Source organism: Saimiri boliviensis, chromosome 14 (genome assembly GCF_048565385.1).
Source record: "Saimiri boliviensis isolate mSaiBol1 chromosome 14, mSaiBol1.pri, whole genome shotgun sequence".
Taxonomy (NCBI): Eukaryota; Metazoa; Chordata; class Mammalia; order Primates; family Cebidae; genus Saimiri; species Saimiri boliviensis.
Genome location: NC_133462.1, coordinates 72,679,404 through 72,967,761, shown reverse-complemented (window position 1 = coordinate 72,967,761; position 288,358 = coordinate 72,679,404). Strand labels below are relative to the sequence as shown.

Below are 288,358 nucleotides of genomic sequence, written 5' to 3'. Positions count from 1 at the left end.
GCCCAAAGGAAAATAAATTATTCTACCAGAAAGACACCTGTACTCATATATTTATCACAGCTCTATTTCCAAGAGGAAAGACATGAAATCAATCTACGTGTCCACCAAAAGTGGACTGAATAAGAAAAATGTGGTACATACACACCATGGAATACGATGCAGCCATAAAAAAGAATAATATACTGTTTTCTGCAGAGATATAGTTGCAAAGTGAATTAATGCAGAAACAAAACCATGTGTTCTGGCTTACAAGTGGGAGCTAAGTAATGGGTACACATGGACATAATGATGGGAAAAATAGACACTGGGGATGCTGAAAGTGAAGAGAATTCATTGAGTTGGCTTATGAAAACCGCTTTGCAGAATGCTTAGTGAATGTTTCATAAATATAGCATGATGATGATGGTGTTGGTGATGATGATGATGATGATGGAAAAAGAGGAAGGGAAGGGAAAAATGTAAGGGATGCAAGTGGTGAAACAGGAGCAGGAGAAGCAGGAGGGGAAGGAAACGCAGAGACAGGGGACCATGAAATCAGTGAAATCCAACATACAATTATTTGTTAGTGGTAGTAAACATTCATTCATTCAGCAAATACTATTGACACTTTACTACATGTGAAGCTCTCCGTAGGAGAAAAACGATAGTGACAGTAACTGTCACTGTCCCTGCTTTCATGAAGCTTATCATCTGGTGGGGAAAACATACTAATCAGATTATTACTTTGAGATGAGTGATGTGAAGGAAGGGTTTTAGTTCTATGAGAGCATCTAAAAAGGAACCTGACACAGTTTGGAGAGAAGAGGGCTCCAGAGAGAGCAAAGAATGTGCAAAGGCCCAATTGGTGTATGGAGAGACCAGCGTGGCTAGAGGGAGCAGAGAGGCTGGAGTACAGGTCATGAGGAGACCACAATTCCTGGGCCATAGACTGTGCCAGACATTGTGTAGAGCACCTCACAGACAGTATCTCATGCATTATTACAACCATTCTGGAGTAAATAACCGACTAAAATGAGTGGTTTGACTTACTGTTTTCAGTTATAGCTAATAATTTTTCTACAGTTAGGTTTAATCACTCACCTAATTTTTTGTTGATCATTTGGCTCCAGTAATTTCTTGAGAATCACAGAGGTAGCAGTTACGTCACACACATACACACACACACGCACACGCACGCACGCACACACAAATGTTAACAGGATGTTTGGTAAGTGGATACCCATCCTGTCTTCCTCAGATGAAAACGTCATTTGACCACTGTTCTAAGTTCAGAGTCTGCAACAAATGCTTTCATCTGAAATAAAACAACTAAAACTAGAACAATATCCTAGTTTACACCTTAGATAATGTTTCCACTATCCTCCCAGTGCAATTTTAGTTTTTATCCTCATGAGAAGTGCAGAAAGTGGAAATGGACATTTCTTTTCTTTTCCAAAAAAGATGCTAGAAGTGTTATATGTACGTACACAGGCAGAAACACAGGCACACACTCCTACCAAGATTGGAGAGAATACTATTGGTTAAAAAAATAAAGCATATGCAAAACTGAAAATGTTTTGAAGTGTAGAGGAGATCATATGAGTAAAAATAAATAGTAACGTAATATTTTTACGGGAATACACTACATACCACCTAAACCAATGAAAGCCATGGAAAACACCAAATCATCTAAAGCTACAGAAGGAAACTGTGATAGTGATGGAGACATCATCTAGATGGTCAAAAAGTAGCTGGAACCATATTCTATTAGAAGAAGAGTTGATGTCACTTACTTATTTACTTATCTGAATCTCTTGGGAGGATGAGAAAAATGACATGGAAAATCTACCAAGGAGATACTAATTCTGTTCAAAGAGGAAGAATATGAGCGTGAAAATAACCATGTCACCCTAACTTCGTAATGACCCTTAAAGGAAATTCTGAGAAAAGCGAGCCACATATCAAACCTTAGCTTTTGGAAATCAAGTTTCAAGAAGTTCAAAGAAAGACAATTATGGTTTTATTGCCAGAGAAATTAAGAGGAAAATCACCAGCGTTACACACTTTGTTTCTGACAATGCAGTAGAATCATGAGGACAGGAAACAAGTGTGAAGTATTTATAGGAAAAACTGCCCCTAAGCATAGGACACAGCATGGTTAGTTACCTGCCCAAAATAGTGGTGGTGCAATGAGGTTATGATGGGTCTGGATGGCGGTGAGACCAGACCCCACAAAGAAACTGGAGCTCAAATTGCTGCAGATTTTTAAGAATGATACTGTCTGAGATAAAAGAAAAATACCCAAAGGGTATGAGAAATAGTACTATAGTAGGAGTAGATGACAGTCAAAAGATAGTAAGTTAGAGATGTCAATAGGCAGAGATGAGGAAGTTCTAGAAGGCAAGGAAGCAGTTGGCAAATGAGGGGTTTCATAAAGTTCCCAAGCATCTGGTCTGAGGCTCAAGGCATGGCCGTTGACCTAGCATTGTAGTCAGCTCTGGAGTTGGACGGGGTTTTGTGGGGCTTGAAGCTTACACAGTTTGAAGGCATCCAATGTAAGAAAAACAGTACAAAACCACATATACCAAGTTTGATCTAAAAGTGGTATTTATTTACAATGAGAAATCACAAAAAATTACACATGTGGCAAAGATGGCAGTTCACAAATTCTACAAAATACAGAAAAACAATGTAATAACACAACTTAATTGCTTAACTCAATGTATGGCCTCCAGTACACACCTGCAAGACTCACCTCTAGAGTATTTTTTTCTTATGTATGTTGACCACATATTCTTTGACCACCTTTTCATACATCACTGATTTTGTAATATCACTTTCTCTCTCTCTCTCTCTCTCTCTCTTTCTTTTCTTTCTTCCTTCCTTCTTTCTTTCTTTTGACAGTTTCAATCTTGTTGTCCAGGCTGGAGTGCAATGGCATGATCTCTGCTCACTGCAACCTCCACCTCCCAGGTTCAAGCAGTTCTTCTGCCTCAGCCTCCCGAGTAGCTGAGATTACAGACATGCACCACCACACCTGGCTAATTTTGTATTTTTAGTAGAGACGGGGTTTCTCCATCTTGGTCAGACTGGCCTTGAACTCCCAACCTCAGGTGATCCTCCTGCCTCAGACTCCCAAAGTGCTGGGATTACAGGTGTGAACCATCGTGCCCGGCCTGTAATATCATTTTCTATACGGAGAGTAGAAAGATAAATTATCTTTTCTTTAACAAATTTTACTGAAGGTTTTAAAATAAACTTTATTTTTAGAACAACTTCAGATTTACCACACAAAAAAAATTGTAAAGGCCCATATACCCCATACCTAATGTTTACTGTAGCTTCTCACATTATTATAATACACTGATTACAATTAATAAAGCAATATTGATATTTTATTATGAAGGAAATTACTTTATATAGATTTTCTTAGTTGTAAATAAATGTCTTTTTTTCCCACTCCAGGATTCATGCAAGATATCACACTATACTCAGTTGTAGTGCCTTCTTAGTCCCCTCTTGGCTGTGATAATTTCTCAGACTTTCCCTGTTTTTGAAGAGCAGTTTTGAGGAATATTGGTCAGGTATCCTGTAGAATGTCTTTCAATAAGCATTTGTCTGATGCTTTTCTCACGATTCAAATGAAGTTACGGTTTTGAAGAGGAAGAAAACGCAGAAGTAAACTACCATTTTCATCACATCTTATCAAGGGTCCATGTTGTCAACATGACTTATTATTAATATCCATGTTGATCTTGGTCACCTGGCTGAGGTGGTGCTTCTCACGTTTCTCTAATGAACAGTTATTCTCTACACCTTCCCCCTGCCACCTTTGCATCCTGTATTCCTTCAAAGAAAGTCATTCTGTACAACCTATACTCAAGGAGTTGGGGGTTATATTCCACCTCCTTGAGGAAGAAATTCTACAAAAATTGCTGGGAATGCTTCAGCATGGAAAATTCGTCTCTTCTCACCCACTTATCTATGTATTCAATCACTTATGTATAGTGATGTCATTATACATAAGTGATTGAATACATAGATAAGTGGGTGAGAAGAGATACTGGCAGATCATCTGAGGTCAGGAGTCCAAGACCAGTCTGGCCAACGTGGTGAAACCCTATCTCTACCAAAAATACAAAATTAGCTTGTCATGGTGGCACACACCTGGAATCCCAGCTAATCCTCCCTGTCCCAACCTCCCAAAGTGCTGGGATTACAGGCACGAGCCACCGTGCTTGGCCCAGTCCCACCTCTTAATGCCGTCAAAATGGGGATTAAGTTTCAGCATGAATTTTGGAGGACATATTCAAACCATTAGCACCATGTATACAAAAATTAAATAATTAAGTAAATAGACAGTGGATGGTGAGAGTCAGATTTCTCACTACTGGAGTAGGAGGTTACAGAAACACAAAAGGAGGAAGCTAGAGTGATCCGTAAGATAATGGAATACAGGAGAATCACCTGTATTCTCCAGGCTGAGGCAGGAGAATCGCTTGAATCTGAGAGGTGGAGGTTGCAGTGGTCGAGATCACACCAATACACTCCGTCCTGGCAAAAACAGTGAAACTTCATCTCAAAAAAAAAAAAAAAAAAGAGGTGGGATCTTTGGTGAAGTAATTAAGTCATGAGGGCTCCAGTGGAGAGAACTAGCTTAGGCTCTTTTTGCTCTTACAGTTTCTGCCCTGTGAGAACACAGTGTTCATTCCCTCTGGAGGATACAGCCACTAGGTGCCATCTTGGAAAGAGACGGGACCTCTCACCAGAAACTGAATTTGCTGCCACCTTGACCGTGGACTTCCCAGACTCCAGAACTTTCAGTTCATAAACTCCCCAGTTTCAAGTGTTTTGTTATAGCAGGACAAAATAAGACACATGGATAGTGATTTTGGAATTATTAACACTTACCCCCGTGAGACACAACTTTATCAACGAGGATGCAGTGGTTATGCAGTATCATTTGCCTTGAGTCTTACAGATGCCCCTCATTTCCAGAGTCACGTGGCTCATCTCCTTTCCCCATCCTCTTCAGTAAGCTTGTTTCATATATTTTTAATTCAGTTAAATTGTTGTATTATACTCTGCATTCCATCCTAGGAAACTTCCTAAATTTTTAAAAAGTTGCATATATTAAGATTCCCTTAGTGTCATGAATCCACAATTACAGGTTTTTTTGTTTTGTTTTGTTTTGTTTTAACGAATGATATTGAGTCTGTGCAAAAGTAATGGCAAAAACCTCAATTGCTTTTGCACCATCCTAATAATTTAGAGAAGCTTCCAGATCTTTTATTCATAATTAACAATGTAAAATATATTTTCAGAATTGCTTTAAAGTTGGAAAAACTGTTGAAGTTTCATAAATGAGCTATAAGATTTGGAAGAATTTTCCATAAATTAGCACCTGGGGCCAAACATTTCAAGTCTTGTTTCTCCTCCACAATCCATGTATAATCCACATGCTTCTGATGCCACGTGCCTGTGTCTTTGTGTCACAACTGCAAGTGAGGTCACACAATGAACGGTGGAAGTATTCCTGAAAATCAGTCTTGCTTGAGAATAGCCAGTAGCAACTTAACTATACATAGAAGTATCAGAGAACTACATAAAACACCCAATGATTTTAATCATTTGCAGTTTAAATATCTCAGTTTTGACAATTTTTCAAAAATATGTGACCATGTGGACACACTGCTAGGGCCCTTAGCAAGTAATAGACTCTTAAGCTTAAGTTTGTTAGCTGCATGGCAAATCTACCCCTGAGTCACACAGATTATTCTTTCATATCAACAAATATATACTGAGCACCTACATATGCAAAGGACTAAGTGTTCAATTGCAAGTGAGATGAAGTCCCTGCCCTCATGCCCTCATCAAAAACTCATGCCAACAGAAAGAAAAAATACAGTCAACAAGCAATTTCAAAATGTTATCTGCTATGATGAAAATAAACAGGGTGCTATGACACAGAATAAGAAGAGCACTCAATTTAGAAAGATTCTTAGGGAGGTGGCATTTAAGCTCAGAACTGAAGGGAAAATGGAGCCAGATATGCAAGGAGCTGGGAGAAGAGGCTTCCGGAGGGGAAATGACATACTCATATATGTTAAGGCTGGAAAGAGGTCTGCTTACTCCAGGAACCGAGGGGGGCTGGAATTTAGTGAGGGAAGCAGAAATAGTCTAAGATGAAACCGGAAATAGAAGTAGAGGCCGGACTCTCCAGGGCCTACCAGTACAAAATGATTTTATTCTAAAAGCAGAGAGATAGCAGTGAAGTGTTTCAAGTCAAGGGACTGACCGATTCCGATTTTCCTCTTTTAAATAATTATTCTGTAAGAGGAACAGATTAGAGAGCCATAATAAGGAAGCGGAAAGACCAGTTATCTGGATTGAGAGCTAGCTTTGACATTTCCAGGCTATGTGGCCTTGAGGAAGTTACATAACCTCTTTTAGCCTTGATGTCCTAATCTGTAAAATGAAATAAATAGTTCTGATACTTCACAGGATGATTGTGAAGGTTGAATGAGGCTATGCAAATAAGGTTTTGCCCACCATGCTTGGCACATGGCTAATGCTCAGAAAATGTTGCTATTATTACTCTTGTTACTATCGTTAGGACCAAAGCAATGTGTGGTCTCAAGAGAGAAGGGAGTTAGAGCAAGGACTCAGAGATAAGTGGCCAAAACCCAGTTTGAAGATTGGAGCCTCTATGGCGAAAGGGCTGGAGAATGAAACCTTGAGCCACGTTCTTAGCAGCACAGAGGACCCAGAGCATGGGCACTGGGATGCAGTTCCTTGTACCTATGGTCAGAATTGTGTTGGAAGCCAGGGGCAGAGCTCAGAAGCTGAGCTGGGGTGGAACAAAAAGCAGGGCCTCTCCACCCACCTGCCATTTGTCTGCCCTGAGAGCCTCCCTGTTGAGACAGACCCAGACCACCTACAAGTATAAAAGAGCAACTGAAACTTGTAAAATAGATCAGGGTCCCAGTCATCCATAACTGTTTCTCCTATTGAGCAAAGCACACTATTGAGGGCGTACGTGAACAGGAGGTTAAATCTCAAAATGAACTGAAGTTAAAGAGAATAAACACCTAAGTGTTATTGATTTATCTTTGTTGTTGTATTCATAGCAAGAGCAGACAGGGAGGGAACTAACTACTTGTATCGCTTCAATAATTATTTTAAAATCAAATGAATTTGAAGCCCATGCTTTCTGAAAAGACAGGAGGAGACTGGGCTGCTTCACATGCAGTCAGATATCTGGCCCAGAAGATTATGCTAGATGCTGGGATACGTGAATGAGTAAAACTGGAGGAGTTGTTACTGTTCAGAGATTACAGTCCAGTGGTAAGAACTCATGCAATTGTAAAATAGAAGAAAAACTAGGTTCTTATAGCCCGAGGGAACATAGGTACTGGGCCGGGGGGTGGTAAAGAGAACTGGCTAGCAAAGTCTTTCCCCAAGATTCTCTTTCCTTAAAAGTTTAGAATATACCTTCTTCCTCCTACGCATTCTTTATCTCCTCTTCTTTCTCCAACTCCCACTTCTAGCTCCCTGCAAACCTGTTCTTTAGCCTTCCTTTGCCTACATTTCCTCTAGTCCAATCCCATTCCTAATCTCTCCCTTGGAGCCTGTTTTCTTCTGACATCTGGCTTCCTCTTGACTTTTATTTGAATCCACTGAAAATAATCATTTGTTTTTCTCCTCTCATACACACAAAAGATTTATTGAGCATTTGTAATAGGTACCAGGCAGTGAACAGCTTTTCACATTTAATGTTCACTTTTACCCTCCAAGAAAGGTTCTGACATTTTCCCAGTTTTACAAATAAGCAAACTTAGTTGTAGGAAAATTAAATTACTTGCCCAAGGTTATACAAGAAATAGAAGTTGCCAGACTTAACCTCCAGTCAGTTGATTCCAAAGCTCACACCATTAACTATAACACCATCCTGTCTCCAAGTGATGTTGATATACCTCACGACTCTGGATGCCTCTTACATGGAAGCCATTTACAACTCAACAATGGTATGGAAACTAAACTGCACCTGTCTGTAAGATGGGCAGTGGCAGTGGCAGCAGCAGCAGCAGCTCTGTCCCTAATGGGAAGGGGGATGCTGGGTTGTTAGCAGGAACAGGGCCATAGATCTCCACTGTGGTCTACACCCAGTATTGGATGGGGATGTACTTTCCAAGATGAGCAATCGAGGAAACTCCAACAGTGGATGGACCTAAGTGGGGCAGCTTCTAGCAGAAGGACAAAACATACCCTGAGGAGGCTTAGAAGACAGTCGCATGAACAACATGGAAGATGGAGAGCCACGGGAAGAGGAATCTGATGCATCAGGCTGGAGGTCTGCTTATTCATGCTTCACAAGGAGATGGCAAAGTCTGGGCTGTCGTAGGTGGCAACAGCCACCTGTGCCAGTGTGGCAGGGAAGGGATGGTTTGCAGCAGTGCAGCCACACTCTTCACAGGAAGCAGCCCCAAGCAGGAGGAGCATCTGTGAAGGTGGACACAAGTGAGGTGAGATAAGGCCAGGAATTCTCTTAAACATCAATTTATTTATTCAGTCGGTAAAGACTTATTGTACACCTCCTATATTCCAAGCCCTAGTCTAAGTATCAGGCATTCAGGGTTAAACAAAACAGGCAAATATCCCTGCCCTTATGGAGGTTTAATTTGTGCACCTCTCGCAGCAAAGTGAATTAATCAATGACCAAAACAAACCAGATGACGATGCGATATGGGTATGCCAGCCTGAAGATAAGCACAGTTAGAGCTGTCAAAAGAATTAATCAGGCAGCAAATATTTCCTGTAGCAAGCTTCGTTGCTTCATATACAAAAAAGTTTATTCTGGAGTCTTTTCAGAGATGCACCAGAGAGATCCCTGAATACATGCAAAACAGAATCTAAATAATCAAAAGTGCATTTATGCCAACCTTTTCAGAAAGCCCTCTCATATAGAGGGCAGGATGTTCTAGTGAGCAGGTACTAATAAGGTGGCCTAATTCTGTGACTGACACTATAATACCTAGTGGAGTTACTAGTTCCACAAGTCTTTTCATAGTAAGGTTATTTCAGACATGGAAATCACATGAAATAAGAAAGGCCTGGTAACAATAACCGTAAATTAGAGTTGCTAGTATTGATTTTGTAATTAACCTTTCTTGTCATCATGAACTAGTCATTTCACTTTTGTAAGTTCCATTTGCCTTTCCTAGAAAAAGATGGAGGAGGTGCATTAAACAATGTGTAAATTATCTTTCCATTACGACATAGTCTTTCTGTATGCTTCCATGGAAGAAGTATTTCTAGGGGAGTAGAATGGACGGAACATGGCTATATGCATGCTAGATACAGAGGAAAAGCTGCCAAATTAACCAGGGATCCCAGCTCTTAAGGCCTAGATCTGGGTATCCTCCTGTATCAGAAGCACTGGACAAATTAGTTTATAAATACTAGGTATCATTCACTTGGGAGATATTTTGTTTTCTTCCCTGTCCCCCATCTGCATGTTGTATGTGGCCCTGTACATAAAGACTTGAGGTGTTTTAAAAGCAGCCATATGTGTATGTGGCCCCTTAGAGAACGTGGTGCTCTGCATGAGTAAATTCTCAGAAAATCTGGGCTTATTTCTGGAAACATTAGCACTCCTTTCAGCAGCTTCTAACCTATTTTGCTCAGAGCCAGTATGAGGAGCACCAACATTGTTCTGTGCTGAGCTACAGTGACGTGCTCCATCTTGTTCAGGAGTATAGATCTGACCCCAAGTAATGCAGCACTTTTTATTTTTAAAGCTTTTATTTATTGTTTGCTTGCTTGTTTTTTGTCTTTGTTCTTTCCTCTGCAGTCAACTCTCTCATTGCCCTTGCCTTTTTGTTTTGTTTTGTTTTGTTTTGTTTTGTTTTGTTTTGTATGTGTTTGTGTTAAACCTCATTGCCTAGTAGAGGACTTAAAGGCAACTCCATGCTTCCCCAAATGTATATCGACTGAGCTCCGTGACTCTTTGTGTCTCAGAATGAGACTCTTTAAACATCCTATCAGGATGATGGGGCTAAAAGGCTGATCTTTATAGGGTTATTGGGGTATGAAAAATCTGTTTTTAGAAATCAAGAATTCTTAAAATAATTATTTGCATTAATAAATCTGCTGTTTTAAACAGAGGAAGCCATGGGCACTGTGGGGTGAGCACTAGGGGAAATCAAATATCGACAAATCAGGGCAAGTTCTTGCTCTATGAAATGTAAGACTGCCTCTCTCCTTGTACTTCATGTTTTGTTTTGGTGTTTTTTGAGATGGAGTCTTGCTCTGTCACCCAGGCTGGAGTGCACTGGTGCAATCTCGGCTCACTGCAACCCTGCCTCCTGGGTTCAAGCAATTCTGCCTTAACCTCCAGAGAAGCTTGGATTACAAGCATGTGCCATCACACCGAGCTATTTTTTTGTATTTTTAGTAGAGGTGGGATTTCACCGAGTTAGCCAGGATGATCTCAATCTCCTGATCTTGTGATCCACCTGCCTCGGCCTCCCAAAGTGCTGGGATTACAGGCATTAGCCACCATCCTCGGTTGAACTTCATGTTCTTTTTAATCTGCAAAGTGAGAATCGGAACATGTACCACAGAGTTGCTATCGAGTTCAAATGAGATAAAATGTATAAAAGCATTTGCAAAGACGAATGTTATGGCTTTGCATTTGCAAAATGCAAAATGCATAAAAGCATTTGCAAAGGCATTGTTATGACATAGCATTGCATTATAGTTATTTGTAAGCACATCTCATCATCTAAACTATAAGCTATTTCAAAACAAAGTTTGCCTTACCCAGGCAATATTCAAAATCATTATATTCAAAATCTTCAACAATTGGTAGAGCATCAACCAATCAGACTGCACATTGGCCTAATCAGAGCAGACCCTGGCTATGAACAGCCAGAATGCCTAAGCCCATGCTCACAACAGCCCTGCACAGGCCCAAGGAAATATTCCAAAGGGACTAGTACAGTACCTTGCATATAAGGGATGTTCAGTGAATTAATTCAAAATATTGTCTGCTTTGTGAAACTTTATTTTGCTCATAATATTTTGACAGGAACTTTCAGCATAAAATGAGCTACGTCTCTATTTCCCCAAGATTTCTTAGGGGCATGTGATCTATTCTTGCCCTACTTGACTCCCCAACAGAATTTTTTTTTTTCAAGCTTAGTTCCAGGTACTAGTCCCTGAACACTTGAAGCCTCTTTTCTTTTACCTGAGTTACAGATTCATTAACCCAGACGTTTAAAAAATGTTATTATTAGAAGTTTAATCACCCATGTCCTCCTTTTAAGTTCTTTCTAAAATTACTTTCTGGCAATAATAATTATGTCAACCAGGGGCCAGCCAGATATAGCTGTGGCCCTTGGGCCAAATCAAGGCGGGAGTTTCCAGCCATAATCTATTATTTAGTTTCCCCACCCCCACTCCCCTCTCTGTCCCACCTACCACTCTTTTGGCATAAAGTGACAACCCGGCGGGTGAAGTCCTAAAGACCAGGGTAGAATGTCAGAACTGGAGCTGTTTTGCCACCTTTGCTACATTGGTGTCTGTGGCAAGATTTTACAAGTTGTGTCTTACGGGAACACAAAGACAAAAATTAAATGGTAAGTCAAGGGCAGAAGTTAAAATGATGGTGGAGTTTGTGGTGATAGGGGAGGGGGATGGTAATATTAGGATTGGAAGAGAGAGAAGCCAGGGAAACCTAGAAATGAAGAGTAGCTGACAACGTGTGTGGATGGTAAGATTCTCATTTTGAAAGATGACCTCAGCCACAGCTGATTTTGATATAATCCAGGAAAGCTTTCATGAATGTACCAGATTCAGTGAAGGAAGCCACAACCAATAGATGCGTTTCAGTAGTGGCGCTCCTGCCTTTCAGCCTCCACAGCTCTCCACATCTATTGCTGAGGTTCTGTGACTTTCTCTAAAGGCTCTGGGATCTTGACCACAGTCAGGCAGCATTTAACACCACCACTTTCATCAGCTCTGCTCAGTATGAGATCAGCTAAGTTCCTTGGTTTAATTTATTCATTCAACAAACATGTACTGGATGCCTACTATTTTCCAGGCATTGTTCTGGGTGTTTGGAATGACAAAATATCTATTCTTAATGGTAAGGAACTAAGAGACAACAGAAATGTAGGCCAAAAACCTTACATGAAGGAAACAGCATACATGAAAAGTCAGAGACCAAGGAAAGGGCAGATTCTAGTAGTTCAAAATGCCAGGTGTATAGAGTTAACTGAGCCATGTCTGGTGTTTACATAAGGCAAGAAGGGTCAACCAGGGGAGTAAAGTGTTTAGATTTGGACTTTTGACAGCTCACTGGGGCCACAGAGTAGAGAAAGGCTTGCTTGAATTTGCCTGGCAATATCCAAGCAAACTTTCAAGATGGTCTAGATTAGATTGATGGTAATGAGGATAGAGAGGAGAGGGTGGACTTGAGAGCTATGTAGGAGAGAATATCAATTAGGCTGGTGAATGATTAGTCAAGGCATGTGAAGAAGAAGGTGCAGGATAAACTCCCCTCCTCCATATTTCTGGCTTGATGCCTTAGCAATGGAAGGCACCAACTCACTGAGGAAGAGGAAACAAACAGAAGAAAGTACAGAAAGAAAGGTGACGAGTTCAAGCTGGTTAGAGATGTCTCTGAAATACTGAGATTGACATGTCAGTAGGAAATTGTGTGGATCCGTGTTTCCCAGAAGTACCTGCTCGGGACACTGTGATGAGAAACAGAATGCTGCCAGAAGGAAAATTAATGCTGTGCTTCTTTCAAAGAGAAGAAGAAAATTAGTTGTTGTTTATTTTCATTCTAACACAAGCTGCTTCTCTGAATTTGAGCCAGCAACAAACAATTTGTAGTCCTGCACTGGCCCAAGGGGCCCCTACTTTGAAAAGCTCAGGTCTAGGTTAGGAGTTCAGGAGAGTTGGAACTGGAAGTTCGGTAAATCATCAGCATATGATGCCATCTTTACTCTCCACAGCTGGTCTTGTTTCCTTCTTCACTTCTTCAACTGCCCTTCTCTCTTCTCCACATAAAACTGAATATCCGTTTATATTTTCACTTCATCTCAGAAGCAAAGGTGACTTTTCACTTTCAAAGGCTCATAAATGTCCCTGTCCAAGGTGTGATGGCTCATGCTTATAATCTCAGTATTTTGAGAAGCCAAAACAGGTGGATTACTTGAGGTCAGGAGTTCAAGACCAGCCTGGCCAATGTGATAAAACCCGTCTCTACTGAAAATACAAAATTAGCTGCCCTTGGTGGCATGCAACTGTAATCCCACCTACTTGAGAGGCTGAGGTAGGAGAAGCACTTGAACCTGGAAGGCAAAGTTTGCAGTGAGCTGAGACTGAGCCACTGCACTCCAGAGTGACAGAGCATGACTCCATCTCAAAAAAAAAAAAATACAATAAATGCCCTCAGTCCTGCTGACACATTCATTCCTTCTCCTGCATTCAGGACATGGTGCTGACAACCTTTTCCCCCTTGTGCTTTCTACATCTTGAAATCGATGTAGTCCCCAAGATGCCTAAGTCCTCCCTTCTGAAAAAAAATAAAACAAACAGAAAATATCCTGTGTACTCCTTACTGCATCTAGCTCCTTAGCTCTCTGTTTTCCTTTAACACACAACATTTTGAAAAAGATTCTTTGTCACTCTGTCTCTACTTCCTCACCTCCACTGTCCCTCAGGGGACAACTCCTTGCCTCTCTGCAACCTGCTTTTGGTGAGAGTCCCAGTTGTTATGTCCACATCTTTTTTTCCATCTTCCACCTACTAAATTTCTTCACAATGTCTGACATTTAGTCAAACATCAGTTATTCATCTCGAAGCTTACTTATTTCTAAGGTCCTTGTTCTCTCGTGTCTTCCCTCACTTTTCTGACCACTTGACCACAAATTTCCTTCCACAAATGCCTAGCAAATATGATTAATTTCTGAAATAGTTTTCAAAACAATTTCAAAGATAGTTTTTGAAAGTAGTTTGAAAATAGTTTCTTTTCTGAAAGTATTATTGAAAGTAGGCTCCTGCGTAAGTTTCTTTTGAAAATAGAAACTGTTAATGAAAGCATGTTCCTGGTATCGTTTCTTTTGAAAATAGTTTCTTTCCTGAAACTGCTATTGAAAGTATGTTTCTGGGTAAGTCACTTCAACTTTGTCTTTTTTCTTCTGCAAAATGAGCAGCATTGTATTGGAACACTTCCAAAGTCTATTCCAGGTATAGTTTGATTCAAGAAACATTTATTGCATGTTTTAGATGTGCAAATAATAGATTTAGAAAATATACTCAGTTACATGAGGAGTCAAAGTTCACCTACAATCTGCCATGCAACAATAAGCTTACCCGCTACTGCAAACACTTCGTAGAATGAGGCAGCATGTGAATAAAAAACTAACTACGATTAGGGTGCTCATCGTTTCAGCCATCCAGAAACCATTCACTGAGCACCTACTCTCTGTGTCAGATACTATGCTAAGTACACAAATATAATCATTATTTTGAATCCTCACAATACTCAGGAAGGCAGTGTTATCATACCCATTTTACCAAAAAATAAAATGAGGCTCAGAAAGAGTAAGGAATTTTTATACAAGAGAAAAGAGAAGTTGGGGTTATGTTCTTTAATTATCTATTTATTTGTGTGCCTTCTAGTTTTTCTTCTAAACAATAGGCTCTTTAAAGTAGAGAATATGTTCATTTAGTTCATCACTGAATCCCTAGCACTTAAGAGGCAGGTACAGAGTAAGTTATTGAATGATCTAATCAATTAGTTGTTCAAATTAAACTCCAGGGTCTCATGATTCTAAAGCCCATGCCCTTTTTCCTAGGAAACTTGGCCCTTGGTAAATGCAATGCTGGTGTCACAAAGTTTTTGGGTAACACAAAGGAGAACCCTGTTCATGAATTTTTGAGAGGTCTTTCATGTCATTTTTGGCCAAGTCTTGCTAGAAGGTGTATATCTTCACAGATAGTACCCTAGATGGCCAAGTCATGTTGGGAGCAATTGTGAAGGGGCCTGGAGGAGGAGTGCAGGAAAAAACAGTTCCACAGCAGCTCCAAGGAGCAGAGGAGATAGATTAAGAGATGGATCAAGTACCTGGTGAAAAGACACTAGAGGAGCAAAGAAGTGACTCTCCCTCAGAGTCTCTCCAAGTCCAGTCCAGTAGCACTACCCAAAAGAAATATAATGTAAGCAGCAACTGCAGACCACATAAGTAATTTGAAACATTCTAGTAACTACATGTTTAAACATAACAAGAAACAGGTGAAATTGATTTTAGTATGTGTTTTATCTGACCTAATATATCTAAAATGTTATTCTGACATGTAATCAATATAAAATTGTGAATGAGCTATTTTGTGATTTTTTTCCTACTGAATCTTTGAAATCTGGTATGCATTTTATACTTAGATCTTAATTCAGACAAGCTACAATTCAAGGGCTCAAATAGCCACATGTGGCTAGTGGCTACTGCATTGGAGGGTGTGGATTTAGATAGGCATAGTGTGGTATGTGGACCAGTTGCTTCAAAATCTCTGGAAAGCACGCAAGAAAATGTAGAATTTCTAGTCCTATCCCAAACCTACTGAACCAAGCCCCTGAGGGATCTGTGTGCTTTTAGAGTTAGAGCAACACTGGTCTGGCTAACAGGCAGGGAGCTTCCTGTCTACTAGAAACGAGAGATAATGAAGTGGAGAACTACATATTCACAGTCAAGCACTCATATCTCTGATAAAGAGCCAGGGAAACCAAAAACATTAGGCAGCTGCAAAAATGGCATGCATTTTCATCTCTGATTTGCTTTTGTGAACTGTGAACCCTTCTTGAGAAATCCACTGCTTAGGCTCTTAGCTGAGATTTTATAATTCGACCATATGTCAATTAACTTGGGAAAGCAGAAGTAACAAATAAATCACCTCAACAAGATGTCAACATTAATACTGAGATTTAAAATGGCTTTCTTAATACATGCTATAGAATTGGGAAAGCAATCTGCTCTTACTGTGGAAACTCCTGACAGTCTCAAAATTCAGGATATTTAGAAAAAGATTAAATATGCATTTGGGGGAAAGTAAAAATATTCATATATTTCTTCCTTCAGGCTGAATGGACACCAATCAGAGGCTCAGAAACTGTATCTCAGGTTTATTTTTATCATTCCAATCTCCAGATTTCTTTAGAATCTCAAAGCCAGAAGCTTCAGCCAGGATTTTCTATTTTTCCCTAATAAATTGTGGGGTAGAAATTTGTTTTTCTTTAACATCAATAACCCTATTATAGATCTATGAAGTGTATCCTCATCACCCTTTTAGGGTAGTTTTAAACGTTTGGAAATTATGTTACTCAAAGGTAAAGATTAACTAGATTCAGTGCATTTTTAGTCATACAGAACAGGATTGCAGGACACTTGGTATAATGCTTATCCTTCAGGCTATGCTTTGCTTTGCCCACCAAAGGGGAAGAAGGGTGTATTAAGATTCTCTTAAGAAACGGAACCAATAGGATGTGTATGTGTATAAACGGAGATTTATTCTAAGGAACTGGCTCATGCAATATGGAGGCTGGCAAGTTCAAAATCTGCAGGGTGCACAAATGGGCTGGAGAGCCAGGAAAGAACCAAAATTGCAATTATAGTCCAAAAGCCAACTGGCAGAATTCCTCTTGCCCGGGGAAGTCAGTCTTTGGCTCCATTTAGGCCTTCCACTGACTGGATGAGGCCCATCCAAACTATGGAAGGTAATCTACTTTAAGCTCTCATCCAAAAGCACCCTCACAGAAACAAACACCTTCACAGAAACAAGCAGAATAATGTTTGACCACATATCCCATGATCCAGTCAAGTTAATCATCAGAAAGGAAGCTCAGCCCGGCGTGGTGGCTCACGTCTATAATTCTAGCACTTTGGGAGGTACAGGCAGGCAGATCCTTTGAGGTCAGGAGTTCAAGACCAGCCTAACCAACATAGTGAAACCCTATCTCTACTAAAAATGCAAAAATTAACTGGGCATGTTGCCAGGTGCCTGTAATCCCAGCTACTCCAGAGGCTGAGGCAGGAGAATCACTTGAACCCGGGAGGTGGAGGTTGCAGTGGGCCGAGATTGTGCCACTGCACTCCAGCCTGGGCGAAAGAGTGAGACTCCATCTAAAAAAAAAGAAAGGAAGATTACAGTAGCTTAGACATGCAAAGGGAAAAGTTCTGTATCCACACAGAGAGAGGCACAAACTACTCCTCATACTATGGGACTAGTGGAACTTGTCTTTGAGATTCTCCCTGGTTTAAAGAGAGTGGTGCCAGATGTGTGCTTGACATCCCTAAACTGTACAAAAGCAGCTGGCTCCTGTCTAAGCCAGTGCAGCCTTCCTTAACATGCACCACCACTGACAGCCCTATTCCTTCTTTCCTATCCCAGGTGGTGAGGCCCAGTATCTGCTGAAGTCAATCAGAATGAGTTTTAGTAACATCACTTTTTTTTTTTTTTTTTTTTTTTCTGGAAAACATTCGACAGCCCCTCTGTAACCTGATCCTGTTCTATTTAGCTTGCGAAATTGTAAATTTCTGGAAATAGCAAAATTCCCTCTCCTTGCTTGCCCCTTGCCTTCTCTTTGCCCAAAAGTTACCTTTCCCAACCCTTGTTTGTATTTTGTTTAAAATACAAACAAAATTTTTAAACAAAAACAAAAATTTCAGCCAGCTCACTGTTCTCTTTGCCTGTTTCACTTCTTTCAGTCCTTCTTTAATATGCTGGCAATCTTGATGAGTTAGAATGGCTAAATCTTTAACTCCTCTAATCCATGTTCTGGAGGACTTGTGTATTGCATGAAGATTAGGACTGTGTTGAAAAGGGAGTCCAAATCTACTGGCATCTCTATTCTGCAGAATATAGCAAAGATACTTCACTGGACTGTTTGTTATGAATTGCAATCTGAAGCATCAAGGGGGCTAATACTCCCCTATGAATTATACGTCTTAGATTACTACTGTAGAAAAATGACAGTTTTTCTGTCGCCACACCTGTGACAGTGAGCACTGGCAGATGAATGAAGCACAGCACCAGCTCTCTGTATGGCTACTTTCTAATCTAATTGATTTATCTTTTTCACATTCTAAATTTTTGTGAGCTGCAAGTTAATGGCACGAATAACATTTCCTTCTTTTCTCAAATTTCTACTTGAACTAAAATTTTAGCCAATTCCAACAAGAATTTTTCTCTTACCTGCTGAATTACTTGAATTGACCAGACCTGACCTGATTTGGATTAATTTGAGTACCTACTATATGCCTGAATTGTACTATGGGCTCAGTACTTAGCCCATAGACAAAGTTACCCAGAAAAGGCTTCATCCACCGTGTTCGTGCATTCGTGGCCCTTGCTGGTCATGAGTATAATTACAAAGTGTTTGCTTTATTTATCACCTAAACCAGGGAAAACACTGAACACTCCCCCATGTGGGAAATCCAGGCAGACCTGGGCGCGTTCACAGAGCATTAGAAATAGGACTTCTCGGGGTGCTGCTCCCCACCTAACCCAGAATCAGTAATGGCATTTCCTTTCAGAGCAAATCTACCAGGAACATGAAGAACTCATTGATGTCCAGGCTCAGGTCCTTGATAAAATGCCTTTCTAAAGAAAGCTATTTATTGGTATCAGTCACATGATAGAAAATAAACACTGGACAATCTCTCTGTCAGGGAGATAAATACTGGGAAATGCATGCCTTTGAATATTACAAGAAGGAAGATGTTGAACAAGAAAAGGAAGATACCTCCATCCTGCTGAAACTCAGTGAACAGGAAGAGGAATTTTTCCTAAGCATTAAAGACAATCATAACTGCAAAGAGCACTGACTGAAACAAAATTCAAGTGTGGGATGGAGTATAATGAGATGGATTACAATGAGAAAGATGTTGACATTTCCTAAATTCTATGGGGAAAAACATTGGAGTTAAACTGTAAAGAGAGGAATATGGTCACAACAAAACAAAACAAGTGATGTGTAAACAATGTAGCTCCCCAGAGAGAGACACTTGGTTAATATCTGCATAAATAATTCAAAAGAGAATTGAATTTAGGGACTTCAGAGATTCCTAAGTTTCTAGTTATTACAGAAGGCCAAATCATAGCTAGAAAACTATCATCAGATGAACCAGGGTGTGCCTCTAGAAAAAAGAATAATTCGCTGGGCGCAGTGGCTCAAGCCTGTAATCCCAGCACTTTGGGAGGCCGAAGCAGGTGGATCACAAGGTCAAGAGACTGAGACCATCCTGGTCAACATGGTGAAACCCCGTCTCTACTAAAAAAAAAATACAAAAAAAATTAGCTGGGCATGGTGGTGCATGCCTGTAATCCCAGCTACTCAGGAGGCTGAGGCAGAAGAATTGCCTGAACCCAGGAGGCGGAGGTTAAGGTGAGCCGAGATCGCGCCATTGCACTCCAGCCTGGGTAACAAGAGCGAAAACTCCGTCTCAAAAAAAAAAAAAAAAAGAAAAAGAAAAAAGAATAATTCAAAGGTACGTTCGCACTACAGCCTGAATATCTACGTCCCCAGAAATTCATATGTTGAAATCTTAAGGCCCAAGGTGATAATGGGGGCAGAACCCTTATGAATGGGATCAGGGCCCTTATGAAAGAGGCCCTAGGGAGATACCTCACACCTTCCATCATGTGAGGACACAGCCAAAAATCAGCAGTCTGTAGCCTGCAAGAGTCCTTACCAGAACCCAGTTGTGCTGGCACCTTCATCTTGGACTTTCAGCCTTTGGAACTGTGAGAAATAAATTTCTGTTGTTCGTAAGCCATTCAGTTTATGGTATTTTGTTATAGCAGCCTGGATGGACAAAGTATGTTTGAAAAAATTTCCCAGTTCATTCATTCATTCATTCATTCATTCACTCACTCACGGAACTGAAACTTAATGAGCTCAAACCAAGTGCTAGCTCCTGGGCCACCTGCTTAGGGATGGGATGGCAAACAAGACACGGTTTTGCTAATAAAAGTGTCGTAGGCTCTTCCTTGAATTTATCAGTCCAACCTACAGGAGCAACCAAGCCACTGACAAAATTTAGGGCAATATTTGAGACTGTTCTGGAAATAAAGTGGAAGTTTGGAACTATTCCCCAATGTGGAGGCTGCAGTTTTAAGAGTGGGACGACATGAAGATTCACGTCATAATGGACTTAGAAAAGTTTGGAAGAAAACAAAAGAAAAAAACAGCAAATTCTTATGAAGAGGCGATTAAAAATATACGGCCGTCTGGAGACTGAGGGGGACATGATAGAAGTTTATAAAATCACAATGAGAGTGAATGAAATAACACACAATGGTTAAAAGCAGATGCTCTGGCGCCAGATTGTCTGGGTTTAAATGTTGACTCTGCTGCTTTCTAGTTGTGTGACCTTGGGCAAATTACTTACCCCATCTGTATTTCTGTTTTCTCATCTTTAACTTAAGTTAATAAAAAAGTACTTACTTATAGATCAATGTGGACGTGAAGATTTCAGTGAGTTAATGCATGTAAATCACTTACAGCAGTGCTTAGCACAGAGCAAAACAATCAATGTTTGATTATTTTTCCCCCAAATTCTAGATCTTTAAAATCGGCTCAGTTAATATTCAATTATTAAGATAAAGTATATTACGATGAACTTTGTGGTCTAAAGGAACGTCTTATATGCAGAAGTGGTACAGTCTGAACCTACTGGAAGATGCTGACAGTTAGATTAATTCCTTAGTGTTAGACCTAAAGCAAGTCTTGAGGAGGTTTAGGAATGCTTTGCATGCATGTTTAACTTTTAACTTTGCATCTCTCAGTAATACAGCGGGACCCAGCCTCCTGGGGTTGAGGAACTGTGGCACAGAAAGCATATCATAATGATAAAACATGATTGCTCAGCTTAGTGAAGGGGAAAATGTTAACAGTTTTTGATGTAGCAACACATCATAATAATAGGCCATCCGCCACAGAGGAGGCATTGTTGGAGACCCAAGGCCAGTGATTGTTTTTTGTGTGTGTGCTATTTTCATAAAGAAAATAAGTTTACATTCATGGTCCACACACTTGGGCTGAGGCAGAATCCTCTTCTGACAAACAGCAGGAAATGTATGTGGGATTACAAATAGGGGACCAGTGAATGGGAAGAATAAGCTGAAAAGGATCTGCTTGCCTAAATGAAGATAGGGAGCATATTAATTCCCTTAAACAGTCAGTCACCTCTGTGTGATCAATAGAAGCCAGAGTGAACCTTGAAAAGAAATCTGAGGTCAAGCACACTTTGGCCGTGACATCCAGTGAAATTGATTTACAGGTGGAAAAAAAAAAAAAAAAAAAAAGACATGATTAAAAAACAAAGCAGAGGTCGGGAGCAGTGGCTCAGCCTGTAATTCCAGCACTTAGGGAGCATGAAGTGGGTGGATCACGAGGTCAGGAAATCGAGGTCATCCTGGCTAACATGGTGAAACCCCACCTCTACTAAAACTATAAAAAATTACCCAGGCATGGTGGGACGCGCCTATATTCCCAGCTACTTGGGAGGCTGAGGCAGGAGAATCACTTGAACTAGGGTTGCAGGTTGCAGTGAGCCGAGATTGTGCCAACTGCACTACAGCCTGAGCGACAGAGTGAGATTCTGTCTCAAAAACAACAATGAAACAAACCAAACCAATCCAAAACAACAACAACAAAAAAAACAGAACCACCACAACAAAAATATCCCAACCAGAATCCTTTCTTTAACCGAAATTTTACTTTGGAATCCCATGAATAAGTCAAATATCTATCCACAGCTATATCTGCATCTATCAAGTGTGGAGGTGTGGGGGACAAGAGTGTGGTCACAGGACTCCAGCAGTTCACCCCTGCTCCCATTTCTATTGCCCCCATTTGTACTGGTATCTTTTCTCCCTTTGGGTCATCCTAATACAGTTTATGAACCACTGGGCTCAATAGGTTTTCATGTCTCCTCCAGATTCAGTAGTCTGTGGTTCTGAAACCTTTGGCATCAAAGAGACCTCAAATCGAATGTTCAGTTACAGGTTCTAGAATAGCATTGTCCAACAGAAATCTTTAAATTGTATAAGCCATGTAAAGTTTTCTAAGAGCCCTACTCCAAGCAAAAAGAAGTAGGTACAATTAATTTTAATAACATTTTATTTAAGTCAACACATCCAAAATATACACAATTCAACATGTAATCAATATAAAAATAACCGAGACATTTTGCACTTTAAAGTTTTCAAAATGCAATGTGTATTTTAAGCTACGGCACATCTCAATTCAGACTAACCACTTAGAGTGGCCGACACACGGTCAAATGACCACCATACTGGAAAATATAGAAATAGAGACTTACATGGTTCAGAGCCTTTTCCTGAGTCACAAACACAGCTGCCCATTAATTTTATGAAAAAGAACTGCAGGCCTCCTGTGTCCAGACTCATAGATAGTGAGACAAGCACATGGCCCTGCCTCTGTTTCCCACGGCAGTAGCCACTGTCTTAGTCCAGTTGTGCTGCTATACAAAATACCTGAGACTGAAGAAGTTGAAAGGAACAGAAATTTATTGCTCACATGAGGTCTGGAGGCTGGGAAGTCCAAGATCAAGGTGCCACCTGCAGGTTCACTGCCTGGTGAGGGTCTAATCTATGCTTTCAATAGCACCTTGTTGCTCTGTCCTCCAGAGAGGATGAATGTTGTGTCCCCACAGGGGAATGGAAGAAAACAAACTCACTCCCTGAAGCCCTTTTGTAAGGGCCCTAATCCCATCCAGGAGGCCTCTGCCCTCATGACTTAACCACCTCCTAAAGGGCTCACCTCTTGTGTGTTTGTTTGTTTGTTTGTTTGGGTTTTTTGGTTTTGTTTTCTCGAGACAAAGTCTCACTCTGTTGCCCAGGCTGGAGTGCAGTGGCATGATCTCGGCTCACTGAAAGCTCTGCCTCCCAGGTTCAATAGATTTTCCTGCCTCAGCCTCCTAGGTAGCTGGGATTACAGGTGCATGTAACCATGCCTGACTAATTTTTGTATTTTTAGTAGAGGTGGGGTTTCACCATGTTGGTCAGACTGGTCTCAAACTACTGACCTTGTGGTCAGCCTGCCTCAGCCTCCCAAAGTGCTGGGACTACAGGCATGAGCCACCATGCCTGGTGGCCTCACCTCTTACTACTGTCATATCAGCAATTAAGTTTCAACATGATTTTTGGGGAACACATTCAGACCATAGCAGCTCTTTCCTTCAGGGAACCCTTACCAGCCCTTCCCTGGGCCTGAGAGTGTTGTTGGGTTGGGTGTTTTGCCAGTTGAGGCAGGAACTAGTTGTTTCACTTCTCTTTGTGGCCATCTGGTTACTTCAGACTTTCTGACTCCTGGAGACCATCAGGAGGTGTATGTGCAGGTCACCAAGGCTATAATGGCCATGCTTGAATTTGGAGGCCTGACAGTATCTTACATGTTGGCCTAAGTTATCATCATCTTTTGGCATTAATACATAGCACTTTGCGCTGAAACAGTCAATATTTTTCATATGATGTTTGTGAGGGCAAATATATGACTCAATACAATCATGTTACAACAGCCAAATTGAATGAAGATGTTTCACTGTTTCTTTGAGACTGAAATCTAACATTAAGGCTCTGCTGCTGGTTATTGATATATAGATCAGGTTTGTAGCCATTGGCTGACTAGCATTATGAATTTGAGTCTCAGGGCAGTGTTATTTCAGTGCAGTATTTTCACATTTATCACTAAAAACCAGGAATAAAAGCACCTCTTCTTGTCCAAAAGATGTTTTGAAGAGTAGTGAATGGAAGAAAAATTCCACCTATAATCTGATTTTTTTCACCACTCATGACTTGACTATAAGCTTAGAGGTACCTAATTTAAAAAATAACTATAACATTGCTTTATTCACAATCTGGTAATTATTCTGTGTCTCAGGTCTGATAAATGATAAGGAATTTTGCCATCTTTCCAATGTTTCAGCTTGGATGGCTTAGATTCTTAGTCAACTAAATTATAATAATCTACTAGTTTGAAACGGTAATAAAACAAGCATCTCATTACAAGAGTTACATTTCTTTTTGAAATTACTTTTCTTTTTTTGGGCCTTGTGGGAAAAGCTGTTAAGAACTCTTCTGCAATTGTATAAATCTATACTTTGGGCTTAGATATTGAAGTGTTAGCAATGAATTCATCATTTATAGATCATAAGTATCTTTAAAGATAGGCACCTTATTTTCTAAAGCAGGTAAATTAATGTTTTTTCCCACTGAATGCCTTTCATCAACAGGGGATTTTTCCCCCTGAGCACTTGAATGAATTCCCTTTTTCTTCTGAGTTGGGGTATTACCATTTCGTGGATAAATAAATGAAGACAGAGACTGTATGAATAGATATAACAGAGTCAGAGATAGAACTCAGAACTCACAAACTCTGATTTAATGAAAAATTTTCCAGTAATTGTCTATGTTTAGGGAAAAGCAAGCTTGCAGCCTTCCAGCTCCAGATAGAGCAAAGGTAGAACCTCTGGGACATTCTTTTCTGATTTGTACAGAAATTACCCAGAACCTAAGTTTTCTGACCGTAACCTGTTGATCCTCAAATATTTAAGAACCAAACTGTGTGCCCTAAGCACTCTGCTATTATCAAGGGGGTGAATGTGTGTGTGTGTGGATGGAGAGAGGTGTAAACCAAAAATAAAATTCGAAGCCCCACCCCCACCCCCAACCATCTGAACGGACTAATTTCTCAGCCAGGGCTCTTATAAAATATATCCTGAAAGACTGGTTCAGGCCATGAGGGGAAGTGAGGGTCTGATACGCCTCATTATATATCAACGTGGACTTTAAATCTGATAAGAAATTTTAGACGTATTCTCTCTGAAGCCTGTTACCTGGAGGCTTTATCTGCTTAATAAAACATTAGTCTCCAAAACCTCTTAACCCAGATATTCCTTTCTTTGATCTCTTTAGACAAACTCAACCAATTGTCAACCAGAAAACGTTTAAATTTTCCTATAGCCTGAAAACCCACCCCCGCGTTGGAGTCGTCCAGCCTTTCTGGACCAAACCAATGTATTTCTTAAATGCATTTAATTGATGTCTCACGCCCCCCTAAAATGTGTAAAACCAAGCTGCACCCCAACCACCTTGGACACATGTTCTCAGGACCTCCTGAGGGCTGTGTCACGGGCCGTGGTCACTCCTATTGGGCTCAGAATAAATGTCTTCAACTATTTTACAGAGTTTGACTCTTTTTGTCGACAGAGGTTACACAAAACCCTCTCCTATGTAAGACTATCAGACGCACGTGATGCCGGTTGTAACGCCAGTGTGAAAAGCTGAACTGCGTGGTCTGTGCCTGTATACAAGGGGAGGTGCCCAAGGGGATTTCTCTTCACAGCTCATTGAGCATAGCTGACCTGCTAGCGATGGTCTGACACCTCCTGATTTCAGATCTGCCCTGAAAACAATTACATGAATATGCCCCTGCAACTTAGAATACTATTAGACCTGGAGTCTGAAGTCGACCTCCAAACCCCATCCAATCAGGTAAGGGAGAAAAGTGAGAGCCTAACATTCCCTAGCGCTCATAATGTATTATTCCTTTACAATTATTTCACTTTTTATCCCTTCCTCTCAGAGATAAGAAAAAGCCCTATTTCGCTGGGGTTCTGGACGAAGACTCACAGTTCATGTGGGCTTGTTCATCTCCACTTCTTTTTGCATGCCAGGGCAACTTTCCTGCAGCTTCCCTGACGGGAATATTTTCCGGACCTGGCCCGCGGCGGCCCGCCCCGCCCCCACCGTCCTCCCCGGACGCGCGCTGAGGCCCGAGATCCCGCTGCCCCCGCCTCCTCCACGCCCCTCTTACCCCATTCAGTCTGGCGATTTGCACTCGGCGCTGGCTGTTTTCTGCCAGCTGAGGCTGTTCCCGAAGCGCCGGGCTGGCGGTCCCGGGCTCGGCAGGGGCCCTGCGGGACGGAGGGGTGGCGGCCGAGGCCTGCGGGGCGGGCGGGCTGCGAGCGGCTGGCGCGGCGCGGGGACCCAGCGCGCCGGGCGGGAAAGGGGGCGGCGGCCGGCGGGGACCGAGCCCCGGTGACGCGGCGGGCGCGTGGCGGGCCCGGGACGCCCGGCCCGGGGATTGGCCTCCGCGCCGCTGCTCCCGGAGCATCCCTCGTCGCCTGGGACGTCGACTCGGGCCTCTTCCTCCGAGCAGCCCTCAGCGGCGCCGCCTTAGTGCTCCGGGTCGAGCCCGGGGAGGAAAAGCCTGGGGACGGCAGGGGCGTGACCCGGGCGCCGAAGGAGGTGTGCGGGAGGGCGGCGCGCGGCGGTCGGGCCGGAGCGGCCGGAGGGGCAGCGACCTCTGCGGGCGGGCGGGAGGCGGACGCGCCGGGGCGGAAGGGCCGCTCTGTCCCGGACGGGCGGCTGCCGAGCTCGGGCCCTGGCTGCGCGCTCACGTGGGTCTCGGCGCCGACGACCGGCGAGGTCCGCGAAACTTGGGTTAGGGTTTGTCAAGTCACCTGGAGCGACTCGGGGAGAAGCCGGCTTTCCCACCAGGGGCGGGGATCGCAGTCTCTTTCCTTTAGAAAGTTACTCCGACACTTTTGATCATCCGTCCATAGTAAGGAGGGAAACTAGAGAGCGTGGTTTGTCCCCGGGGAGGGAGTGTTGGAGGATCCCGTCCAGTGGGAAGAGCCGGTGTTAGCGGAGGGGTGCGTCCAGCCCGCGGGCGCTTCCGCCGGGTAAAGGGTTAACTGCATCCTGCCGGTTCGGTTTACATGTAAATAGAGAGCAGCTGCTCCGCGCGGCCCCGGCTGGCTCTTTTAAGTTTTTGATTGGTTGCCAATGACATCACCGCCCGTGTTATAACACCGAGGACCCAGAGCCGCGTCGGATAAGCCCTCCTTAAGGAGACGAGGCCACGCCTTCTTCCCCGCCCCCTAGGCTGCCCATTGGCCGCGGGGCTCTGTGAGGTAGCGGTCGGCTTTCTCCGGAGTTTTATTGGTCCAACGCGCCGTCGGTCGGCGGCGGGCCCGCCCCCTCAGAACCTTACATTTACAGTGTAGCAAAAGAGAAAGTAACTATGTTGCTGCTGGAGATCAATGAAGCCGAGTGAATGGGGGCTGAATGCGCGAGTCCATAGCTGAAGCGGAGCACCAGATGGTGGAAGGCTACACTTATTTATGAAGTAAGTGGAAGTCACCGCCACTACTCCTGAGAGCCCGGACTGGAGGTGGAGGAGTGTAAGGCGGTGCGTGTGCGTGTGTGAGTGTGAGTGTGTGTATGTGAGAGAAACAGAAATATAGAGAGGCGATGCTGACGGAGGAGCCACAGCAGGTAGGGTTATAAGGTTCCGGCTGTTGGCTCCTGCTGCCCTGTGCGTTTACTCTCTCTGCAGTCTACTTGGATTTGGGGCGAAGAAAAAATGAGGTTTGTTGGGATGCTTTACTGCAGTTTTAAATGCCCGGGGCTCATTAGCGCGCTGAGTGCCGAGGAGTGAAGGGGGAGCGGGGGGATGTTAAGTGCTCCAGGAGCGGGGAAGAAGCCTTCTCTAACCACTTAATTTTCTCTCCAGTGGTGGAAGGGAGAGGGGATAACTCAGTATTTCTCTGGGAGATTTTGCTGGGCCAGACTGGATGGTTTCACGGGCAGTATATACGCCCGACCCTGTGCTGCAGGGATGCAGATCTCTCTGTACACTCGGTGAGTGTGTGTGTGTGTGTGTGTGTGTGTGTGTGTGTGTCGCGCACTCTGTGTGAAGGTGGGGGTCCCAGCTTGTGTCTCTGTGAACACGCTTATGCGTGTCTCTCAAAAGAAATGGGCTGTTGATCTTGGACGTGCCCTACCAGGTAACACAATAGCGAAGACTTTCACCGCTTGGTCCAGCCTGGAAACAGTTATAGCTTCTGGAATAGTACGCGCTCTTCAGAAAAAAATACTACGCAAGGGAGGGAGGGGGTTGTTGGATCCTTCGCTCCCATCCAAAGGTGGGTGAGAGAAACCTGAGTCGGTGGAGATCTGCCGACGTGATGGGTGCGTGCCCCCGTGTGCGCGCGTGAGTGTGGATTCCGTCTGTGACACTTTGGTTCTATGTCAGAGAATGGGACGGTCGCGTGTGGACAGATGATAGATGGCATTTTTCCAGATAGCTCTTAAAGTTCGTTTAGGTGAGTGGCTCTTGCATGGGGTTTGCTGTCTTTGCTGTGTGTATGCCTAATACAAGAAGAGTTAGCAAGCCCGGGTCGTAGAGTGCCCCTGTGCCTGCAGGAGGAAGGAGCTGTCTTTTTGCAGACACTCTTTGAAATCAGAGATAGATCTCATGGGCAACAATTCACTGCCCCTTTCAAAGGGGACAGGCTAATTGGGAAGCCCTCTTTATGGCATCAGTACTCTTGAAGGGGGGATATCTATCTGTATGGAATTGAAACCTTATACAACGTGGCTGCCTCCCATTGAGAGAAGCTCTAGGATGCACAGTCTGTGCCAGCCGGAAAGATGAAGAGGGGAGAAGAGCCCAAGTTGTCCTTTCCAGGCAGGAGTGAGGGTGCGGGTAGGTGGGGGAGCAAAGCGTGATGGATTTGCTGGGGTTGGTATTTTCAGATCTGGCTTCATGGCTGAAAATTTCGTTTTGGGACACTAGTTAGTAGTCAAAAGGAGAAATGCAGATTAATTTATAAGAGGCCAAAAGAAAATATGTGAGGTTTTAATATGATTATGTTGTGCTTTTCAAAGGACCTCAATAGAATGGAAGGCAATAATAGCTCCAGGTTAAGGAGATTCACTTAAGGGGATCCTTTTATTCTGATTTGCAGAAAGTTGACATCCACCCTGATGTATATTTAGCTGCTGTACATTTCTGTGAACCACGCCAGGGCTCTTGGTTATCCCTTTGCCTTTCAAGCAAGTGAGGGAATTAAATGGCAAACATGCAAGGGTGGACAAATGGGTCTTTCTCAGACGTTTGCAGTGTACTTCTTCCCAAGAGCTGAGGTTCAGAATAGATGCCTCTTAAGAGTCTTCCCTTCTGTCTTCAGCTTTTCTAATTATTTGTGCTTATACCTTCTCTACAGCTGAACTTTTATGTAGGTCTAGGAAAGGTTGTTCATTGACATTTACAGCATTACATCCAAATTTAACCTTAGACTTAGCAACCAAATAGATTGGGGCCCTCAGGTTTGCATCCTCTTTGAATACATAAAAATGAGTTTCAAGTTTTGATAGTGGTATGATAAAGGGCAACTAGGACAACTTTGCTCAGCAGGATACAACAGCTTTTCCTAGGGATTGAATGAGACTGCCTTTTGTATCACGTGACTTTATTCTTTCTTTCCCCTTTCCCCTTCTTTACAGACTGTCTTGAGTTCTTCTTGAATTGCCAGTTTTCAGCCTCCTCATGCCTCCGTCTCCTTTAGACGACAGGGTAGTAGTGGCACTATCTAGGCCCGTCCGACCTCAGGATCTCAACCTTTGTTTAGACTCTAGCTACCTTGGCTCTGCCGCCCCAAGCAGTAACAGCCACCCTCCTGTCATCGCCACCACCGTTGTGTCCCTCAAGGCTGCGAATCTGACGTATATGCCCTCATCCAGCGGCTCTGCCCGCTCTCTGAATTGTGGATGCAGCAGTGCCAGCTGCTGCACTGTGGCAACCTACGACAAGGACAATCAGGCCCAAACCCAAGCCATCGCCGCTGGCACCACCACCACTGCCGTCAGAACCTCTACCACCTGCCCTGCTAACCAGATGGTCAACAATAATGAGAATACAGGCTCTTTAAGTCCGTCAGGTGGGGTGGGCAGCCCTGTGTCAGGGACCCCCAAGCAGCTAGCCAGCATCAAAATAATCTACCCCAATGACTTGGCAAAGAAGATGACCAAATGCAGCAAGAGTCACCTGCCGAGTCAGGGTCCTGTCATCATTGACTGCAGGCCCTTCATGGAGTACAACAAGAGTCACATCCAAGGAGCTGTCCACATTAACTGTGCCGATAAGATCAGCCGGCGGAGACTGCAGCAGGGCAAGATCACTGTCCTAGACTTGATTTCCTGTAGGGAAGGCAAGGACTCTTTCAAGAGGATCTTTTCCAAAGAAATTATAGTTTATGATGAGAATACCAATGAGCCAAGCCGAGTGATGCCCTCCCAGCCACTTCACATAGTCCTCGAGTCCCTGAAGAGAGAAGGCAAAGAACCTCTGGTGTTGAAAGGTAATGCCCCTGCTCCCTTCCCAAGCACGGTCCTGATTAGCTGGGTTCACTTTGGGTTTTCTCATAGAAGTGACAGCATTCTCCTTACCCTGGCTACCAAAGACCAAAATAGACTTCATTTTTGTCTTCCCTTCTATGTTCTTTATTATATTGGTTTAGTAAGAAAAACCCAGCAGCACTGAACTGGAAGCCAGAAGATCTGGGTTCTACCCTTAATTCGGCTTCTAATTTGCATTGTGCAAGTCATTTCACCTCTCTGGGACTGTTTTCTCATCTTTCTAAAAAGGGGCTTTATTCCACCAGATGATATCTCAAGTCATGCCTGGTCTGCTAGCTCTATTCCAATCAATCACTAGTTGGAAAGTTATTGTCTCTCAGACTTAACCACTGTTGATGGAGCAGAGGAAGGAGCAACCATGGTGAACTACAAGTAAACCTACAGATACCAGTTCTTTTTGTGGGAAATTCTTCCTCTTTCTCACCTTTCTGACCAGCTTGACTTTTATGTGGTTTATAAAGTGACCTTGAAGAAGGGCAGAGCTTATTCTAAGGCCCCATAAAAAGTGTAAGTTCACCAACTACATCCTCTGCCAAGGCTCCAAGGGAACAGAGACATTTTTATGAAACGCTCCCCGACCCATTGTTCTTTCTGGCCTCACCTGACAACAGCTGGCATCATGGTTCCTCCCAAGATGGAGTAATGTGTCATGTGTCCCAGTATACTGAATGCAGAATAACTCTGAGATTAGTGGAACTGAGCTCCAGCAGAAGGAATTACTCACCCACTCTTCTTGGAGCACCTTCCATACAGTGTTGCCTTACCTTTCAAAGTAGCCTTCATCTTGTGCCTAGCCTAATTGCTCCCCTTTGCCCTCAGATACAGTCCTTTGGGGCACTGTACATCACCTTCATTCGGCATCTTTTACCTGGTGGTGGTAGGGAGAGATAGTCATCTTCTTTCTTCTCTCCTTTTGTGTTTTGAGCCAAGGTACACATTTTCTGGGTCACATCTCCAACCAGTCTCCTAAAGTGTGTTGACCAAAGGTGTTGCAGAGTTTGAACACATTGCATATTTAAATTGCAATAGGCCATATGGGTGAGCAAGCTAGTTATTTTGTCTCTATGGGACAGCTCTGCCATTCTCCTTCTTGTCTTCCCAGTGAGGCATTCTGCCTTTTGTTAAGCAGCATTCTGGGAAATATAGTTCTGAATTCCATTGACACAGTCTCCTCTTCCCACCATCCACTCCCCTCAAGCTAGCCCTCATGGGGCTCCACTACCACAAAGGCACATTTCTCCTTCGGTCTGGTGGGCTTTGCTGGGAAGGAGAACATCGGGGAATTGTATGCAGAGAGTTCCAGAAGTGCCTAGGCATTTCTTGGTGATGGTGGTGGTGGTGGTGGTGGTGATGGTGGGTTTTCTTGGGGTCACAGATATGTTCAGATTTCTTCTGTGTAGCTCTGTATTTTGTTTCTGTATTCTTGTTTGGTTGACTTTGAGGGATTCCCTAACCCTGCTATTGTCTTACCATAATCTTGGCGTGTCTAGCCTCTTACAAATGAGAAAGTCCGACCTAGAAATCTCCCATTTGTAATAGTTTGTCTTGGGGAGCAAAGAGGAGGATAGCCCATGATCTTGATGAACTCCTGTTTTCTCATGCAGAGCAGGGATTCAAGATAAAAAGCAAGTCTTTTGTGTCTCCATGATCTGTGGAGAGGAAACAACGCAGGTCAAGATGCCCCTAGATCTGAACATGGGGGTGACTAGGTGGAGTTGCAGACCCTACTCTCTGATTTGCAGAGAGTAGAGTTTGTATGGGGTGACCCATCAGTAACTGAGAAGTGAATTTCCTGGATGCTACTGGTGAAAGTGGGGTGCCTCTTTCCCTTTCCTGTGGATGCAGCTGAGAAGCTGGACAGCCTGGGCTTGTTCCTCAATGTCAGAGAGTAAGATTGCCTCAATGGGGCGGGGCCGGACACACCGCTGACCTCACCACTAGGCGCCCCGGGCAGCCGCTGTGAGGCCTCGTCATTTTCGAGTTGGTGAGACACAGCGGCGGTCGACCTGGAAGAAGCTCTGGTGGTAGAGGTTAGATTATTTGTAGCTTTGGGGGCCTTTTCTTCAAATATCTGGGAATTTGGTTGAAAATATGTAGTTCAGGAGTGAAAGGATCTGTAATCTACTTTATAATTATCATTGTCATTGGCATTTTTGGGAGAATGGCCTAAAATTGGGATCAAGATGGAAAAGAAGGGAAAGGAATGGGTCAATATTAGAATGCCCTTCATTATCCTTTCAACTTGGTAAATCCGAGATTAATACCATAGCACCATTGTGATGAAGGACAGGGTGGGTATTCCCCAAAGGCATGACCAGCAGACTTCTCCTAGGTTCTTGAGTGGATCAAGCAGATCATTCTGGTCTGGCTTCTCCTCTCAGATTTATTTGAGTAATCCTCTTCCTTGGTGATAAGATTGTATTTCAGCAAGAGTGGTAGTGGTACCATTTTGGAATGAGTAATTTTTGCAGGGAAGTTGGTTTGGCGGGGGACATGGGGGCATGGTTAGAACATAAGGAGGACACTTCTAAGGGCTTGTTAATTTATTTTCAGAGACTTCAGTACAATCTTGGGTAATTTATGGCTGCCCCATCTGATGCTACAGTTTATGTTTGTAAACACTGGTTGCTACCCTCCCTATCCAAGCTCCTTGTCCCCTTGTCTCCATGCCATGCTCTCCATTTTTGGTGCTGTCTGTCAAGTAGAGCGGCTGCTAACTTGCCATTTTAGTAATGCTGTGTCAGGTTGGGAAGAAACCGATCAGAGGCATGGCAGCCCCTGGGATTAAGTTACTGCTCTAATTTACAGTGCCCTCCCTATTGTGAACTATGTTAGAATCTGTATTTTAGTCTCATCTTCCAAAGAATGACCTGTGCTTCTCTTTAACTTGGTGAAAATGATCCAAATGAATAAGTATTTAGGGATTAGGAGGTCTTTGAAAGAATTATAATCTGTTTTACTCAGAGTTGATTTTTAATCAACTAAAACTTTATTTCTAGTCAAACTGAATAAGAAAGCTAAACAATTCTAGACCATTCAAAATGAGAGCTACCATTTTTGCTATAAAGTTCTTGGGGCTCCTTTTCTTTTCAGCAAAGCTGGATCCAGGGAAATAATTAGTCATTTACCTGGAAAAGATAGTCTACTGCCCCCTCTTCTTAAAGAGAGTATATGCCTTTAAAAATGTTATGAGCATTTTCAAGCGTCTAGAAAAGCAGAAAAGTGTGTAATTAACACCCATATACCTATCAACCAGATTAAACAATTATATTTTTCCTATTTGCTTTATCTTTTCTGTTGAAATATTTAAAAATATGCTATAGATAACATTTTAATGTATTTAAGTATGTTTAATGTTTAAACTTAATGTTTCAAGTTTAATAAAGCTGGAAATATTATATAGTATAGTATAATATGAACAACATTTTTACTCCTAAATACTTCAGTGTCATGTGCCCATTTTGAAGTGCTTTTCAACTTGGAATCCCTCTGTGACTGACTGGCAGTCAGGTCTATTGAGGAGCTTCCCTCCCTGAGAGTGGGACGGCTTCAGTTGCCTCCTTGGGGTCTGGGTCTCCCTCTTCCTCCCTAATACGTCAGAGCCCATGCCTGTGCTTGCTCTATGCCGTTGTAAAACAAAGACTGAGCAACTGCTGCAATCTTTATAGCCCTGTTCTGTTCCAAAGGCCTTTACTGGGGACCGAGAGAAGAAGAGGGAAATGGTTTAAGAGGATGATCCATGGGGAGGATTTGATCATGCAGGGAGTTAGGCCTTTATAATATAAAACTTCATCACCCCTGGGAATTGAATACCATAGGTTGCACACTTTTCCTAGTGGAAAAGGATTCAGAAATATAAACTTGTTGGCAATGTCGAGTTCTATGAGAAAGTGGATGGCTAGGCTCAGAAATTCAGAGACCCTGTGAAAAATATTGTTTCTTCCCTTTTTGGGGGGATGGGGTTGGGAAGGGAATAAAAGTCTCCCCTTGTCTCTCAGAGATGTTAGGAGGATTTTTAAAAAGATATCTGAAATAAAGACATATCTACATTGACAAACTTGCTGTTGTTATTCTGGGCCTCTGGTTAACATTCAAGGCTAAAATGCGAAACATCAGCCTTGTAGCAAATGTTGGAGAAATGAAGACAGAACTTGGGATCTAGTCAGCTTGAATTCTAGTCTTGGCTCCTCTTTTACTAGGTATGTTCCCCTGGGCAAATTGCTTAATCCCTCAGTTCCTTAGTTACCTCATTCACAAAAAGAGGATATAACGATAGCTATATCAAAGTGTTAGTTTCTGAAATGGAAGAATTAATGTGTGTAAAGTGTTCAGAACTTTACACACATACATGGTAAGCATTTCATAAATATAGTAGGATGTTACTGATATTGATTGCAAAGAAATGATAGTGCCAGTATAAAGGCAAATTTTGCCCCTAAAGAGTACAGATGACAAGCTAGGTATAGCAGTGTGTGTGTGTGTGTGTGTGTGTGTGTGTGTATGTGTATGTGTGTTGCTATGGCCTAAAAATAACTTGGTGACTGTTAACTAATTTAAGTAGCATAGAGTTGGACTGCCAAGTAATTGCAAAAACATTGGGCCAAGAAACTGGAATAATTTGGGTATATCCCAAAATTATTTGTTTTAGTGAAGTTTATAAAAACATAATAATTCTGTCCAACTAATGTCCCATAACAAAACAATACAAGTGTAAAACCTTTTAGCTTTGCTTTTTGTTGCCTCTCATCATCTTAGGAGGATTTATTTTTAGAAGAAGGATTGAGGTCTGACTATAAAAAGGTAGATGGAAGGAGGGGTGAGCTGGTTCCTAAGCCTGGGGTTGTGATGAGTTAAAGTGGGAAGGAAAAAGGAAGGTGTTGAATGGTCTGCTCCTGTCTTTTAGGAAGTCCTGAAACTTCTTTCTGAACTGCTGAACAGTTAGTTGGCTGTCCTCTCTCTGAGCTTTTGGGTACACTCTCGTGCTTCCTAATTTAAATGTAGGTGAACAGATAATAGAAATGAACTCTCTCCCATCCACATTCTTGCTTCATCTGTTCCTCATTCATCATGTGCTCAGCAGAATGAAATTCTGCTCACTTACACCTGGGTTCAAATCTAGGCTTTCCACTGACCAACTGTGCGCCTTTAGGCAACTCACAGGATCTCTCAGAGGCCAGGTTTTCTTCATTATAAAACAAGTACAGCTTCAGGAGCCTAGGATGAAACGAGGTGATATAAAGTACCTGGCATGTAGACGGCTCTTAATAAATCAAGCCTCTGGACCCTGCTGTCCTACTCTCATGCCCTAATCTTAGAACTTCTTACATTGCGGGGAGCAGGAGGGGAGGGACTCGGGGTGGTGAGGAGGATGAGCAAGTCATTCTAAGCACAGCACTGTGAGAGCATGTTAAATATGAACACGCTTGCCCTTACCAATTCAGAACAGTTAACATAATCATCTGGCTTGTCAAGGACAAGTTCAAGAAACTCCTCTCCTGGCAATAGTAGATAATGATTTCAGATCAGAAAAAGCAAAGCAGGGGAGGGAAACTGAATAGGTAAAGCAGTTTGCCTAATTTTGTTTTCAAAACGTGTGAATAGGAGAAAGGAGAGGGATAATGGTGAATATGTACACTTTCCTACTTGGTCCTTGGGGCAAGCCCATCTGGAGGTCTGACCAAATAACAGGAGCAGAAAAACTTTCTGTCACATACTCCTGGTGCATACACCCACAGGGACTGGGTGGAAGCTTTTGATCAGTAGCAAAATCTAGTTCCTTCAACTCTGTGTTATCAGAAGCCAGAGCCTTCGTGCCCCAGCATTAGTGAAGAGCAGTTTGGGCATAAAAGTGTGTTATGTTGGAATGCTTAGGCAATTTAATCCAAGTTGGTTGAAAAAGATACACTACATACTAAGGGGACAAATTCTAGTTCCAGGAGAGGTCATCTCACCTTTTTTGAACCAAAGAATCCCAGCTTTGACAATAGCAAGAAACTTTAGAAGGCCCCTAATCCAGTAGTTTTCACTGCAGTCTGTTCATTGGTATCACCTGAAGGTGATTTATAACCTATGATGCTCAATTCCTGTGTCCAGAGAGCCTGATTAAATCGGTCTGGGGTGCAATTTGCACATCAAGATTTGTTTAAGGCTCCAGAGGTGATTCTGACATGCAGCAAAGTTTGAGAACCATTGATCTAGTCCAGTCTTCTCATTCTGCCACTGCAGAAAAGGGGCCTGGAGTGGTTTATGACTTGTCCAAGGTCACATGCGTGATTAATTTTAGGGACTTGGTCCTGAATGTTAAAGTGGGTCTTGCCAAGTTGATATTCAATAGATATCGATATATTGATGTATTTGTATGTATTATTATTTAATATCAACAGAATCTAATACATAGCATAAAATACAAGCTAATTAACATTTTTGAGTGCTGATGCCTTTTTGCTTGAATTTTGAGATTTTAGTTCAGAACTAAAAAAGACCAAAGTCTGAGGACTTTCGAAACCAGCAGTTCATGGTCTACATATATACCTGTATATTAGAATATGGACCAAATATTAATGTTGATTTAATCTCCACATCTAGTGAACCTAGTGGTTTAGGCTGTTTACCAGCTATCCAAACAGGTATCAAAGAAGCCCAACCATCTTAGCCTTCTAGGAACTTTTTGGTAGGTGGTCTCCAAGGCTATACAAACTTACGGATAGAGGAGATTCATTTGTTTGTTCAATAAACGTTGCTGAATGTCTTCCGTGTGCTAGGCACTAATCTGCAGGCTGGCGAATCTGCATCATAATGCTTATCATCCAAATGCTAGAAAGAGAACATAATGGATGAGACCAGTCTTCCAGATCCTTTTCAGCTTAAAATCATGTTCATGTTTGTATTCTTCATCCTCTTCTGCCACACAAGCTTATTTAGGGAGTGTTTCATCTTCAGGAAATTTTTTCCCCCTGTGAAGCACGTTTGTACCTTTTTTTTTTTTTTTTTTTTTTTTTTTCTCTTTTAAGAAATAGCCTGACCTTTTCTGAATACGTCACAGGCCAATAGAATTTCTTTCCAGTGCCTTGGTGTGAAAAGAAATGATCTGTTGGTTTTTAATGAAAAAAGAAATATATATGCCCTCTCTGCCTCAAAAGCTCAGGGCTGACAAGTCTTCTCTGTGTGGGAGAGTGAAACTTTGTAATTTGGATTTTATTAATTTTTTACATGTTGCTGATAGGAATAAGGGCTTTGTTTATTTCCCCTGCATGCTCTCTATGGAAAGAGGATGTGCTAAGCAAACAAGCATTGCAAACAGTATTTCAGAGACAAGGTTTTGACCTGCTTTAAAAAAAATGTTTGCAAGTACAATTAAAAACCAGTATAAGGGACAGGAGTGGGATGAAAACATGTCTCTAAGATATCAAAGCCTGCATTATTTCCCCTAAATCCCTCTCAAGGAGGATTTGAATCCCTCTTCAACAAAGTTTCTTTGGTTGTTTCTGTTATATATACTGTAGACTCTATATTCACGAGTGTAATCATACTAATTCAGAAGAAAAAAATAGGGAAAGAAAATGAGTACAACCTGTAGCCTGAATTTTATTATAAAAGATTTAAAAATATACATTTTATATCAAAATTGATGTAATCTTTTAATGATGAAGTCTTCAATTCTTTAGATGTTTTCATCCATAACCCAAGAGTGAAATCTTGGCATCAGTTTTATTTTAGGTTATGTATACATCATCTACTATTACTTAAAAGTTGGAGTTTACATATAGATATATATAGAGAGATAGAGATATATGTAATATTTTTTTCATTCTAGCCCCTCCCTCAAGCAAGATCCATATTTTATGTAACTTACAAGGAAAGGAAAGAAACGTTGAGCACAAGTTTTTGGATAAGAAAGTGAGTTATGCAGGCCTAGTACTTTCATACAAGACAAAGGCTGTTACCCCACGCTCTGCCTCTGGCAAAGTAGAGAATCACTTACAGAAGAAAAGGATTTGTGGATGCCTCAAATTTTCTGCATTGCCCTTCATGTTTCATGTGTGGCAAAGGCCTACTCAAGCTACTGCCCCCAACCCTGGGCCCCTGACCTGAATTTCAAAGAAAACAAAACAAAGCGTAACTCTTCCTGAGTGCTTCCACAAAGGGATTTTGCTTCCTTGCCTTACCACTTAAGATAGGACCACTGTCAGGCATCTGCTGTCCATGGCTCATACCAAGTAAACAGATTAAACTGCCTGATCCAGGGAGTAGCATCAGGCCTGTCCTCCCATTGAGGAGCTTAAACCTCTCATGTTCTCATATGAACTCGACTGATCTGATTTTGTGTCCTGAGGCAAGGAGGCAGTTCACCATTTTGCATCAGAACATCACTTATAAGATCTATTTATTTTATGGAAGAAATAATCTCACGTTCTTTGTATCACAGCCCTGAGCTTCACTACCATTGAGCTAAGTATTACCAGCTGTTGCTACTGGCAAGAGAGAAGCAAAAAACGAAAGGAGAAAAAGGAGGGGTGAGGGAGTCGACAGACAAGAATCACGTGAGAGTAGAGGGTCTCAGGGGGACAACAGCGCATCTCCTGGCTCCCAGACCCGAGTTCTGGGCTTCAGTATTCAAGACTGTGAGTCATTTTCTTCAATTGTTAGAGTGTTTCTATTCCCATCTTACAATACTAAGACTAGCCACAAACTTCTAAAAGGGCCTTCCCTGAAGAGATAGGGGATATTTTCTGTTTTTTCTTTTAATTTTTATTCTTATTAAAATGCTATGTTTTCATGATAAGACTTTAAAGGGATGCATCGTATGGTTCCCATGAGGTGATATTTTAATCTGCCAGCAGAACATCAGCTAAGCACATAGAACTACTCTGGCTCTGACCAACCTATCATCCCTGAAATGAGAAAATTATTTTCCAGATAGTTTGGAAGAAAAAAACAATTAAAAGCTATCAAATGCTTTCTAGATGCTGGTCATTGGGCCGTCATATACGTGTCTTATTTAGTTCTCAGAGAAGCTCTGTGAATGTCATTTTATATCCTAGCTTTTATAGCTAAGGAATCTGAGGAACAGATTAAATATTTTCTCCCTTGTTATTAACTAGTGAGTGAGAGGATAAGAATTGGAATCCAATTCTTTTGATTTCAAAGCCCACGTTCCATTCAGGCTGGCCATATCTATTTGCAAATTAGCTATACATCTCATTCCTTATAGTGGCTTTAGTTGTGCTTTACTTCTGCCTTATTACAATGCCATCTCCCTTTCCCCATTTTTCTTATATATCCTCATATAAAAATTCAGTGCTAAATTGAGTAGCCTATTCTGTGTACTTCAGGTAGAACTGGCTTCCCAGTAACCTTGCCTCAAATTCTATTCCAGCTTTTGGAAACTTTACATTTTGGTCATGACAGTTTTTTTTAAAATGACAAATTGATCAGAACAAACTTTTCAAAATGTGATAATTCTCTCTAACATATATGAGATATTTCTTCTATACCAGATTCTATGCTAAAAGTGTTAAGTCTTATGATCACATTCCAATTTACATATGAGGGACTGAAACCTGGAGAGGTTCAGGCACCTGCGCAGAGTCACTCAGCTGGTGCCTAGTGGATCCTGGGTGTAGCTCTTATATGCTTCTGCTTAGTGTGCTTTGATGCCTGGAACCTTAGAATTCATTCTCTTAGTAGCCTGTGGAGAAAAGGATGATATTTCCTGCTTCTGCGTGTATTAATAAACCCACTTTCTAGAGTAGAAGTAGATGAGTAAAGCTAAAGAAAAGTACAGGTACAAAGTTAGGTATCATGAGCAAGAAAGAATCTGTGAAGAGTATGATGACTACATCCTAAAGACTCTAATGCCCAATGATATCTGATTGTTTATGCTTTATATTCATTATCTGTCCTATTAGTGTGGGTTATAATGAAAACTATAGATTTTTTTCCTACAAGGATGTGAAGAAAGAATCTCTAGTAGGTGGTTATTGCCCTTTGGGAAGGTTAATTCTCAGGGATAAGTGAACAGATCCTATCAAACCATTTACTATTTAGAATCTCTCCTCTCCTTTCCTAATCTTTCTTATCTCTGTTCTTCCCTTCTATCCTCTAAGCCTACAGATTTGGCTCAGCTAATCTGAGGGTGTGGCAAAGAAAGACCATGGGGAAAATAATAATGAACACATTTGAAGGACAGCAGGATGGACCCCTTGGAATCCTGCTTTAGGAGCAGCATTCACAGAGGCAGAATCTGTCTTCTGACAGAGCACCCAGCTGCACACAGTTAAAGTATGTGACTGTTCTCTCAGATACCAAGTAGAAAGTTTTGTCACTGTCTAAGTTCATTTTATGCTGCTAAAACAGAATACCTGAGATTGAGTAATTTATAAAGAACCAAAGTTTATTTGGCTTATGGTTCTGGAAGCTGGGAAGTACAAGAGCAGGGTGCCAACATCTGGCAAGCGTCATCCCATAGTGGAAGGCATCACACGATGAGCAAGTGTGCAAGAGGGGGAGAGAAAATGGGGGCTAAGAGTTCATCCTTTTTATTAGGACCCACTCCTGAGATAACCCACTCCATGGAATGGCCATGTGATTATGGCCTTAATCCACTCTGGAGGGTGGAGCCCTCATGGCCTAATCACATCTTAAATGTCCCATATTTAAGTACCGCTACAGTGGCAATTAAGTTTCCAATACATGAACTTTGGGGGACAAACCACAGCAGTCACATCACACCAAACATTTCGGGTCCTCCAGTGAGAGGGGAAGGGAAGGGGACATGGGTGATCAAGGTGATTGAATTAATGAATGGAGAACAAAAATTAAAAATCTGAGCATTTTTTAGTCTGAAATATAAAAATAATTCTAAGAAAGCTTAAAATAAATTCAAGCAGAGGAACTTTATTTATCATAAGTTCTCACATTTACATGGCAAGGTGAGTTTTCTGAACCAGAACAACCCCAGGATGACTTCAGAAATGTTGAAAAACCACAGAATTATAGTCCACTGCACAGTAAGCAGTTACTTACTCTATGTTGAATTTAAAAAGAAAGGAAAGAAATTTTTTCAGGGAAACATGGTGTCACGGAATTGTGAGAGATGTTATCAAGTATTTGATCAAACATCCCGTTTTATAGACATGGAAACTGATTACTTACCCAAGAAGATGTAAGTAGCTAGTAGCAGTACTGACATAGGATTCCTGTTTCCTACCTCTCAGTTTAGGATGTTTAAAAGCCCAACTGGTATATAATCCTTTGGATTAGTATCTGAGTTGTTATTAAATAAGCAAATCTTGTGGATTCAAGTGTTCAGCCAGATCATTTCATAATTTTTCTCATTACCTTTCTTATGAGCCTATTTAGTGACTTCTCATTGAATGAACTGGCTGATGCTCCCTCATATTTATATTCAGCCTTCCTTTAAGGAGTTTATATATTTTCTTGTGAAGGGAGTATAGTTTGGAGGTTAAGAGCACAGATTCTGGAGCCAGACTGCTGAGTTTGAATTCTGATTTTGCCAATTATTATAATTTTGAAGTTGGACAAATTCAGTTTTCTGTGCCTCTGTTTTCTTGTCTATAAAATGGGGAGGGTAATGGCTCTTTTCTCATGTCCTCTAAGGCACATGTTGCAGATCAATTGAGAATTAGAAAATATATGTATAAGTGCTTTAAACAATGACTACGCATACTAGCTAACATTTATTAAAAATTTACTGTAATTATATCGAATATCTACAATAATAGTTCATAATCTGCTTATATTCAACTGACATATGAGTAGTTTAGTTCAGTAAGATGCTTTGATGTCACCACTAATGGAATATAAGTAGGAGATACTTTTTTGACGTTTGGTAGATCTTTTTGTTTAAACGTTTGGAAAAACCTAGTGTTCTTGTGGGGTAGATAGATAACTACTACTTTTTTTTTTTCCTGAATTAGTGCCATGCTGAAAAATTATATGCTATTTCTGCATAAGGAAATCTTATAAAGTCTTAGCAGAAACATTTTGTGTATACTCATTGTTAGGATATTAAGAACATTTTAGAAAGAAAAAAAAAAAAAACACTAATCCCACCCTTACTGGCCTAGTTTCATTTTCATGTTCTTTTTGTTCTCTACCCATATATGTGCATGTTTTGCAGAGTTTCTCATATAGAAACTGACGTTCATTTTCAGTTTGTATTGCAGGTGCTTTTGCTTCCTGTGTTGTCATCCTAGATTTTTCTTATCTAATCCTGTAACCTGTTTTATTACATTTTACTTACTTGCCTATGAATGTAAGTTAAGCTTGTTTCCAAGGTTTTGATGTGACAAGAGAAACCTCTTGAGGGAAACCCTTGTTTGGAATTTTCTCCACCGTCCCATCCAATTGCACTCCCCATTTAGAGAAATGGGTACTAGCTGCCATTTTGGGGGGTAGTCGCCAGTGTGAGTTAATTTTTCTTCCCAATTTTCTTTCACTTTTTAAATTTCTGCTTTTCTTTCCTGAATATAAGATCCAGCCACCTATTGGAGTTGTGAGTTTTTAGGGACATCTTTATCCTTGGCCACAGGTCTTGATACCAGTCCTGGATGTGTGTGTTTACTGCAGGTCCTCTAAGGCACGTGTTGCAGATCTGTACCTACTCAGCGCTATTAAAAATCAGAAGCTACTGTGAAAGTGAATGATCTGGCAGGGCTAACAACAGCTCCTTGTTTTATAAATATGAGTCACTCCCAGTTTCACACTGTAGATAAAACACTCTGAAAGGGACAATAAAAACAGCAAGAGGAAGACTTACTGAGATGCTGAGTAGATGTGTTTGTGTCTCCCTCCCTCCCTACTTTTCTAAATCCCAAGGTTTTAGTGCAGTGCTGAAGTATTCTGAGGGCTTAAGCAAATACAGACAGCAAAAACACATCAGAATGGAAAGATAATTCCCATTAGTTCTTTTTGCCAAATTGAGGTAAAGTGCCCTTTAAACAGGAGAGAATGCTTCGACAGATAATTAGCTTGTCTTCCTTGATAAAATATATGAATTGGATTGAGTTTATTATAATTAATTTTGCATATTATGTAAAAATATATTCATGTACCCTTATTAGGTGAATCTTTTCATTCCTACCTTGAGGGTGGCTGGAAAGCCCCATTTCTGCTCCAGTGAGAATAGAAAGAACTGGTTGGATGCTGTGGTGATGGCGTCCGGGAAGCCTCTCTTACAAAGATTGGGAGGAGCCCAATGTGGGGCACCACTACTAAAAGGCACAGAGATTTCATATTAATAGATGCATTTATTAAAACAAACTTTGAGAACACTTTTAGGCCTCAGAATGAGATGCTTCAAAATTGCCTAAATAATTACCTTGAAATCAATCTCTTGCTAGTGACATTCTTCTGGCTTCACAACAGGAGCTTTTTCCAGGGAGTGGAGTAAGTGATTGGCTGGTACAGTTAGCTGCTGGCTGGGCTGTGGCTGTGGGAGGTAGCCTGAGAGGGCATGGAGCAGTTGCTCAATGACTCAATGAGTCAAAGCTCCTCTCTGCAGTTTTTCCTCCCCACTACTCCTTAACCATTCTGAGCTCCTTCAGGCATCCCCGTGTATCTGCACACTGCTTTTAGGGTATCTTTCCTCATTCAAAGCTATTGTCATGGCTACTTGATTTGGCTCATGTTAAACCACGTGCTGGGAGATTGGGAGTACTGAAATAAAAGAGCACCCTGTGGTTAATTGATCAGAGAGCCTCTCTTCTCCAAGTTGAAGTGTTTCTTTTCTTGAAAACAGAGTGGCTATTTGATGTTCCATGGGAGCCGAATGGCTTCCTGGTGTAGTGGCTTATAGCACCTTAGATTTTAGTCATTGGTCACGACCTCTCCACATGCATGCACACACATTCACATGCAAACACATGAACATTTTAGTTAACGTTTGTAGAATGGGAACAATGATGACACTGAGCATTAACTCATTTAATGGGGCTAGCAACCGTATTATTAAATCTGTCTACAGTATCCAGTGTATTAGCTTTGCTGCAAGCCAAATGTGGCCATTGAGCACTTGAAATGGGGCCAGTCCAAGTGAAGATGTGCTGTACATGTGAAATATGTACTAGATTTCAAAGACTTTATGTAGAAAATAATGTAAAATATTTCATTCGTATTTGTTTTAATACTGACTCTTGATTATATTTGGATGTGTTAAGAAAAATGTAGTGGCGATATTAATTTTACCTGTTTCTTTTTAGTTTCTTGAAAGTAGCTACTAGAAAAAATTTTTGTTATATAGTAGCCTGATTTACATTTCTATCAAATGTTGCTGCTGTCTATGTGGTAATAATATTATCATCCCCACATTTTAGATGAGGAAATTGAGGCTGAGAGAGGTTAGGTAAGTTGCCCAAGTCACACAGCAGAAGGCCAAACTCAGACCTGCCTGACTCCAGAGCCCATACTCTTTGTCATTAAGAAACTGCTATATAATAGAGAATTTGTCTGGCTTTGTCCTCAGTTCCTGGGAAATAATTTTTAAACGCTTGGAATTCCCCGAGTGATAGGGGTGTCTTTGTTATGCATGATAAGCCCCTTGGATCACACCTGAGTTTATGCTAATGAGATGACTCAGGATAAGAATTTGTCATCAGAAAGGCATCCACGTGATTAGAAGGTTGGGCTTTGTATTAGTTCAGCCTCCTCAGCAGAGGAGAGTGGGACTGAAGATTGAGTTTAATCACAAGGCCAGTAATTTTTAATCAAGTATGCCTAAGTAATGGAACCCCAATATAAACTATGGACACCAAAGCTCAGTTAAGCTTCCTGGTTAATAAACACATTAGTGTGTCAGCAGGGTAATGTGTCCTGATCCCATAGGGAGAAGGCCTAGAAGCCCCATATTCAGGACCCTACCAGACATTGCCCTACATGTGTCTTTATCTGGCTCTTCCTGATTTTGTAGCTTTTATAATAAAACTATCGTCATAAGGATAAGGTTTGAGTTCTGTGAGTCGTTCTAGTGAATTATCAAACCTGAGGCATTGTAGAAGCCACAGAATTTATAACCAGCTGGTTAGAAGTGTGAGTGGCCTGGGAGCCCCTGAACCTGTGGCTAGCGTCTGGAAGTGAGGGCAGTCTTGTTTGAGACTGTGGCCTTAACTTAAGGAGCCTGCACTGACTCTGCTTAGTCAGTTTCAGAATTGTATTGCAGTATTGCAAGAATAGACTGCTTTTATTTGGATGTACGTATTAGGAGAACAGCAGCTGAGAGAGCTAAGTGCCGCAGCTTAACTTGCTTATCTCCGTAACACCATTTCCTTGGTGACAATGGCCATTTGCATTCTAGACTTGGAAAATGACTCAGTCTTTGAGCAACTGCTTTTGACCACTAGGATCAGTTGGGAGGCAGGCAGGCCTCTGAGACCTTCATACTCAAAACCCTTCAGGCTGTACTCTCTGGGGCCTCTATTTCATCACTCAAATAGCATCATGTTAGTGGTGGTGACATACATATGTGTTGGTCCCTCTTTGATGCCAGGGATTCTTAAATACTGGTTTTGGGATTAAAATCTTCATAGGAAGCTGACATAGGGTGATACTACGGATGAGAAATATTTTTCTTTTTATTTTTATTTTGAGATGGACTCTCACTCTGTCTCCCTGGCTGCACTGCAGTGGCATGATCTTGGCTTACTGCAACCTCTGCCTCTGGAGTTCAAGAGATTCTCCTGCCTCAGCCTCCCAAGTAGCTGAGACTACAGGCGTGAACTACCACGCCCAGCTAATATTTGTATTTTTAGTAGAGATGAGGTTTTGCCATATTGGTCAGGCTGGTCTTGAACTACCGACCTCCTGATCTGCCTACCTCGGTCTTCCAAAGTGCTGGGATTATAGGAGTGAGCCACTGTGCCCAGTGGTATTTTGATTTTTTGTTGTGTTTTTAATAATTTGCCTTTTCTGGAATCACACTTCTGTGGTATGTCCTATCACATCTCATAAACAAGGTATTTAGTTCAATTGTTGCTTTTTCTTCTGGGGCTTTTGTTTGGATTTTTAAGCCAGATCCATGTGTTTTATTATTTATTTTGGTTTGGTTTCTTCTTCCCTGCTTAAAATAGACACTGCCTCTTGTTTGTGGTCCTGGTAACCATTACTCTTCTGTTTCCTGCTCAGGCCTGGCCCATGTCCTGCAAGGCCCTCTTAGGTCACCAACTCCTAGAAAGTGACTCCTATGAGTACTTCTTGGGGCCACCCTAGAATGCAGATTTCTAAGAAAAGTCCAACATAAACTCTGTAGTTATTGGGAGAAAAGTTCACTTAACGAGTGAAAATCAGGAATAAAACAAGATTTTGGATGCATACAAGAGGCTTCTTATGAAAATAAATCAATATGACTTAGTTTCTTTCTAACATGGGCCAGGCCTGGCACTTTTCATCTGCCAAGACACCAGGCCTGCTCTTTAGAGGTCGGTGTTCAGCTTTAAGACTGGGGATAATTAACATCAGATAATGTTGAGGCAGTGTTCTCTGCCACCCAATAACAGTGGAGGTCTCAGTCCCAGTTTCTAAGAGGGGAAGAGCAGATTCATGAGAACTAACTGAAGAAATGCAGAACATCCAGCATTCTCTTTTCACACAGTACCCTGAGCATCTCACCTTCCAGAAGACCAGAGGCTTCAAGGCCCTTTTTCTGCCTTTCAAGAACATCATAGTGTGCTATTGCTCTTTGAGAGATCTAGGGCTATAACAGCACTCCCCCTCAACGCCCTGCTTTTTTTTTTTTTTTTTTCTTAGAAAAGAAAGAACTCCTGTGTTTGGAGAAACAGTTCTTATGATATGATTGTGTGGTTTCACGTGGCCTTAAGGTCAAGTAACTTTCCCAAAGGTGCACAGTTATTAAGAGGGATAAAAGGAACTCCAAATTACTGATTTCAGACCCAATGTTGTATCCCTTCAAATGGAGGCAGAAGAAACAGGGCCACCCGAGGGTGGTGACGATACTGTTGCAATCGTCTGCTACTGTTTAGCACATCTAAGTGGGAGGGCCAGCAAGCTTTGAGAGGGCCCACCTAGATCTTGAGTTGTGTACACCCTATACTGAGCACTGTGCCCCCGTCTCATATTTAGTGTTTAATAAACACATATTAAACTGAATTGAGGGCCCCTCCTACTGCTCAGTGGCATCCCTCAGGGTGAGTGTCTCTCCTGAGCCTTCTTTTCTCCTTCATGACTACTTTCCATCCGTCTCCACCATTCATTGCTCATATAGAATGTCCAAGGAGTAGGGGCGAGGAGAGGGGAGAAGGGGTAAGAGGCCACCAAGTATGATTTGCCTTGGATCTCAGCCCTCCCTGGAAGGTGCCCATTTGTCATGTTTAAGGGAGGCCCAGCACTCCTGCAGACTGCCTCTTCCTCATGAGCCTAGTCAGCCCTGGAATGCTGGGATTTCTAAACCCTTGAGCTGAATTCACTGGCCAGTCCTGCACCTGCCTGTGTGAGTTACAGCCAGATGGCATTGTTCAGCTCAATCTTCAGTGTATTCTGAAAACATTTCTTCTGCCAGTCCTATCACTGAATTTTCCTAATGTTCCTTCATCCTTTAGATGAAGGAACTTTCCCTCATTAGATTTATCTTTGGGGGCTATTTTTTTTCAATTAAATCACCCAAATCCATAGCATAATGCTGAACAAAACCTAATAGATGCCTTACAATCAACTGGTCCTATCACATCTCATTCCAATGTTTATTGAATCTAAAAATATTTAATGAGCACTTACTATATACAATTCAGATGCTAAACAGTGAATACTTAGAATTTCTATTAATAACTACAATGTAGTAACTGATTTAATTCTTGCAATAACTGTTGTTTCCTGTTAGTATCATTATTATCTCCATTTCAGGGTACAAAGAGGTTAAACAATTTTGTCAAGATCATACTGGAAAGCTGTGGGCACAGTCTAGCCCTAGTGCAGCAAACCATTCTACTCAATTTCCTCTAAGACGAACACCTTGACTTTCTTGGGGTTCACATTTTAATAAGATCAATAAACATGGAAGAAATAAGTAATTTCAGGTAGTTGTAAGTGTTCTGAAGACAATGAAACTCTAAAAAGTTCATGATGTGATAAAAGAGATTTGGAAGGATAGCTGTAAACTGAATGTCAAGGAAGACTTTTCTGATGACACATCTGGTCTGAGGTATGCATCACTTAAATTTAAATTTTTAATAAAAAATTTATTAAAAATAAATTTTTCTCCTACCATACTTTCAGAATACCTCTGTGGATTTCCCTTCCCCTACACACAGGACAGTTCTCCAGCAGACACCAACAGAATATCCTACAACATCATTTTGACTCTACCTAGAGTTAGCCTCAGACCCCACAGGCTGAGGGCTCAGTCCTACAAGATTACTCTACCTTCCCCACACTAGTCATACCTCAAGATTTCTGTAGCCCTCTCCCTGGGTCCCACGAATTTTCTAGGACAGTTCACAGAACTCAGGGAAACGGGTTTACATGTTTATTATAAAAGATATTACAAAGACTATAGATGGACAGTCAGATGAAAGAGATGGATGGGGTTTATGGAGGTTTCATTACACAGGCGTGATTAATTACATCATTGGTCATTGATGATCAACTCAACCTTCAGTCTCTGTCTCATCCTTGGAGGTTGGGGGACAGGGCTGAGTGTCTCAACTCTCTAATTATGCTGTTTTCTTTCTTGTGACCAGCTCCCTTCCTGGATCTATTTAGGGGTCCCCAGCACTACTCATCTCATTGGCATTCAAAAAACACTCATAACTTCAGAGATTCCAGGGGTTTTAGAAGCTATGCTATAGGAGCCAGGGGCAGAGCTCAAATACATATATTTTTAAATCACAGTATTACAATGAAGAGCTACAGGAAGGGAGTTCCCAGAAGAGGGAACAGCAAATGCAAAGGCCTGGAAGTGGCAAGCAGACCGTCCAGGCCTTATACACCCTCTGACAGCTGATCTTGTTCTTGACATTGTTCACTCATATCCGGTTTTCCAAGGCTATATTGAGGTTACAGAACGCCAGAGTTGAGAGAAACTTAAAAGATTATCCTAAGTCCTGATGGTATAGGGGTGGCAGAAGAGGTCATAGAGCTAGAACCTAGTATCTCTTCAGTGTGGAAGGAAGGGCTGCCCTCTGAGTCCTTGCTGTCAGGGCTTCCGTTACCCTGTGAAAAGTTAGACGTGGCTTCAGGAGAAATGGTCAGAGAGTCTGATCATGCCAGATACGGGGTGCATCCCAGGTCAATGCTCCATTCCACATGCCCTGGGTTGAACTGACCATTACTTGGCTGGTCCTCCACTTAGCCTCAAGTCCATGTTGACAGCATGTAATTTCAGCCCACCTCCTCAGAGACGAGCAGTGTTTTTAATGGTTTTATATTCCCCTAATCTCAGAGGATGGTCACTCAGACAGGTACATGCCAGCTTTTGACCCAGTGTAACTTTGTATATCTCTTAGTGCGTGGAGACCTCACCTTGCTTCAGGTGGACCTGTCAAAGCTCAGCCCCCACGGGGTGAGATGTGATCACTGGACATAGTTAAGTCCAGGTTAAAGGACAGCCCATACCTTTTCTTTCTGGCAGTTGATTCTTTAATGCTCAGCCTTGCTCATTTTATTTGCCAAATATAGAATCCAGCTCAGTGACTTGAAGTTGTTGCTATGCCTTTCGTGAAGTGAAAACATCAGTTCAGGAAAACAATTCAAATTTTGATGTTGACATTTGATCCTTTCCCCTTAAGCCACAGCTCTTTGACCTCCAGATACTACTGAAATACACAGTTATAAAAGCTGTTTGTTCGACATGGGGGTTTCATTCAAAGCAAATTAAGATGCAGCGTTTTTGGCTGGGCACTTTCATACATGGATTTAGCAATGGAACCCTATCCAGGCCTCACTGGTGTGACTTCGTCTTGCTTCCTGCTTTCCCCCACTCCTCCTGTCACGGATGTTTCTAGATGACCTTTTGTGAATGTAACTTCCAATGGGAATGTTTCACAGTAGAAATATGCTCTCCCATGAGGCTTGCTCGTGACATTTCTGAAGATTTATTTAATTGGACTTTACTTAAATCCCATCGGGAAACATACTTTCGCTGTGAAGTTGTGATGTGTTTAATTCGGGGTCTAAGATAAATGTTGGTCCTCGGGGTGGATCGTTGAGCAAGAGTTTTCCTTTTGTACAGTGGGCTTGTTTAATGAATAGCTTTACTGGGCTTTCCTCTGTTTGTTTGTTTAGCAATGCTTCATTATTTAAACTTCTGCACTGAAAAGCAAGAATGCTTTCCCTCTCCTTAGAGAATTAAACAATAATACAGAATATCTGGTTGAGCTCTTGGGAAAAATATGGCTTTGTGTTTTATAGCACTCTCCTCCTGTTAACATTCCTCTCTCTGCAGCCTCGCAGGATGATCTCATGGATTTTTCCCCCTCCTTTAATCTGTCTTGATGGATTAACCAGTATTAAGTTTGAGGCCAGTGAGCAAAAGAGGTGGAGCCCTAACATGGTATAGAGTAGCCTTCCCAACATGCAGAATGCCTACAGCTAAAATATTCTTCAGCCTTAAAGGATGCCACATGAAGGTCCTGTGCCAGTGCTGATCTGAAAGGGGGTATATCTAATGAGGAGGGAAGTGTCTTTGGGAGTGGAGTGGCCATCTGTGCATGCATGCAGCTGGTTCATGGAACTAGGGTTCTGCAAGGCTTACTGGGGTTGCCTTTTATGGGCATGCTGGTTTTTTTTAGCACCCCCCTCTCCACACCCTCCCGACCACTGCCCTGCCTCCCCCATTCTGATCTTGGGCCATGTTTGGCCTGGCTTTAAGGTATGGTACCAAGTTGGGTTGGCTCTCAGGGGCTTGGTTCTCAGGGAGCCCACAAGTTTTGGTGTGGCTCTTCAAAAGTAAGTATTATATGTTATATTTCTAAAAGTAAGCCACACTGGGAATTACAAATAGCACTATATTCATTTGGGCTGCTTTAACCAAGTGCCATAGACTGGATAGCTTAAACAACAGAAAGTTATTTTCTTTCCATTCTGGAGGCTGCAAGTTCAAGATGGGGGTGCCAGCATGCTTGGGATCTGGTGAAGGCTTTCTTCTTGGTTTGCAGACAGCTGTCTTCTCGCTGTGCCCTCACATGACAGAGTAAGAGAGATGGCAAGCTCTCTTCTTACAAAGGCACTACTCCCATCACAGGAGCCCTACCCTCATGACCTCACATTGGGGATTAGGTTTCAACATATTAATTTTTGTGTGTGTTTGAACTTTTGGGGGGAGGAATACAATCAGTCCATAGCAGCCACAAAAAATGCATTCAGTGAATGAAAGGATATGAATTTTGCCCAGGATTTGGAGTGTATGTAAATTGCACCATCTAGTACATTAATGCATTCTCTCTCTCTCTTTTTCCCTTTTCCCCTCCCCTCTCTTTTCTTTTCAAACACGTATTGATCACTGGTTGTGAACTTGAGAACACTCGGGAGCGTCCCACTGAACTCAGAATAAAACCTGCCTGCCTAAGAGTCCCTGTGAGGAGGGTCCCTGCCTCCCTGCCTCCCCCCTCCTCTCTTGGTCCTTCTTTCTGGCCCACCTCTTGCCCAGTCATTGTGCCTCTCCACATTTGGCTCCCTCAATTCACTCGGAAGCCCCCTGAGTTCCCTGCCTTTGTTCCCTCTCCCTCTGTTCTCCTGGATTCTTCTGCCCCTTTCCCAAACCAGTTCCTTCCCATGCCTCAGGGAGGGCTTCCATGAACCCCGGTCTAATTAGTCCCCTCTCATAGCACCCAGGAACTGGAGAACAGCTTCCGTTATGACTTATACTAATTTGTGACTGCCTTCTGGCTTCTTGTTTATGATTGTCATCTGCCTCCCCTGATGCAGTTGGGGGAGGTAGGGAACGGGCCTCTACAGCATGTCGCTCACCTCTTCAACTCCCAGAATGTTTGGGGAGGGTTTGACCTTAAATACAAGAGATTATAACAGTGAAAAATGTGTGAATGTGACTGGCACGTCTGTTAGGAAATCCCAGACTTCATCTGAGTGTTTATGGTGTGCCTTTCTCCCTGGGAACCGGTTGGTCTGTGTTAACATAGGTAAAGTTCAGACATGTACAGTTAGAGAAGCCAGAAAGAAAACTGAACTTGCAAGTTTTCAGGAACATGGGGGCTGGAACTTGGCTATCTTTCTGTCAGCCCCTGACACCCCCACCCCCAGCCTGGATCTTGGTAGGCACCCTTTTTAGCCATTCACTTGACTGAAGCCCCAAACCCTTTCCTGGAAAGCAAAAATACTCTTATTTTCTTTAGTTGTCATTTTTGCTAGTGAGAATGGGGCTCAATAGAAGTGGACAAAGTTCCGATGAAAATGAGACTCCACAGGCTGGGAGGAGGGTGTGTGGATGGAGGGAGATAACTGGACCCACCAGAAACATCTGTTCTGACCCTTCCATTCTAGACTAGGCTTAAGGGAGAGCAGAAGGCATTTCCCTGACCCTCTGGCAGAGGGACTGACTTGAAGTCAACTATGCCCACACCCTGTCTTTAGGTGGTTCTTACTGAAAGCTTTGTGAGACAGAATGGGGAATGTGAGCTGAAGATGGAATTCTCTGCACTAACAGGGCCTTACTGTGTGTTTGGCCGGCAGAGGCGAGGGCTCCATCACTCTTCCCAGCCCACCTTTGGCTTCTTAAAAACAGGTCTAACAAATATTCTGTGGATTCGTTTGAAATTCAGTCATCAAAATGTATTCCACGTAGAATGTCTCTCTTTCATATTTTCTTCCCATCTACTGCTGATAGATTTATGAGAGACAGAAAAGGTGGAGGGAGAGGGAGAGAAGAGTTGAAGAGGGGAGGTGGCAGGGACAGGGAAGAAGAGGGAGAGGCAAGGAAAGGGAGGAGGGATCAGGGGAGAGGAGCAGGAGGGAGAAGAAGAGGTGAGGGAGAGAGGAGAGGAAAAGAGGGGAAGGGGATAAAGATTAGAGACCGAACCCAAGGCCCTGGAGGGGAAGAAGTCTCACTGACTTCTGCAAAACCTGAGGGGGTTCCTAGCTCTGGGAACTCTGAGATCTTAACAGTTCAAATCCTGTTCACATAAAAGTCATCTGCTCATTAAAATAACACAAAGCTGTTTAATTGTTGTCTTTGTGGAAAATTACATGACTGTCATCAGCTGTTGCTTCTGGCAGTGCTTTCTGTTCTAATGTAAATAAATGAGGTAACAGATTTAAAGATACAGGCTGTATTTACATACTTGTGAGGTATCCTCTCAAAACAATCTGCCTGTGTTATTCAAATACACACAAATTAAACTTGTAGTAGCTCAAACATTGGTTATTCATTAAAGCCTTAAAGTCCAAATGGTGGGAGCTGGGCAAGAGAAGAGAATCTCCCTTCAGGGGTTAGGAACCACAGGCTGACTTTGCCTTGTGGACTGAGCTACTCCAGCCAGCTAAAATCCAATCCCTAGCTCTTTTCTATACCACTTCTGTCCTGAGGCAACTTCTGAGCCAGGAGGGTAGGGCAGTGGGAGCAGAGGGGAAATCTTTAAAGCTCTGACAAAAACTTTCCAGGGTCAGCATTTCTTGGAAGGCCTCCAATTAAACTTTATTTTTAATTTTTATAAATCATAATTCCTCAATCATTGAATGTTTCTGACTCAGTTCACAGTTTTGAGGTAAATATGTGGGCAAAAAAATTTTTTAATGCTTCCCATTGAGGGAATGGAAAAGATTTTATCAAACAAGGAAGGAAACAGTATATTTGAAAATATAAGAAAAATGACAAGAGACCCCTCCAATAAACAAGTTAATGATTGAAAAAAGTTGTAGAAGTGTATGGAACCAAAAAATCAAGAAGAAAACGCATTGCTAATTATACAAAGATTGAGAAGAAGCAAAAGTGACTGTTTTAGCTCTTGGTAAGTGTCATTGTCAAGTATTAGCTTATTTCTAGAATGCTGTATTTTTTAATATGCCAGATTGTTGGGGTGGGAGGGATCACACATGATCTGAGAGAAATAATAATAACAATTGAAGCAGCTACCTTGTCTGGGTTAAATACACGGGCTTCATTGTCTCACACCAAGAAAATTTAGGACATGGATACATGTGAGGAGTCTATGAGCAGAGATTTAATAGGCAAAAGAAAGAAAGAAAGGGAAAGGAACACAGCTCCCTCTCTAGTGAGATAGAGGGGACTTCTGAGAGGAAAAAGGCTGGCTGGTGGTGGATATGCCAGATTTTTATAGTCTGGCTTCAGGAGGCTGTGTCTGATTTACACAGGGCTCACAGATTACATAGGGCTTACAGGTGTGACATTTACACAGTACTCTGGGGAGGTTGGCCACCCCACCCTAATCTTATTATACAAATAAACCATCCCCTTGCCTGGCACCATCTTGTCTGCTTCTTACTGTACACGTGGCTGGCAGATAAGGGAAGATGGAGCCGCCATTTTGAACCCAGGTAGTTCTCTCCTGCTGGCATCCACCCGTGCAAGCTCCCAGCTTGCTTGTCTATGTGTGCAGCTGAACTTTACAGGCTGCTCTTTGTTAGAAAATGATTTGGGGCTGCTTTTCATTAAAAGGAAAACCTTACAGAAGACTTGTATACCCTCACCATCTGCCTAATTAATTTCTTCTTAACTGCTGTATCACTATGATACCAAAGTTATTATACAGAGACAATGCAATGTCTATTTCATGTAAGCATCAGTGTTCTACATTATTTGTTTGTCCAGACAATACAAAGAAAAGGATATTATTAACTCAAAATTCAGGCAAATTCTGGTATTAACTTTTCAGAAATTTTTTTTCTCTTAAAACATTACTAAATACTACTTGGTTAGATGAACTAAGTAAACATGAACAACCTTTATTATAGGAAGATAGTTTGGGGAGGGCTATTCCAGAAGTGATTTCAACCTATCATTTGTCACTAGGAAAACACCAGGAAGATATTTTTATTTTATTGTTAAGTTTTTGTAAATTATTTCCAAAAAGAGATTGACCACCTATCTCAATACGTCTTTCCCTGTAGCGCCTGTTGGTATCCCACGTATCAGCAGTCACTTGTCTTCATGTGACTTGGTGCTAATTCCTATGACAAAGGGATTTAAATAAGACTACTTATGCTCTCTAAGAATCTAAATTCCATTAAAGCTTTTAATTTGGATATACACAAAAAGGAAAATATGTTTTTAAAAAATATGTATTAATAGTGCAGTTATAGTCATAGGGTAAGGCTTCATGCATACATATAATAAGTTGTTGAAACTAAGTTTTTACAGAATGACTCAGAAAAACTGTGAACACCTCAACTTAGTGAGGAAATTGAGGTGTGCAAAAGTTCTATCTGTGTTTGTGTGATAACTTTTCTATATGTCCATTTCTAAAATTTCTAGAAATACACATATATTTCTAGAAAATTTACCAGAAATGTGTCTTTGGCTATTTGATGTGCCTTTAAAATGTCTTTTTTTTTCAATGCTCCTAAAACTTGTAGACATAGAGAACTAAATATAAATGAGGTTTTCAAGGGAGACCACACCAACCACCAGCCCCAGCCCCCACTCTGCCTGCCACTTCCTCCGGCAGTGACGGAGTGTAGACTAGGCTAACAGCACTGAGTACACCCGTAGCAGAGCAGAGCCACGGTGGGCTCTCCTCATGGCTCGTGCTTTGTCCTCCCACTCTGGTGATGCCCTTGCATGGGGTTGCCTCTGCGGAATGGTCTCCTTTTCCCCACTGCTCTGAATCAACTGTACCAGCATCAGAGATTCATCTCTAGCAACACTAACATTGACCACTGTAGTCTCTGGTCATCTTCTTGCATCTGACTACCTCCAGTGCTAGGTAGCTTTGCTGCTCCATTGACAGTCACTCCAATAGCTGCAGGGTTGGAATGCCTTCTTAAAATACCAGGATGGCCATTGTACACACAATCTCGTTGAATCATTACGACAGACCTAAGTAGTGGTATCCCATTTTATAGTTATGGAAAGATAGCCCAGAAGAGTTCAACAACTTTCAAAAAGTCACACACTTGGCATGTGGCAGATCCACTATTCTAAATCCAAGGTAAAGCTCTTTTTTTTTTTTTTTTTTTTTTTGCTGCTTTATGTATTATCCACTGTCTTTTCTACGGTTGGCTTTTAAGATGTATCTGTAGATAACTTGTGTCTCCTTTACACAGGAAAAACCCATGGGTGGAGGGACTAAAATATTTATAGATATATCTTCCTGAAAGACTTAATAATATAACAAGCCAAATAATATGGATGGATATTCAGTGGGATTCAAGATCCCATGGTATTATATGTATAGATCTGAGGTTTTATGTATATGTGTGTGCATTTTAAGTTTGTGGCACCTCCTCGTTTGTGTCTTTTCACACATTAGGCATTTCACATGTAAGCCAGACCACACTGGTTTGAGGGAAGCGGTCAAATGACGTGTCCATAAGAAGACCTCTCTGACTCATAGTCAGCCTCCTAAATCTCTCTCTTCCCTGAGTAAGAGAAATACTTCTTTATCTCTTGTTTCATACCTTACCCCCGGTGGGACAGCACTCCCATTCCACTCTCTCTGTTTGATATGGCCTCCCTTCACTCTTCTTGGGAAAGAAATACAAGTTCCCTGGGGATAAGATCATGAGCCAATTTAACACTTCCTTGGTATTTAACAGTAGGGTACTGTCAAGTTCACTTGAAATTCATTCCTACTGCAAAATACCCAATTCCTACTGTAAAATACCCAATCACATCTATTGAGGATAAAGATAATTCCATAGAAAACAAGAAGTAGAAATAATCTTTGTGGATCGAGCTGGTACCCCTCACATGTTTCTCCTGTTAAGATAGGTGATATTCTGCCCTGAAACTTATGAAGTCACTCCAACCCTGTCTTTGAAGATTTCAGCCCTGAAAGCCTGACATCAGCTCCAATTCATCCTGGCTTTGTTCTTCCACAAGATTCTTGTGTTTATAGAATCCTGAGAGGCTCTGATGTTCTACTGTTTCCATGGAGTATATCATAGCATTCTTCTGTTCTCGGTATACACAAAATAGTATCTATCTTACACCAGTGTTTCTCCCACTTAAAATAAAACACCTAGCTCTCATGTAGCATTTTATCCATGTTGAGAGCTCTTTGAGATAGATATTATTATATACAGGTCACAGATATGTAAACAGATGCAGAGACATCAGTAACTTGTTCAAGGTTACAAAGTAAGTGATAGAAGTCAGGTTTTTTCACTCAAGCAGTCTGGCTCCAGTCTGTGATCTTAACCACTATCATCAAGGTACTGTTTTACTTTTAAAGACTAGTTACTCAGTAAATAAAATAGGCAACAGAGAGGGGTGATCAATATGTTTATAGCAAACTGTCTAGAGTCCAGTTTTAGCCTACACCCCTCCCTCTGGTCTTTGGACATTACTTCTGTTTCCTGACCTTCAGTGAGTGTATTGCTTAAATTTCTGGAAACAGCTCACTTTCTAGCTTAGGGTAAGACAACAAAGTGCTGTACACCTTTAGAATACAAAAATCTCTTGCTTATAGATTTTGCATTTGGATGTGGTTTCTTTAACTCACCACCCAGTGCATTGCTTCTCAATCACATTACAGAGGACTCTTCTGTTTCCAGGACTGCAGGAGCCAAAACAGCAACAGGAGCTGAAATGCATCTGTAAAGAGAGGTTTCCCACTAAAACTAGAATCCATTGCTTCAGTAGGACTGTCGCTGAACTGACCTTCTGTTAGAAGAAACTGGCAGGCGATATTTCCACATGTGTTTCTTTAGGGGTGCTAGGTATTCTTTGTCGTTACCGTTTAGAATCCATGTACTGATCATACTCTTTTTAGCAAAGAACCTACTGTTGAGATGAGTTTTGAAAATGTTTGCTGTCCCCCAAACCACCCCACCCCACCTCACCACCCCCCAACATTGTTGCTCATGCCTAGAAAATATTTGTGCTGATAACTGCAGGCTGTTGTGCACACAGGGAAGTTAGCCACCTTGGTAGAAATTAGAGGGAGGGAAAGAGGAGGGAAGAACAGTTTTATATTCAAAATCCAATCCAGTGAAAAATCCAGAAATCCAAAGACATACAGTCCTCCTATTAGGAAAGCTAGGACCAATAAAGTGAAATCAGATATATTTGTTTAGGAAAAATAGGGAGCGATTCCTTTCTTTATGTTAAAAGTATGTATGCAAACTTTAAAACTGCTCGGATACCTTCGTTCCTAATTCTTTTTTGTTAAATAAAATTTTAAAAGTAAAAATTCAGGAACATTAGCTTACTTATGTAGAGTCTTTATATTAAGCAAATTTTTAAAATATGTATCTTTAAAATGGTAGTTTCCCAAAGTGATGAAAAGAAAAAGCACTTATAATGTGCTGGATATTGTTTTAAAGTACTTTATATTTATTAAACATTTTAATCATTACAACAGTGCTGTGAGGTAGGTACTATTATTATCCCTGTTTTATATACAGGGAAACTGAGGAACAGACAGGTGAGAAACCTGCCCAGGGTCTCATAGCTAGTGTTTGGCTGTGCTGGGGATTCAGACCCAAGAAGTGCAGCCTCAATAGCCCTGCTCTGAATTCCTGCACTGCACTTAGGGCTCTCATGGACTACATGTGTTCGTAGATCAGTTGGAGTTTAGGACAAAGGTGATGATATTGGGGGTAATAAGACATTATATATCAAACACCTGGTTGTGTATCAAAACCTTTACATAGGCTTCCTGAACTATGACCCTGATGGGTAGATGATATTACATCCACTTAATAGATTGGTAAACTGAGGCTTAATGAGAGAACCTGACTTGCACCAGGTCTCACAGCTGCTAGAAGGCAGAATCATAACTGCAGCTTGGTGTGTTTGCCTCTAACCTTTGCTCTTCACCTCCATACTACACTGCTCCTGCTTTGTTTGTTAATTCTCATATTCTAATATTCTTATATAGTCATAACAAGTGTAAAATCTTCAAGGTTTCTCATTAAGTGATCAGTCACTTTGGCCTCTGGTGGTATTTGATGGGGTAGGGTCAGGGGAAAGTTACTGGAAAAGAAAAACCAGATTCGCCTTACTCTTCCCCTTCCCCTCCAGCTTTCAATTTCAACCCTTTCCAAAGAGAAGAAAACAGTCCTTCCTGCAGACTTCTCTAGAAAAAGCCACCACTGTGAGCTTCCACTGGTTTGCTTTGCTTTAAGCACCATCCACAGAGAGAGTTTTTAACTGCCATACACTGTGCATAAGCCTTCTGGAGAACGGATGCCCAAGTTGATTAGCAGACTGGCAGTTGAACAGGAGACCGTTTCTTCAGACCCCTCAAAGAGAATTTCCTTGTTCATCTTACATGTTTAAATTGTAATATCTCCTTTTCTATCTACGCCTCCCACCTCCAAATATTACATGAACAGAGTTCCTACATGGCTTAAACATACAATATGCACATACTTTTGCACATAAGCACACTCTGTGAGTTGCAGCATTCTGTGGGTCTGTCTCAAATTCCCTCCTCCCCCTGCTCCCCCATGGGTTTTTCCCCCCATTAGGCAAATGGAAGGCCCATGCCACCTGTTAGCATTACATCATTGGCTCCCCAGAACACAGTTGCACCAAAGGCCTTAAACAAAGTAGTTCTTCTTGTATTGTTTGCACTCAAAGAGCTGATATCATGCCAACTGATGTCATTGTATGTCTTTGTGTAACTGCTATGGCAACTGGGCAGGTGGGGAGCCTCCAGCTGATGTCATTGAGAAAGGAGGTGTAGAGGCAGAATTTTAAAAAGCTGGATGCTGCTTTTTTCTGTGTGTGGGGTTTTCTAGCATGCAGTTTTTTTTTTTTTTTAAACTAGCTGCTTTTAAGACAAATTATAGCTGAGTGCCCTAAATAAGAACAGAGAGGTTTCCCCCTACTTTTAGAGACTTCTTTTGAATATGTTTTATTGTTCTTTCCTCTCATCTTATATGGAAAAATGTAACAACTGTCTTTTTTGAATAAAAAAGTGAATTAGGTTCCCATCACAGAATCTGTGTGGAATTCGGATTTTTGTGGAGGCAAAGCTGAGCAGATTTTAAAATGACTCTCCAGAATCCCTTTTGTGGAGGCTGTGACGACAACGGGTAGTTTTTATCTTATTTATTTTTTAAGTCTTCACTGGTGAAGTTTTTCTATTTTCCATATTTCTTTCCTTTCTACTTCAAAAGTATCTCTTACAGTTTAAACTTTATTATCGTAATTGCCTAGCAGAATAAACTATCAAGTAAGGGCAGAGGTTAATTCTAGAAATCAATTAAAATTAGTTTAGAACTCTTGTTTTTCTTTTCAAAAAGCTGAGGGAGGTTTTGAGTTTTTACTTTCGATGAGTAAAGTGAACAGAATATTGCCCTTTGAGTTGACTTTGGATCATAACCATACTTTAAGGAGAATATGTTTTCTCTTTTACACAACCAGCTCCGGGTCCATTGGCTGTGAACAGTCATGAGACTCGGTCTAGGTTATGGTCTGGAGTTTCCCACTGTGGCTTGCCAAAGATGAGACTTGAAATGGAGAAGAACATATGCTAGGCTCAGAAGCTAGTGGACAGATAGACTTCCTGTCCTTATTGCAACATAACCGTCTCCTGCTCATGCTTTGGGTTTTCTGCCTTATCTCCTGGAACTATCAAGACGGCCACAAGACGTCTGTCTTTGAGAGTAGATGTGTTCTGGTGGCTTTCAGCTAATAGTTTTCCAACTTCCCCCTCTTTTCAAAGGGAAAGCCAGAGTGTATCTAGTTCTGTTTGATTAGAATTAGAGCTCAGTTGGCACTAATAATGTCAATCAGATTTTATAGCACTTACATGTATATAATACAAGCCGAACTTTGGGTTTATCTGTGCATGCTATTGTGTGTAAGAACATTAGCAGAAAATTTAAACAGTAAACTGTGATCCATAAATTCCCTAACTTAAACAAGTATTTTTTTTTTTGTACAGTCCTTCAGCTTTTGGTGAATGTTTTTTACTTCACTTTTTAAACATTTAATATTAAACCAAAATATTTATTTTCACATCCTTTTGGCAACTACTCTTTTAATGGCTACATAATACTCCATGGAATGAATGCAGTAACTTTTCCTTTGTTTTCTTCTTTTGATTTACTTTTGTGTTTCACTTGGCCTTTGGTTTTTATGAAACTGATAATATTGTAGTGAACATCTCCATGATCTAGCTAACTATCTTTGGTTAGATGATTTCCCTAAGATCCATTCCCAAAAGTGAGATTGTACTTGTTCAGGGGAAGGTTTGCATTTTAAAAATGGAGGAACCAACACAGTTTGTAAGCTATTTATGCTAGACCCATAACTCTTGGGAGGCAGAGCAGAGCCGTAAGCTCAAAAGTATGCATTCGCAGACCCATGAGAGGTTTCTTGATGGGTTTATGTGCTCACAAGCCTTGGAAAGTCGAATAATAAGGAACCACGCTGCTCTCACATTCTGTTCTACTGAAAGTCAGGGTTGACAAATGTCAGGGACCTCCATGGAGAATATCGAAAAAGATTAAAAGAGCAATCACCCCATCCTAGCTTATCTTTCCAAGTACTTCTCTGCTGCTTTTACCTGTAGGCAATCATATAAATAATATCAATTAAAATAGTGAGTAACTGCTGAGCTCTGCTGTGTGCCAGGAAATTTGTGAAATATTTTAACTTATATTCATTTATCTCAGGCTCACAATCACATTCAAAGGGAGACGCCATCACCCTCAGTTTACAGATGGTGGAACTGAAGCCCAGGGATAAATACACTTGTTTAAGTCATAGTGTCAGGAAATGATGGCACCCAGATTATAATCAAGGAAACCTGTCTCTTCCAATGTTCCTGCTTGTAGCCACTTTGCTGTATTGGGAACAAACATGGGCCTCTGGGTAAGGTGAGCTATGAAGGGTACAAGACATGCTCCTATGGGAATCCACCTAGGGAAGTCATCTGTGCCTTTCTTGGCTCCCAAAGTGCAAGGTTCTATGTAGGCCACTGAGCATATGGCTCTTTGAGGCAGGTCACATTTGCAGCTAAGGAAATTGCCTGATACTGCGTGGAACTCTAAGGGAACATGCCCTCATTTGTAGAAAGAGCACATTTCCAAAGTGCTGTATGCAGTGATATTCCCCGAAGCGTGTCTTGGGTCTCCGGACTTTTCTTTTTTGTTTTGGTGTTATATATATGTACGTATTTAAAGTAGCATGAGCTATAAGCAAACTCACTCTAAGGGGAGGTGGCATTTTCTGCCAGCTCTGAAATCTCAGTCACTCTCACCTTCTGTGTTTGTGTTCCAGGTGGGCTTAGTAGTTTTAAGCAGAACCATGAAAACCTCTGTGACAACTCCCTCCAGCTCCAAGAGTGCCGGGAGGTGGGGGGCGGCGCATCTGCGGCCTCGAGCTTGCTACCTCAGCCCATCCCCACCACCCCTGACATCGAGAACGCTGAGCTCACCCCCATCTTGCCCTTCCTATTCCTTGGCAATGAGCAGGATGCTCAGGACCTGGACACCATGCAGCGGCTGAACATCGGCTACGTCATCAACGTCACCACCCATCTTCCCCTCTACCACTATGAGAAAGGCCTGTTCAACTACAAGCGGCTGCCGGCCACCGACAGCAACAAGCAGAACCTGCGCCAGTACTTTGAAGAGGCTTTTGAGTTCATTGGTAACTATCTCCCACAGGGAATTTTTATCCGCTGCCTTCCTTTCCCCTCCGGCTCTTGCTTTGATACCAAGTTCAAGGTTTACTCCTGTGTTGCAAAAAAAAAAAAAAAAAAACCTGCTCTGGAGTTTCTGGGGGCTCTGCTACCTGAAACCACCTAAGCGTTCTCTTAAGTCATAACCCGTCGGGTGTATCCAAGCCATTAGGATAAATATAAAAGAACAGTAATTGAATTTGTTGGGATCTGTTCAACTAGAAATCCTCATCCCTTGGGTTCTCAGTGAAATAGTGGTAGGGGTTAGCATTTATGTGCTCTATAACCAGAAGAATGGGTGGAAAGTGAGGAATTGGAGGCCTGAGCTGCTGCTGCTGCTATTTGATCTATTAGCACCCTTCAGCACCTTGGAAGCAACATACAGTGAATATGGCATCCCTTCCAAACACGCCCATGCCTTCCTGTCACCCTGCTAAGCCTTATTCATGCAGCATAAGAGGAGATGGTACTAGCTTTTCTTTGACAGTCTGCCCCAAACTCATTGAAGTAGGAAAGATCAGGTTGTGTAACCGGAGTAGTTCCCAAGGAGGAAGTTTTAGCAACTGCAGGCTTTAATCCCCAGAAGGAAGCAACTAGCAGCCTAATCCTCACTTCTGCAAATTCTATAGCCCCAAACTGCTTTAAGATTCAAATATCATTTTGGGAACACCTGCAATATAGCAAAACTCAACATTTGTTTATTTTTAAGTAACTTCCACTTGTATCACCCTAAGGGGGTGGGCTAGTACTTTTCCTAAATATTATAGCAGGTTGTTACCATTCCAGGAAGAACAGTTAAGTGGAGTAGGGTGTTCCCTTGTCAGAAGAAAAAAAAAAAAACAGCCTTAGGTTTAACAGCCATTGGGGTCTGCTGGATATACTGTAGTGTTGTATCTCCAGTCATTTCGCCAAGCTGTTGCCTTGCTAATTATGCCATCAGCACAGGACCGTGGAATACTGAGTCTGAAAGGACATTCAGGGTGATCACTGAACTTAGAGAAGTAAAGTGACTTCTCCACAGTCATAGGAAATCTAGTGTCCAAGAAGGGACCAGAATCCAGGGTTTTTGACTCCCAAGCCTGAGGCTTTTCACAACACACTAGGGTGATGTTTATGATGCCCTATTAAGTAGTTCCCAACTGGCAACACTTGAGGATGCAGAGATTCTGTAGATTCTTTATTAATAAAATCTGAGCCAAACCTGGAGCACTGAGGAAGAAAAATTTCTCAACAAGCTGATGAGGAACTTCTGGTTGATACGTGATGTTATGACTGAGATTCCATCTGACTTAATTCCAGTTGGAGGAAGTTAGGAAATTGTTTTCTATTTGATGAGTAGGGTAAGATATACTTGTTCTAAGAGGATTTCAACCAAAGCTCTCACATTCATTATGGATTACTCAGGCTTACCTGCGCCACCCCCCACACTTTTTTTTTTAAGGAAAACAAAACCAATAACAAATAGCATTTAGCCGGAGAACAATTCCAAATCACAACCTGCACAGGCACAATTTTATTTTCATTGTTATGTTATTGGGGAAACTGAAATCTCACAGTGTTGCTTTAGGAAGAACACAGCAGGTTTTATAAACATAATAACTTTCACTGAGAGTCTCATATAAACTAAGCAGCATCTAAGTTTAGTGTTTATGCCAGTTTATTAATTCCTGATTCAAGTGTGTATAGTGGAACCGTGGTCTAGCTGGGCACTTAGAAGCTCATTCTCTTACCACCATGATTTCTAGTCTTGACTTGGAACTAAATATTGTGTGCTGAAGGGAAGAAGTGGATAAAGAGCTGCTTTTCTTGAAATGTTATTGACTATGAGACGTAAACCTCATCTGTAAATTGAGATACAAAGTTACATCAGGTTTTTTTTCTTTTTCTTGGTCAACTAGAAGTAGTTTGGTCTAGAAGCAGTTTAGGTGAAATGACTACTCTCTTTACCCCTTCTCCTTCCTTACCTGTTTATCTAATTGGTGTTCCTTCAAGGAAGCTTTCTTAGGGATGCGTTACAGTCTAGAAATGTCATTAATAATCTGTTCAGTCAGTGCCCACACGCTATTCTCCTGAGTCTTTAATATGTCTGAAAACTTAGCAAGTCTCTCTCTTTAAATTGCTCTGGATTTTGAGCCATTGATGGAATTCCTCCATCTTCTGCATTATTGCCGTATTGGAATGTCATACGTGGATGCAAAGGGGGTTGAACACTTGAGAGGTAACACCCTGGGCCTATATACTACTACTGGTCTTTAGTTAACTTTGCAACAACTGGATTTTCTGGGGAGAAGCTGAACATAGTGTCTTTCTAGTTTAGCTTTATTCCTTTAACCTTAATCAGGGTTTAGTATGACTAAAACTCTTATCCATTTAATGCCCATTCCCGTACAGAGCAAATCCATAGAATAAAAAAAGTGTTTTTTCTCTATCACGGGTGAGAGGTTTGTTGTTACAAGCACTAGGTAACAACTGACAATTGGAATTAACAATCTTAATCCAAAGAGGAACTGTTGTGTGTGTGTGTGTGTATATATATATATATATATATATATATAAAATATTTATGTAAATATATATTTATATTATATATATTTTTATATATTTATGTAATATATATTTATAGATTATATAAATATATATTTATATAACTATATATATTTATATAATTTATATAATTATATAAATATATATATTTGTACACACATATATACATGCATATATTTGTGTGTGTGTGTGTGTGCATAATTTTCCCCTCCCTCTGTCCCTTTCCTTCCTTCATTTTTTTTTTCAGTAGTATGATTCCAGAAAAAAAGAGAACATGACATTTGAGAGAGGTTCAGTGACTGTTATAGTGGACTTCATCAGTAGCTTGTTCAATATGAAAGTTAACTGTTACAGGTCTGGCTTTAGGCCACTGCTGTCACCTGTGAAGCAAACTGTTCCTATGAGAAATTATTTCATTTAATCCTCGCTTTAAGTTTAGATGTATAGCTTCTTGTTCATGCTGATATCAACTTTTGCCAGTTCTGGAAGTTGTGACATGAATATACATAATGAACTTGTAGATTATACTTGGCTTTAAAACGATTTTAATTCATTGTTTCGCGACAAAATAAAGCATTGCAAAGTCTAGATAAAAGTTTCTCCTTCCATGCCTCTCTTTGTCTTCTCTTCATCTCTTGTCTTTCTCCCCCTTTCCAGAGGAAGCTCACCAGTGTGGGAAGGGGCTTCTCATCCACTGCCAGGCTGGGGTGTCCCGCTCCGCCACCATCGTCATTGCTTACTTGATGAAGCACACTCGGATGACCATGACTGATGCTTATAAATTTGTCAAAGGCAAACGACCAATTATCTCCCCAAACCTTAACTTCATGGGGCAGTTGCTGGAGTTCGAGGAAGACCTAAACAATGGTGTGACACCAAGAATCCTTACACCAAAGCTGACGGGCGTGGAGACGGTTGTGTGACGATGGTCTGGATGGAAAGGATTCCCGCTCTCCATTAGGAGACCACCAGGAAGAAGGATGGATTCTGGTTTTTTTCTTTTTCTTTTTTTCTTCAGTTGGGAGTAAAGTTTGTGAAACAAACTTGTTTAAACACTTTATTTTTAACAAGTGTGAGAAGACTATAACTTTTGATGCCATTGAGATTCACCTCCCACAAACTGACAAATTAGGGAGGTTAAAGAAGTAATTTTTTTAAGCCAACAATAAAAATGTAATACAACTCGTTTCTCCCCCTTTTCCTTTTAAGCTATTTGTAGAGTTTATGACTAAATAGTCTGTGCAGGTTCATAGACCGAAGATACTACACACTTTAAACCAATTAAAAAGAACCAAAAGTGAATAGAAAAGACATTGAATCACCAAGGCCTGGGGTCCTCCTGGGCTGTCCACATAGAAAACAAAACCTACCAAACCAGGCCCTGTTGTGCTCACTGGTGCAAAGAGAAAATCAGGGCAGCTTAAGTGGTCTAAGAATCCTTCAGGCATTCTTTAAAGAGACAAAGGATATCTTTGATTTTGTGTGTTTCATGCTCTGGATTTTTTTTTTTTCTTTCCTTCTCTGGGTTTAAGAGATTTTTATTTTATTTTTTTTAAGAGTAAGGAACTGACCATTATACCGTATGCCTTCACTGGCTTCTTGTGCAATAATATGATGTTTTAAGTGTGCAAACAAGTTAGAGCTGGCAGATGAATGACAGACAGATATTGCAAATTTGCCAGCTTGGAGATAGAAAGGAATTCAACAATATATCAGTTACTTTCCTTCCCACCTTTTTCCTGGTTTTTTTTTTTTCTTTTTTTGATTTGATTCTGGTCACAGTGCCATAAACCTTGTTACATATGTATATCAGAATGTAAGAAAAGAAAAAATTATTTAAAAATATTTTTCGCAAAAAAAATCTTGGTGTGTTTCTGTTGATTGTGTAAGAATTTATTTTCATTATATAAATGAAACTGGTTTGGGATGTGTCTTTTTTCCTCCGTCTTTTACCTTAACTCAGGTTCAAGCCTTTCTTAGCTCTGGTAACTTGCATATATAACAAAGTTGAAATAAAACACGGATTTTTATATAGGGAAAGAGAGATGAGAAAGACAACCTATCTAGTCTTCTGAGTGTGAAGCAGAGAGAATTAGCAAGGAAGTGAAAGAGCTCCAGTATTGATCTACCCAGTCACTATCCCCTCTATTCTCACAATGCTGTCATCCTCCTCTGCAAATATAATTCCTCTCATATTGGGGAAGCTTTGTGTAAAGTGAACTTAAGGGGATCCCATCTGCCTGTGCATGTTGGTGACCAAATCACTGCCAGATTGATTGGTGAGAATTCAGTGATCTTTCCAGTTGCTATTAGATAAATATTTATGACAATCTTTCATTTAGGGATCTTGATGTTTCCCTGACTCCTCCATTGTCACTTGCTCATTTGACATCCTTGGTGACATTAACATGTAATGCATTGCAGCAAATTTCTGTTGCCTACTCTTTTCCCAGAGAACTGAAACTCAGCTTTGTACATATGTACAGCTTCCTTATAACACTGGGTTAATGCATAGCTGGGTTCCCAATTCACTGTTGATGGAGGGTTGGGGGCATGGGAAAAATATAATGCAAATATTTTCTATGTTTAATTAAAATAGAAGTCTAGTGGGACTTGGCCATAAGAAAGATTTATGACAAACTGAAATTTGCCTGGGGTGAATAAAAGAGTTGAAGAATCTGGCATGTTGGAGTCTATGTGATGGCATTTGACATAAATAATTTTGTGTATGTTGGCTTGAAAATGTTAAAATATTTTTTGACGTGTTTTAAAAAGTGGCTTTTCTACCAAAAATAATTTTAATTTTATAGAAAAGTGGAAACTGAATTTAACAGCAATTAACAGAGCTGTTTTGGATTATTTTAATACAATACAAAGTATTAATCAGGTGAAAAGTAAATCTCTGCTTTGTACTTTCTACTCTTCAGACAATTTCCTTGGTGCTAGAATTTATTTAAGGAGTCAGCTTGATATATAATTTGTGATTTAAAATACATGGTTCTTTCTCAGACATTTTTGTTATTTTAAGTCTAAATGTTAAATTTCTGATAGTATGTAAGTTATGTTGCCACCCGCTCTCTCTTCCTTCTTTCCTTCTGCTTTTTCTGTGTTCTCCCTCCCTCCCTCCCTCCCTCCCTCCCTCCCTTCCTCCCTCCCTCCCTCCCTCCCTCTCTTCCTCCCTCCCTCCCTCCCTCCCTTCCTCCCTCCCTCCCTCCTTCCCTTCCTCCCTCCCTCCCTCCCTCCCTCCCTCCCTTCCTCCCTCCCTCCCTCCCTTCCTCCCTCCCTCCCTTCTTCCTTCCTCCCTCCCTCCCTCCCTCTCTTCCTCCCTCCCTTCTTCCCTCCCTCCCTCCCTCCCTCCCTCCCTCTCTTCCTCCCTCCCTCCCTCCCTCCCTCCCTTCTTCCCTTCCTCCCTCCCTCCCTCCCTCCCTCTCTTCCTCCCTCCCTCCCTCCCTTCCTCCCTCCCTCCCTCCCTTCTTCCCTTCCTCCCTCCCTCCCTCCCTCCCTCCCTTCCTCCCTCCCTCCCTCCCTTCCTCCCTCCCTCCCTCTCTTCCTCCCTCCCTTCTTCCCTTCCTCCCTCCCTCCCTCCCTCCCTCTCTTCCTCCCTCCCTCCCTTCCTCCCTCCCTCCCTCCCTCCCTTCTTCCTTTCCTCCCTCCCTCCCTCCCTCCCTCCCTCCCTCCCTTCTTCCCTTCCTCCCTTCCTCCCTCCCTCCCTTCCTTCCTTCCTCTCCCCCTCTTTTCCTCCCTTCCTCCCTCCCTTCCTTCTTTTGCTTCCTCCCCTTCTTTCCTTCCTTCTTTCTTTCTTTTTTCTTTCTTTCTAACAAAACAAGGAGAAAAATCAATACAATTTCTCATCTTTATCCACATGGAAATGATTTATGTTTTTGGAAGTTTATAATTTTGAGAGAAAGCCTTTCCTGGGGCAAATAGTAATCCTGCCGATCAGAATACCAAGGATCCTGAGAGGGACTCAGTTCTTTTCTACTAATCTCTGAGGCAATTAGCCTCTATTTCATCATAAGGAATGTTAACCACTTTCTGAAAACAATACAGATTAACCAAGCCATAGCTCTAGAAACCAGACTCCACAGGTTGCTGGGCCTCACTAGCTGTCTGAGAGCTTTAGGGCTGCCCTAGGAGATAATTGCGTCTTCCCAAGAAAGCCAAGTCCCTGACCAACATATGAACCATGCTCAGAATCCAGCAAGGGTTGTTTTACACTAAGTGAATCTAATTACTTAGTAGAATGAATCTGTAATTAATTTTAAAAACATAGCAAGCATTGTTATCTTGAGCTGAACAAAATAGCAGCTTCAGCTTTCTATATATATATTACATTTATTTCAATAGTTAATGCTTTTCCAATTAATGCATGTTAACCAGGATAGAGGGTTTTCATTTCTTGAAAGAGTTTGTGCCAGTTTCTTCCAAATAAGGAAAGGCAACATGGGAGGGAGGGCAGAGAAGCTGACAAATGGAAAACATGTACACGGGGAAATATGCAAGAATAAATGTACACAGCCCCACAATCACATGCTGGCAGTAAAGGGGAAAGATGTCCTTTTATAATGAAATATGAGAAACAAAAGAAAATGGGAGGCTAAAAGGAAAAGAATAAAAAAATTATGTCAGCATAAAGAACGAGGACCGGAATTACACTCCAGAGGCTGACTCAGACAGAATGCTAATAAATTGCTCAACTAGATATTCCCATAGTAAGAAGTCCAATGAGCCAAATTAAATAGAGATCAATCAGTGATGGCCTTCACTTTGTTTGGGAACAGGCTCTTGTAAATAGGCCACAATACATTTTATTTATGCTTTTTTTTCCCCCAACATGAAACATGCAATCTCAGGAAACATAGATTGCTATTTGGTTTCAAGCTCTGATTGGAGATAGTTGTTGCATATGGATGGGGGTCAGATGAAGTGGGGTAGAAAATTACTATTTAGCACTGGTACCCAGAAAGATGGGCCATAATTCAGAAGTGCTCCAAATTACAGCTATCTATAGAAGACTTCCCACCTTTTTGAAGTGGTGGATTGTGAACACCAGTGCTTCCTGTGGTTTCTGATTTCTTCCTTCGTGACAATCTTTTCAGTGTTTGGTACAAGGTGCATGTATTGGGGTTTAATAAGAAGCAGAAACAGTGATACAGAATGAGGGGTTTATTCCAAGGATTAGACCTCAGACAAGTGTAGGATGTGATGAAGAAGTCAATGGGAGTGTGTTGCATCTGTCTGATCGTAGGCTGAATTCTCTGGGTCAGCACGGCCATCAGTAACAAAAGCTGGGTATGAACTAGAGGAGAACGAAGAAGAAATGGAATTAGTAGGAAAAACTGGAACCTGTATCAGCCTTTTACCAACCTCAATGTAGGTGGCTTCCAGAGGGATCTCATGCTCTCTGCCATAGAGCTGAAGACCTACCTAGCATAGGACTTGGCAAAACTGAACACAGAGCTTTGGGAACTTCAATCACAGCTGCTTCACTAAGACCAGGTGAGTCACCACAACAGGGAAAAGGTGTGTTTGCAATCATAGAGTTTGGTGCCCCCTTCAAATGCCTGCTTCTTCAATTCTGCTTTTCCAACCTCATGCAAATTTTCCTTAAGGCTAACCTTAACTCAGTGAGAGGAAATTCTGGAAAATATAGTTCCTGATTTAGCTAAGTTGATACTGTAGAAAACTATCATAATCCATCCCTTGCCAACTTGGCATCCATGTCCACTTCTCTTAACTAAATATAACTTCCAAATGAAGACATTAACAAAATGAGGCTTCTACCAAATACGATGCAACTATCAGTTCTACAGATGAACACACACTGAAAACAAAAGATGGCCAGATGCAGTGGCTCATGCCTGTAATCCCAGCACTTTGGGAGGCCGAGGTGGGTGGATCACTTGAGGTCAAGCGTTCAAGACCAGCCTGGCCAACATGATGAACCTGTCTCTACCAAAAATACAAAAATTAGCTGGGCATAGTGGTGCATGCTCTATCATTCCCCTATCAGGTTAGTGGCTTCACGCAGATTCCTGCATAACAGAGGAATTACATACCTGTCATTCCAGCTACTCTAATCACTTGAACCCAGGAGGCGGAGATTGCAGTGAGTTGATAGAGTCAGACAATGCCACACACAAAAAAAGAGGATACATAGCCTCATAGGTTACTATGTCCATTTTTGGGATGATGTGCAGTCATTTTTTAGCTGAGATCCACTTTCCCTTCGATGTCATGTACTTCAAATATATTGAGATATAAGGATGTTATGGTTTGAATTGTGTCTGTCAAAAAGCCATGTTGAAGTGCTAAACCCTGGACCTTGTAAATATGATCTTATTTGGAAATAGGTTCTTTGCAGATATAATCAAGAAGAAGTCATATTGGATTATGGTGGGCTCTAATTCAGTGACTGGTATACTTATGAGAGGAGGGGAATTTGAAGACAGACACAAAGAATGTCAAGTAACAATGGAGGCAGAGATTGGACAAAGAAACATCAAAGATTACCAGCAACCATCACAGGCTACAACAGAGTCATTGAGCAGATTCTCCCTCAGAGCCTCTAAAAAGGAAGAGGCTTTGAGGCTCCACCATCACCTTGATTTTGGACTTTTAGCATACAGACTGCAGTAAAGTTAATTTCTGTTGTTTTAAGCCACTCAATTTGTGCTACTTTGTTATAGTGGCCCTAGGGAACTAACACAAAGACTAACTATCATTACCCCATTTTATATTAGATGGTGGATGGAAGAGAAAAAAAGAATTGGTTAATATATAACCAAATATATTTATATTAAGAAATAAATATTTATAATCCTTTCCTTCCTAATTTCTATAACTGATCTTGTGGTCATAGCTGGTATTTATAACTTCCTTCTTTCACTACTCATTCCATATACTTGTGTTCTCAGCAAGCACATTGCCTAGTCATGATTTTTTGCCTATTGGGGCGATCTCAATTTTCATTTCTGAGGGATTCAATCTTTTGCAGTTGAGCCCACATTGGGTTATTTTCTGCCTACTTTGCTTGTTACAGTAACAAAAGTTGAAGGTATAAGATATGACCTTATATATCTATAAGACTTGAAGGTATAAGATATGACCTGGAGCTCCAGGCACACTTTTTCTTACTCCTATAGGCTAGTAGTAATCCAATTTCCCTTTGATAGTCACAGTCATCCCAGCCCATACATCAATATCTTACTTTCTTATTGATTCTTTAGCATGAGGAGCCCAAAGTCCCCTGCAGGGAGTATCAACTTCTGTCTTAATGAAATCATAGCTGTATCTCATATTAGAAGCATCTCTCCCTTGGAAACCAGAACTTCTAGACCAGCAGAGTCTAAAGTTGAGAATAGAAAGAATAAATTTTGCTGTTGATCACTATGGGTAACAGTGAGAGGAGTCCGTTCCATCTTCACCCCTGGATTCCTGAATCTATAAAATCTGGATAGAGAAACATCAATATGCATTGATGGATCATTTAGAGAATTTACTGTGTCTTTCAGGACATTATCCTAGCCCTGCAAAGTGTTTTCATCCATCTAGCACAGTAAATAAATTGTTAAAAGAAGAATTCCACCTTTCTACTGCTTTAGAGTGACAGATAACAAGTTAAGACTAATGAATTCCATGATCATGAGACTGCTATTCTTCGTTTGCTGCAAAGTAAGTTCCTCGATCAAAAGCAAAGCATTGTGGAATACCATGATGGAAAATAAGATATAAGAATTCTATACGTCCACAGATGCTGATTTTGACAAAGGTATTACAGATAGGGAAGACAAATCCCTATGAAGAGGAAGTTTTTTATGGAGCAAGAACAAAATACTGCCCTTTCATGCCTTGTGAGTAGAAGTTCATGTTGCTGAACTCATGCATACCCTCCATGTCTACCATCATGGCTATTTTGTTCATGTGCCTATTGGTCAAGGACAGAAGAAACTGGAGAGAAAAATCTGATAGAGGTCTGTAGAATGTGTCCTCTTGCCCGTTATTGAGATCCATACATGATGAGTTTGAACTTTGATGAACATTCACATGGGCCCATTTAGGAAGATCTATCCATTTTCTTCTTCCCCAGATTTTCCTGTCACTAATTTTCCAGTCATGTTTCTTCTAAGTCCCTTAGTATCCATCTAAACTATTAGCTACTGCCCATGAAGCAATGTAGATTTGTACCCCTGGCTCTCTTTCCTTTGAAGCAAAATGAACAATTAGGTACACTGCTGGAAGTTCTCCCTACTGAGAAAATTTTTCTTCCCCACACCACCAGTGTAGAGCCACAATGATGTAGTCATTCAGTTTTGGATGATATCAGAATATCATGCAAAAATTTCTGTAAACCAGGCCAAATATTTTTCAGTCCACTGGTCACTGAGTGCTTCCCATGAGGCCATGGGTGTAAGATTCTGAAGCTATTGTAGCACAAAGACACCATGGATAACTGGGTCACTTGCTTATTCAATGTACTTGTGCTTGATCTCAAAAACCCTACTTACATTCGATCATGGAATGCTATACTTCATGCCCAACTTAGAGGCTTGATGCATCCACAACACTTAGTTCATCATGGGCAGTTGAGGTTGCATTATAACTTGATGGTCCATGATCAAGCTTCCAGTTTCAAACCAGTATTCTAAAGAAGAATTTTGAAGAAAAAAGAATTTCTGAATTCAAAGAATAATATTTCTGAAGAAGTTGTTATAGTTTTGCTCCAGAATTCTAAATGTCTGCTCTATGATTCACCTCTCAGGTTAGTGGCTTCATGCAGGATTCCTGCCTAATAGAGACATTTTTAGCGCCATGGAATCTACTGGATCTAGATGTAAGAGCAGTATGCCTGGCAGCCTTGAACTACTGTAGAGGCTTTTCTTGTTCTAGACCCCACACAAAACTAATGGCCTTACATCTTACTTGGTAAATGGATTGTAGTAGCATGCCTAATGAGATATATATTCGCTTTAAATCCACGAAGGCCCATTAGACATTGTCCCTCTTTCCTACTGGTAAGAGAGGTCAGATATAGGAACTTGTCATCATGTTCATGAATGGAGTATCTTGGCATGCTCAAAACAAGTAAATCACTACAGATTTCGATAACGTATTCAGTGGATATAAACTACTGAATTTTGTGGAATTTATCACTCTTTGGTATGCAAGTCTCTTAACAACATATCTAAAACTAGTTATTTCATCCTGTTTACCAGGTATAGTAAGCATGATATAATATCATTAATATAATGTATGTGCATGGTATCTGGTGGAATGGATAGACAATATGGTCCCTGTGGACTAGATTATAACACAGGACTGTAAAGTTGAAATAGCCCTGAAGTGGGACAGTGGAGGTATATTACTAGCCCTGTTGGCTGGAAGTAAATTGCTTCTGATGATATTTACCAGAGATTAGCAAACATTTTCTGTAAAGAGCTAGAAAATGAATATTTTAGAATTTGGAGGATATACTGTCTCTGCCATAATTACTGAAATCTGCTGTTGTAGCACAAAAGCAGCCAAACATAATATATACATAAATGGATGTAACTGTGTTCTAATAAAACTTTATTTATAAAAATCCAGTAGTCTGAATTTGGCCCATGAGCTACAATTTGCTAATTTCTGGACTCCATTAACAGGTATAGAGAAATAAGTATTTGGCAGCTCAATGGCTCCTGACCAGGTGCTACTAGCCATATCGATTTGTTCCATCAATGAAACTACATTTGTAACAACAGCTGCAATTGGAGCCAACATCTGATTGAGACATTAAAAATTCACTGTCATTCTTCAAAATTCATCTGTGTTCCACATAGGATAAATTGGGAAAGTAAATCAGGAATTTGGTAGGAATCACCGTCCTTGCATTTTGTTTCAATTCCTGTTGGTGGCTCTAATCTTCATAATCCTTTAAGAGTTCCTTTTGTTGACTATTTTGGCATATTGCTTATTGCTGCGTAATAAACTACCCCAAAACTTAGGGAGTCAAAACAATAACAATTGTTTTGCTCACTAATCTGTTTTAGGCTGGTTCATTAAGGACAGCTCATCTCTGATAAACTCATGAAGATAAAAAATGTCATCTGGGAAGGCTTGGCTGGGGCTGGAGAACCTACTTCCAAGATAGCTCTCTCAAATGACTGGTAGTGCTTCTTATAGTTGACTTGGAACTCATCCAGGGTTATCCAGTGGATACCTTGGCTCCTCTCCACATGGAGATGCTTGGGCTTCCTGAAAACATGGCAGCTAGTTTCTAAGAACAAGTATTCCAAAAGGCATGGATAAAAGTTGTAAGTCTCCTAAATCACTTGAAGTCTGAAGTACTGGATCACTTCTGCCAAATTCTATTTATTAAGTGAATCAGTAATGCAAGCCCAGATCTGAGGGTTGGGAAATTAGACTTCACTTCTCAATGCGTAGAGTAGCAAAGGACTTGTGGCTGTCTTTAATCCATGATAGTTCACTTTGCACAACAAAGCCAAAACTAGGAGACTGGCAAATGTTACTACCCTCAGAGGAGAGTTTTTTAAGAAAATAATATCAAATTTCACAGTTCTACTAAACCACTGGGGGCTCCACTGAGCAGTATTTCAAATGGATTATACTCTACCAAGTGAGCAAGAGAAGTTAGAGAGGGAGAGAAAAAGGCCCAAAGAAAAGAATGGAACACAAGTATTTATTTGTTAGTACTTCTTCCTTATACATGTCAATTCCAAGAAAGTCATCAGAAAGACATTTTCTTTTTGCTAATCTGGACACGAGTGTCTGGGATTCTCTTAAAAGTGATCTTCTCAATGCTAGGCAGTGCTGCACCTTAGCATTTATCCATTTATTTGTTCATTCAACAAACATGTGTTTTATTTATATCTTTCACTTTATATTCTTGCCCAAACTATGGCAAGTGTTTATTAAGAAGACTCTACCCTTGAGGAGCCCACAGCCTCCCATGTATCTATTAAGACTATAGGTTAAAGAGGTACTTAGTCTTCCCTATAACACCTAGGTAGGTGTCTTGCTTGTAGTATTGATCAGCATTTTATTACTGAGTGATCAGAGCATTTTTATTCCATTGGCTTTTGACATCTAAAATACTTATTGGCTTATAAAACTCCAGAATATTTAACAATCAGCTCTCATAAGCTGGTGTGTGGCATAGTATCAAAAAGCTCTGCTCTACCTCATAAGGCTGTCACAGCAGACGGTACCTCAAGGATCTTTTTTTTTTTTTTTAAATCTTTAGCTAATTTAAAGCTGTCTCTCCTTATTTTGAATGGGAGGAAGAAAATAGCTGATTGGAAGTAGGAGGGGAAATCGTGTCAGGATTGATGGTGGAAGAGCAGCAAAATAATAATTATTATAGTTGTAATGCTCTGCATTTATATGGCATTTTTTTCCAAAGGTCTCAGAACACTTTTCTGAATACTGCCTATAAATTCAGAAACAATTATGAAGAAGTCAGAGTAAAGCATAATTATACTAGAATTTGACTCTGAAATATAATTCAATACTCTAATACAATTTTACTCTCAAATACAATTCAGTGAAAAATAGACTTATTGTAAATTGAATTATTGACATACATTTGAATTTTTATGGCATATTTTCACATAGGAAATGCCAGGATATTGGTCTTCAAGGAAAGCACTAAATATAGGTGCTAACAAATTTTCATGTTATAAGGGAAATAGGGGAGAATGTTGTCAGATAGCAGGTTGAGATAAAAATCAACATTTCCTGACCATAGCCCAATATTCTTGCTAGAGGTATTTTAAATGACAGGGCCCCAGGGCTCTGGTAAAAGATGAAGTCTTCTGTTCCTGGAATAGCAAGAGAAGCTTAGAAATTTCTTGTAAGATGGCAGGCAGAGAGCAAGAACTGAATCCACAAAAGTGTCTAACATAGAGATTAGGAGGTAGGAGGCAGGAGGCAAGCACAAGGGAAAAATGCAGCCCACAGAGGTTTCTTTTCTGCAATATTTGGACTACTAAGGAAATTATAAATAGACTAGAGTATCTGTGAACCATCAAAAAACATGTAAATTTGTGTATGTGTTTGGACTTATTCATTTCGATGAGGGTGTCCACAACTTTCATCAGATTTTCCTATGCTTTCCTAACTATACGGGTTAAGTAAGATCTGCCAGCCTAGAGAGATGCCTTGAGAAATGAATTTGATATTGCTTGTAGAAGAAAGTCACTTTACTGGCTTCTGCATGGTTTAGGCCTTTGCCTACCATTTTCATTCTCAGCTGAAAGACAGCACAAAGTGATAGCATGGCAAACTCTAGGGAAAGATTGCTGAGATTCAGATCCACACCCTACCACTTTGCAGTTGTGCGACTTTGAACTGGTTCCTTGGTTATTTAACCTGTCTGCAGCTGAGTTTCCTTAAAAATGAAGATAATTATCATAGTATCTATTTCATCTGGTTTGAAGGCACAATGAGCTCCCCCACGTTGATCTTCTCCCATTACATAAAACACCATGTTCCTCCTTACCTCATAGTCTTTGTACAAGCTATTCCTTATGCATGAAAAGTCTTTTTCTCTCATTACTTCCCTAGCAAATTACTGACGATCCCTTAAGGCTCAGTTTAAATTTCACTTCATCAGAAAAGCTCTGACCCCCACATAGCTCAGTTTAGTCCCTCTCTATAATATCTGACGTGATGCAGTGGTCTGCTGAAGTTGGCTCACACTGGCTAACCAGAGCTGATTGTTGAATGTTCTAGAGCTGTGTGAGCTGGCAACTGCAATTTCCCATAGCTTGAAATTAACTGTGGATATATTTACACTGCAGACATTGGCAGATGCTACAAATCAGGATATTTTTTTGAAAGCTCATTTACCAACAGCCACTGTATACAGCATCCTGTATGTTTTCTTTGTCACACTTGTCACAATTTTAATTATGTCTTAATTCTCTGATTGCTTATGTAATGTCTATATCTCTCAGGAAGAAGTAGGTTTCATTAGGCAGGAAGCACATCTGCTGTTCACTGCTATACTTATAGTAGTCTGGCCTGGGCATTTAACTTTGTCAAAGAAACAAATCAAAAAAAGGTAATCTGCAAATGGCACTTATGTCACTTCTGTGCACAAAAGGAGAATTACTTAGGGATAAAGAAGTCAAGCCAATGTAACATTGTTCTTCTGAAACTCTTTCCCATGTGTCATGTGATAGCTGGTGGTGTAACATATGATGTGGTTCTTAACATGGGGACATTAGAAGCTCCTGACAACCATAGAACTTGAGTTACCCTGTAGAAAAACAATATGGCACATGTTTTCTACTCAGGATTGGCGAAATGCAGCCTATCATCTTATCAAAACTGTCTTTCTTGGTCATCTGGGTAGCCTTAGTACTCCTAGACATGCCACAATCTGTGTGCTTCTCTGCTGCCCATAGTAGTCCACTTGAGTCAACTTCAGATGGGGCTATGTGGCTGTAAAAACAGTAGCTGTGAAATAGTGTCTCCAGGGTAGTGTACTGTCCATCACCCCATGGTACCATGCAGCTGAAAGAGAATGTCATATGGGTAGTTATGATTACCTGAAGCCCATGAATTAGAAAAATATAAAGAACTCAAAAAAGACAGTCCAAATGGCTTGTCAGAGATGGAGAGCCTGGACCTGTCTCAAGAGCTGGGCTGTAGTGGTCTGAGTGTCAGCTTCCTGGGTCTTAGTGCCTTCAAACCCTGACAGCCACCTGCCTGGCCAGCAAGCCCCCCAAATACCTGGAAAAACAGCAACTTCATTTTTCATCTGGGGCAGTTGACCTCTACTGGACCCAGTCTTCACAAAAAAACTGATTCCAGTGGATCTGCTTAGGATACAATGGCCCCTGCTCCCACCCAAGAAGTTTTGCAAAGGCAGGCAGACTTAGAGTGAGTAAAAAATGGACTCTATGGAAACAAGATATACAACTGCAAGAACACACCAAGCCACTTCCGCATCTTGAGGATATTAGTCACAAAGCTATAGATCAGTTCAGCACAAGCCTATAAGACATTTTGTAACCATAACCACAACTGAGTGTCCTAAATCAATTAGGAGACAGGCCCTTCCAGTCTACAACCTTTGAATCCTCATCCATTATGGGATTGATGAAATTGAAAGGTTTAAGAATGAAGACTTGACCTAAAATTTTATCTTAGGGCCCTCAACTGCACCCATCCTGGGAGCCTGAGAAGTTGTAAGACTTTCTAATCATCAGACATCAGGAAACACAGACCAACCAACCACAAACAAGCAAACAACAAGTACGAGAGGCATTGCAGCAAATGGTGTCAGCCTCCTCAGGTTGGTTGAATTTATCTGGAAAGCCTGCTTTTATCTACCCCTTTCCCAGACGTAAGGCAATGGGCCTCCCGGAGAATATTTCTTAAACTTTAATATGTCTCTTAGTTCATGTGGATCGCCAAGGGACTTTGTTAAAAGGCAGATTCTGATTGAGTAGATAAGACCTGAGATTCTGCTTTTCCACCACACTTTCAGTGGAAGCCAAAGCTGCCAATCCAAGGACCACACTTCGAGTAGCAGGCCCCAGATGATGCATTTTGCAAAGAGGTCATTACCATGAAGACTAATGGTCATAGGAACTCAGGATGGCTCTCTCTGGTACCTATTGCGGGCTCTACCTGTAGGTCTGATTTCACTCTCTCCCCCAGCAGTTTCTAGAAAATAAAATTTGTAGAGTGGAGCTAATATAGTCACCACCCCCTCCACCTCTGAGCAAATCATGAGAAAGTAAATAATGGCTGTGCAGTATTGTCCAATCTGGTGTGCTACAAGCTTATTACTTAGTAATGTCTTTTGACAAGAACAGAAAAGTGCTGCATAATGACCCAATGTCCACACAAGTGTTTGGAGTCAGAGGGTGCTGTTGATTACATGCCATGGCATCCTTCCTTACCTACTGCTTTTGTTTTTTTAGTTGTTCCTCTTCAGATATAAGGTTTACAGACACTGCATTCCCTCCATGCCCTCATCCTAAACTAAACTGTCCTTTTTAATGAGTTAGTGGCAACCCTGTAGCTTGGCAAATAGAGCCCATAAATGTCAGGGTGCTTTCCTGGGGCTGATATGGTTTTCACTCCTGAATTGTATCTGACAGCTCATGTGGGGCTAAAAGGCTGGAGCATTTTTAGCTTCAGTTAAGCAACACCAAAATCCTCCAGGTTGAAGCTAAAGCCTCCTTTACTGCTGTCGGAGTGCTAGCTGAGGGCACGCACAGTGTATCCTCAGAACCCAAGGCGCCAGCACAGATGGGGCTGCTCTGGGTTGATTCTCCTATATTTAACACGGCCCTAATTACCCACAGGTCTTTGAGTGAGGAGGGCTGATGAGCAGTTCAAGTTCCCTGCATAGAAATAGCCTCAGAATAGTTCCAGTGTTGTTTCTAATTGCAATGGATGAGCAGACTGTCTCATTAATCCTCCCCTATCAGCGTGCAAACTGGCTGCCCCAGAATAGCCCTGATCTCAGCCAGCCCACTCAGGCTTAGGGACTGGTGGTTTTGTACATATTTGGAGAAGGAAGAAACTTCTCCCTGGGGATAGGGGAGTCAGTGTGAGTGTGTGCATGGGTGGAGGGCAAGGGGAGCAGTCAATGGATTCTGGAATCTTAGATAAACATAGGAATGAGATATGGAATAGCTTACAATACCACCTTGGGTCTGGGAAGAATTGGTTCAGAAAAGTTAGGAAATAGCTGAAACATGTCCTTCCAATGTCTTCAGCCTATTCTTGTGCCTTTTTACCTTTCTGTTGGAATATTTTGTTACTCTAATTCTTGCTGCCTTTTTTTTTTTTTTTTTTTTTTTTGGCATTACTCTGTGTAGGATCTGATTTCAGTCATTTACACCTTAGTGTGAATATGCCACTGGTAGGTTTTTATATGTTTCTAGCTTTACAATTTACAAAGGTCATTTTCCTTTGCATGCTTATTCTTTCAGAACCTCACAGCAATCTTGTAAAGTTAGCAATGGCAGGCATAACTCTCATTATGCAAGAGAGGAAAGTGAGACTCAACAAATAAGTTTATGAGCACCTCAAGATCATGCACTTAACAAATGATATATCTTGGACAAGAAACCAAATCTTTTCTCTGATAGTTCTGAGAGATAGTTGGTTCCATGTTAGAAGAACATAATGTCTCAGTTATGGTCAGGATGATACCATGGAAAGAAAAGATTCTTTAGAATCAGATAGACTGGGATTTCAATCTCTGTGACTTTGGGTAAGTTTCTTAAACATTTCTGAGCCTCAGTTATGAGAATTGTTGGAAATAGATGCTTGGTGCTGCAAAGAAAAATTAGCACTGAGACAAAGGATTTTTCAGCAATGCTGTTTTTACTTCCTGGACTGCAGGAAGGGTACTCTCACTAGCCATCTTGCCACGGAAGTACAATGAACAAAGGAAAACAGACATGTTTATTTCTTACGTATTTGGGATTGTCCTTACTGCTGTGTCTAGTTCCCCGTTGGCTGGAGCCAGACCTCACGATCTAAACTAAAACCCTTAAAAAACTTAAAACTTTTTTAAACAGGTAAAAGCAATAGGGGCTGAGACATGTCTGTGAGCACGTCCAGCACGGATATCTTGGTTAAAGTATAAGAACATAGAATGTACTATGTGCCTGTAAGCATGGCATTCATAAGAGTTACATAGGATGGGGCTTAACAAAGTTATTAGCACACCTATTCTTTAACAAGAAAGGAAACTTTGAAAAGCAACTTTTCTACTTCCCACAGGATTAAATGAAGTGATGTATATAGTTAACTGCTAGTGATTAAAGCAAACTAAGACATATGGCAACTAAATGCAATGTGTAATATTGGATTAGATGCATTGTTAGGAAACATAGCAATAAAAAACATTTTGGGAAACAACTGGCAAAATTTGAATATGGGCCTTGGATAAGATAACACTTTTATAATAATGTTAAATTTTTAAAAACACTGATAATTGCACTGTGACTATGTGTGGATGTTCTGAGGAAATACACATTGAAATATTTAAGAAAAAAGAGGCGTGATTTATATAACTACTCCCAGAAGGATGGTTACCAGAGGCTAAGAAGGGTAATCCTGGGCGGGAGTGGGAGATGGTTAATGGGTACAGTAAACAGAAAGAATAATTAAGGCCTAGTATTTGCTAGCACAACAAAGTGACTATAGTAAAAAAAACTTAATCGTTCATTTTAAAATAACTAAAATATTATAATTAGATTGTTTGAAACATAAAGGATAAATGCTTGAGGTGATGAATACCATATTTACCCTGATGGGATTATTACACATTGCATCCTTGTATCAAATTATCTCAAGTAACTCATAAATATAGACACCTATTATGTTCCCACAAAAATTAAAAAGTAAAAAATTAAAGTGGTACCTGGCAAATTGAAAGTAATATGTGTATATTTATATTATGTACATATAAAACTACTTTCCAATGATTCAGAAAATAGTATGTAGATAATTTGAGGCAATAACAGAATAAATATGGGCAAAATTTTAATACATAATGAGTCTGAGCAAAGAGTATTGTGGAAGTACTTGTGATTTTTCTGTACATTTGAAACTATATCATAATAAAGTTATAAAAGTAAAAACTAAAGGGCTCTCCGGTAAGGCAGAAGCCTGCATGCTTTCTGATAATTCAGAGCAGTGTTGGGGTTGGAGAGGGTGGGGCCCTGCCATGGTGGCTCTTTACCTCCACCGTCTTGGCATACCCTAGTTGACAGCCTTCACGGGCCTTCTCCCTCTGGGCTCAGGAAACATGCTCACTCGGCATGCCGCTTCACTCTGAACCAGAGCTGGGAAGTCCCATCCTTCCAGTCCATTCCCCTGAGGCTTAGTTAAAACCCCAAATCTAATAAATGGCATGTTCAGGGAAACAAAGCACTTAGAAAAACAGTGTTACCTCATCACACTTGGTCAGTGCTGATTGCTGATGGATAAGCATTCCTGGGAAAGGCTGGGGCCATACCTTCAAACTCAGCTGGGTACACAGGTGCACATACCAGACTCCAGGTCTGGACTTGACAAGTTCCCAAAGCAGTGGTCATTGCTGGAACCCTGGTCTGCTACACGATTCCCCTTCCTGCTCTCCAGCTTCATCTCTTGTTCTCACCCTGTAATAGCTAATATTGAGTGTCAACTTGATTGGATTGAAGGATGCAAAGTATCGTTCCTGCGTGTGTCTGTGAGGGTGTTACCAAAGGAGATTAATATTTGAGTCAGTGGGCCCACCCTCAGTCTGGGTGGGCACCAACTAATCAGCTGCCAGCACAGCCAGAATAAAAGTGAACAGGCAGCTAGAGAAAAGCAGGCAGAAGAGGGTGGAAGGAGCCGACTTGCTGAGTCTTCCAGCCTTCATATTTCTCCTGTGTGAAATGCTTCCTGTTCTTGAACATCAAACTCCAAGTTCTTCAGCTTTTGGACTCTTGGATTTACAGCAGTGATTTGCTAGGGGCTCTCTGGCCTGTGGCCACAGACTGAAGGCTGCACTGTGGCCTTCCCTACTTTTGATGTTTTGGGACTTGGACTAGCTTTCTTGCTCCTCAGCTTGCAGGCAGCCTATTGTGGCACTTCACCTTGTAATCCTGTATGTCAGTTCTTAATAAACCCCTGCACCATCCATATCCTTCAGTGCTTACCCTATACTGGCGTGGAGTTCTTCACGTTGACCCAGACTGCTTCCCCCAGTTGGAACCCTCTTCTTCATTCTCTCCTTGCCTTTTAGGCTTCAACTTAGGCGTCTCTTTCTCCAGAAAGTCTTCCCTGGTCTTCTGAAATCTGTATTACAGCCTCTCTAACATGCCCTGTGTACCCTATTCTTATTTTAATCGCCTTATTACTCTGCTTTCTGATAGCCTCTTTACTTCTCTGTAGCCTCCAACAAATACAAGATTTGTGAGGCTTTTTCATGTTTTCCCTAGTGCCTGGCACATTTCCATACATATAGTAGATTGTCCATAAATATTTGTTGAATGAATTCAACAATCAGACTAGTTTACCGTAACCATGAAGATAAAGGTCTCTTTCTGTGATGTTTGTTAATCCTCCTCAGAAGGACCCATCGCTGCTAATGAAGATTGTATTACATATGCTTAGGAGATTTGGGAGTGATTCATCCAAAAGATGCATCGACAGAATCCTAAAAAAAATCTAGACTGAGAGGGAGCTGATTCCAAGCCTGCTTATTTCCAAATACTGGTCTGTGTGAAGCCAGAATTCACTGGAAGGATTTTTAATAACATGTGTTACAAAGTCCCACCTCTACAAGTACTGATTTCATTATTTTGGATGGGGCCCAATATCCCGCACGTAGAAGGGTCCATAGGTAATTCTGTGGTACAGCCAGGGTTAGAAAATCACTGGAGAAGCCGGGCGCGGTGGCTCAAGCCTGTAATCCCAGCACTTTGGGAGGCTGAGGTGGGTGGATCACGAGGTCAAGAAATCGAGACCATCCTGGTCAACATGGTGAAACCCCGTCTCTACTAAAAATACAAAAAATTAGCTGGGCATGGTGGCACGTGCCTGTAATCCCAGCTACTCAGGAGGCTGAGGCAGGAGAATTGCCTGAACCCAGGAGGCGGAGGTTGCGGTGAGCCGAGATTGCGCCATTGCACTCCAGCCTGGGTAACAAGAGCGAAACTCCGTCTCAAAAAAAAAAAAAAAGAAAAAGAAAATCACTGGAGAAACTTCCATTTCATTCAAGAGAAGCTGGAGGTGAAGTGATATGCTCAAGACCACCCAGCTTGAAGTGCGGAGTGAGGGGTGGGATTCAGGATTCTAATCCCCACCAAAGGGCTTTGCATTGCCGCATTTCCTCTACTGGGAATTCCCCCCTCAGATGCAGCGGGTTATGTTTTTCAGGTTCTTATCTGGCCACACAGGTGCATGCTTAGATATAGGTGATTTTTTTTCCTTACTGAAATAGTTGCATTTCATTGCTGAGTCAAAGAATGTCTCAGGGTAATTCTAAAGGTAATGCACATTAGAATAAAATGCACTGTGTAAAGGGAGACTGGTATTAATACAAACCCTGGCTTTTGAGTTGTTGAAAATATATGTGGTAAATACCCTGCTGATTTTTGGAGAAATATGAATGAAGGAGGAAGTGTGTTTATATTTTTAACAACCACTGGCTATTTGGAAATAGCCATATTGCTTAAAAAATAGCCCAATCAAAAATCTGCTTTATTGTTACTACATCTGCTAGAAGGTCACTAACACATCAGAGAATGTTCATACTGGAAGGGGCCTTAAAATACCGTCTAGTCAGAGCCTTTCAAACTTTAAATTACAGATGAGGAAACTGACTTCCCAAAGAGAGAAGTGACTCACTCAACGTATATAGCCAAGGCTAAGCCTATTAATTCCCAAACTTGCATTCAGCAATAATAAATATTTGCTGCATCTATTGTCTTTTACACAAGGAACTAAAAATATTTAAAGCTTTAAATTACTTAAATGATAGAAACTCTTAGAAGTCCAGGAAAGAGCTGTGAGTTATCTGCTTGATATTCTAGATGCCCGTGGACTGAAGGACTAAAACTATTCTCCTGCCTGGCTTTAGAGCTCTACACTGAGAGTTTCAACAAATGTTCAATACTATGGTCTCAGCATTCTCATTTCCCCCGGTCATTTATTTCTCTAACTATCGAACTAACTTTTTTCAGGATCCTACTATGGGCTGGGTATTGCTTGAGACTTTGCGGGAGAAACAGCAGTGGTGCTCATTTTGCTGCTGAGTAAGTTGTGTAATTTCTTCAGAGAGGCAGCTACAAGGTCCATCAATGAAACATGTAAATATGTATTTGTAGGGTTATGCTCTCAAATGCCCTGTGACTCCTGACCACGGCTCTTGGAAGCCCCACAGTAATGAGAAAACAGAAGACACTTTGATAATGAAGTCTGCCGAATACTTCACAGTAAACCTCTTTGGAAATGAGGTCCAAGATAGACTATTTCTCTACCACCAACACCACTAAACGTGCCATCTAATGCATAATTTTTTAGCTTATGAAGGTACATTTTAAAATTTTTTCATAATTTCTTGGTTTATTAGCATATTAGACAAAGGCAAAGCTGAGAAAAATACTTGAAATAAATCCTAATAATTAATACACTCATCTATTTGCAATATACTTGAGGATAAGATTAAAGGTTATAATTTTTTTCTCCCAACACAGATAATTATTATTTTATGTATTGATTTTGTTTTCTTCTCAGATTTAATAAGGTGTAATTGACAAATAAAAATCATACCTACTTAAGGTGTACATAATGTTTTGGTATGAATACAAATTTTTATAATGTATGTAATTTGATTTTGGGTTCAAGCAATTGATCTAATTTATTTATTTTCTTAGGAAGAGGCAAAGAAGTTACAATTTTTATGATAAATTTCCAGCAGACGCACCAGCATTTTTTGACAAACATGACTATGCTTAGAGGTTTAAAGAATATTCTGGCTCCCTTTCAAGTCGGTAGACTAGGGGAATTCTGGAAGTGGCCTCATTAACTCACTATTTTCTACTCCAAACACATAAAAATACAATATAATGGATTTAAATTATTTTAAAAAATACATTGCCAATTTTGAAAGCAAGAAGTGAATTCTTCAGATATCAATGATAAAGAGAATTGAGAAATAACTGAATAGGATTAGAAGCCATATGGCCTAGGTTACACAACCAGATGAAAGGTTCATGTTTTAAATACCAAACAAAGAACAGGAGCCCAGCAGCAAGCTTTGTATCTAGGAGATGAAAATGGACACTTGCAAGAAAGCCTGCTTCCTGATAACACTCTAGCCCCTGTTCAAGAATTCAAAGCAGAATCAGGATCGTCTTATAAATATGATGAAAACATACTCACCATTACCAGTAAGACCCTCTAGCCTACATTACACTTAGCTGCAAAGGTAAGACTCTTGGACAGTTACCTCCCACATCCATGGATTTTTGCACCCACGAATTCAACCAACTAGAGATCAAAAATATTTTTTAAAAATTGCATCTCTATTAAACATTTACAGGCTTTTTTCCATTATGATTTCCTAAACAATAAAGTACAACAAGTGTTTACATAGCATTTACATTGCATTAGATATTGTAAGTAACCTAGAGGTGATTTAAAGTGTAGAAGAAGATGTACATAGGTTATATGCAAATAATATGCCATTTTGTGTCAGGGCCTTGAGCATCTGTGCATTTTGGTGTCTGCTGGAAGTCCTTAAACAAATCTCCCATGAATACTAAAAGATGAGTATACTATCTATAATACAATAAGAAAATTCAGAGGCAAGACTCTAACAGGCATCCCCAAACTTTTTACACAGGGGGGCCAGTTCACTGTCCCTCAGACCGTTGGAGGGCCGCCACATACTGTGCTCCTTTCACTGACCACCAATGAAAGAGGTGCCCCTTCCTGAAGTGTGGCAGGGGGCTGGATAAATGGCCTCAGGGGACCACATGCGGCCCCCGTAGTTTGGGGACGCCTGCAACATATAGCTGATCTAGAACTATTGATATCAAAATGGTCTCAAGAGAAACAACCATGGCTTTAGGGATATATTCCTAACTATAGGAAACTGTGGGAACTATTCAGAAAACAAGTCTGATAAATATTTAGTTCTTCTCAACCTAAAAAAGACTTTAAAATTAACATATTAAAGATGTTCAAATCATAAGGGGAAATAATCCAGAACATAATAATAAAAAATGTGAAGTAGAACAGATTCATTTGAAAAGAAAAAAAAATAGAATTTTTTTTTTTTTTTTTTTTTTTTTGAGACGGAGTCTTGCTGTCACCAGGCTGGAGTGCAGTAGTGCAATCTCGGCTCACTACAACGTGTGCCTCCTGGGTTCAAGCAATTCTTCCACCTCAGCCTCCCGAGTAGCTGGGACCACAGACACATGCCACCATGCCTGGCTATTTTTTGTATGTTTAATAGAGACGGGGTTTCACCATGTTGGCTAGGATGGTCTCGATCTCTTGACCTCATGATCCGCCCACCTTGGCTTCCCAAAGTGCTGGGATTACAGGCGTGAGCCACTGCGCCCAGCTGAAAAAAAATTAGAAATTCTTTAAAATAAACAAGTCTTTAAAATATAAATAAAATTGGTACTTTCAACAGTAGACTATATTTACCAGAAGAAAGATTAAAACACTGGCAGATAATTTTGAGGAAACCACTCAGAGTATACTAGATGATAATAAATAAGTGACTGATTTGGAGGAAAATCTGAAAGATATGGAAGACAGTAGAGGCTCAAACAAATGTCTAGTAGAAATTCCAGAAAAGGAGATTAGAAACAATGGGGACAGACAATGTTCACAAAGATGGTAGCAGAGAGTTCAGGAATTGAAAGCAGTCATTCAAGTAAATATAATGATCCATGAAATGAGTGGCTAGTTCAGCTGGCAACCCAAATCATCTCCAAGTGCTCTTCCTTGAAGCAATCAGAATATTTTGATGTGTAGCAGAATTGCTTTATGTGTACTTCACAGTTTGTCACATAGATGTTAAAGATATATACTCAAAGGTTGAGATTTGATAACATTAATCATTTTTGCTGATTCATCAAGGTTATTATTAGGTGAAGTGTGTACTTTTTTTCTTATCTGAGAAGGTACAGGAAGAAGAAAACAATAACTACTACTACAGGTTGGGTATCCCAAATTAAAAAATACAAAATAGAAAATACTCCAATATCTGAAACTTTTTGAGTCCCAACATCACAATCAAAGAAAGTACTCATTGGAGTATTTTGTATTTTTAGATTAGAGTTGCTGAACTAATATAATGCAAACGAATTTGAAATCTGAAACTTCTGCTTCTAAGTATTTTTGAATAAGGGATATTTATCCTGTAATACAGTTTGATATTAGTGCCTTAATTTGTGCTAAATCATGAACAATTTTACCTGCCATTGATTTTGTGCTATCAGTGCAAATGTCAATACAGTGAACAAAGCAAATAGTGTCTTGGCATTACTATAAAAATAGTTTGTACATAATGAACTCTTTTAAATGGTCTCAGAGACCCCTAGATTCCTTGGGCCACTTTGAGAGCTGCTTGTCTATGGCAACATTATTCAAAGGATTAAGAGATATATTTGAACATAATTATAGGGCGCTACCTTCAAAAAAACTAGTTTCAAAGTAAAAATTTCCAAACTTATTTCCCAAACAAGAGGTATAGTCAGCTAATATACAAACTCTGAGGCCTTCACGTATTCTTCTGGATGACATGAAGAATCCTAAATATTTTTCATTGATGTCCTGGAGAAAAGCCACAGTATCCACTAAAGTTCTTTTAGAAATACCCTCAGATATGTAACATTGGTATTAATGAATTATGAATTAGACTCAGGATACTATTCATTTTATATTGTTGTAAACAAGGAGAATAGCCACGTTCCGCAACACAAAGAAATTGAATAATATTTAGAATCTGTCTGTATGTTTGTGTATGTGAAGGAGTTAAGCATATTTATAGGATAGGCGGGAAGGAGAACTTATCATATCCTTATGGGACCAAAGGCAAAGAATTGTGACACAAGCTGATCATATCCATTAACCATGCACTGTAAGGGTAGAGAAAACTGTCTAGAAAAAGTAGAGCTGGCATCTCCTCTGTTATTTGGTCACCTCCTGACATCAGTATGATCTGGAGAAGATAAAATTCCTTTGGAATGAACAACACTCAACTTATTAAACAAGTTATAAATATACCACCATCCATCCACCATCCATCCATCATATAAACTATATCAAAGGACTTTAGGCCTCAGACATTGACCGATGGAAGGAGGAAGAGCAAAATAAATGAATATTTGAATGGAGGGCTATGTTCTGTGAGATGACTGGCCTCTCCCACTGAGTGAAACTGACCCCAGTCATCCCTTGCCATAATAAAGGGCAAAGTGCAGGGACTATCCCCGAAAACACTTCTGGAAAATATCCTGGGAAACCCAGTTGCCTGAGTAGAGCTGTGCTGTTGGTAAAAGTAGAAGAGAAGGCTTCTCTTTGCTGATGATGCTGAGTTTAAAGCTTCAAGATTTAGCCTTACTCTGACCTGCCTGGCTCTCCCTTCTTACCACCTGTTACCCTTTTCCTATCTGCTGATGCATTAGCATTTGGTCTGAGCTCTCAGAGAGGGTGGCTGGGCTTCCCAACAAACCCTGGAAGACATTGTTTATCATGCAATCTACCAGCATTTTCCTGGCTCTTTTCGGGCTAACCTGAAGTTTAGAGTAGGATAGAGAGGGCAGGTGAGATCAGAGCCTCTAACTCTGCCCAGTGACCTGGGAAACTGAATGTTTTATTCAACCTGCTTTATGGAAGTTGCTCCACCCAGGAGATAAAAATGTCAGTAAGGACAGATTGCAATTGACTATTTGTGTTGTGGAAATAAAAGGAAAGGTGATTTGGCATTTTTCTCTAAAAATTGCCAAAGTTCGTATTTTAAAATTAGCGAGCCATTCAGGTGAATATATCCTGAAGAGAGTTGAATTCCAAAGAACGACATTCCCATGATCTCATCTGTTTGGGATGATGAATGACTTCTTTATGAATTGTTTGAAAATTTCATTCATTCAACAAATATTTACTTAGTGGTCACTGTGTAATAGGCACTGCTCTAGAGTCACTATGAAGTAACTAATGCATTGCAGTGACACTTAATTTGACTTCTTTAAACTACTACACTTAATTTTCTTTTTTTTAAAGTCTTCTTGTTTTTTTATCTTTCTCCCTCTGTCTCCTTCATACAATAGAAATGTGAAAAGTGCACATAGCATCTCTGAGGCCGCAGGACTTCGGTCAACATGGGTTTCAAGGACAATAGCCCTGTCTCAGAGAGACGTCTTAGTTTCAAGCTGGAGTTGCCTTGTGGATTTTGTGCAGGGGATGACTTAAAGAGCCTCAGCCATGTTTCCTGGAGCAATTAGAGCCCACTGTCCTCAAATGGACTCTTACATTTATTGGCAAAAGGTGGAGTTAATAAAGCCATCACAAAGAAATGTACTAAGTTGCCTATGTCCCTGGAGGGATATTTGGTTGAGTCATACTTGGCATCAGATTAGATCCTGGGTTTATTTTAAATTTTTTAGATGTCCTTACTCTAAAAAGGAAGGAGGTGGCAAATGTGATTTTACTTTTGTTTTTCAGAGTCTCCTATCAATCCTTCCTTCCACTTAAGTGTGCATCGGACATAAGCGATAACACCAAAAACGTCTTACCAAGAAAGTGGAAGGATGGTTATCAATTATTGTATCATTTTGAGTCCACACTTACCTATTTAACAACCCCTTAATAATATAGGATAGCAGTAACCAAGCATCTTTTTCTTGCGAGTAAACTCAGCCTTTTCTACACTCATGACAATAGACAGACTTCATTGTAATTAACCTTAAAATACCAGTGATTTCCTATTGGTGGGGCAGAAAGTGGGCTGCAGAATTGGGGTGGTAATTTAATAAATAGCATCTCCTGGCTGTTCCCAACAGGAAATCAGAAAAAATGCCATAGACAACTGTTGGGATCCCAGACTAGGATATCACCATACGAAGGTTTTAAATACCAAACTCCCTTTGCCAAAGACCTTGAGACATTTTAGGAGAGGGATGTCAAAAACTATTTCGACATTCCAAAATTAAACAGCCCCATTTTCTCTTCCTTTTTGATTTAACTGTTTGGTGTTTGTGTAGGGGGAAAAAAATGTACTAGCTGGATGTAGACAGATTGAAAAACAGACTTAGGAAGGAGGCAGTTGATCCAGTACCGTTGCCTTTTGGCCAGTGAGCATCCAAAGTGCTGTAATTGACCGGCATTCACCTGTTGCTTTATTGCCAGTGTATTCTTTTAGCTTGGTCACGAAAAGAATGTACAGGAGGAAACCTAAGTGTAGACCACACATGAACAGGCAGTAAGTGGTTACAGAGTAAATTACCAGGTTTTATAGTCCAAAGCGACTGTGCAATAGAGGGTTAGAGAAAGTGTCCAGGCTTTCATGTTTCTGCACAATGGGAGGAGCCAGATTTTACCAATCTGAGAGTTTCTCATTTCATTATAGAGAATGTGATAAAACATCTTTGCTGACACCAAGCCGTCAAAAGATGATTGAGGCAAACAGCTAAAAATCATAACATATTCCAACTCTCAGCCATAAGGAAGAATGAAATAACGTCCTTTGCAGCAGTGTGGTTGGATCTGGAGGCTATTATCCTAACTGAAATAACGCAGAAACAGAAAGTCAAATACCACATGTTTTCACTTGTAAGCGGGAGCTCAACAATGGGAACATATAGACATACAAAGAGGAATGACAGACATTAAAGACTCCAAAAGTGAAAAGGTAGGTGAGAGAAGAGGGCTGAAAAATTACCTGTTGGGTGGGTACAGTACTCAGTGGGAGATTGGGCAAGCTGAGCTGTTTAGAATGACATCTCCAGGAATTTGGAATTCGAAAAGAGAGGAGAGGTCAATTTCTTTCTGAGAAGCTGGATGTGTACTACATACATTTGGGAGTTGTTGGTGTCTATGATATGTGGGAGGAAAAAAAGAACAGAACTGAGAGGTGCTGAGATGTCTGCCTGGATTTCCTACAACTTTTCAGTTTCTTGTTGTCATGCCTTTCCTAAGAGCGTGCTTATTTTTTCTTGGTTCTCTGAGCTGTTATTAAATCCTCAAAATACTATTTTTCCCTTTTATTGCTTGAGCTTCTCTAGAGTGGTTTTTGTTATTTGTACCTCCAAGAGTCCTACCTTAGAAAGTGGCTCAAAAATATTGTTTGTAATCTCAAGAATCTTAAAAGTTGGACATCTGAGAAATATATCCACCATCCTAACAGTGTTCCCTCAGGTCTCCGTTGGGTCATGCCAATGGTTGTCTTTGACTAAGTTTCTGTAGATGTTGCTGATAATCATTACAAATAGTTGAGTCCTAATTTTACAGTGTAGAGGTTGAAGAAGAACTAATTACCATGATTCAATTTTAGACTGAAAATTTATTCAAAGTTATTTTTATCATGAGACAGAAAGTTGAAGCATAATTAAACATGTATTACAAAGTATGTTGAGACTGAGTTCTCAGACTCTAAAATAAACAAGATACGATTATATGTGCTGCTTTGCTCATCTCAATTCACTCTGACAGCCACGCAGGGAAGTTGTTATGAGTAAGCATCAAATTTCCCAAATGGAGAGATTGAAGCCTAGAAAGAGGTTATGCTAGAAACTTTTAGGAGAAAAATATTATGAGCAACCCACTCTCTTGAGCAGCCTGTGTTTCTCCAAAGTTTTTATTATAAATATAGTATATGCTCATTAAATATGATTTTGAAAAGAAAAAATATTACCTCTTCTTTCCAGTGTAAATATTTTGGTTTATTTCTTACCACATTTTTTTCTAGGCATTTTTAATATCATTGTAGATGTATCATATGTACAACTTTGTAATTACTCTTGTTGCTTAACATGATATTAAAAGTTTTTTCTTGAGTCATTACTTAGTAATACTGACCATTTTTAATAATCACTTATTATATCATCCTGTGAATGTACGTTCTGTTTACTAAAATATATTGCTAGATATTAAGAACACTTGTTATCTTCACAACTGTGAATGAACATATCCGGCAGTATCTTTCAAACACTATATGCCTGTCATTACCTCTAAGGCTGCTATTTCCTTCAGCTGCAGAGTCCTGTCACGCTTCGGCACTAACCCACATCTACTACTCCCTTCAAGTTACCCTGACTTCACATAGCTTGATTAGTCTCAATGATTATATCAGTTTGGTTTCTTTGAAATTGACTGGACTCCGTATCCCTCAGCTCACATCTAGAAAGTGGCTGTTATGCTACCTGGCCTTTGTCGTGTGGCTTTGCTTGCTTGTCATTTTACCACATTCTCTCCACTCAAGGACTTACTATGTTGTTGATCCCATATTAAAGATTAGTCATTTCTTATGGAAGAATAAAGGAGGGAAATGCATGGGAAAGCAGGGAGAGAGTGAACTAGCACTGCTTTTTAAATCTTTGCTAAACTAAGTTACAGTTTTCTATTTCTTGAATGACTAACACCAATTGTATTTCAAATCATGTTGCCAGCTATTACTATGCTTCTAGCATAGCATGATACCTTTACTTATTAGGCTATACTAAATTTTTATAATTTGCTGCATCACCAATATATACCTTTTAGCTACATCTATTAGTGAGATGACAAACTATGGAAGCTTACAAATATACTATCTTTACGATGGGATGCATAGTGGGCATTCCAAGGCTCTATATCCAAGAACAAATAATTCAATACACATTTCTTGCCTCTAAGTCTCTGAGATGGTACATAAATTTAGGAAATAAGATTTTCCTTTGAGTGTTTTCTTCTTTTATTTGATGCTTTATGCCTACTATAAAGTCATTTCGAAAAAGGCCACCAGACAGTTGGAAACATACACCTAAAGTCTTTTGAACTTGGTTGAATTTTTAAGGAGAAGCTACTAGTCCAATTAGTAGAAACAGAGAGAGAGAGAAGATTGTTCTTTCATATTAAAGGATATTCTGTTGACAATATTGCTGTAGGACTTGTGTTTTGAGTTTTTCTTTTTTTTAACAAAAATATTAAAACTTAGGGAAAGGAAAAGGGAAGCAGGGATTGAGGAAAAGTCTAGTCCTTATGATGATACCAATTAATTTCTACCTTCTGAGCAAGCTTCCTGCCTCTGTGCCTTCTCATCCAAGCTCCATGGGCAACACACCCAGAAACTGAGTAGCCTTGAGCAAAGCTTGCTCTGAGATGCACAATCTACACAAGTTAATCAAACCCACGTTTAAACATTTACCTAAGAATTATTGTAATGCACAGTAATTAGGCTGAATGTTGAGCAATTTACATAACTAACTATAACTAGTACTATTTTTATACAGTCCAACAAAATTTTACACATTTTCTTTATTGTGTTAATCTCCAATATTCCCAATTAGTATTAATATTATAACTTTGCCTAAATCTCTGTATATTTTAGTTCTCATTTTATTCATGTTCTCTCTCTGAATGCCTTCCACATTAGATGATATATTGCATTATGTAAATGCTTTCATGTTCTGGTACTAACATCCCAGTAAATACTCACAAAGGAAGAAAGTTAAAGCCCAGTAGAAGGAGGTTGTGGAAGAGTAAGGAAGCTGGCGACAAGATAATCTACTTTTTCTGTTCTGATCGACTTGCAGTTGGGGGCATCAATTGATTATGTCAGTCGAACCCATCCACTTTGAATACTAGGCTGGCTGCTAAGTAGCTGAGCTGATCATACTTCTCTCTCTGGTCCTGTTTCCTCACCCGTAAAATGGAGGGGGATAGGACTCATTGCACGGAGTTGTTGTAACTAGTAAATGAGATAGTTTGGGAAAAGTATCAGGGGCCCAGTAAGTATTAGCTCCATTGGGATCCCCACACTTGAATTTTCATTATGTTTATTCAACTTAACAAAATTTACTGAGTACCTGCTATGTTCAAGGCATTAATACCACGTATTAGAAATATAAAGAGATATAAGATGTGGTACCACCTTTCAAGCTGCTAATTGTGTATTGGAAAGCTTGGGTCGTAACTGACTTAAAACAATGATAAGAAGCTACATCTTCTGTTTGAAAAACAGCATCCGAGGACTATTATGATCTAAACGGCCGATATCACATGCAGTAAACTGCAGATGGCAAGAATTGAGGAGGCTCTACTTGATGGGAGCTTCCTCTATATTGTTTTTCTGCCTTAACTATTACTGACACCAGACATGTTCAGGAATGAAAGTTGGAATCAATTATGAATCATCTGTGACTCTCTCATCATCTCTCCTTGGTGTAACTCTATTTTCTTTGCTTAAGCTGATATTAAAAGGAAATGAATATTCTCTCTTTTATTCCCAGGGTAGGAATTAGAAATGGGATGAATTTCCACAATCTAGTCTTTCTCATGAAGCAGAACAAAAGACAATAGATTAGTTTAAAATTTCTCCAAGATGATCTCTTGCCCTCTCTCCACCCTTGTGGATCTGGTTAAATTCCAGAAGCTATTTGTGTGGTCGATTTCCTCAGCATCAGGAATCCCAACTAGTCCAAAGGGACTCCCATATTTTTTTAACAGTTACACAGGGTCATCAATTACCTGAAATAAAGACAGAAAAATCAGAGAGACTGACAAACAGAAGCCATCAAAATAAAAAAGGGGAAACACAGCAAAGAGGCTCAAGCAGAGTTTTGGAACCAAAAATTCCAGAGATCAAAGGGCCCCAGTGATAAGATAGTTCCCTACCTCCCATTCTCCAACTTCCCCTTTCATTTTTTAAAACAAAAAAGATATCCATATACCACTTTGAACTAGGATGCAGGGGTTTTTCTTCATATCAATATTTGCCAATGTAGTTGTCTATTTACTGGTACAATTGATGTTACTGGGGCCATTTCAGGAACAGGTGATTCCGCATTCTGTCTTCTGGAGCAGACTGACCTGGCTGATAGGCTTACGTGGTTACAGTTAATCACTGTTTCCCACATGCTAGCATGGTTCTTACCACACAGAAGGTGCCAACAGGTGTGAGAAGCCAAGACAGAGCTTTTGTTCTCCCAGTAATTCCCCTTCCATATGACTAACATTTATCTATGTCAGATGAGAGTTTGGGCTTAAGAAGGGAAGTGTAAATTAACCAATATCTCTGGTAATTGACCTTGAAGCTGTCCCTATGTTTCCTCTTGCTGACCTATCACTGCTGCTACAATGTCGGGCCTACATATTAGTGAGAATAGTGAGAACCATTGGCCAAAGCATGTCCAGTGAGCAGAAAGACCAAGGACAGCCTCAACAATTGGCCAAGGATCTGTCTACAGTCCACTCATTTTCAAACAGCATTTCTGGGTAAGACTTTAGTTCTGTATCATTATCACTAAAGCATATGGACCTTGACCTTTAATACATAATTTTGATTAAATATTGTAGTTGAAAACAAAATAACAACAAAATAAGGAAACAAAGCAAACAAAGAAAATTTCTTTTTCTCCAAGAGTGCAAAATGTGCAAACTATTTGAATGGAGAGGGTGGTATGTGCTCAGAGGTTCCTGCAGATTGCTGATAGCCAGGACAAGTTGATTCTTCCTTCTCTGTATGTTCTTGACATGCAGTTTTTATCTGTTGGTGACCAAAAAACAGGCAGAAGTTTCTCCTCAAAATAAAATAGAAGCCCAGCCCAAAACCTGCCAAAGAATTTGATGATGTCAATGACATTTCTAACTCTTAAAGAAGTTCACTCCATTTGACCTAAAATTTTCATCTGTGTGTTTGTATCCCAAGAATATGATTTAATCACAGGTATAGCTAAGAACTTACAAGCCAGTCACATTCTTTATAGTAAATGAAGCTTGAAATGACTTAAATGTCAAGTGATAGGTGAATGTTTAAATAAACTGAAGGAGAGCTAATGAATAGAATATTCTTCAATTATTAAATGCCATGTTTTCGAAGAGTATTTAGCAACAGAAAAAATAGCTCACAATATAATGCTAAATTTAAAAAAACTATTAACACAGTCTAAACATTTTTCTTTTTCCTATCTTCTCTTTATCTTGTACAGTGTATATATCTCCCATTTTCTTCCTCAGAAACATGTCAAAATGTTTACAGTGTTTTCTCTTCATATTTTTTCATTTCTATTTTAAAGATTTTAAATATGAGTGTGGATTAAGTTTGCAATCAGGAGAGACTTTAAAAGAGTCTTTAAAAATCTCCCTTTATTTACTTATTTATTTTTTCTGACAACACACGTATCTGGATCAGATACAGATCATTCACTCAGAACATCTTAGCGGCACTAGTTCCCCACCCACCAATTCTTGTCGGGGCAACACAGTGGGGGCCAAATGTACCCACTTGTGCAGGGGCTGCTTCACAGGAGAGACGACTAATATTATGATCCTTGAAGCTTATAGAAGATGGCTGGCGCCTGTGTCTTACCTGCCCGGAAGGGAGGGGAGACAGAGAGATCTTGCTGCTCCGGAATGTAAACAGATCCTCTTTGGGGAGAGGAAAGGAAGGTCTCTAGGTTTTTATCACTCTTGCAGTGTAAGCAAATGGTTCTGATGCAGATGGAACTTCAAATCTCTCCAGAGCAATTTACAATTTCTAATTTATAAGGCATGCTTACCATTCAATCCTTCCAACAAGGCTGTCAGTAATTTGTATGTCTGGCAGTGCAGAGACATAACGATTCACGAAGCAGTTTCCCAAATCTTCCACTTACAGCCTTTATGGAATAACTAATATTAGACTTGCTCTTTTGCTGTTAACAACTTAGAATATTGGACAAAGCACATGACCCGTCATGTTCAGACCCTGAGCAATAGGAGGTACGGGACTGTGACTCATAAGATAAGGGAAACTAACAAGGCAAGTCCCACAATTATCTGAGATTTTTGCATGGAAACCTTTTCTGAACTAGCATGCACAGTGGGAGAACAAGCAGAGCACGGCATTCTCAGTGAGTGAGGAGAGGTAAAACCAAATTCAAGGAGGCCAAGGCAGTTCAAGTTGGAAGCGCTGGGTTGCAGAGAAGGGGGAATTTCCAAGAAAAATAGCTCCAAATATTTGCACAGCAATCTCCTTTAGTCTTTGCCTGAATAAGCAGAGCTTGCATCGGATAAAACTCATGAGGCCAGGATAAGAAAAACTACTAAAAAGCTATAAGTTAAATAATTCACGGAGTTCATAAAGGGTAGGAGGATATTCCATTTCCAAACAGCCAGAGTGAAGAGAGACATTATTGAATACCTGGAACATTTGTTAGAAACTCCGTAACGGTTGGCCTTGAGAGCAGGGCTTTAGATAGCCATAGAATAAAGTCTCCTCTCTCCTGCCCTGATAGATCTTAAACACTAATATTGAAAGGACCAAAGTACTTGCTGCACAAAAATTACAAACTCTTTTGAACAAAAGTAAATATAAACAAGTGATTTTTGACAGAGTTACAAAAGTAATTTAATGGGGGAGAGATAGTCTTTTCAACACATTGTGTGAGAACAGCCGGATATCCATATTGGGAGTGACTGTGGGAAGGAACTTAAATCCTTATTGCAAATATATACAAAATTTAAGTCAAAACAGATTATAGACTTAAACATGAGAGCTAAAATATAACATTTCTAGAAGAAGACAGGACAAAGTTGAAAAATTGAACTCCATAAAAATTAAAAACTTGTTATTTGGAAAACAGGAAAATCAAAGGGCAAATGTCAAACTGGAAGCAAACATCAATTTGTGAATATTCACCATTCTTTAATGAATATAGTGAAATATCTCATAGTGAATAATATCTCATGAGAATATTAATCTTATAGTGAAAAAATAAATATCTCACATCCAAAATATATAAATAACTCTTTCAATGCATCAATAAGATAAACAACCCATATTTACTCAGGAAAAGATGTGAGTGCATATTTCAAAACAGACGTTGTCCAAATGGGCAACATTAGCTGGGTGCTGTGGCTTACAGCTGAAATCCCAGCACTTTGGGAGGCTGAGGCAGGAGGATCATTCGATCCCAGTAGTTTGAGACCAGCATGAGCAACATAGGAGACCCCATCTCTACAAAAAACACAAAAAGTAGCCGAGAGTGGTGGTGTGCACCTGCAGTCCCAGCTAGTTGAGAGGCTGAGCTCGGAGAATCACATGAGTCTAGGGAGGTCATGGCAGCAGTGAACCATGATTGCACCACTACACTCCGTCCTGGGCCACAGAGTGAGACCTTGGTCTCAAAACAAACAAACAAACAAACGCCACACAAATGAGCACAAACTTTACTTGAAGAAATGCTTTATATTACTAGTTACTAAGGAAAGGCAAATTCAAATCACATTGAAATATCTTGGTAGATTCATTAAAATGACTAAAATTAAAAGGACTTACAGTCTCAAGTGCTGACATGGATTTGGAACTATTTAGATGTCTCATATGCTGCTGGTGAGAGTGTAAGATGGTGTAAATACTCTGGGAAAAATTTGGCATTTTCTTATATGGTTAAATATATAGTTACCTTTGACTAATAATTATATTCCTCAGCATTTATATAAGACAAATGAAAATAAATCTTCACATGAAGACTCGTATATGAACATTCATAGCAGATTTATTCATGACAGCCCCAAACTGCTGAAAAATAAAGTACTGATTAAATTATGAATGAACTGGGGTATCGTCATACAATGTAGTACTACTTTGCATTGAAAAGTGAATGAACTATTGATGCTCACAAAAACATGGATAAATCTCAAAAGCAATATACTGAGAAAAACAAGCCAAATTAAAAAGAGTTACACAGTGTGGTGCTTCCTCAAGGATCTAGAACTAGAAATCCCATTTGACCCAGCAATCCCATTGCTGGGTATATACCCAAAAGATTATAAACCATTCTACTATAAAGACACATGCATATGTATGTTTATTGCAGGACTGTTCACAATAGCAAAGACTTGGAACCAACCCAAACGCCCATCAGTGATAGACTGGATAAAGAAAATGTGGCACATATTTACCATGGAATACTATGCAGCCATAAAAAAGGATGAGTTCATGTCCTTTGCAGGGACATAGATGAAACTGGAAACCATCATTCTCAGCAAACTGACACAAGAACAGAAAACCAAGCACCACATGTTCTTACTCATAAGTGGGAGGTGAACAATGAGAACACATGGACACAGGAAGGGAACTATCACACACTGGGGCCTGTGGGGATGAGGGGCTCAGAGAGGGATGACGTGAAGAGAAATACCTAATGTTGATGATGAGTTGATGGGTGCAGCAAGCCACCATGGCACATGTATACCTATATAACAAACCTGCATGTTCTACACATGTACACCAGCACTTAAAGTATATAAATGAAAGAGTATATACGCATGATTCCATTTATTTGAAATTCTAAGAAAGGTACAATGAGTCTATGTTGACAGAAAAAAAAAACAATTGCCTGAAGTTGGAATTTGGGGTGGTTGGTTTGAATATAAAGGGCCACAAGTGAACATTTTTGAGGTGATAGAAAGTTCTGAAAGGGGAAGGTGGGGTACACAGGTCTGAATATATGGTAAAAACTCATTCAACTGTATAATTGGATATAACTTACACTGCAATAAATTTTGTTTAGAAATATTAATAAGAAATAAAGTCACATATCCTGTAGGTCAAATTGTCTTGAGAGGGCTATATGATCATCTCATTTACCTCTCAGAGGAGGAACATTAAAGGACAAATTATTCTCCTTCTTCAGTAAAGAAAACAACAAAATCAGACAACACGACAATTTCTAGTGTCTAATAATACAGGTAGCCATCAACTACATTCATTTCTGCCTGTTGTTTGATTTCTCACCATGATCAGCCTTTACTTAGGCAAGCTTCCCTAATGTATCGAGCATCTACCTCTTAAAGAAAATTGCCTCTTGAATTAGACATATGACACATTAAGCTGTAAATGGAGACATTGCTAATGGTAAAACAAAATAGGGCTAAGAAGCTATTTGACTCTTTCATAGCACATTAATAACTAACTTGTTTCATCTATGGCCAGTTTTAAAATGAGATCTCAAAAACCTGCGTATTCTTGTCTTCTATTTCTTTCCCCTGGGTCACGTTGTTTCCACTCATTCAGTTATTTATACATTTATCTATGTATGAGAGGAAGGTCAAGTAATGCATTTACAGTATTTCTCCCTGTAATATGGGGAATAAAAACAAAAACAAAAATAGTTTCACACATTTAAAGCAGTTAGGGAATTATGGTTGAGGCAGTTGACTTTGTTCATGAATTATTAGAAATGGTCAAGTCTTATTAAAAAAATCACTGGAGACAGCACTTCTGGAGTACTGAAATAAAGATCTCTCAGAACTGACTGCAGAAGAACAATGAAAACACTGGCAAAAATTCGCAAAATCAACTTTTTCAAAATCTGAAAATTAACCTAAAGATTGCAACAATCTTAGGAGCATCTATTCAAGGAAAATAGATGAATCTTGGTTAAAAAAAAAAAAAAGAAAGAAAGAAAGCTTTGTGATGCTTCAACTTACCCCATTTGCATTTCCTTCCCCTCAGTTCTGTGAGAGTCAGTTCTTTGATAATCACAGTAACCATGAAATCAGCAGCCCAGCAACCACCAGAGAGGCAAAACAGGTTTGGTTCTCCCGAAAAGCTCTATGCCCATAGAGTATGTCATTACTTAACCTGTCTGGAAGTGTGCTGGAAACTCTACATCTCATGACTTGTCATTATTTCGCTAAACATTTCCCTGAGGCATTTGACAAAAATAATCAGAGGCAATTGTTTAACAAGGCTGCTGCCTGCCTAAGTCATGGATAATGGATGGTACAAAAAAAAAAAAAAAAAATACTGACCAAGAAAGGCTAAAGGAAAAGCTAGGGAATTAATTTTTTCAGGGAGTATGTTAGTTTCCTAGGGCTGCTCTAATAAATGATCACAAACTAGCTTGCTTAAAATAATAGAAATTTATTGTCTCACAATTCTGGAGTCTGGATATCTGAAGTCAAGGTATTGACAGGGTTTGTTGCCTCTGGGGGCACTGAGGGATGATCTCTTTCATGCTTGCTCCTTGCTTCTGGTGACTGCCACAATTATTTTGGGTGTTTCCTGGTTTGTGGCTATATCACTCCACTCTCTACCTTGGTCATCACACGGACTTCCTCTCTGTGTATGTCCCTGTGTCATCACATGGCTTCCTTATAATGACACCAGTCATTCAATGTCAGGTCCTCTCTAAGCCATGGTGATAACATCTTAACTAATGACATCTGAAAAATATATTACCAAATAAGGTCACATTCTGAGATTCCAGGTGAAGAAATTTGGGGGGAACGATTATCCAGTCTATCACAGAAAGCTTTAAAAGTCTCCTGTAAAAGTAGAAGTCCATGTGCATGTCCAGGAAATATCAAAGAAACCCTTAGTGCCTCTTGCTTATCTTGAGGTTCTATAAGAAATGAGAAGTAAAAGCTATTGCAGAAATGCGATCTGCCTGCCAGAGCACTGAAGGAGTGCCATAATACACACACACAGCCCTCTGGAGAGGCCAGAAGACTAATTGTTTCAAGGAATTTAAGGAAATCTCTGTCTAATCATTAGCCACAAAGCAAAACAATCAGTGATTCAGTGGCCATGCACAACAATGAATACAAATTTTATAAGATTAATCAGAAAGGTTACTAAAGAGTGACAACATCAGCAATGAACAACAAACCAACCTTGGAAAGGGAGAGGAATCTAATTTCTTGGGTTTCCACATAATAGTTTTTACAATGTTCTGTTTAAGAAAAAATTGAAACATAAAAGGAATTAGAAAAATATGACCCATAAACAATGAAAAGCTGCCAATAGAAACTGTTTCTGATGTAGCAAACACATTGAACTTTGTAAGAAAAGAGCTTAAATCAGCTATCATAAATATGTCCAAAGAATTAAAGAAAATGATGTCTAAAAACTAAAGGAAAGTACAAGAATAATGTCTTCACATATTGAGCTTATCCACTCTGAAGAATGAAAATTAAAGAAAATTAAAAAAAGAACAGAGCCTTAGAGATTTGTGAGACGTCACAAAGCATACCAACTAAAGCATAATGAAAATACTAAGAGAGAAGAGAGAGAAAATGGGTAAAAAAGAAAGTTTTTGAGGAAAGAATAGCTGAAATCTCTTCAAATTTGATGAAAAACATTAATCTACACACCCAAGAAGCTCAACAAACTCCAAGAAGAAAACCTCAAAGAGATACACACTTAGACATATCAGCAAACTGTTAAAAGTCAAAGACAAAGACTTTTAAAAGCAGCACAGAAAGAGAGACTCAGCATGTAAGGGATCGTCTATAAGGCTAATAAGTCATTTCTCCTTAAAAACAATGGAGACCAGAATAAAGGGGTATGACGTGTTTGAAGAACTGAAGGAAAAAGACTGCAATCAAAAATTCTACATCTAAGAAAAAATAAAACAAAAACAAAAAAAGCTATCTTTCAAAAATGAAGAAATGAAGACAGATCCACAGAAACAAAAACTGTGAGAATTCTTCACTGGCAGATTTATCCTGTAAAAAGAAACTAAAGGGAGTTTTTTAGGCTGAAATAAAAGGACACTAGACAGCAACTCAAATCCACATGAAGAAATAAAGATAACTAGTAAAAATAACTTCTACCTGATTGAAAAGACAGCTATAGAAAGCAGCAATTACAAAACTGTGTGATAGGCTTATAATATATAGAATGTAATTCACATGACAATAATAGCACAAAGAAGGGTAGAAGAGAATAGAGCTACATAGAAACCAATTTTTATATACTATTGAAATTAAATTGCTATTAGATTTTATTCTAACATTCTTTATAGTTTATTCTTTAATTAATAAAGAACAAAAGCAATTTATTCTTTCAACAGACACAGAATAGGCACTTGACAAAATATAACAACTTTTTATGACACAACCATTCGACAAACCAGGGATAGAACTGAACTTTGTCAACCAAATAGAGAGTATCTATTAAAACCTGTTGCTCACATCATACTTAACTGCGAAAGACTTAAAAGCTTTTCCTTAAGATAAGAACAAGCCAAAAATGGCCACTGTGTGAGGTCATTCTTGTGTTGCTATAAAGAAATACCTGAAACTGAGTAATCATTTTTTAAAGAAAAAAGTTGTAACTGGCTCAAAGTTCTGCAGACTGTACACAAAGCATGGTGCTGGAATCTCTGTTTCTGGGGAGGCCTCAAGGAGTTTTACTTAAGGCAGAAGGTGACGTGGAAGCAAGAGGAAGGAGATGCCACCCACTTTTTAGCAGCCAGCTCTCTGGAGAACCTACTGTCATGAGAACAGTACCAAACCATGACCCAAACACCTCTCACCAGGCCTTACCTCCAACATTGGGGATCACATTTCAACATGAGATTTGGGTGGTATGAATATCCAAACCTATCATTCACTACTGCCACTTCTATTCACATTGTACTGTAGGCTGCCAAAGCAATTAGAAAAGAAAAAGAAAGAAAGGCATCCAGTTTGGAAGGAAGTTACAAAACTATCTCTATTCCCAGATGGCATAGTGAACATACTAGGTAAACATACTAATAAACAAGTTCAACATGGTTTCAGGGTATCTGATCAATATACAAGTATCAATTCTATTTTATATGTTAGCAAAAAATCATTTGAAAATGAAATTTTAAAACAATAGCATGTATAATAGCATCAAAAAGAATAAAATGCTTAGAAATAAATTCAGTATAAAAGTAAAAACATTTTGAAAACTATAAAACGTTGAAAAATTATAAAAATAATCTAAGTAAATGGAAAGGCATTTCGTATTCATGGATTGGGAAACTTAGTATTGTTTATATAGTAAAACTTCCCAAAGTAATCTATAAATTTAATGAAATGCTTATCAAAATCTAGCTGAAGTCTTATAGGAATCAACAAGCTGATCCTAATATTTATAAGAAAATTTAAAAAACCCAGAAAAGCTGAAACAATCTTTAAAAAGAACAAAGGTGGAGGATTCACACTTCCTGATTTCAGAATTTACTACAAAACAGCAGTAATCAAGACTGTAGAAAACTGAATTGAAAGTTTGGAAAAAAATCCTCACATTTATGATCATTGATTTTGGACAAGGAGGTCAAGACAATTAAATGGGGGGAAATAATGGTCTTTTCAACATATGGTGCTGGGACAACTGTGTATCCAAATGCAAAAACAAAATTTGGACCCCTATGTCTGCTCATATACAGAAATTAACTAAAAATAGATTCAAAATCTAAATATAAAAGCTGAAACTACAAAATTCTTAGAAGAAAATCCAATATAAAGCCTTGGATTTGGCCATGTTTGCTTGCTTATGACACCAAAAGCTCAAGCTACAGCAATGACAACAAAAACCATAAATAAATTGGACTCTGTCAAAATTTAAAACTGTGTTTCAAAGGACAGTAATAAGAAAGTTAAAGGACAACTCACAGAATGAGAAAATGTTTGTAAATCTATATATGAAAAAGAACTGGTATTCAGAATATGTAAAGAATTCTTGCAACTCAATAATAAAAAGATACGTAACTCAATAAAAAACTGAGCAATGATTTGAGTAAAGATTTCTCCCCAAAAGACATAAAAATGGTCAGTAGCACATGGAAAGATCCTCAATTTATTAGTCACTAGGGAAATACAAACCCAAACCACGATGAGCTACTACTTTGTATTCCCTAAGATGATATAGAAAAAAGATGCACAATAACAACCAAGACTACAAAGAATTTGGAATCATCATACATTGTTTAATTTTCTTTCTTTGTTTTGAGACAGGATCTTGTGCTTTCACCCAGGCTGGAGTGCAGTGATGTGAACATGGCTCACTGCAGTCTCAGCCTCCTGGGTTCAAGCAATCCTCCTGCCTCAGCCTCCTGAGTAGCTGGGACCACAGGCACTGGCCACCACACCTGGCTAACTTTTTTTTTTTTTTTTTTTTGGTAGAAACAGAGTATCCCTGTGTTGCCCAGGCTGATCTCAATTTCTGGGTTCAAGTAATCCTCCTGCCCCAGCTTCCCAAAGTGCTATAGGCATGAGCCACTGTGTCCAGCCGTCATACATTGTTTGTGGAAATATAAAATGGGGCATCTGCTTTGGAAAACAGTTTTACATTTCCTCAAAAGGTTAACCACAGAGTTACCATTTAACCCTGAAATCTTACTACTAAGTATATACTCAAAGGAATTAAAAATAAATGTCTAAAAAAATTTGGTTACAAATGTGCATAGCATTATTATTCTTAATAACAAAAAAGTAGAAGCAACCTACACATCCATCAAATGATAACAGATAACCCAAATGTGTTATATTCATACAATGGAATTCAGCCATAAAAATGAGTGACATAATAACGCATGCTACAATGTGAATGAACCTTGAAAACATTAAGCCACTTGCAAACAAACTATACACAAAAGACTACATAGTGTACAATTCCATTTATATGAAATATTCAGAATAGACAAATCCATAGAGGCAGAAAAGTAAGAGTGTTTGTCAAGGGGGAAGGGAAGGGAGTAATATAGAGTGAATAATTAGTATGGGGCTTCTTTTTGTGGTGATAGCAATTTTCTGAAATTAGATATTGGTGATGGTTGCATGACTTTGTGAATATACTAACCCACTGAATTGTACATCTCAAAAGGATACATTTTATGAATCTGAATTTATCTGAGTTTTTAAAATGTGAAACTCTGATCCTTCCTCCTGACCTGTGCATGAGAAGACTTTCTTTCTCTTCCAGGGCATGTGGGAAAGCAAGATGTCTCCTGTCCTTTTCAGTGTCACCTGTACCTCAAAAAAAAATGAGGAGGGAACAAAGCAAGAGGAACCATGTTTCAACTTATTGCCATTTGAACCTGGAATGAACATGAAAAAAATCTATAACAAATTGCCTCTGCAGTTAACGTCTTTCTTCTTAGGAGAGAAGTTTAGACCATGTTTTGAAAGAGGAAGGGACATATTGTTTACCTGGGCAGGCCATAATATTTCCAGCGAAGGATTAAGAAGGTTGAAAGGTAGAAATCTGTAAGGCAGGTGTAAACAAATGATAAGCTGATGCTCAGCTCTACTACAGAGGTGGAGACATAATGGTGGAAAGAAATGAATAGCGAGTCAAAGAAGTTCAGTGGCCCATCTGTGTCACCGGCCAGCAGTTCTGAGGCTGTGTTCACCGGTGCACTGCCGGTCTGTAAACGGTGCATAGGTTTCAGTCCAGTTCTGCGGTCAAATTAACAGGAAATTCTGAGGTTAAACACATTTATTTTTTAAATTTTTAAAGATGTTTATCTTTTTCTTCTCGATTCTGGGCCCCTGTTTCCTGCTCTTTTAAAAATGGTTTCATGTCGCCAGGTACGGGTTTTTTAGAAGTTGTCAAATGACATCTCTTTTTTCTCTCCCTTTGAAACGGTGATTTCCAATCTGGACTCCTCATTCAAATGATCTGAGAGCTTCTTAGAAATAACAATGCCCGGGCCGGGCGCGGTGGCTCACGCCTGTAATCCCAGCACTTTGGGAGGCCGAGGAGGGTGGATCACGAGGTCAAGAGATCGAGACCATCCTGGTCAACATGGTGAAACCCCGTCTCTACTAAAAATACAAAAAACTAGCTGGGCATGGTGGCACGTGCCTGTAATCCCAGCTACTCAGGAGGCTGAGGCAGGAGAATTGCCTGAACCCAGGAGGCGGAGGTTGCGGTGAGCCGAGATCGCGCCATTGCACTCCAGCCTGGGTAACAAGAGCGAAACTCCGTCTCAAAAAAAAGAAAAAAAGAAAAAAAGAAAAAAAAGAAATAGCAATGTGCTGGACTCACCCCTAGACCCTTTGATTTACTGAGCCTGAGGTGGGGCCTGCGAATCAGTGTTTTTTAAAAGCTCTTCAAGTGATTTAAATGAGCAACCGCTGCTGCTCTCTGATCATGATCTCACCTGACTCTACCTGTAGTGGGCAGACTACAGGGGTAAACACTGCGTGGCCATGGCTTACCTGGTAACAAGAGACTGCCCAAAGAGTCAAAGGCAGAGACAGTCTCATGAATTATTTATAAATTATTACCTGTGCCTGACATATTGTTTGTTTGTTTGTTTTTGTTAGGATCATACATGTTAGGATTGTACAGCAATGGTTAATAGTTGTCTGTGAGATCCCAAGTTAGGTTCACCAGTCACTCGGAATGTCAGCTCAAAAAACTCACTTGCAATTTTTTAAGATGGGCATTAGCAGTTTATAAGAAATGATTGGGAAGGAAATGGATCTAAGATTTTGGAGGAGTGGAAGAGTCTCCTTCTAAAAAGATTGGATCGAGGGCCAGGCATGGTGGTTCACGTCTGTAATCCCAGCACTTTGGGAGGACGAGATAGGCAGATCATATGAGGCCAGGAGTTTGAGACCAGCCTGAAACCTTTAGGCAGCCTAAAGAGACTACCTTTAGTAGTGAAACCCATCTCTACTAAAAATACAAAAATTAGTCTGCTTTGAATCTGCTGGAGAGAAACATAATCTTAATAGTGATGAGCAGTTTTCAAGAATCAGAGAAACCAGGCATCAGTGCAGACCACAGATAGTTTTGGTGACAAAGAGCCTTCATTAGGAGCTTTATTTCATTTTTGTATTTTATTTTTTTAATTTTATTTATTTATTTATTTTTATTTTTTATTTATTTATTTTTTTTTGAGATGGAGTCTGGCCGCATCCTGGAGTGCAGTGGCACCATCTTGGCTCACTGCAACCTCTGCCTCCTGGGTTCAAGCGATTCTCCTGCCTCAGTCTGCCAAGTAGCTGGGACAACAGGTGCATCCCATCAAGCCCGGCTGATTTTTTAGGGTTTCACCATGTTAGCCAGGATGGTCTCGATTTCCTGACCTCATGGTCTACTCACCTTGGCCTCCCAAGATGCTGGAATTATAGGCATGAGCCACCGTGCCTGGCCCTTCCTTTTTTTTTTTTTTTTTTTTTTTTAAGGTTATTGAATTATAATTTACCTGCAATAAGAGAGGCTTGTTTTAAGAGTACATTTCTGTAAGTGAGATATATCCTGCTGTGTAACCATCATACCAGTCATGATACAGAATGTTTCCATCACTCCAAAAGGTACCCCTGTGAACTCTACAATCGCTTTCTTCTCAGGCCTGCCTTAAGTAACTACACTGGTCTTATTTCATATAAATGAAACATAAAATATGTACACATCCTTCATTCTGCATAATATTGTTGTGATTCATTCACGTTATTGCAGGAATTCATAGTTCACTTTTTTAAAAAGTTATTGAATAGTATTACAGCTGAATCACTGTTGTTGTTGTTTTTTTTTTTAATCCATTCAGCCTGTGACCAACATTTGGGTTAATTTCAGTGGAGCTATTATCAATACAGCTGTATGAAGACTTATTTACAAGTTGTTTCTTTCATGTAAATAATTGGAAGTGAAGTTGCTGGGACACATGCTAAATGGGGCACATTGTAAATTTATAAGAAATTGTCAAATTGTTTCCCAAAGTGGTTGTAGCATTTTACGCTTCCACTGACACTGGATAAAAGTGGAGGTATACTTGCCAATTCTTGTATTGTCAGTCTTCTTAATTTTAGCCATTCTAGCTGATTTGCAGTGGTATTTCATTGTGCTACCATTACAAATACGGTATTCATTTCCCTGATGACTAAAAACCAAACAAATATTAGTCCTGATGTGAAATCATACACAACAATTAACTAGAAATGAAATATACATATAAATGTAAAAGGAAATACTATATAATACTTTTACAAAAAACATAAAATCTTTGTAACTTTTGGGAACAGGCAAATACTTCTTAGATGATTCATAAACAGCACTTGAACATGAAAAAGAAAAAGTGATCATTTAAATTTCATCAAAATTTAAATAATCTGCCCTTCAAAAGACAGCATTAGTAAAGTTAAAAGTCAAGTCACAGACCAGGAGACAATATTTTCAATGAACACATTTAATAAAGAATTGTGTCCAGAATATACAAACAATTCCTACAACTCAAAAACAAACCCACTTAATAAAAAGGGGGGCAAAAAATTTGAATTTGAATTTAAATTTATATTTATCATATATAATTTCACAAAGTGCGTAAATGTGATCATATACACTTTTTTTTTCTTTTTTGAGATGGAGTCTCACTCTGTAACCCCGGCCAGAGTGCAGTGGCACAATCTTGGCTCGCTGTAACCTCCACCTCCTGGGTTCAAGTGACTCTTCTGCCTCAGCTTCCCTAGTAGCTGCGATTACAGGTGGCTGTCACCATGCACAGCTAATTTTTGTATTTTTAGTAGTGATGATGTTTTGCCATGTTGGCCAGACTGGTCTTGAACTCCTGACTGATCCACTGGCCTCAGCCTCCCAAAGTGCTAGATTATAGGTGTGAGCCACCACACCCAGCCAATCATATGCACTTCTACATATAGTTTTTTAATTAATTCTAGAAATAGTAATAGTATTTTATTTTTAATTCTAAAAATAGTAATTTTTCCCATTTTTACATGGTTTTCACTTTGTTTTTCTTATTCTACTTGCCTCAGTACCCAGCCCAATCCCCTGTGCACTCATGGTAACAAGCTAGAAGTAATTTAATCATATCAAGGCATACACTCATACACACACACATGCACACACACACACACACACACACACACACACACACACACAATTTTTGTCTTTTTTTTTTTTACCAAAATGAGAATATTATGTTTATATTGCTGTCTGTTGGCATACATTTTTTAACAAGTTACCATTATTAACATGATCCAAGTCAACTGCTGAGATTCTAATTTTTTATTTTCATAGCATCATACTATTTTGTCATGTGTATTTACTACAAATTATTCAGCTATTTCCTTTTCTTTCACTTTTTTCCACTTCAAAAAATGAGGCAATAAGTGTCCTTTCACATATCCTTACTACTTGGTATTTTTTGTTTTTTGTTTCCACTTGGCAGCAGTGGAATTCCTGCCAGCTTGCTTTCCATATAAAGGCTGTGCTCCTTTCCCACATCCCAGCCAGTGATGTGTATGTGGGGACAGGCAGTACATCCTTGTCCTTAGGTAGGGACAATCAGGTGCCAGACTGCCTGGATTCAATTCGTAACTCTGTCACTTATTAGATGTGCCACCGTGTGCCTCAAATTCCACATCTGCAAAATGGTAATAACAGCCCTTACTTCATAGGGCTGTAGGGAAGGTTAAGTGGATTACCACCACAAGCACCGCAGGTGCTTGGCACATAAGTGCTGTGGAATTGTTCCCTATACCCATTGTTCATTTCACAAATGTTGGGCAAGCACCTATTTTTTTCAGAATCTATTTTAGACTCCAGGGATACAGTACTGAATAAAAATATTATTCTCCCAGTGGAGCTTTCGTTCTGGTGGAAAAATCTACTATAGTGTTTACAGTCTAAAAATAATTTGTTTTTCAGGTAGAAATAAACTGATATTTTATTATTTGTTTTGACTTGCATTTTCTTGTCTAGAAGCATACTGGATAATCTTTTAACTTATAAATTTTATATCTCTTTTTTAATATTGTTTTGTTTTTGAGAGAAGATCTGTCTCTATGGACCAGGCTGGAGTGCAGTGGCACGATCTCAGCTCACTGCAACCTCTACCTCCTGGGTTCAACCATCCTCCCACCTCAGCCTCCCAAGTATGGGGGGATACAGGTGCACACCACCATGCCTGGCTAATTTTTGTATTTTTTGTAGAAACAGTGTTTCACCATGTTGCCCAGGCCAACTTTGAAATTGGGAGCTCAAGTAATCCACCTGCCTTGGTCTCCCAAAGTGCTAGGATTATAGGCATGAGCCAACCTACCTGGCCTAAATTTGACACTTCTATTTGCATCACTTAGATTATCTATTTATGTATTTTTGCCCACATTTAAAATGTGTAACCATTTTCGTTTCGTATAAAAATGAATACTTTTCTGTGTGTTACAAACCCTTACTCAAATCTGTAACTTGTCTATTGACTTTGTGTGTGTCATCTTCATCATATGATTGTTTTGCATTCTGATATAGTAGTTAACTATTTCCATTATCATTTTATGGCTTTTAGATTATAAGATTATATTAGGTTCCATTGTACCTATAGTTTCTGACATATTTCTGGCAAAATTTGTTGTTTAGGCTTTACTGTTGAAAGAAAAAATTTAAAAATTTAATTTTTATCTTTTCACACTTAAGTCTTTATCTGAAATTGATGTTTGAATATGGTGTTATAAGGGGTTTCATTTTTTTCTTCTAAATGAAGAGTCAGTTATGCTGACCCTATTTCTTAAAAATTCCATTATTTTTCCATTGAAATAAAATGAATATTTAACGTATTTTGTATATCATATGTCCTGCCTCTGAATGATATATTCTATTTATAAATCTGTGTGTTCCTATAGCAATACCACTTTGATCTGATTAGACTTACTTTTGAGGGTTGTTGGTAGCTAATGAGGCGAGTCGTGTTCCCTCACTGTTCTTCTTCTTGGTGCTTCTTGGAATTTTATTCATCCATATTGACTTCAGAGTAATTTTCCCTAATTTATGCCAGGCATGGTGGCTCGCCATTGTAATCCCAGCACTATGGGAGCCTAAGATAGGAGGATCATTTGAGCCCAGAAGTTCCAGACCAGCCTGGGAAACATGGCAAAATCCTCTCTCCACAAAAAATACAAAGAGTTAGCCAGTCGTGGTGGTGCATGCCTGTAGCCTGAAGTCCCAGCTACTCAGGAGGCTAAGATGGGAGAATGACTTGAGCCTGGGAGGTTGAGGTTGCAGTGAGCCAAGATTGTGCCATTGCACTCCATCCTGGGTGACACAGTGAAACCCTACCCACTTCCCCTCTCCAAAAAAGAATAATGTTTTCTAATTTTAAAAAGCAGGAATTCTAATTGGGGTTGAATAAATTGATATATTAATTTTAATAGAATTGTCTTTTTCTTTAAGAACATAATATGCCCTTTTTATTAAGGTATTATTTTTATATTTTTAATAGCATTTTATAGCTCTTTCCATATGAGTACTGTGTCTTCCTTGTTAAATTTATTTCTATGCATTTTATGGATTTTACAATAAACTAAATTTTACATTGCCATTTCTAGATGTTACTGTTAAATAACATAAAATTTCATATTTTTATTGCACCTTGTACCCAGTCACTTTTCCAAAATTCTGGTATATTTTGTAATAGTATTTTGAGTTTCCATTGGTAAAAAGAAAAATAACTTTTTTCTTTCTCATGTGTTCATATCAGTTTTTTTATGTTGTTGCCTATTGTATTTGTGAAAGCCTCCAAGGAAATATAAAAAATAATGATGATAACAACCATCTCTGTCCAGTTCCTTTTGTAAATTAAAACCACACTACTATTTTGCTAATTATTATTATGTGTTGTTATGTAAGTATATGGTATTTGTTATATTTAAATATTTCTTTTTATTCTTCTTTTCTCTAATGTTTTAGTAAGAATGGCTCTTGCATTTCAAATTCCTTTTCAGAATCAATGATTATGATTTTTCTATCACAACATATTAGAAAATGGTTTATACTTACACATTTTTTGTATTTTTTTTTCTGGTTTTCCTGAGAGAAATCCTGCCTAATCACAACATGGGATTTTTAGTTACAAGTCTAAGTAGGTTTCTTTATCAGAGATTCTCAGAAACTTTTATAAGCTAATAATCTTTCCACCTTGAAAAGGGAAATTGAGTAGGATTCCTCTTAAATAATTAAAAAAGCACTTTATTGATGCCCTTCCTTTTATTAAGATGTTATTTTTACATTTTTAATAGCATTTTACAGCTCTTTCCGTATGGGTAGTGAGTCTTTATTTATTGATGTGTGACTGATACGTAAAAAGCTGCACATATTGAATGTATTAACAAGTTGACAAGTTTGGGAATAAGAACATACCCATGAAATCTATCACCACCATCAAGGCTATGAGCTTCCAAAGTTTCTTCGCAGCCACTCCGTTATTGCTGCATGTGAGGAAAGTGTAAGAACACTTACCGTAAGATCTACCCTCTCAGTAAAGTTTAAGTGTATAGTGCAGTACTGTTAGCTATAGGCACTATGGCATATAGTAGATCTTCAGAACCTATTTATCTTCTATAACTGAAACTTTGTACGCTTTGACTGAAGTGAATTTTATTTCAGAGTCTCTTTCTTTCTCTTGCAGAATCTGTTAACATCTCCAAGAGGTTCACGAAATGAAACACTAAGAAATACTGTTGTTATTGGAAGTTGGATCTGTATGTAGCATAAACGACATCCTAGTCCTTGGCTTTTTTACAGGTAAAGGATAATGATCTAGAGAGAATCTCTCCTGTCTCATTCATAGTAGAACCATACCAGTCTCCCAGAGTTGTCGCTGTAAATGTCTTTCTCCCTTAACTCAATATCTCTGGGTAGCAAAGTGAACTTAATTTCAGTAAGCATAGATTATAAGTATTCATCTTCTAGTAATACCTGGAGAATAAACTGTATATCTGTTTATTTTATTTAAAATAAAAATATTTTATTTTAAAATATTTTAAAGTACATTTTACAGAGGAAGCATAAGGTATTAAGCAACATTTTTTTCCAAAAGTCACATAGTTAAGAAACCGAGTCACATTGAACCTGGTTCACACCTTTTGCATCTTACCACATGGTTTCCATACTATAGCCTAAAGGAAGAGAGACTCATCAAAAATCCTAACAAGAAAGACAGGGAAAAACTAGTAAGGAAATCCTCACAGACTCATTTCATCAAACTGACTTGATCATTACCACTCCCACGTGTCCCAACACGCACCTGTTTAAGTCACCAAATGGTTGTTACCACTGAATGGTTACCGGTGACCCCTTCTCACCCACCAGAGCCACACCAAAAAGATATTAGGAGTATGGGCTCTGAACTTAAGTGCCAGCCATGGACAAATTACTTAATCTTTACTTACTGTTTGACCATGGACAAGTCATTTAATCTTTTAATGACTTTGTTTCCTCATCTCTACCATGCGTGCAACAATAACACAGTCCCCATAGATTTTGTATGGATTCAGTGACATAGCACTTAATAGCTTAAAACAGGGTTCATAACGTAGTAATTGCTCAGTGTAAGTTAGTCATTGTCATTATCACCATATTTGACTCTATTCTAGTAGAGGAATGGCTGCCGGTCAAATACTGATACACAGGAATTAAGTTCTCCCTCCTCACACTGCACGCTTATCCAAGACTTTGTTTCTTCAATTATTTGTCATATAACGGGATTTTGAGGCTTTTTCCTCTTTCCAGTTTGCCAGTAATTCTTTTAAAGGTAGTGGATTCGATGTTGCCAGCCAAAAGACAGTAAAGCAAAATCAATATACTCTTCATTATAGAGGCTACCTTTCTAGAGGCTCAAGCAACATTAGTTTTCATGGTAACGACATCACTCTGTTTATCAGTGATCCTCAACAGAAAAGTGAGAGAGACACATCAGCATGTTGGTATGGCATGTGCAATCTGGGATAGCATGAGAAAATTAAACATTCTCAATATGGTAAGTATAAAGAATTTTTAAATCTGTTATACAAACTTAGAATATAAAGCTCATTAGAAGCTTCCTGGCTGGTAGTGTGATATGCTGACTCTTCAACTATACCCAAAGGCAGATGCCTACTTCAGTTGTGTCTAAAAACAGTCTTGTGTTTATTTCACGTATTTGACAACTAGCTAGTAAGCAAAAAGTTCAAAGAGCTGCAAAAGATACAAATCTACTACTCCTGACTGCCACAGTGTTGAATGTGCCCCCAAATTTCATTTGTTGACATCTTAATCTTGAAATTCAAATGCTGATGGTATTTGGAGGTGAGGCCTTTAGGAGGTAATCAGGATTAGAGTAGGTCATCAGGACAGGGTCCCCATGATGGGACTGGTGGCTTTATAAGAGGAGGAAGAGAGACCTACACTGGCACACTGTTGCTGTCTTGCCATGTGATGCCCTCTGCCATATTAAGAGGCAGCAAGAAGGGCCTCCCCAGATGCTAGTGCCATCTCTTGGACTTCCCAGTCATCAGAACTGTAAGAAATAAATTTCTTTACAAATTATATGGTCTGTGATATTCTGTTGTAACAACAGAAAACAGACTAAAACACCAGCCTTCATGATTTGACCAAATACACATTTCAAATTCAATGTGAGATGGTAATATTCAGTTTGTTGGTAAAGTAAGAATTTAGTTAATCCAGCTGGTTATTCCATTGAGGCAACTAGTTGGACAATTTTTTTTGTACATACTAAAGTTATGAGGTTATTAAGCCTTGGATTTATATAACCTGCATATCCTATATTTATTTGGTCTAAGTTTGGTTTCTTCACAGCCCTTTGGGATTATTGGAAAACATTTAAACTGTGAAGTGTAGGGATTAGTTCCAATAATTGCTTGGCTTCATTAGCATAAAAAGAGAAAGGCAATAGAAAACAAAACCAATTAAATTAAAGATTTTAATGTAATTCTCCTCCCCTGACTCCAAGAAATAGAGGAAACTCTTAGGTATTACAGAAAAAGAGAGGTATAACAATAGTGTCCATCTATGGAATGACTGCCATGTGCCAGATATATTTTGGTATGTCATTTTTCTTAATGTTTCATCATTTCTATGAGGCAAATGTTGAATTTCACGTAATTTTCTGGGAAATCAAGGCTCAGAAAATGTCAGTTTCTTCCTCAAGGACTCACGGCTGGTAATTAGCAGAGTTGGATTCATATCTACATCTATCTCCCTCTAAAGTTCTTATGCTAATCTGTCTCTTCCGTGACACAATAACATACCATTAGAGAAAAAAAAAATCATAAATACCTAGAATAGCACCAACTCATGAGCTATAAAAATGTTGTATTTAAAAATAATTCTGTGCAAAGTTCATTCTTACTGCCTTTTGATAGCATTACAAGATTAATGCACAGGGGAGGCAGTGGATATAATACAGCTTTATATGGAAATGGTGCTTTCTTTCATTTGTCATGTTACGCAACTTTTCAACTGGTCTAGATTGGCTTTTTAGCATCTCCAGGAAGCTCTTACTGTTGACAGAAGGAAAATCCAATTGCCTTAAGTGTCTTTTGCATGAAACTAACTCCAGACTGTGCTGGCTGTTCTTTAGGTAGATTTCTATCGCTTGTGGCATGGAGGTCTGGGAGAGTGCCTGAGCCAGGGAATGGAACCCTGCATAGCCTCTGCTCCAGCTGAGTCCTCACCCTCTTCACGTGCGCATTCCCAAAGGCCCAAAATCCCCACTCTCTTCTCCTCTTTGTGTTCCCAGCTCACACTTTACAACCTGGTTCAAGTGTATTTTTCCCCATAAATCATTGCTCAAAAATAATCACATTAAGTCTCTCTTTTCCAAATTGTCCAAGCGTGTATTGCTAAAATCATTTAGTCACTTGCTAGCCTCTACTGTCCTCAGCATCGTTAAGTCTTGACTCTGTAACATGTGGAGGGTCCTAGGGGGAAACAATCTTTAGAAACCCAATGAGCTTGAGGAAAGATCCTCACATACACTGCAGTTACCAACTTGACTTGAACTCTTGCTTATTCAGATATAAATTAAAACCTGGCCAGAAAGAAACTCTGAAAGTTTGAGGAAATCTATGCTTCTTTTATTAACTAAAATTGTGGTGAGGGTTATAGCCAAAGCACTGGGGGATTCTTTTAGTCCTTTCTGGAAACACATCAGCATCCCCAAGAGACCAGGGGTTTCATATAAGATTGTGCATGCCTTCTGACCTCAGCTTTCCCCAGCGTTTTGATTCAGGTGCAGTGTGTTCTACCTCTGTTTAGAACCACAGTTCAGAATGCAGCAGACGATCTCTCAGTCTTACGAACCTCTATTCACAGATGGGCCAGAATATTTCCAGTGCTCTCGTTGTGAAAGGATATGCCCTCTGAAAGAAACAGAGCAGCCCGATTACCATCACACTGTGGTGAGGAAAGAAATGCAAGCTGTGTCAGCCTGCGAGGAACAGGTGTGTTACTCAGCTTTAACTCAGTGAGATAAAGTGTGGCTGGTTCATGCTTAGTAGGGGCTATTTCACAAAGCTTCTGAAGCAAGCCTTTGTCCTCCCTTCTCGTCACTGGAATCATGCAGCATTGTCTACTGCAAAAGGCAGGCTGTCTTAAAATCTGGGAAGCAACTCACAGGAAATTGCTGTAATTAGGCGCTGTTTGGTAGAGAACCATGCAAATCATAGCATGCCATTTTCGGGATTAGCAGTGCAATGTCCTGGAAGACTGTGAGTGAAAAAAATATCCTAGTGTTGTAGACATCCCTTGCTTTGATTTCAACCTCTGTTGCAAAATGGTTGTATGACTTTGGTGAACTTGCCCTCCTTGTCTGAGAAGGAATCCTGCCCATCTGTGCATGAACGGAAAGGCAGAAGTCAGCGAGGAAAATCTTCAGCCTGTCTGAGCCATGATTTCTGCTGGGGTTATTTTTGACTTTTCAATATGTCAGATACACAGTTGTTGCCCAATAAAGAGTTACTGTTTGATTTGCTGCTTTACTGTGTGGCTTTAAAATGGACTTGAAATACTGTAAACAATAGGCACTCCTCTCCTCAAAGTCAATCTGAAAAGTGCCTGCCAAATTTGGGGGTATCCTATGGCTCTGCAGCAAATGATGGAATGAACGTAGCTGGAGCAAGAACGGAACTGGGGAGTCCTGGGTTCATGGGGACTCCTAGATGGAAATGCAGGCCTGTGACCCACTGGGGAGGACAAGAAGCAAGGTTGTTGAGAATGTCCTCCTCCCTTCCATTTGGGAAGCAAATTTGTAATACATTTCCAACCCACTCGAATCACAGAAATAGGCTGGAAAAGACCAAATGAAATGAGATAATCAAATCCATCCTACAGCCAACAAAGGACACCATCCAAAATGCAAGAACAAATAAAATAAAAACCTTCTGGCAGAGCTAAAAGAAAAGGAACTGCAATTCAAAAGGGATCTGAAATTACTTTTAATAGATCTTGGTAAAGCTGCTGAGAGACCTCAATCTCTCAACTCTACATATTATTTATTGATTGGGCCAGAGCCCTTGCTGAATCTTGAGTGCTATATAGATTTACACAAAATTTGAGTTGCAGAATGCAGCCCAGGAAAAAAGAAGCTTTTTCTTTAGAGTCATTTCTTCTGCAGTGATGTGGTTTTGTTGTTTTTCTTATGCCTCAATTTTCTCATCTGAGAAATGGGGAGAAGCACATAGCCATTTCTTGTCTCTTTCTCAGGACTACCATTACTAGGCAGCCATGGTGCAGTAATTAGGACTTTCCATCGCTCAGATTTAATTATGAATTCCTTTAAACAAATTTTACCTCACTACATTTTACTCACTGTTTATAAGTCCATGAATCTGCTAAAAGAGATTCTAAGTATTCTTGAACTGTACTGAATTAGCCTGTGACTGCATAGACAACCCAGGTGTTTCTGAAATATACTAGTTGGGCTGTTAAATGTCCTGGGCTAATTAATTATGTAAAATCAGAACTTGCATTCTAGTCTTGGCTCTGTCACTAGCTTGTTATAGTGTCTGTAACCAGTCAATGTATTTATTTTTCTTTCATCTATAAAATGAGAGGATTGGACTAGGTACCTCTTTCTGTTCCTACGAGTTCTTATAGTCTATATTATTATAATCTTGAAATTTGTGACATTGCTTCTCTTGCAAGAAGCATAAAATTTTGGCTTTAGAGACACACACAAAAAAAGGTCTCTTTCTCTCACTCCATTAAGAAGAATTCCTTCTTGCCAAATTACTGACACAGTAAATTGGAGTTACAGTATTCTGTGTCTCTCCTTGGCCGGCACAAACTGGTAGTCATTCCTAGCTCTGTGAAATAGAACATTCTCTATTTTTTTTTTTTTTTTTTTTTTGAGACAGAGTCTCGCTCTGTCACTCAGGCTGGAGTACAGTGGTGGGATCTCGGCTCACTGCAACCTCCACCTCCCGGGTTCAAGTGATTCTCCTGCCTCAGCCTTTTGAGCAACTGGGAGGTACCACCACACCCAGCTAATTTTTTGTATTTTTAGTAGAGACGGGGTTTCACCGTGTTAGCCAGGATGGTCTCGATCTCCTGACCTCATGATATACCCACCTCAACCTCCCACAAGTGCTGAGATTACACGTGTGAGCCACTAGGCCCAGACAGGACATTCTCTTTAAAACAAAGATACCACCAGTAATCTAAATAAGAAAATAAATTTTTTTAATATGAAACTTTTTTTTTTGTTTGTTTGTGTGTGTGTGTGTGTGGTTTTTTTTTGTTGTTGTTTTTTTTTTTTTTTTTTTTTTTTTTTTTTGTCTATTTCTGTGGTTAAACAAGCAAAATTTCTGTTTCAGGCTAAAGCAAGAACATGTTTTATGAAGCAGCCAGTGTCTGTCTGTCTGTCCGTCTATTTATCTGTGTCTCTTCAGACCTCGCCTCCTGGCTCTGATCATGGATCTTCAATCTTGTGTTGAATATACACATTTCCAGCTTACAAAATTAATCCTCCAATTTTGGATACCTTTTAATGTGCATCTCAAATATTTTCTATTACTATAAGAACTTCAATTTAACCCTTGAACCAAAGACTGAGCTACATTTATTTTTTTTCTGTTAATTTATTTAGTGATAATGGGTAGAAGATATAGCCTCTGGCATTTGTTTAAAACAAGAAGACCTAAGATAAGATGTCACCAAATGATCATACTTCTTTATTGTATATGGAAGTTACAATGAGCTACGCCCAAAGAGCCGTTGCTGAGAAGAAATGCAGTGCTACGTCCGCCGTTGCTGTTGTAAGGGCTCACTATGGCACAGAGTTGGAGGAAACGGCAGTGAGGGAGACAGGCGAGGTGAAGGCAGCGTGGAATGTGGAGGCGGCCGCAGCACTGCTCTCAGAGGGCTTCTGAGGGAACACACCTGTATGATGGATAAAGCAAGCAATATGAAGAAAAAAGGCATGTATATGATTTTTGGCAGTGAATCCTGTCAACTAAGCTTAGGAAAATTTTTGGTAAATCAAGCCACCACTCAATCTATGTATTGAGGCCTTCCATGTGTTCAGCATTCTGCATGACAATCTTATTTTCAACTACAAAAATCTTACTTTCAACTCAGACATACTTCCTCAATGTCCAGTAAGCACTAGACCCTGTGCTAGGTACAGGGCACAGAAAGAAGAATAAAATCAGAAATAGGAAGCCCCTTCAACAGTGTGATTTAGGTCATACCGCTACTAAGGGACTCTACTACCAAGAAGATCTCTATACATTTCCAGCATCTCAGCCAGTCCTGTTTAAAAGATGTGGCCAAACTGACATATCCCTTGGCAGGTAGAGGCTCCTGTTCAAACATAACTTTTTCTTTCTCCAAATGGGTTTGTGATCTTCTATATTCTCCTTTATCTTTGCTGTGCTGTTTCCCTTGTAATGCCTGTTCCTTTTCTATCCTCCTGAAACACGCCTACTTACACTTTAAGACACCTGCCCATCTTTTCCAGATGGCATTTAGTCAGTTCTCTGTCACTACTAAGTCACGGTTTATCCTCTTTTGTTTTTACTGTGCATGTCTAATAACATCTTTCAGGCACATTTCATGCACAAGTGTTGTCTTACGGCTTTTAACTATTATAGTAAATTTGGGTAATGACAATTACGCAAAGCATTATAAAACAGTGATTGCTGCTTTTGTGTTCTGTGCTCATGATCTTAATCTCTTTATCACCTTTGGCATTTTCAGTATAGTTTAAAGACGTCAAAGAATACTGATGTTTTATCAGTATTTTTTAATATGATCAAACTCATGATTTAATTTTTTCTCAGCTGAATAATATATAACTTGATTTTAAGCAGCTCTGTTCAAAATCAGCTTGAAGATTGGGTCAAATTGACATATAGTGCTTTGACAACAGTCCTGTGTTACGCGTGGATGAGACATTCTTATATTCAGGAACTTAACTGCGTTTGTGATTTCTTATCAATTTAGCAAATCACATTTCATTTATGAAGAAAAATATTCAACTTTAACAGAGTATCGCTGAACACATTCAACTTGCTTGTGCCTGGGATGGTTACTGTCTTGGGGTTCCAGGTTCTTGTATTTTTTCTACATCAATCTCAAAATTCCCACAACAGAGAGATAAGCTCTATTTTGTAGGAAAATATATGATAAAGCTACAGTAGTGAAAATAATAAGGTACTGGCAGAAAACTAGACAGAGCAATTGGACAATCTAGAAAAGATCTACATAAATATTGCAATTCGATATCATTTTTTAAAACGACTAAGTAAATAAGGTAAAAATAAAGAGAATTTTAATTTATCTTCCAAGAAGTAGCATTTTCTATTTCTTTGAACTTTACATTCACATCTTTCATGAATCTTGTCCTGTGGCATTGGGAGCATGGTTGACTATGGCAGATGGGATTTCCCAAGGCTACAGAAATATGAAGAGTGAGAGAGGGAAGGCAGATTCCCCTGTTATATGCATTCATCCCTATTGCTAAACATAGCTCTTAGAGAACATCTCTTTTGGGTGACGACATGACTATATCAAAAGACAATCATATTTGATATGGTTGGGCTGTGTCCCCATCCAAATCCCATCTTGAATTGTAATTCCCATAATTCCCACATGTCATGGAAGGAACCTAGTGGGAGGTCATTGAATCCTGGGGCAGGTGTTTCTCATGCTGTTCTCATGATGGTGAATAAGTCTCATGAGATCTGATGGTTTTATAAAGAGGAATTCCCCTGCACAATCTCTTTGCCTGCCGCCACCCGTGTAAACTTGTTCCTCCTTTTGCCGTGATTATGAGGCCTCCACAGCTATGTGGAACTGTGAGTCCACTAAACCTCTTTTGCTTCCAAGTCTTGGGTTTGTCTTATCAGCGGCTTGAAAACGGACTAATACAACGCTCCTTTTCTTTTTCATGGAAAGATAAAAGAACGTATAGATTACGGCCATATGTCTACTGTGTCAAGCATTTGCTGTGTTCCTTCCCAGGAGATCAATTATGTCTTTTCAACAAGAGATTTAAAAATATGTAATATCTGCAAAATCCCTTTGAAAATTTTTTTAATCTAAAAAGTTTGTTGTTTTGTAATGTTTCTATTAAAGTATTAAAAAAAAAAAAACCGCTTTCCCTTCAGAGTTCCAAACAAAAAAGAGTTCGACTGGATATCCTTATTACTAAAACTGTTCAAAATAAATACATTTAAAATAATGGTCAGGACATTCTTCCATCTTGGTGGCAGGGACTTTGCTGCAGGTAGCAGTCACATCTCTCTGTTGCTAACCCCCAAAGATCAAGTGAACTACTCCAGTGTAGAGGATCTAAACTATTCAGATAAAGCAGCTCCCATTTTCAGGCGGAGGATGGAAGCAGGGCTAGTAATGTCAGGATACTTCCTAGCTCTGGCAATGAGGAGGCAATAAGACTCTTTGGGAAAATGTTTATTTGTTGTTACCAGAGCCCCCGAACTCACTGAAATGAAGACAACATAAGGTCTGTCCCAGAGAGGCAGGCATGGTTACTTTTGAAAAAATCTAGAATGTCTGAGAGGGGAGTGACAGAGCCAGCCTGGAAAAGGCCTGGTGAAGCTGCGCTCCCAGCACCAAGCTGGATGGAGGCTGCAACAAAACATTCTTGGCAGAGTTTCAAGAAATAACAATGAGTGCTGTCTGCTCCAGAGGGCTGTGGGTAGGATGCTGGGGGTGGTGTGGACCACGTGTTGCTTAGTCTGCTGGCCTCTAGCTGGTCTACATGAATGAAAAACATACCCAAGCCTCAGGAGGCAGTGGGATGGCCAAGACTTCAACCTGGCGTGGTGCCTCCCCTGGGATCATGCACCTGCTTTCTGAGAGATGGTTCATAAAGGCAGCTCCAGAGTGTTTGTTTCTGGGAAAGACAAGGCTTATTGTTTTGAGAGTAAAATTTTGATGTGACAAGATTCCCTGGAGAAATAGTAGGAAATGGGAAGGAAATCATTTTGGTTCTGGGCGACAGAAGGGACATTTAAAAAAGAATCTGTATTGTCTGATTCTCTTGAGAAGAGTAATTCTCAATTGAAAATCCTGGTCCTGGGTTCAGTTGCAGAGTGCCCAGACTTGGCATCATTGCCTTCTCCATTACCAAAATGACTCTGGCCCAAAACCTACTGTACTTTCCTTCAAGTCCCAGAAATGCAGGCCACGGTAAGGGAGAGGGTGTCTGGGGTCAGCTGAGGTGGCCAGTACAGTGGATCAGAAGAAAAGGAGTCGTGTGGACTCATCAACGCCACTCAGGCGGAGCTCCTGCCACTTGTCTGAGCAGACACAGAAACCTCAAGGTTAGACTGGCATCTCAAAGCTGCTATCAGTTCCTTGGGTAAACATCTATTTTGAATAATTATAAACAAATTTATCTGTAACACATAAAGCCACTGTGGTCTGAGATTATGTACCTCTCTTTCCCTCTCTCCCTTTTTTTTTTTTTTTTTTTTTGAGACAGAGTTTTTGCTCTTGTTACCCAGGCTGGAGTGCAATGGCACAATCTGGGCTCACCGCAACCTCTGCCTCCTGGTTTCAGGCAATTCTCCTGCCTCAGCCTCCTGAGTAGCTGGGATTACAGGCACGTCCCACCATGCCCAGCTGATTTTTTGTATTTTTAGTAGAGACGGAGTTTCAGCATGTTGACCAGGATGGTCTCCATCTCTTGACCTCGTGATCCACCCACCTCAGCCTCCCAAAGTGCTGGGATTACAGGCTTGAGCCACCGAACCTGGCCTCTCTTTCTCTTTTAGTTTCTCCCAGTCTCTGTCTGTCTCTGTCTCTGTATCTCTCTCTCTCTCTCTCTCTCTGTCTTACACGTACACACCCACCCACACTTTCTACATGCCCAAATAATACATTTTTCTGTCTGAACTGGAATAGTTTAGAATTTTCATCTGGGTATAAAGCTTACATACTTACATAAACTGTCATGGAATTTTGGATGTTTAATTAAAGACATTTGGGATTACAAAAAACAAGTCATCCAACCTCCTGTAGGACACTTTGTTGAATATAAGCTAGAATTGTTGATATTAAACAGTAATATGGTTTGGCTCTGTGTCCCCACCCAAATGTCATCTCAAATTCTAATCCCCACGTATAGAGGGAGGGACCTGTAATCCCTTCGTGTTGAGGGTTGGAAGTGATTGGATTATTGGCGGTAGTTTCTCCCATGCTGCTCTTGTGATAGTGAGTGAATTCTCACAAGATCTGATGGTTTTAAAAGTGGCCGTTTTTTTCTGCTCTCTCACTTTTCTCTCCTGCTGCCATGAGAAGATGGTCCTTGCTTCCCTTCCGCCACGATTGTAAGCTTCCTGAGGCCTCCCCAGCCATACAGAATGTGGGTCAATTAAACCTTCTTCATTCATAAGTTATCCAGTCTCTGGCAGTATCTTTATAGCAATGTGAGAATGGACTGATACAGATGGAAAGCTAGGAAATGAGAAGAAAGCCTGTCTGAGCTGTTGGAGGGAGGGCATCAACTCTGAGCCCCCAGCCCCTTGGGGTCTTTGCACTACTGCATGATGATGATGATGGGGGCCGTCCCCCCCCATCCTGTATCTCTGCGTGGTTTGGCAATTTCAGTTCGATTCTTGAATGTCAGCTCCTCACCTAGCTTCATTTGTAGTTCATAGGAATTGTTAGCCACTGAAATTGCCAAATGTGTTTGTTTACCAATTGATGACTCACAACCCCTTCAAAGGTGTGAGTTCTAGGGGAGCAGGGACCTTGCCTCTCCCATTCATTGTTCTGTCCACAGTGCCTGGCACATACTGGGTTCTCAGACATATGTATTGAAAGAGTGAGATGGAGACTGTGGACAAAAATTGCTTCACCCATTTCTGGGATCACTGACACATTTTAAGATCTCTGTATTCTTGTCCATCTGAGAGCTGTGTGCAGGCTGATGCATGGTGGCCACACTGCGCTTGATGGAGTAGCTGTCTGTAGCAATCCAACATTCAGGGAAGACACAAAAGTTTTACATTATTGCAAGTTACTCCTCCAGTGACAACCTACTGTGCAGTGTAAGCCTTTCCCAGCACGTTTCTCCTGCAGGCTGTTTCCTCTTCTTTCTCTTCCTCTAATCAGCCGTATGGCACTCTCATTTCTTGCATAGATTACCTAATAGACCACTAACTAGTCTCCTGCTTCCTTTATTATCCTAGGTCTATCACCTTCACAGTGACCAGAGTAATGTTTTAAGAAAGCTCATCCGGGCCGGGCGTGGTGGCTCACACCTATAATCCCAGAACTTTGGGAGGCCAAGGCAGGTGGATCACGAGGTCAAGAGATCGAGACCATCTGGTCAACATGGTGAAACCCCGTCTCTACTAAAAATACAAAAAATTAGCTGGGCATGGTGGCACGTGCCTGTAATCCAGCTACTCAGGAGGCTGAGGCAGGAGAATTGCCTGAACCCAGGAGGTGGAGGTTGTGGTGAGCCGAGATCGCGTCATTGCACTCCAGCCTGGGTAACAAGAAGAAAAACTCTGTCTCAAAAAAAAAAAAAGAAAAAGAAAAAGAAAAAAAGAAAAAAGCTCATCTGATCTCATACTATCCCTGTTATTTCCACAGCATTTACTCCCTCTTGCCCATTCTCCCACCCTATCACACTGGCTTTCTGACATTCTCAGCATAATCCAGCTCCACTCTGCCTTGGAGCCCTTTCCGTTTTGTTCCCTATGACTATGATGTTCTTCGTGGGGCTCATGAAATGACCAATACCCTCTTTCTTATTTCTGAATTCAAAAGTTACTTTTCCAGAGTGGCCTTCTTTGACCACCTGATCTTAAGTAGCTCACCTTCCCCTGGAAATTTCTAGCAGAGCTCTCTGCTTATGATTTTCCTTATCTGCCAAAACTTGGAGCTCTTTTGTTTGTTTATCTGTCTCCCCGTCACAAGTGGTCAGTTCCATGAAAGTTGGGGCCATGCTTATCACAATGACTATTGTATCCTCAATGCCCAGCACAGTATCTGGCATATAACACATAATTAGTAAACAATTTGTTCTAAATGAATGAATAAAAAATACTGTTGAATAAATAAATCTCCTAGATCGTGATGAAAAGTTAGGGTCCCAGTTAAAAAGATGATCACTCAAAGAAATCTTATTAAATACATTTCTCCTTGAACAAAGCCAGGCTCCTCTGAGTCTTCTTTCTGATTAGGTCCCAATCATGGGCTTAGTCTAGTTTTAGGAAGAATTCTGCTTAGTCAGTTTAGCAAAAATCCTGCATCCGTGTTATCCGATCATCGTCAGCATCTGATCAAATTTCTCATCTTTCACCCTTGATATCTTATCATGTTGGCCTGCCTTGAAAAAAAATTCTCTTGTTTGTTTAGCAAGACTTCCTCTAGCCTTGAGGTTTCCTCTTAGGAATGTTCCACTGACCCTCACCCTTCTTCTTGGCAATAAATCCAGCCTTGTCCTTGTTCTATTCAAAGTTGAGCCCAACCTCTCACTCCTACTGCAAAATCCCCATTGCAGTAGTACCTCCTGAATAAAGTCTTCCCTATTATCTTTAACAAATGTCATGAAAAATGTTTGAACAGTCTTTCTCTTCCAACCTTTTCTTTCTTTCTACCCACATCTTCTCATTCTCCCATGCATATGTAGGCAGCTAGTAAACCTATGCCCAGGCAATTAAAAATTTATAGATGTGATACTTGGACTCTCTGCTGGTCTGGCCATCTCTCACATATTGAGAATTCCGCTCGCAGGCCTTGTGTTTCTAATGGAAACAGGTTAAGTTTCTGGGGCACATTGCTTTATGTCATAACAACATAAAACATCCCTTTCCTTAAAAGCTATGTCCCTAGAAAACTTAATATTAATATTATTCTGTCCTAATGATAAATAATATTATTTAATAATGATTACAATAATTGTTAATAATTATTATTAATCATTTAATATTAATCATTTAGTAATTAATACTGCTAAAACAATTTAAATATACCAAAGGGCTGTCATCTTAGGGGACCCAATAAATGATTTATCTTTCCCTCTCTGCTTATGATGCGGGTCAAGATGGCCAGGGGGAGACCTATGTTAATTCTAGCTAAATAATTATAAGCTTCCTTGGCTCAGAGTACACTGAAGTTTACACACTGAACTAAACTATATTATTGGTGCAGTTAACTAGAAATCAAGTGGCAACAGGAGGCCTTAGGTAAAGACCATCTGAGAGCACAGAAACACAGGGGAACACCTCGGAGTGGTTGTTGAGCAGACAAGATACTGCTCTAGTCCCATGAGTGCCTTCTCAACGTGGAGACTGAATTAGGATCTTGTAAAGAGAGCTTGTGCAAAGATCTCTGAGAAGGGAGGCGACCTCTGCTCACAAGATCCGGGAAGGTCTTTGCAGATGGGATCTGGCAAGGAGGAGACAAGCCTTGCAGGGCAGAGATCAAGGAACGCCTCAGGCTCTGCCTAGGTTCTGGAATATGGAGTGATTTTAATTGCTATATGTCCTCAATGCTCAGGAGATAAAAGCCCCTTCATGCACCGGATGTGGTCAGATCAGATGGCTCCTCATCCGCTATACTTCTGGTGCAGGTGCACCGTGATAACAATTGGTGATAAACTCAAGAGTAACAGTTTAGCATGTCTCAGAAGCATCTCAAGTGCTCTACCCCCAGCTATCTTACCTACTCCTTCTCCCTCCCTTTCCACACTCATAAGATCAATGAGATTATGCACATAATAAACGTGTTTGGAGCCCAGAGCTGGGGCCAAGGTGGTTTCCATGCTTGCGTTGGTCCCCTGGACCCATGCAGTATATTCTACTCTTGTGTTTCTGTCTTTATTTCCTTTTCTCAATCCCTCATCACCACCGGGACTAAGGGTACCCAAGTACAGGGTTGGAGCTGGTACCCAACATATGAATGAACGGGGAGGGTTGAGGAGATCAGACACAGGCCAGAATAGCTCCTTATTTGCTGAGAGAGGCTGAATAGGAGGATGTGGTTTTAGGGCTGTTGGCCAAGCAGGCTTTATCATATGGGACCCAGAATTAGGGAAAATGCTCGCTAGTCAGAGACAGTTCTCCAGGCTGGTTGTGGGAGGGATCACTGGAGGGGGGGTCTAATCCCACTAAGAGCAGTGTTGACTCAGTGTACCAATTCTCCTTTGCCACCTTACTAATCAGTTACCCGTTCTAATTCCCAGGGCCAAGTAAGTAAAGGATAGAAAAGATGCAAAGTGCACATTTAAAAATAGGTTTTTCTTTCTGTGTCCACTAATTTTAAGAAAACTTGAAGTTGATATTTTGGTCCCCTAATTGGTTAGGTGTATATGAGCAGGTTGGCTCAAGAACTTGGTAGATGATATTCAAATGCTGTCAGGCTCATTTTTTTCAGTTATAAAATGAAGGGATTTTCATATGTAACATGATTTTGATTGGAAAGATACTGTGAATATTTCCTGCCCACTGGAAAATGACATTTATTGTTAAAATCCTAACTTGAGAACAACAAGTTCAAACAAATAAGAAACAAAAGGCCAGGAGCGGTGGTTCATGCCTGTAATCCCAGCACTTTGGGAGGCCAAGGTGGGTGGATCACTTGAGGTCAGGAGTTTGAGAACAGCCTATCCAACATGGTGAAACCCCATCTCTACTAAAAATACAAAAAAAAGCTGGGCGTGGTGGCACATGCTTGTAATCCCAGCTACTGAGGAGGCTGAGGCAGGAGAATCACTTGAACCTGGGAGGCGGGGGTTGCAGTGAGCTGAGATTGTGCCATTGCACTCCAACCAGCCTGGGCAACAGAGCGAGATTCTGTCTCAAAAAAGAAAAAACAAAACAAAACAAAAGACATTTTTCAGAAGTGAACTATTATTTTTCTTACAAATGTGTTTCTCCAACACTTTTTTGTTGTTGTTTGTAGTGGGGGTGAAGTTGGGTTGTTTTGAGGGAAGGTATCAGAGGCAGAGATGATGTCTGTTTACTTCGGAAATTGCATAAAGCAAGGTCATTGCCAGGGAAGAACAATAAATATCACAGCGAATGGTCTGCTTTTCAGGTTCTGACACACAAAAGAAGATGAATAAACTAAGTCCAACTCAGGTGTACCAATAGCCTTCTTGTTTATTAACTATTAAATCTTATTCCAAAGCTAAAACCAATCTGTGGGTTTTTTGTTTATTTGTTTTAAAGAACACATTAAATTCATTTTCATGTCAAATACTCAGTTTTGGTGGAAGTATGGACAAGAAGTGAAATAGTTAAAAGTCAAGCAATAAAAAGGAACACAGAGGAAGGTACGTGCCCTGAGTAACAGCTGGACGACAGTGGTAGGGATGGGGACGAGTGAATGTACAAGTTTACTTTGTGACGTTGTTACTTGACATGATTATTTGCAGGGTTAGAGATCTTTTGAAAGCAAGGTTTAAATATGCATGTAACGCCGGGTGCGGTGGCTCAAGCCTGTAATCCCAGCACTTTGGGAGGCCGAGGCAGGTGGATCACGAAGTCAAGAGATTGAGACCATCCTGGTCAACATGGTGAAACCCAGTCTCGACTAAAAATACAAAAAATTAGCTGGACATGGTAGTGCGTGCCTGTAATCCCAGCTACTCAGGAGGCTGAGGCAGGAGAATTGCCTGAACCCAGGAGGCGGAGGTTTCGGTGAGCCGAGATCGCGCCATTGCACTGCAGCCTGGGTAACAAGAGCAAAACTCCGCCTTAAAAAAAAAAAAAATGCATGTAACATAGAATACACTCTGCTTCCTTATGATAACAGATCCAAAAATGACAGTCACACATTTTTCATGTTCCCATATCTACCAAAATCCTGTTAGGGGCTTTATATGCTTTATCTCCTCTAGTCCTCACAATTGTTTGCATAGGATGGAATTAGTATCCTCATTTTCCAGAGGAAATAATGAGATTTAGAGAGCTTAAGTCGATTGTCCAAGATCACACAACTGATAAATAACAGGCCCACACACAGCACATAAACCTAGGTCTGGTTCACATAATGCTGTACTGTACAGAGAGCTGGTGGTAGAGAATGTCTCTTACTTTGCTTTACCTTCTATGGACCCAGTCACAGCTCCTTGACAGTGGAGACCACGTCTATCTTGTTAACCATACATTCCCTGCTCTCAGCACAAAACCTAACAAATAGTAGGAACTTGACAAATATTTGTTGAACAAATATTGTGGGCTTTTTCTTATCGGGAACTATCCCATTTATATATGCACAAGTAACAATTCTTAGGGAGGATCTTAAATTTAGAAACTTAGAGATATAAAAAAAATTCATTGAGAATTATTTTAGCTATGCTTTGAAATGAAAATTCACTGAAATACCATCTCATGCCAGTTAAAATGGCAATCACTAAAAAAATCTGGAAACAACAGAGAGGATGTGGAGAAATAGGAACGCTTTTACACTGTTGGTGGGAGTGTAAATTAGTTCAATCATGGTGAAAGACAGTGTGGTGATTCCTCAAGGATCTAGAAATAGAAATACCATTTGACTCAGCAATCCCAGTACTGGGTATATACCCAAAAGATTATAAATTATTCTATTATAAAGACACATGCACATGTATGTTCATTGTGACACTTTATAATAGTAAAGACTTTTGGGAACCAACCCAAATGCCCATCAATGATAGACTGGATAAAGAAAGTGTGGCACATATACACCTTGGAATACTCTGCAGCCATGAAAAAGGATGAGTTTATGTTCTTTGCAGGGATATGGATGAAGCTGGAACCATCATTCTCAGCAAACTGACACAAGAACAGAAAACCAAACACCGCATGTACTCACTTAGTGGGTTTGGAACAATGAGAACACATGGACACAGGGAGGGGAACATCACACACCATGGCCTGTTGGGGGTGGGGTGTGTAGGGGAGGGATAACATTAGGAGAAATACCCAATGTAGATGACAGGGGAATGGATGCAGCAAACCACCATGGCATGTACATACCTATGCAGCAATCCTCCATGATCTGCACAAGTACCCCAAAACTTAAAGTATGATAATACAAAATAATAGTGATAATAAAACAAACTGAACTAAAATGATTTTTTAAAAAATTCTGTTATATGCTGTTAACTAGAAACAAGGAAATACGTAAACCCTAAGAACACAGAAAGATTGAACATAAAAGGATGGGAAAAGATATGTCAGGTAAATTTTAATGTAAATAAGCTTGGATGGCAAAACTAACATTGGAAAAGTTACACTTGGAGGCAAAAGGCATTTTAAGGCAAAACATGAGGAGGGTAATATACACCTAATAAGAAAGCTTAAAGTGTACAGAAAAACATGAAAATTTCTAAAGTATATATATACTCAAATAGTTTTAATATATGTAAAACAAAAACTGTCAAAGCTATAAGGAGAAATTGAAAAATCCTTGTTATAGTAGGGAATTTAAAAATGTTTAATAGTTTACTCAGTAACTGTTAGATAAAAGAGACAAAAATCAGCAAACGTATGAAGATTCAAGGAATTCAATTATCAAAGTTGATCTAATGGGTATATATAGAAGAATATATACTAAACAAATGGAAAATTAAAAATCCCTTTAAACATAACCAGCACATTTACCAAATGTGGCCCCTTAAAGTCTCAACACACTTCATATAACCTGTTTAATCTATACTGCTTTTCTGTCCATAAATTAAAATAGAAATTTATTTTAAAAACTTTCCACATGCCAACTTTGCAAATTAAAAAACACATAACATAAAAATGCATGTGTCCAAGTTTTTTTTAAAAAAGCCATTGAAATTGGAAAATATGTACTATGACAAAAAATAGGTAAAATTTGTCTGATATGGAAAAAGTGGTTGAATAAAATGCACTGCTTAACTACATATATTTGAAAAGGAAGGAGGCTGCAAATTAACTTAGCATTTAATTTTGGAAGTTAGAAAAAAATAAACTCAAATAAAATAAAAAGAAGAAATTAACACTTAAAAAACTGAAATAGCAAATAAACATACAATTGTGATCTACAAACCAATAATTCATTTGTTCTACAGAACAGTATGATGATTCTGTGGAAAGATTGATCATGAAACACGGAAGGTGCAGCAAAATAATACTAGGAATCAAAAAGTAGGCCACAGCTTCAGATGGAGGAGAAATTAACATAACAAAATATGACCAACTTATGTCAACACATTTTAAAACTTAGATAATTTCAAAAAAAATATGATTTGCCAAAGTATAAAATCAAACAATTAGAAAGTGTAATTGTACTATGACAATAAATAAATGTAACTTATAATAAAAAAACTACCCACAAAGAAATCAAGCCCAGAGAGTTTGCACCCATCTACAAATATTTAGTGAACAGTTATTTCCAAATTGTATATAAAGTTTCTCAGAATACAGAAAAATAAGAAACACTTCTTAAATCATTTCCTGTGGCCATTATCATTTAGAGACTGACATCAAATAAACAGTAGGGAAAAAAGCATTGACAAGGTAATCTGACATAGGGTTACGCATCTTAAATACATGCAAATCGTATCTGAAAATATACAAGTGTATCATTACCTGGGAATGCAGAGTTGATTTGAGATTAAAAATCAATTATTATTGTATTAGGCTGTTCTCACATTGCTGTAAAGAAATGCCCGAGACTGGGTAATTTATAACAAAATCAGTTTAATTGGCTCATGGTTCTGCAGGCTGTAAAGGAAGCATGGTGCTATCTGTTCCTACTGAGGCTTCAGGGAGCTTTTATTAATGGTGAAAGGCAATGCAAGAGCAGGCGCTGCATGAGACAAGACCAGGAGCAAGAGCATGAAGCAGGAACCGCACACTTTTAACCAGAGGGATCTCAGGACTACTCACTCATTGTTGTGAGGACACTACCAAAAAGGATGGGGCTAAGCCATTCATGAGAAACCTGCCTCCATGATCCAATCACCTCCCACCAGCTCCCACCTCCAACACTGGGGATTACATTTCAATATGAGATTTGGGTGGGGACACACATCCAAACTATATCAATGGTCATCTGCTACACTTACAGATTAAAAGAAAAACATCCTAAAATTATTCCAAAAGATTCAGAAAAATGTACATACCTAGTCATGACTTTAAAAAAAAAAAAAAAAAAAAAAAACTTTTAACAAATAGGAATATATTATTATACCCTTAATTTGATAAAGGGATTATGTTTTTAAATTTTAGCAAAGGTTACTTTTATTGGGAAAACATTAAAAAACATTGCTTTTTAAATCAGAAAAAAGATAAGAATTTTCAGTATTTAAGAGGTCCTAGCCAGAGGTCGGATGTAATGGCTCATGTCTGTGATTCCAGAGCTTTAAGAGGCTGCAGTGGAAGGATCACTTCAGTCCAGGAGTTAGAGACTAGTCTGGGGATCATAGTGAGACCCTGTCCCTACAAAAAATTTAAAAATTAGCCAGGCATTGTAGCACATGCCTGCAGTCCCAACTACTTGGAAGACTGAGGCCAAAGGATGTCTTGAAATCAGGAGTTAGTGCTCCTTCACTCCAGACTGGGTGACAGAGCAAGACTCTTGTCCTCCCCTGACCCTCAAAAGAGGTGGTTCTGAGAGCCAAAGCCATAAGACAAGCAAATAAATAAACATATAGACACAAAAAACTAAGTAAATTTTTTAAAAAATGAATAAAAGGAAAACTCAGCACATTATTCATTGGTTACATAATTGTCTACATAGAAAATCAAAAGACTTTTTAGGTATCGTTTTAGAATTAATAAGAGAGTTTAGTTATAATGCATGAAATAAAATTGATATACTAAAGACACCAAAAACTAAGGGCTAGAAATACATGAGCACAAAAATTTATTGTATTTACAAATCAACTTGTGAAATATGCAACCACACATTTATGAAAAAATAAAATATTCTTAGAAAGATGTTAAAGCAAACAAAAGCAAAGATATATCAAATTTGTGTAAAGGAAAAAGACTTAATATTGCAAAGGAGACAATGCTTGCCAAAGTGATCTATAAATTCAAACAAAAGTCCAATCAAAATCTCAACAAGTTTCTCCATTGAACCAGATAGCCTGGTCCTACAATTTTTAATGAAGAAAATCAGAGCCAAGAAAAATCCACGACAATTTGGAGGGAAAATAACCATCGTGGGCACCTACCCTACTTGATATCCAGGGTTTTACTTCATTATGCTAGATGTATTGGCATAGAAATAGGCATACTGACTAACTGAACGGAATAGGGAGCACAGAAATGGATTCATACTTAGATGGAAACTTGATACTTGACAGAGGTATCCGCTTGTAGATGGCACTACAAGTCAGAGGAAAAACTGGGACTATCTATTAAATTAGATCAACCTCTGACTCAAGTAATTGAAGTAATCCAAGCTCTGTACCTGCACTATCTTACACAGTTTATTTCACTGGGGCTCATAGAATGAGGATTATAGAAAATCAAGGTGTCACATACCTGAATAGATGCCATGGGCAGAGAGCAGGCATGGGTTTTGGGAGCTGTCTGCCCAGAGGTAGGCAATAAGGGGGTGCACTGTCTATAGAAAATAAATTCTTTTTGAAGAAAAACTCACTAAAGTTGGCTTGCTTTTCTTCACAGGATGCAAGCAATTCTAAAAAATATCAATCATAAAATATCTTCCTAGAAAACATTTTTTCCTAAGTTCTAAATAATTAAACAGTTACTATTTGGTTCTAATAACATATATGTAAGCTTCAAATTAGCTCTTTTTTCTTATTGATATTTTAGTAAACATTAAGGACTCCCCAGTATATAGTCAATAGGCAACCATGTGTGGACTCAACTACAGGTATTTATTTTGAGGGAAAGTTTGTGATGGTTTAGAATAATTCCAGCTTGCTTTGAGTGCGGTTTATCCCCAAGCCCTGTGGTGCTATCTAGCACCAAGTCTGAACAGTAGATTGGAAACAAGCATGATAGTCCAGTGATTATAAAGACAAAGAAAAAGAACTTGAGTTACTACCATGTCACATTATGTGACCACTCTAGGATTTATTTGTGTTTAAAATTTACAATAGTGAACTTGAGAGCAGCCATTAGCAATCCATCCATCGGTCATGGCCAGCTTTCTGCCTAAGCCCAGACACATCCATTCATCTCAATGTGATGCAGATGGTCACTGTAAACTGGTCACATTCGTAGGCGAAATGCGAACTATTAGCTATCTCATTTGTAGATCTTTTCTAATTCTAAAATCTCATGTTTTTGACCTAGATGAAGTTCATTTTTATATATTTCAACTATTGCTATTTATCTTCAAGAAGGAAAGCCTTCACTACCTCACGAAAAATAAGTCAACATTTTTTCCATTTCTCAAATTTTAAGATATTTTTCTTCAATTTCGCCCCAAGTAGTACCTAATAATGTTTCTTCTCTAGTCCAGCAATGTTTTACAAGTTTAATTACCTAAGACTTTACACACCCATATTTGACTAAACTGCACATCTGAGGATAGCATAAATCTTGTCCATGAGAGGAGCAGCAACTGTGACCATAAATGAAAAAAGAAGAACGTTGGTTTATCTTTCAAAGCTGTGGGCAGTGGTTAGAGGAATAGGACAGAGGAAGGAAAGGCTTCCTAGGCACAGAGTAAGAGCTGGCTTCATTCATGTCAGGGAGGAAACATGGCCCCTGGCCATAAAGGCCTCCCAAGATGACTCATCCTACCCTAAAATGGGATTTGTTTATTCTGGGAACTCATTTTGTCATTCTAGCCCTGGGGTTATTTAAGCTCCTAAAAGCTTGTAGGTAGTAGGTGGTTTGGGCTGCCAAGAAAAGTAATTGGATTAATGCATTTCTATCTCAGATTACTACTGCCAAATTAGTCTGTGCTATGTAGGCTTTTTATGTTATTGTGAGTGTGGCCTAACACAACCAGCTGCTTCTGTGACTTTCTTATCCTCTTCACATCAGACCCATTCATCCGTTCCCTTTCTTATCTTGTCACACCTCCAGATTCCTCCTTTAAAGTCCCGGGCAGTGCTGTTGATCCTGTTCCCTTCTTAGTCACTTGCTTTTGCTTTCAGCTTCCCACTTCTTCTCAGGCTTCTTGGTGCAATTAAATAAAACAAAACACAACAAAAATCTTTCCAATTGTACCAAAGGCTTATCAGTTGTGATTTCACTCAGTAGGAATGTACAATAATTCAATCCAGACCCCATCCCAGTGTATCTCTGCAGCCCCCATGTAAAAGGGAGTTAAGAAACAAAATAAATCAGATGCCGCATTTAAGCAACTCAAGAGAAGAAATGATTATATGGATTTCAGCCAATGCATTGTTTATTGTCAATGATCTGCAATTAATTAGCACTGGAACAGAGTTTTGTGATGTGAAGAGTATTGGCCTTGGAGGCTGATAATCAAGGGTGAAGGTCTTGCTCTACAACATATATTCTTTGTGATGCTGGGAAATTTGCCAACATTAGAGTTTTTCTTAACTGCTTCACAGCATTTTAATTAAATAAACAAACATGAAACTGCTTTGTATGTTGGTAAATGTTGTATGAATGAAAGGGCATTGCTTCTTTTTCTTTTTTTACTCATTAATTCAGACACTACTGGGAGCAACAATTTGCACAACTGCCGTTACTATATGAAACAGTATTACGATTATAATTATTTTAGAATCTTCCGTAATTCAGAATTTTACTGACTCAAAATAGGTTTTTCCTCACTTAATTTCCATCTGTAAAAATGAAAATATCTTTTCAAAGTTTAGTTTATGTGTTGACTTTTGCAGTGGATAAGGCTGTGAATGTCTAAAGCAATTATTCTCTTGAAATATGTACTTTTTTGGTCTAACAATCTGACATTTCAGTATTGTTTTGTGAATTTAAAAACCGTAAGTAGCTAGACATTCACAGGTGAAAGTGAGCAGTATGAATCTGGCTTTGATGTTTTGGGTGCAAAATTTAGTTGACCTGGATTCTGATCAATATATTGCTATAATTTACTGCCTCTGTTCCCCAGTGCCATTTTTTTTTTTTTTTATGAGAGCAGGTACTTCTTTGATCTTTATAGTCTATTCACCAACTTCTTAGAACCTTCTAAGTGACTCTTCTAGGGAATATGGTGAATATGGTTCTTCAAAAAGACTTTTGTTTCTGTGACTTGATGGGCAGAAAAGATTATTATTACTATTTAGGTGGAGTCTCTGTCACCCAGGCTGGAGTGCCGTGGTGGGATCTCCGCAACCTCTGCCTGCTGGGTTCAAGCAATTCTCCCTCCTCAGCCTCCCAAGTAGCTAGGATTATAGGTATGCACCACCACGCCTGGATAATTTTTGTATTTTTAGTATAGATGGGGTTTCGCTGTGTTGGCCAGGCTGGTCTCGAACTCCTGACCTCAAGTGATCTGCGCATTTTGGCCTCTCAAATTACTGGGATTACAGTGTGAGCGCCCACAACCAGTGTGGCAAAAGGTTCTTGCAAATAACGTTTTATTTTCTTTCATTGTAGACATATATACTCATCCTAAAAGTCTGGAAAGTCTTAAGAAGCAAAAAGAAGAAAATGTACAACTCCCTTAATGCTATATCCAGGGATAAATAGCTGTTGTTTCTTTTTCTTGTATATCTTTTCAAGTTTTTCCTATGCCATCATATGCATTTTATTAAAATTTAATGAACTTTTATGGACTTTTCTTATTATAAAAGTAATATGAGATTATTGTAGAAAAGTTAGAAATGCATTCAAGTGAAAAGAAAATAAAACTAATCCATAATCCTATACTCAGAGATAATATCTATTTAATTTCTGCTATATATTTTTCTACTCTTTACTTATGGCAATATGTATCTTTTATTAGAATTTAACTAATTTTTACCACTCTTTATTACAGAGGAAACATAAAATTACTCATAATCTTACCACCCAAAGATAAGCATTATAACACTGGCATATATTCCTCTAGAGCTTCTCGGCCTTTATTATGCCTATACATGATTTTTTTTTTTCCTACCAAGACAGGATGATATCAACAATATTGCTTTGCAATCTTCTTTTCTAAAACTTAATGATATATGGTAACTGTGTTCCCGTGTCATTGAATATTTGCCTATAATGTAAATGTTAACGACTCATAATATTATATTGTAATATAGCCTGAGTTATTAAACCAATTCTTATTTGGTGGGTATTTAAGATGTTTTAGTTTCTCACAATTATAAACAACTTATGGAGAACATTGTCCAACTATCTTTTGTGTGCATCTTTTAGTAATTCCTGTGGATAAATACCTAGAAATGAACTTGAAAGGTTTTTGATCCATTTGATAAATTTTTATGAATCTTTTTATAATAGATACTCCCAATAGAAAGAGTGCCTTTTTCCTGCTTCTTTGCCCAAATTGACTATCTTTCTATTTTTTCATCAACTTTGAGTGTTAAAATGGCAAATATTTATTTTCTGTTTTGTATTTAATTTGCATTTTTTCCTATCATGTTTTTCATTAAATCTCATGCTTACTAATATATCTGCTGGATCTGGAGAAAATTACCTTGATAGTAAAAATAACAACAGGAGAAAAATTATTCAATCCTGAGTTTGCAATTGGTTGAAGAATCTAGTGGATGTTGCATTAAATATTCATAAATTCATTTATCCATTTATTTATCACCTGACAAATATTTATTGAACACCTTCTTTGTGCTAGGTCTTTTTCTAAGAGCTGAACTAAAGAGGCAAACAATATTCACAGGGTCTTTTCTCTTGGAGAGTTTTACAGCCTAGTTTACCACAGAGATGTTAAACAAATAATAATTAGATGTGATATAAGGATTATTTTTTAAAAGAAGGTAAAAGTAATTAATCTGAGGTAATTATTCTTTGGTTGATTTTTTTTGTACATCTCTACATGTTTGAGGTTAAAGCTAAATGTTATTCCAAAAGTCAAAAAGTAAAAAAAAAAAAAAAACAACAACAAATAAAAAGTTTATAAAGTCAAAAATTATAATAAACTAAGGTTAATTTGTTATTGAATAAAGGAAAATATTTTCTGAATTTAGTGTAACCTAAATGTATAATGTATATCGTCTATGATAGTGTACAGTAATGTTCTAGGTCATCACACTCACTGACTTACCCAGAGCAACTTCCAGTCCTGTAAGCTCCATTCATGGTAAGTACCCTACACAGGTGTCCAATTTTTAAAAATCTGTTTCATATTTTTACTCTACTTTTTCTATGTTTTGATACATAAATATGTGCCACTGTGGTACAATTACCTACAGTATTCAGGAGAGTAACATGCTATACAGGCCTGTAGCTTAGAAACAATAGACTGTACCATATAGCCTAGGTGTGTAGTAGGTTATACCATCTTGGTTTATGTAAGTACAGTCTGATGTTTGCACAATGACAAAATCTCCTAATGACACGTTTCTCAGAAAGTATCTGTATTGGTTCATTTTCATGCTGCCTTAAAAGACTACCTGAGACTGCTTCATTTATGAAGGAAAGAGGTTCAATTGACTCACAGCTCTGCTTGGCTGGGGAGGCCTCAGGAAACATACAATCATGGCAGAAGGGGAAGCAAACACCTCCTTCCTCACATGACGGCATCTCCCATCTCTACTAGAAGGATAAGTGCCTAGCAAAAGTGAAAAAAGCCCCTTATAAAACCATCAGATCTCCTGAGACTTCACTCACTATCATGAGAACAGCAGCCTGTGGGTAACTACCCCATGATTCAATTACCCCCAACAGGGTCCCTCCCATGAAATATGAGGATTATGGAAACTACAATTCGAGATGAGATTTGGGTGGGGACAGAGCCAAACCATATCAGTATCCCTACCCTTGAGCAATGCATAATTGTATACTGTATAATGAAAGAGCATTTAAAATATATTTACATTTTAAACAATAATATTAAAATTAGCATTTGTGTAACTACCATGTAGGTTAAGAAAACATTGATAGAAGTTCCCTCTGACCGTCCAAGATGGTTTCTTTTTCATCTCCTTCCTCACAGATAACTACTGTTCTAAATTTTTTTTTTTTGAGATGGTGTTTCGCTCTTGTTACCCAGGCTGGAGTGCAATGGTGCGATCTCGGCTCACCACAACCTCCGCCTCTTGGGTTCAGGCAACTCTCCTGCCTCAGCCTCCTGAGTAGCTGGGACTACAGGCACGCACCACCATGCCCAGCTAATTTTTTGTATTTTTAGTAGAGACGGGGTTTCACCATGTTGACCAGGATGGTCTCGATCTCTTGACCTCATGATCCACCAGCCTCTGCCTCCCAAAGTGCTGGGATTACAGGCTTGAGACACCGCACCTGGCCTGTTCTAAATTTTTAATAGTCATTCTTTTGATTTTTTTAAAAGAAGCTTTTACTACATATGTATTCATTCCTCACATATGTTATTTGTACTCCTGCTTATACAAATTATGCAAATAGAATCATCCCGAATATCTTTTCATTCCTTTTTCTTTCATTTAATATTGTTTGTGATTTATTCATGTTTATATATATAACTGTAGTTTGGTCTTTTTTTTTTTTTTTTTAAGAAAAAATCATGAATATACCACAAATTACTTATCCATTTTGCTACTAATGTACATTTTGATTGTCTATAGTTTTTAGAAATTACCGAAAATAATATTATGAACATTCTTGCTAGGAATATGATTGCTGTTAGCTGGGAATATGCATGTATACATTCACTAAATGATTCCAGGCTGTTTTCCAAAATAGATGAAGCAATTCTCACTTCCACAGTGGTAGATGAGAGCTCATCTTCACTGACACTTGATGTTGTCTAATGTAATATTTACGTTTTTGCCAACATGGCATATTCTGGGTTTAATTTTCATTTTTCTGACTAATAATGATGTTAAGCTTTTCTTCATGTTTACTTGTCGTTAATGTTTCTTTGTAAAATATCTGTTTTTCTGCTATTTTTCTATCAGTTTGCTTGTCTTATTAATTCATATTTCCTTGTATATTTAGGATAGTAGTCTTTTGGATACATTTTTAGAAACTTTTCTACACCATAGCTTGTATTTTTTCTCTTTTAATAACATCTGCGGATTAACACTAGTTCTTATTTAATGATAGTCAAATGTATATTATTTCTATATATTTATGTTTATTACATTTTGTTTAAGAAATATTTTTCCTTCTGTGAGTTATGTAATATTATCCTATATCATATTCTGAAAACTTCATACTTTTGTTTTTTTACAGCTGTCTTTATTCCAACCAGATGGAATGTTTCAGTGTGGTGTGGGATTTCTAATTAGATATCCAATTGTCCCAATACCATTTGCTAAAAGTCTGTTGTTATAGATCTGCTGTACTATCTCTATCATAAATCAAGTGTCTATGTATACATAATCTATTTCTTGGTGATCTTTTATGATCCATTGTTCTATTTGTATTTTGTTGTACCAGAGGTGCACTGTCTTCATAATGGCAGCTTAAAATAGGCTGGGAGCAGTGACTTATGCCTGTAAACCCAGCAGTTTGGGAGGCCGAAGGGGGTGGATCATCTGAGGTCAGGAGTTCAAGACCAGCCTGGCCAACATGGTGAAACCCTGTCTCTACCAAAAAATACCAAAAAAAATTGCCAGGCATGGTGGCATGTGCCTGTAGTTCCAGCTACTGGGAATCACTTGAACCCAGGAGGCAGAGGTTGCAGTGAGCTGAGATTAGGCCACTGCACTTCAGCCTGCACTACACAGCAAGACCCTGTCTCAAAATAATAAAGATAATAATAGTAATGTTAGTTTAAAATAAGTCTTGGTATCTGGTAGGACAAGGATTCACATCTTATCTCCTTTAGATTGTTTTGGTTATTCTTAACTCTCTATATTTTCATATCGGTTTTGATTTATCTTGACGAGTTCCTCAAAAACTATAGCTGGCAATTAAATTAGATTGGCATGTATTTGGGGAAGAATTAGCATCTCTACAATATCAATTTCAAACCAACAAATTTAACTTAATCCTTGAATAGCTTGGATAAGATTTTACTTATCTGATCCTTGAATATTTGATAGAATTATTTGGTGAAGTTGTCTCAAGCAGGAATTTTGCTATTTGGAAACAAAAAATAAGTGATTCAGTTTCTTTTCTAATAGTTTCAGGAGCTCTAGGTTTTCTATTTTTTCATCTGGTTTGCTTTTGCAGGTTATTAATTTTCTCATTTTATTTAAATTTTCAATTTGATTACTATAAAATTGTTCATACTACTTCCTATCACTTTATACCTGTAGTCCTTTTCATTCTTAGTATCTATTATGCTAATTATTTAATAAAGTTTGCTATAGGTTGGACAAATTTTACTGATATCTAAAACAAAAACTTTTGGTTAGTATCTTAATTGTATTTGTGTTTCCTATCTTGTTCATTTTAGCTCTTATTTGCAAATATTCTTCATTCTATTATGTTGGATTTATATTGCTGTTACTTTTTTCCACATTTTCCAGTGGTTTCTCAACATTAACTTTCTTTATTTTTCTATTACACAAATTTAGGTTGTAATTTTTCATTAAGAACTGCTTTACTTGTGTCTCATAAGGGAGCTATATAGTATTTTGTATTACACTATAAAAAGTTTCTCTATGTCCTGAATGGTTTTGCCTAGATTTTCTTCTAGGGTTTTTATGGTGTTAGGTCTTATGTTTAAGTCTTTCATCCATCTGGAGTTAATTTTAGTGTAAGGTGTCAGGCAGGGGTCCAGTTTCTGCTTTCTGCACATGGCTAGCCAGTTTTCCCAACACCATTTATTAAACAGGGAATCCTTTCCCAATTGCTTGTTTTTTTCAGGTTTGTCAAAAATCGGATGGTTGTAGCTATGTTGTGTTGCCTCCAAGGCTTCTGTTCTGTTCCATTGGTCTATATCTCTGTTTTGGTACCAGTACCATGCTGTTTTGATTACTGTAGCCTTGTAGTATATTTTGAAGTTCAGTAGTGTGATGCCTCCGGCTTTGTTCTTTTTGCTTAGGATTGACTTGGTGATGCGGGCTCTCTTTTGGTTCCATATGAAGTTTAAGGTAGTTTTTTCCAGTTCTGTGAAGATCATTGGTAGCTTGATGGGAATAGCGTTGAATCTGTAATTACTTTGGGCAGTATGGCCATTTTCACAATATTGATTCTTCCTAACCATGAACATGAAATGTTTCTGTTTGTGTCCTCTCTTATTTTGTTGAGCAGTGGCTTGTAGTTCTCCTTGAAGAGGTCCTTTACATTCCTTGTTAGTTGTATTCTAAGGACTTCATAACCAAAACACCAAAAGCATTGGCAACAAAAGCCAAAATAGACAAATGGGACCTAATCAAACTCCACAGCTTCTGCACAGCAAAAGAAACAGTCATTAGAGTGAATCAGCAACCAACAGAATGGGAAAAAATTTTTGCAGTCTACCCATCGGACAAAGGGCTGATATCCAGAATTTACAAAGAACTAAAACAGATCTACAAAAGAAAAACAAACAAGCCCATTCAAAAGTGGGGGAAGGATATGAACAGATACTTTACAAAAGAAGACATACATGAGGCCAACAAACATATGAAAAAATGCTCATCATCACTGGTCATTAGAGAAATGCAAATCAAAACTACATTGAGATACCATCTCACACCAGTTAGAATGGTGATCATTAAAAAATCTGGAGACAATAGATGCTGGAGAGGATGTGGAGAAATAGGAACACTCTTACACTGTTAGTGGGAGTGTAAATTAGTTCAACCATGTGGAAGACAGTGTGGCAATTCCTTAAGGACCTAAAAATAGAAATTCCATTTGACCCAGCAATCCCATTACTGGGTATATATCCAAAGGATTATAAATCATTCTACTATAAGGACACATGCACACGAATGTTCATTGCAGCACTGTTTACAATAGCAAAGACCTGGAACCAACCCAAATGCCCATCAGTGATAGACTGGACAGGGAAAATGTGGTACATATACACCATGGAATATTATGCAGCCATCAAAAATGATGAGTTCGTGTCCTTTGTAGGGACATGGATGAACCAGGAAACTATCATCCTCAGCAAACTGACACAAGAGCAGAAAATCAAACACCGCATGTTCTCACTCATAGGTGGGTGTTGAACAATGAGAACACATGGACACAGAGAGGGGAGCACTACACACTGCGGTCTGTTGGGGGGAAATGGGGGAGGGACGGGGGTGTGGGGAGGTGGGGAGAGATAGCATGGGGAGGAATGCCAGATATAGGTGATGGGGAGGAAGGCAGCAAATCATACTGCCGTGTGTGTACCTATGCAACAATCTTGCATGTTCTTCACATGTACTCCAAAACCTAAAATGCAATTAAAAAAAAAAGTTTTCTATAATGATTTTACATTTTACTGCAGATCTTTTAATCTATGTTGTCTATCATTTACCTAGATAATTGTTGATTTGTCTATTCCCCTTTGCAGTTCTTCAGTTTATTTTATTTCCTTTTTATTTTATTTATCTATTCGTTTTTGGAGACAGCATCTCCTTATGTTAACTAGGCTGGTCTCGAACTTCCCGCTTCCAGCTATTCTCTCACCTTGGTTTCCTAAAGTACTGAGATTCCAGATGTGAGCCACTCACCTGACCTCTTCAGCTTCTTTTAAATATGTTTTCTGGCTATGCTTTGAGCAGTAGAAAGACATGTTTAATTTTTTATCTTCCCCTGAATTTGAAGCTTTTATGTTTTGACATGACCTTCTTTATCTTTAAAAAGCATTTTTTCTACTTGAAGTCTATTTTCATGACATAACTGTATTTATGTCATAAATACAGTTATATCATCTGACTTTTGGCTGAAACTTACATAATCATCTTTTTCATGCTTTTGCCTCAAACTTATCCTTGAAACAAGAATTATTGCCCTTCAGATCAGTGGATCCCCCAATGACTAAGCAAATTTTCAACAGGAGGCAAAAAGCTGAGACTTGACTTTTTCACCACCTTCAAGTGATTTTAGGTTTCTTGTAATAAATTTTTAAAACACTTGAGAAAATGGAAAACAACATGGCAAACTACTGAGTCCTATTCAGCACCTGGCTCTGTCGCGTTCTAACTTTTCAGTTACATGTGCTTCATATTATATTTCTTTTTGGTTTTTTTTTTTGTATTGAAATCCATCTATAGTGAAGCATGAAACCATCAGTGTATAGCTGGACAAAATTTTACTAAGTACAACCCATATCAAGACAGAGAACCACAGACACTTGGTAGCTCCATATCCCCAGCCATGACCTTCATGTTTCTCACAAAACTAACAATTATCCTGACTTCTAATATTGCAAATTTTTTTTTTCATTTCTGTGATTTTATGAGCACAATCATACCACTGCAGGTACTCTTCGTGTCTGCCTTTTATGAAATTCATCCATGTTGTTGCATATATTAGTGGCTCATTCATTTTTACCGCTGTTTTATATTTCACTAATTTATTCTTTTCACTGTTGGGAGACATTTGAGTTGTTTTCAGTTGGGAGCTATAATAAATAGTGCTCCTTTATCATTCTTACTCATGCCTTTTGGAACATATTTGTTTGACTATTTATCTGGCAATAGAACTTCTGAGTTGTGGGTATGCACACGTTCATGTTTAATGAACACTGCTAAACAGTTTTCCAAAGTGGCTGTACCAATTTTAATATTCACCGGTGAATGAATTGGATATTTTTAAAGGCTGGCTATGTTTTTTGGTTTTCCTTCTTAAATTTAATCTCTCATTTCTATGTGTTCTTAGCAGAGATGGAAAGATTATTTCATCTGTATATGCAACACAGTCAACAGAACAGGAAGAAATAGAGATGAACTCCTTTTTCCAATTCAGGATGATGCTGGCCTGAGTCCCTGTGCCAGAGAGGAGTTGCAAGGTGTTTCCATATATAAAATGTTATCAAAGAGGAAAGCAAGTACTGTATTTCATCAAGTTTTAAAGTGCATACTTTTCTAGATTTTAACATCTTTGCAATGGGATGTGTATAAATCGATGGCCTTTTATGGTTGGCTTTGTTGTTTTGTGTGTGTTTGTTTCTTGGAGGTACACAAACCAACCGTGCATCATATACTAGTAGCATTTGAAAGCAGAAGGGATGAAACACATTCTTCAGAATTTTGTCTGGCTGTGGTTGTCTACGAATTTTTGGTAGGTACAGAAATAGGCTCCCCATATCCCCCTTCAAGAAAATACTTTCTTCCAAGCTACAAGGTATGTGATTAGCTGGCTGCCTCCAGACAGACCTTCAGTGTCTTTCACGGCTTTCAAGCCAAGGTCACCTCTTTTGGGGTGCTCCTCCGTCAAGGACAGAAAAAAAGAGGTGACAGCTGAGATCATCCTTTTTTCAGGGCAGCCTTAAGCCAACAAATTAATAACACAGATGTTCATCACAATGCAGAATTCCTTTAACAGGAAAGCTTTTCTCTGAAGTGCCTAGTGGGGTTGGCAGAGGCATTGTCAGGGCAGTATCAAGGTCTGGCATCTTCCTCTACCTAACCCTGTTGCCTTCCTTTTCCTTTTATAGGTAATATTGACACTGGGAGTGTTCTGAGAAAGCAGGCAGTAAGATGGATTTATGCACTGGAGCAGTTCTTGGAACTAGCAAGGAGTACCCCTTTAGTGGTGGCATGTAGAGCACAGATGGGCTGCCGCAGTGTGGTGGTCTAACTGTTAAAACTTTCACTGATGGTATCTTGAGAAAATGTGCTGGTAGAGGGTTAGGCATGGGCCGATGGGATGATTTTAAGTATTTGAAATGTACAGGGGTGCTGCTGGTGGTAATGGTGATAAATATAGGGATAATGATTTTGGATGATTGTTACTAAATTGCATTGATGCCTCATTCCATTATCCACATAACAATGTGTTATGGCAGTTAACAATGAAAAGAACTAAAAACTAAGCATGAGAGCCAGAGAGTCTCTTTGGCAGGCTACACAAAGTCCTCCTCTCATGCAATGGTGAGCAAAGTATGAGATCAAATCTAGAATCTAATAAACAGCAGCTGAACTTGAAAGACTGTTAAATGCCCAACCAAGGCAAGTTTGTCATGACAAAGCCAAAGCCTTGGCTGGGAAAACTTGCATCTCTGACACATGACGTGGGGACATATAGATAATAACCTCAAGACTTTGACTCCATAAACTTCATTGAATAATTTCGGCCTGTAGAAGTGGGTATCCCTTTTTCAATAAAAGCAAGTATTTGCCTTCATGGGAAGAAAATGAGAAACTTTTTTCTCCAAAAGGCAAAGATAATTCTCCCCTCAGGAACTTCTACTCTTAACCCATTGTTAATTGCCCTCAGCATTCCTTTATCCACATGCAAGGCATCAATGCAATTTAATAATGTAATCAATGCAATCATCCAAAATCTTTATCTCTATATTTATCACCAACAACAACAGCAGCACCTATGTACATTTCAAATACTTAAAATCACCCCATCAGCCTGTGCCTATCTCTCCACCAGCGCATTCTCCCAAGATACCATCTTATACCATCTCTGCAGGATGGTAAGACACAAACAGAATCATATGCTCTGGAAGTAGGAGTTATTCGAGATTAGTATCATGCTTAAATATGGTAAGGTGATGATCACTATCTACTTAACTTGCTGGTTTGGCCCTGAAAACATTGGATGGGTCCTAGACTGTCCCAGCTTCAGTCTGCAGCAGCCCTAATGATTGCTGCTATTTCAGATTGCTAGAGTGAATTGATGTGGCCACAAGAATACGATATGCAGCCAGTGACTTGGCAAATATATTCTTCCCTATCTTAATGATGAAAGACTTTCAGAAATAGTTTGCATTCACGTGGAACAGAAAACAATGCGTATTTACAATTTCACCCTCTGTTAATTGCTTTGTTAGCTCCTCCATCTGGACATCCTGCAGAACATCACAGTGGTGGTGATGAAAAAGTAGAGAGTACACTGGAGGCCATGGTAAGATGCATGCACTCCAGACAGTGGGAAATAAATGCTGTAATAATTATTGGGTCTGCCATCTCAGTAAAATATTTAGGGTCTACTGGCGTGCTTAATTATCCTGTCTAAAGTAAAAGAGAAATTTTTGCATCTTGTATCTCCTTTGACAAAGAAGCATGCACAATGTCTAGTAGGACTTTTTGGCTTCTGGAAGAGCAACACGGGCAATTGGGTCACATAATCTGGCATGCCCTATGGTGCTGGAGATAGCAGTGCTACAAAATATGTAGTGTGAGCTTTATAGCAAGTTCTATTGTAAGAATAGGAATAAACAAACCTGAATTTCTGGAGACAGGTTATACCGTCTCTAGCAGAGAATCATCCAGCATTGGAAAAGAGCTCTTAGGCTTTTATGCTATTGGACTGTAGTAGATATAAAACATTTGACCATAAAACAACAGATGACCATATGTCTGGAACAGCTGGGTCCTACTGGACTCATCAAATAAAAAAGTTGGGGAGATGACCACAGCAGTTGATCATAAAATGGAAATGGTACATTCAAACCCTACTATGAGCAGAAGCAGAAAGTGTCATCATGGTGCATGAACAAGTAGCCCAAATTCCCATTCATCCATCACAGTTGCTCTAGTATTCTTTTCTTATCTCACTTATGGCCGCATTGGGTTCAGCCAATTACAAAAGCCATTTTATAAGCCAAGAAGGAAAGACAAAAAAAAAAAAAAAACCAGAGCTTGGTGTTGTAATGGGTCATCTCAGTGAGTGGGTACAAGCCAAAAATTCATGGAGACTACTTTATAGCCTAACTCAAAGGATACCTTGAAAAATAGTGGTGATGCGGGAAGAAAACCTCCATGGTCAGTGGCAAATAGCCTGGTCACTGGTCCAGAGCCCAGAAGGAAAGAGATTAGAGACAAAAATATTGAAAGCCGAAGTATGTGGCACCAAGTTTGGAGGCTTTATTTTTTAAAAAAATTCACATATTAAAGCTCATTAGAACTAGCATCTACCATGAATAAGACACTGCCCAACCAAAGTGAAAAAAATGACATGGCCAATTGGTATTAGCCAGTCTTTGTCAGCAGCCACTCCAGTGTTGACAAAACAGACACGTGAATAACGTGACCATGGGAGCAGAGTGGATGAAAGCTCTACATGGGATTAACAGGACCATCTCCCACTCACCAAGATCAGTTAAAGCACTGCCATTGATGAATGTCTGACCTACTAGCAACAGAAGCTAATTTGAAGCTCCTTTGGGGCTTTTTCCTTGAAGAGATCAACTGACTAGTTGGTGCGGTTTATTATATTGGATCTCTCAGGAGTAGACACCTATTTCAGGTGCAGGTTTGCCATTTCTGCCTTCACATCTTTAGCTAACACCTCTATCATGGAGCTTACAGAATGTTTGATTCAGTGAGACAGAATCCCAAACAGTATAGTATCCGATTAGAGAACTCACTTTACAGTGATGGAGGTGTGAGAGGGGACCCAAAACTTTAGTATCACCTAGCATACCATCTAGGAGCCAGGCTCAGAGAGGACTAAAAAGATCAGTTTGAAGGCACAGCTGAAGTACCAGCTCAGAGGCAAAACTCTATAAAAATTGGACACCAACCTTCAGGATGTCATATACCTAGGGAGTAAGAGATGTCTCTATGGTACTGGGTCCTTTGTAGAAAGAATACATGGGTTTGAGAATTAAGGCACGTATAGGGAGAAGAACCACAGACCACCACTGCTGGAAATTGTGCTTCCTATTTCTGAAAGGTTAATGTAGAGATAAAGGTTCTCAACACCAAAAGGGAGCGCTCTTGCCAGTGTACACAGCAAGCGGGTAACCGAACAATAAGCTGCAGTGACTGCTGAGGCATCTGGGGCTCCTCACGCCCAGGGAGTGCTGGGCAAGAAGAGGATCTACTGTTTTTTCAAGAGTAACTGATGTGATCAGCAGGAGGAGACAGGGCTGCCATTACATCCCAGAAGCACGGGGGAGTCCACGCGGAAGCCAGGTGATCCACTTTGGTGTCTCTTTGTTCTTCCTTGCCCAGTTGTGGTTGAGAATGAAAAAGGGTGCAGCTCTGGCTGAGAAGGAGCTCAAATCCCTCGGAAATGAGGTTAGAGTGACACCATCAAGTAAGCCACCGAGACCAGCAGAGGTGGTAGCTGAGGATGAGGACAAATTTGAATGAGTAGTGGAGGAGGAAAACAATGAGTAGCAGTAGTGGTCCTTACACCGAGAACAATCATGAGGGCCACTGTTTGTTCCACTAACTTCCCTCTTCTACATTTACCGTTAGGAGGAAAGGAGGAGGTGTTCGCTCGTGTGTAGACAAGTGGATTGCACAGCGCAAGCTTCTCTGACAGGCAGAGGGATGCAGTTTACATGTGGAAGACAAAGAGACATGCCACCACTTTGCTTCCCTTTCAGAGGAAGAATTGCTATCCAGAGGTAAGAAGTATGGTAAGCTGTTAGTCTGCAGTGGTTAGCCCTTTCTGGGGTTCACTTTAATTTTTGAACTGAGGTACTGCTCCTCTTGAGGGGACTCTAGGCCAATAATTGAGTCAGGTGGTGATACTAGGGCATAACCACTTTTGCCCAACGCAGGTCTCTTTTAATGGGCAGTCATTGATCTGGAGCCCTGAGTTTGTCAGGACTGTGGCACAGTGTGATGACACCTCAGCTCAATTGTTTCCTCTTTTCTCTTTTCACGAGTCTTATTCCTCAGTAAAACTTTTGCACTCCCAACTCCGTCTCATCATCTGATTCTCAGAGAACCCAACCAGGACAATTTTATAAAGTCATCATTAAAAGCAATGCTATGCCTCCCCAGTGTCCTCAGATACCATCCAAAGCCCTGGAATATTAAAATGGAAGTAGTCACAGCTGATCTAGCTGACAGTCTGAAAGACTTAAATTCATACAACCACTAAGAGTCAAAATAGGGATCAACAGATACTCAGCACTTCAGAACTATTTATGTAACACCAGACAGGCCTGAATAAAAATAGGAAATAAAATTCAAGCTAATTATTGGTACCATGTAGTTCCAGACGTTAAAACATATCTACTCAAAAACAAGGAAACAAACAAAGCCACAGGAATTCGGCCAAATGATTGAGTGTATAGATAGTCTCAACATGAAATAATTTCGAATCTCGTAATTATTTCCTCAAATGTCCACTTCAAGAGTAGGAGAGAAAAATGTTCTTATTAATAGTATAACATTAAAATAGGCTGACGATAGAATTAGGAAATTTGAAGAGAGATAATTTACTCCTTGAACGCCAAACAGACTGTATAAATGATGTCAGCTAAACAGACTGAGATTCTCACTCAAATAGATCAAAGCCACATGTTACAAGCTGCAAGACATTATCCAACAGTCAAAATACATTCTCCCTCCCAGCCCCAGTGGAACCTCCATGATCCAAGCCCCAAAACTACACAAGGCCTTGGACTGGCTTCCCGAAACACAAAAGGATACATTTTGCATGTGTGACCCAAACAGACCACTGCCTGTGTGGTCTGTGTAGTTCATAGGATGCAGCAGCCAAGATCCCCTGTGATGGCATTCCTGTAGTCTATCTTGCTCTTGAACCAATCTAATTTTACATGGAAGTCAGAAAGAGCATTTGAAAAAGTAAATTGGATCATGTAACTGTTTTGCTTCAAGCTTTTCAATGACTTCACAGGGCTCATAAAATCAAATCTGAATCATACCATTCCCTCCTAGGCCCTGTCTAATCTGACCCCTGCCTTCATTGAAGGCCACTCACGTTCACCCACTAAGCCCAGATTCTACTGGACAGTCATTGCCCACCCTGGGGACTATCACACAGATTTCCCCCTGTGTCTGAAGTACTCCTCTTCACCTTTGGAAACTGGCATCTTCCTCTCAATTCAGGCCTTAGGACAAATGCTTCCTCTACTTTTCTGAAGGAAGCCTTTTCTGATGGCCAAACCCAAATGCCTCTCCCTTCTCCCCTCGCCACCAACATGCTTGAATTCTCTCTCTCTCTGCATATTCTTTCTCCTTCACGTTTACATGATGATTCGCTTTAAAACATCTGTTTGCTTATTGTTGCTTTCCCCCAATAGTCTATAAACTATTTGTTTTATATATACAAATATTTCCAGCACCTTGTATAGTACTTTGCATAATGTAGTTGCTTAATTACTATTTGTTGAATGTATAAAGAAATAATAAAATTAATAGATTACACTTATCTAGCTCTAATGACATGTTCACTCTAAGCACTTTACATATATAACTATTAAGTCTATGGCGTAGGATTTTTTTTTTTCTGTCGATAAAGGCACAGAGCAGTTAAGAATTCACAGAAAAGGGGCGGGGCACAATGTCTCACTCCTGTAATCCTAGCACTTTGAGAGGCTGAGGTGGGCAGAGGTCAGGAGTTCGAGACCAGCCTGACCAACATGGTGAAACCCCGTCTCTATTAAAAATACGAAAATTAGCCCAGGTGGTGGTGCGAGCCTGTAGTCCCAGCTACTTGGAAGGCTGAGGCAGGAGAATCACTTGAACCTGGAAAGTGGAAGCTGCAGTGAGCCGAGACTGTGCCACTGCACTCCAGCCTGGGTGACACAGTGAGACACTATCTCACAAAAAAAAAAAAAAAAAAAAAAAAAACAAGTAACCAAAAGAAAGCTAGAGTTCCTATATTAACGTCAGTGGAAGTAGATTTCAGGGTAAAGCATAAAACCAGGGACAAAGTGGATCAATTCATAAGAAGGACACCAACCTCCTAATATTTACATACCTGCTAACACAATACCAAAGCAAAGAAAACAAAAGCTAATGGAAATGACATAATTAGACAAATCTACAATTACAGTGAAAAATTTCAACGTTCTTCTCTCAATAATTGTTTGAACAAGATGAAAAATCAGTATAGATGATGAAGACTTGAAGAACACTTTAATTCAACTTGATGGAACTGATAATTTATAGAATACATCACCTAACATCAACAGAATGCACAAACTTTCCATGTGCATGTGAGACATTCATGAAGACTTTTATAAATGATATAAAAACTTTATTCTAATGAATAAATCATGTCACAACTAATACAAACAGATTCAAGTCATACCAATTATATTCTTTAACAATAATGAAATTAAATTATGAGTAAATAATGAAAGGCTACCAGGTAAATCTCTAAATATGGGAAAATTAAATAGTAAATAAATAGTACTAAAAGAGAAGAAAAAATATAATCCTCTCAATAAATGCAGAAAAAGCATTTGACAAAATCTAACATGTTTCCTGATTTAAAAAAAAAAAAAAAACTTCTCAAAAAACTGAGAATAGAAAGGAACTTCTGTTCTAGAAGGGACACCCGATAGCGGTCACTATGAAAATGTGTTGCTGAAATCATACCTAATAGTGAAAGAAAACAAAGCAAAGATGTCTGCTGTCACCATCTCTGTTTAATACTATAGTGGAGGTTCTAGCTGGTATATCAAGGCAAATAGAAGAAATTAAAAGTACATAGAATATATTTTAAAATAACTAAAAGAGTATAACTGGATTGTTAGAGACAATGGATTGTTTGCAACTCAAAGGGTAAATGCTTGAGGGGATGGAAACCCCTCTTAAATGAATTTCTCTGGCCAAGAAAATGCCAGTTAGAAGAAAAATCCTTGGGCAGCTGCAGCAAACTAGGGAAGCTCAATGGGTGCCTTGAGAGGGTGCCCATATGTGCACAACTCTGTCAAAAATTAGTCCCATGGAAGAGTCTGTTTTATGCTTCCTAGTACTCCCATTATTTAGCATAGTGCCTGACACAGTAGCTGCTTAGTAAATACTCCTTCAATCAAATGAGTGACTTTGGAGAAGCTAGTCTGGGTTGAAGAAAATTCAAAACAACTCTGCTTGTGCTGGCTTCCCTTTTCTCCCCAAAGTCTCCATCACATGCCATCCATCTGGTGACCTGGTCTATTGAAGAGCTGTACAATACAGAAACGCATTAGCCTGCATAAGAACTAGTTTTTCTCATACATAAGGCCACCTAGGGACACTCAGTGTGGCCTCACATTGCCCTGAGATTGGCCCTTTCCCAGGCACAGTGAAGCCAGCCTTGCTGAGTTGCTGGAAGCACTGGAAATAACAGCCGTAATTCTTGGACCTGAGCCCATCCTAATCCCTCTGCATAGGATCAAATTTTCCAGCAAAGAACAAATAAGATAGTTCCAATATGCCCAAGTGCTACCTTAAAATTCACATACTTGACCTGATTGTTTGCTTCCTGCTTCCCGAAAACATTTTCTGTAGACAAAATGGCAAATTTTAATCTTGCCATCCTTGCTAAAAACATCCCTGTATAGGTAACCATCAGATTTCCAATCCAGTTTTCCACTGCCTTGCCCAAAAGAATATATAAATTCATAGAAGACCAGGACTGTAGCTATGAAACCCATTCTCCTGCATCATACACAGGGAAGCATTTAAAAGTGCTTAATGGTGATAATTATTTACAGTTTGGCATGGGCCTAACAGACTGCTACTGTAGAAAGTGCTGGGCAGAGTTTGACTCCCTCACACATATAATGGTTTGGCAGCCGGGACAGGAAGGAGTAGTATACCCAGGAACCAGGAGTCAAAAGCTTCAACAGAGAAAAGGTTTCTCTTTGTACCTGGCCTCTGATGACCACAGAAATTAGGGATACAATAACTCCATCTCTTTGTATTGCAGATACAAAAATATTTTCAGGTAAATATTTTCTTTTACACCAATACCACAAAATAGCCTATCATATAGACTCAGGCATGGACAAAGCAGCTACCATACTCCAGATGTTCAGGAATTCACTGGCTCCTGATAAAACGAGATGGTTGTTTTCCCTCCCTCCTCTCTTTCCTACTTTCCATTCTCCACTTTTATGGAGAATCTACTTGCTATAAAGCACTGTGATTGGCGATAGGAATTGAAAGACCAATAAATGTCCTCTGCCCTGCTTCAGCTCATGATTGAATACAAAAAACTTACAAATACTGAATAGACCAATAAAAAGGTCTGAAGTTGAGGCAGCAATTAATAGCCTACCAACCAAAAAAAGTCCAAGTCCAGATGGGTTCATAGCCCAATTCTACCAGATGTACAAAGAGGAGCTGGTACCATTACTTCTGAAACTATTCCAAACAATACAAAAAGAGGGAATCTTCCCTAAACTTGTTTTATGAGACCAACATCATCCTGATACCAAAACCTGGCAGAGACACAACTAAAAAAGGAAATTTCAGGCCAATATCCATGATAAACATCGATGCAAAAATCTTCAATAAAATACTGGCAAACTGAATGCAGCAGCACATCAAAAAGTTTTTCCATCATGATCAAGTAGGCTTCATCCCAGGGATGCAAGGCTGGTTCAACATATGCAAATCTATAAACTTAATCCGTCACATAAACAGTACCAAAAACAAAAACCACATGATTATTTCAACAGATGCAGAGAACGCCTTCGGCAAAATTCAACGGCACTTTGTGCTAAAAACTCTCAATAAACTAACTATTGATGGAACATATCTCAATAATATGAGGGCACTTTACATAGTAATGGAGTACAAAAGAGAGAATGCTATATTATTATAAATCTCCTTCTTTTAAAAAATAACTTTATTAAAATATAATTCCTATACCATGTATTTCACCCATTTAGAGTGTAAAGTTCAATAGTTTTTAGTTTATTCACAGGGCTGTGCAATCATACTCACCATCAACTTTAGAACATTTTTATCACCTGAAAAGAAGCTCCATATTTAGCTCTCATGCCCTTATTTCCCCAGCCCTAAGCAACTGCTTATCTACTTTCTGCATCTAAATGTTTCTCTGCTCTGGAAGTTTCAGATCAATATAATCATAAAGTATTTGTCATTTTATGATTGCTTTCTTTCACTTAGGATAGATAAGGTTCTCAAGGTTCATTCACATGAATGTAGCATCTGACAATATTTCCTTTGTTTATGTAGCCAAATATAATACCCTCTGAATGTGTGTACCCCATTTTGTTTATCAATTCACTTGTTGATGAATATTGTTTTTTTTCCACAGAAATCTACTCCTGACCTTGACACCGGCTGGGATAATTAAGCAAGAAATAAAACCAATCAGGCCATGGCCCTGCAGTGGAAATTCTGTCACTGCCTATGGAGCTGCAAAGCCTTCCAACCCAGGAGAGAAGAAACACACTACTTATTGTATCACCTTCTAAAACACAAAGAAAGCATCCAAGAATTTCCAAGAAGTACTATAAAGTAATTCATTAACCAAAATCCACTTGAAGACTTAGTTTCTATCTCTTTTCAAGGTCAGTACATGTTAAAGATGAGTAAAGAGGGAGTAGGGATTAAAAGCTAAAAGAGAATCTTTTACTAATCCCCATACTCATGATATAAAGACTACTGTTATTACCGCACTCAACAGTTCTCCCCAGGAGTCACAGGGGACCCCCATTTGGGGATCAATACTAAGTAGTAGAGACTTAACTAGCTATTTCTAAAGATGAAGGAGGTTTGGCTTCAACTCCTGTTGCAGTCCTCCTTAGCTATGTGTCCTCAGATACATCACCTACTAACCTATGCCTTGGATTTCTTATTAGGTAAGTGGACTACTGTTATGCAGTCTGTGTGTTTTGCTAGGGTAATATATATTAAAGCTCTCTGTATAGGACAGACTATAAAAATATCAACAAGTGTTATCAGCTCCTAATTTTGTTAAATTATTACATTTCTTCTCTGGGCTCATGCATGCAAGAAAGATGATCATTTAATAAAAGTAGAAATAAGGGTTCAAAAGGTTTCTAATAGCTCTTTAAAATTCTTTGTGACTGGACTCTCGAGTAAGCAATCAAATGGACTTATAATGTATACCACAGTCTTTTAGAGTTTGGAAGAAGCTTGCAAGAACACCTGTTTTATCTCTGTATCTGTACAATTTGCAAGCATGAGGACCCTTAGAGAGGAACAAGCTGTAGGATGCATGAACTCATTTTCTAGAGGTAAACAATCTTCAAAGGGATAGGAAGATTTTAGTTTTGGAAATAATCAAAGAAAACAAAAGATAGGACCTCCCATCTTAGCCTATGAATGAAGGTATTTATCATGGGGTCTTAAATAAAATAAATTGTCCTAGTTAATTTCAATATTGTTAAAACTTCACAATTTAAGTTGTATTAGATCACTCAGCATTATAAAATGAAAATGGCCATCTAGCTTCTCCATTCCAGAGAAGGGAAGTGTATACTATTTTAGGGAATCCAGAGAAGCGCTCATAAAATTTCTCAGGGAATTTTGACACATCTGTGTAACCATTGAAGGCTAGAACCGGAATAGCACAGCAATAATATAGTTCATGTCTCCAAACCACTCTCCCCCCCACCACATGTCATACTGTTTCATAGAAGAGGCAACTATGGACTGAGGAAGTGGCTGGTCCAGTGTCACACAGAAAAGTTAGTAGGACACTTAGAACTTGAAATCTGGTCTCCTGATTCTCTATCAAAAGCCCTTTTAACTAAATTCTCTTTATTTATTTATTTATTTATTTATTTTATTTATTTTTTTTTTTGAGACGGAGTTTCGCTCTTGTTACCCAGGCTGGAGTGCAATGGCGCAATCTCCGCTCACCGCAACCTCCGCCTCCTGGGCTCAGGCAATTCTCCTGCCTCAGCCTCCTGAGTAGCTGGGATTACAGGCACGCGCCACCACGCCCAGCTAGTTTTTTGTATTTTTAGTAGAGACGGGGTTTCACCATGTTGACCAGGATGGTCTCGATCTCTCGACCTCGTGATCCACCCGCCTCGGCCTCCCAAAGTGCTGGGATTACAGGCTTGAGCCACCGTGCCCGGCTCTAAATTCTCTTTATTAAGTGACTCAAATTAAGTAACCAAGAGTCATCTCAAATGTTGTATTTCTGTTAGAATTCATATTTTAGAGTCTATGAATCATATATCTCATCCTCCCATCTCTTAGATGAAGCAATTAGGGATTAGACATTAAGAAATTCTTCAAAGTCATATGGATAGACAGTGATGAGCTAGGAACAGAATAGAACCAATCTATCTTTTTGTTTCCTTTTGTTTTTCAGTATTTGTCCCATCACAGTGTCATTTTCTCTCCTGAATCTTTCAGCCATGTCAGTGTTTGAAACTTTCCGTGTTTTCTGGTGTGACTGGGGCCTATAGTCAACCCAAAGGAGGCAAACAAGCACTAGAATGCCACACCCGGGTCCCTTTTGCTTCTTTACTCCCATTTGAAAAAGTGCACTATGGGCTTTGACATTAGGCATCTTCAGACTTTTCTTTGTTGTTATTTATGAATGAATAGGCCTGAAAATGGATTTATAAGATCTCCTTCAATGTTAAACAAATCAATTTGGGTAACTGATTAAATCTTCCCTTTCTAGATTTTAGCTTGAGGGCGGAAACGAGGTAAAATCCACACCTAATACATTTTTGATGTACTGAATGAATGCATGCCTCTGGACAAAGCCACATCCTAGTTCTAGTCTGTGTAATATGATGTTTTATAAAAAGTGCTTTCAATAGAAATATGCAACACTGGTATCTGAAAACCTAGGATAATACATACCAATTCAACAAACTAGTTGCCTGATCTCTTCTTTTTTTTTTTTTTTAATGAGCTCTTCCAGTTTGAATTTAATAAAAGAACATCAGTGATGAAAAATGAATGAGGTTCTAAAAGTTTATTCAGTGTGATTAACGTAGGCAAGTTATATTAAAAACAAAGTGAAATCTCTTCAATCTCTTTGGCTTCAGGGGTCATCAATTTTTCATGCTCTGGTAAAATTTAGCCCTATGTTTTAAATGTATTGACCTTCCTCAGTCTATCTGGAGTTTTCTGTCTGCTCCCTCAGTACTCTCTGCATTCTTCTACCCAAGGACCTCTACGTGGCTTACTTACTTGGTCAGTTCTCCAACTGTGGTGAAATCTTGAGAGTAGGGATTTAGTCTTGTTGATTTGTCCATCTTCTGTTCTTATTACACAGACAAAGAGATAGCTTGGGCCCCATAGACTTCTATTGGTTGAATAAATGTTTGAATAAACAAGTGAATAAATAAATATTACCAGTTATAATAACAAACAAGAAATGACTAACCATGTATTTCAAATGGCTAGAATATGAACAGAAGTATGTATCTGTACCTACTTACAGTTGCTTATTCTCAAGTCATAACCCACAAAATCCAAATCTCCTAAGAAGCAGCATGAAAAAAAAAAAGGCCAGAAAAAAATACTGTAACATAGCGTTCAGTTTTCATCAAACTTTAGAAATACAAACTCTCCATCACTTGGTGAATCAGAGACAGATAATCGTCCAATCTCAGCCAAACAGTGCTATTAAAAACACAAACAACTGAGCTCCATGTACATTCCAATTTCCCTTGTGATTCTAATTAAGATCACATCAATTAAGTACACTTATGATTTTGTGTCATGGAGTTCTTGAAAACTGCCTAAAATTCAAGTTGGCATTTTCTCCCTTCTCTGATAAGGAAGAAGCATGATTGCATCACATTGATTGCATATTTAGCTCTCAAAGCAGCTGCACAAACATTATAAGCAATATAGCGAAACAAAAAAATGTGTAGAGGCTAGCACCAAAAGATGCATTTTTGATTTTTGAGAATGTTATGGGCAGTTGATTCTAATTAAGAGATGACTCAGAAATATGGCTCCACCAGAGAAGTGGGCACTGTGGGAGAGAATGGGATGATTATAAATCCCCTACCCCCACACACACCAAATCCTAAAGTCAGAGTCTTTTTTTTTTTTTTTTTTTTTTTTTTTTTTTGAGACGGAGTTTTCGCTCTTGTTACCCAGGCTGGAGTGCAATGGCACGATCTCGGCTCACCGCAACCTCCGCCTCCTGGGCTCAGGCAATTCTCCTGCCTCAGCCTCCTGAGTAGCTGGGATTACAGGCACGTGCCACCATGCCCAGCTAATTTTTTGTATTTTTAGTAGAGACGGGGTTTCACCATGTTGACCAGGATGGTCTCGATCTCTCGACCTCGTGATCCACCCGCCTCGGCCTCCCAAAGTGCTGGGATTACAGGCTTGAGCCACCGCGCCCGGCTAAAGTCAGAGTCTTTATTCATAGAACCTTAAATGAACTTCCCTAGTGACAGGTAGTGACAAAATCACTCCAAGCAGAATCAACAAATTTCTCCAGTGCCAGGCTGCCCAGGGCATCATCTCTGGGAAGAGTGGGGACTGGGCCTGTTAAACATCTTTGGGAGAGAGATCAGATTTCTACGGTTGCTGTCTTCCTAGCCTTCAGAAGAACTCACAAAGTGCCCGAGTGATCTTTAATATAGTCTAGCACAACGTCCCAGTGATGGTGATCACAAACAGTAACCTAGGTTCACCTATCTGCCTGTGTATTAACAAGTAATAAGAGCTTTGGCTATGGAGCCAGACTATCAGAGTGAAAATGCTGGCTCTGCTTCAGTCTAACTTGAATGACCTTGAGTAACTTACTTAATCTCTCTGTACTTTGTTTCCACCTTTATAAAATGGAGAAGAGAATTCTAACTGTCTTAGAGTTGATTTGAAAGCTAAACACAGTAATGTAATAAAGTACATAAGGAGCATAGTTATTCCTCAATGAAAGAGAACTGCGATTATTTCTGCTTTCATATACTGTTGTGGCTATTATTCTTGTTATCAGCTAGATCTATGCATTATCTGTTTGAAGAGTGCTCTTAAGAAATGAAACCTGTCCCCAGTCTGCAATCTTCCCTCCTTCCTGGCAATGCTGCCAAGAGATACCCCAGAATTCCAGGTAGGGCTAACAATAGCTCCCTGTATAAGCCAATAAAATGCATTTTTCTCAGAAAAATACATGTCGATTGAGTTCTCAGATAAATACATAGAATTTGCCTTAAAGTACCCATATGGTGACTAAAAATGGTACACAAATAGTGGAAAAATTGTATATTGCTATAAATACCCAGTACAGAATTTTAACTACCTTTTGGTTTAAATAGGCTTTTTGGAGATAGTTCACCAACCTGCATAATATTATTATTTTGTATTCCAGGTGAAAGTTGATTTATAACGTAATTTTTGGAGTGTGCTTTGTTTATGTGTGTTGTACCTAATGCAGCAAGGAGGGCAGGATAAAGAGAATACCTCCATTTTACAGAGGAGGCAACTAAGATCAAGAGAGCCTGTTCCTATGGCAAAACTTCAGGGATAGACACAATACCAGTATTCCAGGTCCAGACAAGATCTCTCTCTAATCTCAGCCCTGAGATAAAGGAGCTCCAGGTACACACTCCTTTCATTGCTCTTCTAGAATGGTCTCCCACTTCTATCCCATTCTGCTATTCCTGTTTCTGTTGCCCTTCAAAATGTAGTCTAAGAAAAAAACAGAAAGAGAGAGAGAGAGAATAATGAAAGGAAAACCAGTGCAATGCTAGCTGTGGTTGTCTCTGTGAGATTGGGTTCCTGGTGATGCTCATTTTCTTCTTTGTGCTCCTCTATATAATCCAATCTTTTTGGAATAAACATCTTACAGGATACAGTAAGTACATTATTATGTTTTAAATTGTTTTACAGATGCTGCTCAAATTAAACCATTTCATAAAGTCTTTCTGAATTAGCTCCATTTATCTGTAATCACTCCCTTCATTCAGAGTTGATGGGTGTGGCTCTTGACAATTTGTACATACTCTTTCTTTCTATTTCTATTCCTTTCCTTTCTCCCTTCCTCTCTCATTCTCTTTTTTGTTTTCCCTTAAATTTCTATTATATAACAGCCTCTGTGCCAAAAAAGTTAAAAATCACAGTAGTGGTAATAAAAATATTCTAGTTATTAAAAATTCAATACCAAAGTTTACCCCATGAACAATACCAAGGTTCATAGGATAAAAGTTAAGTTAAAATATTCCACTCCCTGTATTTTTAGATCCCATTCTTTTCTACCTATAGGTTGTAACGATTAGGCTTGGTATATAATTTTAAATCTTTCACATGTAAATACATATTACATGTGTATATGATTATGTATTTGCATGTATGTATGTTGTTTTGTTTCTGTTGTTTTTTTAACAAACTGCGAGACTAGTCTTCTTCCTGCAAACAATTATAATTACTACCTTGGGATGTTAGTGTGAAGGGCATGCAGGTTAAATGGACCAGCAAGAATATCCTTTTCTGAAGGCCATGGGTGATCATGACCTTTACACAGCCTTAGCCCTGCAGTGGTCTCACCATATGACCACATGTACAGTAGTAACACAAACAGGCCGTTGGCTGTTGAGCTTACTAATGACAGGTGCAAGTGCCATGTATCACATGTGCCCTCTAAAAATAGGGCAGAGAATGAAAGGGTCTCCTACCCAGACCTCTCAGTGGCCTCTATTAAAATGTTCACCTTGTGAACACTTAGTGGAATCAACACTATTTTAACATAATATCACCTGTGTCCATACAGTTGTATTGAGCTCTTTAAAAAAAAAAAATGGCTAGTTTCTTGGATGAGAAATTTCCTAAGGAAAAAAAAAATGGTGAAAAGACTGAATGTGTTTGGCAGGATGAGATCTGGTTCTTTCATTTTTCTGAGGTGAGTTCTGTCTGGGAGTCTCTCCTCTCCTATCAATCTTTGTTAGTCGTGACCTTTCCTTCATTTGTGAAACTTCTGCAAACATAAGAAATTTTTGCTGAGTATTTTGATAATTCGGATGAAAGAAAACACTAGACTCTCATTTCCTTCATCCCATTTTCAAGAGAAAAAAGAAGCCCAGCATCACTCAATATTCCTACGTAAGGAATCTACACATATACCCTCTGTATTTAAAGTAAAGGCTGAAAATTTTTTTAAAAGAATAAAATATTCTCTTTTTTGTTTAAAAGAATGTTTCTATAGGAGTTGATTTGAGGGGATAAATTCTAAAGCCAAAATAACTAAACGAGAAGTCAGAGTTCCCCTCTAGGCTGAGGAAAGTACCTTATCTTGGTGTGTTCAGGGAGAACATGAGTTCAGAGAACTAAAAAAATGCTGATGTTGTTAATTTAGCAAGCATTTAGGCTGAGAACTTGCCATATTGTTGTTAGGCTCTGCTGCATTAGGCAGCATGGAAAGGGTCCCCCATGACCTTTAACTCAGAGTGGTGGCAAGCCCTACAAAAAGGGATTATACAGGTGGCATTTTCCCTTGTACACACTCCAGGTCTCCCTGCTTTGATAATCTAATTCATAACTGACATGATATTATGACTAGCAGAATTATTTTTACTGCTAAATAAAAGCATGGAAAAGAGTCACACAGGCAGAACAGCAGCTGGATATTTGATTATCAATTAAAAATTACAAAAGTTAGAATAGCAATATTTAAGAAAAATGCCACTAATCATGTCCAATTCCTCCTGCATGTATCTATATCTTTATCTTTTAGTAGAGTAGTTAGTTGCTTCTCCATGAAAGTCTGCTGCTTCTTTTCTTTCTTTCTTTTTTTTTTTTGTGACAGTCTCTGTTGCCCACTCTGGAGAGCAGTGTGATCGCAGCTCACTGCAACCTCTGCCTCCCGCGTTCAAATGATTCTCCTGGCTCAGCCTCCCCAGTAGCTGGAACTACAGGAGTGCACCGCTAGCCCAGCTAATTTTTGTATATTTTAATAGAGACAGTGTTTCACCATGCTGGTCAGAATGGTCTCAATCTCTTGACCTCGTGATTCGCCCACCTCAGCCTCCCAAAGTGCTGGGATTACAGGTGTGAACCACCATGTTTTGCCAAGGCTGCTGCTGCTGCTGCTTTTTCTTTTTCCTGCCTATGTTTCAGGGGAAAGACTGCTTCTTTATACTGGTTTGTTTGGAGGAGAAAGCAATCTAGCTAGTTCAAAGTTGATCTTAGATTGGAAGAAGCTGGAATAATCCAGAGCAGCACAGAACAGACATATTTTTAGACATGAGCTACAATTTAAATTACCAGTGAAAATTTTCCCAGTAATTCTGATCTACTTCTGCTCTACCTCACCTGAATTTTATCATATTACGTAGTGGTATTCTGCACTGCCTTGTGATTTTTTTTTTTTTTTTCTAGTTGTTACATGTGTTTATGCCTGGTCTCCTCAATCTATGCGTTCCTTAAGGGCGAACACTGTAACTGTCTAAATTTTGATGATCTTTTATTGGGTCTTTAGTAAATCCTTTAGGATTGGGCTTGGCAAGCAATTGCTGAGAGCGACAGTAATCAGCCGGGCACGCGCACACGCAGCCTCTGAGCCCGCGCACGCAGCGTCTGAGCCCGCGCAGGCAGCCTCTGAGCACGCGCACGCAGCGTCTGAGCACGCGCACGCATCCTCGCCCTCGCTGAGACGCCCTGACGCTGGCCGGTCTCTTCCATGGCTGCTTTCTACCCCATGGTGGATCAGGGACTCCTTGACGAGAGAGCAGTCATCGCCTGTGGATCTGCCTACACCCTATCTAGTCCATAACCTGTGTCTCCAAACATTCCAGTTGACCGTCCAAGTCACAATTAGTTCCCCGAGGGGGAGTTTTCCCCCGGCTGGAAGCACAGGGACTTGGGCCCACATTCCTGGATGCCGCGATTATGACTCGGTGTCTGTACTGGGAACGTGGCTGCCTGGAACATCTGGGCTGCCTTTGAACTAGAACGTCTGGGTGATGTGCCCGGCCTTCCTCATGTGACCTTCTCAAGGGGGCAGGCCAGGTCGCCAGGGAACTGGAACTGTTTTTGAGAAGGCCACTGGCAGAGGTCGCCTCGTCCACTGCCCAAGTACCCCACATTCTCCGTTTTCCAGGTCAAGAGTTTGTGGAGCGATTGAAATAGGAGCAAGGGAGGAGCAAGGCCAAAGAAGAGGACGCAGAGTACGCAGACTGGCCAGGTAGGCTGGGGAGCCAGGGCTCCCTATTCCTGATCCTGACACCGGCTCTGGGTGTTTTCAGAGGGGTCCTTGCTGGGTCCCATGTCTTAGTCGGCTTCTGTAACATGGATTGGAACTTTTTTTTTTTTTTTTTCTGACTTAGCTCACTGGAAAGTGGAGAAACACCGTTAAAAGAATATTGAATAGAAGTGTTTTCTTCGTTTATGAAATTTCTAAAAATGTATTCAATATACAGGAGACTTTCAGCTGCATGGTTCTTTATCTTAGGTTTTGGCGTAGAGTTTTTATGATTATCCACTTCATTTGTGTAGTGTTAAATTAGCAGGAGGTTGTTATCTGAGGCTTTGTCTGAACTGTGAGTTCCTAACTTAATATGTCAAACAAATCGAAACTGTATTTTTTTGTGTGTAAAAAATAGCTGGGTTTCAGCCAACACAAACAGCTGAGCTTCAGCCAATTACAGGCAGTCTGTGCCATCACACCAAGCCCAAACAAGGCGATATTTGTGATTTGTGTTATAGCCAATCCAGTGATTTCTGTTCTTTGCTTCTGTGTTCAGCCTATACAAGCCTGCTGATCACACTATCTGGGTAGAGGCCTCTGAACCTCTTTTGGTTCTGAGTGATGCCCAATTTATAAATCATTCTTTGCCCAAATAAACTCTATATGAATATATTTAATAACATTTAAAGTAAATTAATAAATTTATCTAAAGTATTGCTTTTAACGATTATTAAAATGTTTTGAATTACAGTTTTATTTATTGATTAATTATATTGAAACAGCAATCCTGAGAGTTAGAAAAATATATTCCTCTCTGTGTTTTATAAAAACTGAAGCATAGAAAGGTGAAGTGACCTACCCAGAAAAGATTCGTGATGAGAGTAGGACCTGATCCGGGAAGAGGGAACGGTGCTTTCCCTTTGGGGTGTTTTCTTTTTTGAGGGCTTAAACCTATTTAAATTTCAGACACTTGTCAGTTACTGCTCATAAAAACTGGCTTCCCTCTCCTCCGAGTACAGGAAAGACTAAATTGCCTGTTTCCCCCATCCCCATCTCAAGACTCACTTTCAAAGTTGAGTGAGCTTTGAGAGTAGTTCTAAATAGGCCAGAGGCCATCAAGAGCAAGGGCAGAATTTACTGAGTTCACTCTGCTAGCTACTCAAGCAAATTACTTCAGATTCTTAAGGCTCCCCATCAACCTGAGAGCAAAAAATAAACCTTTGTTTTTTTAAAAGCCAGTGAGACTTTTGAACTGTTAGTTGCTGCAGCATAACCTGTTTTGACTGACACAGAATCATAGAATGAATTTAAAAGGTACACAGCATAATAGCATTAGAATTTTTTAATTAGAAAGAGCCCAAGGGATAATTTTCCGTGGAGGAGGTTGAGGGCCAGGTTTTCTGACCTCTTCCTCTACTCAGAGTTCTTTCTACCTTTATATACTTTTGAGTGCATTTTTTCCAACTAAATTCTGGCTGGACAATGTCTCTTGGAGACCTTACCAGGTGGTCTTTGAGTTATCCACCTGATTATCTACTGGGATACCTCTAGTAATGGAAAATCTGTCATACTCAGAAAAGATTTACTTTCTTTTTTTTTCAGCAATTGGTGATTAAAAAGTTATTATTTAAGCTAAGTCAACATTTTCCTATAATGTATATTTAATTGTCCCTATTCTTTTCTTCAGAGCCACGGAGAACATGTGTCATTCTCTTTTTATATAATCCTTCTGAATAATTTAAACAACATGAACTCTCCAAGTTCAACTTCTCTGTGTTGAACACCCTCTAGTTCTTTCAGTCATTCCTTGTGTTGAATTATTCTGAGGTCCTTTATCATTTTATCTTTCTTACCAGGACAGGTTGAGTCTTTCAATAGTCCGTTAAAAACATTGAACCTGGAAGTACACGTAGTATTATTAAAAGTGTGCTCTAAATTGTGCAAAATAAAATGACACTGTTGTGTTTGCAGTGTTCTGTTTCCATCAAGCCTAAATTTAACAATAACAAAATCCATCAGTTTTAGATCTGGATTCTTTCATTACCGTATTAGTTATATTCTTAGCTTGATGCCATTCACCAGTTTTAACTCCATGCTATTTCTGAACTCATCACAGTCCATAATATAAAGTTTAACTAGACACTGGCCAGGTAGAGTTCTGAGAAGCACCAATGAAGACGTCAGTCTGGTAGTAAAGATTCTTTGGGTTTAGTCATTAAGCATTTGCATTTTCTTCCAACTGTGTTACCATTCAGTTGCACTACTCTAGCCAAATACGCTATGAATTCCTTGACAAATTACAAACACATGATTACTTTATTTCCCTAACCTACCAATCTAGTGATAACCTGTCACCAAAGAACATATGGTTAGCTTGTTATGCTTTTCTTTTACTAAACCCATACTTGCCACTAGTGACCACTTCTTCATTTCTAAGCACACACAACCTGTTTTAGAATCCTACTTAGGATTACTAATATGCTTATTGGATTATCTACATCTTTCTCCTTTGGAAATATTATGCCATCATTTACCCAACATTGTCCTATTCTCCATATTTTCTTGAAGAAAACAGGCTGTGACTTGGCAGCACTATTAATATATAACCCCTAAGTATCCTGAGATGACATTTGTTACAATCAATAGATACAAACACACTGAGAGCAGCTCATGCTCTCTTACTTTTTTTTTTTTAACTTAATTTGGCAAATATCTGTTCTTGTCTGAAAAACTATTCCCCTAACAGAAAACAAATGTGAAGTAGGAATTTAAGATTAAGAGTTTAAAATCTAGTGAATTAAAGTACCTAAGGGTTACCCATTTTAGGGGGCTTGTTAATTTGCATGCAAATTTTTGTGCATATTTACTATACTATACATTGCTTCTTTCCTTTTTTTTTTTTTTTTTTTTTTTTGAGATGGAGAGATGGCGTCTCACTCTGTTACACAGGCCTGAGTTCCATGGTACGATCTTGGCTCACTGCAACATCCAACTCCCTAGTTCAAGCTGTTCTCCTGTCTCAGCCTCCTGACTAACTGAGGTTACAGGCTTGCACTACCACGCCTGGCTATTTTTTTTTTTTTTTTTTTTTTAGTAGGGACAAGGTTTTACCATGTTGGTCAGTCTGGTCTTGAACTCCTGACCTCTTGATCTACCCACCTCAGCCTCCCAAAATGCTGGGATTACAGGTGTGAACCACCGTGTAAAAGTGTGCTCTAACACCCTTTTTTTATGTCCCTTTACCACTCAGCATCTTCTCTTCCTCCCACTTGCTTCCTCCTAAATGCTTTGCTATCTTTGGTATATATATAGCTTCATCAGATTTTAAAAGTGATTTATGACCCTCTAACATGTTAAAGGAAAAGAGAGAATGTCTCTTATCTTTGTCTCTGGTGCTTAGCAGTAGAATTCTCAGTGTGTAGTGGGATACCCAATACATTTTGGTTGACTAACTAAATAAATACTTAAATCTTGTTCCCTCTTTTCCAGTAAAAGAAGCTGTAGTTTTCTCATTCTTATTCATGCTCCAAATGTGTCTTAAAAAGAGTCCTTTTTCTCCCTTGAGCTCTTTTTAAGCTTTAGCTTTCCTGACATTATGCCTACATGCATCTTGTACTCCTTTTCAAAGATAAAATCCATTGCTTTTATGATCTTTTTATCTTTGTTTACATGAGTTCACGTTGATTTATCTAATTAAAATAATTCTTCTCTGCCCTCGTGGGATGAAGTATGTGCGTAGTTAAGAACCCATGGGTGGCCTTTAATGATGTGCCACTCAGCCCTTCCTTCCAGAAAACCTGTGGCAAGGAGCATAGTGACTGACAGTGTCCTAGCTGCCATTCCTTCTGGTCCATTCCTGTGGAAATTCCCTCAGGTTGCTCCCGGGCAGTGCCTGAAATGGCGAGGTTGTTAGGAAAATGCTGGGGCTTCTAGAGCCAAGCCATTCTAGCCCAATGCTGGATAGGAAATTTCTGCTCAGGGATGGCCTGTTTTTCAAAGCCACCCTATGCAGTTACCTTAGTGTAGTCTCGCTTGGGAACTCCACTCAGTAGGGTGAATTTGTCCCTTCCTCATTTCTCAGATATAATGAAGGGTGATTAAATGGAAGAAAGGGAATCAGAGATCCAGGCCTGCCTTGTCAATCGATGCCTTCCCTTTCTAGTCTTTGGCTTTCCAGGTTCTTTCTGGAGAGAATAGAGTGACCCAAGCCAAGTGCCATTTCCAGTATCTGAGCTGTCTCGCTTTGTGGGAAGCCAGGGGTTGACTGTACTTTCTTTTGCACTGGGATGTTAGTTTTTTTCCTTTAGTTTTTATCAGCAAAATTGTAAGAACAGTTTTTTGAGCTGATGAAAGCTACCTTTCTCCCGTTTCAGTATGTCTTTTTATATCCCTATCCCATGTCTGCTTGGGGAAAATGATCAAACCTCAACGGGTGTTTTTAAAGAACCAGACATTAAGAATGTTTGTGTTTTTATATAGATAGCTTTTTAAACATTTTCTTGGATAAGAAGCCAGCTTCTAGCATTGAGTAAGATAGGACCAGTTAGCAGGATGTCAAACACCAGTGCTGGTCAATGAACATAGGGTCCTCTTTTCTAGGAAGGTTAGTTTCGAAATGATGTGGCAAGCAGGGTCAAACAGTAAAAATATAAAAGAAAACAAAAAAATCCAAACCACTCACATTTGAAAAGGCAGGTTCTTTGATTTCTCCATCTGACCACTGAAGCACTATTAGAGGGAAAGTCGTGACAAAATATAAAAGCCAATATTAGGGAAAATAGGGTTTCAAAAAGACAGACTGTTATACAACTTATTGCGAGGTGTGGCTGTTGTGAGGCCATTGATGTGTAAAAAACTAAAAAATGCAGGTGATCATTTTTAATCTCTTTAATTGTGAAATCCAACTTCATGTTCCATATTTATATAAATTTCTGTAATGAGTAGGCATGATGAGGCAGGTTTTGTAGTCTAAGAAATCATCTTAAGGCTTCTGAAATCACTTTATCCTGGCAGCCTTCTGTTGTGCTGGTGACCTGGCCTCCCCCTATAAATCCTGTATTTGTCCTGGTTCCAGGGACAAAGTGCCCATACGGTCTTTACATATGGGTTTACAAAATAGATCCACATTGTAACCAACCAATTGCCTTATGTAATTTCTCACTCAACTTGGTTCTTGGAGATAAGCGGATTTTAACTTTTTGCAGGACTTTGGATAAATACCAAGGAAGAAGGGACATTTCGAAGCATATGTTTTAAGACAGCAAAGCAGGTTTCATTTTCTCATTAAAGAAGCTCCTCCTGTATACCTAGTGTTGTTATAAATCAGAATGAACACACCTGGTTACCTAGAATTACACAAGCCATGTAAACATGTCAGTTATCTCTGCATTTCTAGAATGCTTCTAATATTTAAAACATTTTCATGGTTTACAACCTAAGGAACCGACTTCTCTAGACTTAATTTGATTTCTGGAAAAGCAAACATGGCTTACATTTAGGCTAATCATAAACTGAAAATGTAAGAATAATGTAATTTTTATGTCTACATCAGGATAGAAGGATCCACTGTATGTGTTTATTGGGGAATGAAGGGGTGGCCACAAATATGTTTGAATGAATTATCTGAAAAGCAATAAGAGAGCAATGCATAATTCAGTGTGCCATAATAAGAGTAAGAAGCAAAAGTAAGGACAATTGGGAGCTCCTGTTCCTGGGTTTTGTCACCATCCACCTTCTTCACTCCTTGCTGTCATTTCTTTTAGCTTTTGAGTTGAATGTCAGTTATCTAGGAAAAATTCCCTAACTAACCTTGCCCCATGGTGATTACTCTCTTCCACTTCTATTTAGGACTTATTAAAGCTTATTAAAGCTTTGGTACTGGATTGTCACATACTTGTTCAATGGGTATTTTTCCACTAGTTATTTTGAGTAGGTAATGGTGGTGATGGTGGTGGTGGTGGTGGTAATGATGATGCTTTTCTGATCAATGAGAATTCAGTAGACAGAAACCCCAAAACTCCTTGTCAGTAGGAACCTTGTGGCCCATTTCTCTTTCCACTCTTTTCTTTTCATCATCCTTCATGTTTAATATTTAATTGGTATAAAATAAGAAACAGGTCACTGGGTAAACACATTAGCTGCCTGGAACATGTTTCAACATCTTTCTCTAAGTCCTTGCTACTCAGTGAGTTGTCTGAGAATGAACATGGACATTATCTAAGGAGCTTCTTAAAAATGCAGGATTTGAGGCCCCATACCAGGACTGAACTATAAGTTATATTATTAGGAAATCCCTTGGTGATTTGTTTCCACATTACAACTGGGGAAGCACTAATTTCAAAGACACTCATCTTTTGTCTCCACTTCTAGCACCTACTTAAATATACCCCTTCACTGATGATTACCCACAGTATCTTGAATTATTACACAACTTTTAATCACTGTGGGCTTTGAAAACTCATTCAGAACCTAGTGTATTTTATACACTTTATGCTGCCTTGGGCCGTTCCATATTGCTTCATCTATGTTCATCTTATATCTTCCAGCTTACTGCAAGTTCCTGAAAGCAGTTTCTATTTTTTGTGTCTCTAAATCTTGGTGCTATATCCATTGCAATACTCACTAGTTATTAATAGCTAATATTTGAGAACTATGTGTTAGATATTTTGCAGTGTGCTTCCTTGCATTATCTCATTGAATACTCAAAATAACTCTATAAAGTAGCTATTGTTCTTTCTTCATAATATAATGATAAAACAGAGCTTTAGGGAAGGTAGTATGCAATTGAGCTGGGACTCAAAGCCATGTTTATATGACTCAAGAGACTGACCCTTTAGCTACTGTGTGATACTGCTCACAGAATGTTGGTAAAGAAACAAACTATGCTTAAACTAATACATTGGAAGCAAGAGCTGCTTGCTTCTGGCCTAGATGCTATCCCGATAAAAATAGTTCTCAGATCAAGGAAAGCAATCCTTTTCCTCTACCGTCTCCATGATCTTTTCCACATCCCTCCTTTCCCAAGCTTCTCCCTCTTTCTGTATGTGTTAGCCCCCTCTCCCATCTTCTCTCTCTTTTCGGTGAAGACGCTCATCCATGTCCTATCCTTGCTAGATGGGCTTATCAGTGAGTCCCCCTGACGTCTCAGCTCTCTGAGGAAAGCATTTGGATCTGGCCTGGCCGAGGGGCACCACATGAGGAGCTTTTTCAGGTCACAGGATGTCTGAGCTTTCTCTGCCTGAGTGGATGTGTTTGCAAAGTGGATGAATGACCTTTCATTCCCGGACACCCAGAGGGCCAATCAGTCTGTTCTTGCTCCACTGAGAAAACTGAATAAAGTGCTTGCCACTTGAAATGAGAGTAAAGCATAAATAACTATAAAAATAAACAAGCCCCAACCCCCTCAATGTTCAAACAAAGCTAAAGCACTTTGTGTTTTAAGGCACCATGAGTCTGGCAGATGAAGAAGCCTTTTCTCGAGTTTCCTCCGCAATGTGAAAAATCACTTCACTGGAAAAGATCTCCGCCAGGCCAGAAAGCATGTGCACCCCAGCCACACTCTGCCCCCGGCATATTCTCTTCTCTCGGAAGTGCTGGGGCCATTGTTTCCACTCGGATGGCTGGCAGGATGCTTATGTAATCATCACCTGCCAGGAGCCACTGATATACGTGCTTGTCCTGGACAACCACGCTACTTTGACAGACGTGATCGTGAGGCCACAGGGCACCAGGGACAGTTTTGTCAGAATAGATCCTATAGGAAACGGACTCCAAAATGAGAAAGACAATGATCTTGGAGAAATTCCAATGGGAGAGACTGTTCTTCTGTGGCTCTGCCACCCAGCGGGTCCCCCAACTATCTGCTGATGCTACAGCAAAGTGTAGGTAACCACTACTTCTGCATTTAAAGGCCAGTAAGTCAGACCCTGTATGTATGACCGTAATAAACAATTTCTGTAATTTTGGTAACTTTGCATCAGATAATCTTCCTTAAATCTTCTTGAAAAGTACCTACATTAGGAATCGGGGAATCTAGATGGACCACCCAGCTCTGGAATTCACTATCTTTTCAGCCTGGGGTAGATCACTGCCTTTCTGAGAGTTTCCATTTCCTTACATTGCAGGTTAGAATAGTTTCACTGGCTTTTTGGGTAGCTTTAAATTATAGCATTTTTGAATTTCAGTGATGCCCAACTTCAGCCTACTGCTTTCTCAAGCTCATTTTGTCCATCCCATCCTCAGGAGAAAAAGAAATGACTACAGTCTATAGCTTATATCACAACCTTCCTTCTGCATCTGCCTATACATGCAAATTCACCAGTGACAACTAAATCCATATACTTAGCAACCTTCCCAAGCTTATTGGACCCAAGTCAATGTACTTGTTGAAAACCTAATATAGGTCCATTTAATAGTTTATTCACATTGGGCTGTATCACTTCCCTTCTATGAATAAGGAAGAAAATTAATTTTAAAATAATAATAAAACCTTTCAGGGAGAAATTGCCTTTGTACTCCAGCCATTGAACTAAGTGTTGAAATTCAATTAAATTGGAAAAGATCACAATTAAGATGCAATTTAATTATTTTCATTTTATGTAAATGAGATTCTCAATCACAATGCATTAAAAATCTTTGTTTAAGCAGTTCATCAGTTGCTTATCTAAGTGCTGTTTTGTTATGTCTTTGCTAAATCCCTAATCTCACAAGCCAAATGGAAGAAATGTTTCTGGAAATTCAAAGACTGAAATAACCATGCCACCCAGCTTTTTCCAAGAATGTCATAGATAGACTGCTATACCAATTGTTTTCTAACTTGGAGCTTATTTTATTTCAAAGTTTACATGCAGCCAAGAGAACTTCCTAAAAAAAGACCACTCTGATTCAAATGCCTGGGAGAATTCTAAAGTGATAGAAAAGACATTTCTACATCTTGTAGAAATTAATCCTTGTAGAAGTCTGCCCTCATGTAGTCAATTTTATGCCCTATGAAACATATATTTTTTTCAACAACTCAAGACAAAGAAGCAGTAGTCATTATTTCTATAGAAAAAAGATTAATTTGCAAATATCTATTGAGAATTCATTTAGAATTAGTGAGTTTATTTAAAAGCAAAATCACAAAGACCTGGTGATCTATTACTGCTGTTGCCATCAGAATGTTGTCTAACAACCCACCCCAAATCTTAGTGGCTTTCAATAACAAGCCTTTATCCTCAGACTCATAGGTGTGCAGGTGTATTGTGCTTCAGCTGATAGAGGCTGAATGTGGGCCATTAGCCCTGCTTCATGCCGTAGGTGTGGCTCCAGGCTAGAGACTGGGTCCAGTGTGGTCCATATGTATTTATGTGTGCTGAAACTGAAGGTGCAGGAGCCACCAGGCCACGTCCTTCTTGTGGCAAATCACTTAAAGACACAGGTCAAAACAAACTGGCTAAGCACGTTTCAGGTCTCTGTTAATCATTGGTCAAAGCAAGTCACATAGATGGTCCAAGATGGGTCCAAGTGTGGAAAGTAAACTCCATCCTTAGTAGGCAGGGAGAGAGTTTTTACTAAACAAACCTAAACTGTTCTAAATGTCTTTAGCTCAGATGTTTAAAAGCCCGAATATAAGGTTTTGAACACCTCTTATTCTAGTAGGACGCTTTTTCTAGGTTTCATACTGTGTTGATTAAAAATCAGTAGTATATAATGATATTTAAGTAAAGTAACTACCTCTCCAGCAGTTTGGTTTCATTTAGAACTTTCCTCTTGAAGCTCTCTGCTTCATTTTCTAGTGGATATGGCTAATATTTAAATAAGGAATTGGTAAGTGGAATGTTTATTTCAAGTCAATGTTAGGCTTAGAAATATCCCAAGATGGCTTTGGGACCTCTAATCAACTTGGTGTCAAAAACTCTTGTAATTGATTTTTCTTGTCTATGAATGACTTTTTTTCCATCAGGGAAGTAAGCATTTTACTCTTTTAGTATTGGAAAGATAATTAGCTAAATAAACTTATTTTCTTCTCTGATTCTTCTGTTCTCTTTCCCTTTGCTCTTCAGACACCCTCTCCACAAAACATCAGCAGAAAGAAAGCTTAGAATCATCAACCATATATTAGCAACAGAATATATCAGCACAACAAGCCCGACTCCAGGATGCCTGTTTGTCTTTACCTAACTTTCCTTTTTTTATTTTCATTTTTTGAGACAGTGTCTAACTCTGTCACCCAGGCTGGTGTGCAATGGTGGGATCTTGGCTTATTGCAACCTCTACCTCCCAGGTTCAAGTGATTTTCATGCCTCAGCCTCTCTAGTAGCTGGGATTACAGGCATGCACCACCATGCCTGGCTAACTTTTGTATTTTTAATAGAGACAGGTTTCACCATGTTGCCCAGGCTGGTCTTGAACTCCTGACCTCAGGTGATTCACCTCCCTCAGCCTCCCAAAGTGCTGGGATTACAAGCATGAACCACCGCACTCATTCTGCAACTTCCTTTCGAAAAGAAAATGTTCTTTTGCCTAATAGGAGTACAGTTGTTTACTGACTTTCTTTTTACTAGGTTCTGTAGAGCAGTTTCTCAATTTTGGCACTAGTGACATTTTGGGCCAGATAACTCTTTGTTGCCAGGGGGCTATCTATGCGTTGTAGAGTGCTGTGTAGCATCCCTGTTCTCCTCTCACTAGATCCAGTAATACTCTCAGCTGTGACAAACAAACATGGCTCCAGTTATTGACAAATGCTCCCCGGGATAAAAGCAGCCCCTGATTGAGAACCACTCTTTTAACGTAACCAACATTTAATTCAGATACAGAGCATGAATATTTCTGAACTTATACTTTCTTTCTTTTTTTAACTTTAAGTTCAGAGGTACGTGTGCAGGTTTGTTATATGGGTAAACTTGTGTCATGAGGGTTTATTGTATAGATTATTTCATTACCCAGGATTCTCTCCCACCACCCTCCAACAGGCCACAGTGCGTGTTGTTCCCCTCTGTGTGTTCACGTGTTCTCATCATTTAGTGCCCACTTGTGAGAACATAAGGCATTTGGCTTTCTGTCTCTGCATTAGTTTGCTAAGGATAATGGCCTCCAGCTCCATGCATGTCCCTGTGAAGGACATGATCTTGTTCTTTTTATGGCTGCATAGTATTCCATGGTGTATATGTACCATATTTTCTTTATCCAGTCTATCACTGATGGGCATTTAGGTTGATTCTGTGTCTTTGCTATTGTGAATAGTGAACATACATGGAGCACTTTCAATTAACAACAGAAACCTAACTAAAGCCAACTAAAGAATATTGTAATATAAATGATTTCTAACTGAAATGTATTTCTGCTAATTAAGCAGTTTTGGACTATATGTAAAGGATAGTCCTGCTACCCAGGGGGACTCTTGAAATTGGTGATTCTAAGTCATGGTCACTAATGAGACAGTTACACCCACTGTGTGCCAGGCATGTTCTGTGTGTGCTTTATGTACTCAGTTAATCCCCTCAATCATATGAGCTAGCTACTATTAATATTATCATTTTACTTAGAAGAAAACTGAGACATAGAGGGTGTAGGTAACAGAGCTGAGACCCCTCAGCAAGTATGATTGGAGCTAGGATTGGTGCTGATGTGTTTCTGGAAGGAAGCCCTGCCCACTGCATTCCGTTGGGTCACACGTGTTGTCAGAGTTTAGGATTCCCCTCAGGACCTTTGGCACATTCTGTATACCAACAATTGCATCAAAAAGAGGCTCCCTTTAAAAGGAAGCATAGTGATATTCTATCAGGTAGATTTTGCCACATCCTACATTAGTACTCCCACTTAAGCATCAGCCTGGGACACCTGGTGCCATTTCCCAAAGGGTCACTGTGTGAGCAAAGCAAGGAGATGCCCCAAGAAAGTGATTTGAGGAATTTCAAAGCCTTTGTGAACTAAAATATCTACTCCTGCCCTACCAGAAGGACTGTATTTCTTACCAATTACAACTATGTGTCTTCAAGAGTACCCAAGATTGAATTGGGGTAGTGGTGTGTGCTGAGGGATGGCTTCTTGCCTGGAAGATGATGAATGTGTTCTTCTTTGTGGTGGCGCAAAGCAAGCACCATCACTAGGTCCCTCCACAACCTGGTGGTGTCCATCTGCATCATGTTCCTTAACAAGTGGATCCCTAACATGAACCTGACCCTGGTACCTCTTGTGGTCATCTGGCTGGGCTTGCACATCTGCCAGAAATTGACTATATTTGCCTCAACAAGTTTACCACCCCAAGATCCTCCTTCTGGCCTTTAGTTTCTGTGATTACAAGGCCTTCACCAACCTCTCTGTGAAGGGCAAACCCACAGGCATCCATCGGTTGATCAAGGCCATGTTTACACTGGTGATTATAGCCACGCCGACCACAAAAGGCTACAAAAAGGCCATTTTCACCAGAATGTAGCTCAACACTGATTCCTATAACTTTAGGTGTAATCCTAAATTCTTCTTATGATATGAAGTTTTATGTCCTTGGAATGGTGTTTTCTGCTCTCAGTGTTTTACATTCCTTTATCCAGTGTGGGCAAAAACCAAGCAGCGTAAGTTGTAAGTCAACTCAATGCAGCTGCAGCACTGTCAAGAACCAATACCTTCTGCTGTTATTGGGTGCTGTGCTCTTCTTTGAGTCTCTGGTCAGTTTCTGCTTTGCCTATGGTGCAGCTATTTGAAATAATGGTTGCCAAGGTGAAGTTAGCAATTTATTGGATCACTGGGCACACTTCACCAGTCACCTATGACATGTTTGGGCACTTCAAGTTCTGACTTGCTTTACTTGGAGGACATGTGTTATTTAAAGATCCACTGTTAATTAACCAGAGTCTTGGCATTTTATGTAGTTATGTGGTATAAGAATAAGAGCCTGTATTCATTTTATACTCTATAAACAGGAAGGAAGAAAATGTAAATTGCTACAAAGTACTCAATTGGATTTTTATTATGAAAAGAAAGTCACCTCAAGAAGATACAAAATGTTAAGCCAATTAATTTCAAAGAAGTAAAAAAAATGCATTATAAAATTTATTGAATGGTAGTTTGTAAGATGTAACAGAAAGGACATTTTATTCTAAAATAAAATCTTTACTTTTAGCATACTTTTTGTAACTTAATCCTTTAAAATGAAAATTGTTCATGCTTCTTTTCAAATATGATTGTATAAATTATAGCCACATATGTACTACATTACATTCATGTATTTACTTACCCTAACATACAGGCTTATTCATTTGTACCTGGTGTCAGGCCCTATTCAGGACACAGAAATCAGTTATAACCCATCGTTGGCCAGGGGGGGTTCCTGGTCTAGCAAGCCCAGTGTCTGAGCTCCGCATTTAAGGCCTTCTCCCACCTGTTCCTCCCATAGCTTGTCCTATTTTAGTTAGTTTTGCTCTTTCACAGCCTCACAGTACAGCCTGATCACACAGTACAGCCTGATCTTCCACCAGGCTTTCCCTGACCCTTCTCTGTCCTCACAGTCCAGATCTCCGCATCTCAGGATTCAGCCTTGAGACAGGTATATCCTTAGCAACCTTCCGAACAGAACTCCAGAGGCCTGCATTTGCACTGCCTCTCTTCCCCTCATCCAGGTGACCATGAGATCATCAATTGTGTTCCATTGTGCTCCAGTCCTCTGCAATGTGATATTGCAGGTCCTCTGAACAGGAACTGGAATCAGCTTCTTCACTCACTGAACCTCCCTGGACTGTGGGACTTGCCTTGGCATATGGGATGTTAGCAAACATTATGTAAGCAGAGGCTTGAAAAACAGTTGCAATTTGGGGTTTGCCCTCTTGCTGCTAATTGAAACCGTAAGAGGACCTTGCAATTACGGCCAAGCTAGCCTGTTGTCCATATAGCAAAGCTAACTGTTAGAGTGAATCAATCCTTTCTGTTTCGTGGTCCTTGGTTTTTGGTTGGGCTGGAAACTAAAATCAAATGTGATATTTAGAGTATGAGTTTTAGAGTCAGATGGACTTGAGTTCCAATCCCAGCCCTACTCCCTACATGAACAATCCAGGCAAAGTTTTGTTTTCCTTTCTCACAACTAAGCATCCACATCCACAGGACAAAAATAAATATTAACCTCTTTGGGCTATTGTGACGATTACACGAAATATTATAAATAAGATCTCCAAGTCATTATCTGGTTCTTAATAAGTACTGAATGAAAATATTGTTTGCTCTTATTATTATTTCTGTCACTAAAATTTTGTGATCCCAATCTCATCCCATGATCATCTTCTCATTCAGGAATATCTTTCTCCATCATCCCTAAACCCTTGGGAAGCTCTCAAAAAAACCTCAGCTCTCAACTCATTCCTATTTAACCAGCCATAATTTTTCCCACCTTTTTGTTTTGGAATAATTTTAAATTTACAGAAGAGTTGCAAAGACAGTTCAGAAAACTTCACACAGAGCTTCCTAATATTAGCATTTACACAGCCATGGTCACTTATCAAAACAAAGAAATTCTCATTAATGAAAATAGTCTCTTTGGATGTCGCTGATTTTTCCATAACTTCCTTTTTCTGTTCTGGTATTCAAGCTAAGATAACATGTTGCTCTTAGTCTTCCTGTCTTTTTAGCCTCCTCCAATCTTTGACAGTTTCTCAGTCTTAACCTTGTTTGTTAGGACCTAAACATTTTTGAAGAGTACTTGTTAGGTATTTGGTAGCATATCTCTAATTTGGGTTTCTCTGATATTTTTCTCATGGTCAATTTGAGATTATGGGTTTCTAGAAGACCACAGAGGTAAAGTGTTATTGTCATTACATCCTATAAAGGATGCTTGATATCCACATGCCTCATCCCTGATAGTGTTAATCCTTATCATCTGGCCAACTGAGTGTTTTCCAGGTTTCTCCACTGTGTTGTTGCATTCCCACCCATGTCCAATCCCCAGCCCTTTTTATATTCTATTCTTGGGAAGCAAGCCACTAAGCACAGCCTACACTCAAGTGGTAGGGAGTTAAGCTCTATCTCTATAAATAACAAGAATTATTTGGAATTCTTCTGTATGTGACATTTGTCTCTTTTCCACATTTATTCAATCATGTATTGATAACAGTATGGACTTGTGATATTTTAATCTCTGGGTTATAATCAAATAACGTTATTTATTTTGCTCCTCAAATTGTTCTAACTTTAGTCTTTAGAATCTCTTTAAGTTGGCTCCTGTGTCCCTTTGACATATCCCATTATTTTGTAGTTTTGAGCACTTCCTTACATTATGACACCTTAATAAGAGGCTGCAGACCTAGAATCAACCATTTCTCCAAGTATCCCTGGTTCCTATTATTAAAGAAGAGTATTAGAAGCCAAGATATGGGTTCTGGGTGTGTTCATTGCTACTGGGGTATTATTGGTTCTAGGTCACCTCCATGGACAGAGATAGGATATGTATGTATTTGTACCACCCATATATTTATAAATTTTATGTATTTCTAAATCATGTGTGTGTTGTGTATGTACACAAACATGAGCTCATATTCTTTGACTCTAATCTTGCATCACAGGATTCACTCTAGCCTTCTCTCATTGTTTATTTGTAACTTCTTTCTTTGACAGTGAGAACCTTGACTCCCATTATCTGTGATTTATGTATTAATATTTACTTGTTCAGTTTTATCAAACATGTAAAGTAGTTTCAGAATTGCTTCCTTGTTCTCCGATTTATTTTTACATTGTAATCTGTTCTTGTTTCAGGGATGCAGTCTTTTCTTTCATTTTTTGAGGACATTATTCATAATTTTCTAGTTTTCTTTCTTTTTTATCCTTTTAATTGATCTCTCTCTCTCTCTGTGCATTTGCATGTGTGTGCATTGTGTAACTCGCATCATATGTGTCTTGGTATTCCTTTCCATGATAAATAATTTTTCAAATGTTCAATTTAGAAGAAACTTTATTCCATTACTCCAGTGAGGCAATATGAGCATTAAAAACCAAACAAAATATACTCTAATGAACAAGGGAGGGGGTACTTATGTTATGGAAGGGATCTGCTGCTAATGAGCACCCAGCATGAGTTGGGCACTTCACTTTGGTTATCTTGACAACAACTTGGTGACGTGTATCTTGTCTTTTTACATTTCTGTTGTACAAAAGCAGAAATCATATAGGAGGTTAAATAATTTTCCTCATGTTACCGTTAATAAGTGATGAATTCGTGAATAACTCAGGTTCAAACACCAAAAGTAGCACCAGCTGCCATTATTCCTACTTAATTCAAAAAGTGGTGGAGAAATGTTGAAAACAAAAATGAAATTGTAAGTGGAGAATATGTTTGAAGATGGGTGCAAAACTCAACTTCAATACACAGTTCCTGGCACATTTAAAGGTGAGTGGGGTGGATGGGAAAAACAGAATCACCTAACCCTGTAATTAAAACTGCAAAGGTGATTACAGTGCTGAATCACATATATCAATGGTTCTAAGCTGCAGTGGATGAATTAGAATGCTGGACAATAAAGACATTGAAATGACAAGCATATCTCAGAGCCTGGTTGTAAAGCAGATAGTTGGGAAACTGTGGTTCCAAGTTGCTAGAAAAGCAGAAGGGAGAGTTTACAGGGCAGTGTTGATCTGACAGAAAGTTTGCAGTCAGGGAAAGCTATGTTGATAGCTCATGGCAATGCCTTCTTGTAGTTGGGAAGCAACTTATTTGCAGCTTAAAGATGTTACCACTATCTGTTACTGAGGAGATGGAACTTTGCCAGCTCAATGGGAGTTCACTCAGGAATAAGACCTAGTACTTCTTACCTTCAGTTTCTCCAACTTGGGTGGATGTGGCCTCATCTTTTCACACTTCCCATCTTTCAATTTACCACACTTGGAAGTTTTAAAAATACAGTGTGCTCTCATTTTCCCCAGTACCTTACATATCACACAATTACTACATCATGCTGCTTCAGCTAGGAACATCTTTCTCTTCCCCAATAAAACCCCTTACCTCCACCTGACCAACTCCCACTTAGTATTTGGACTCTGGGAAGCCTTTTCTCCATATTCAAGATTGGAATGCTTCCCCATCACAAACACACACGTGCGCGCGTGTGCACGCACACACACACACACACACACACACACACACACACACACAGTGTGCCAAGGCAATTTGCTTCCCTTTGCATTCCTTATACTGCATTCTACAAAACTGTACAGATCCAAATGCTTTATCTACAAGCATAACATCCCCAAATCCCTGTAATCTAGGTATTTTAAATGTTAAATTTAGTGCAAGCTTACTTCATTTGCTGAGAATAGTCATGCATTTTGCCGCCAAAAAGTTGTGTGTGGCTGTGGAGGGCTGTGTGAGGTTTCACTGGGGGTATGAAAAATATAAAATATAGGCACCATCTTATTTTTCTAAATGTGTAATTATGCTTAATTCTGAGCTGTATCTGGCCGTAAGAGTGTTAGCTAAGTGATGATGTGTCCATCCTTCACTGCCTTCTGTTGTGTGCTGAGGTGCATTATATTGTGCATATTAGATAGAGTTCACTACTCAAGTCCTCTGGGACAGGGACTACATCCCACTCAGCACTGTATCTCCTTTTCCTATTATGGCATCTGTACATAATTAGTGTGTTCAATACGTGAATGAATAAATAAAGATTGAGTAGTCATAGTCAATCCCCAGGTTCATTTGCTGTCCCTGAGCTCCCCAAGACAGAGAATTTCAAATGAACTAAGACTGGACAATGTAGAAGAAATTATAAAATACATTTGCACTTGAAACATAGCAACTTTCATTCATGCATTCATTCATGAATTTATTCAACAAACGTTTATTGTTCAACAACGCTATGCCATATAATAAGCTAAGCCATAGAAATGTTGGAACAATAGCAACAAGAAGCAATACTAACAAAAAAGAGAGAAAGCAGAAAAATGCAGAAAGTGATAAAAGACTGGCATACACCAAGGTTTTCATTCAAATGAGGTACTTATTTTCTCTAAGTGTGAAACATGTCTATTTTGAATTCTTAGTCTGTGAAAAAATTTGTGTTAGCAATTCACTATTAGTTTTTGTATCATTTTACTTAGGGATAACAAACTATTTCAGTAACTCATTTTCTAAGAACTGAATAGTTCTTTCTCTTTGTAAAGTATTATCTCATAATGAATTTTACTTCAAATATTAAGAAATCTGGGACCCTGTTATCCATTAGGGTTTGCCCATAAAACTGAAATGACTTCAGATTAATTTTAGAGTTAAGTTTAGCACAGTGTGTTAGAGGCTTACACATCTGTAGGAAGGCTGATGGAGTAAAAATCAGTAAAGCTGATTTCTAAATACCAAGAAGTTCTGGAATAGCAGGGGAGCCACTAGCAATGTGGATGATTCTTAGGAGGACACCCAAAGCACCAAAAGCTGAGAACTGTTGCTACCTGTCACAACTTTTGTTGGAGTGATTCCCAAGAGGTCTTCAGAAAAATCATCTGCAAACCCTGCCCATATCTTCCTGTAATATCCACAGTAGAATGGTATCTTCTCTTTCACATTCTATATCTCACGTAAGCACCTCTCATTGGTGGAATTTACCCAAAATGAGTCTGGGAAATGTAGTTTCTAAACTTTAAGACTCTATAGTAAATGTGATAGTTGAAAAGTAATGTTAGTATTAAGTATCAACAAACAATATCTACCAAAGTATACCTTCCTCATAGTTGTTACATTTTTACACAAACATTTCATCCCAATTTCTCTCTAGGCCTCCAGGAATTATAAAACAGGAAGAGGACAAGAGCAGGTGGTTTTCTTCACTGAGGATGGTTTATTTTGTTTTCTGACATTCTCTCTCTCTCTCTCTCTCTCTCTCTGTGTGTGTGTGTGTGTGTGTGTGTGTGTGTTTAACAGTGTAAGAGAGTTATAGTGGCAATATGAAAACAGATGTAATAGAATGATCTGTGATAAAATTTCTGTGGAGCTGAAGTGGATTAAGTCCCAAATATACACTAATTTATATGGGAGAAATGTCAGAATTACATATAGAATCCAAAGTAGACTGAATTTATGTGGCCATTTCTTATATTTGGGTGCTCTTGGATACCTGTAAAAGAATGCAACTACATGTACCTTGAAGTCTTTCTGGACTTCCGATACATTTTAGAAAGCTGGGGGGAAAACAGAATCATAGGGGCAATGAGAGAATATAATTAAGAAATCAAATATTCCTCAGTTGCTTTAGAAACATTCTCCTCTTATTTGATACAGACATTTATAAAACTGGCTACTGAAATATATACTAAAGCGCTGCTATTGTCTTGGTCTTGGCTTATGCTATTTTGTGAAATATATATGTTTGTCTTCTTCCCCGTTTTCTGACACAGAGCTCCTAAATCTTTTGGAATTTTATGGGTGATAGAAGCATCTTTTGTTCTAATGAGGTGACTCTTGGTGGGCCCCTAGGTATCATCAGGATGGGGACCAGATGCCAAGGGAACCAAACACATGATTAGAGGTTTGGTGCTTTCAGCCCTATCCTCCAACCTCTGGAAAGAGGAGAGGAGCTGAAGTTTGAGTTGATCATCAATAGTCAATAATTAATCAATTATACCTATGTGTTGAAGCCTCCATAAAAACCCAACTGTACAGGGTTTGGAGAGCTTCCAAATAGCTGAACACATGGAGGTTCCTGGAGGGTGGCTCACCCAGAAAGGGTGTGGAAACTCTGTGTTCCTCCTCCCATACCTTGCTCTATGCATCTCTTCCATCTGGATATTCATTGCTATCATTTGTAATATCCTTTATAATAAACCATTAAACATAAGCAAAGTGTTTTCCTGAATTCTGTAAGCCACTCTAGCAAATGACTCAGATCAAGGAGGGGACTGTAGGAACCCTTTTACAGCCAGTCAACAAGAAGCATGGGCCACAACTTGGGCTTGCAACTGGTATCTGAAGTTGGCTTGGCGTGGGGCAGAGGCGGTCTTATAAACTGAGCCCTTAACCTGTGAGATCTGACCCTATCTCCAGGTAGACAGTATCAGAATTGAACTGAATTGGAGGACATCCAACTGCTGTCCATGGGAGATTCTGACAGGCAATTGCTCAGTGTTTGGGGATCTCCCCTCCCCCGCAACAAACATACTCATCTGGTGTCAGAAGCATAGTAGGAGACACTGAATTTATCTTTTCCTGTATCCTCACAGCTTACCTAAATTCAAGTGTTTAGTAAAACAATTAAAAGTATATTTAATTTTAAGTAGTGGCTTTAATGTCAAAATTGAAGAGAAATAAGTAGACTTTTCTTTTGGGCTTTGTTCATATTGACTATTCTCTAGTAATAAAAACCTAAACCAGAAGCAACCCTGATCATTAGGCATGATATTCAGATGCCTGAAGTCATGAGGAGTGAGCAATTTTCTGCTAGTTTATTTAAAATGAATGCTCAGTTTAATCAATTTTGTCTTTACATTTTTCAGTCCCTTAAAAGGAAAAGCAACCTGCAAACTAAACTCCATAGATGCTCCAAGTTATCCAGGGCATATTCAGCAAATTAAAATTAATATTAAACATCATTATATTGAAAAATCACATTACTCAGCAAGCCTCCAAAAGGTTGCAGATCTTTTGAAGTGATCCATTTTTCTCCAAGATTCATAAGCTGCCTGTCAATGAATTTAATTGGATATTTATTGAAATTAATGGCAGCTGCAGCCGATTGAACAGGATTTACTTTAGGTTTTGTTTTTATTTTTTATGGTTGTTTTCCCTTCCATTGCCTTTCCATGTTTATGCTGATGAAACCACAAAAAAAAGTGGGGAAAGCTCTGCCATGTAATTGCAAAACGGATTTCTTACCACCCCTCACAAAATGGGAAAATATTGCCAATGGTACATTACCTCCCATCTCCAGTTCATCATGTTCAGAGTATTTAAAAGCCCACTTTCACGGGAAGCCATTCTACAGCATTGAGGGTGAAGGGCAGAAGCTTCATGGGCTCACAGCCTGTGTCCAGATCCCTCCATGCATTTGCCTTGTCATCCGAGCAAGTTCCTTAACAAGTCTCAGTTTCCCCACTTGCATATTAGAACGGATAATAGTGCCCTTGGGCTTAGAAACTGCTTACCATAACACCTGAAACCTCAAAGTAGTTCCTTACGATTTGTTATTATTATTTGGTTCTCTACTAGGTAAATAAAATAATGTGCTTATATTTTCTTCCTCTTGAGATGAACAGTCAACTATACCTGTATGTCTACAATGAAAATACCAAACTCTGCTTTAATGTGACAAATAAAAACCTGGAGAAGTGGAAAGTCTTGATATAAGAGAAGGGAAGATGCTTTTTGTTTGTTTATTTCTCTTTCCCTCCACTCCTCTACCTCCACTTGTATTGTGCCATGTTTTATAGACTTCCTCTGGGGTTCTAAAGACCCTAATACCCAAATAGAAGGGGCAATGTAGAAGAAGTAGGAGGCTGTAGAGGACCTCTGTCTCGAATGGATTTTTTTGGGGATTTTTGGTTAACTTCATAGTTATTTTTCTAATCTCTCCTGCCTGCACACCTTCATTTCTTTATTTATCCAGTATTCACCACTATGTACCAAGCATGAAACTAGGTGGTGGAAATAAACATTTATTCAGTTAGAAACCACATCCTCAGTAATCCTGCTCACTAGTGAAAGCAACAATATTAAGACACCTAATCCTTCTAGAAGCACATAGCATGGTGGTTATGAGTTCAGCCTCTCCATCTAAGCCCTCTTGGTTTGAATCCTGGCTTTCTGACTTAAACTTTGATCAAGTTACTTGACCTGTCTATGCTTCACTTGCTCATCTGCAAAATGGTGTTTTAAGTATAAAACAGGTTTATATATACATAACCCCTGGAACAGTGCCTGGCTTATAGTTAACATTAAAAAAAATGTTTCTCATTATTACTATCATGGCTCTAAGGTTTCTATTGGGATACTGTAGAACAAAGATAAGAGGGAGCAGAATAAAAGATAAATGATAAATTTATTTCTGTATACAATAGGTGCCTTAGGGGACACCCCATTGGAAATCATCAATCAGTATTTGGCTGGTCACACAGGTCTGGCGCTGCAGCGAGTACTGAGGGCGAGAGCTAAAGCTTTGGGCGTTGGCATTATTCCACATGGGAGTGGAGGTCAATCATGGGCATGAATGGAGCCATAGAAAGAGTGCTGGGGGCAAAAGGATGAATGACTTAAGATATCATATATTCAAGAGCAGGGTGGAGGTAGAATTGCTTGGGGAATCAGAGGCTTGATTGAAGAGGAAAGGCCGTGGGAGGCCTGGGAGGGAAGTGTGTGGATGTGTTAGGGGACCCAGCCTATGAGTTGCCTTGGCCCCACTGCATTTAGTTCTCAGTCATCTCGGCCCCAGTTGTGATTAACTTGGTAGAAAATAATTAAGGGCCCAATAAGCATGCACAGAGAAGGGTGGAAACAGATGGGGTGAGAGGAGGAATGACCCAGGTCCTGCTTTTCTGAGCTGCCTCTCCTTTATACACACATCATGCCCTTAAGAACACCTTCTGGATTTAAAAAAAACAACAAAACACACACACACACACACACACACATACACACACACACACACAGAAAAACAGCACTTCTGTTTTTTTTAACAGTTTGGATAGTCTTGACTTCAAATCTTCAGTCCATCAGACCACATGTCAAACATCATACACATCAAACACTGTTAAATATTTATGCCCCAAAACTTGCCTTAGGAATATGGTCATTGTACACATGGGAAACTTCTAGTTTTCCTAACTTTCTTCCATCATTCAACTAGAGTAACTTCCATGTGTCAGAATTGGGGAATCTAGTGAATAGAGTCTAGAGAAGATGGATTGTTAAATAATTGTGAATATAAAATTATACTGGGGGAATGATGCAGCCCTGAGAGAAGGCAGCAGTGGGAGGGGCTTCGGAGCCTGTCTGAACTATCCAGAAGAGACTCCTGGATGAAGTCACTTTTATGTTAAGAGCTGAAAAACAAATGCATTTTAAAAGGCAAAAGATTTATTTATTCTGAAGAGAAACCAAAGCATAAAATAAATATATTTTAGTTTGAGGGGATGAACAAAATTAAAAGTGCTCCTGACAGAAGGGTAGGATGTGTAAAGGCCTGGAGGCAAGGGATAGTGTGACAGAGGCTTGAGTAGCTGAGATTAGCCCAGTGGAGCAGGAGCATCTCAGGGCTTAAGGGAAAATGGGGCAGAGAAGGCTGAAGATGGTAGCACAGGCTGTATCATCAGGGCTGGGGGCTGGAGTATATAGGACTTGGTGATTAATTGTAGGGAGGAAGCCAGAGTGACTCCAAGGACTTTAGATCTCTAACAGTTTGGTGGTTAATGAGGTTATTTTCTAAGACAAAAAAATGCAAAGAAATATCCAAAGAAGTACCAATATTTAGGAGACGAGTCAAGAGGAAAAGTTGAGATATAAAACTAAAAGGGAATTCCAGAGAAATAGGAGGAAAACCAGGAAAATGTGAGGTTGGTGGAAGCCAAGGCAAGAAGGGACTTCAGGAAAAAGAAACTGATCACCAGAACCTCTTGCTGTAAGCAAAGTGATAATGTAAAAAATATGCATTGCACACAGTAACATGGAAGTGGAAGGCAAGTGTGAGAAAAGCAGTTTGGGAGTGATGGGTACAGAAGCCACTCATCCTGAATGTAGAATGGGAGGTTAAGGAGGAGACACATCACACCTGTAATCCCAGCACTTTGGAATGCTGAGGTGGGTGGATAACCTGAGGTCAGGAGTTGAGACCAACCAACCAACATGGTGAAACCCCATCTCTACTAAAAATACAAAAAAAAAAAAAAAAAAAAATTAGCTGGGCATGGTGGCAAGCATCTGTAATTCCAGCTACTCAGGAGGCTGAGGCAGGAGAATTGCTTGAACTCGGGAGGCCGAGTCGTAGTGAGCTGAGATCATGCCACTGCACTCTAGACTGGGTGACAGAGTGTGACTTGGTCTCAAAAAAAAAAAAAAAAAATGAGGGACAGCTAAGTAGAAAGATGGCTAAATAAATTTCTCTGTAAAGGAAGAAGAGACAAGGACCCTGGAGTTGAAGCAGAGTGGTATCTTACATTGTTTTTCATATGTGAGAGTCTTGAGCATATTTAAATTCTGAAAGCATAAACTGAAATCTAGAGATGAAGATCCGGGAGAGACAGAGTGCAGCTGTTAGCGTGAGATGCTTACAACAGCGGATGGGGCTGGGATCCAGAGCCCAGTCAGAGGTAGGAAGATGGACACTTTGTTCACCTTCACATGAGGGAAGCAGTCAGATAGTACTGGAGGAAGGCTAGCATATGTTGCCGTGGGATCAGGATGCTGCACACTCTCAGTGTTTCCTCTAATGAGGAAAATACATGAGCCAGGATCCTGGCAAAAACCAAATCATCAGAGTGCATAATGGGAGACCACTTAATAGATGTGGGACTAAGATTTAAAGGAAACATTCAGAGACTAACAGCACCAGAAGCTGTTACACTGTTAGTGTTGAAGGGACAAGGGTAAGAATAAGTGCGATTGAAAACCAGTGAGATCAGAATCCTTGGAATAGGGGCTGCCCAGCGGAAGCTGAAGTCATGAAGTGATGCAGATGCTACTAGAGACAACACCAAACCAGAAGGACACACAGAATATTGTTCATCTACCAGTGGTTTCCACCGACCAAACCCACACAAAAGGGAGATAGCAAGGAGCCTGGGACCCAGAGAAGTACAAAAAATGTACATGTAGAAGGGGGCAAGTAGAGAATAGCCATCACAGTAATGGATGAGATAGTAGGATGAGAATGTAGAAGAGTCATCGTTCCCAACCCACCCAAGTCTCTAGCATCATGTGGCTTTGCACAGTCTGCTAAGGACTGACATAAATTATAATTTATATTGGAAGGCTCAAGACTTTCAGGGTCTTCACATTTCAGTCAGAACTTACAGGTCTTCTTACAGAAATCTTTCTTTAGGCATCTATTCTAATCCTGACAGTTCTGTCCCCAGGGAAATAGAAGGGAGGTACTTATCAACTCAGTTCTGGGAAAAGAAGTAGAGAAAAGACTAGGAGTAACTTGGCCTCTAAGATGTTTTTACGGTCAAAGTAAAACTTTCAAGTTATTTTACTCAGATATAACTCTTGACACAACATGTTTCCTGCTCTTTGACCCTTATGTCCTGGTATTCACATCTTTGTATAATTTCCTCCTATGAGGATTAATCTGTGTAGCTAATAGAATAAGGCACAAGTGAGGGTAAACATCACTTCTGAGATTAGATTATAAAAGACATTGTGGCTTTCACTTGGTCTCTCTCTCTCTGTGCTCACTCTCTGTCTCTCTCATCACTTTCTCTAAGGAAACCATATGCCATGTCACAAGCAGTCCTCTGGAAAGATCTACAGAGATCTACATGGTGAGCAACTGACACCTCCAGCCAGCAGCCATGTGTGTGAACATGGAGGCACATGCTTTAGCTCTAGTCAAGCCTTCAGATGATGGTTGCCAAGGCGAATATCTTGGCTGCAGCTTCATAGGAGGGGCTAAGCCCAAGTACTACTGCTCCCAGATTCTGTGTGCAACCTTACAAAATAATTAATGTTTGTTGTTTTAAGCTGTGAAGTTTTGGGATGTTTTGTTATGTAACAACAGATACCCAGTAGAGTGACTGACAAATCCTCCCCAGTGCTGATCATACTGTCTGCTTTCTTCCACATGGCTTGTCCAGAAATGCGGCCTCATCCTGCCACTCCATCTCCTTGAGCTGGTGACCTGCTTATCTTGAGTACAAGCTGATCAGGAGTATGAAAGCACCACTCGCCATTATCCAGCAGGGCTCAGGGCACACTTCCTTGAGGGTCAGTGGTACCAATGTCCTGCAGTTAGCATGGCAGCTTTAGCAGGGGTGGGTCCCTTGCTCCACTCCACCTCCCAGCCCCTTCACTTGACATCATGTGGCCCAAGTTCTCTTCTTAGATCATCCAAGTTCTGTAATGTGGTATTCAAGACCATTACTGCATAAATAATCACTTTGTTTCCCAGTTTACAAAATTATAAATGCACGAAGCCAACTGAGGAATTTATAATAAATGATGATTTCTGGGTCTTCCCTAATCTGAATCTCTACATATGAGATCCAGGAGTCTGAATTTGTAGCAAGTTCTTCAAGTAGCTCTGATACAGTTGATTCATGGAGCTCATATAGAGAGACACCGTTGTGGTTATTTCTCTGTGCTGTCTTGTTTCTCTACCTAAGTCCGAAGCTTCCTAAGGGGAGAAACTGTTTTCTATACTTTGTATTTTCCCAAGGCACCAGGGCCTGCTGGGCATTCAGCAAGCTTTCAGTAAAACGACTTGCAGCAATCACCATCATTCAACTGGATGTTGACTGTAGGCTTATTTACATTCTGCCAAGTGTACCATGGCTTTAACAGAAATAGATGGCATGGTTCCTGCTTTTAAGGAACTTGCAATGTGGGCAAGGAAATAAGAGAAAGTCATGTCAGACAATAGTGAACAACTCCCAACAGAGCTTAGATGACCTGCTGTGTCATAGAGTAAAGGCCAGCCCTATTTTTGGAAGCATTAAAAAGACTAATGAAGTTAGAAAAGCTTCATGCAGAAGCAACAACATGGGAGAATTCTGAACTGAGAGACAAGAAACCTGAATAAAGATTTTTTCTTTTTCTTTCTAATCATTCAAGCACCTTACAGTCACCACTTCATTTCTCTGGCCTTTAGTTCACTCATGTATAAATCCACAGTGGTCTGTTAGAATTGTGGTTTTCAAACTGCTCTTCAGAGCTCTGAGAAGGTGGCTGGAAAGGGGATGTGAGATCAGATGTAACTGTGAGTCATCTATCCCTCATTTTACCTCTTTAATATATTGGGGTTTCATGAGAGTTTTAGTGTCACAAAAATTCTGCTGCTAAAAGAGTAATAAGGTTTGAAAACATCAAATGGCAATTTCTAAGGATGTTTTTAAAAACATCAGTTGGAAGGTATATAAGAGAAGAGAAGACCTCGAAAATGGGAAAAATCTGTCTTCAACATGTCTGTCTCTTTTATTGTATCATCACAGGCCATAGGTTTTCTTGGCTTTGGTAAGGGTGCTGTTGTCTCACTAACACCCCTTCTAAGGCAAGGAGGGCTGGCACTTAGCATGGGCTTGACAAGCTAGAATCAACCTGCTGTGATCTAATCCTCTCATATCACAGTTTTTCCAATTGAATAAGAACTGAAATGCTGTACCTGAAACTACTGCGGAGAGCTGTGCTGTCCAATTGGACAGCCACTCATCATGTGTGGCTATTCATATTTAAATTAATTAGAACTAAATAAAATAAAAAATTCATTTCTTCAGCTGCCCTAACCACACTTTCAGTTCTTAATAGCCACATGTGGCTAATGGCCAGCTGATTAGATAGTACGGATCTAGATCATTTTGTCATCACAGATAGTATTATTGGACAGTACTGAAACTGGAAATAGGCCAAGAAAACAGGTATGGTTACCCTCTGGCAGAGTCCCAAGTCAGTCCTGTTTCCCAGACAAAACTGAATCTCTCCCTCAAGAAAATCAATAGAGAATGGGGCAATCTCCAGGGCTGCTAGTGTTATATATTTATGAATCGTTAGCCAGAAAGACCAAGACATTTAAACTGTACAGGTTAAGAGGCTAAAAAGCGAAGCCGAAAAGCAATGGAGAAGAAGTGCTTAATAAAAAAAAAAAAAAGAATAGGACTTCAAGCTATGCCATGAAGGATTGTCTCTGAAAACACTGCTGGCTGTCAGCTATGAACCTGGAACCCTACACTATATCTCACATGTAGGGTAAAGCAGCAGTAGAATGAGTCTTACAAAGTCTATAACCCAGACTCATACCAGCCCAGCACTGGATTGCAAAGAGATTATCTGCCCTAATCTAACTGCCTGTCAGGAGGTAGTGAGACTTTTCTCTGAAAGATAATATTCTCTAGAGTTTTTAATAATTGAGTTTAGGAAGCATTTGATTTATAAACATTTTATTTCCTGCTTTTGATTTAATATTTGTGATTTTTGATGCATGTAATTAAATATTCTGAAATTTTCAGTGGGTTTCTATGCATCAGCCAGCATCCCAAACACTTTACAATCATGACCTTAAATTATCCTTTCAATAACTTTATGAAAACTAAAGCATCACTCACACATAAAACAGCTGATACCTTGACTCATACCCTCCACATTGCCTTCCACTGACCAGGATATCAGATATAGATAAATTAACCTACTCTTGAAGCTAGAATGTTCTGGAACTTGGATGTAAAGCTACCTGAACTGGTTCTAGAATCTGCCCTCTAAACATTACTGCCTCTCTACATTGGGATATTCCAATCACATAAATTCCTCCATCAAGGAAGGGGAAAGAAGAATAATTTATGCCACATTTTTCAATAGACTTCTACTTACTGTTTTATCTTATATGCAGTATTTATTATAAGTTTAAAAACACAAAATTGAATTAATATTGATGAAATTGATTTTATTTTGATTCATTAATAATCATTTTAGTATTGCAGATAATGGATCTTGCCTCTTGAAGCTTAGGTCGAATGTTGCTTTATATTTTGTTTGTAGATTGTATTTTTGAAAGGTTTAGAAACTTGGGACCTCTGATGTGCTAACTCAATAGTGAAGAAGATGTCTCAAAAAATGAACATGAAGCATCACTGAAATAGAAATATGACCATGGGAAAAATATATTTGACTATCAAAACTTCAACTGACAATTTTTAGTACTAAACTTATTGTGTAAAGCTGTTCTATATTAGGGATCGTCTTTAAAATGTACTCCACAGTATTGTTAAAAGAAAAAAATAAAGGAAAAGGTTCCTGGACCAGAGAGTTATTAACATAAGCTTCTCTAGAAATTATTTCTCAGCCACCTTAGTTCACGAGTAATACATACTCTGACCATTCCTGATTCTTTATTTCTATTCTTGACCCAGGCGTTGTTAGCTCCTAGTGTTTCCCATTAAATCACCTGTATTCATGCCTGGCTGTCCTCTATAGTAATCTCATGACTCTTGGACCACATTCTAGCCTTTCCCACTGATTTCCAGCTTGAATTCTGTCAAATTGTATATCACTTGGGACACAGTGGAAGGAAAAATGAGCAGCTTGTTGAAGGAAGTAATCATTTAATGTCTCCTTAGAGAGTATTTCTGATTTCACTTTAAATTCCAAGTGTCCTGAAAATTTCCCAAATGAACCATGCTGTTTTGTTGTTCCTTTTCTTTGTCCTGGAGCCAAAATCCCTGTATCAAAATGTTTTGCTGTCATGGAATTATATAATCTTAAGATTGCATTTTAGATCTGTTCTTAGATAACAAGTAAGTACAGGGCACTAGGAAAAGATTGCTTACACCAGAAATGGGTTGTTTAATTTTTTATTTCTCCAAAATGGATGGACTATCCCATTAATATAAGCAGATAGCAGTTGTCTATTGAAGAACACTTTCCATGGATGTTTTATATTTCTGCATGTCATACAAGTAAGGCCCCAACTACCTTTTTCTCTCCTGGACTATCTTTTCAAGGATATTAGTAACAGTCTTGGAAGATGGAGGTAGTATTTTCCTCTGGAAAAAAGAACAGATTTGCTTACAGTCTGAGATGGGAGAGATAGTCTGTCCCTCTGCTACGAAAGGTAAACATGCTTATTGCCCATTATGAAAGACTCTGTTGAATAAACTCAATATTTTTCTTCTGTAATGTAACCCACTGCATATGCAGACATCATCTGGCCCTCTTGGCCTCACCTTGTGGGAACTGGAGCTTGAGGAACCATCATGACAAGCTTGTAATCTGTATAATTTGTCCACTGCTGTTGCAGTGAATAATCCTTTCTTCCTCTCTGAGCCAAGTGTTTTGTGAGTTCAACCATCTCTCGTGAAACTGTGGCAGTCTAACTTAATAGCTTGCAAGCAGGGTAAAAACAAAAGTCTCAGAAATGACCTTATTATTTTATGTAAACTGCAATGTAAATGGACCCTGTTAGGCACAAAGGGTTTATTTGACAATTATTAATGCCAAAAAGGATAAGGGAAGAGGCAACTCATCAGGTTGGGCTACCTGGCTCTGGCCCAGCTTTACTCTAGATTATGGGATGGCAAATCACAGCCAATGAGCTAAATCCAGACTGTAGCCAGTTTCTTTAGCTGGACTAAAAATTTTTTTTACATTTTTAAAGAGTTGTAACATAACCAAACAAAGAATATGTGGTAGTGACTGTAAGTGGCTTGAAAAGCCTAAAACATTGGACCTTTACAAAAAAGAAAATATTTGCCAATTCCTGTGCTAGATACCTATAGCCTTTTTTTTTTTTTTTTTTTTTTTTTTTTGGAGAACACAGAACCAGAAAAAAAAAATACTGGTTGCATAATTTCCAGAAAGTGTATCTGTAATTCTAGCATGGCTTTGAGCAAAGATGAGCTCATTCTTTCTCTGTCAAATCGATGCTCAGGAGGCCGTGAATAAACAATCCACAAGACTGATATGGTTTGCGTCTGTGTCCTCACCAAATATCATGTCAAATTGTAACCCTCAGTCTTGGAAACAGGGCTTGGTGGGAGGTGATTGGCTCCTAAGGGTGTTTTATCAAGAGTGGTTTAGCAGCATTCCCCTTGGTACTGTCTACAGGTTAGTGCGTAGTTTTCATGAGATCTGGTTGTTTAAAAGTGTGTGGCACCTCCTCTCTCTTCTCTCTCTCACCCTTGCTCCTGCCATATAAGTTGTATCTGCTCTTCCTTTACCTTCTGCCATAAACTTAAGTTTCCTGAGGCCTCCTCAGAAGCCGAGCAGATGCCAGCATCATGATTTTTGTACAGCCCTCAGAACTGTGCACCAATTAAACCTCTTCTCTTTATACATTACCTAGTCTCAGGTATTTCTTTATAGCAGGTTAAGAATGCACAAATACAAAAACCCATGGAGATGCAGGAAAGGGGGCTGGGAGACTGGGATCAGAGTCTAACAACCTCAAAGATGGAGGACAAAGACTATCTCCAACTTTGTGTGTGTGCCTTAGCAGACAGGGCACTCCTGAGTGACATGAGCTGGAAGGTTGCATCTGGCTTAGAACATTGGTTAGTGGGTGGCATCACTAATAAATAGGTCTTCCTTTCTACTCTAGTCGCTAAAAATTGGCTTTCTTTAAATTCAAAGAGGGAGACATGATGATTTATGGAAGGCCAGGGCAACGTTCTTATACAACAGGAAGTGCTGCCACAAGAGAAACTGTCAACATAAGCGGAAAACAGTTCCACCTCACTACAAAATGAAAGAATCACTAATACATAAAACAGCTGATACCTTGACTCATACCCTCCGTGTTGCCTTCCACTGACCAGGATATCAGACCTAGACAAGGATCAGAGTTTTATTCCCGCTATATCCAGGCTTTGATTGCCTCTTTAATCCAGAAATAAGCCTAATAAACACTAAGTAGTGTTAGCTTAGAGGATACACATGCATTTAGGTGAATGAAGTCTCTTATAAGGTCCTTTCATGGCTCCACAGAGGACCCGATGGTCCTTGGTAAATGTCCATTGCAGTTTATATAGCTATGCCAAATGCAGTTTTTAAAAATTGTCTTACAATACCGTATTGTAAATAACATGCACTGTTCTCTTCCCTGCCATGCTTTTCACATGTCCTCTTCCCTAGGCCTGGAGTCTTCCTGATATTTCAGTATCTAATAATTGAATGCTTGTTCTTCTTATCTCGGCTCAGACAGCATTTCCCCAGGAAGACTCTCCAGAATAAGTTAGGACTTCCTATTTCCTGGTTCTGCCATGTGCTACCCTTTTTATTTCTTCATGACTCTCATCATGCTTACATGTTCAATATTTCTCATTCTATTCCATGGGACCAGGGACAGAGAGTTGTATTCCTAGTGTGTAGCACAGCCCTGGGCACATAGAAAGAACCCAGACTCTGTGGAACCAGAACAGGCATTTATGCACCCATATTACAGATGAAGAGAATGAGAACAGCATGGTTCAGAAAGATTATAACTAGTCCAAGGCCAAAATGTTGTTAAATGGCAAGTCCAGGTTCAAATTCCAGTCTTCTGAAAATAATAAACCTTGTTCTACTTTCTGCAGATGCTGCTGTTGAATTCCACAGCACTCTGGTGAAACAGCTCCTTCTGTGGCTGTTTCTCTGTAAGTCTATGTTGAGATCCTTTTGCCTCTGGGATCTTAAGACTTACAGGAGTTGCTAAGGTAATAAGTAAATGTGGGAGCATTATGAAAGAGGAAAAAGAAGGAAGGTAGGAAAGAAGAAAAGAAAGAGAGGAAAAAAGGAAGAAAAAAGAAAAGGAAGGAAGGAAGGGAGGAAAAGGAAGGAAGGGAGGAAGGAAGGGAGGGAGGAAGGGAGGAAAAGGAAGGAAGGAAAAGGAAGGGAGAAAAGAAAATAAATAGGAGAAAAAAAGAAAAGCAACTGTCCATCCATGCAGATGAAATATATCCTTTCGCTTAGGAAGCAACAAGAGTTATGACAATGTAGTTCTGGATGAACTGTTTGGCTGTGTCCCATCATTCGCACTGGATAAATGCAAGTGAGGAATCCTGGGTTGATGACTGGGTGACACTTTTCCAGATTCATAGTAGCAGAGCACCTGGAAGTTTAAGCATCCCATAAATATTAGGTGCTATCTCTCGCCTGCTCAGAAAGCTCCCAAATCTATTCATCTCATTGCTTTGCTGCCTCCTTTAGCACACTGTAGATTTTCCCAGCAATGTTTTATGGTTCATTTATGTCACCACTCACATCCCCAGGCCAAAGTTGGGAGGAGGGAAGAGAGAATAAAAGAGCAAACCTATGAATAGTGTTCTGAATGCCCGCACACTTGTGCCTACATCAACTGAGCCCTCTTCTTTTGACGGCCTGGGTTGCTCCAGAATTGTGACAGGTACTGAAAAACACTCATTAACCCATTCATGCCACTGGTACACAAGAGAGTGCCAGGATCAGAATTTTCAAGGAGTAAAATGTAAACTAGAATCTTCTCACTAGAGTGCTTCTCTTTGGACAGAGAGATGACTTTAAATTTCACATGGGTGAGACACAGAGCTATCACAAGTGATTCAGAGCAACAGTTATCTCAGACCCTTGCACAGAAACTTCCACAAAACAGAGACATAGATTTTGTTGGGCAAATAAATGAATAAACTGCATCAATGGCACTGTAAGATAAGCTTAGAAAATTCTTCCCCAGCACCAGGCACTAAAACCCCTCAGCTCCAGCCAGCTGCCTCAACAGTAGTTCTGCCAGCTCTACATTGTAGCCAGAATCTGAGATCCAGAAGGAAGATCATATTTTAAAAAACACAGACTTAAAAGCACAAAGGCAATAGATTCTCACTTCAAATCTAATACTTGTTTTAAGCAGGAAATATAAACGTTATCTGTTTCAAAAATAAACTTGAGTCCTCAAAATATAATCACATTGTTGTGTATAGAAACAGTGATGGTGCTTTGTTGATAAGGACTAAACTATGCTTATCTCTTCTTATAAAGTCATCCTTTTATCAAGTTATCTACATCTTTCCACATGTAGCATTAGCCGAACTTGAAAAATATTAGACCAAGATGTCATGGAAATAAATACAAAATTTAGGGAAGAATATAAGCCCAGTTATTACCACTAACTTTTTGTACTACAAATGAATGTAACTTAAACCTAATTCCTACTTTAAAATTGATTATTACCATCTTGATCTTCTCCTTTCACATATAAATTATAATAAATAATATATACAATAACATGATGATCAAATGATAGTGATGATTAATAATAACTATATGTGTATATATAGCACTTACGTCTTTTTACATCATTTTTTACATGCCATTCTGAGAACCCAGCCACTCTGGGATAAGGGAGATATTTAATGGGTGAATAAAATAAAGCTTAGTGATGGTGGCTGATTCATATATATCTAAGGTCCTCACCAGCAGAGCAGTAATCCTGCATGCTGATCTTGATTTCCTTCTAGAATGCCATATATCTCTCTCCGTCAGCATGATCAATCTAATCAATAGATACTGCAGCAATGAATTTCTGTACTTTATATAAAATATCTCATTCATCAAAACCCACTCATGTCAGTCAGTTATTGTCACAGTAATGCTGTATAAGAAACACCCCAAAACTCAATGGCTTAAAATAAACCATCTTTTATCCTAACTCATGTAATTTTGGATCAGCTCCAGGTTGGGAAATCCAGGCTAGTCTCTGTTGAGCTTGACTCCAATTTTCAGTTTGAGTTCAGACCTTCTCCATGTGTGTCTCATTTTCTTTGGACCATCACTAGCTATGGCATGTTTTTCTTATGGTGATGACAGAAACACAAAATGGAATGAATATAAATAAATAAACAAACAAACAAAACAAACACACAAGAGGCATGAGCTTAAACATGCAAGGCCTCCTAACTCCTAAGCTCAAAATGGAAACTCTCTCATGTCCATCCACATGCTATTGGTCAAAACAGGACCAATGGCCAAATGCAGAATCAATGGAGTAGGAACTCCACGTGCTTCTTGTGAAGGGAACTACAAGTAACATGACAAAGAATATGGATGACAAGCAGGGATGCAACCTACTGCATTGCACCAAACACAGTATAAACATTCTGTTGACTTGAATTGCATGATAGATTGATTACAACATCAACATATGAAATCCATTGTTTTAGAAAAGGATATGTTTACCAGGAAAAAGAAACAATTCCCTCAGCATCAGGTTTTGTTTTGTTTTGTTTGAGATAGGGTCTCACTCTGTTGCTCAGGTTGTAGTACTGAACATGGCTCACTGCTGCCTTGACCTCCAGGATTCAAATAATCCTCCCACATCAGCCTTCTGAGCAGCTGGGACTACAGGCAAGCCTTACTATGCCTGGGTAATTTTTGTAGATAGATAGATATTTTCTGTAAACTTTCTTAGTTTCACTATGTTGGCCAGGCTGGTTTCAAACTCCTGAGCTCAAGCAATCTGTCCACCTCAGCCTCTCAAAGTGCTGGGATTACAAGTGTGACCATCACACCTGGTAAACCTCAGGTTTTGAATAGAGACGTTAACCATGATGAATCAACATTTGCTGGAATTGTTTGGCTCTCCCTCCACCTTGTTCATTGTCTTTATTCTGCTCATCTGGATGTTGCAAGGATTTAAAGGTTGTTTCCTTTGTTTCTATAGAGTAGTGCTAACTCCATCATTCTGGCAGAAGCACCAACACCCAGGTCCCGAAATTAACCACCATTTGAAGCCATACTCACTGAAGTACAGTTCTTCTGGGCAGAACAGCCTGAGAAAGGACAAACATTTGGCTTTCTGGCCACATGGAAAAGACACATTTAATGAAGGAAGAATGGAAGTAATGTTTTAATGTCACCAGGATAGCCTACTTGAAATTTCTTGGTGAAATGGGAAGCAGTGTGGCCTGTGGTGGCTGCTATATGAGCACGTGGAAAGAGCGACCTTGTTTTCCACTGATCCTCATCTAATCTGTTATATTTTTATGTACCCTTAATTATCCATTTAAAAAGTTAATTATTGCTTGTGTGGTGGTGGTTGTTTGCAGGTATGTATGTGTTTCAAAACCATCTGACACAGTCCATTCAATGCTTTCCTCTAGTTCATACCCCTGTACTACTTTCCTGTGGCTGCCACAGAAATTGCCACCGGTGGGTAGCTTAAAACAATGGAAATCTAGTCTCTCACATTTCTGGAGGCTACAACTCTGCAATAAAGGTGTCAGCAAGGCCACGCTCCCTCTGAAGGTTCTGGGGAAGAACCCTTCCTTGCTTCTTCCTGGTTTTGATGGTTGCTGCCAGTCGTTGGCAATTCCTGGCTTATGGCTGCATCACTCCAAACTCTGCCTCAATCACCACATGGCTTTTCCCATGTATCTCCTTTGTGTCTCTGTGTTCAAGTATTTCTTTCCTTTCTCCTATAGATATACCAGTCATTGGACTTAGGGTTCCTTTGATCTAGTGTAATCTCTTCTCAACTGGATTGTATCTTCAAAGACCTTATTTGAAGTCCTTATTTCCAAATGATGTCACATTACCAAGGGTTAGGACTTAAACAAACATTCCTTCTTGGGGACGACAATTTAACCTATTATACCCCACTACACAGTATGTGCCATGACAGAACCTCTTCCATGAGACCAACTTGAGATGCAAAGTGACACGATTCTTTATGTGATCAATGAGTATTTGCAGACAATCCAAATGATTTCCCTGAGTCTATCATGGCTCCCTCCCTTACTTATTTAGGTATCTGTTCAGGCTGGGTGCTGTGGCTCATGCCTATAATCCCAGTTATTTGGGAGGTGGAGGAAGGTGGATCACTTGAGCCCAGAAGTTCAAGACCAGCCTGGGCAACATGATGAGACTTTGATTTTACCAAACAAAAAAAGGAAAAATACAAAAAATTAGCTGGGCGTTGTGGCATGTGCCTGTATTTCCTGCTATTTGGGTGGCTGAAGTGAGAGAATAATCTGAGCCCTGGAGGTAGAGGCCACAGTGAGCCATGATCATGCCACTGCACTCTAGCCTCAACAACAGACTAAAACCCTGTCTCAAAAGCTAAAATAAAAAAAAAAAAATTCTGTTCAAAAGTACGTCAGGTACGTCTTTCCTGACTATGCAATTGAAAGAAACACCATACCTCAGCGCTCTCTAGCTTCCACTTTATTCTTTTATAACAATCATTACCACCTGTTGGATTTTATATTTATTTGTTTCTCTATTTTCCTTCTTCCCTCATTAGCATACAAACTACAGGAGAGAAGAGACTTTGTCTGTTTTGTACATTGTTGTCCTCTCAAAATCTTGCTTGTAGCCTACTACATCAGAAAGACTTAATGTGTATCTATTGAGTAAAGGAAAGACTGACTTAATGAAAATGATAGCAAAAATAGAAGCCCTTTAAATGCGTTTATTTTTATTTTGAATGGGTTTCCATGACTTCTGACTTGCCTGTGCCTCCCATTTCTCTCATTAACAGCATGACTACTAGCAGTGGAAGTGAATGGCCTAGTGATCCAAGCATAGCTTTTTTTAGAAAGTGGCATCATTCAGTTTACTTATTTTAATGCATAAATAAATCCTATTTCTTCTGCCCACATTGTCTGTACATATAAAACTATTAAATTTTCATGATTACTTAAGAAAAGTAATGAAAGCCATAATTTCCATTCATGAGAATTATTAACGGATGACTAGTACTTTTATCACTTAGGAATAATTCTCAATCCAAATTAAGAAAAAAAAAACCCCTCAAATATTAATCTATAATGAAAATAATCAAATCCTACAGATAAGAAAATTACTGACAGGATGATATGATTGGTCAGTTCATTGGCCAAGCACAAGTAGCCCCATCCTTGTTATAATAAATAACTAAAGCTTGTAGTGATGATGCTGAAAAGCACAGGTAAAGTAACAGGGAGGAATGATTAGACAATGAAAAGAAAAAAGAATAATAAAAGACAAAAGAGGACTATACAAACGGCAGAAAAGATGGCAGAGTTTAGAGCTAATGAGAGAGAGGCCAATAAAAAAAAAAAGAGATGATCATTACAGTGTACCCAGCAGGTCATTTTAGAGATGACTCAGTAAGAGTGGGGAGAAAACACTTCATTTAGACTAGATTAAGGAAATCAAGCTCAGGGGAATACACTAGGTCTTTTCAGGAATTGAAAATCATTGAACAATTACTTGTTCCATAGCTCTTTCTTCTTGAGTCAGTTGCATCAGCTCCTTCTCAAACGTCTCTTAATCCCTCTTGTTCTGAAGCTCCAGTGCCTAAATCCACGTGCCTTTCTATCTTACATGTCCAACCCTGACTGACTCCACTTTTGAGCCTCTGTTTTCAATATCTGGGACAGAAATCTAATTGGCTCAGCATGGGAGCTATATGACCCTTGGCCAATCAGCAGTGGCTGGGTAGGTAGTAAGCTAACAAATTGTACCTAGGTTGCTCCTTCTAGGCTATGAGTGGAGAAATTCCTTTAGGAAGGTAGGAAGGAAATGTGTGATGGTGAATATCAGTGACATTTGTAGTGCAAAATCAAACAAGAGTATCCTGGAGACACTAAAGCAATGTTCTTAGAATTGACATTGTTTTCTCCTCATTCATTACCCCTTGCTCAAGTAGTGCCCATCATTGGGAATATATTTCATGTTTCTCAAAATTTCCTCTTTCCTCAAATTTATCTCCAGTTTCCTTTCATAAGTTAGAACTATATCATGCCACAGTGACTACGTAGCCTTTTTGTGATCCATAATCATAGAAACAACATAATGGTTCTCGACTTAATTATAATTTCTTTTTGACATAAATCACATTCCATAGGTTGTTTTACTGTTTATACTGTAGGATCTCAGTACAAATTGATTAATAAGGAGATGTGTCAGTTGGAGCCCTTCATATTTCAGTTGCTTTAAAGGAATTATCCTGCCTCTCTAGAAATCCCCATATTTAAAAAGCAGATTGGTTTGTAAGCATTCTGTGAAGGGAAAATATAAACTTTACATACGTCAGTATTCCTAATAGCATCATTATGTTAAATGGTACTACCTAGAAGGCACACAGGAATTGTCTATGAGGCATTCATGTAATTTTTGCTATGTTACCCTTGAGTGAAATTAACACCAGACAAATGAAAGTTTTTGTGGTTGTTGAATGCAGAAAAATAAATCTAGGTTTAAATTATTTTTAATATATTTTATTTAGGTTTATTTTATATGTTTAAAAAGTTTTGTTTGCCAAAGAGAAAGAATAAAGATAAGAAGTTTATGCTAACACTAAAGTATAAAAACAGTTCTGTACGTGTAGGAAAATAGCATAGGAACATGTTGCTAAGTACAAGATCATCTGTATTATATAGACTCAGCTGACAAAGCACTAGTCAAATTCGAAGTAAAATAAAAATGTTCCAATATTTTATTGCCTCACATTGCATAGAATTGATTTATGCCTTGTCCTCTATAAAAAAAAAAAAAAAAAAAAAAAAAAAAAAAAAAAAAAAAACTTACAGCATACGCCCTTTCACTTTAAAAAAATAAAAAGGTAAATATTTATAGATGAATAATTTGTGTGACTATTCAGAAGGCAGGTTTCATTATTTCTAATGATGAAAGGCAAAACAAAGTTTTAAGCTAATAAAAATTTATTTTAAAAGTCATGACATTGTAAGGAAAAAAGTAACTTTTTCACAAATTTAGTCTATTTACTAAATATTTTTACAGTGCTGATATGAATCTTGGTAACATTTGTAAAATGCTTCCCTATTAGATGTTAGTTAATCCAGAGTTGCATTGGAATTTAAGTAAAGGCCAACTGTCTTTTCATGAAGTACCACAGAATATTGTGAATATTATTATAAATCTATAATAATCATAATATGTAACTTTCCAGCTTTGAAGACAATTGCACATACTATTGCATCTTGCCTGTTAAATTAAGATTAGAAGTGTTACCCAGTGACTGCCGGAAGGATCAAAGTCAACCTTAAAATATGGCTTAGGGAAAACTCTGACCTGTGTTATGTTTTCAGAAGTGTTTGGTGATGATGAAGCATCTGTAGGCTTTGAAGTAATGCCTGTCCAAATTACATTAGCTTGAATTTTTAGAATCGTAAGTACTACTTCTCCTTCACACTCCATCTACAGATAGGACCCACAAGAAAGAAGAATAAAATGAGAAGATTGTCATGTAAGAGAGACTTGTCAGTAGCATTCAAAACATGTTTTGCTCTATGGTTAGTATAAGGAACAATGACAATGGTGGACTATAAACTTCGCTTGAAGATTTTTTTTTTTATTTTGAAGTTTGTTTGAACCCTTGACTTCAGAGTTCAATTCAATAGTTTTTCAGGAAATTCAATTCAATAGTTTTTCAGGAAAACAGCCACATTTTACCACCTAAGTCAAGCAACTTATGACATCTTTCTCATTCGTAAGAGAAAGTTGTAAAAATGGCCCCAAACAGAATTCCACAGCTATTCATTGAGCCCCCTTTTTAAAAAATCATCAAGGCATTTGCTACCTGTTGAATAAATGAATGCAACAACAACAACAAAAAAAAACAGGCAATAAATGCCACAAGAGCGTTCACTTGTAACTGCAGGGGTTCAGGGAAGGATTCATGCAAACATCACATCTGGTAGCCCTGAAAGATAAGTAAGATTTAAAAGCTTACAGTTGGTGGAAAAATACTCTAGGTAAAAGAAAGCTGAAGTGAAGACTTGCCACACTAACAGACAGAGGGGCAAAGGTGCATGAAGGGAAGAGGTCTTGGAGTAATGAGGTCAGATCTCAAGGGCCTCACAGAGCAGGCTGAAGAGTTTGTTCTTGATTCTCCAGGCCATGGGGAGTCTTTAAAGGCATCAGAGCAGGGAAGTGACACCATCTGGGTCCTGCTTTAGTGAGATTTATCTGGCAACAGTGGATGAGATATGCTGGAGGCAGAAGAATGTGCTGCAGGAAATCAATTAGGAGGCAGTCAGTATGGTCTAGATAAGAGATAATGAGGGCCTGAGTTAGCCTGTGGACAATGGAAACAGAGGTAAGGGGGATGGAAGTAAAAATATTTCCCCACTCAATCTGTCACATTTGCAGCTGAGCAGGTGTGGGAACAATGATGAGGTAGGAATGAAATCCTATGAAGTTATTCAGTCTGTGATGATGATGCCTTTCACAGAAATCGGGAAAGATGTTTGGGATGAAAGATAATTTCATTTTGAATACTTTCAAGGGTCAGTAAAATTTCTAGAGAGAGAAATTTCATGAACAGTAGAGAATATAGCCCTGGAACTCAAGAAAACAGACAGCACATAGTAAGTATGTGTGGACTGACTAACCCCATCCTCATGATCCCAAAAAAGGAGGGAGCCAAGGCAGCTGTGTGGTACAGGACTGACTGTGTCCTTGGAAAACAGAGTAGTCCATAGATTCCCCACAGACAGCACAGGTCGGGGACAACCAAAGTCTTTCTCAGAGCCAGACTGCCAGCACTGGCTGAGGCTCTGAGCTTCCCTCTCTTTCCCTTTTGTGAACAGTTGATTATCGGCATCTCTTAAGGGCTCAACCTCCACTGCTTATCTCTGCACTTGCTCTCTCACGTGGGGTCCAGGATCTGACTTCAGACCCTCAGCATCTGAGCCAAGTGCAGCTTCCTCCTTCCCTACTCTAACTCCTGCAAGAGTTAGACAGTCATCAATCCATGTGGCACCCTATCCATTTGATCTCTGCTTTGCCACATTCCAAATATTGCAGCTCTGAGGTCATCCTCTTCCAGGGAAGTGAAATGCAGAACCACACTCTAAGGTACCTGTTTCTACAGCTACTCCAGGTTTCTGGCTGCATTGTCTAAGAGTGAAGGGGTTTTTGGAGGGTTCCAACATTTTGCTGCAGAACATTGTCCTGTCTGCTCTGTGCTAAGAGTGGCTCATTTTCTCCATGCACATAGGGCACCTGGCTGTGTGCACATGGATCAGTTGCAGAAGAACTTGTCAGGAGCTCAGAGGCATAAACTCAGCCCACAGAAGCAGGAAGCATGGATCAAAGAGGCAGACTGTAAAGGTTTATCAGTGAGTCTATCAGTATGGTAGAAAATTATGGCTCTGCAAACGTTCTCTCTGTCGTCCTGCAATCATACTAGAAAAAGAAACAAAAAGATAAGACTCAAGTTTAAAAGCCATTAAAATTTCTTCTTTCAGAAGCCTTTCAGAAGTTGAGAAAGACTTCCCTACTCATTGTACAGTATAGACTTGTGGTAAGGAATCTAAACTGGAATCAGGTGGGTTTAAATCTGCTTCTCTGCTGCTCAGTGGCTGTTTGACTAAGGACAAGTTATTTAAACTTTATATGATTCTTAGTTTCCTCATTTATCAAGTAGAGACAACAAAAGAACCTGTCTCATAGGGCCAATATGAACAAAGAAGGAGACAGTGCATATCAAGTAGTACATGTACAGTGAACAGGAGCTACCATCATTGTTTTTATTATTATCTTTTTGTGGACATAGTTTCTTGTAAACCATTTGAGACACTTTCTGCACACAGAATGCAGGATGATGAAGAGCTGTGGTGTTCTCTGATTTATTTTTTTTTTTAAGTCACTATTTCTTTGTTTTTCCACATTACATAAAAGCTACAACTCTGAGCCAGGAATTTTGCACCAGGCCCACATAGTAGTATCTGTAAATTCCAGAGCTCTAAAGCAAATTAGAAGAAACCCTTCTCCAGTTGGAGAGTTGGAGCTTCTTGGTAGGTGCTCGTTAGGCTTGTGAGTTTTGTGATGTCTCTTAACAGGCGCTCTCCAGCTTAGGAAATGTGTATGATGTTTTGTTGGCACATATAACTTAAGCAAAATTGTAGAACAGGCTAAACTGACTTTCAGAAATTATTCCATTTTTAAAGTTCATACCCTTAATTCATATTGACAACTCTAGACATTTAAGTCTTTTCTGTTTTCTCGATTTACTTAACATATTTTCTTTTGGCTATATACTCAGTAATTGGATTGCTGGGTCAAAAGGTAGTTTTGTTTTAAGTTATGTGAGAAATATCCATACTGCCTTCCACGGTAGCTGAACTAATTTATATTCTCACCAGCGGCTTATGAGTGTTCCCTTTTCTCCATAGTTTTACCAGCATCTGTTGTTCTTCGACTTTTTAATCATAGCCGTTCTGACTGGTGTGAGATGTTATCTCACTGTGGTTTTGATTTGCATTTCTCTGATGATTAGTGATGCGAAATATTTTTTCTTTTTTTTTTTTTTGGCCACTTGTATGCCTTCTTTTGAGAAGTGTCTGTTCATGTCCATTACCTACTTTTTAATGGAGTAATTTGTGTTTTGCTTGTTAGATTATTTAAGTTCCTTACAGATTCTAGGTATTAAACGTTTGTCAGATGCATAGTTTGTGAATATTTTCTCCCATTCTGTAGGTTGTCTACTCTGTTGATAGTTTCTCTTGAGAACCTAGTCACACATTTTTTCCCAAGCCCTATGCCCAGAATGGTGTTTCCTAGGTTTTCTTCTAGAACTCCTATAGTTTGAGCTTTTATGTTTAAATCTTTACTTTATCTTGAGTTAATTTTTGCATATGGTAAAAGGTAGGGGTCCATTTTCATTCTTCTGCATATGGCTAGCCAGCTATCCCAGGACCATTTATTGAATAGGGAACCCTTTCTCCAATGCTTGCTTTTGTCAACTTTGTCAAAGATCAGATTGCTGCAGATGTGAAGCTTTATCTTTTGGCTCTCTATTCTGTTCCATTGGTCTATGTGTCTCTTTTAGTACCACTACAATGCTGTTTTGGGTGCTGTACCCTTATAGTATGGCTTGAAGTCAAGTAATGTGATGCCTCCCTCTTTGTTCTCTTTTCTTAGGGTTGCTTTGGCTATTCAGGCTCTATTTTGATTCCATAAGAATTTTAGAGTAGTTTTTTTTCTAATTTTGTGAAAATAACATTGGTAGTTTGATAGACGTAGTGCTAAATCTGTAGATTGCTTTGGGAAGTATGGCCATTTTAACAATATTAGTTCTTCCAATTCATGGGAATGGAATATTTTGCTTTTTGTATCATCTATGATTTCTTTCAGCAGTGTTCTGTAGTTCTCCTTGTAGAGATCTTTCGTCTCCTTGGAGAGATGTTTTTCTAGATATTTTATCATTATTATTATTTTTTGCTGGTTATTGTAAATAGGATTGTATGCTTTATTGGCTCTCTCCTTGAACATTATTGGTATATACAAATACTACTAATTTTATATATTGATTTTGTATCCTGAAACTTTACTGAAGTCATGTATTAGTTCCAGAAGGCTTTTGATGGAGTCTTTAGGGTTTTCTAACTGGAGAATCCTATCATCAGCAAAGCAAAATAGTTTGACTTTTTCTTTTCAAATTTGTATGCATTTTGTTTCTTTATCTTGCCTAATTGCTCTGGCAAGGACTTCTAGTACCATATGGAATAAATAGAAGTGGTGACAGTGAGCATCTTTCTCTTGTTTCAGTTCTCAAGGGGAATGCTTCTAGCTTTTGCTCATTCAATATGATGTTAGCTATAAGTTTGTCATAGATGGCTCTTATTATTTTGAGGTATTTTCCTTCAATACTAGTTTGTTACAGGATTTTATGATAAAGGATATATCATTTTATAAAAGTTTTTTTTCCACATCTATGGTGATTATCATATGATGTGTATTTTTAATTCTGTTTATGTGGTGAATCATATTAATTGATTTGCACATGTTGAAACAACCTTGCATCACAGGACTGCAGCCACTTGATCATGGTGAATTAACTTTTTGATGTGCTGCTACATTCTTTCTGCTAATATTTTGTTGAGGACTTTCGCCTCTATGTTCATCAGAGATATTGGACTGTAGTTTTCTTTTTTCATTGTGTCTTTGCCAGGTTGTGGAATCAGGGTGATGATGGCTTCATAGAATGCATTAGGGAGGTGTCCCTTCTCGTAATGTCCATGATGATCTCTGAGGATATTTTGCATTTCTGTGAGATCTTTTGTAATATCACCTTTGTCATTTCTGATTGTCCTTATTTGGGTCTTTTCTCTTTTTCTTTTGTTAATCTAGCTAGCAGTATATTGTTCTTGTTTAAACCAACTTTTGGTTTCATTGACTTTTTTCTATGGATTTTTGTGTCTCAATTTCATTCTGTTTCACTATGATTATAGTGTTTCTCTTCTTCTGCCAGCTTTGGGTTTAGTTTGTTCTTGTTTTTCTTACTCCTCCAGGTGCGATATTAGAGCATTAATTTGAGATCTTTCTAACTTTTTGAGGTAAGTGTTTAGTGATATAAACGTTCTTCTTAACACTGATTTTGCTGTATTCCAGAAATTTTGGTATTTTCTGTCTGTTTTCACCTATTTCAAATAACTTTTTGATTTCTGCCTTAATTTCATTATTTACTCAGAAATGAGTCAGGAGCAAATTGTTTAGTTTTCATGCAATTGTGTTGTTTTGAGTGAAGTTCTTGGTATTGATTTCTATTTTTAGTCTACTGTGGTTTGAGAGTATGGTTAGTATGATTTCTATTTTTTAAATATTTATTGAGACTTGCTTTATGGCCAAGCCTGTGGTCAATCTAGGAGTATGTTTTGTGTACAGATGTGAAGAATGTGTATTCTGTGGTTAATAGGTGGAGTATGCCGCAGTTATCTCTTAATCCCAATTGGTCAAGTGTCAAATTTAAGTCCAGAATTTCTTTGTTAGTTTTCTGCCTCAGTGATCTATCTAATGCTGTCAGTGGGGTGTTGAAGCCCCTCACTATTATTGTGTGGCTATTTTTGTGGGTCTGAAAGTACTTGTTTTATGAATCTGAGTGTTCCAATATTGGATGCATACATATTTAGGATAGTTAAGTCTTCTTGTTAAATTGAAACTTTTATTATTGCCCTTCTTTGCCCTTTTTTTCTTGTTGTTGGCTTAAAATTTGTTTTATCTGATACAAAAATAGAAACCTCTGCTCTTTTTTTTTATTGCAGTTTATGTTTTGGGGTACATGTGAAGAACATGCAGGATTGTTGCATAGGTACACACATGGCACTGTGATTTGCTGCCTTCCTCCCCTTCACCTATATCTGACATTTCTCCCCATGCTATCTGCTCTTTTCTTTTTGTTTTTTATTTACATAATAGATCTTTCCCCAATGTTTACTTTGAGCATAAATGTGTTAGCACATGTAAGATGGGTCTCTTGGAGACAGAAATGAATGGGTCTTATTTTTTGTACAACTTGGAACTCTCTGCCTTTTAAGTGAAGTGAGTGTTTAGACCATTTACATTCAAAGTTAATGTTAATAAGTAAGGTTTTGATCCTATTTTGAAGTTATTAGCTGGTTGCTTTGTAGTTTATATGGGGTCTGTGGGCTCTGCACTTAAGTGTGTTTTGGTAATAGCAGGTGCTTTTGACCTGCTACTACAAAAGAAACAAATCTTTCTTCTGTTTCCATATTTAAAACTCCCTTAAGGGTCTCTCTTAAGGCTGATATAATGCTAATAAATTCCCTTAACACCTGCTTATGTAGGAAAGATTGTATTTTAGCTTAGTTTAGTTTATGAAGCTTAGCTTAGCAGGATATAAAATTCTTAGTTGGAACTTCTTTTCTTTAAGAATGCTGAAAATAGGCCCCCAGTAGTCTCTCCTGTCTTGTTAAGTTTCTGCTGAGAGGTATACTGTTAGCCTGATGGGGTTCCCTTTGTAAGTAAATCTAACCTTTTTCTCTAGCTGCATTTAAGATTTTTTCTTTAATGTTGACCTTGGACAGTCTGGTGACTATATGCCTTGATGATATTCATTTTGTATGTAGGTGTTCTCAGGATTTCTTTTATCTGGATGTCTACCTCTCTAGCAAGATTAGAGAAATTTTCTTGAATCATTTCCTCAAAAATGTTTTCCAGGTTATTTTCTCCTTCTTGCTCAGGAATGCCAATAATTCATAGATTTGGTATTTTTACATAATCCCATATTTCTTTAAGACCATTCATTTTAAAAAATGATTTTTTCTTTATTTTTATCTCTCTGGGTTAGTTTTAAAAACTGATCTGCAAGCTCTGAAATTCTGTCTTTTGCTTGGTCCATTGTCACTTAATGTGTTAAGGGGTATTCTTTTGAATGTAACATTTTGCTCCATGCTACTGCTAGTTATGTTCTCATGACAGGTGGTTGTAGACAAAGAAGCTAAGAGAATTCTGCCAATGCACCTTATTTCATTAACTTTAAAATGCACATTTTTTCATAAAATTTTGACATATTTGAATAGAAATATTTATCTCAGACAATAGTGTATTGTAAGTTAATTGGCAATCCCCTTTCCCCCAGTCTTTGTCATGGTATAGAAAATCATGATCAATCATAAAAATCTGTGGTCTTATATTAGATGACATATATGGTGTTCCAGGCACCTGAGATTCCAAAGTGTCAGATTGTCTCCTTCATCTTTCAAATATCTGAATTAAATCTGTGATCTTGCTATATTACTTAACCAAGCTGAGCCTCACTTTCTTCACTTTACAGGACTATTGTGGAGGAAAGTAAGTGAATGTGTTCAAAACACTTGGAAGTTTATGTGGAATCCAGTGTATGCTAGTTAGGCATGGCCTTGAACAGCCCTTAGAAAGAACATCTGAGAAGCATCAGTGTGTCTTAAAGGCTCATGTGGTAGGAGGCAAGGAGTGACAGAAAGATACAATGGGAAGGAGACATAGAGGCCAGAATAGGGCTGACTTTGTCTGTTAAGCTAAATGATTGGAATATTATGGGGCTAGCAATGAGGAGACATTAAGATTTAGAAACAAGAAAGAGATGTGAACCATTTTTATTTTTCACAAAGATTCTTTTTTTCTTTTTTCTTTTTCTTTTCTTTTTTTTTCTTTTTTCTTTTCTTTTTTTTTTTTTTTTTTGCCAAATGTAGTCACAGACTCCCACAGAGCTCCTGTTCAGCTTCAGAAATAAAGATACCAGATTTGCCACATCAGCTTCTTCTGGGGGTCAGCACAGGCCACCAGAATTCTGTTTGTTTGTTTGTTTGTTTGTTTGTTTGTTTTGGAGACAGAGTCTCATTCTGTCACCCAGGCTGGAGTGCACTGGCACAATCTCGGCTCACTGCAACCTCCATCTCCTGGGTTCAAGTGATCCTCATGCCTCAGCTTCCCAACTAACTATGATTACTGGTGTGTGCCACCACACCCAGCTAATTTTTGTATTTTTAGTACAAATGAGGTTTTGCCATGTTGGCCAGACTGGCCTCAAACTCCTGGCCTCAAGTGATCCACCTGCCAAGGGGTCTCAAAGTGCTGGAATTATAGGTGTGAGCCACCACTCCAGGAATTCTTATTTTTAAGAGCTTCCTAAGACATGTATGATGATTAATTTCAGGTGTCAGTGGAATAAGGGATACTTAGAGAGCTGGGTTAAGTATTATTTCTGGGTATGTCTGTAAGGAAGTTTACAGAAAAAAAGTGGCATTTAAATCAGTGGACTGAGTAAAAAGATCCACCCCACCAGTGCAGATGGGCAACATCCAATTGGCAGTAGGTCCAGATAAAACAAAAAAAAGGAAAGAGGAATTTATTACTCTCTTTTTCCTGAAGCTGGGACACCTTTCTTCTCCTACCCTTGGACATCAGAACTCCAAGTTCTCTAGGTTTCAGACTCTGGGACCAGCAGTGTGTCAGGTTCTTAGGTCTTCAGCCTCATACTAAGAGTTTCATCATTGACTTAGACTGAGCCATGCTAATGAGACAGCCAGGTGGGAAGGGCTCCCTGGCAAAACTCCAACAAGCCTGCTCACTGGGAGGAATACCCACTAGGGCAGAGCCACAGAAGTTTGTGCTGTTTGCAGTGGGGAGGAGCCTGACCCCTCCTCTTCCCGGGTGGAACCTGGGATTTAAACTGCAAGGCAGGAAGCCTACTAGCAGGGACTTTGGCCTTGTGAAGAGCCCCTGTTCCTCATTTCTTTCATTTTTGCCCAATAAATTCCATTTTATTCACCCTTCAAATTGTCTGCAAGCCTAAATTTTCATGACCATGTGATAAGACCTCGTCTCTAGCTGAATAGAGGAAAAAGTACTGCAACACTGGCATCTCAGCTTGCAGATGGCCTGTTGTGGGACTTCTCAGCCTCCATACTCACATGAGCTAATTCCCTTAATAAATTCCCTCTCAAATATCTATGTACCTCCTATTGGTTCTGTTTCTCTGGAGAACCATGGCTAATACAAAATGTATGATAGACAGCTGACTTGGGAATCCCTAGGTAAAGGATGGCCTAGAAGAGGAACGTCAGTTAACAGAGACCAGTAAGCAAATGATTAGGGTAACAGTGGGAAGAGATAACAGTGTCCTCAGGAAAGAGGGGAGAGGCCAGATTCAGAGGCCTGCTGAACATGCCCCAGGATGAGTCAGAGAAACCTCTCCTAGAATCTCCTGGATGTAGTCCTTTTATTTTTATGTTATGTATTATTTTTATCAAAAAAGAATTATGGAAAATATTTATTGGTTAGATCATCTTCTAGGCACTGGAAATGTAACAGTAAACAAAACAGGCAAGCACACAAAAACAAATGCCTAAATGAATACAAGAGCAAGTTACTTTTAGAAGACCCTGACATTTCTGAAGATATTAAAACAGGGCAATGTGATTGAGCCTGATGGGAAAATCTTCTTTGAGGACAGGAAACTTGAGACGAGATCTAAGTGGAAGCTAGAAATAATGCATGAGGGTATTTGAGGAAGGAAAGAGGGGAAGAGGAGCAATAGCAGAACGAGCAAGGGGAGGTGGAGTAGGAGATGGGGTCGGGAAAGAAATAACTCCTAGATTTTATAGGACTTCAAACAGTGGAATGTGAAGAAAGTATGGGAAGTCCAGATTTTATTCTAAATGCTATTAAAGTATAATTTTCAAAAGTTAAAATTATAACTCTATCACAGCTATAAAATGAATGCACATCACTAGTGTAATTTAGTTCATTAATAAGGAAACCAGTAAAATGTTCAACTGGTTCAATCAGAATATGAAATATATATATACATAAGTATATCTGAAGAACACACACACACACACACACACACAATCAGGAGTGCTGGAATAAATTTGCCAATAGAAGTAAAACTATTAAAAACTATAAGACAATACAACTCAAGACTTAGGATAACCTTTTCTACAGGGTAGAAATCAATTGTATTCTGCCAGGAATAATCATTTGCATTTCTATAAGCAAGAATCATTTGTATTACTACATATATATATATATATATTTAACAATTTATGACTTGTAAAATAAGCCTAAATCGAATAGAATGAAATAATTCTAGAGGATCATCTGGAGAACATCTAATATTCCCATTAAAAACACACTGATATGGTTTGGCTGTGTCCCTACCCAAATCTAACCTTGAATTGTAATAATCCCCACATGTCAAGGGTGGGGGTAGGTGGAGATAATTGAATAATGGGAGTGGTTTCCCCCATATGGTTCTTGTGGTAGTGAATAAGTCTCAGGAGATCTGATGGTTTTATAAACAGGAGTTCCCCTGGACAAGCTCTCTTGCCTGCCACCATGTAAAATGTGACTTTTTTCTCCTTTGCCTTCTGCCATGATTGTAAGGTCTCCCAGCTATATGGAATTGTGAGTCTATTACATCTCTTTTTCTTTACCCAGTCTTGAGTCTGCCTTTATTAGCAGCATGAGAATTGATTAATACAACACCCAGTAATCTCTTCCGCCATTTCAAATCATTTACTTTTTTTTTTCCCACAGAGCAATGGGAAAATGTTTGGAGACTTTTAAGCAGGAGAGTAATATGATCTGATTTACATTTTGAAAAGATCACCTTGACTGTACAGTTGATCTTTGCACAGCATAGGTTTGAACTGTGCAGGTCCACTTATATGTGGTTGTTTTTCAATAAACGTATTGGAAATTCTTTTGGAGATTTTTGGAAATTGAAAAAACTTGCAGATGAACTGCATGGCCTATAAATATCAAAAAATAAGTAAAAGGTATGCTAGAAATGCATGAATATATGTAGATGCTAGTCTATGTTATCATTACATTAAAATATATGCAAATCTATTATAAAAAGTTAAGTAATCAAAAATTGCACACACAAACACAGATCATACATGGTGCCATTGGCAGTACAGAGAAATGCTAACAAAGTTAAACATAGATATTAAATCATAATTGCATAAAATAACTGTGGGACATACTATACTACTTTTATAATATATGCTTCCTCTTCCACTTACTCTACCTCTTCCACCTTTGTCACCCCTGAGACAGCAAGACCAACCCTCTTCTTTCTCCTCCTCCTCAGCCTAATCCATGTAACAATGATGAGAATGAAGACCTTTATGATGATCCTCTCTTAATGAATAGTAAATATGTTTTCTCTTTGATTTTCTTAATAACCTGTTTTTCTCTAGCTTTATTACAATAATACAGTATATAATACATATATCATACAAATATGTGTTAATTGACTTAATGTTATCAATATGGCTTCTCTTCAATAGTAGGCTGTAAGTGGTTAAGGTTTGGGGTCTGAACTCGAGTGATCCTCACATCTCAGCCTCCTGAGTAGCTGGGATGACAGGCATGCAGTACCATGCCTGGATAATTTTTTTGTAAAGATAGGGATTTGCCATTTTTCCCATGCTGTTCTCAAATTCCTGAGCTCAAGTGGTCTGCATGCTTTGGCCTTCCCAAAATAATGGGATTACAGGCATGAATTAAGCTTTGGAAGATTCAAAAGTTGACATGGATTTTCAACTGCACAGGCTGTCAGTGTTCCTAATCCCCTCATTATTCAAGGGTCAACTATATTCTTCTTTAAGTGCATTATAATTGACTAATAATAAAATATTGTATCTTTTTTGCTATTGTGTTCCCAGAGCCTAGCACAGTTCCTGGCAAAATGATTTATAGCCAGGAAATGTTAAATAGATGAGAAAACAAATGGACTTTGATATGGTTTGGCTCTTTTCCCCACCAAATCTCATCTCAAATTGTAATCCCCATAATCCCCATGTGTGGAGGGTGGGACCAAGTGGGGGTAACTGAATCATGACGGCAGATTCTCCCATGCTGTTTTTGTGATAGTGAGTTCTCACAAGATCTGATGGTTTTTAAGGGGCTTTTCCCCTTTTGCTCGGCACTTCTTCCTGCTGCTTTGTGAAGAAGGTACCTTACTTCCTCTTCACCTTCTGCCATGATTGTAAGTTTCCTGAGGCCTCTCCAGCCATGATGAACCTTGAGTCAATTAAACCTTTTTCTTTTATAAATTGCCCTGTCTCAGGCAGTTTTTTATAGCAGTATGAAAATGGACTAGTACAGACTTAGTGACTGAAATGTGGGAAGTTGAGTGGATGCTGATGCCATTTACAGAGTAAAAGTATATATGAGTTGGAATAGAATTTGAAGGGAAGATAGCAACGCCTTTCTTTAATTCTTTTTGATACCTCTGTGTGTGTGTGAGAGAGAGATTTGCTATTAAACCTGCTTTCATTAAACCTGCTTTCTCGTTGGAACACAGCTGGAATCGATTTCCCAGACTGCCTCATGGTCAGATGTGGCCATGTGACTGAGTTCTGGCCAATGGAGTATGAGTAGTAGGGCTACGTGCTACCTCCAGGACTGGCTCATTCAGTCCTCTACCACACATCCTCTTCCTCTTTCTTCTTCTATTGGCTGGATATTGACAGCCAGAGTCATTTTGGAAGCCACATGTTCGACCTGGCAAAACCTCCATCAGCCTAGAAACACCAGAGGTTTATCTATCCTTTCTCTGGATTCCCACAGTATTTTAAAAATAAATGATACTTTAATTTAACATTTACTTAATTTTGTTTCCCAGTTCCATTTTTTACATTTCCATGTTTTCCTCACATTTGTAAGCCTGCAGTGTAATGTTTCTCAAAGGGGTTCTATTAACATTGTCTTGGCAATTCTTTATTGTGTGGGGTTGTGCTGCACATGACAAGACACTTAGCTCCTGGGTTTTATTCACTAAGTGCCACCCATGCTAGTCAATGTGACAAAGAACTTCCCTCAGTTAACAATGACTCTAAAAGGATAATGTCCATGACATTATTTATTCATCCTTTTATTTTCCATAGCAGCTAGCACAGTGTCTCTGAGAGAATGAACATGGAGTAGAAAAAGGAACTTAAAGTTGGAAAGAATGGGTGCCAGCTCCTAGCTCTGTTATTTATTAACCGTGTGACTTTTGGTAAGATTTTTATCTCTCCCTTAGTTTCTGTGTCTTCATCTGTAAATTGAAGTCAATCGAATCTACTCCACAGGGCAATTTTAAGAATTAAATAAATAATGTGTGCAAATTTTTTTTTTTGCACATAATAGGTGTTTAATATATTTTTGTTTCTATACCTCCTTTACTGTTATTTAAATGAAATAAAAATTCAGAAATATTTATTACAACATTATTTCTTCTAGTAAAGTTTGTGGCTCAAATCTTTTTAAAGAAAATGTGTATATGTGTAAGATTGTGGGTGGGTGTGTGTATATTGGCACGAGATTCAGAAAGGTAAGTATGCAGCCAGGCACCATGGCTTACACTTGTAATCCCAGCACTTTTGGAAGCTGAGTCAGGAGCATCATTTGAGTTCAAGAGTTTGAGACCAGTATGAGCAACATACTGAGACCCTGTCTCTGCAAAACAAATTTAAAAATAATTAGCTGTGTGTGGCGATGCATGTTTGTAGTTACAGCTACTCTGTAGGCTAAAGCAGGAAGATCACTTGAGCCTAGAAGGTTGAGGCTGCAGACAATTGTGATCATACCACTAGACTCCAGCCTGAGTGACAGAGCAAGACTGTCTCAAAAAAGAAAAAAAGAAATGAAAGGTAAATGTAGAGAGATAAACAAAATATTTGACACAATATCTCTATTTTTGTTAAGTTATTTAATATGCTTCAATAGCCAACATAGCATAAATGACTTTTGCAGTTTGAAAAGAAAAATTCAAGCAAGAGTCTAAAAGCAATTTTAAACCAATTGAATTAGGTTGGAAGGCATAGTGCTTCTCACTTGGTACATCAGCAAAGAATGGGTTGTTTCTGACTGATAGATTTTCAGTTTGTATTTTCATTTTATTTTATTTTTGGGGGTAGAAGTTAAAGAAGAAAATGAGATCTTCCCAAGCCTTCCTGAAGGAAAGTGAGAAAAACATCATTGGCTCTGAAAGCACAAGTGTGATGAAGCTGAAATCAGGCTTTGCAAGGAAGGGTGGTTGACAGAATGTGCAGCTGAGGCAGGGCCATTTGGTGAGGGTGACCCTGCAGAGCCGGGGCTCTGTAGCCTGCATCTGTAGACAGAGGCAAGTAGTGACAGTGCTGCACCTCACCTCTCCCGTCTTGCGCCTTCCTGTGTGCCTGGAGCCAAGAGGACTCTACCTGTGTTTGGAGCTTTATCTGAGTAACACAAGGCAGTGGCAGGGATGGGGGCAGCAGAACAAGAAAGAAGCATCTTGTGACCCAGGAAGAGAGTGGCCTTGGGATATCTGTCTACAATTTAGAAAATCGGCATTTATATACTTTGCTTGACTCATAGTAGGTGTTCAATGAACTTTTGTACATTTTTAGAAAGGAAAGCAATGAATAAATGCATCTATTTGATATCACCCTTCTGACAGGAAAGCTCGTCTATGTGTACATAGTTCTGTGAGATGGGATGGGTGACACAAGACCAGAATAATATATGCTATGCACTGATACATGCTTAGTTGGTATTGTAAATCAATTCTTATTATTTTTTTTTTCAAAAAATGGATAGAAACTAGACAGTTAGGAAATGACTGCTAATTCGAGCTGCTACTAAATGCATTAAAGAATTAGGCAATCTTCTTAGAACTTTCCTGGGATTTGAGTATAAGCTATCCTGGTGTAATGAGCTGCATTGCTTTGAGGTTTCCACAGTTTCCTGCGTAAATAATTGCACAAACACAATCTTAGCCATCCGATTACTGGTATTTAATAAATACTTATCAAATTTCATTGCATGCATGCTAATGCCTTTGAAGTTGCGAGGCATTTCTTAAGTAGGGAGGCAATGATGCACTTAAGCCAGATGGACAGGAAAGATAATTTATTGCTCCCTTTACACATACTTCAGGCATTTCTTGAATAGAAGTGACAGGATTTGGAATGATGACATGAATGTTTGTTGTCCATCAATCAGATTCTCAGAGCATATATTGTTTCTGACAGCATTCTCCCGGAAGATGGAAACTAACTTTTTTACATTCCATATTATAGTATTTCATGGATCCCTTTCCACATAGTGTTCACATGGGAAACACACACATTACGATGCTGTCTAGTGATAGATGTGCACCACAAAATCATCACAGGGCTGAGAAATTCCAAGAGGGGTTGAACATTTGTGACTGCCACTTTCTAGATTAGAAAAAAAAATGCACTTGTTAACATCAAACATTTTAGTGAGACCAGAACCTGGCCACTTCCTATGGATGCCAAGTCTACATTTTTTATTTCATGGCCAGTTTTCCTGTTCCTGGGACTTAAGTTATCCCAAACAGTGCTTCCGGCAGAGGCACAGAAAGACACACAACAATCTCATTTAATCTATTTGATTTCTTTTCTCCACTCCCTCAAGGTACAGAGGCAAATTCCAATTTAGTAATCAAGGCCTGAGTCATTGAATAAGTAACTCGATTCCTCATCCTTGTTCTCTGAGCCAGTTGTATAAACAAATATAACGTTTATTCCTATGTCAAGGGTGTGAATGGGTTTACCGGGACATTGCATTCAGAAACTGCATTGAGATGCTGAAAATCATTCAGGCTGGAAGGAACGGGGAGAATGGTTACATAGCCAATGTCCAAAGTCTAAACTGTATCTCTGAAGATTAATTTTCAGTGCAGATAACAGTTAACAGTTTCAATGCAGATAACAGTTCTGAAATTAAAGAACTGGAATTTATTAATTAACAGGTAAAAGCAACTTTAAGGTTCTATGCTAATGTATAAGACACAACAATAAAAATTGTTTTGTTTCCGATAGATAATTTGTTGAATAGATAGGTTTGGGACACTCATTTCTTTGTTCATTGAACCAAACATTTTTTGAGCGCTTAGAATGTCCCAAGCACTCTATCCATAATAAGGATATAAAGATGAGTAAGTCCAAATCTGGGAGGTTCATGAAGTCAGGAGTTCGAGATCAGCCTGAATAACATAGTGAAACCCCATCTGTACTGAAAATGCAAAAATTTGCCGAGCAAGGTGGCGTGCACCTGTAATCCCAGATACTCAGGAGCCTGAGGCAGGAGAATCGCTTGAACCCAGGAGGCAGTGATTGTGATGAGCCAAGATCGCACCACTGCACTCCAGCCTGGGCAACAGAGTGAGACTTCATCTCAAAATAAATAAATAAATAACATATTCCAGTGATGTAATGATGAAGATAGGCTCGAGGCGTTATGGAATCATCAAGAAGAAGCACCATCCCAACTGAGAGGGTCCCTGAAGAACATCCCGCAGAAGCTGGTGCCCAATAGGAGGCTTCTGAAAAGTAGCCAGATAAAGAGCTGAGGATAGGAGCTGGGGCTGGGAGAGGAAGTAAGGAAGAAGGCAGTAGCAGTTTTGAGAGAGCACAAGCTGATGAAATGGTGCCTGGCCTCTCTACCAGTAACAAGAGCTACCACATGTCCCTTGTTTACCACGTGGTAGACACTGTGCTAAGTGCTTTATACACATGGTACTGCTTAATCCTTACGGCAACCCTAACAGGCTGGGTTTTTTTTTGTTGTTGTTTTTTTGTTTTGTTTTGTTTTTTTCTCATTTTATAGATTAGGAAACAGTAGGTCAGAGCTGTTAGGTAACTTGCTCAAAGTCACGGACAGAATAAGTGGAAATTAGAAACCCTGATTCAACCTGACCTCAAAGCCTTTGCTCTTGACCCTAACACTAGATTTCTCATTACTTTGCTCTGTGCTGGTTTTAAGGTGGGATCACTGACTGAGAACGTAGCAGGACAGATCACTGTCTAGATAACTGAAAATATTGATATCTGTCCTCTGGATTTGTCAATTGTATGAAAATTTTATTGAATGAGATTAATGACTGTCAGGTAGAAGTGGAATTGATCATGCTCTATATGATGGGGATACAGACATAGTACATAACAGGTGGCAGCTAGAGGAAGACTGAGTCTCAATTTGCAGAATTTGTCAATTTTTTGAAGCTCCTAATAATATGTGGACTTCCTCAAGAGAGGAATCTATCTATCTATCTATCTATCTATCTATCTATCTATCTATCTGTCTGTCTATCGATCTATCAATCAATCAATCATCGAGAGAGTTCAAAACATCGATTCACACGTTGTGGAAGCTGACAAGTCAAAATCTGGAGAACAAGCTGGCAGGCTGGAAACTCAGAAAGGGTCTCTAATGTTGCAGTCTTGAGGCCAAATTCTCCATCATGTAAAGTGTCTACATCAAGGTTGAATATTACAATATCATAATGAGGAATGTAATGAAAATCCAAGCCTGGACAGGTTGTCTGATGTAGTGTTCCCTTTGGGGAGTGTCAGGATGCCTGCCACTCATGTGGTTTCTTGCTGAGAAGATTTTTTTTTTTTTTTTTTGAGATGGAGTTTTACCCCTGTTGCCCAGGCTGGAGTGCAGTGGTACGATCTTGGCTCACTGCAACCTCCACCTCCTGGGATCAAGCGATCCTCCTGCCTCAGCCTCCCAAGTAGTTGGGATTACAGGTGCCTGCCACCACAGCTGGCTAATTTTTTGTATTTTTAGTAGAAATGGCATTTCACCATCTGGGCGAGCGGGCCAGGCTGGTCTCGTACTCCTGACCTCAGGTGATCCGCACACCTCAGCCTCCACCAAGAAGGTTTTTAAGCCAACCACCCCTAACAAGAGTTGACTGACTTCTGCAGGCTGGCCATATCCTTGTAATAAGGCTAGAGCTAAAGCTTTTCCTAAGGGGGAGATTCCATCCAAGAAAGTGACATGTTCAATTAAGAATCTTATTTTTTAGAGTCTAATATGACATACAGAGAAACAGAGATTTTTGTAGCAAGACAGAATAAGACACACAGAGAAGACACAGAGAAGCAGAAGTCAGAAGCCAAACAAGCTAAGAATTAGAAGAAGCCTTGGGTAGCAAAAAGAGTGGAAAAGGGTTTGTCAGTAGTGCAAGAAGTAATGTTAGCAGTCAAAATTTTGCCAATGGTGGAGCACAAGAATGGAGAAACAGTGGAGCACAAGAATGGAGAAACAGATTACCTAGCTTCTCAAGCAGCAGCGTAAATTTGTACTGAACTCATTTCTTTAGGCAAAGTTGGGCGGGGAGAAGGCGTTATTACCACACTCCTTGGGCTTTCATATGGGAAGGGACTTCAGCTTAGATCCTTAGAGATTCCCCTTCACAATATATCCTTCCAACCTAGTCTGCTTTTAAAAAATTATTTCTAATACTTAGGTTTTTTTTCTATCAACATCCTGTACAATGAACCAGTATCCTTATTTCTTGATTCATTCACTGTAGACTGTATATATTACCATTTGTTCTTGAGAAACATATATTTTCATATAAAAGTTTTAAAATTCTCCACAGTAGCAAATAAGAAGAGTTAAAAAATGATCAGTGCAATCATATTAAATGTAAAGGATATGCAAAGAGGCACCTTTGTTCTTCTAGTTGTAGAAGATATGAAAGGAAAATAAATTAAAAAGGATGTAAGCACATTCTGTTTGTGTGGTTACTCTCTATATATTTGAGCCACCTTCTTCCCTGCAAAGAATGAGGGTACAAAATCAGCAGTGGTGTCTGCTGTGCAAGTGTGTTTCTTCTCTACAAATCCTTTATTTGCTCATTTACATTTTTTAAAAATACATTTCACCACCAGAGTCATTCCTGTAGAATTTTACCTTACTGTAGACATTCAAATTTGCTGCAGACATGCAGACTAGACAAATTGGCTCTGACCCTTTTATGCAAGCATAATAGATGTCTTTGAAATCCTACTAATGAGAGAATGTGGGTACTGACCACTCTGGATTCATTGCCAAATTCTGTCTGTTTTTCAAATAAGCAGCCTATCTTCTTCACTTCTCTGAGAAATGACAATAGGACTGTCCTTTGACCTTCTCACTCCCCATACTGTAAGCACTGAGTGCTCAGCTCATGTAGATGGCCTGTCTTCTGCTGACCACTAGTCAGGTCACTGGCAATGCCAGCTCTGGGGTAGGACAGGGGCAAAACCATACATTGGTCTTGAAACCATATCCACTAAAGCCCACTATTTAGACAATCATAGTCTGAGGTGAGTGAGCACTTAAGGGAAGCCACCAGCCTACTCATTTACCCTTCCTGCTGACCTGGGGTAGTGAGGGGAATAGAGAAATGCAAGCGAGCCATGCAAGAAGTATACTTTAGGGTTTTCTGCCATGGTAGTCTTTGTTTTCATAGATTCTACATTTGTTTATTTGACATCGATTAATTATAGGACCAAACTAATGACCAAATATATTTATATCTTCTTTGTGATTAAGTTGTCATAGGTCCATAACAATCATATTCTAAACCCTCCAACCAATCTTGGATCTATAGATCTATACCCACAACCACCTTTTTAAATTTTTACACACCAAGATATATTTCCCCTGCCCTAAATCAACCAGGTAGGGCCTGGTACCAAACAACTAGAGACAGTCCCTATGCCCCAAAGCCTGCTGAAATTATTCAGACTAAAGTGTCTTAAGCTGTTTCCGCAGCCCTGCCTTGCTTTTCCCATGGAAACCTCACTAAAGGCTATCGCCTATGTCTTCCCCTTACTCCCACTTCTCCTACTGATCAAACTGGTGCTTCCCCATGTAGCCCTGCACAGCCCACCATGCCTCCTTCTCTCAAAAACTGTAAAACTAATACATTATTTCAGTGGCATTTACCTCTCCATGTTGTCACTCAGTCACCTTTATAAATTAAGACCCAGGCACACACAAATTAAGTCCTACAAATGAGTCAAGTAGCTCATTCACTTCAGTCTAAAATGAAGAATAAGACCCCAGGTTACAGAAGAATACCAGCTGTGCCCTGCTGTGCTTCCTCTCCAGCGACCTGGAAAGCATGTACTTAGAGCAAGTCACTAACAGGCTAATGGCATCTATGTGGCATTTTATATAGCTTTAGTCTGCTGCCCAATATTCTGGTCCTTTCAATCCAGATCTATCAATTTCACACACACACACAAAGAGCTGAGGTTAGGACAGAAATTTTGTTCTTAAATTGGTGCTTGAGGCCTGAGCTCAAAAATTTATTTCCCCCACAATCTGTCACCCCACTCTGGTCAACTGGTCATGCAGTGGCACTAATAGAATGAAAGGAATGTTTCTGGGGCAGCAGTGGGAGCAGAGGCCCATGAACTAGAAGATGGTTTCGCATTTACTCAAGATTCTCACGGTATTTTTACATATAGGAAAAGCGAGCTTGCAGATAAGACTAAATTCACAGTTAACATATTTACTCTTGGATTTGTGTTCTGCATTATCATCTTAAGAAGCTTTTCTTGTCTCAGTTTGTATCCCTAGACAATAAAAATGAATACCTAGAGACAATGATTCCTAGGAATGCTGGGGAAAAGCCCAGTAACCTGACCTCCCTCCATATGAAGATTCTTTCAGACCTATGTAAAAGGAGACATTTGTCTTCTGTCCTTTGCCCAGGTGGTGTTTTGAGGCCTGATATTATCTGCAAATTTTTCAAACTTTGATTTTAAGTTCAGGGTACATGTGCAGGTTTGTTACATAGGTATACCCCTGTCATGGTGGTTTGTTGTAAAGATTATTTCATCACCCAGGTATTAAACCTGGCACCCATTAGTTATTTTTCTTGATCCTCTCCCTCCAGCCTCTGGAAGGCCCCAGTGTCTGTTGTTCCCCTCTAAATGTCCATGTGTTGTCACCATTCAGCTCTCACTTTTTAGTGATAACATGTAAATATCTGCAGATTTTATCAAAGAGATTTTGGAGGAAAAGGTCCAATCTTAGACCTAATTGAAGTTGAGGGCATGTGGAGGGTGGTGGGCTGGAAAAGTGTTTGTAAAACTTGCCCTCAGAAATAAGAGCTAAGAAGGTAAAAGTGGTGTTTAATAGCCTACACTGAGTGAGCCACAAAAACAAAACTGGGTCCATGATTCTAGACTGCATTACTTTTCCATAATTGAATAATTCCCAGGAGTCAGATGTAGGTTTGAATCCTGGCTCTTTCGTTTGCCATGGGACCTTGAGCAAATTGCTATGTCCTCACATCCTCAATCTGTAACACAGGAATGAGAATGCCCTTTACAGGAGACACCATTGTGTGTGCTTGATAAATACAGTTGATTATTGGACAACTCAGGGCTAGGGGTGCCAATTCCTACACAATAGAAAATACGCATCTGCATTTTTACTCCCCTCAGACTTTACTAGTAATAGCCTACTGTTGACTGCAAGCCTTACCCATAACATAGTTGATTAATGCGTATTTTATACGTTTAATGTGTTATATACTATGTTCTTATAATAAAGTAAACTAGAAAAAAGAAAATGTTATTAAGAAGATTTAAGGAAGAAAAATTATATTTACTATTCATTAAGTGGAAGTGGATCATCGTAAAGGGCTTCATCGTCTTTGCCTTTACATTGAGTAGGCTGAGAAGGAAGAGGAAGGGTTGATCTTGCTGCCTCAAGAATGGCAGAAGAAAATCCACATGTACGTGGACCTATACAGTTCAAACTTGTGTCTTTAAAGCATCACTTGTAGTACCCACTATTATTTGCAACTTTTAAAATGTTTTCTGTTTCTTTATGTTCTTTGCCTTTGAACACAGAAAAGGTGTTCTCTGAATCAGTTCCTCTATGCACCCCAGCTTAGAAACTGTACTTTCACTTATCAGCTCCAGAACTTGTGGGCTGGATGGTTTGGGGAAACTGATGTAACCTCCTTCTCACTCCTCGTGCTCCTTGTTCCTGTAAAAAGGGCATAATGCTACTCCAAATATTTTGAGAAGACCAAAGCACTAATATACATAAAGTACTTCCACCGTGTCTGACTTCTCTGGGCAGGTCACTTACCTCACTGTCCCTTAGTTTTCTCCATTGTAACAAGTGGATAATGATGTGCTTACTTCACTTAGGTGTGTATAGACTTTAATTGACTTAGTATGTGTAGTAGACCTAAAGAGGAAGAAGATAATGATGGAGAGGAGGATGAGTGAATTCTCTGGTGCCTCTTGTAAAGAGAGCTGTTCTGGAATGTGACAAAGGTTTCAAACTCAGTGGTATATGTTCTTCCTGTGGAACTCTTTGCAAAATGAGATGGAGGGGGCATGGCAGGAAGGTAGAAAAGTCCCACAGTGTGAATATTGAGAGGCTGACCATGAGGAGTGCAGGTGAGGTGGTGAGTTCAGGGATTCAACTTAGAGAAAACATTGCTCTTCAAATACTCCCTCCAAATCTATTATTCCTCTAGCTCCTGCTTCAAAGTTTCAATGAAGTAATTCTTGACTTTCTTGGCTTTCACCCTTATCATCCCATTTTCAATTAGTCACCAGGCTATATAATTCTACCTCTGAAGTGTCCCAGAATTTACTCTCTCCTCTTTTATTTTGCTTGAATTTGCTCAGGGTCTCTAACAGCTCCCTTCCAGCCGTGCCAGTTCCTTACAAAGGATCTGTCCCCTTCAATTGACTGTGCAGACCCTGTCCTTCTTCCTGCCATGTCCCCTCCATCTCATCTTGCCCCTATGGCAGAATCTTTGCTCCCTATTCCGGTCATGCTTTGTGCCCACCTCCCCATTCTCTGTCCTTGCAATAGCAAATTATTTTTTGCTTCCCCAATGATATGGTTTGGATGTTTGTTTCCTTTAAGTTTCATGTTCAAATGTAATTCCCAGTGTTGGTGGCAGACCCCGGTGGGAGGTGTTTGACTGCTGGGAGCAGTAAACTATATAATGCCTCATTCAGTCCATGGAAGGCATAAATAGAACTAAAAGGCTGAGTAAGGGAGAATCTCTCTCTCTGCCTGCCTGTCTTCAGCTGGGAAGTCAGTCTTTAATGGCCTCCTGACTGGCACTCTGAGTTGAATTACACCATCGGCTCTCCTGGGTCTCCAGCTTGCCAGTTGCAGATCTTGGAACTTCTTAGTCTCTATAATCACCAGATAACATATCTATAACTATATCTTTATCAGTATCTTCCATTGGTTGTTTCTCTGGAGAGCGCTGACTAATATACAGACTTAGGAAAAGTCACTCTGAGAATATGACATTCATGCTGAGCCCTGGAGAATGAGAAAAACAAAGCAAATAAATCCTAATATGAACCAGAAAAAAAATTCTAGTAAAATGAAATATGAGAGCAAAAGCCTGAGGCTGAAAAGAGCCAGAGAGAAGGCAGTTAGCATAAGATTAGATTGGAGAGGGAAGCAGAAATCAGGTCATCTGGGTCTGATTGGTAAGGAAAGAGCTTCAATTCTTTCTCCAAAAGCATTGAAAAAGCTGAATAACTGGCCTTCAATAAATACTTGTGTGACAAATGAGTTAATAGATATACAGTTATTTTCCAAATGGTGAAAGCAATTTGAAAACTCTAAAAAGGATGATACTATTTTTGTCCTCATTCCTTGATAATTTTCATTTAAAGAGCCCTGTCAGACAGGGTAAAAGGGAAGGATGCTGATAAAAGTTGGCTATGTCGTATCAGAACAGCAGAGGATGATAGATGTGCAGCCTCCACACGGATAAGTTTCCTGACGTTTTTGCTGTTTGGGGTTTTTATCTGTTGTTGCAGAATATGTGTGCACTAATGCAGACTACATTTACCAAATATCATGAGCAATGAATCATCCGCTCAGCAAGGAACAAGTAAACTTCACCTCCTCCCAGGAAGCCTGCTGCAGCTTTGCACAAGAGCACCCTCTTCTGTGCAGTTGCAGCCCCAGCCTTCAGAGAGCAGGAGTGATGGCCTTGTGCAATCCTGCTGTGATCCCCATTCTAAGGGAGGCACAGCTAAGTGAAAAGAAGGAAGGAGGGAAGGAAAGAGAGAGAGAGAGGGAAAGAAAAAGAAAGAAAGAAAAGGAAGGAAGGAAGAAAGAAAGAAAGGAAAAGAAAGAAAAGACCTTATTAGTTTCCCTCTTTGCCTCTGCTCTTCAGAGGATCATGTAACACCAGATTCCTCTGGAATTATCTTGGAAGTTGGAAAAGACTAGGGAGTAGAGTTTGAGACACTTTATTGAAAAGGAAAGGAAATAGCTTTCCACCCAGTAAAACTCTACTTCATTACCCAACATTACAGGGATTTTCCAGGATGCTCAGGTTGACCAGTTCTAGAAACTAGGAAAACAATGTGATGTCCAGAGTCCACCAGGCAGAGATGCACAGAAATTTAAAAAGAGGGGCATTGCACAAGCCTCGCACATGTAGCAGACTGTGTTGTGCTTTGTGTTTAATAATTTTAAGTCAAGGGAATTGGGGCTCTAGTATAATTCTATACTGCTTTAAGTAGACTTCTTTAGAGCAGAGTCCCTTGTACAATTGAAAATTAGCTACAATTGGGGACCTGGCACATGGTGTTCACTTACATATTTATTAAAAAAATAAAAATATTGGCTTCCCATGTCTTTCAGGGGAGGGAAACATTGAGCCTTGTCAGCCATTCACATTTTCTTTTACTGGTTATTTCAAATAACTATGGCCACAATAACATTGTATATAAAACAGCCACAAAATCTCAGGAGCATACAAAAATGCATTTATGCAGCTTGCGAGTGTACTGGTTGGTTCTGCAGTACTGTTGGTTTCAGCTGGGCTCATTCATGAATCTGCATCAGGTTGAGGTCAACTGGGGGGCTGCTGATTTGGGGTGGCCTTGGCTCTAGTGGTACAGTTCCATTCCCCATGACTTTCATCCTCCTCCTGGGATGAATGGTCTGTTCTGGCCATATATTTTTTTTCCACAGAAGAGGCAGAAGTTCAAGAGTGTACGTTGAAGCATAAAGATGTTCAAGCCTGCTGCATCATGGATGCTATTATCTCACTGACCAAAATAATTCACATAGACAAGCTCACCATGAATGGAACAGGAAATTCTGTTCTTCCAATGCAGTTATGGGAAAGGTGTGAATATTTCTGAACATGAATTTAATCTATCATGCAGACTTGTAAACTGAATAGAGGCAGGACAAGTTAGCACAGCAATGAAAAGACCCCAGGACACAGAGTCCTGGGCCTGGCCAATTGAATCAATGCCTTACCCCATTTAGTCCTAAAAAGGACCGTATGAGGTTGGTAACATTCACCTCATTTTGTAGAAGGAGAGGCTTAGGCTGGGAAGAGACAGAGAAAATCACTTAAGACTACTGAATCAGGAAGTTGCAGGTTCAAACTTGAACCCAGATCTATGCTGTTCCATATCCTATGCTGTTCTCCACTGTGTCTCAGCAGGGAGCTGAAACTTCCCTGTTCAAGTTTCCTTGACTGGTCTCAATTTTGCTCTTTAGATCAACACAGAAGAAATTTAGCCTCTTTTCTAGAAGTCCATCTTTCATGGTTTTGGAATCAGTTCCCCTCTTTCCTTGACAAAAATCAAGCATGCCCACCTTCCTGCCTCTCTTTCCAGCTCTGTTTCCCCAGAGCACTTACTGTCCTGAGTGTCTGAAGATTGTAAGGATGAGGTTGATCATTGGTTCTGGATAACAATATTCAGGGAAGACTTTAATGAAGGAGCAGATTTTAGAATGAAGACAGGTGACAGGTAACCAAAAAGGAAAGAAAAAACAAAGTAATTAAGGCATTTGACTTGTGCTAAAAAGCAAGATAAAGACTTGGGGAAAGATGAGCAAATCTGGTTGGGGAGAATATCAAGTTGTGTTTTTAGACACACATACCAGGATATTCAGCTGAAAAAGGCACATTTTAAGAGAGAAATAGAATACAGAAATATTTGGAGCTGACCAATTAGAATGATGAGAAAACCCAAAACTGTATAACTTGAAGAATATTTGAACATGCTCTGGCTCCTCAGTTGGGGAAAGAGAAGATTTAGTAGCAAGAGCTCTGCTAAAACATGTTAAAAGCTACCATCTTGGAAAAGAGACTAGGGTTCTAAAAGGCTAAACTAATACTTTAGGATAGAAATTAAAGATTTCTAGTCAACTCTATCATTAGAGTAGGAAACATCAGAGCTGCTTAACGTGGCTCAGATTTCCTTCGAAGGCAGTAAATCTAGCTGAAGTTTTATGGAAAGGGTGGACTATCACTTCATGGAGAAGTAGTCAAACAGACTGAAATCTGAGGACAACTTGGACTAGCTGAACTTTAAGACGTTTTCCGAATTTAGAAATTCTTTAAAATGGAAGGACATAGTTTTTATTATTAATAATAAAATATAATAACAATAACAGCAATTCTTTATTATTCTATTATGCTTTGTAGTTTATATTATGCCATCATATGCTTAAACCAATTCTGAGAAGCAGGTAGAATAAGTATCTCGTTTCCATTGCATACAAGGAAAAAAGGCACGGAGAGTTAAGTGATTTCCCCAGGGACACACAGTAAGTGGAAGAATTAAGATGAGCACCCAAGAGATGCCTGCACAGTCGTCCTGTTGCTGCCAAATTTGATCATGAGGAGAAAGTTGATGGCCATTCTAGGCATTGCTGAAGGAAGCAATGGCAGATTTCAGGAAGATCAGCAAAGACTGTGTTAAAAGGGCTCAGGGTCATTTCTCCTTTTATTGTCTGTTAGGAATAACACAATCCCCAATAAGCCACTGAACATCCTTGTACAATCCACACTTTACAAGGGCTTTGCTTTGAATCTTCTCTGAGGTGTTGCAGGAAATTGGCTTCCTTGTGATACAATCCAATTCAGGGCAAGTAAATCCATTTGGCAACATGTTCTCTGCCAAATTTTAAAATAGAGCTTTGATTTGCTTTTCATAGTTACCCCCTGTTTTCACCACTGAGGGCAATAGCTCCTCAAACTTTTGGAGATTTATATATGTGTGTGTGTGTGTGTGTGTATATATATATATATATATATATATATATATATATAATGCATTCTCATTTCGGACTATATAGAAACATCTACAGCAATTTATCACCTTACTCTCCCTTCCCTCCACACTATCTTACCTGCAGCTCACCATGGGGCTAGACTAGCAGTAAGCAAGGAAAAGATTAATTCAGCTCCTTCTCCACTCACTCCTGTCAGCCTTACACCCAACGCTAATTTCCCCTTTCTGAAGTGGAGGGCTCTTCACTTCCCATCTCCAGTGACCTGCAGCACTCTGAAGCCGGGACTCTGAGACTCATTCCGGACACTTGTTCTCAGGTAATTTTTCAGCTCCCTATCAGCATTGAACAGCCTTGACTTCCCAGACTGAAAGAAGACTAATTAAAATGACAAACCTCGCATTGATTTATTACCACATGGGTGAAAACAATAAACAACCATGACATTGCTAATGTGTTTGGTTCTCACTCCCATCCCTTTTCCCATCTCCCAACCTGCATTGGGATGGAGGCACTGGGGAAGAAGATGACAGCGCAGTGAGTTCTCTCTGCCCTCTCATCCCCTGAGATAGAATATGGACGCCCCTGCAAGGGCTCCTCAGGTTAGACATGACTAAGGGCTTTCGCACACCTCCTCCAGTCCCAAGGGCAACCCGGGGAGGCAGCTGTTATCATCCGCATTCACAGATGAGAAAACTGAGGTCCCAAGAGGTTAAGTGATTAACTTGAGGTCATATAACTGCTAGACAGATTATTAATTAGACTCAGCCACTTGAAAGGACCAATAATTCTTTGCTCTCTAAAAGCATTGTTTTTTAGCAGTTTAAGTGCTTGAGCAACAGCTACTTAGCAAACATATGTTGAACATTGACTATATTAAAAATGCTGCTCTCAGGGATAAGAGGTGAGGAAAATGGACAAAAGGGAGCCCTCTTCAAAGAAGGAACAAGGTACTCAGAGGAAATCCCCTGATACAACTTTGAGGTTTCCAGTGACATTCCATGCCAATATGTCTGGCATGAGGGACCAGAGGCATCTGATGCCCTAGTGTGCTGAAATATAACCTCGTATTGTTTACTGTCATTCTTTCATTTATTCATTTAGGCCCTCTCTTGAGTCACTCTTTCTGCTGCTTCCAGCTCATTTCTGTTAGATTCATGGCAAAATCCCTGGAGTATGATGTACATCTTTTCAGGTTCCAATATTCTGTAATAAGTACTCTTTAATAACAAGCATTTAAATTGTGCAAAGTCAGGTCTCAGCACAAGAGTCCCGTCTACAGATTGCCTGTGACCAACCGATCTATTAATTCTCCCAGGGTACACTAAATTCTCTCTACACTCTTACCCTGTTTTACTTTCTTTATAGCATTTACCATGCTCTGAAATTATCTTATTGTTTTGTGAATTAGTTAATTACCTGCCTCCCCATCTACAAGGACAATTCTTATTTATTGTTATAAACCAAAGACATAGAAGAGCAGCTAGAATGTAGAGGGAGATTAGGGAATATTTGTTTAATGAATGAATAAACAAATATCGTCACTCCATTTACCAATTAATCACTTTCCATAGTGCTATTTAAATCTACTTATCCAAAATCATCAGAGATTTCTCTATCACACTTGCCACAATTCAGTCCCATGAGGCTGCTTAAGAATTACAGAAAATATGTGTAAACTACCTAGCATAGGGCCAGGCCCGTAGTAGGCACAAAATATAAGCTATTATTATATAATCATTACTTGAGGAGGAAGGAATATTTACATGCTCCCAAGACTTTAGTGTTATTTTGAACACTATGAAATGTAATTAGTAAATAAAATTAAATTATGTATTGATAACAACCATAAATAATATTAAGTGCTGAAGTTAGAGATCCACATTATAAATCAGTACTCTGGGCATTTATAACCTGTTCAGGTTAAAACCCACATGAAAGTTAAATATGTATTGAATAATTGAAGAAGTATTTGCTTAACAGGATGGTAGAATAATAATTGTTATATAATTGTTATAACATTTATAGAATTCTAGCTATGTGAAAGTACTTTATACACAGGATCTCATTTAATTTTCACATCACCTTAGGAATTATTACAATTCCACTTTTATAGATGATGAAAAAAATTTAGGGAGGTGATGTCATTTGATGGGTCACAGAGATGGAAAATGAATACGTTTGGATGCAAACTTAAGCCCAAATGTCAATAAACCGCATTCTTTTTAACTCTTATTTAATGCTGGTATAATAAGCTGCTAATTTGCGTGGTGTTGACGATTTTGAACAAAGCATGTAAGATATGGTGGTAATTTTCAAGTTTAGAGGCAGTGAATTACACTTCCCCCATAGGTCTATACCAGTACTGATTTTCCCTAGGGCAATGAAAGTCAGGTACATGGTTTAGAGATACTACATAGACAAATGAGAGCTTATTGCAAAATACCCTTTAGGAAAGACCCTTCCATGTTCTTTAGCAGGTGCGCACATTCTCTTTCATGTGCTTAATTAAGCCTGACATAAAGGCATGTTAATTTTCGCCTCTTATGAGCATGGCAGGAATTTGCAAATGTTGACACATCATGACATTTTCACTGAAAGTCAATTAATAGGGAAAAACAAATAGATAAGTAGCTTTGGTGATCATTAACTGGTTGGTATTGAAGTGGATCCATTTAAAATCTTCAGTCTCAGACTATGCTGAAAACAGTTAATCAAATCTATTGGTTAGGAAGGTTAGAATTGTCCAGAATGTGCATTGGTGTCAGAGGTGGAAGACAGAGCACAGAGAAAAATACTTTAGAAAAAGACTTGACAAATCAAGCATTTCCATGCTAAGCTCTGTTTACCCAGAGTGATAGGAATATCAGCAAGAGGATAAATTAAAATAATCTTCCTGGTGGTACCCTCTATGTACCTGATTCTCACTGGGAAAAAGATTGACTTGGGTTAGAAGTGACTGGATACTGTGATCCACAGGAATGAATTATGTTCTCTTCCATCCTAGCCCCCTATCCACCTGCCAAAAGATGAAAGCTTGCTTCTGTTGGTGGTAAATGATCTTCTGAGCCACAGTCTCACTCATCAGTTAAGCCAATGCAGCACAAGCAATTTCCTACCTCAGAGATACACAGAAAGGAATGAAGAACCCTGCCCTTAAAAGAGAATATGAAACCACAAGCCAATGATTACATTGGAATCAATCTTTCAGTGTCAAGGAAACTCAACTCCCCAAAATGCACATTCTCCTTGCCTCCCTTATTCCACTTCATCTCTTTTTCACTATTCAGAACGTATCGGTTCATAAAACAGTATAACAAACTTAAAATTATCTTGGCCCAAGGTGGAAATAAATCCACAATCATTAAAAATGTATAAATTTAGCCCATCAGAAAAAATTATTTCCCCAACATTCTTTCTGAAGGGAATTGCTTTGCCACAGGGTACAGCCTCCAAGCTTGTGAATACAATGTTTCATCTTTGACAAATGTTACCATCTGGTAGGCATCCCTTAAAACCAGCTGTGTATAGTGCAGCAGAAATCTGTACTTCTAAGGTCCTCCTCTCTCTTCTACAAACCTCAGTGAATCCTATGTTTGTTTTATTATGAAAATTGTGTTGCTTTCTTATACTAGAGATAAAGGCAAATAACATTTGCTCTTCAGTGTGAAAGGGCATACTCCAGACTATTTCCTACAGAGTCTTTCTCATCATTGTATACAAATCTTAGGTTTCTTTTCAAGATAAAATTGTGTCTGTGTGTATGTGCACACGTGTCTGTGTGTGCTCTTCCCTTAGAATGTTACTGGCTGGATCTATCAAGGCAAAATCTGGACCCCTGGCCCCACTCTCATTCAAGACAAGAGACAGAGAAAATCCATCTGTCTCATTTCCATCATGGTGTAGTAATATATGTCCCCATGTATGTCCCAAGATCTATTCCAATCCTAGCTGAGAAGAGCCCTTGGGAACCAGGTGGGTGTTTATGAACTAGAGGAACAAGAACAAACCCAAACCCAAACCCAGCAGAAGAAAAGAAATAATGAAAATTAGAGCAGAACTAAATGAAATTGAAACAAAATAACAATACACAAGATTAAGGGGGGGGGGAAGCACCAGTTTTTTGAAAAGATAAAACTGACAGACTGTTAGTAAGATTAACCAAGAAAAGAAGAAAAAAGATCCAATTAGCTCAATTAGAAATGAAATGAGAAATATTACAATCAATACCACAGAAATACAAAAGATCATTCAAGGCTACAATGAACACCTTTGTGTGCATAAACTAGAAAACCTAGCAGAGATGGAAAAATTTCTGGAAATATAAAAGGCACTCAACCAACACTGGATATTTATATATTGAGTACATAGTCTGTAACAGGTTCTTAAAGTACATCAAGAAACAACACTGACACCCTTGCACACACACACACAGACACACACACAGCTTCCTCACACACACAAAAACTTGCTTTTAGGCTGGGCGCAGTGGTTCATGTCTGTAATCCCAGCACTTTGGGAGGCCGAGGAGGGTGGATCACAAGGTCAGGAGATCAAGACCATCCTGGCTAACATGGTGAAACCCCATCTCTACTAAAAATACAAAAAATTAGCTGGGTGTGGTTGCATGAGCCTGTAGCCCCAGCTACTTGAGAGTATGAGGCAGAAGAATCACTTGAACCTGGGAGGCAGCGGTTGCAGTGAGCCAAGATCGTGCCACTGCACTCCAGCCTGGGCGACAGAGCGAGACTCGGTAAAAACAAACAAACAAACAAAAAAAACTGCTTTTATGGAGTTCACAGCCTGGCAAAACAAAAAAAGAAAAAAAAATAGAACATGTAAGTGATATACATGATATATTTGAAAGTAAAAAGGAATTTGACAATAAAAAATAAAATATAGTAGGCAAAAAAGAGTTTGGGGACACATTGCAATTTCAAGGGCATTACTTAGGGTGAGCCTCATTAGTAGGTTAGTATTAGATCTATCTAACACTTGAAGGACATGAGAGAGTGAGCAGTATGCATATCCGGGGGCAGAACTTTGCAGGCTGAGGAGACCAGCAGTGCACAAGCCCGATGGGTCAGAAAGAGGGGAGAAGCTAGTGTGGCCAGGATGAGTGGGTTAGAAGGAGACAGAGTATATACCATGTGAAGGAGCTAATGGTGGCTAGATTCCGCAGGGCATTTTAGATTAACATGAAGGCTTAACTTTTAGTCTAAGTGAAATGGAAAGGCTCTTCATGTAGAGAGACTAGATAAAAGAGGGACAAGGGAATCAGCAAGGTGGTGACTGTAGAAGTCTAGAGAGAGATGCTGATGAGTGAGAAGCTGATGAGTGAGAATCATGTTGTAAGTGATGGAGGTAGTAAGACATAATTGCAGTTTTGTTACATTTTGAATGTTCAACCATCAGGAAGTTTTGACAATTAGAAATAGGGCATGAGAGAAAGATGAGTGAAGGATAATACTAAGATTTTTATTTTGAGACACTGGAAGACAGGACGGGTGTAGGAGGAGCAAATGTAGAAGGAAGATGTGGAATTCAGTTTTGGACATCCTGAATTTGAAAAATCAGTCAGACATCCCCAGTGAAAATGTTTACTAGACCATTGGATATTCCAATCTGGAGTGAAGGAGTAAAGTCTGGACTTGTGATATGAATTTTAAACCGTTAACTTGGATGAGATCAACAGAGGAGTGAATGAAGCTAAAACAAAGAGATGAGTTACAAGAATTGACTCCAAAGTACTTCAACAAAAAGGGTAAAGAAAACAATGAGAAATTTGCAAAGGAGATTTAGAAGAAGTACTCAGAAGGTAGGTGGAAAGCCAAGGATACATTATTTCAGAAGTAGAGAAGATATTTCAAAAGGTGGAAATAATCAATCATCTCAAATGCTGTTAGACAACCGGGTTAGATGAGATCAATAATAATTGACCATTGACTTTGGCAATAAGGAGTTCAATGGTTACCTTAATAAGGCATTTTCTGTGGAAAGGTATAGGTAAAAACGCACCTACAGCATGGAAGGGAATGGGGCAGCCAGCGTAGAAAACAGCTTAGAGGGTTTTGCTGAAATGGGGAGGTGAGTGAGTCAAGAAGGTGCTGTTTTAAGATGGAAATAATCCTGGAAACAGGGGTATGAGAGAGGGCAGAATTGCTGGAGGAAAACCCTTGCATGGGCCAAAGGAATTGTCTCTAGATAGGAATAAAAGTTGCTTTTTTTCCCCTCTCGAATTCCTTTTAGGATCATTCCACTAGCTTCAGCAATGATGCATCTCCTTAACTAAAACTGGAATGGTGGGCTCTCTTTGAACAACTATCAGTATCACAGAATTGTTGATTATTTCTCTTTGTTTATGACATTAATTAAGGAGCTTAGTGGTTATTTTTTGTGAGTGGCAGAAGAAGATACAATGACCCACCAGTTAGTTCTATTTTTCAAAGCACCACATTCAGACACCAGCTACCACACAGTTGTGTGTTCTGGGTCACAAAATAGACCAGATGGAGACAGTGTGGGTAGATCAGTGCCAAATTCTACATGCAACTAGAAAAATGATTACAAAGCACTTATTTTGTTAATAGTTTGACAGTATCTTTATCTTCACATATATGAACAATTGTTATTATAATAAGCAAATCTAGTGTGACTATGGAAACTCTTTTCAAATATTTTCCAGCTTGCCCAAATCACAATTCCACTCCCACAGCAAGATGGGTCCACTGGTATTTCTGATCACATTGCATTTTCTTAACTCCTGCAATTTCTTCCCATTGCAATTCCTCCCATCCTATTTCAATGTCCTACTTAAATTTACCTTTTGCCGAGCCTTTCATGATCATCACACCAAAGTAAACTCTTCTCAAGACTTCTAGAGCTTTCTTTTTTAGTAGGACTCATTCAGTATTTGTAATGTGATACTTTGCATTAGTTAAATGTATAAATATTAAAAGGTTTCTCCTACTAGATTCAAAGCCCTTAAAAAATAAAAAAAAATTAAATACTGTATACTCTACAACCTCTTATCTAGTAACTATTCACAGATAATGTAGAATAAATGAATGAAGAAGGAAGAAATATATTTCTATAAAGGTAGTGGTGGTCATAATTTTACCAATAATATAAACAAATCTGCTAAAGAGGCTTTTCCAAATAAAATGTGAAGTTTATGTGTATAAAATTTCTGGCTTTGGCTAAAGGGAAAGTATCTAGAATGTCTTACTGTCTTTTTTTCTTTTTCTTCTTTTTTTTTTTTTGCGTTTCATTCAAAGGAGGATTCATTATTAAAGAACAGTGAGGACAGTTAAGAGCTTTTCATCAAGTTACATTTCAAGCTGATTATTTTAGGCAATCACTGAATGAGGGGAGGAAGGTGTGTGGAAGGAAATGTGGTAGAGAAGAAATTCTTGAGAGTAATGATTGACATCAGAAACTGGATTAGATGATCTAAAGCCATAACATTTTTCAACAACAGTGCTCTTCTTTAAGAATCATAAACTAACAGTCAATTGGCCAAGTAGGACAAGGGAATTCTCTAAGCTTTCAGAGCCAATTCTCTCAGTCAGTTACCTGTGGTGTTCATTCATAGTATCTCCTGTGTCTGCGCATGTAATTAGCACTTACTGAGCATTTTCTATGTGCCAGACACTGTTATGAGCACTTTTTAAGATGTAGAACATATTTAATCACTGCCATAATTGTATGAAGTAGGAATTGTTACTATCCCATGTTACTGATCCCAAAACTAAGACATAGAGATGTTGCATAATCTGTCTAAAGTTACAAGGCTTGTAAAAGGCAACTAGTACCTAACAGTCTGACCACTGGCCATACAGGGCCTGAAAGTTTCTGGCAGACTTACTCTTCCAAGCAAGTTAGAACAAGCCTGAGCACTGGGTCATAGCCAGTCATTCTCCTCTCTCCAAATGAGACCCCTGGTTAGTATTAGGACAAGAAAAGGAGATCTGAGGAAAATAAACCATAACATAAAATAAAATTTTAAAAATTGAGTAAAGTAAAATAAAATAAGTTCATTTATTGAGGCTGTGTAAGTAGGGTGCCAAATTTCTATCCTGTCTATAAGAGGAGCCTTTTCCAGGGGCGGGGATGACAGAGTCAAGGAAGTCACGGAATGTGTTGTGCACAATTTCCCACAATTTCAGTGGCTGTTAGGTTAGCTAGTCCTGGGTACTTGGATCAAACAAGATTAGAATGTGGGTTTAGTTGTATTTCCCAGGTCTCTGCAGAAAAACTTCTTTCAAGGGAAATGTGATGACCTAAATCTTAAAGCAATCATTTTGTTTAGAAAATATTATTTTCTAATTCCCGTGGCACTGAATAGGAGGGCAGGATCTCTCACTCTTGAATAGTGTGTAATAGGGCCTCCACAGGACAAAAGGAGTTTATTACCAGAAGAATGTTAAAGAGAAGGTATGCTGGATACAGAAAAGCTGTAAATACCATGGATCCCTTTATGTGTATTCCTGGTGAGAAAGGATGAAGGTGTGAACTAAGGCAGAATATAAGCAGGAGAAGAGATGCTCAGCATCTTAGTCATTCGGTTAAATCCAATCAGTACAATCCAATGAGATCCAAGCTACATACCCACTAGAATGGCTAAAATAAAAAAGCTGCAAATAACAAGTATTAGCCAGGATGCAAAGAAACTGGAGAACTCATACATTGCTGGCAGGAGGGCATAAAATGTTACAGCCATTTTAGAAAAGTGTGTGTCAGCAGTTTCTTGAAAAATTAAGTGTATATTCATCATATGGCCCAGCAATTTTACTCCTATATATCGACAATATCATTATTTATAATAGTCCCAAACTGGAAACAACCAAAATGCCCATCAGTGGATACACAGACAAATTGTGGTATAGCCATACAATGGAATCCGATTTAGCAATTAAAAAAACAAGGTAATGACACACGCTGTAACATAGATGAATCTCAACATCACACTAAATGAAAGAAACCAGATGGAAAAGACCGCCTGATTCTATTTACAGGAAATGCTCAGAAAAGGCAATCCATAGAGACAGAAGGTCGTTGTGTGGTTGTCAGAGACTCAGCATGTTGGGATTAATTGCAACTGTGCCCCAAGGAACTTTTGGAGAAGTGGAAGTGTTCTAAATCAGGATTGTGGGGACTGTTACACAAATGTATTTTACTCAAACTCATCAAACTTTACACTACACTGGGTAGATTTCTGGGTTTTAAATCAGTAGATTGGTGCAAAAGTTCTTGCAGTTATTGCCATTACTTTTAATGGCAATTTCAATATCTCAATACAGCTATTTTGAAATGGTGTGTGGGGAGAATTGAATAAGAAGGTGTATCTGAGAGAAGCAGGAAAAGAAGAATATAGAAGAAATATGTTTTTAGGAGAAAAAAACACATCGGGTGAAAAGACTTGTACACAAAATAAACTTTATTTGTTAAGCTTTTCATTAGGAAGACTCATCACATAAGAAAAAAATTTTCACCATTTAGCCAATGTGAGTAGTCTGACTCAACCAGGGCTCAGGATCTGCTTCTAAGTGATTTTGCATACAGCCTCTTCAAGGCCTCCTCACAGCAACTTATATTTTCTTCTCTTATCAATACTCAACCAGTGGCTGGTTGCCTGTGAAAGACAAGTGAGAAGAGTTTTAGATGACTGAGGTTTTTGATAGGGAATGGGTGGTGACACTTAACAAATACAAGGCTGATAACGAGTTAGTGCTCAAAGAAACACCAGTAAAACTAAGTCTACATGAGCCTCTTCATTTTATAAGCAAAGCAACTCTCTTTTTCTAGTCCCTTGAAAGTTTATGATTGAAAGAGATTTCACAACTTCTTTTTCTTAGCTCTCACCAGAGTCTTGGTTCTTTAGAAGAAACTCTTCCAGAATGTCTGATACAAAGAAAACTAAGCATGTTAATTCCCAGGCAAGGCTGTGCTAGTAACGTTGTATTTTATTTTAGGAGCACAGAGGCTAAGATACCTTTAGAAAACTTGGCCCACTAGGAACATAATAAACCTCTTCTTTTTTTAGCCTCTTCCCTGAAGTAATTGAAGCTTCTTCTCGCTGTTACATGAGTTAAACAGTACAATATCTCAGAGAAATAAATTTCTACTTATACATCAGTTAATCCTACTATTTCTGATGATTTCGTTTGGATGAAAGCTAGAAGACTAGATTTCAAAAAGGGTAGCCTTTTAAATTTTTGTGGTTTTTTGTTTAAGAAAAACTCAGTACATGACTGCTTTCTTCGAAGCTTCTCCAAGTTAATTTTTCATTAGTGTATATGGATGAATGTACTCTAACTACAGAGCTACCTAGATGCATTTCTCTACTAATACATTGAAAATAAACTTAGCTTGGAAGATTTGTAAAAGTATTTAGTACTGTTTGCAAATAAACAGGTGACCTGTAACTACAGCGTTTTTAAAAATCAGGAGAAAAATATTATATAGGATTAGTTTTATATTAATATTTCTTATCACATAAAAATACTACATATTGGTTCTTTTATTAATAGGCTATGAGATTATCTGCAATCATACATCATTTTGTTTTGAAATTTATTTTATCTTCTGACAAAAACCAAAGTTGGAAGAAAAAGAAATACTAAATGTATTACTAGAAGGTATATAAAAAGTTCTGTCCTATCCAGACTATTTTTGAACAAAGGCTCACCTTCTGTTTAGGTGGAAATACCCATTTATTCTTCTGAGATGTTGGAATGCTATGGAACATGGTTATAGCTGGCAATAATTACCTGCCTTGTCCTTGGCTGGAGGAATGTAGGATCTCCAGTTCACCCACTAAGGAGTTACAGGGGTATTAACCACTGTTAGTTAGCAAAACCAAATTTTGATTCAAGCCACTTACTAGAAATTGAGCAACAACAATCTTCTGGTCTTAATAATTCCTACATGAACTCTAAAAGATAAGTCTTGAATGAAGTCCTACCATCTTCACCTATTTTCTTATCAGGTGACCAGTTATAAGGTTTTGAGAGATAACTATTACTCCTTTACGCTGGAATTTACCTAAACAGTTTGTAAACCATTTTCCTATCTATATGTAACAATTGGCTTTTCTGAATAAGTAGAAAAAGATAGAAGGAAGCTCTTCTAAGGTTCCCCAACTCTCTTCATATATCCATCAATAAGTTACAAATCTTTTTAATTCCTTCCAACATCCAAGAGAAGTATATCTACCAGTTTAACAAGCAGGTATCAAGGATAATAGAATCATGTGCCTTAAGAAACAATGTAGATGAAAAAGTCTCCAAGTTTAATGTCTCTCAGGTGACAAGAAGATCAGAAATTTCCAGGTCACTATATTTGATGGGAAACTATGTTTGATAGGTTTTTGCCTCTAGTTTACAGGTAATGAGACTACAGATGTACTTCTCTTTAAGAAATTCCAGTATACACGGAACTTTATCTAATTTAAGCAATGATTACCCAGATTACAAAATGATTCTTTCCTTCACATGGAAAGTTTCCAATAGATACTTGTTACTGATTGTTTCTTGAGAGAGAGACTGGTTCAGAAGAAGATAGAGAAGTTCAAAGCTAAGAGAAATAGAAGATTGGACATCGTTGCTCATTGAAGATAAATTTGAAGTAGAGATGAAATGCCTCTGGAATTAGACCATGAACAATTAGAAACACACTTTGATGAATAAAAATGGGCTTTGCTGTAACCATTTTATAAAATGAGGCACATCCAGAAGGTCTTCCTTTTTGTAACAGTATCTGCACCATTGCTTGTTGCCTCTCCCCAAACAACTGTTAATAACTTGGTCCCAGGAAAAGTGATACTATATTTCTAGCTTGTGTGGTGGGACTGGTTGCCTAGCATTGCAGTAAATTTTACACAACAGTTGGCAGATGGATCAGACTAGCTCGGCTAAATGAATTAAGCAATCACGTAATACTGCAGGGCATATTAAGGAGGAATGTCCAAATTACAGCACTTGATACTCCCTTCTCACAGTCCCACTTCCCCCAGTATAATGCTTTGGCTGAGCAGGCTGTAATTTGATATTAAACAAGGTTCTTATTAAGTAGATACGATGAAATAATGCTGAGTTTTTGTTGCATTAGTGGAGTTAAATGCATTTTATTAGCACTCATTAGGAAGAGGAAAAACTTGGAGCTAAGGATTCATTAGCCAAAAGTGGCCCCTGTGAGGTAGAGCGATTAAACTGCTTGGGGCCAGGGAGCAGGATCCAGGCCACACACAGCAGATTCTGGAAGTGTGTCCTCTCTCCTCCATGACTAAAATGTCTGAGAGTTTGAGAAAGAAATGTTAGGTCCAACTGCAGGTCAGCTGAAAATATGTGCTTCTTTTGAGAGCTGTTAATTTGACAAAAGGCAGAAGCCCCAGAAAGAAAGCACAATTATGATATATGTTTTAGATCTGAAAGGAAGTCATTTACTTTAGGAATTGGGGAAAAAATGTTACTAGCTATTCAATTTTGGAGGACATATCATGAAAATTGCTTTTATCCTATTTTGTTTTTAGGAAAAAAAACACATCAAGTGAGAACATTTATACACAAAATAAACTTTATTTGTTAAGCTTCTCATTAGGAAGACTTACCACGTAAGAAGAAAAATTTCACCATTTAGCCAATGTGAGTAGTCTGACTCAACCATGTCTCAGGTTCTGCTTCTAAATGATTTTGAATATAGCCTCTTCAAGGCCTCCTCACAGCAACTTATATTTTCTTTTCTTATCAATACTCAGAATACACAGAGGGAAGGGTTGGGCCCAAGGGGTGTTAAGTGAGATGCTTACACACACACACACACACACACACACACACACACCTCATTGCTTTGACATGAAAGTTTCCCAAAAGTAAAATGAATGATATTTTGAACAGCTATCCTCACTTGATTAAAATTTACAAAACAATTTTGAGATGAAGGATTATATGATAAATTTTAAATAACCCTGGAAATTCAAATTTTGGGAGTGTGATAGTCTTGTTATGTCTCTTTGACACAACCTTATGCAGTGGCCAATTTTGTGAAATGTGTCAAGCTACTGGCCTAACTCTTTTAATTTATTATCATCTCTGTCCTCAATAATCACAGCACTTCAGTTAGCATTCTTTAGTTATTCTTGCCATTTTCTTATCAATTTGCTACATGCTGAAAGAGTTAACTCTTATTACATTTCTACTCCCAAATTTTTGCCTCTTGGATTCTAGTTTCTTATATCCCATCATCTGGAGATCTACCTCTGGCTTTTCTACAAACCTAGTACATCTCAAACTAATTCCATTATCAATACTCCCAGGGACCTCCTTTTCTCCTTTTAATGCCACTACCATCCCTACAATCATTTATGTTTGAAACCTTCACATCATTATTTTTCTTAACTCTCACCTGCAGCTGGCTTACCAATCCCTTGGATTCAACCTCTGCCACACACTCACATTTCTCTTCTCTTTTCCATTATAGTTTTATAAGTCATAAATTCTTCAATTGTCATTTGAACTACTGCTATGGCCTTTACAATGGAAAGGCCTTCCATCTCCACTATTCCCTGTTATACTCCATCATGCACACTGACATCAAATCTTCCAGAGCACAGCTCCAAATGAGTAGTTTTCCTGCCCAGAATCCTCAGGGGTTTCCATTTTTTTAATCTATAAAATGAACATGATATAATCTATTATAGAGTTGTAGAGTCAAACAAGATAGCACATCGAGCCCTCTACTCAGAAGTTATCACATCGTCAATGCTCAGTAAAAGTATTTATTATCTGTTGTCCACACTCTTTCTTTTGACCAAACTAAACTCTTTATGGCTTTCAGTAATGCCACCCATAATTCACTTTTCTTTACCTGTTCTCTTTCAGTTCTCCTGGTCTGGAGTACAGCACCCTCAACTACTCACATTTCAATCCTTTCCATCCTCTGGGACTTAACTCCAGGTAAGCCTCCCCATACTCTCTGTAAAATTTATTATCATCTCTGTCCTCAATAATCACAGCACTTCAGTTAGCATTCTTTAGTTATTCTTGCCATTTTCTTATCAGTTTGCTACATGCTGAAAGTTAAGAACAGAATTTATATCTATTTCCTCATAATGACTCTCAAAGGTCTCATAACTACATTATGAAGCCCTGTTCAACTCAAGGAATCTATTACTGCCTCTCCCCTCTAACTTCATCTTATGATCTTATGTCTGTGCAGAAATGGAGTGCAGTGGAACTTGAAATGAAATAGACTTTGTGTTGATAAAGTGGCACTTTATGCTCAGATGCTCACGCTAATGTGCACAAGTCAAGGGTATATTTTCTTCCCATTCTATCAACTTTTATAAGCAGTTCAACATAAACAGCCAAGTCTTCCTTAAAATGTTATAGAAAGTATATTTTGGTTACTGCCTTGTATTTTTTTAAGTCAAGAGATAACTATAAAAGCCAGTATTTTTCATGTCCATTTATGTCCCCTTTTAACTCCCTTTTGCATAGGCACGCACAAGCCATATCCTCTGTGTGCACGTGATGTAACTCTGGTACCTAGAACAGACATACTCATGAAGATATTCACACTATGCTCACAGAGCAATAAATAACACTCTGGAGTTTTCCAATTAAAGTCGTTGATCCTATAAGTCTTGATTCAATATATCTATTTTAGTTATTTAGTCTAAAAATAATTATTGATTTGAATTTACAAAAAGGAATAATTTGAAAACATAGCAATATGGAAGTGGTAGAAATAGAATTAACAGCAACAAGTTATGCTAAGTGGTTATTATTGCAGGTGCTCTTCTGCTGGTTTTAATGAAGCTTCAAATTACCTGTAATAGGTATGCCAGATAAGAAATCTGACTCTTAGAAAGTTTAAAACATTTGAGAAGAAAATAAAACTCATTTTATTGAATAATTAGATAATATATGGTGAGTATGATGATAGTAGAGTGGTATTCAATGGCTTGGGCAAATGTTTACGAGATAGTGTTAAATGAAAAAATAAAGCTCATTATCAAACAATTCTATGATTCCACAATATGTACAAAATAGGAAGGCTAGTCAGACAACATACCAAAATGTTGCAAGTGCTTATTTTTGAGTGATGAGACTACATCTACTTAGTTTTTTTGTATTATTGTTATAATATGCTTCATCATATTTTCTAAATTTTTGTAAGGACTATATGTTATTTTTGCTATGAAAAAAGAAATAAAACCAGTTTTTATTTGCTTGTTGCCCATACATATATATGTGTGCTTTTAATTAAGGAAAACATAAGAAAGGTTGATGCAATTTGGATCTCCCTAAATCATTCTAGAGCAGCACTTTGTTTGTACCAGTAAAATAGCCAAAAAAATTCTGAGCCCAAGGCCAACTCTTTTCTAGAAAGGCTCAAGATTGTGCCTGTGGTATGTGCCCTTCTAGGACTTTTTGCACAATGGTTTCTAGCCATAGACTGCCATCCCTCGTTGCTTTTGCCACAACCCCATGAAACTCTCAAAGCAGGTGCGGGAGTTCTGACGGCTCTTTCTAGACAGGTGACAGGTTCTCAAACATTTCCCTACCTTCCCAGAGTCCCCTTCAGCTGTTGCTCCAGATGAGACAGGGTTTCCTGGCCTGCCTCCCTCGTTGAGAGGCAATCTTATTATACCAGACTCAATGACACTGAGGCCAGCAGTACCAAATGATTGAGTTAGACAGCTAATGGTTTCCTTCCAAGAGTCAGGTCCAAATATAGTCATAGAAAGGAAAACAACTTCTGGTGTAATCTTACAGGAGAGAACTACAAATTGCTGTATCACACTGAGGAGCAATGCTAGCCATGAGTGCCTGTGGCAAACTGTGACATCTTTATCTCCCGTATTTGTTTGTTTTAATACAAAAATTTAAAAGAAAATAAGTTTTATAAATCCCCAACATGGCCAGCATTGCATCCCTAATATGAAGTTCCCACAATGAAGAAGAATAAAAGAAGAAACCAAAGGTTGAGTCATTGGTATAAAAGCAGACACATAGACCAATGGAACAGAAGAGAGAACCCAAAAATAAATTTATAGAATTTCAGCCAACTGATTTTTGACAAAGGTGTCCAGAACAATTAAAAAAAGACATGCTTATCAATAAGTAATGCTGGGGAAACTGGATATTCATATACAGAAAAATAAAACTAGACCCTTATTTCTTACCATATACAAAAATCAAGTCAAAATGAATCAATGACTTAAACATAACATCTGAAATTATAAAGCTACTAGGAGCCAGCCATGGTGGCTCACACCCATAATCCCAGCACCTTGGGAGGCTGAGGCAGGTGGATCATTTGAGGTCAGGAGTTCAAGAACAGCCTGGCCAACATGGTGAAACCCCGTCTCTACTAAAAATACAAAAATTGGCCGGGCGTGGTGGCACATGCCTGTAGTCCCAGCTACTTGGGAGGCTGAGGCAGGAAAATCACTTGAACCTGGGAGGGCAGAGGTTGCAGTGAGCCCAGAGCATGCCACTGTATTTCAGCCTGGGTGACAAGAGTAAGACTCTGTCAAAAAAAAAAAAAAAAGAAAAAGAAAAAGAAAAGAAAAAAGGTTACTAAAAGGGCTGGGTGTGGTGGCTCACACCTGTATTCCCAACACTTTGGGAGGCTGAGGTGCAGGGATCACCTGAGGTCAGGAGTTCAAGACCAGCCTGGCCAACATGGTGAAACTCGTCTCTACCAAAAAATACAGAGATTAGCCAGGTGTTGTGGCAAATGCCTGTAGTGCAGCTACTGGGGAGGTTGAGGCACAAGAATCACTTGAACCTGGGAGGTGGAGGTGGCAGTGAGCCGAGATTATGTCACTGTACTCAAGGCTGGGCAACAAACTGAAACCTTCTCCCCACCCCTACCCCCACTCCCAGAAAAAGCTACTAGAAGAAAACAGGAGAAACATTTCAGGAAATTGGCCTAGGCAATGATTTTATAGCTAAGTCTTACATAACATAGGCAACAAAACAAAAATACATAAATGGAATTGTATTAAACTAAGAAGCTTCTGCACATCAAAAGAAATAATCAGCAGAGTGAAGAGACAACCTGTAGAATGGGTTTGTGAACTACTCGTCCAATCAGAAACTAATATCCAGAGTATACAAGGAACTCAATTCACCAGAAAATAATAATCATCATAATCTCGTTAAAAAGTGGGCAAAGAATCCAAACAGGCATTTTTCAAAAGAACACTTTAAAAATGGCCACCAGGTATATTAAAAAATCTCAACGTTAGTGATGTTGGAGGAATGATGCCACCCCAGTTAGAATGGCTGTTACCAAAGTCAAAAAATAACAAATGTTGGCAAAGATATGGACACAAGGGAACTCTTAAATCCTGTTAGTGAGAATGTAAATTAGTATAGTCATTATGAAAAATGCCATGCAAGTTTGTCAAAAAACTTAAAAGTATCATATGATCCAGCCATCTCACTTCTGGGCATCTATTCAAAGGAAAGGAATAGATATCTGCACATTCGTGTTTATTGCAGCACCATTCACGATAGCCCAGATTTAATCTAAGTGTTCATTAATGAATGAATGGATGAAGAAAATGTGGTATGTACACATGATAGAATACCACCATTCAGCAGTGAGAAAAAATGAAATCCTGTCAATTGCAGCAACATAGATGGAACTGTGGTCATTATGTTAAATGAACTAAACTAGGCATAGAAAGACAAATATTACATGTTCTCACTCATATTTGGAAGCAAAACAATTAATCTCATGGAAGTAGACAGTATGATGGTTACTACAGATTGAGAAGGGTTGGGGACAGTTGGAGATGAAGAGTTTGGCTAATAGGTACAAACATACAGTTAGATAAGTTCCACTGTTTAATAGTACAGTAGTGTGACCATAGTTAATAATAATGTGTTACATGTTTATAATAGCTAGAAGAGATTTGAAATATTTCCAACACAAAGAAATCATAAATGTTTGACATGATGGATATTCCAATTACCCTAATTTGATTACTATACATAAAATGTAAAAGTATTATTTATCAATAAAAATAAGAGCTTGGCAACAACAGCAACAAATGGGCTAATAATCTGAATAGATATTTCTCCAAAGAAAATGGCTAATAAACACATGTAAAGGTGCTCAGCATCATTAGCCATCAAAGAAATGCAAATCAAAATCACAATTAGATGTGACTTCACACCCGCAAGGATGTCTGTCATCAAAAAGACATAATAAAAAGTGACGCTAAGAATGTGAAAAATCCAAACACTCACATACTACTGGTCACAATTTAAATTGGTATAGCCTCTTGGGCAATCACTTTGGCAGTTCACCAAAGGTTAAACATAGAGTTACCATCTGACCCAGGATTTCTACTCCTACATACATACCCAAGAGAAATGGAAACATATGTTCACACAAAAACTTATACCCAAATGTTCATAGAAGCATTATTCATAAGATCCTTAAAGTGGAAACAACCCAAATGTCCATCAATTAGTGAATGGAAAAATAAAATGTGGCACACCCATATAATAGAATATTATTAAATAGAAGGAATGAAGTACTGATATGGGCTACATCATAGAAGAATGCTGAAAACATTGTGCGAAGTGGAAAAAGCAGTCACAAAAATCTGCATGATTCCATTTACATAATATGTCTAGAATAGGCAAATGTATAGAAGTAGAAGGTAGATTAGTGATTGTCTAGGGCTTGGGTTGCAAGAAAACTGCAGTGAATATTAAAGGCTACAGAGTTTCCTTTTGGTGTTAGGAAAATGTTGCAAAATATGTGGTGGAGAAGGTTTCACAAGGAATATCCTTGATGAAATGGTAAAAATTACTACATTTTACTAAATATTGACCCTCAAACACAAGTTGTTAAAATATGCAATAAACTAGGAGCTGTGTTTAAAACACTTCTGCAGCATGGTGAAGTATGATGGCTATTTCAAAGAAAGGCAATTGTGTGACTGAGTTGAAATAATAGGCAAACTGTAGTTATTCAAACTTGGGTACTTGGTAGACATTTTTTTTTTTTTTGGAAATGAATGAAATGAGACCATCACTTCAAAGAAACCACTGACAGTATTTGTTGCCAATAATAAAATCTGAGCTTTCAAGAGAAAATTAGAATTTTAGAAAACTTACATCTACCACTGTGAGCTTGATGACTTCCCAATGCTTAAAAGCTGTTTTCTGATGAGATGAGTGAAGATATTCATTAATGTAAATTTTTAAGTTGTATAATGAAATATGGTAACATTTAAAATATTTGCCTAAGGCAACAATTTCCATATGACCAATGTTACAAAATCAAACATGGGTACAAGATTTGTTGTAAAGTGCAAGATTTTAAAAAATGGATTTTAATGAAATAGAGTACAAAAATTTTGCACATATGATTTCCATTTCCACACTGAAGCTAACCTTTGAGAAATTATTACTTGTCAAGTTTTGGTGTAGTATCATGGAAGATTATACACAACCATCTGAGGGGATATTAAAAGACTCCTCTTGTTCAACCACATATCTGTCTGAAGCAAGCTTTACTTTAGCCAAAATATATAGCAAAAGACTGAATGCAAAAGAGCATGGGATAATTTATTTATTTTTTATTAGAGCAGATATTAAAGAGATTTGCAAAATTTATGAAATATGCCATTCTCACATTTTTGGTATTAGACAGTGTAACAGTTTTTAATAAAATGGTATTACTTAACATATAATGTGCTTAGTATTACTTTAAAATTAATAAATACATATTTTAGAATTTTCTTAGTTTTAATTTCTAATGTCATCAATATTTTTAGATATAACCCGCACAAACAACAGCTTTTTGAGGTCCTCAATAAATTTTAAGATGGTAAAGGAAAAGTTTAAAAACCACTGTTTCTCACTGTCTCTGAGTCCACAGTAACGTTCCTTTCAAGCTGTCACAGGGGTAACTTTCTTGATAACTCACACTTTATGAACTTGCTTCACTTTCCTGTCTCACTTCTCCATTCCAAGACTACAATTTCTGAGATCAACTTCCAACTAAATAGCTTATATACAAATCTTTATCTTGGGATCTACTTTTGAAGAAACCAAATGAAAAGAAGCCCTTCCTTAGAATGCTTAGTTTTTCAAGACATAATTTAACAGCAATTGAGTTTAATTCTTTGATTTTACAGAGGGGAACCAGAAAGTAAGATAGGTAAAATGACATAACCAGTAGCATACACATCGTTTACGTGACTCAACCGACTCTCATCATTTTCATCAGCCACATCCTTCTTAGATCAATTCGGTTCCAAGGCCCACCACATCTACTCATCATTGCCTTTCCCATCACCACCATACAACATTGGAAAATAAGCATACTCATGCCACATGTATCCCTTTTCATATTTGTCTCCATATTTGAAATGGTTTTTATTGCAGTATCCTTAAGGTTCTGGAGCATAAAACTTCTTTCTGCTTCCAACTCTAGTTTTATCATCAGTAATTTCATAAATTCTAAATCCTGGAGGCTCTTCTATACCTATGAGGTATAGGAGGATAAGCAGATGTGTATAATATGCCTTCTCCTTAAAATTGCATATTCATCTTGTCATCCAAGATGCATGTGGTACCATGTTGTAATCTTAGGTAATTTATTCATTGGATTCTTTTATTTTCTTTGTTCTTCTGTTTTTACTTTGGACTATACTCTGCTTAAGATTTTTAAAAGTCAATCTAAGGGTCTGTGTGAGTGAGATAATAAACGAAGAAAAGCATGATCAACCTTGACTTCTTTTGTTTCTCTGGACTTTTTTGTTTTGCATTATTTCATGTGCAAACTCCTGATAGTTAATATTAGGCTGGTGCAAAAGTTACTGCGTTTTTTGCCATTGAAGGTAATGGCAAAAACCGCAATAACTTTTGCACCAACCTAGTATTTATTGATCACCCATTTGATGTTATGCTTGTCCTCCATGCAGTTTCCAAGGGATGCAGCTGGAATACTTGTCAAGGGTTCTGACTCTGGAGATCATGCTGTTAGCCTTTCATTGTCAGAATGAATAAGATTCACCAGCCTAGACCCTGCTGCTTTTATTTCTTTAAGCCTGAGTGGCCATCCTGATACTTTTTTCAGATTTCAAAACAATTTTGGTACTCGATTCTCCCCATCTGGATAGTTTGGCAGCTAATTTCAAATGGGAAGTTCAGTTGTTTCCAGTCTTTGGATTTTCATGCTGATCTGGCAGCATCACCTGAAAGATTTTTATAAAGTGAACTATTTATGTATTCTAGAATTATTCACTACTAATAAGACAGCACTACAATACTCCCGTCAACTATAAAAAGAGTAGAAATTGTTCTTTAATTTAAAAAATGTGAGCCGTGTCAACTTTCTTTGGACTTGGTCTTTTAAAGGTGACTTGGGATTGGAGTTCTGAATAGAATAACTATGTTGGAAGCAAACACAGTGCTCTCTTTCTACAAGACTCCTCTTGGAAGCCAAGAATTTTATGTGTTCAGTGGAGGTTTATATTATATTCAAAAGTTCACAACAGGCTTCATTGTCATGCCAACCACAGTGGCAGACCTCTTTTTTTTTTTTTTCTTGTGAGCTCAGAGCATTACAAAAAGTACATAATACACAACAGTTAAAAACTTCTGAGATTCCTGTTTGAAACCTATGGACAAATATTATTTCCAACAATTGGAGCCGAGCATTTTATTTCCAAAATACTGTCTGAAGACAAACCATTTTTGTTCTGATAGAAAAACCAACCAGCAAGCATAACCATTTGAGCTATTCTTTGTATTTTGCTTTGTTGAATATATTCAGAACTGCTGAAGGGAACACACATAAATATATAGAATTATCCAAGAACTGAGTTGCCTTGGGAATGAGAATTAAGACACATTGCCAGCACATGCTAGGATTGGGGTAAACTGGTGTGTATGTCTTAGTTTTAATGGCAATATTGTGGGCCGAGTTTGGATAAAATCCCCAAGTAAAAAATTCTGATTCCAAGCTTAACTGAGCACTTTCTTTTAATTATTTTTTTTATTTTTAAAACACTGTATTTTTTCCTTCTGATTATAGGTTAAATATTCATTCATTCTTTATTCTTTTAATAGTTTTGAGTAGCTTTTATGTACCAGTCATTAGCTAATTCTTGAAATATTAATTTAAACAAGATAGAGTTCTTGCCATCAAAATGCTTAACAATTTAGGAAACATATTCTTGTGGAAGAAAATATGAAATGTTTTTAAGAGAATAAGAAAGGAACATTTTCAAAGTAATCCTGGTTTGACTTCCTGTAACTGCACAATGTGCCATCCCTGAGGGTAGCTGGAAAGTCACTCACATAGCTGACAGTTGGCTCTGGGTGTTGAATAGGAAGCTTACCTGTGGCTATTGGCCAAGGGCCTCAGTTCTTCTCCATGTGGGCCTCTCCAAGGGCTACTGTGCTTCCTCACAGCATGGTATCCAGATTCTTCAAGGCAGGAAGTAGACACTGATAGCCCTTTTAGGATTTCAATTAAGAAGTTTCAGAATATTATTTCTGCTACATTCTGTTGACCTAAAGAAGTCACAAGTTTGGCCCAGAATTCAAAGTCAAATACATGAAAAAAAAAAAAAAAAAAAAAAAAAAAAAAAAAAAAGAGAGAGAGAGAGAGAAATTGTCAGGGGATGTCTTTGGGTGCTAGCAGCCACAAGTGCATTATTAAGGAGTGAAACATGCTGGACTTTTACCTTCTAGAACTCTAAGGACTCGTGATTAGGTTGGCTCCACTAAAATAATCTAAGATAACATCCCCATTTTAAAGTCTTCAACCTTAATCACATTCTGCAAAGTTCCTTTTACCTGCAAGGTAATATAGTCACAGGTCCTAAGATTAGTAGAGAGAAATCTTTGGGAAAACCATTATTTTGCTTCCGCTACTTCCCTTAAAATAAAATCAAACCAAACTTTTCTTCTTTGGATATTTGAGGTTTACAGTGCCACATTTACTTTCTATAATGTTTGCCTAGCGCTCTCCCTTCTTCATACAATTATACAAGTTCATGCATCTTAGTTCCACCCTGCTTCAAGGCACAAATTTGACTGCTTTCATGAAGTCTTCCTCAATAGTTTGATTCTTTGTTGAGATTCTTCTCCCTGGAGTTTCTTTCATACCTGATCTATTTTGTCACAAAATGGCCCTCTTTGTTTCATATCTGTTATTTGGTTCTTCCCAAGATTTGTCTGCCCCTTACAGGAAAGGCAGGGAACATGCCCAGAAATGGCACTCTATCCTAGCTTGTCTGTGTTCATGCTTCGACTTAGTAAAAGCTTCCTTACTGTTCTCCATGACTTTAGTCTCTTCTTTAAATCCTTCCTACACATTTCAATTTTAAAATGTGTTCTAAAATGCCCTTCTAGTTATGTCACATTTCCATTCAACGTTTTACAATGTGTCCTGTTGCCTTTATACTAAGGATAAAACTCTTTGGTCCTGAAGTCAATGCCCACCTGCTCTGCGGTTAGAACCTTTCTCTCCTAACATATAGCCTATTTATTACCCAAAATTGCATTCTAAAGAGATGTTTTCTCTTGTACCCAAAGAGGGAGAGAGAGAAAGGGAGGGAAGGAATATAAATTATTTGCTATTTATTTCCTTCCTTCATTTATTCCTTCCTTTCTTCTTTTTATTTAAAATATGAGTATCTAGTTGTTCCAGTGCCAGTTTTCAAAATGTTATCCTTTCTTTATTCTCCATTACGTTACTTTGGATTCTTTGTTGAAAAACAATTGTTCAAATATGTGAGTTACTATTTTATGATTCGCTATTCTGTTTTACTGATCTGTGGGTCTATCCTTATGCCTTAACCACATTGCCATGATTATTATAGCTTTATAATAAAACTTGAAAGCCATGGCATAAGAACTCCAACTTTGTTTCTATTTTAAAACTATTTTGGTCATTTTGTGGCTGGGCACTGTAGCTCATGCCTGTAATTCTAGCACTTTGGGGAGACTGAGGCAAGAGGATTGCTTGTGGTCAAGGCTTCAAGACCAACCTGGCCAACATAGTGAGACCCCATCTCATTAAAACAAACAAACAAATAAACAATTTTGGTTATTTTAGGTCTTTTGTATTTCTTTATAAATTCTTAAATCAGCTTAACAATTCTACCAAAATAGAAAACAAATAAGGGGAAAACCCCTCTTTCTGGTATTCTGATTGTGATTGCATTGAATCTGTATATCAATTTGGGCCAAATAGACTTTTTGATAATACTGAGTGCTTCAATTCATGAGGACTCATTTGTTTGGGTCTTCCAGTTGTCTTAGCCATGTTCTATAGTTTCTAGTATATGGTCGTCTTTTTGGATCTCAGGATTCTGCATTCACAGAATCAACAAGCCATGGATCAGAAGCATTTGGGAAAATAGCAATAAAACAGTAAAAAGAAAAATACGCGTAAAAATAAAGCATAACCATTATGCAGCAGTTACATGGTATTAGGTGTTATAAGTAATTTAGAGATGATTTAAAGTATGTTGGAGGATGTGCATAGGTTACATGCAAGTGCTATGTATTATATCAGAGACTTAACTGTCCTTGGGTTTTGGTATCCACAGGGGTCCTGGGACCAATTTCTCATGAATATCAAGAGACAAGACTATATATGTCATGCATATATTTTGATAGCTACATAAAATGAAGTTGAAAAGTGTTATCTTCTGTTTTCTAGAAGAATTGTGTGGAGTTGGTATTACTTATTCCTTCACTGGTAGAATGCAGGGATCAGAAAACTTCTTCTCTAAAAAAATTGGATAGCAAATATTTTAAGCTTTGAAGTCCAAACCATCTCTGCCACAACTATTCAATGCCACCATTGTATTGTCTATGACAATAAATAAGTCAATAGATATGGCTGTGTTTCTAAGAAATTCCATTTATGGATACTGAAATCTGAATGACATAACTTTCACATGTCAAGAAATACTATTTTTTTTTTCAATTACTTCCCAACCATCTAAAATTGTAAAAGCTCTTCTTTGTTTGTGGGTTGTAAAAAAACCTGTTGGGCCACATTTGGTCCACAGGTCACAGTTTGCCAACCCCTTGTATTCACCAATGAAATCATTCTGGGTCTGGGGTTTCCTTATAGGAAGATTTTTAAAGAATTATTATTATACTTTAAGTTCTGGGGCACATGTGCAGATCTTGCAGGATTCTTACATAGGTATACACATGCCATGGTGCTTTGCTGCCTCCATATCCCCATCACCTACATTACGTATTTCTCCTAATGTTATCCCTCCCCAATTTCCCCACCCTTTTCTGCCCCTCCCCTAGGCCCCCACCCCGAAACAGACCCCAGTGTATGATGTTCCCCTTCCTCTTACAGGAAGATTTTTTAACTATACATTCTATTATGTAATAGATATACAGTTATTAAGGTTGTCTCTTTATTTTTGAGTAAGAATGAGTACTTTGTATTTTCCAAGAAATAGAATGAAAACACTCTTAGTTGTTTCTTAACCAGAAGTCCTTATTATAAACTTTTAAAATATATTCTTCATTTTTCAATAATAGTTTTTCTTGACTTTCTTAATAGTTTCTTTATATCATCCTACTTTATTAAGTCAAAATGTTAGTAATTTAACTTATTTATTAGATATTTATTTATTTGTTTGTTTGTTTGTTTGTTTTGAGATGGAGTCTTGCTCTGTTGCCTAGTCTGGAGTGCAGGGACAGGAGGGATTTGGGCTCACTGCAACCTCCACTTCCTGGGTTCAAGTGATTCTCCTGCCTCAGCCTCCCAAGTATCTGGGACTACAGGCAGACACCATCACAACTGGCTAATTTTGGTATTTTTAGTAGCAAGGGGGTTTCACCATGTTGGCCAGGCTGGTCTTGATCGTCTGACCTTAAGTGATCCACCCACCTCGGCCTCCCAAAGTGTTGGGATTACAGGCGTGAGCCAATGTGCCTGGCCTTAACTTATTTATTTTTCAGTTCACACATGAAGGGAACATAACGTGATGAAAGAGCACCTGGAATACAGCCAGGATGCTGGAATTTTAGTCCTAAAAGTTAGTGACTTTGGGCAAGTTATCAAATACGTATGGCCGTCTGTTTCTTTACTCATAAAATGTGGACACTGGGAAAGTTGATCAATAAGGGTTTCATCAGCTCTAATGTCTATATTGCTGTTTCTGTACATCTCTGTTAATATATTTGGAAATGAAACAAACACTATGGCTGAATTCACAGCTACCATGCAGGCTGCTGAGAGGATTGAATGAGTCTGTATTACGTGTGGACAAGGACCTGGTCCTCAGAAACCACTGCATAAGATCTCCATGGTATTCTATTCAAGTATCTCATCAATCAAGTCTTACCTAATGTATGTCTTTGGTTATTAATCTCCCAATTTGTAAAATGAAGTTATTGGATTAAATGTATGATATTGAATTTACCACCACAAAAATTGCTTTGATTTTCCTCATTCAAGAAATTTATATTTTTAAAGATTCTGTACATTCCAAAATTGCATGTATTGAATAATAATTGTGTTATTCTCCCACTTTAAATACTGACCATCATGCATATATAAATATTTTATTCTGGTTTTCTCTAGCAACTGTTAAGATCAGAATGTCCAGAGCCTTCAAAAACAAGGGCTGATGTAGGGCTGATCATACCCAGAGCTATCAGCTGAGGATTCTCCTATGGGGACGATAGAAAATGTGCTGTTGTTTCTCGTACCCTAGTACTAACGGTAGCAGAAGGGGAATGATTTATCTACTTTTTCTAAAGGAAATTATTTTTAACTCTAACGTGCACACTGCAAAGTGATGCTAATTATTAAAACTTTTGCTTTTTCTCGTATAAAAATTAAAACCTGTTTGTTGTGAAAAGCACAAAGATGGCAGCTTCACCCAGGAACACCTGCAGTGCTCAGGCAGGTAATCTAAATATACACAAAGTGGGTAGGTCCTTTGAGAACAGTGTAAAGTGGGGTCATAGAACAGAAAAGGTTAAGTGAACAGACATGTCTAGAAGTCAAATGCAACCTTAAGCTGGCAGTTTATAATCTGTCATTTAAAACCATCATAATTTCTTCAGTCGTGGACAATCACTGTTAAAAATTGAATGTAGACCGGGCACGGTGGCTCATGCCTGTAATCCCAGCACTTTGGGAGGCCAAGGTGGATAGATCACGAGGTCAAGAGATTGAGACCATCCTGGCCAACATAGTGAAACCCCACCTCTACTAAAAGTACAAATATTAGCCAGGTGCGGTGGTGTGCGCCTGTAGTCCCAGCTACTTGGGAGGCTGAGGCAGGAGAATCACTTGAACCCGGAGAGCAGAGGTTGCAATGAGCTGAGATTGTGCTACTGCATTCCAGCCTGGACAGATTGAGACTCTGTCTAAAAAAAAAAAAAAGTAGTATGTGTTGTTTCAGTTCTTTACTTATATACATAATATTATGTTAATATATGTTTAACTTTGTAACAGAAATGATATCCTAATGAACATTTTTTCTAGGTTAGTTTATTTAATATATCATAAGCATTGCTTCATAAACACATGATTTATGCTTTTATTCAATGATTTCTTCTTTTGGGAATTATGTTGCTCTCTTCCAAATGTGCCTAGATGTCAAAATAAACACCTGAAAGTCTTTGAGGTAAGCCGGTTCCAAAATGATTAATCCTATAATTTTTCCTTTAGATCTGTGTAGACCCTTGAAAGCTTAGTGGTCCTTTAGAGGCAGAAGGCTCCCAGAACCTGAGGTGCTGTCTGGTCTGAGATTTATGAAATCAGGGGCTTGCTTTTTCTTAACACACAAGTGGGTACTGATGGAAGGATGCCATGTCACATTTATGTTTTGTCACCAAACATGTAGTGTTTGATTAAAAAATTGGGAATTGGCAAGACACAGTGGCTCCTGCCTGTAATCCCAGCACTTTGAGAGGCCAAGGTGGGTGAATCACCTGACATTAGGAATTCAAGATGAGCCTGGACAACATGGTGAAACTCCGTCTTTACTAAAAATACAAAAATTAGCCAGGCGTGGTGGCAGGTGCCTGTAATACCAGCTACTCAGGAGACTGAGGCAGCAGAATAAATAGCTTGAGCCCAGGAGGCAGAGGTTGCAGTGAGCCAAGATCATGCCATTGCACTCCAGCCTGGGGAACAAGAGCAAGAGTTTGCTTCAAAAAAAAAAAAAAAAAAAAAAAAAAAGGGGGAATTGATCAAGCATGGACAACATTAACTTATTTACATTTTACCTGAATGTTTCTTCATATAACGTTGAATTTTATTTAAAGTAGGATAAAAATGTTCTGATAGCAAAGTACTGTCACTTCGAATAAACCCTTTCCTTTCCATTTTCTCAGCAGAACCATGGAAGCAATTGACAGCTCTTTGGTGAAACCCCTTCTCTCCCTGCCCCTAACCCACTCCTCTTTGTTCTGAAAACAGCTCCATGATCCTGTCACTCTTTTGTTCACTGACCGTCATTGCTTCCTTATGGCACAGAATAAAGCTCCATTCTATAATTAGGCACTCAAGGCATTTCACCTGAGCCTCTAAACTGCTCGCTCCACCTCATTTTCCATGTTCTCCTTCACAAATTGTTTGCTATAGGCAAACCGACTAATAGGAAAAACTACCTTTAACTGCCTGCCTGCCATGTACTAAGTGGATTTTGCTAAATATCTACAATAACCCTGAAAAGTGTAAAATTGTTACTTTTAGTCTGTATATGAAGAATCAGTGTATAAGAGAAAGAGGAAAGATTTGAATCCTGAGTTTTTCCACTATGCCCATTTTTTTCCATTTTCTTTTATTGTGGTAAAATACCCATAAAATTTACCATTTTTACCATGTTAAGTGTACAGTTTAGTGTTACTAAATGCATTCATAATATGCACCCATCACCCCTATCCATCTCCATAACTTTTTGTCCTGTAAAACTAAAATTCTATACCCATTAAACAATGGCTCCTCTTTCTCTCCTCCCCTACAGCCCTTGAAACCACTATTCTACATTCTGGTTCTATGACTGTGATTTCTCTTAAGTAATGTCATGTAAGTGGAATCATGCAGTATTTTCTTTTTGTGAGTGGCTTATTTCATTAGCATCCTGACCTCAAGGCTTATCCATGTGGTAGTGTATTGCAGGATTTTCTTCCTCTTTAAGGCTATTCCACTCACATATGGATCACATTTTGTTTATTCTTTCATCCATTGATGGACCTCTGCATTGCTTCCTTGTTTTGGCTATTATGAATATTGCTGCTATGAACATGGGTAGAATAAATATCTCTTTGAAACCCTGCTTTTGCATATAGACCCAGAGGTTCCCACTAAGCCCTTTTGTTTTGGATTTCTGACTCCCAGCCCTCTAATTGGCCTTTACTTTCCTGCCTTTGAGCTTTTCCTTTTGCTGTGCAGCCTACCTGTCCTGTCCTATTTTGGTTCCCGGCCTACTGAAGTCTGTTTATTCTGCAAAGTTCTCTACTTGTGCCTAGCCCAATGCCTTCCACACAGTAAGTGCTCATTAACTAATATATAGTTAGATGAATCTTTACTATATCTCTGCTAAAACATCCCAAAGAGATAAAAGGCAGAAATGATGTCTTATCATCCCTTATGGCCTGCACACAGTAGACAGTTTAGGAAAAGTATATTAAATAAATAAAGTCCTCACATCCCCTGGAACAAAAGGTATGCAGGGCAGTGTATTTCATGGGCTGTCCAAGACCTCATGTCAGAAATGTATGTTTAGGCAGCAGGAACACACAAGAGTCAGGAGAGTAAGAAAGTACACTGGAAAATTTTGCTAGCTGGGTCAATTCCAATTTGGCAAAAACAAGCCTTCTGCTTTTTCTCCAGGGTTCTTTCTCCCAGCATCACTTATTAATGCTAATTAGTCAAGGGTGTGCCGTGATGCAGAACACTTGTGACCCGTAAGGATTAGAGAGAGAGACTGTCATTTCTGGAAAGACCCATGAGAGGCAGCAAGAGTCAGCCATGGAGAAGGAGAGGAGGGGAAGAGGAACTTCTCTGCAAAGAATCGCACTAAAGTAAGTGCAAGTAAAAATAAATCCACATATAAAACAACTGTACAAATGTTCGCAGTATTTTCACAGCTGGGTTTCTTTGCCTAAAATACTTAGCACTTACTTTAGAAAACTCACTTCTAAACAGAAATGGTCTGACTGATCACAGAAGCTGAGCCCTGATACAACTCTGACTTTGAACTTGACTTTTGCCCAGATGGGAATAAAAATAATGACTTCTAAGTAAGAACTTTAATTGCCATGAATTCACACCAGACTGCGGTGGGTGACCTTCATCACACAGATGAGGAAATTAAAGTAGGGCTTGGTTTAGGAAGCTAGATTCATAACAGCATATTTATATCCAGATTAGGTAGGACTCTGGATTTAACACACTTTCCCCTGGAAAACACCAACTCTGTCTGTTTCCATGGCACTAAAAACACCCTGCTTGAATAACTGCCCAGTTACTTATCATAGCAGGATTAGTGGTCTTCTCAAACCATCTGCATTCACATTCCTGGTATTTATTTCCTGTAGATATTGGTTTCAAAGACTGCTGCCACAGGACATGAATAATCATGATGACTCACTTTTGGGGACTTTCCCCTGGGGAGTGCCACCTACACAGCCGCAGAATGGACTATGTACGTATTAATTAAAATATGTTTCATCTCCAAATGACTATGACAGAAGCTATACTGATGAATATGACAACTAAATAAAAAATAATATCATGACTAGCAATGATTTAAATATTGTGCTCATGATGTTATCTTTCATCAATTTATTTAATAAACATTTAATGAATGATGAGACTTCTGTATGCCAGAGTGCTGGTCATCAAAATAGATAAGTGGAATTAGACACAGATCATATTTCAGTAAATTTACAACCCAGCAGGCACTGTTCCTATCAACTAATGAGATTTTTTAATTTAATATTTTTTGATCGAAGCAAGGAAGTCTTCAAAATTTCCCCCAAAAAATATATTTGGTAAGAAAACAGTAAACAGAACCAATTACTCCTTCTTGGTTGAGTTAAGAAAACAAGCTTTGTGCTTGCACTTCCATGGTGATCAGGAATTTCTCACCCCTTGAATTTCTGTAGCATAAATTGTTGATGTCTCTTCACTTCCCTGTCTCATTTCCCTGCCCAGGTGGTAAGCCCTGTGTGTGAAGGGCCTCTGCCTGACTCATTTTTGTAACTACAATGCCTCACACATACCTCACATCTTCCCGCCAGGCAAGCAGTATTAGGGAAAACAGGATGTCATCAGTTAAGTAAAGATGAGGTTGACAACAAACTGTGGATAGAAAAGTCGAATAGAAATGCATTGGCCTTAAAAAAGTTGTTTTCCAAATTATCCTATAGTGAAGTTGACTTTTCTCTTTTATGTACAGCTCTATGGATTTCTACGTATGTATAGATTCATGTAACCACCACAAAGAGGATACGAAACTGCCATGACCCCCGAAAGCTTCCCCATGCTATCCCTTTACAGTCACCCCCTCCCTCCACCATAATCCCAGGCAATCACTGATCTCTTCTTCACCACCGGGCTTTTGTCTTTTGAAACTGGAATCTCTTATTCAGTATGGAGTTATCTAAGTTGTTATTCTTTATTACTGAATAGTGTTTTATCATATGCAGTATTGCAGTTTTTTTATGCTTTCACTCATTGAGGGGCATTTAAGCTATTTTCAGTTTCAAGCTACTGTAAAAAAAAAAAAAGCTGCTCTGAATATTTATCAGTTTTCATGTGAACACACATTTTCATTTCCCTGGGGTAAATACTCAGGATTGGTCTTGTGAAGTCATAGAGTAGATGTATGTTTCATTTTATAAAGAACCTGCCAAGCCATTACCCAGAGTCACTGTAGCATTTTCCAATTCCAGCCATCATGTATGTGAATTCCACTTACTCAGCATCCTTGTCAACACTCAATGTTGTCTACTGACATTTTTTTTTTTTTTTTTTTTTTTGACAGAACCTTACTCTGTTGCCCAGGCTGGAGTGCAGTGACGTGATCTTGGCTCACTGCAACCTCCACCTCTCAGGTTTAAGTGATTCTCCTGCCTTAGCCTCCAGAGTAGCTGAGATTACAGGCGTGTACCACCACGCCCAGCTATTTATTTATTTTATTTTTAGTAAAGATGGGGTTTCACTGTGTTGGCTAGGCTGGTCTTGAACTCCTGACATCAGGTGATCTGCTTGCCTCGGCCTCCCAACATGCTAGGATTACAGGCATGAGCCACCACGCCTGGGCTTATTTTGGACATTCTGATAGGTATGTGGTTGTAGCTCATTGTGGTTTAAAGTCACATGACCTGAATGGCTTGTGCTGTTGAGTATCTTTTCTTGTACTTTATACAGTAGTTCCCCCCCAATCCAAGGTTTTGCTTTCTGCAGTTTCAGTTACCAGCAGTCAACTGTGGCCTGACAATACTAAATACAAAATTCCAGGAACAAATTCCTAAGTTTTAAACTGCATACCGTTCTGAGTAGTGTGATGAAATCTGGTGCAGCCCTGCTCCATGGGACGTGAATCACCTCTGTCCAGCGTACTCACGCTGTATAGGCTACTTGCCTGTTAGTCACTTAGTAGCCATCTCACTTATCAGATTACTGTCATGATATCTCATCACATAGGCATTTTATCATCTCACATCAGCACAAGAAGAGTGAGTGCGGTATGAGATAAGGGAGAGACCCACATTCACATAACTTCTATTATATCATTATAATTGTTTTATTAGTAATAGTTATTTAGGGCTCAGTACTATCTAGTTTCAGGCATCTACTGGGGGTCTTGAAGTATATCCCCTGTGGATAAGGAGGCGGTGGTTGGTAATACTGTATCTTCTTTGGTGAAGCATCTGTTGAAGTTCTTTGCTCATTTTTAATTGGGTTATTTGATTTCTTATTGTTGAGTTTTGAGAGTTTGTTATATAAACTGGATACAAAGTTCTCTGTTAGATAGGAGATTTGAAAATATTTTTTTCTAGTTCATAGCTTGTATTTTAATTTTCTTGGAAGTGATTTAGTAGAGCAAAAGATTTTTATTTTGATAAAATTTTATTTTTTCTTTTTTGTATTATGCTTTTGACATCATTTAAAACTCTTTGCCTAATCCCAGATAATGAAGTTATTTTTCCATGTTTTCTTCTAAAAGTTTTATAGTTTTATGATGAATACATTGCCTTTTGATGAACAAAGAAAACGAGCTACTTGATAATAGATTTCCCTCTTGGTGGTGTAATTTGCCTTATTGATTTTGGAGAGTTGTAGGAGCCTTCTGGACAGGACAGCAGGCCTGGGAATGCCTCTTGCATCACACACAGGCAGAACCACAGTCTGCTATTCACCATCAAATATTCAAAAATAGTCTGATAAGCAAGTGTTTTTTCATGTGTGGTAGATTTATGTGATGATCATCCCTGATCTGAACAATGTGAGACTACTTTCAGTCTTTATTTTATCACTCTTGGTGTGACCACCACACATTCAGTTACAGAACTCTTCATGTGTTGAATTAGGGGTCCTACTCCAGCCCCCGATCAGACTATTCCACAATATTCAATGCATAGACTGTATTACATATCTACCATCTGGAAAATTCTGAATCCTGAAACACATTTGTTCACAAGAGTTTCAGAAAAAGGATTGTGCATCTGACATTCAAATGTTTTTTGTGATGTGATAGTTCTCGTAATTGCTACAAGGAACCTCTTCTTCAGATGTCCCCTAATCCTGGCCAGAGGTTCACATTAATTTGACTGAGGATGGAAAGAGGGGTCACTATATTTACTGCATTATTCAACCCAAATTAATGTTTCTCTTGTGACAAAAGAGTTTTCTTGTTATCTTTTCCCGTTCTTCTTTCTGGTGATAAAAATACTGGCCAGTCAGCCCCTAAATATTGGAGAAGTCCTTGGCTTTCATATGATGATGTATGTATGTGAATACACATGTGGGTTAGAAACAGGATGGGAGGTGTGGGTTAGACCCAAGCGTGGACACCCCAGCCCTCTGCTTGCCAGGACCGAGATGCTGTGTGTCCATCTGGGCCAATTGGAAGCAAGCAGGAAGACGGGGTGTGTGGCATGATTTGAGGCAGTTAGTCCACAGTGCCTGGCACAGAGCAAAAGCCCAACAGAAGTTAGGCAGACGGCATTCTGACAAAATGTCTTATCATTTCAGGTGTGAATGTGCCTGTAATTGTAACATAAGGAATTCAGCCCATGTGACTAAGCTATTCCTTTCTATGTAGTAGCTTAATGGGAAATCATGCTACGGTTCCACTCCCTGCCTATAACCAAGTATACTCTGAGAAAGTTAGAAACTATTCTCTATCTGCTTCCAGAAGCTTATTTCAAGACTTAAAAATTAAAGAGAATAAAATTAAGAGCCAGAAGCAACAACAAAAAAAGAGATTTTAGCTTGCCATTTTTTTTTTCAAGCTGTATATTTTTGTCTTGTGGAGTTCAGTTTGTAGAAAAACACTTAGACATGAGGCAGGGTTGGTTCAGGTGTAGGGCCATATTTAAATGCTCAAAAGGCTTGTTTTTGTGGTACCAAAGGAATCGACACTTCTTTTTCCTTCCCAAAAGGAAACAGAAGCTTATTATCCTGACTGAGGAAGTGCAGAAGTTTTTAAGTGGAGATTAACCCTTACTCTGAAACACTGAGGCTCCTGTACAACTTCTTGCTTAAGAGATTTTAGTAACTTTTAAAAAATGTTAGCATGCTACATTGGTTGGCTCTCTAAATAATTTAGAGGACTTATGACCTGCAGCTTTCATGGAATTGATGTAACTGTTCTGGAAATCTCCTGACTTGAACTTGAGACTCACTTGCACACAGCTGCAGTATGTCCACCATCAACAGCAATCTGTACCCAGAAAGCAGAAGGAAATGAGGGAAAAACAAGAGACAATCTCAAAGAAATCTAGGTCTTTCCGCAACTGCAGTTCTACATATTGACCACCAGGTGTCTATCTTCACACAAGCAGTCTCGTTTGGATGACAGTGTACCACTTGACTGTGGGATTATTTTAAAAATGAAAGCAGTGTTCTAGATATGGGTACATATAAGTATAAATGTGCAAATGTAAAGTTTCAAAGCCAAACTTAATAACTTATAATTCCTTATCTAAGTGAGACAATCAATTGGACCTTGTGTTGATTTTCTAAAGTTGTTTGAAAAACTAATTGAGGCGATAAATGGCCAGTAGATTTGGGGAATGGTGAAAAACAAATTGTTCTCTTCCTAAATATTATCATGCTTTTTTTTTTAATTTCAAGGTTCTTAGCATGCAAAGAAGTTTATGTTCCCAGGAACATGGTTTTTGGTAAAAACAGACAAATTGTATTCTGTGCTGGCTTCTGTACTCTGTGGTTCAGTTTCGTAGTTCAGTCTCTATTGTGGCTTGTTTTACAGTTTCAATTCTAGGCCCTGATACAGATGAAAAATATCTCTACTTGGAAATACAAGAATAAAATTTGATTTCTTTTTTCCCATAATTGGAAGCGACATTATAATAGAATTAGATAACTCTAGCAAAGTTTACGATGCATAATTTATGTATTTATGTCAATCCTAGGAAAGAAGTACTCTTTAGGTCTGCAAAAAATGGTCACCAGATTAAAAAGTTTTAGGGATATCTTTTATATCTCAAAGTCTACTTTTGTTTTTCGTTTGTTTTGTTTTGCTTTACGTTACCCAAAGAATAGTTTCCATAATTTTAGGAATCTTCTTTTTTCATTCTCTTCCTTGCCAAAACATGGAGGCTCCTGAGAGCCCTAAAGACCCTTTATATTTTTAAATAAATTGTATATAGAAGAGATAAAAAAAAATTAACTAGTACAGAAGTACTTTAAGAGAAAGAACTGTACCATCCTATGCAACTATTTTAGTGAGACCCGAAGAGGAATAAAATGTAAATATATCACATCAAACACTGTGTTGAGCCTAAAGAGTTTCCTTTTGGTTGTTATTATTCATTTGTATTTGTTCTTGTTTATTGTATTTGATACCTTTAAAACATTAGAACAAGTTTCTCCAGTGACAATATCTAGCTATTTATTGAGTGGTGCTCTCACCAATGTTGGTTTCCCATTTCTGTTCCCTCAGATATTTATAGATATGCTTACTAAAGCTGAGTTTGTTCCCAAATTTTTGTGTTTTTAACACTGTTTTTTTACAATGCATTCATTTGTACATTAATTTTATCAATTTTTTTTTATTACTCACTGTGAACTTCATGCTGCGAATAGAATAAAAATGATTAGGCGCGCCATTGCACTCCAGCCTGGGTAACAAGAGCGAAACCCCGTCTCAAAAAAAAAAAAAAAAAAAAAAAATGATTAGGAAGAACCAGTCTGCTCTCAAAAAGCTATTAAGCCAATGAAAAGAATTTTATAAGCTATCTCCTAAATACACTTCTGGGTCCTATTGAATAAAATGGAAATAGGTTATGCTGCTGGCATTTGTGAAATGAAACAAATTTCTGTTTTATATCATGTAACATGCTTTCAATATACTATTATGTTTAGAGAGCACTGTCACTACAGTACATGAAATAATGAGTCACATTTTTGCAGTGGAGGTGGAGCATAGTGATCTACATGTTTACATAAAATTACCATGCAAATTATATCACTAATATTATTTATTAAACTAATGGATGTGAACAGAGAGGTAAGGACTGATATTTATATACCTGTTATATGAAGAGGAAAATAAAAATTCACTTTGCAAAATTATTTTCACTTGGTTTCATTGTCTGGATATAATTATTTTACTTTTATGATTATATTTAAGTCATTGCATCTGTTTTCAAAATGTTCTGTAATGGAAGTATTAACAGGAAGCAAGTTCTGCAGCTGAGACCCTTTTCTCTCCAACCATAGCATCCATGGTGATGAATGAACATAGGAAAAGAAATAAAAGCAGTACAAACCTGGAAGGAAAACCTCTAAATGCTTAGCTTAACTTTGGCTGGAATGAAATGGAGAGGAACCATCTCTCTGTTTCCTTTGAAAACCATTCTTAAAAATCCCAGAGTGCATGTTACAGCAATTGCCAAAAGACCAAATGAATGGTTTTTTCATTAGGCAAGATAAAATGGCGGAGAAAAAATTGTTATTTTTTTAAGGACGTCGATGCTGGTCTAGTTACTTTGATTCAAAAAGAAACCCAACAGGTCATCCTGCTTCATAAAACTGTGAAAATAACAAGCCTGCTTAAGCAGAAAGAGCCCCTTTTAAGTCTGAAAGATAACTTCAGGGTCAAGGAAGTTCTTTGTACTTTTTCATTTATTTGCTGAACTCTGACTAGTTTGCTGACTATAAACCTTTACATTCATCTTGCTCTTTTCCACTTAAGGTGGTTATTTGTTTATTAATTCACTAAATATTTATTGAATGTCAGCTAGCATTCCATAATGGGCATGTAAATAAACAGACATGAGTCTAACCATCAAGGGGCTCCCTATCTAATGTAATAGCAAATGGGTCCCTCAACTTATTAAAAATATCAAATTTTTGAATTACAATAATGTGAACCAATTTCAGCAGTTCAGAAGGTTGATCCTATCACCCATAAGGGGATATTTAAGCTTGTCTGTAGTGTTTAACTAGCTTTTTGATAGCCAAGAGGTGGTAGGAGGCATTTTAGGAAAAAATAAAGAATAACATGAAAAATCATGCAGCATGTAATTACATGCTTGGGGACAAAGCATAGAATAGTGTGACTAGAGCACGTGTGCATGGGACAAAAATAGCAAGAAATGAGGATAGAAATAGTAAATTAAAACTAGGTTATGATAATTCTTGATACCATTGCAAGGAGCAAAGAACTCATTATATAATAACTGCATTTAGAGAAAACAGTTAAAAACAAACAAACAAAAAGCCTACATCACAGCTTTATCACTGAAGACTCTTCAGATTGTAAGTAACTAAACACCTAGGCCAAATAGCTTAAGCAAAAGGAGAACTGGCTTGCATAAATGCATGGGTAGACTTCAGGCATAGCTTAGTACAATCACCAAATGACATCACTAGGACCAAGCCCTTTGTCCTAGGTTTACTCCATACTCAGTATCTTGGTATTAATACCTTATTTTACTTTGTTGCCATGACCTTAAAAGCACACCTTTGAGAGTGACATCATCCAGATGGTAGAGTATAAAGCCCCAGAAACCTCTTTCCTCCCATGGAAACACTGATTCAACAACAATATATAGACCAATTCCCTTTATGGTAAATGTAGAAACCAGTTAAGAGACTTCTGCACCCCATGTAAATGCAAAATCAGCAACATCAAAGCCATTAGAAAAATTTATGGCATCCTAATACCATAAGCTCTCCCCTTGTCACAGAACCACACATTTGGGAAGAAAATCCTAGCTCCTGGCCCCTCTCTGAGGAGGAAAACGTAGTTTTCTACTGTATGTGCAATGTTCTGACTTTTTTAGAGAGTACCTGAGGGACTGGCTTCTGTTTTACCTGTCTCAGAGCACTTACAGGAGCCAGCATACTCTAGATTTCTGGGAGCCACTGAGAATAAAATAGAAATGGGCAGCTTTTGCTGCTTCAAATGGCTGATGTTAGAGCATATTGGGCTGAAGTGTCCTCTCACTCAGGGGAGAAAGAGAAGAAAGGAGTATGTATCAAACATTCTGGCTTTTCATGAGTGACTGGCTTTTGTCTAATTCAACTTGGGTTGCTGATGGAACAAGCACACTCTAGATCTTTGGGGAAAGCTGAGAACAAGAAGCTGAGAGCATGCTGCTGTTTTAGAGGACCCATAGTACAGCAGACAGATATCAGAAGGAGTAAGAGATTATGAGCTCCTAAAAAAAGTAACAAGCAAATCTCTATAATTAAGAATCTACATGCAAAAGTCCAAAGAAGACACATCACAGAAAAGATTTGAGAGGGCCCCAGAATCCCCAGACAGTCTTAATGGTGATGTCATTCTCTGTACAAATCCAGTCTGTAAAAACTGGGAGAGGTAGTTGTTTTTCAAATATGTAGGTATCAGTGCAAAGTTTAAAAAAGCATGAAGAAACAGGGATAAATGATCCAATAAAAAATAAATAAATAAATCTCCAGAAATCAACCCTAAATAAATAAAAGTGTATGAATTACCTAACAAAGAATTCAAAATAAACTTTAAAAGATCTTCAGTGAGCTCATACAAACAATGAATGAGCAAAATATGAATTTCAACAAGAAGATACAAACAAAAAGAATAGAATAAATTTTGGATCTGAAGAATGTCTTAAATGAATTGAAAAAATAATGTTGTAAACTAAAAATAAAATCCTAGGTCCCCACCCCACACCAACTGACTGGTTCCCCACTTGGCCAAAAGGACTATAGAGAAACCTTAAAAACTGAGTTCCCGGCTATGATGGAACAGGAGGTCAGACGTGCCTCATCACACACTCTCCCTTTTGCAGTTTAGACACAATGACTGACCAGCATTAATTTTAAAATAGAGATCTAAGACTGACAAAACAAACTCTTTGTGTCAATACAATGTCAAATTATAAACAGGCCCGAAGGCCGTGCCTGGCAAGAGTTAAATCACGCACCCCCTACACTTAAAAAATAAACTATGTTCTAACTGCCATAAGATTTTTCTTTTTCTTTAGCAGCTAAACAAACACTGGTCTTGAGATAAGCAATAATTTAAAAACTTGCAGCTCTTCTACCACCAAGCACTAACTGACCCTCTGTTCTACAAGTCATACATGACTACAGCTTTAATTAGACAAGAAGCTGATTTGTCTGATAAGATTACCAACCATGGGCTTGTTCTAGGCAGTTTATAAAGTGCCTTCACGTTCCTCTTCATCTTTTGAAATATAAGGCCTAATTGCAATATATTGAGACATTAAGTCAGAATCACCTACTTGCTATTTGTAGCTCCTCCTTTAACCTGTTGAATATGTATGTTACCCAACCCATTCAGCATAAGGCTCCTACCATAATTTCTGCTCCTTCAAAGTGCCTTTCTCATATTTGCCAGAGGCTATGCTTCCCAGCCATGGATGGTCACCTTGAAGGCTGTAACCCTTCACAAGAAATGAAGTCTCTCCCCTTCTAAATTTATAAATCTTGTGATTTTTCAGTTAACAGTGTCTCACAGCAAGCTTGATTAAGCAGAATAAAAAAATCAGTGAATTAGAAGTCATTTGAAATTACCCAGTAAGAAGAGCAAAAGGAACAGAGAATGATGGGAAAGACTGAAGAAAATCTAAAGGTCTTACGGGACACTATCAAGACACACATACATACACACACACTATATCTATATCTATAGATATATTCATATCTCTATATCTATCTATCTATCTGTCTATCTACAACTTTACCCTAGACCTCAAGAAACTAGAAAAAAAAAAAACAACAAACTAGGCCCAAAGTTAGCAAAGGGGAGGAAATAATAAACATTAGAGCAGACATAAATAAAACTGAGAATAGAAAAATCAATGAAACTAGAAGTTTTCTTTTAAAAAAAGATAAACAAAATTGACAAACTTTTACATAGGCTAAATAGCAACATAAGACAGAAGACTCAAACAAAATCTCAAATGGAAGAGGAGACATTACAATTAATGCCACAGAGATTTAAAAAAAAGGTTTATAAAAGGCTGAACAACTACATGTCAACAATTGGATAACCTAAAAGAAATGGATAAATTCCTAGAACTATCCACCTACCTGCTATGGTTTGGCTGTGTCCCCACCCAAACCTCATCTTGGGATATAGCTCCCACAATTTCCATGTGTCATGAGAGGGACCTGCTGGGAGGTAACTGAATCATAGGGATTGGTCATTCCCATGCTATTCTTGTGATAGTAAATAAGTTTCATGAGATCTGATGGTTTTATAAAGGGGAATTTCCCTGCAAAGCTCTCTCCTGTTGTCTGCCACTATGTGAGATGTGCCTTTCACCTTCCACCATGATTGTGAGGCCTCCCCAGCCACGTGGAACTGTGAGTCCATTAAACCTTTTTCTTTTATAAATTGCCTGGTCTTGGGTATGTCTTAATCAGCAGCGTGGAAATGGACTAATATAGTAAATTGGTACCTAGAGGGGGCTATTGCTGAAAAGATATCCAAAAATGTGGAAGCAACTTTGGAACTGGGTAACAGGCAGAGGTTGGAAGAGTTTGGAAGGCTCAGAAGAAAGAAGTATGTGGGAAAATTTGGAACTCCCTAGAGACTTGTTGAATGGCTGAACCAAAATACTGATAATGATAATGGACAATAAAATCCATGCTGAGGTGGTCTCAGATGGAGATGAGAAACTTGTTGGGACCTGGAGCAAAGGTGACTCTTGTTATGTTTTAGCAAAGAGACTGGTGGCATTTTACCCTTGCCTAGGGTATCTGGCAGAAGAAATTTCTAAGCAGCAAAGCATTCAAGAGGTGACTTTGGTGCTGTTAAAGGCATTCAGTTTTATAAGGGAAGCAGAGCATAAAAGTTTAGAAAATTAGAATCTTGATAATGCAACAGAAAAGAAAACCCCATTTTCTGAGCAGAAAGTCAAGCTGGCTGCAGAAATTTGCATAAGTAATAAGGAGCCAAATGTTAATTCCCAAACAATGGAGAAAATATCTCCAGGACATGATCAAGGTCTTTGCAACAGCTCCACCTTTCACAGGCCTGGATACCTAGGAGGAAAAAATGGTTTTGTGGGCTGGGCCCAAGGTCCTTCTGCTATATGCAGTCTAGGGACTTGGTGCCCTTCACCCTAGCTGCTCCAGCCATGACTAAAAGGGGCCAAAGCATAGCTCAGGCCATGGATTCAAAGGGTGCAAGCCCCAAGCCTTAGCAGTTTCCACATGATATTGAGCCTGCAGGTACACAGAAGTCAAGAATTAAGGTTTGGGAACCTCTGCTTAGATTTCTGCTTAGATTTCAGAGGATGTATGGAAATGCCTGGACATCCAGGCGGAAGTTTGCTGCAGGGGCAGGGTGCTCATGGAGAACCTCTGCTAGGGCAGTGCAGAAGGGAGATGTGGGGTGGGAGCCCCCAAACAGAGTCCCCACTGGGGTGCTGTCTAGTGGAGTTATGAGAAGAGGGCCATCATATTCCAGAGAGAAGAATGGTAGATCCACTGACTGCTTGGACCATGCACCTGGAAAGGCTGCAGACACTCAATACCAATCTGTGAAACCAGCCTGGAGGAAGACTGTACCCTGCAACAGGGATGGAGCTGCCCAAGACCATGGGAACCCACCTCTTGCATGAGTGTGACCTGAAAGTGAGACATGGAATCAAAGGAGATCATTTTTGAGCTTTAATATTTGACTTCCCTGCTAAATTTTGGACTTACATGGGGTCTTTAGCCCCTTCATTTTGGCCAATTTTTCCCATTTGGAATGGCTGCATTTACCCAATGCCTGTAACCCCGTTTTATCTAAAAATAACTAACTTGCTTTTGACTTCACTGGCTCATAGGTGGAAGGGAATTGCCTTGTTTTAGATGAGACTTTGGACTATTGACTTTTAGGTTAATGCTGAAATGAGTTAAGACTCTGGGGGACTGTTGGGAAGGCATGATTGGTTTTGAAATGTGAGGATATGAGATTTGGGAGAGGCCAGGGGTGGAATGATATGATTTGGCTGTCCCCACCCAAATCTCATCTTGGATTGTAGCTCCCATAATTCCTACATGTTGTGAGAGGGACCTGGTGGGAGTTGAATCATGGGGATTGGTCTTTCCCATGCTTTTCTCATGGTAGTGAATAAGTGTCATGAGATCTGACGGTTTTATAAAGGGGGATTTCCCAGCACAAGCTTTCATTTATCTATTGTCTGTCACCATGTAAGACATGCCTTTCACCTTCTACCATGATTGTGAGGCCTCCCCAGCCACATGGAATCATGAGTTTACTGAACTTATTTTTCTTTATAAATTATTCAGTCTCAGATATGTCTTATCAGTAGTATGAAAATGGACTAATATACTACCAAAACTTATGCATGAAGAAATAGAAAATGTGAAAAGACCAATAAGAAGTGAAGAGATTGACTCAGTAATTAAAAATCTTGCAACAAAAAATATCCCAGGGGCCTTTTGCCCTTTCTTGCCCTTTTGCTTTTTCATATAAGTTTCAAGATCAGTTTGTCAAGTTCTATGGAAAACCCTGTTGGGATACTGATAGGGATAACGTAAAATCAATCTATTAAATCCGTAGAGAATTGACATAGTTGTAATCTAAGTCTTATCAACAATGTACATAGTATATATTTTGGTTCAATTGTATATTTAAAGTTACTCAAAGTTTTACAAAGGTTTTATTTTTTTTTATCTTTGTGGATGTTTTATATTTTCATTGATATGGTAAATGATGTCTTATCATTATATCTTCTAGCTGTGTCTTATATGTATAGACAATCTGTATACATTTCTCTAAGTCTAAAAGTAAATGTCTGCAATTTCCTCTGGAATTTCTATGTGTATTATATCATCTAAAAATAATAAGAGTTTGTTTTTCCTAAAAATAGATTTTTGATTAATGAACCAAAAAATAGATTGGACAGAATCTCTAATATAACATTAAATGGAATTATGTTAGCAGGAAGATGTGTTATGCTTCTAATTTTAACAGAAACATTTTAAAAGTTTTACTGTTTAGAATAATGATTTTTTAAATGTTATTGTAGTGCCTTTTTTTCAGGTTGAAGTATCCTCCTCCTCCTGGAGTTTATTAAGGAATTTTTAAATATAAAGAATGTTGAGTATATTGCATGCTTCTTCTGTATACATCAAAGCAATCATTTGTTTGATCTGTCTATGTGATTAATCACATTAATAGATTTTTTAATGACTTGTCTTCTGGAATAAAATTAGCTTAGTCACCATGTATTTTTGTTTTGTACAATATGGAATTCAGTTGGCTAACACTTTTCTTTAGCTTTTTCATCTATGTTTATAAATCAGAGCTTGTCTAATTTTGTTCTCAAAATGTCCTTATCTTTTCTTTGTTTATTGTACAGGTTATATGAGCCTCATAAAGTTAATTGGGAGTGGCCTCACTTTTGCAATTCTTCGGAAGATTTGGTATAAGGACAGAAATCTCCGTTCCTCAAACATTTGAACAACTCATCTCCGAGCTCATTTTTTGTCACATGGTGTTCCTAAATCAGTTTTTATATTTTCTGTCCATTTCATCTAGGTTTTAAAATATGTTGGCCTAAACTTTTAATAACATATATCTTTAAGAAAATCTGCTGCATCTATAATTATGTCTTTTAAAAATTTTTAATATTTTTGGGGGAGGGGGACTGTTCCATTTTTTCCAGATTAATCTTGCCAATTTTTATGTCTTTTCAAACAACCAGCTTTTGTCTATGCTCATCCTCTCTCATATAATTATTTGGTATTTTTATAACTATTGTTCTTTATTATTTTGTTCTTTCATTTTACTCATGTTCATTACGATGATCCTTCTAATTCCATAAACTGGATACCTAGATAATTAAGTTTTAACTTTCCTCCTTTCTAGGATAAACATTTAAGGCTGTATACTTCCCCCCCACCCACTCGTTTTACCTTTTTTTCTTCCTTATTGTACTTTAAGTTCTGGGATACATGTGCAGATCTTGCAGGATTGTTGCATAGGTACACACATGCCATGGTGGTTTGTTGCCTCCATTCCCCTGTCACCTACATTAGGCATTTCTCCCATTGTAATCCCTCCCCAACCTCCCCACCCCCTGCCGTCCCTCCCCTAGCCTCCCACTCCCCAACAGACCCCAGTGGTTAATGTTCTCCTTCCTGTGCCCATGTGTTCTCATTGTTCAACACCTGCCTGTGAGTGAGAACATTCAGTGTTTGGTTTTCTGTTTTTGTGACAGTTTGCTGAGAATTACGGTTTCTAGATTCATCCATGTCCCTACAAAGAACATGAACGCATCCTTTTTTATGGCTGCATAGTATTCTGTGGTGTATATGTGCCACATTTTCTTTATCCAGTCTATCTTTGATGGGCATTTGGGTTGGTTCTAGGTGTTTGCTCTTGGGAATAGTGCTGCAATAAACATACATGTGCATGTATCTTTATAGTAAAATGATTTATAATCCTTTGGGTATATACCAGTAATGGCATTGCTGGGCCAAATGGAATTTCTATATCTAGATCCCTGAGGAATCACCACACTGTCTTCCATAATGGTTGAACTAATTTACACTCCCACCAACAGTGTAAAAGCGTTCCTATTTCTCCACATCCTCTCCAGCATTTGTTGTCTCCAGATTTTTTAATGATCACCATTCTGACTGGAATGAGATGGTATCTCAATGTGGTTCTGATTTGCATTTCTCTAATGACCAGTGATGATGAGCAATTTTTGATATGTTTCTTGGCCTCATAAATGTCTTTTCTGAAAAGTGTCTGTTCATATCCTTCGCCAAAGCTGTATAGTTTTTAAAAACTACTATCCAGTTAAATCCCACAAATTCAAAAGTAGTATTTTTATAATCATTCTGGTCCAAGTACTAATTTTCATTAAGAATTTTGTGAGTTTTCAAAGACAATTTTTATTTTATTTCTAAACTTATGGACTTTTAAAAATAAACTTTTTATTTTAGAATACTTTTAGAGTCACAGAAATATTGTAAGGATAACATATAGGATACAGAGGGTTTCCATATACCTATATTCAGTTTATTTATTGTTAACATTTAACAATATTATGAAAAATTTGTTAAAACTGATGAAGCAATATTGTTATTAACAATTGAAGTTCATAATTTGTTTATATTTCCTTTGTTCTTATCTATTTCTTTCTGTTCCAGAATACTATATTATATTCATCTATCATGTCTCTTTGGAATCCCCTAGATATTAACAGTTTGTAAGACTTTGCTTGTTTTTGATGACTTTGACAGTTTTAGAGTACTGGTAAGTTATTTTGTAGAATGTTCTTCATTTGGATTTGTCTAATCATTTTCTCGTGGTTAGGGGGCTATGGGTTTTTTGGGGGAAGTAAAATGCCATTTTCATCACGTAATTTCAAAGGGATATAGTATTGACATGACTTCTCATTAATGATGTTAACTTTGATCACCTTCCTTCAAGTAGCATTTGTCAAGTTTCTCTATTGTTATTCTTTTTTTCACATTCTACACTGTGCCTTTTAGAAGGAAGTCACTATACACAGTTCACATTACAGGATGGAGAGTTATGCTCCTTTGGGAGAGAGGACATGAGGATATTTACATAAATTATTTGAAATTTCTCTGCATGGTAGATTTGTCTCTTCTCCCTTATTTGTTTATTCAATAATTTATTTATGTCAGTGTGAACTGATGGATATTTATTTTATACTTTGTGTTTTAATTGCAGGTTGTTTATTGCTTTGCTTTCAAATTATTTCAGCTATGACTTTTTATGGATTTTTAAAGTTAAATATTTTTAAGTTTAAAAGTTATCATAATCTACTTCTATTTCATTGCATTGTGACTAGGTAAAATATCTGTAGAGTACATATTATTTAAAATTTATTAGTGTTTTTTATATCCTAGTAGATGTTAAGTTTTGTAAATAATCCAAATACCTAAAAATAATTTTTATTTTTCAGTTGTTGAGAGAAATTCCCTACATATGTTGTTAGATAGTTACTTTACTAAACTTGTTTCTCTTTTAAAAACTTAATTATTATGGGTACATAATAGTTGTATATTTTTATGGGGTACATGTGATGTTTTGATACAGGCACATAATGTGTAATGATCAAATCAGGGTAACTGGGGTATCCATCTAGATTTTTTTCTGTTTAATATAATGAAACTGTATATATATATACACACACACATATGAAATCAGAAATAGATATAAAACTCTCCCACCACTGTGACAGTAAAATCTTCCATTTCTCTTTATACCTCTGCCATTTTATTTACATATTTTGCAACTACATTATTAGAAATCTTCAAGATTAGTTATGTTTCTTTTCCTTGATAAACTAAAGCTGAAATCTTATGTAGTAGCCTTTTTTATTTTTAATAATGCTTTTTATTAAAGTCTTATATTTCTGACAGTCATATAATTACATAAGGCTTCCTTTGATTAGTGTTTGCCTGGTATTTTTTTTTTCATTAGTTTAACCTTTTCTGTGTCCTTATGTTTTAGAAGTATCTATTGTAATAGCAGGTGTTGGATTAAAAAGATATAGTAGTTTTACAATCTTTGTCTTTGAATGGAAAAACAATTTATATTTATTATAATAACAACCTAAGCAGATGTATTTCTACTTTACCTTTGTATTTATTAATGCATTTCTAAATTTCTTCTTTATGCTTTTCTTACTTATTTTAGAGTGCTTGGTTTTCTTGGAAAGTGTACATTCTGGTAATTTTAGTTATTACCTTAGAAATTTAGTATGTGTGTACAACATACCAACATCTATAATTCTTTGATATCTTCTCCCTATAATAGTATAAGGAACTTAATATTTTTATATTATCTTTTTCTTATTTTATATATTATTATTAATACATTCACTGTTTCAATCACATGAGTAGATTCATCTTATTCCTCATATTGCTAGATATAGAAGTTTCACACTATGTTTTTTGTTTCCCAGATAACTCCTTAAAATATCTACAGGTTTGGCTTTCCCAGTACCTATTGGTCACATAATTGTGACATGTATGTATTAATTCTCTCTTCCTTTAATGAGAGTCTCTTGGCAGGAGTAAGCCACCATGGAGAAAGTTTAAAATGTTGGCTTTTCAGTGGAACTACATGTTTGAAGTTTCCTAATGCCTGATTATCTTTGTTTGGTTTAAGACCGTAATTGTTTTTCACTTGTTCATCATAAAAATAATATTTCATTTTTACTATCTTCTTCACTCAAAAAAGTGGATTTTTAACAAGCTTTGGATTATAATAATGCATTTTAACAATATTCCTTGTTATACACCAATTTCACTTAAAATTTGTTTTGTGGTGGAAAAGAATCAAAGCATACCTCCATCTTGTAGAAAGACATGGAACATCTGAGCATTATCTGTAGCAGGCACATCTGGTACCTAAAGAAGCATGGAGAATTCAAAATGTACCTGCCACCACTAGCAAGATTGTATTTAAGAAGGAACATGTCCCAGTTGACAAAGAAACATCTCTGGCATGAGACACCACTTGTGAAATATGGAACTTGTTACTGAGTTTTCAGCTAGTCACAATTGACCAAATGATCTTGTGACTCAGCTGCACAAGAGAAGGTTTATTCTTGGCTGAATGCAATCAATCAACATACCCATTCTGAGTCTAATGTCCACAAAACCCAGACTCCCAGCCAAATTTTTCCTAGGGGTCTGACTCAAAAAGTCTTACTATTAACATCTTCATTCTAAACACAATTCTCACCTAAGTGACAGGCCCGGATGGTTAGAATGTGGATGGGGGAGTGCCTTGTTACCCCAGGATGGGCGGCTGTACTTGTGCTCGTCTCTGCCCAGGGGAGGCTGCCTATTGGCTTTGATTATAGGAGCCGACACTGGGGATCTGGGCCAAGTTCCATTCTCACATGTAGGAAGCACACCTTCTGCTGTCTTTATGAAAAATCGTGGGTATTAATATCGTAAATCTCAGTAATTGCTTAGACAGTCTTGCATATTAGGGCCCCATTGTTAGTTTGCACTTTGCTCAGACCTTGCTGTAATGCCAGGCTCCTTTCAAATTATTTTGGCAGGTGTGTTGGCTGTTCAGCAGTTATTGGGGAAAAGAATGAGGGAAACAGAGACTGGGTTCTCACTTCCTTCTAGAGTTCTATGGCCTGCCTTATCCCCTGTGCTATAAACCAGATTGGGAGTGGTGAGGTTGGCATCTGGACCTGGAAGTAGAGAGTGAGAAAGGACTTATGGGTTATCCTATCCCGTCATCCCAGTTGACCTGAAACTTAATTTGCCATTACATTTCCCCACATATTCATAGTGATTATATTCCTCAGATGTTCTGAAATGATCCCAGTGGAAAACAGCCCATTCTATTGTTCTTAAGAGAACATTTATATTTATGAGGACATGTGTCCTAAATTTGGGTTTGGAGACTGTTTTCATAATATCCTCACTCTGCTACAGCCTTAATAGATCATTTCTACTGGTATTTGTCCTCATTTGAGTTGAAATTAGTTACAATGCAGAGTTTCAATTTATACACATTCTAGTCCTCTGGGACCTGAGCTCTCTTCTTTTTCTTTTGACTTTCAAAGACATGATTTAGGGTGGTAAATCTGGGGACCAAGAGAAGTGAGAAACAAAAAGAGACAGATCCCCTGTGCAGCCTATGAATTTCCTTTTTTCTCACCCAGGGCACACTCCCTCATTGGACATGGACCACCCATGCTTGGCCAGGTTGCCAGGCTTCAAGGACAGTATCCTGGGTGTGAGAATTGCTCCAGACTCATCCTCTCCCTGCTACCTGTGCCTTCATGTCTTCTGACGCCAGCTGATTTCAGATTTAGCCACAGTTGGAATCCTCAAGCACTTGATGGCTTTATCCCTTTCGTGCCAGCATTTAATCTTGGTGTATCTGGAATCTAACTTGAATCACAGCTTAGGAATACATGTATCAGACATCCTCTCTCCACCATGATTTCCTGAGGACTCCACTCTACTACCATCCAGAAATTCAGAAAAGAAATAAAACTACTGTATATCTGACTTGAGTGATACGATAGAATTGTCTGCTGAGCACTTAAAGTGTGCATACTGATTAAAGCTCATTTTTGACTCCTATTTTACTGCTTCACTAGTATTTTAAGCTACCAATGAAACCTCTTTCAGCTGTTCTTTTCCCAAACCACTTTAACAATGGTTGCTTCTGTGACCAGATAAAAATTCATAAAAATTAATCCTATCTGTTTTCCAAATTGGCTTACAATTTTGCAGTCAGCAACAATGTATCAGAACACCCTTTTTTACCACATCTCTTCCAGCAGTAAGTTTTGTGATTCTTTTAAATTTTTGGCTAGTGTGATAAGTACAAAGTCATAGCATATTGTTACTTTAATTTGTTGTTTTGTGGCTTCTACAGAATTTGAACATATTTTCATGTGTTTGGTGGCCATTTGCATATAATTATCAATGAGTTGCATATAACTTTTCTTTACCTAATTTTTAGCAATTTATAAAAGTTATTTGAATATTATAATTATTTATCTTGCCTATTTGCACTATAAACATTTCCCAAAAGTAAACATTGTTGAAATTGCTTAAACTTTTCCACACACATTTTTAACTTATTTTAGTAAATTTAATTTTATTTAAAGTTTTAAATTTAAAATCAAATGTCATTTAAGTTAAAACATCCATCTTCCCTCTTACAGAGTTTCTAGTTTTAATCAAGATGCTTTTCTTACCTCTGGGTTTACCTGAGATCTCCCAAATATGCAATCTCACTTGTAAAAATCTGTATTATAAAAATAAAAACACCAGGAAATAATGATATTTTCAAACAAATATTACTTTAGCAAAAGTATAAAAATAAATGTTCATCAATAGGGAAATGATTAAATAAATTATGGTAGACAAACACTGTTAAAAGAAGAAAGAGAGTTATAACAGTTGTCTTGAAAAGACTTCCCAAGAAATACTTTTGAATGACAAAAGCAGGTTGTAGGAAATTACGTATAATATGAATCCTTATAAAACAAAAAAGCCAGAAATTGATATGTGCAAAACATATGTGTTTGTGTTCTTTTTTCTTCTTTCTTTCTCTCTTACTCTCTTTTTAGAGACAGGGTCTTGCTCTGTCGCCCAGGCTGGGATGCAGTGGTGCAATCATAGAGCACTGCAGCTTTGAACTCCTGGGTTTAAGTGAGACACTCACCTTAGCCTCCAAAGTAGCTGTGACCACAGCATATGCCACCACACCCAGCTAATTTAAATTATTTTTTGTCTGTAGAGACAAGATTTCATTATGTTGTCGAGGCTGGTCTCAAACTCCTGGCCTCAAGCAATTCCTCCACTTCTGCCCCCCAAAGCACTGTAAGTACAGGTGTGAGCCACCATAACCAGACTGTTTATGTCTTTATATCTATGTAAACTTTAAAAATATGGCAGATGATATGCTGATGAGGATGGAAAGCAGTAATGGGGAGGTGGGGAGAGAAGAAGATGGATAAGAAGAGAACAATAAAATAATTAGGAAAGATTGTATTAAAGACAAGTATAAAAATTATAATATCTGCTTCTAAAAGTCAAGCTACATTTTAAATATTTGTTTCCTTGAATGTCTCACCTTACTATAAAATTCACCGTTCATTTATTTTCAACATGTCATTAAGGACACAAAACTAGATTATGTGGTTGATAATTACAGTATGGTGGAGTAGGAAAAACTTAGGCTTAGCTCAGTTTACAGATATTTGGTGACTTGTATCAATCACTGTCTCTTGAAACCCAGCAGTTATAACGATCTGCGGGTCCTTTTCAGCTTCACCCATTCCTCATCTATGATCTAACCCAGAGTATCTCGGGGCATCACCATTGAGATTTTGGGCCAGGGTTTCTTGCTGAGTGTGTGGGTGAGGTGAGAGGTGCAGTCCTGTGCATTGCAGAATGCTAAGTTGCCACATTCCTGGTCTCTGCCTACTAGATGCCAGATGTCACTCAGTGGTGACAACCAAAAAATGTCCCTTAAGGGTGCAAAATCACTCCCAGTTTTGAACCATTAATCTAATTTGAATGATTATTATATTCTTTTCCTGAAATTTGTTTCCTCTGTTAACCGAAAAGAACACTGCCCAAGAACAACTTTGAAAACTGACCTCTGAATTATTTGTGTCCTTTATTTTGATTAAGTGTGTGTCACCTTATCATTTGTGTGAGAGAGATATGAGCATGTTGTTTTCCTCTCTGTATTACACAAACAAGTTATAATGACTCATTCATTACAGGCACAGGGAAGCTCAGCCTTCTCAGCCTTCAGGTACCCTGGGAATGTTCATAATAAATCACAATTATCTGAATTGTTTTGAGTGACTTTTATATGGCTAGGAAACAATGACTTCAACTTTTTTTATGAGGGAAGTTCCTTTCTGTTTTTTTGCTTTATTTCTACAATAACCGCATGTACGCTGCTTTATTCTTTATTACACTATTTTTTCTTGGAATTTTGGGATTTTATGAAAGTGATACTCCAGGATAAAGGAATAAATCAGGAGCCTAAAAATCCTTAGGCTTTGATGGTTTTGCTTTAAGGTAGTATCTCTGAGTTTGGAAAGTCCAGAAATCCCTGGGATTCTGAACAGCCCAATAGCTACAACCTGAGGAAAATTCTCCAAATGTCACACATTGATTAATCCCACTCAACAATACTCTTGGATTTGTCTAGGTCATGACTTTCAAGACATTTTCTCAGACAGTCTAGAAGCACAGAGGTCTACAAAACCATTATGTTGACAACACTGATTGTGTGATTTTTGGATGTGTGGCAAATGTAATCTGAGACTTGGTTTTATCATAACTTGTTAATGAGGTTGAATGGAAGTGACAACCCCATGACCTCCAGCAAGTTGGTGGCTACTGAGATTTTTTTAAAAATAACTTAATTACATAAAACCAAATAGATTAGACCAGTTCACGACACCAGTAAAATTTTCTGTGTTTATAACCATCTTAGAAAATCATTCATTTAATAAAAATTGTCTAAACACCATGGACCAGGCATTGGGCTGGGAATACCGTGGTAAACAAAAATAACATTCTCCCTGCCCTTGTGGAGTTTAAAGTCTGGTGGAGTAAAGAGACATTGATGACTTACTGTCATAAATCAGTGTTCCACGTGCTGAAGCAGGAGCATTGGTGCTGTACGGGGTCTGTGCTACTTATGAAGTCAGGGACTACTTCTCCTGAAGAACAAATGCTTACACTGAGACTTGAAGGATCATTAAGAGTTAACTTAGCAAAAAAAAAAAAAAAAAAAAAAAAAATGAGGGAAGATCATTTCAAGAAGAGGACATTGCATGTGCAAAATTCTTGTGATGAGGGTAGGCCACTTCCACTGGTAGAGAAACGGGAAACGAAGAAAGAGATATGAGATATGCTTGAGAGATGGCAGACAGCAGACCTTCTATTTCAAAATAAATTCCACCTCATCCTATAAACAATGAGAAGACTGCAAAGAGCTTTAGGAATGAATGGACATAATCAGTGTTATTTAAGCAACAGGTTGACACAACTATGTTTTGAAATTCTGCTGCCTGAGTTTAAAGAATGGGTACAAGAGAGACCAGATGTGCTGCCAGCAGGTAGTTTGGGAGAGTATTTGACTAGCCCAGGCAAGAGAAGATACTACTTTGTATTGGAGTGAATATGGCCGTGGTAGTGAAGGTGGAGAAAAATGAACAGAGTCAAGAGATTTTTATTGGGTAATAACAATGGAATTGTGGTAAGTATTGGTAGGCGGTGAAAGTGGGAGGAGGAAGAAAGAAAAAATGATAACAGCCTTGGAAAAACTGGATTCATGAGATGAATACTATTTTTTTTCCAAATCTCAGATGAGGTTTAGATAACTTAATTAGCTTTCCCAAGGTCACAGTTTCGATTCATGGCATAGCCAGGGTTGAACTCAGGCAAGTCCAACAGCAAAGCCAGAGGTTTATTCATGGCTGAAACAGTTCTTATAAGCTTTGTAAGATCCAGAAAATGAGACAATTTTAAAAATATAAAAGCTAGAATTCTGGTACTTTTGATGAAATAGACCTCTTCTTACACTTCCCCCCAACACACACACACACACACACACACACACACACGCACTTTGCATGTGACTTAACCTGCACATCTAGGAAGTCAATTAAAATGTGGTTCTAGAAGGAGTCAGCAGTGTTGGCTGCATTGATTTCCAATATTTCCAAACCCCACCACAAAAAAGACAGAAGAACCAGATAGCAAAAGAAAAACCCAAGGATGATACTGATGTCTAAAAAGAAAACTAGATAGCAGTTTTTTTCCACAATTCTCAAACTACAAGGGTTTGAGAATAAAATGCCAGCATCCATAAGCCCTGCATTGGTGTTTGAGTTGCCTGAAATATCCACAACCAGAAGAAGCCCAGAGTAGCCAGAGCAGTGGAAAGTGTCACAGGCCAGTTCTGGGTTAGCACCAGGAGGGTGATTGTCTAGTGCAAGTGTGGTTTAGAGGAAGAGGCCTGTGGTGTGTCTTAAAAGGGGCAGGAGTAGCCAATCCCCAATAAATCCTCAAAACTAATCCCCCAAACTAACTTCCACGTAGATAGACACACACACACAAACCGATACACACACACAATCTTTCGAAAGCAGAATCAAGATAAGTTACCCATAGACAACCAAATTGTAGATGAGGGGAAGGTTATGTTATAAAAGCTTCCCACCTCAAAAATGAAAATTAATGATAGACTTAAGATGGCCCCATATGCAATTCTCCAAAGTAGTAAGAGATGCAGTCATCAAGCATCACTGGCTGTCAATGTCACAAAAAGAGAGACACCCAGATATCGAATGCCTCCCATTGTAAAAACATAACCACCACCTACAGTCCT

General features: G+C 38.9%; 1 protein-coding gene and 1 long non-coding RNA gene across 3 annotated transcripts; both read left to right on the top strand.

Annotated features, from left to right (window-relative positions):
* Positions 1 to 25,452: 25,452 nt before the first annotated feature.
* DUSP10 (dual specificity phosphatase 10) lies at positions 25,453 to 68,248 on the top strand. 2 transcript variants are annotated; one of them, XM_074385227.1, is made up of 4 exons: positions 25,453 to 25,566; positions 29,368 to 30,221; positions 62,618 to 62,989; positions 66,222 to 68,248. In XM_074385227.1, the coding sequence occupies exons 2-4, from the start codon at positions 29,411 to 29,413 to the stop codon at positions 66,485 to 66,487; spliced, it is 1,449 nt and encodes a 482-aa protein (XP_074241328.1). In that variant the 5' UTR covers positions 25,453 to 25,566; positions 29,368 to 29,410; the 3' UTR covers positions 66,488 to 68,248. The 2 variants fall into 2 exon arrangements, with proteins under 2 accessions (XP_074241328.1, XP_003930381.2); XM_003930332.4 differs by lacking the exon at positions 25,453 to 25,566 and adding an exon at positions 26,440 to 27,205.
* Positions 68,249 to 166,558: 98,310 nt separating this feature from the next.
* Positions 166,559 to 283,890, top strand: LOC141581082 (uncharacterized). The gene is made up of 6 exons (XR_012513576.1): positions 166,559 to 167,090; positions 247,626 to 247,700; positions 263,626 to 263,816; positions 264,333 to 264,439; positions 277,824 to 279,730; positions 283,143 to 283,890. It is a non-coding gene; the product is annotated as an uncharacterized LOC141581082 (long non-coding RNA).
* Positions 283,891 to 288,358: the final 4,468 nt, after the last annotated feature.

Coding starts and splice junctions, on each gene's coding strand:
- DUSP10 (XM_074385227.1), top strand. CDS start 29,411: ATGCCTCCGTCTCCTTTAGACGACAGGGTAGTAGTGGCACTATCTAGG. Junction 30,222..62,617: donor AGAACCTCTGGTGTTGAAAG/GTAATGCCCCTG, acceptor TTTGTGTTCCAG/GTGGGCTTAGTAGTTTTAAG. Junction 62,990..66,221: donor AGAGGCTTTTGAGTTCATTG/GTAACTATCTCC, acceptor CCCCCTTTCCAG/AGGAAGCTCACCAGTGTGGG.